Source organism: Oncorhynchus tshawytscha, linkage group LG12, assembly GCF_018296145.1.
Source record: "Oncorhynchus tshawytscha isolate Ot180627B linkage group LG12, Otsh_v2.0, whole genome shotgun sequence".
Lineage (NCBI taxonomy): Eukaryota > Metazoa > Chordata > Actinopteri > Salmoniformes > Salmonidae > Oncorhynchus > Oncorhynchus tshawytscha.
Window position 1 is genome coordinate 48559809 of NC_056440.1, and position 288358 is coordinate 48848166.

The following is a 288358-nucleotide window of genomic DNA, read 5'->3' on the forward strand; positions in this document are numbered from 1 at the left end:
CATGGAGCCTGCACGAGATATGGGATAATGTAACCATGATGGCGTTTCCAGTGCAGCTCAGGCTTTTTCTGCCATTGAAAACTCTTGGGCGGCCACCAAAGCATTTTTTGGGGCCGCCCAAATAAAGAAATGTTGATAATCCGCCCACAAAAACCATATTAACTCCATTAGAAATTATGCATAAAATGTCTGCAATACAGTAATCTCCCTAGCAGAAGGCGGTGCTGGTGCGCACATCATCTTTGGAAAAACAATGTTCAAGACGATACACAACATTTCTGTGTCACCAGAGGATTTTAGTTCCACAGATCAATTATTAGACTGTATTAGTGATTTAAATATTTGGATGGCTCAACTTCCTCCAGCTAAATCAAGACGAGCAAGATAAAGCACAAGGTAAAAAACCTAGGTGTCATTTTAGATTCTGAACTCAATTTCAAATCACACATTATGAATGTGACCAAAATAGCTTTTTACCACCTCAGGAACATTGCCAAGGTGTGGCCGTTTCTTTCTCAGGCTGATACAGAGAGACTCATACATGCTTTTATTACAAGCAGGCTTGACTACTGTAATGCTTTCCTGTCTGGTCTATCCAAGGAAACCATTTGTCAACTGCAAAAAGTACAGAATGCTGCAGCACGGGTACTGACCAAGACCAGACGGAGAGCACACATTACACTGGTTTTAATTGTGAACCCCAATACATATTAGACATGCTTTTGAGTTATGCTTACAGTAGGTCCCTCAGGTCCTCTGGCACTGGCCTTTTAACTATTCCAAAGCCTAGAACAAAAAGGCATGGAGAGACAGCCTTTAATTTGCAATGTCCCCAGTCTCTGGAATAGCCTGCCAGAGAACCTGAGGGAGGCCGAAACAGTGGACATATTTAAAAGAGGTTTTAAAACGCACCTTTATACTAGCTGGTAAATTCGCTCTGGCTATCTACTCCGATTTCAGACCACGGGTAAGATAGTCTAGCTAGCTACGTTTTCATACATTACACATTTCTAATGTTGACAAAGTATTTTCAGTTCAAGTTAGAGTTTACTGTTAGCTAGCTAGTTGTTGGACAAGTCTGAGAGCACTCACTTTGAGATACATCACTTCAGCAGACAATGCTCTTAGTAGGCCTACGTGCAGTAGACTTAGCTAGCTCTTGTTCATATTTTGACAGAGATACCAAGGGCAAAATCATTTCATTCTTTACCTTGGAAGCTATGGTAAGGTGACCATGAATACATTTGTGAATATAATGTTTAGGTTTATGTGTTTATGTTTATCTAAACTTCTACTTCATTCTAATAATTGCTTTATACAATGTAAGAATGTATTATGTTTGGAAAATGAACTGTTAGTACTAGTGAGCCAGTCACTGAGACTCAGGATGAAGTTATTGAGGAGGAGGAGCAGGTTGAGGGAGTCAGATTGGGCCAGAGAGACAGTGGTGAGCAATGCGTCTTCATTTAGGGACTTGATCAGCATAGATAATAAATCCAAAATATAATTTGTGACTATGTAAGTAGCTTATAAAGCCTTTAATAGGTATTATTAGCAATTTATTAGCAATTTATTCATTGTTTTCCTATTCACTACATTAATAATGTACTTTTCACTCCATACAAAGTACTTGTTATATTTTATACTTAGTAGGACAGGGAAATGGTCAAATTCACATACTTATCAAGAGAACATAGATGCCAGCTTCCACCCCAAGCCGTAAGACTGCTGAACAGTTAATCAAATGGCTTCCCGGACTATTTGCATTGACCCTGTCATGATGTGACTATCATTAATATGAGGACTGCTTTTTATCGAATAATTACCTACTAGGTTTAATTATTACTTGATTAAATGAATTATGTAACAATTAACTGTTTAAATATCCTACCAGTCATTAATGAATAATTTCCTCATATCAGTCTCATTTTGAACAGCGTACACTCCGCAAATCTGCACAAACCCGGGTCTCACTGATCATTCTGTACCACACAAGTTTATTTCATTATTTATTTACTAACAAGCTAAATGATAGCATTAGATACACACAAAGCATAGGTTATTGATTAGAAACATAATATGATGACAACGTGTCCCTAGCGGACCAACACATGAATGACATTAATATCTCACAAGATGGAGACTTAAAAGAGAGAGAGCGAAAGCGTGAGAGAGAAAAAGAAACAACACTTGGATACGTTAGTAAGCTACACTTAGTTTAGCCCTAATTCCTTGCCCCGAACTGCCGCTATTATGGGTAAGAATACAGTGCCTTGCGAAAGTATTCGGCCCCCTTGAACTTTGCGACCTTTTGCCACATTTCAGGCTTCAAACATAAAGATATAAAACTGTATTTTTTTTGTGAAGAATCAACAACAAGTGGGACACAATCATGAAGTGGAACAACATTTATTGGATATTTCAAACTTTTTTAACAAATCAAAAAGTGAAAAATTGGGCGTGCAAAATTATTCAGCCCCTTTACTTTCAGTGCAGCAAACTCTCTCCAGAAGTTCAGTGAGGATCTCTGAATGATCCAATGTTGACCTAAATGACTAATGATGATAAATACAATCCACCTGTGTGTAATCAAGTCTCCGTATAAATGCACCTGCACTGTGATAGTCTCAGAGGTCCGTTAAAAGCACAGAGAGCATCATGAAGAACAAGGAACACACTAGGCAGGTCCGAGATACTGTTGTGAAGAAGTTTAAAGCCGGATTTGGGTACAAAAAGATTTCCCAAGCTTTAAACATCCCAAGGAGCACTGTGCAAGCGATAATATTGAAATGGAAGGAGTATGAAGACCACTGCAAATCTACCAAGGCCTGGCCGTCCCTCTAAACTTTCAGCTCATACAAGGAGAAGACTGATCAGAGATGCAGCCAAGAGGCCCATGATCACTCTGGATGAACTGCAGAGATCTACAGCTGAGGTGGGAGACTCTGTCCATAGGACAACAATCAGTCGTATACTGCACAAATCTGGCCTTTATGGAAGAGTGGCAAGAAGAAAGCCATTTCTTAAAGATATCCATAAAAGTGTCATTTAAAGTTTGCCACAAGCCACCTGGGAGACACACCAAACATGTGGAAGAAGGTGCTCTGGTCAGATGAAACCAAAATTGAACTTTTTGGCAACAATGCAAAACGTTATGTTTGGCGTAAAAGCAACACAGCTCATCACCCTGAACACACCATCCCCACTGTCAAACATGGTGGTGGCAGCATCATGGTTTGGGCCTGCTTTTCTTCAGCAGGGACAGGGAAGATGGTTAAAATTGATGGGAAGATGATGGATGGAGCCAAATACAGGACCATTCTGGAAGAAAACCTGATGGAGTCTGCAAATGACCTGAGACTGGGACGGAGATTTGTCTTCCAACAAGACAATGATCCAAAACATAAAGCAAAATCTACAATGGAATGGTTCAAAAATAAACATATCCAGGTGTTAGAATGGCCAAGTCAAAGTCCAGACCTGAATCCAATCGAGAATCTGTGGAAAGAACTGAAAACTGCTGTTCACAAATGCTCTCCATCCAACCTCACTGAGCTCGAGCTGTTTTGCAAGGAGGAATGGGAAAAATTTCAGTCTCTCGATGTGCAAAACTGATAGAGACATACCCCAAGCGACTTACAGCTGTAATTGCAGCAAAAGGTGGCGCTACAAAGTATTAACTTAAGGGGGCTGAATAATTTTGCACGCCCAATTTTTCCGTTTTTGATTTGTTAAAAAAGTTAGAAATATCCAATAAATGTCGTTCCACTTCATGATTGTGTCCCACTTGTTGTTGAGTCTTCACAAAAAAATATAAAACTGTATCTTTATGTTTGAAGCCTGAAATGTGGCAAAAGGTCGCAAAGTTCAAGGGGGCCGAATACTTTCGCAAGGCACTGTAAATACTAAATACACCTCTGCTGTTTTCAACCAAGATCTCATCGATCACTGCCTCATTGCATGCATCCATAATGGGTCAGCGGTCAAACGACCTCCACTCATCACTGTCAAACGCTCCCTGAAACACTTCAGCGAGCAGGCCTTTCTAATCGACCTGGCCCGGGTATCCTAGAAGGATATTGACCTCATCCCGTCAGTAGAGGATGCCTGTTTTTTTTTAAATGCCTTCCTCACCATCTTAAATAACCATGCCCCATTCAATAAATTTAGAACCAGGAACAGATATAGCCCTTGGTTCTCCCCAGACCTGACTGCCCTTTAACCAACACAAAAACATCCTATGGCGTTCTGCATTAGCATCGAACAGCCCTGTGATTTGCAACTTGTCAGGGAAGTTAGAAACCAATATACACAGGCAGTTAGAAAAGCCAAGGCTAGCTTTTTCAAGCAGAAATTTGCTTCCTGCAACACAAACTCAAAAAAGTTCTGGGACACTGTAAAGTCCATGGAGAATAAGAACACCTCCTCCCAGCTGCCCACTGCACTGAGGATAGGAAACTCTGTCACCACTGAAAAATCCACTATAATTGAGAATTTCAAGAAGCATTTTTATACGGCTAGCCATGCTTTCCACCTGGCTACCCCTTCACCGGTCAACAGCACTGCGCTCCACAGCAACAAGCCCAAGCCTTCCCCATTTCTGCTTTTCCCAAATCCAGTCAGCTGATGTTCTGAAAGAGCTGCAAAATCTGGACCCCCACAAATCAGCCGGGCTAGACAATCTGAACCCTTTCTTTCTAAAACTATGAAATTGTTGCAACCCCTATTACTAGTCTGTTCAACCTCTCTTTCGTGTCGTCTGAGATTCCCAAAGATTGGAAAGAAGCTGCGGTCATCCCTCTCTTCAAAGGGGGGGACACTCTAGACCCAAACTGCTTACAGACCTATATCTATCCAACCCTGCCTTTCTAAAGTCTTCGAAAGCCAAGTCAACAAACAGACTACCGACTATTTTGAATCCCACCGCACCTTCTCCACTATGCAATCTGGTTTCAGAGCTGGTCATGGGTGCACCTCAGCCACGCTCAAGGTCCTAAACGATATCTTAACCGCCATCGATAAGAAACAATACTGTGCAGGCGTTTTTATTGACCTGGCCAAGGCTTTCGACTCTGTCAATCACCACATCCTCATCGGCAGACTCGATAGCCTTGGTTTCTCAAATGATTTCCTCGCCTGGTTCACCAACTACTTCTCTGATAGAGTTCAGTGTGTCAAATCAGAGGGCCTGTTGTCCGGGCCTCTGGCAGTCTCTATGGGGGTGCCACAGGGTTCAATTCTTGGGCCGACTCTTTTCTCTGTACATCAATGATGTTTCTCTTGCTGCTGGTGAGTCTCTGATCCACTTCTACGCAGACAACACCATTCTGTATACTTCTGGCCCTTCTTTGGACACAACCTTCCAGACGAGCTTCAATGCCATACAACTCTCCTTCCGTGGCCTCCAATTGGTCTTAAATACAAGTAAAACTAAATGCATGTTTTTCAACCAATCGCTGCCTGCACCTACCCGCCCGTCCAGTATCACTACTCTGGACGGTTCTGACTTAGAATATGTAGACAACTACAAATACCTAGGTGTCTGGTTAGACTGTAAACTCTCCTTCCAGACTCACATCAAACATCTCCAATCCAAAGTTAAATCTAGAATTGGCTTCCTATTTTGCAACAAAGCTCCTTCACTCATGCTGCCAAACATACCCTCGTAAAACTGACCATCCTACCGATCCTCAACTTCGTCGATGTCATTTACAAAATAGCCTCCAATACCCTACTCAATAAATTGGATGCAGTCTATCACAGTGCCATCCGTTTTGTCACCAATGCCACATATACTACGCACCACTGCGACCTGTACACTCTCGTTTGCTGGCCCTCGCTTCATAGTTTTCGCCAAACCCACTGGCTCCAGGTCATCTATAAGACCCTGCTAGGTAAAGTCCCCCCTTATCTCAGCCCGCTGGTCACCATAGCAGCACCCACCTGTAGCAGGCGCTCCAGCAGGTATATCTCTCTGGTCACCCCCAAAATCAATTCCTCCTTTGCCCGTCTCTCCTTCCAGTTCTCTGCAGCCAATGACTGGAACGAACTACAAAAATCTCTGAAACTGGAAAAACCTATCTCCCTCACTAGCTTTAAGCACCAGCTGTCAAAGCAGCTCACAGATTACTGCACCTGTACATAGCCCATCTATAATTTAGCCCAAACAACTACCTCTTTCCCTACTGTATTTCTTTATTTATTTTGCTCCTTTGCACCCCATTATTTATATTTCTAATTTACACATTCTTCCACTGCAAATATACCATTCCAGTGTTTTACTTCGCCACCATGGCCTTTTTTTTGCCTTTTCCTCCTTATCTCACCTCATTTGCTCACATTGTATATATATACTTATTTTTCGATTGTATTATTGACTGTATGCTTGTTTTACTCCACGTGTAACTCTGTGTTGTTGTATGTGTCGAACTGCTTTGCTTTATCTTGGCCAGCTCGCAATTGTAAATGAGAACTTATTCTCAACTTGCCTACCTAAAGGTGAAATAAATATAATAAAATAAATTAAAAGAAGAAATGCATGTATTTACATACCTCCCTTACATGATTAGTGGAATCAGCATAAATGCACTATTTCACAGTCTTATCTTTTGCTCTCCACAAAAATATACGTGTTAACATTTTGTACAGGCTAAATGGGAATTTAAAGGCATTTCATGTACCAAAGTATCACATTCTTCTGCAAGAAATACATGTTTTGTGCAGAGGTACCGAAACTGAAAGATGGAACAGTATCAATATTTGGCTACACATGTACTTCATTGTCTTCATGTACTTCATGTACTTCACATGTACTTCATTATCCCTCTAGTGGTGTGGGGGTTGTGCTTTGGCAAAGTGGGTGGGGTTATATCCTTCCTGTTTGGCCCTGTCCGGGGGTGTCCTCGGATGGGGCCACAGTGTCTCCTGACCCCTCCTGTCTCAGCCTCCAGTATTTATGCTGCAGTAGTTTATGTGTCGGGGGGCTGGGGTCAGTTTGTTATATCTGGAGTACTTCTCCTGTCCTATTCGGTGTCCTGTGTGAATCTAAGTGTGCGTCCTCTAATTCTCTCCTTCTCTCTTTCTTTCTCTCTCTCGGAGGACCTGAGCCCTAGGACCATGCCCCAGGACTACCTGACATGATGACTCCTTGCTGTCCCCAGTCCACCTGACCGTGAGGCTGCTCCAGTTTCAACTGTTCTGCCTTATTATTATTCGACCATGCTGGTCATTTATGAACATTTGAACATCTTGGCCATGTTCTGTTATAATCTCCACCCGGCCCAGCCAGATGGGGACTGGCCACCCCACATATGCTCTCTCTAATTCTCCCTTTCTTTCTCTCTCTCGGAGGACCTGAGCCCTAGGACCATGCCCCAGGACTACCTGACATGATGACTCCTTGCTGTCCCCAGTCCACCTGACCGTGCTGCTGCTCCAGTTTCAACTGTTCTGCCTTATTATTATTCGACCATGCTGGTCATTTATGAACATTTGAACATCTTGGCCATGTTCTGTTATAATCTCCACCCGGCACAGCCAGAAGAGGACTGGCCACCCCACATAGCCTGGTTCCTCTCTAGGTTTCTTCCTAGGTTTTGGCCTTTCTAGGGAGTTTTTCCTAGCCACCGTGCTTCTACACCTGCATTGCTTGCTGTTTGGGGTTTTAGGCTGGGTTTCTGTACAGCACTTTGAGATATCAGCTGATGTACGAAGGGCTATATAAATAAATTTGATTTGATTGTCTAAATTCAAGTTGTCACTTTAATTAAAAACATAAAATTAGCCAAGACGCAATTTAACTGTTAAGCCTACCCCCTACTTTTTCAAACATTCTGTTAAAAATCGCGCAACATTTCAGCGTCCTGCTACTCATGCCAGGAATATAGTATATGCATATGATTAGTATGTGTGGATAGAAAACACTCTCACGCTTCTAAAACTGGTTAAATCACGGCTGTGACTATAACAGAGCGTGTGTTTCATCGAAAAGCGCAAGAAAAACTGATCACTGAAAACTGAAAAAAATATCAATGCGCCACTTGCATGTATTGTCTATGGGAGACCAAATTAAATGGGGCTTAGATTGCAAGTCCTACAGCTTCCACACGATGTCACCAGTCTTGTCAATTGCCTGGACGTTGTTTCTTGGTCAAACGAAGAAGAGAGACCCCTTTCCATCCGGTCTCCGAAAGGAAGTTTTGGAAGAGAGATTTCGGAACATGATTTGAAGACGTGGAGCTATTGAATACACATCGCCCCGTGATCAATTTGATAGATTATTAACGTTCACTAATACCTAAAGTTGGATTACAAAAGTATTTCGAAGTGTTTTGTGAAAGTTTATCGTCAACTTTTTTGATTTAAAAAAATGACGTAACGTTTTCAAACGGTGTTTTTTTATGGATCACACAGTTTTCATAGATTGATATTTAGGGTATATATGGACCGACTTAATCGAAAAAAAGACCCAATAGTGATGTTTATGGGACATATAGGAGTGCCAACAAAGAAGCTCGTCAAAGGTAATGAATGTTTTATATTTTATTTCTGCTATTTGTGTAGCGCCGGCTACGCTAATTCTTTTGTTTACGTCGCCTTCAGGTATTTCGGGGTGTTGCATGCTATCAGATAATAGCTTCTCATGCTTTCGCCGAAAAGCATTTTAAAAATCTGACTTGTTGGCTAGATTCACAATCACACAATTTAATTCAGTACCCTGCATGTGTGTTTTAATGAACGTTTGAGTTTTAACGAGTGCTATTAGCATTTGGCGTAGCGCATTTGCATTTCCAGATGGCTGGGTGGGACGCAGACGTCTCAGGGGACGCTAAGAGGTAGAAGTAGGTTTATGTGTTGACTGCTATCCCAACTTGTCTTTCAGAGATTATAAAGTAATCAATCTGAAATGTTATAAATCTGTACATTTCATAGCACAAAAATAAATACAATTGTCATACATGCATTATTATTACCACTATTGTTGATAATATTATAATTATATAAATAATATAATATATTGTTTATATTACTATAGCACTTGATTATATATGATTCATAAGTCACTATACGCATCACAGAATGGTAAACTGGATTTGTTTATTTTTCCCACACCTTATTTCAACCATTTTGCCAGTTGTGTAAACCCTACCAAAAGGACACTACTCTGTGATACTCATGAGCTATGCAGCTGTTCCTTTTGGTCTATCAATAAATAGATACGGGATACAAACATTGATTTTGATCATTAATATATGTATTCTCCTCTCATGTTCCAGTTAGTTTAAGGTCCTTGATGGTGTAATCCAGTGCAAGAAATGGTATCTAACTTATGTTGATACAAATGGACAACACCAACTTTAAATGAGTTCAAAATGGATTATCACACAAAATGAAATATTTCAGCGACACCCGATTGCAACAAGTGCATTCCAACGGACGTGTTACCCATTAAAAATTATTCTTCAACCTCATTCTGGAGGTTCAGACAATTAAATGCTTAGAATCAGCACTCCTATCAAAATGAGGAGCATTTTGTAGAAGTATAGATGGTTGATAAGGCTTCAGAACACCATGACTGAGTCTGCCACTTGTCACCTGTGGGAAAGCCAGAGGGTGTTTTATCAGAATCTGGGAGCTCTCATGGATATATAGGTTATGCTTATTCCTTTCCAGACATATAGTACATACAATACAAAAACAACTTCACAGACTTCGAGGCACCAACATCATTTTTTTTAATGTGAGTATGAGGTCCCTACGAATTTGATGAAAAACTTTATGCTTCCTCAAAGTTAACAAACGCAGACTGATGAAGAGGAATAGAAGAAAATGGAAGAAAGCAATGTAGCCTGAAAATCAATGAGGAAACATATTCAGCTACAATGGAAGTACTATCTCATTGTGAGTTACCATTGTGAACAGAAGGGCAAGAAATGCAACATTAAAAACAAAAACGTCTCACAAAGTAAGGTAAAAATCCACTGAGGTTGTTGTATGTCATTTCAGCAAGCCATGACACCCAGCATCGCAGATTGGTCTGAAATAATTTCATTTCTGTAGTTAGAAACAGATAAGATTAGCATTTCTGCAATATTATTTTGTTGAAATATAATTTAATCTGAGTACTTACGCTAATTGATTGCACACAAATTGCCCATTTAAATTTATCGATTCCTCATGTCTCACTCCTTGTTAGAAAAACATTTTGTCCAAATCCGATGTTAGGTAGTATAATTATTGAATATTATATGAATCATATAATATTCAATAAATATAGTACCTAACATCGGATTTGGACCAAACCTTTTTCTAACAAGGAGTAAAACATGAGGAATCGAAAGAAACTATCAAAAGCCACCCACGGACACCACACACCCCACACCAATCCCACCCTAATAAAGAGAATACAGTATTAGTTCTCTATGTTTGATGAATAGTATGGAGCTGTGACTCAGTGTTATTTCTTCATCCTATGTAATGTATTCTCAGTGAATTTGGTGATGTTTTTTTCTTCCTGTTCAGAGAAATTAATAATTTAAGTTAGGTTAATGCCCCATCCTACATCTTGATATTACAATGTTCTGACCACTAGATGGTGCTGTTCCTACTTGTAGTTATTTTTTTCAGAATCCCCTCAGTGTTAAAGGGATTGTTCACCCAAATGACATATTGTTTCCTTACCCTGTAAGCAGTTTAGGGGCAAGTTATGACAGCAACCCATGTTTTGGTTTTGTTAATCTGGCCGGTGTTTGAAATGCTAACTTTTTAGCATTTGTGGCACAAATCCAATGCAAGTCAATGGTACCTAAGCATTTCCAAGCTTCATATCTATAAATCATCTGTCAGTAACATAACAGCTTTAAATACTTCAGAATTATTTGGACATGAAGCATGAAAATGCTAATACAGGTACCATTGACTTGCATTGGAGTTGTGTCACAAATGCAAAACAGTTTGCATTTGAGTCAGTGGACAACAAAACCAACACATGGGCTGTTTAATTTATTTCTTCAAAGACTGCTAACAGGTAAGGAAACCAAATGTAATTACGTAATTTAGGTGAACTGTCCCTTTAACATGTGGGGGAGGAATTCCTTAAGAAAAGCAATCCTGGAGGTTAGGGTCTACATTTATTGAATGTAATGGCCAATTTGGGTGGAATCAATTAGCTTAATTTCTCAGATATCAAATTATATTTCAACAAAATATTGTTGCAGGAACACTAATCTTATCTGTTCTCTAACAGAAACAATTTCAGTACAATCTGAGAAGGTGGGTGTCAAAAGCCTCTTTCTTGTGATTTTTTTAGATGGAACGACCCACTGATGTCTTAGTATGGGAGCAATGATATAGTGCCCATGTTCATGTAAATAAAGCGTAATTCAGAGTCCACAGCAACAGAGCAGCAGTCTGTAGTCCAGCCCAACCAAGCTCTTCCCCCAAATTCTAGACCAACACTGCTCGGCTTCCATATGCAGTTCCAATTCAACTGAATGTGATGACAGACAGATAAATTGCTTGCGCTGCACTGAGAATTTGAAAAGTATGAAAGCCAACGGTACAATCTGTGTTCAAATTTGTTTAAATATACCATTCAATTGAGAAAACTGACAACTATCAAAGCGGGAATTGAATCAAGCAAATTAGCATGGCCCTAAAAAAGGCTAACCTGCAGATGTAAACACAGTATGCATTGTTTCATTCAAAATACTTATGTCCTGATATAGATCAACTCATGCCATATCAGCTATCAAAAACAAAATATAACACAAACACATTTGGACAGGAATGATGTTGGCTACCCATGAGAGCTCAACGAATTCACTCAAAGTGCTTTGCTGTCCTAGGTTTCTGTTGAAGACCAGCTCAGGACGCTAGGCTGCAACATAGCAGTAGTGGATTCCATGGCTTGGTTTTATTATGAACTCCACACTAAAGGTGTAGCCCATCTCGTCCCATTGCTTTCTATACTGTGCTCTTCACTGGGCAAGGCTCTCACATCTGGAGAGGTGAGAAAGGGTAGAAGGGATACTGGGCCTCATCTTCATCCACAAAAAAGCACTGGAAGTAGGGCATCTCATCTGAAAATTATCCAGAGTATAAAAAAAAGAAACAGTCCACTTCCCATCATTAGCTTATAAATCATTTGAGAAGCATTTATGTTGGCCTTATACTGCACAGGGCTTATGAAGGCCTTATAAGTTATACTTGATTAAAAGTGTAACTGGTATGTGATCCATAGACTGCCCTTAAAATATAATATTTGGAGTGCTACTGTGTGAAAATAATATTTACCTTCTGTGGCAAAGGGGTCTGTTATAACAGGCTCTGCTGTTGAAGAAAGAGGTCATGATTTTAATGTCACAATGATCAATGTTTCAATGAGTCTAGACGTTCATGAGAAACACAGACTTGAGCTAATTGTTTTAAGGATGGAAACCTCTGTAAGTTACGTTTTGGAAAGAAGAGGTGTGGAATGAATGAAAAGTTGGTCGGGGGTGGCATAACTTGCAGGACTGGTATGCTGCAAGTGTCTTTGTTTTGGCATGTTTATTTTCTCTAACTTTGCCCTAACCCTAACCACCCTCTAGCATGCTTAAACCAAACCCTAGTCTCACGTGGCTAGTTTTTACAAATCTCGTCTTGTTGACACAACTATTAGAAGTTTGGACAACCCTCGTGTTTGATTGTGAGCTAGATTGTTGCAAGTCAGAATTATTTTCAGAAACACCACTTCTGTTATGCAGCTCCACCCAAGATACATATCTGATTGGTTTGATAAGTGGCAACGGGTCACTATCCCTTCTGACTATCTTTCTGCCAACAAATGCTACCCTAACTATGCTACCCTAACCCATAACTACTTTAACCTCTTGTGCATGCATGCAAATTACGAATCACACAATGTTTAAGTTTCTTGTGAGATGAAATTGCTTCAGAATCACGGAGTGCCTTTAGATTTCAGTTGCTGAATAGGATAGAATAGAAATAGAATAAAATAGAAAAGACTAGAATGGAATGGAATGGAATATAAAAGAATAGGGTTATTACCCTTTGCTTTCTCTTCTTTGGCAGGCTTCTTCTCAGCAGACTTTTCTATATTAGAAAGGGACACCAATAAAACAATTGTTATGTGTTTCTGAAAATCTTCTAACCATTTTTGTGCCATTAACCAGGTTTCCATCCAACCTTTTTATGTTAGTAAAGTACAAAGTACAAAATGTCACGACAGGGTTGATGTAAACAGCAAAATTGTTGGTAAAATTGGTTGGTAAACTATGTCGACAAAACAAAATACAAAATTGTTGGTAAAATTGGTTGGTAAACTAAGTCAACAAAACAAAATACGTTAGACAAGGTGGATCTTTTAGAGTCTGTAAAATGAATTATGTGAGAAATAGCAGTGGAAACGTCTTTATGCGCAAATATTGATATAATAACCATCATATTAAGGTTGGTGTCACGACTCCTACCGAAGGTAGCTCCTCTTCCTGTTCGGGTGGCGCTCCGCGGTTGTCGTCACCGGCCTACTTGCTGCCACTGATCCCTTTTCCCCTTTTCTGTTTATTGGTTTCACCTGTGTTTGTTTTAGGCTGATTGGTTTGGCTTTATTTACCAGCAGGCCCGCCTGTGTTTGTTTTTTTTTGCTGGACTATTTAAGTCCCCCGTGTTTGGGGCATTTATTTTGGTGAGTCAGCACCAAACTCATCCAGAACCCCCTGTTGGTCAAATGTTTGTCTTGATTTTGTTTCTTGATTTTTTTTCCCCTCTTCCCAGCAAAAGGCGCTAGTCGATTCAGGCACAGCTGGGAATTTTATGGATTGTGGACTCGCCATCAAACTGGGTGTTCCACTAGTGCCGATAGATTCTCCCTTCCCCGTGCACTCCCTAGATAGCCGGCCATTAGGGTCAGGGTTGGTCAGGGAGGCCACGGTTCCACTGGACATGGTGACGCAGGGGAATCATAAGGAGCGGATTAGTCTCTTCATTATCGATTCGCCTGCGTTTCCAGTGGTCCTGGGGATTCCCTGGCTGGCTAGTCACAATCCTACGATTTCGTGGAGACAGGGAGTTCTCCAGGGGTGGTCAGAGGAGTGTTCAGGAAGGTGTATGGGAGTTTCCGTCGGTGCCACGCCGGTGGAGAGTCCAGAACAGGCTTCCACTGTGCGCATCCCCCCTGAATATGCCGATTTGGCAATCGCTTTCAGTAAGAGAGCGACTAAATTACCACCTAATCAACAGGGGGATTGTGCAATAAATCTCCAGGTAAACGCTGCGCTTCCCAAGAGTCACGTGTACTCATTGTCACAGGAGGAGACGTTGGCTATGGAGACATATGTCACGGAATCTCTGGGGCAGGGGTACATTCGGCGCTCCATCTCACCCGTCTCCTCGAGTTTCTTTTTTGTGAAGAAAAAGGAGGGAGGTCTGCGTCCGTGCATTGATTACAGAGGTCTAAATGCCATCAAAGTGGGGTTTAGTTACCCACTACCTCTCATCGCTACAGCGGTGGAATCATTTCACGGAGCACAGTTTTTCACAAAACTGGACCTCAGGAGCGCGTATAGTCTGGTGCGTAATTCTGGATGGAGACGAGTGGAAAACCGTGTTTAGTACCACATCGGGCCACTATGAGTACCTCGTCAGGCCGTATGTGTTAAAGAATGCTCCAGCCATATTTCAATCCTTTGTAGATGAAATTCTCAGGGAGCTGCACGGGCAGGGCGTGGTTGTCTATATCGATGATATTCTGATCTATTCTGCCACCCGCGCCACGCATGTGTCTCTGGTGCGCAAGGTGCTTGGTAGACTGCTGGAGCATGACCTATACGTCAAGGCTGAGAAGTGTGTGTTCTCCAAATGAGCCGTCTCCTTCCTGGGCTATCGCATTTCCACCTCGGGGGTGGTGATGGAGTGTGACCGCATTAAGGCCGTGCGTAATTGGCCGACTCCGACAACGGTGAAGGAGGTGCAGCGGTTCCTTGGGTTTGCCAATCACTACCGGAGGTTTATCCGGGGTTTTGGCCAGGTAGCAGCCCACATTACCTCACTGCTGAAGGGGGGCGGTGCGTTTGCGGTGTTCGGCAGAGGTGGACAGAGCCTTCAATAGGTTGAAAGCGCTGTTCACGGATGCACCCGTGTTGGCCCACCCGGACCTCTCTCTAGCATTCATAGTGGAGGTGGACGCGTCCGAGGCTGGGGTGGGTGCCTTGCTATCACAGCGCTCAGGTACGCCACCAAAACGCCGCCAGAGCGTAACTATGATGTGGGGGAGCGGGAGTTGTTAGCGGTGGTAAAAGCCCTGAGGGTGTGGAGACACTGGCTTGAGGGGGCTAAGCACCCTTTTCTCATCTGGACCGACCACCAGAATCTGGAGTATATCCTGGTAGCTAGGAGACTGAATCCACGTCAGGCAAGGTGGGCCATGTGCTTCACCCAATTCAGGTTCACTCTGTCTTATAGACCAGGCTCCCTGAACACAAAGGCCGACGCGCTGTCCCGTCTCTATGACACGAAGGATCAGTCCATCGAGCCTACTCCCATCCTTTCAGCCTCTAGGCTGGTGGTACCAGTGGTATGGGAGGTGGAATTGGACATCGAGCGGGCATTGAGGGCGGAACCTGCGCCTCCTCAGTGTCCGGCTGGGCCTAAGTACGTGTCGCTTGGTGTTGGGGACCAACTGATTCGGTGGGCTCACACCCTACCCTCCTCGGGTCATCCTGGGGTGGCGAGGACAGTGGGGGGCCTCCGAGGGAAGTATTGGTGGCCCAACTTTGCTAGGGACGTTAGGTTTTATGTCTCTTCCTGTTCAGTGTGCGCCCCACTAGGCTCCTAGGCACCTAGAGGGAAGTTACAACCCTTCCCCATTCCACAACGGCCATGGTGTCACTTATCAGTGGATTTCCTGACCGATCTTCCCCTGTCCCAGGGGAACACTATGGTCTTGGTTTTCTAAGTCCTGCCGTCTCCTCCCGTTGCCCGGTCTCCCTACAGCCCTACAGACTCGGAGGTGCTATTTACCCATGTCTTCCAGCACTATGGGGTGCTGGAGGACATCGTCTCTCATCGGGGTCCCCAGTTCACATCCCGGGTATGGAGGGCGTTCATGGAGCGCCCGGGGGTCTTGATCAGCCTGACCTCCGGTTATCACCCAGAGAGTAATGGGCAGGTGGAGAGAGTGAACCAGGAGGTGGGTAGGTTTCTGCGGTCGTATTGCCAGGACCGGCCAAGGGAGTGGTCTAGGTACGTCACTCCTCGATGAACTTATCACCGTTTCAGTGTGTGTTGGGCTACCAGCCTGGCACCTTGGCATCCGAGTCAGACCGAGGCTCCTGCGGTGGAGGAGTGGGTGCAGCGCTCCAAGAAAACCTGGAAGGCCGTCCAGGAATCCCTCAAACAAGCCAGTGGACGGCCGAAGAGGAGTGCTGACTGCCACCGGAGTGAGGCCCCCGTGTTTGTACCGGGGGACAGCGTCTGGCTCTCGACCCGAAACCTGCCCCTTCGCTTGTCCTGCCGGAAGCTGGAGTCGAGGTGTGTGGGGCCCTTAAAAGTCCTGAGGAGGATAAACGAGGTGTGTTTTTGGTTACAACTCCCTTCCTATTATCGCATTAACCCCTCGTTTCATGTGTCTCTCCTCAGGCCGGTGGTAGCTGGTCCCCTGCAGGACGGTGAGGTTCCGGAGGTCCCTCCGCCCCCTCTGGACATCGAGGGGTCCCCGGCGTACACGATACGGGCAATTCTGGGATACTACCGGGAGGGGTACTGTCCGGAGGAGAGGTGCTGGGTACCGGTGGGGGACATCTTGGAACCGTCACTGTTGAGGGATTTCCACCGCCTCCATCCGGATCGCCCTGCGCCTCGCCCTTCGGGTCGCCCTCGAGGCCGGTGTCGGCGCGCTGTGTAAGCCGCGTGTCAGGGGGGGGGGTACTGTCAGGACTCCTACCGTAGGTAGCTCCGCTTCCTGGTTGGGTTGGGCTTTATTTACCAGCAGGCCCGCCATCTTTATACGGTTTCTGGTTAGGGTAGGTTTTAATTGTCCCACTGGGTATGACAGGTCCTATACACTTCCTTATAGAGTCACTCACCGATCAGCGTATACGTCAATATTATTCTCTGAGGCTACCTGGAACATATCCCAGTCTGTGTGATCAAAACAATCTTGAAGCGTGGATTCCGATTGGTCAGACTAATGAATAGTCCTTAGCATGGGTACTTCCTGTTTGAGTTCCTGCCTATAGGAAGGGAGGGGCTAAATGGAGTCATGGTCAGATTTGCCGAAAGGAGGGTGGGGGAGGACCTTGTATGCATTGCAGGAGTTAGAGTAACTATAGTCCAGTGTTTTTTCAGTGTGAGTGCTACAGTCGATATGCTGATAGAATTTAGGTAGCTTTTTTCTCAAATTTGCTTTGTTAAAATCCCCAACTACAATAAATTCAGTCTTAGGATATATGGTTTCCAGTTTGCATAAAGTCCAGTGAAGTTGCTTGGGGGCCGTCGTGGTATCGCCTTGAGGGGGGATATACATGGCTGTGACAATAACCGAAGATAATACGGTCAGCAATTAATTGTGAGGAATTCTAGGTCAGGTGTACAATTACACCATGAGTCGTTAATCATGAAATAATACACCTCTGCCCTTCTTCTTCTCAGAGAGAGGTTTATTCCTGTCGGCGCGATGCACTGAGAATCCAGGTGGCTGTACTGGCAGCATATCCTGAGAGAGCCATGTTTCTGTGAAACAGAGTACGTTGCAATCCCTGATGTCTCTCTGGAAAGCAAACCTTCCCCGATTTTGTTAACTTTGTTATCTAGGGACTGGACATTAACGGATAATATACTCGGAAGCGGTGGGTGGTGTGCAAGCCTCCGAAGTCTGACTAGAAGACCGCTCCGACTCCCTCTCCTCCGGCAGCGTTGTTTTGGTTCGGCCTCTGGAACCAGTTCAAATGCCCTGGACAAAGGATCCGCTTCGGGAAAATCCTATTCCTGGTCATAGTGCTGGTAAGTTGATGCCGCTCTGATATCCAATAGTTCTTCCCGGCTGTATGTAATAACACATAAGATTTTCTGGGCTAATAATGTAAGAAATAATACATAAAAAATAAAATACTGCAAAGTTTCCTAAGGACTAGAATCGAGGCAGTCCTCTCTGTCAGCGCCATTTGTTGTGCTATTGAAAAGCAACAAGGTAGCTATCATTTGGCAGATTCAGACTGGGTTTCAGACGAACAGAAATAAATGGCAAACTGCACTTGACTTAACACTACAATCCTGATTATGAGGTGTAACGGAGGAGGAAAATTCCATTCGATCAGGCAACGCAAAACTACATCTATCTTCTGTTGTTTAATTATCACTTTGATTCCAACTATATACGGTGGAGCAAAAAAGTATTTAGTCAGCCACCAATTGTGCAAGTTCTCCCACTTAAAAAGATGAGCGAGGCCTGTAATTTTCATCATAGGTACACTTCAACTATGACAGACAAAATGAGAAAAAAAATCCAGAATATCACATTGTAGGATTTTTTATGAATTTATTTGCAAATTATGGTGGTAAAGTATTTGGTCAATAACAAAAGTTTCTCAATACTTTGTTATATACCCTTTGTTGGCAATAACAGAGGTCAAACGTTTTCTGTAAGTCTTCACAAGGTTTTCACACACTGTTGCTGGTATTTTGGCCCATTCCTCCTTGCAGATCTCTTCTAGAGCAGTGATGTTTTGGGGCTGTTGCTGGACAACACAGACTTTCAACTCCCTCCAAAGATTTTCTATGGGGTTGAGATCTGGAGACTCCAAGACCTTGAAATGCTTCTTACGAAGCCACTCCTTCGTTGCCCGGGTGGTGTGATTGGGATCATTGTCATGCTGAAAGACCCAGACACGTTTCATCTTAAATGCCCTTCCTGATGGAAGGAGGTTTTCACTCAAAATCTCACCATACATTGCCCCATTCATTCTTTCCTTTACATGGATCAGTCGTCCTGGTCCCTTTGCAGAAAAACAGCCCCAAAGCATGATGATGTTTCCACCCCCATGCTTCACAGTAGGTATGGTGTTCTTTGGATGCAGCTCAGCATTCTTTGTCCTCCAAACACGACGAGTTGAGTTTTTACCAAAAAGTTCTATTTTGGTTTCATCTGACCATATGACATTCTCCCAATCTTCTTCTGGATCATCCAAATGCTCTCTAGCAAACTTCAGAGGGGCCTGGACATGTGCTGGCTTAAGCAGGGGGACACGTCTGGCACTGCAGGATTTGAGTCCCTGGCGGCATAGTGTGTTACTGATGGTAGGCTTTGTTACTTTGGTCCCAGCTCTCTGCAGGTCATTCACTAGGGTCCCCCCGTCTGGATCTGGGATTTTTGCTCACCGTTCTTGTGATCATTTTGACCCCACGGGGTGAGATCTTGCTCGGAGCCCCAGATCGAGGGAGATTATCAGTGGTCTGGTATGTCTTCCATTTCCTAATAATTGCTCCCACAGTTGATTTCTTCAAACCAAGCTGCTTAAACTATTGCAGATTCAGTCTTCCCAGCCTGGTGCAGGTCTACAATTTAGTTTATGGTGTCCTTTGACAGCTTTTTGGTCTTGGCCATAGTGGAGTTTGGAGTGTGACTGTTTGAGGTTGTGGACACGTTTCTTTCATACTGATAACAAGTTCAATCAGGTGCCATTAATACAGGTAACAAGTGGAGGACAGAGGAGCCTCTTAAAGAAGAAGTTACAGGTCTGTGAGAGCCAGAAATCTTGCTTGTTTGTAGGTGACCAAATACTTATTTTCCACCATAATTTGCAAATAAATTCATAAAAAAATCCTACAATGTGATTATCTGGAATTTTCTCATTTTGTCTGTCATAGTTGAAGTGTACCTATGATGACAATTACAGGCCTCTCATCTTTTTATGTGGGAAAACTTGCACAATTGGTGGCTGACTAAACACTTTTTTGCCCTACTGTATGTTGTGTTAAGTTCAAAGATTCAAAATGCTGATAGAACTGTTGAAAAACCTGTATAAATCACTTCATTCAAATAGAAACGGAACACTTTACATTAAGTTACGGTATAGGGTTTATTAGTAGTTTTAAACAGGTAAAACTCAAACCTAAAACTCATTCAAATTGTGGAATCGTAATTTTGGTGCTTGTCCAATAGCAAGTTTATATGTCTATTTATGACTCCCTTTTGAAATAAATGTGAAATAAAATGCACTAATTATTAAAGAGAGAAAAGAGAGATCCATGCGATGTCTCGTAAAAGTGGAAAATATTCCGAAAACTAAAGTGTGGTGAGGTTTCAGCGCCTGTCGGCTGCAGTAGCATCACCCAAGTGGGTGGGTTTGTTGGAGTTTGCTATATGGAAAGGTGGGCAGAACGTCAGAGATGGTGAAATATACAGTACGTCCAGAAGCTACCGACTTGTCCATGTCTGACTGACACACTCCCCTAGCAGCTACCGCAGTGCTCTCTCCACTCAGTGACCAACGATGCACCGTTCAATTCACCTTTTATTTCCCTAAATCTAGACATATACTTATTTTAATTTAATTTTAGTCTGTATACTGCAATTATGCTTTTAGCTTGAGAATGTGAACAAGATCAAATAAACCTTACTACGTATTTAATAAAAGCAATAATTGATTACAGTATAAACCCGTTATTTTACAGTGAAAGAAATGTGAATGACAATGGAGTAGCTACTATACCTTTGGGTATGTCTTAAGGATAGAAGCAGCCAGCAACGTAATTGTTCACGATTTTGGAATCCAACTTATTCATCAGGGTTATGAATATAGGGTAATCAATCCATTTAAAGCTAAACACTGGCATAAACTGAGTTTAAAAAAAGAGCACCTAATACAATGCATTCAGGTTTACTTCAGAAACTGCAAAATAAACCAAACTGTGATTCATGGCTGTTTAGCGAGTTAAATGTATTAAAGCACACACTTCAACTCAAATTGCAATATCCTGAAATTATTCCAAAAAGGCAGTCTAGAATTGATCAAAAAAGTTGGCTTTGCAACAACATTCTGGCATTTCTACAGCTGCCAAACAATACATGAATACCTTTCATTACAGGGACTGATTTGGAAGCCTTTTCTTTGGGAGTATCTGCATTGACAAGAGAGAACACAATCTAAAGAAATAGGACCACTCCTTGATCTTCAGACATTTCAGATTGTTCATAAACAGCATTCAGTAAAGGTAAGGATGATATTTAGACACTGTCAATGTGTGATAATTATAATAATTAACATTGTTGATGTGTCAATACTGGAATTACCTACCTTTTTTCACAGGTCTGGCATTCTCCTTTGGCACATCAGGCTCTTATTGAAAAAAAGAGAGGGATAAAGTGCCTTCAGAAAGTATTCATACCCCTGAACTTATTCCACATTTTGTTGTGTGTGCTACAGCCTGAATATAAAATGAATTACATTTTTTTTCTCTCACCAATCTATACATAATACCCCAATCTATACATAATGACAAAGTGAAAACATCTTTTGAGTATTTGTTGCATAGTTAGAAAAATTTAATACAGAAATATAGTATACCATTTACATAAGTATTCACAACCCTGAGTCAATACTTTAAAGAACCACTTTTGGGGGAAAAATTACAGCTGTGAGTGTTTTTGGGTATGTCTCTAAGAGTAAAAACTGTAACTAGGCCACTCAGGAACATTCAACTTCATCTTGGTATGCAGACAGCCTGAACCAGGTTTTCATCTAGGATTTTGCCTGTGCTTATAGCTGTATTCCGTTGATTTTTTATAATAAACTCTTTAGTCCTTGCCGATGACAAGCATACCTATAACACGATGCAGCCACCACCATTCTTGAAAATATAAAGAGTGGTACTCAGTGATGTGTTATGTAGGATTTTCCCCAAACATAACACTTTGTATTCAGACAAAAAGTAAATGTATTTGCCACCCTTCTGGCAGTATTACTTAGGGGCCCTGCTGCAAACAGGATGCATGTTTTTGAATATTTGTATTCTGTACAGGATTACATCTGTCATTTGTGTTAGTATTGTGGAGCATCTTCAAAGTTGAAGATCCATACTCAGTTTTCTCCTAACACAGCCATTAAACTGCCTCACCTAAAGCCCATTCTTGTGGGAAGCTGCTATAAACCACCAAGTGCTAACAGTCAGTATTTGGATAATATGTGTGAAGTGCTTGATAATGTATGTGATATCAACAGAGAAGTTTATTTTCTGGGTGATTTAAATATTGACTGACTATCATCAAGCTGCCCACTCAGGAAAAAATGTCAAACTGTAACCAGTGCCTGCAACCTGGATTAGGTTGTCAGTCAACCTACCAGGGTAGTTACAAACAGCATAGGAATTAAATCATCAACATGTACTGATCACATTTTTACTAACACAGATATTTGCTTTAAAGCAGTATCCAAATCCATAGGATCTAATGATCTCAATACAATAGCCATATCTCGGAAAACCAAAGTTCCAAAGGCTGGGCCTAAATATAGAGGTCATACAAGAAGATTTGTAGTGATTGATATGTTGATGATGAAAAGAACGTTTGCTGGTGTGTGGTGTGTAATGAGGAGCAACCAGATGCTGCACTTGACACACCTATGAAACTACTTATTCCAGTTACTAATAAGCACCAACCCATTAAGAAAATGACTGTAAAACCTGTTAACTCCCCTTTGATTGACGAGGAATTGAAAAAATTGTATGGTTGAGAGGGATGAGGCAAAAGGTTAAGTCTGGCAGCCCAACTGATTGGCAAATGTACTGCAAATTAAGACATCATGTGACTAGACTAAAGAAAAAAAAATTAAAACGACACTATGAAACAAAGATAGTAAAAATATTTGGTGCACCTTAAATTACATTTTTGGAAAGAAAATCATTTATTTAGTCAGAAGGTTCATTCATCACAAAGCCCACTGATATTGCAAACTACTTTAATGACTTTTTCATTGGCAAGATAAGCAAACTTAGGGATGACATGCCAGCAACAAATGCTGACACTACACTTCCAAGTATATCGGACCAAATTATGAAAAACAAGTATTGTACTTTTGAATTCCGCAGTCAGTGTGGTAGAGGTGAAAAAATTATTGTTGTCTATCAACAATGACAAGCCGCCAGGGTCTGACAATCTAGATGGAAAATTACTGAGGATAATAGCAGACGATATTGCCACTCCTATTTACCACATATTCAATTTAAGCCTACTAGAAAGTGTGTGACCTTAGCACTGGAGGGAAGCTAAGTCATTCCGCTACCCAAGAATAATAAAGCCCCCTTTACTGGCTCAAATAGCCAACTGATCAGCCTGTTACCAACCCTTAGTAAACTTCTGAAAAAAAATGTGTTGACCAGATAAAATGCTCTTTTACTGTAAACAAATTGACAACAGAATGTCATCATGCTTATGTAGGGAAGGACACTCAACAAGCACAGCACTTACACAAATGACTGTGATGATTGGCTGAGAGACATTTATGATACAATTATTGTGGTGGCTGTCTTGTTAAATTTCAGTACAGCTTTTGACATTATTGATCATAGTTTGCTGCTGGAAAAACGTATTTGTTATGGCTTTACACCCCCTGCTATAATGTGGATAAAGAGTTACTTGTCTAACTGAACACAAAAGGGGTTCTTTAATGGAAGCCTATCTAATAATCCAGTCTGAATCAGGAAATCCCCATGGTAGCTGTTTTGGCCCCTTTCTTTTTTCAATTTTTACTAAAAACATGCCACTGACTGAGTAAAGCCAGAGTTTCTATGTATGCGGATGACTCAACACTATTGGTGTCCTTCTTTGCAAGGCATTGAAAAACCTTTTTGGCTTTGTGGTTGAATCTGTGCTTGAAATTCACTTACTTGATTGAGGAATGAGTCCATGCAACATATGTGATTTGTTAAGCATATTTTTACTCCTGAACTTATTTAGTTATACCATAACAAATGGGTTAATTTTTGTTAATTTATTTCAAAGAAATTATACAAACAAAATTCCACTTTGACATTATGGGGTATTGTATTGTATTTTTTTGTATTTATTATGGATCCCCATTAGCTGTTGCTTTGGCAGCAGCTACTCTTCCTGGGGTCCAGCAAAATTACGGCAGTTGGGTGCAAATCAGTGACGCAAAATCTAAATTGAATACATTTAAAATTCAGGCTGTAACACAACAAAATGTGGAAAAAGAAAGGGGTGTGATTACTTTCTATAGGCACTGTATTTCATTTTATATGAAGATTTTATCATTCAGTGTTGGGAGCTACGTAATGTTTAAAATACATTCATTTCATAATAATGTCTGGAATAGAGACAATGGAATGACATCAAACACGTGGTTTCCATGTGGTTGATACCATTCCATTGATTCCCGTTACAGCCATTATTATGAGCTGTCCTCCCCTCAGCAGCCTCCACTGATTTCAGTGTTTGTCAAAAGGGGTTGTATAGTTCTGTAAAGTTATCAAAAGGGGTGTGAATCTATTATGTAAATAGTTTTGTTACATTACAAAAATTGATTTCACAGTCTTGAAAAACACACACAGAGAACATACAGAGCCTTCAGAAAGAATTCACACCCCTTGACTTTTTACACATTTTTGTTGTGTTTACAACCTGAATTTAAAATGGATTAAATTTAGATTTTTTTTTGTCACTGGCCTACACACAATAACACATAATGTCAAAGTGGAATTTTAATTGTTATTAATTAAAAATGAAAAGCTGAAATGTCTTGAGTCAATAAGTATTCAACCTCTTTGTTATGGCAATCCTAATTAAGTTGAGGAGTGAACACTTGCTTAACAAGTCACATAAGTTGCACGGACTCTGTGTGCAATAATAGTGTCTAACATTATTTTTTTATGACTACCTCATCTCTGGGCCCCATACATACAATTATCTGTAAGGTCCCTCAGTCGAACAGCTAATTTCAAACACCGCCCCACTAGATCCACAGACAATGTAACAGCCATCGCACTGCACATTGTCCTATCCCATCTGGGCAAGAGGAATACCTATGTATGAATGCTGTTCATTGACTATAGCTCAGCATTCAACACCATATTACCCTCCAAGCTCATCATTAAGCTCAAGGCCCTGGGTCTGAACCCAGCCCTGCGCAACTGGGTCCTGGACTTCCTAACGGGTCGCCCCCAGGTGGTGAAGGTAGGAAACAACACCCTCACTTTGCTGATCCTCAACACTGGGGCCCACAATGTTGCGTGCCTAGATCCCTCCTGTACTCCCTGTTCACCCATGACTGCACGGCCATGCACGCCTCCAACTCAATCATCAAGTTTGCAGACAACAAAACAGTGCTAGGCCGGATTACCAACAATGACAAGATAGCCTACACGGAGGAGGTGAGGGCTCTGGGAGTGTGGTTGCCAGGAAAATAACCTCTCACTCAACAAAACAAAGGAGCTGATTGTGGACTTCAGGAAAGAGGCGGAGGGAGCACCCCCCTATCCACTTTGACCGTACTGCAGTGGAGAAGGAGGAAAGCTTCAAGTTCCTAGGCGTACACATCACTGACAAACTGAAATAGTCCACCCACACAGACAGTGTGGTGAAGAAGTTGCAACAGCAATAGGTACAACAGATGGTGTATCAATACCCTCAATAACTACAAAGATACAGGTGTCTTTCCTAACTCAGTTGCCCGAGAGGAAGGAAACCGCTCAGAGATTTCACCATGGTGAGTTTAATGGTTGTGCTAACCTAATTGACAGAGTGAAAAGAAGGAAGCCGACACTGAATATAAATATTCCAAAGCATGCATCATGTTTGCAAAAATGCCCTAATGTAATACTGCAAAGAATGTGGCAAAGCAATTTTTACTTTTTGTTCTGAATACAAAGTGTTATGTTTGGGGAAAATCCAATACTACGTATTACTCCCCATATTTTTAAGCATAGTAGTGGCTGTATCATGTTACGGGTATGCTTGTAATCGGAATGGGGAGTTTTTCAGGATAAAAAGAAACAGAATGGCAAAATTGTAGAGGGAATCCTGGTTCAGTCTGCTTTCCACCAGACACTGGGGGATTAATTCACCTTTCATTAGGACAATAACCTATATTACAAGGCCAAATCTACACTGGAGTTGCTTTACAATAAGACAGTGAATGTTCCTGAGTTCCTTAAATCTGCTTGAAAATCTATGGCAGGACCTGAAATTGGTTGTCTAGCATTGATCAACAGAGCTTGAAGAATTTTGTAAAGAATAATGGGCAAATGTTGCACAATCCAGGTGTGGAAAGCATTTAGAGACTTACTGCCTGAGATACTTCGCAAAGCAAATTCACGTCACGTCATCACGTCATGTGCGCAGATGAACATTGTAAACTGGAAAACACTCGGTTTGTTAATTCTGATTGAAACAAAACCAATTTTCAATAAATACAAATACAGAACTAGGTTTTGCGTGGATTACGCGACGCGGTTAGTTTTTAACAGCAAGGACCGCTATTTCTTGTCCTGGAATCCCCCTTAACAGACAAGTTTAAGCCTGCTTGATGGACACGCTAAGCTGTTAGCCATCAAGCTAACGAAGTTGGTATCAGATGAGTTTTGCAATGGAGCCCTCTTTCTCTGGAGAAATAAATTAATGGTTCCAGCGCTGTAGGAGCTGTATACTGTATATTAGGCACTGTTTCGGGATAAACCGGACCACTTGGAGTTCCAATGCGAAAATGGTTTACTTGCCGAGGATTATAGGCTTGTGGTGGCTTTATTGCAGGTCCCCAGCCTACGTAAGAAACTGGGGAAACGTAGAGTGATAAATGATAACATTTTCTACGCCCGTGGCTGGGCTGCATTCCCGCTTGTTGGATGCATCTCCGCCTTTTCACTGGCCGGTGTTGCCTGGAGCTCCCCCATCTGATAGCGGAGTAGAAGGAGCTCAGCAAGAGGAGCAAGACAATCAACAATGGTTGCATGTCACGAGCCGTGGAAGCTGAAGACGGCGACTTCTCACAAAGCAGTATACACTCCCAACGAGAGGCCCGGAGAGGATACAAACAGTGACTAGTTTCGCCGTCCTGGAGCCTGATCTTCCTGCACCTTCGCTGCTGGGGGTGCCTGTGTCTGCGACTGCAGTGCCTACAACTACGAAGTCGACAACCTTCTGTCCCTGCATGTGGCAGGCCTCCAAGTTATCCTGTCTATCTCCCGTCCATAAAGGGTTCTCTGAATCCTGAGAAGCGTGGGAGTGGGCAGATTTCCTTGTCCTTCTCGCCAGCCGTGATTCTGGGCTGCTCCATGGTAAGAAATGTGACCGTTCCTTGTGCAAAAACAAAGTCTTATCCCGGAGCTCGAGCAAATTACATTACTAAGCTGCTCCCGAAAGTACTACGCCAGGACAAGGAAATCGATTCTATTGTAGTCCATGTGAGTTTTAATGACATTATGAAGGGCAGTTCTGAACAGTTGAAACTGTAACTGTTATAAGGCTGCATTGAGACAATGACTTATCAATGATTCAAGCCCAGCTCAGCTAATCCCTACTGTTGTGACATGTAGTTGTCATAATGCTTCAGCAATTGTACATTACACCAGGGGCATCAGTAGACACAATATAAGTAAACTAATTGATATCCCTTTACCTGCCCCGAATGCCTCTACTACGCATACAACTATTATATGCAGTAATCATGTGCCTATGAACCACATTTATACTGTTAGCACTAAGCCGGTGTGCCCTAGGAGGAAGTCCACTGTGAGCAGCTCATCCTGCACTAACATAAAGAACATGAGCACATCTACTGCTGCTAAGCTTCCCAGTAAAGCAATGAAAGCAAGTAAGCATCCCGGAAGAAAAGTGCTCAAAATAGTCCACGTTAATATATGATTTTAAGAAACAAGGTTCATGAAATATAATAATAATAATAATTTGTTAGCAACAGATTATATTCATATTCTGACTATGTCTGTAACTCACTTAGGTAATACCTTTGACGATACAGTGGGGAGCAATACAAGGTTATAACGTTTACAGTAAATACAGAAATGGCAATGGTGGAGGTGTTGCTGTTTATATTCAGAACCACATTCCTGTAAAGGTTAGAGAGGATCTCATGTCAAATACTGCTGAAGTAATATGGCTCACCTTAACCTTAAGCCCATTCTGGTGGGAAGCTGCTATAGACCACCAAGTGCTAACAGTCAGTATCTGGATAACATGTGTGAAATGCTTGATAGTGAATGTGATATCAACAGAGAGTTATATTTTCTGGGTGATTTAAATATTGACTGGCTTTCATCAAGCTACCCACTCAAGAAAAAGCTTCAAACTGTAACCAGTGCCTGCAACCTGGTTCAGGTTATCAGTCAACCTACCAGGATAGGTTACCAGGAATGAAATCATCATTAATTATTGATCACATCTTTACAAATGCTGCAGAAATTTTCATGAAAGCTGTATCAAGATCCATCGGATGTAGTGATCACAATATACTAGCCATATCGAGGAAATCCAAAGTTCCAAAGTCTGGGCCTAATATAGTGTATAAGAGGTCATACAATATGTTTTGTAGTGATTCCTATGAATTTTTCATTGGCAAGATTAGCAAAAGTAGGTATAACATGCCAGCAACAAACACTGACAATACGCATCCAAGTATATCTGACCAAATTATGAGAGACAAGCATTGTACTTATAAATTCCGTAAAGTTAGTGTGGAAGAGGTGAAAAAAATTATTGTTGACTATTAACGATGACAAGCCACCGCGGTCTGACAACTTGGATGGAAGATAATAGCGGACGATATTGCCATTCCTATTTGCCACATCTTCAATTGAAGCCTACTAGAAAGTGCGTGCCCTCAGGAGGGAAGCTAAATTAATTCCGCTATCTAAGAATAGTAAAGCTGGCTCAAATAGCCAACCAATCAGCCTGTTACCAACCCTTAGTAAACTTTTGGAAAAAATTGTGTTTGACCAGATACAATGCTATTTTACAGTAAACAAATTCACAAGACACTTACAGCATGCTTATAGAGAAGGACATTCAACAAGCACAGTACTTACACAAATTGGCTAAGTGAAATGTATGATAAAAATATTGTGGTTACTGTTTTGTTAGACTTCAGTGCAGCCTTTGACATTATCGATCATAGTCTGCTGCTGGCAAAAGTTATGTGTTATGACTTTACACACACTAACAGAACACAGAGGGTGTTCTTTAATGGAAGCCTCTCCAACATAATCCACGTAGAATCAGGAATTCCCCAAGACAGCTGTCTAGGCCCTTTACTTTTTTCAATCTTCACTAATGAATTGCCACTGACTTTGAGGAAAGCCAGAGTTCCTATGTATGTGGAGGACTCAACACTATACAGCTACACTACTACAGCGACTGAAATGATTGCAACACTCAATAACGAGCCGCAGTTATTAGTTTCAGAGTGGGTGGCAAGGAATAAGTTAAATAAATATTTCTAAATCTAAATGCATTGTATTTGGGACAAATCATTCACTAAACCCTAAATCTCAACTAAATCTTGTAATAAATTATGTGTAAATTGGGAAAGTTGAGGTGACTAAACTGCTTGGAGTTTGCCTGGATTGTAAACTGTCATGGTCCAACATATTGACACAACAGTAGCTAAGATGGGGAGAAGTCCGGTGCTGCTCTACTTTCTTGTCAGCACTTTCAACAAGGCAGGTCCTACAGGCCCTAGTTTTGTCGCACCTGGACTACTGTTCATTCGTGTGGTCAGGTGCCACAAAAAAGGACAATTGCAATTGGTTCAGAACAGGCCACGGCTGGCCCTTGGATGTACACAGAGATCTAATATTAATAATATGCATGTTAATCTCTCCTGGCTCAAAGTGGAGGACAGATTGACTTCGTCACTGCTTGTGTTTATGAAAGGTATTGACATGTTGAATGCACCAAGCTGTCTGTTTGAACTACTGGCGCACAGCTCGGACACCCATGCATACCCCACAAGACATGCCACAAGAGGTCTCTTCACAGTCCCCAAGTCCAGAACAGACTATGGGAAGGCGCACAGTACTAAATATAGCCATGACTACATGGAACTCTACTCCACATCAAGTAACTCATGCAAGCAGTAAAATTTGTTTTAAAAAACAGATTAATAAAATGCCTTATGGAACCTTATGGCAGCAGCTAATGGTGATCCATAATAAATACGAATACAAAATACCAAGAAAGACTCACAGCTCTAATTTCTGCCAAAGGTGAATATTCAAGATATGTTAGTGTGTTATTTTTACAAATGTTAGAATTTTTCTTCCACTTTGAAATTACAGCGTATTTTGAGTAGATTGTTGACAAAGAAATGACAATTAGATCCATTTTAATCTCACTTTGTAAAACAAAAAAAATTGAAAAAAGTTAAGGGGTGTGGATACTTTCTGAAGGCACTGTACATATAGAAAACAAAGCTATATCCAGGGGTCATCTGATCCGCAGGACATGAAAACCGAGAATTAACAGAGATCCAACAGTGATTAAAATGAACAAAAACGACACCTGTACCTTTCGATACAGTTGCTGGCTTAGCCTTCTTTTTTGTAGCTTCAGGTTCCAAGTCAAATACAGAACAGTTTTGAATGAGACCCTATCTAAATAACAGTCGAAGGGAATTGAGTTGACAGAAGACATGAATGGGTGAGCATGGAAACTAAATCCATACACTGTACCTTTCTTAAGAGGGTCTGGTTTGTCCATCTCTTTCACACCCTCAGGTTCTGAAACAAGTAGGAACAAGAAATGACATAGCATTATTACAGCACGGCTTTTAACTGAAGGTACGATAAAAACATCAGCTTTAGGACAAGATGATTTTGCTTGTCCTAAAGCTGATTATTTCACAATTTTTTGTGAAATGACAAAACATTACAAAGTCATGCAAACATTACATTTGAGTCAAATATTGTGTAGTGTTGATTGACAATGTAGGCTGTGAGGGGAGGATAGCGGTTGTAAATTGTAGGGAAAATATATAATTTCTCAGTATATATAAACCATATGCAATGTGCTGGGTGTGTGGATGTGCCTTTAAACTGCAGACTCCCACTCCGAGGGTCACGTATTCAATCCCAGTGCTAGCCACTAGTGGTGCGCTAGTCAGCTGTTTGTTCATCTGCACTCGCCTGCAATTGCTAATGACCCATCTGCATCCACCTGACTATAGTTGATACAGTGAAACTCTGTGGCCCGCACCAGACACTAACCTGCTAATATAGAAAATGCGCTGTAGGTTACAGTCAGAGACTGTATTTAAATAGGTTTCTAGGCTACATACTGCTTCTCTTCTGTCATTAGCCTTTATGTTGCCCGTGAAGACTAAATAGAGCTCACCAGAATGTCATAAATAGTCAGAATGAATGATTCAATCTAGTTGACATTGGTAATGTTCTCTTTCATCTCTGCTTCTTTTGAGGACCAAAGCCATTTGGGGACCAGGGACCAAATGCATAACAAATGCATAACAATGTCAATAGTATGGGTGGCCATTTGATTGTTCAGCAGTCTCATGGCTTGGGGGAAGAAGCTGTTAACGCTGCTTTTTAGACCTATTACCTAGCTCTGGTACTGCTTGCCATGCAGCAGCAGAAAGAACAGTCTATGACTTGGGAGACTGGAGTCTTTGACAATTTTTTGGGCCTTCCTCTGGTCCTGGATGGCAGGAAGCTTGGCACCAGTGATGTATTGGGCAGTACACACTACACTCTGTAGCGCTTTCCGGTTGGATGCCGAGCAGTTGCCATACCAGGCAGTGATGCAACTGGTCATTGTCCGTTTTGCCTCAGTGAATTGACATGAACTTTTTCTGGTGGTTTCCAAAAGCATTTGGCCATATACAGTTAGGTAATAGGCTTTTGCACTAATGCAAAAATAATGAAAGAAAACCCTCTAATGTAGCCTATAGATATAAATTGCACAGGAAAGATACATTTAGGCCTATGGATTTAAGGTATTATCTTGTCTTTATTCAACCCGCCTGCCACCCACCCATCATCCATTTCATGATCATTTATTTTGTATTTATTTAATCTTTATTTGACTAGGCAGTATCGGCACAACCGGCTGTGATTGGGAGTTCCATAGGGTGGCGCACAATTGGCCAGTGTAGGCAGTCATTGTAAAGAAGAATTTGTTCTTAACTGACTTGCCGAGTAAATAAAGGTTCAATCAAAAAAATATCTATATTTTTTTAAGTATCTGATGTTTTGGTCTTCTCTTTCAGGAGAGACTAAATCAAATGGAATGAAGTGACGTTTAACTAGGGACATGCCGACAGGAACAGAATCCACACTAACAACCTAAATGTACAGCAGCCTATAGAATGATAAATATATAGATGCTTTTGAAACAAATCATGAACAAATCCCATGCTATATGGGTAGTGAAAGGGTAACTGATGTAAGGTCCTTTTATCATCAATGTAGTATGACTTTTCTGTTAAATGGTTTAAACATCTATGATGTGTTTATGAAGAATTCATGAATGCTCTATGAAGCATTCATAGGTGCTGCTATAATATATTTAGTCAGAAATGTAATCCCATGTGAAATCTTCCCTTTTTTCTGGAAAAGTGACATATCTCAACATTCTAAACAATCTCTAGTTTAATTCACAGAAATATTTAATATGCATATTATTTGGAATGAATTGTAATACTTTTTTTCATAGACAACTTTAACTCTCTCCTTTGTAATATAATAATTTCTATGAATGACATCAGGTTCTGTGAAAAAAAAAAAATTTAATGGACAGTTGAGAAAATTAAGTTTGTTTAAAAGTGTGACAAAAAATGGTTACTTTTTGTAGGATCTGCTGGCTTGGCCTTTTCTTTGGGAGCCTCAGGAACTAAAAACATAGGAGGAAACTATTTTACCATGCTTTGTTGTTGTCTTAGGTCTCTCTTTATGTAATGTTGTGGTGTCTCTCTTGTCGTGATGTGTGTTTTGTCCTATATTTTAATTACATTTTTTATTTTTAATCCCAGCCCCCGTCGCCGCAGGAGGTCGTTTGCCTTTTGGTAGGCTGTAATTGTAAATAGGAATTTGTTCTTAACTGACTTGCCAAGTTAAATAAAAGCATTAAAAAAACAATATTTGTTTAGTATTTCAAAGAGCAGTAATAAAGAACTTGGAAGCAAGCACCCATACAGCATCTCTACCATTGTAAACATAGTCTAAGGAGCATGAACAAGTATTACGAAATGAGTTACAAACAAACAGAATCATATCAGAATGATTGGTCAGTGTACAGGAAAATATGGATATCCTCTCACACTGTACAATTAGCAAACTAATCTGTCCATTATTACCACAGTCAAATCAGATGTGAAATCAGGGGTGCCCCCCATTTTGCACTGAGGCCGTCTTCACTGAGGTTCGGGGAGCCACACTGCATATCATGCCTTGCCATCAAATACTCCTGAATTCATAATGTGGGATGTTTGACACACTTGGAATAAATGCTTCAAGTGTTAGTTATTGGAATAGAATAGATGCTTCAAGTATTATATATACCTTTTATGAGTTTTATGAGTTATACTTAGAATAACAGAGTATTGAAAATAAACTAGAGATTTTAAACCGTGTCAGTGCCTTTCTTTAGAAGGGCTGGTTTGGTATATTCTTTAAGAGCAGGTTCTGAATCAAATTACACAAATATACATATTTCACCACAACTGAATCAAAATAAATGAAAAGACACGTAATTCTATCTTGTGCTAAATGAACGTTTCCCTGAAAAAAAATACCTTGAATTGAATCAGTACCTTTCTTTTGAGATACTGGTTTGTCCTTCTGGTTGGGAGCCTCACGTTCTAAACAAAGACACCAATTTAAGATCAATGATAATAGTTATAATGGAGGTTAGGGCATACATAAAGTACAACTAACAATTTCTATAAAAAAAGTTTCCCAAAGTCAGACATCCGGGAATTGGTAATCTAATGTACTGTATATAGTGTAGACATGAATTACATGCTACCGTTACATAATAAACAACAATTAAATACCAAGGATGCTAGGATTGTTATCAAAAAAACTCATTAGGTAAGAGAAGTGGGAGTAAATTCTAATACCTTTCTTTGCAGGGGCTGGCATGACCTTCTCTTTCAGAGCAGGTTCTGAAAAAAATGAAAAACCAACATTTTTACTGCATCCCATTAAGTTATATTATGTGTGAGGAACTGAATGGGACAGATATTGCAATAAGAGCCATCCATATTTTGCTATAGCTGCCCCTTTGGCTTTCCCTTTATAAGCTTCAGACTGTAAATCAAACAAGAATAAAAACAATGAGAAGCCGTGATAAGTGGAGCAGTACTCTAGTAACAAACACAGCTAACAAACAAAAGATGAGCATAAGTATCTAGGTATTCTACAAAAGCCCAAAACTTTTGTAGATATGGAACATCAATTCCTTTCTGTATACGGACTGTTTTGATCTTGTCTTTGGAAGTGTATGATTTAGCAGGAGAGGTCTGAATAATATCTGTTTGTGTAATTCAATTTGAACATTTTCATTATGTATTACATTTCCTAAGCAACAATTTGTGCATGCCTTAGCCAGATATACACTACCGGTCAAAAGTTATTGAAGGGTTTTTCTTAATTTTGACTATTTTATACATTGTAGAATAATAGTGAAGACATCAAAAATGATGAAATAACACATATGGAATCATGAAGTAAGCAAAAAAGTGTGAAACAAATCGCAATATATTTTATTTTTGAGATTCTTCAGAGTAGCCAACCTTTGCCTTGATGACAGCCTTCACCAAACAGCTCAAACTGGCTCCAACCAGGATAGAAAGAGGAGTGGGAGGCCCCAGTGCACAACTGAGCAAGAGGACAAGTACATTGTAGTGTCTAGTTTGAGAAACAGACGCCTCACAAGTCCTCAACTGGCAGCTTCATTAAATAATACCCACAAAACACTAGACTAACGTCAGCAGTGACGAGGCGACTCCGGGATGCTGGCCTTCTAGGCAGAGTTCCTCTTTCCAGTGTCTGTGTTCTTTTGCCCATCTAATCTGTTATTTTTATTGACCAGTCTGAGAAATGGCTTTTTCTTTGCAACTCTGCCTAGAAGGCTAGCATCCCGTAGTCACCTCTTCACTGTTGATGTTGAGACTGGTGTTTTGTGGGTACTATTTAATGAAGCTGGCAGTTGAGGACTGTTTCAAACAGTCCTGATCGGTGCTTCGTTACTTGTCTTGGCCAGACGATGTACATCCGCCACTGTTATCTTTGGCAGCTCTTGCCAGCACCTTGATGTAAAACAGTGCCATGGTTGATAAGGGAGGGTGTGTTGGCTAATTGCTAGCCAGCTTACTAGAAAGTGCGTTAATAGCTAGCTAGCTAAGAGACAAAATAAGACACAGAACAAAATCATCGACTTACAAGAATCACTAACAGAACGGATAAACAAGATCAACAAGAACTATAAAAAAATGCGATAGAAATATGATTATATCAATATACTGAGGTAATGATAAAATGAGTGACTTCGAGGCTAGTATGGCTACAATCAGGCTGACAGGACGCGATCCGTACAGGAAGCTATGTATCGGGTAGGAAGTTGAGGGAAGTGGGCCTTGCTACGTTGTGCAAAAGGTCTATTGGCATGCTTACTGCAGGAATGTCAACCAGAACTGTTGCCAGAAAATTGAGTGTTAATTTCTCTACCATGAGCTGCCTCCAATGTCATTTTTGAGAATTTGGCAGAACATCCAACCCATCTCACAACCGCTGACCACGTGTAAACCCTGCCAGCCCAGGACTTCCATATTCGGCTTCACCTGCGGGATCGTCTGAGGGGAGGGGGGGGGGGGGTGGGGGAAAACTAATTCTGATTGGCTGGGCCTGGCTGCCAAGTAGGTGGGCCTATGCCCTCCAAGGCCCACCCATGTCTGCACCCTTGCCCAGTAATGTGAAATCCATAGATTAGGGCCTAATTAATTGATTTGCTTTTAACTCAGTAAAATCTTTGACATTTTTGAATTTATATTTTGGTTTATTATATTTGCCATATATTTTCAACTGTGCTGTTGTGTTTCACAAAAGTTCTGAACCTATATACAGTACCAGCCAAAAGTTTGGACACACCTTTTTCATTATTTGTATTATTTTCTACATTGTAGAGTAATATAGAAGACATCAAAAGTATGAAATAACACATATAAGGAATCATGTAGTAACCAAAAAAGTGTTAAACAAATCAAAATATATTTTAGATTTGAGATTCTTCAAAGTAGCCACCTTTTGCCTTGATGACAGCTTTACACACTATTGGCATTCTCTCAACCAGCTTCATGAGGTAGTCACCTGGAATGCATTTCAATTAACAGGTGTGACTTGTTAAAAGTTCATTTGTGGAATTTCTTTCCTTCTTAATGTTTTGGAGCAATCAGTTGTGTTGTGACAAGGTAGGGGTGATATACAGATGATAGTCCTATTTGGTGAAAGACCACGTCCATATTATGGCAAGAACAGCTCAAACAAGCAAAGAGAAACAACAGTCCATCATTACTTTAAGACATGAAGGTCAGTCAATTAGGAAAATGGCAAGAACTTTTAAAGTTTCTTCAAGTGCAGTCACAAAAATCATCAATCACTATGATGAAACTGGCTCTCATGAGAACCACGGATGGAAAGGAATACCCAGAGTTACCTCTGCACAGGTCCTCTGCAAGTACACCAATAATAAGAAGAGACTTGCTTGGGCCAAGACTCAAGCAATGGACATTAGACCGGTGAAAATCTGTCCTTTAGTCTGATGAGTCCAAATTTGAAGGGTATTGAGTTGACTGAAGACATGAATGGGTGAGCATGGAAACTAAATCCATATACATGTACCTTTCTTAAGGGGGTCTGGCTTGTCTATCTCTTTCACACCCTCAGGTTCTGAATCAAGTAGGAACAAGAAATGACATAGCATTATTACAGCACGGCTCTTAACTGAAGGTACGATAAAAACATCAGTTTAGGACAAGATTATTTTACTTGTCCTAAAGCTGATTATTTCACAATTTTTTGTGAAATGACAAAACATTACAATGTCATGCAAACATTACGTTTGAGTCAAATATTGTGTAGTGTTGATTGACAATGTAGGCTGTGAGGGGAGGATAGCGGTTGTATATTGAAGGGAAAATACCTAATTTCTCAGTATATATAAACCATATGCAATCTACTGTACGTATAAAAACAGACCGAACACTTTCTCAACAATGTTACTTTGAGAAAAAAAAGATGAATCTGAAATAAATCAATATCTTTTGAAGGGGATTCCTGGTTCTGATTCTGGTTATTAAAATTAACTAAAACAAATGGTGTTTATATAAAACTATATTGATCACAGCTCTCTTGTTTGTAGGGGACTCATGAAACATAAAACCAGCTCATTTTCTTGTGGAATACGCCAGAAGGTGCCGATTCTGCAGGTACCAGATTACATTTGGACCTGGCGAAATGTGGAAGCTATCTGAGCGCCTATTAACGTTACTTAGGGGCGGCAGGTAGCCTAGTGGTTAGAGCATTGGATTAGTAACCGAAAGGTTGCAAGATCGAATCCCTGATCTGACAAGGTAAAAATCTGTTGTTCTGCCCCTGAACAAGGCAGTTAACCCACTGTTCCTAGGTTGTCACTGAAAATAAGAATTTGTTCACTTGCCTACTTAAATAAAGGTCAAATAAAAAGTCTATAAAAAAATACCGTCAAGTAGGATTGCGGCTTGCTAGGGGATGGTGGATGTGCCTTTAAACTGCAGACTCCCACTCCGAGGGTCACGTATTAAATCCCAGTGCTAGCCACTAGTGGTGCGCTGGTCAGCTGTTTGTTCATCTGCACTCGCCCGCAATTGCTAATAACCCATCTGCATCCACCTGACTACAGTTGATAAAGTGAAAATCTGTGGCCCGCACCAGACACTAACCTGCTAATATAGAAATTGCGCTGTAGGTTACAGTCAGAGACTGTATTTAAATAGGTTTCTATGCTACATGCTGCTTCTCTTCTGTCATTAGCCGTTATGTTGCCCTTGAAGACTAAATAGAGCTCACCAGAATGTCATAAATTGTCAGAATGAATCATTCAATCTAGTTGACATTGGTAAAGTTCTCTTTCACATCTGCTCCTTTTGAGGAGAAAAGCCATTTGGGGACCAGGGATCAAATGCATAACAATGTAAATAGTCTGGGTGGCCATTTGATTGTTCAGCAGTCTCATGGCTTGGGGGAAGATGCTGTTAAGGTGCTTTTTAGACCTAGATGTGGTGCTCTGGTACTGCTTGCCATGCAGCAGTAGAAAGAACAGTCTATGATTTGGGAGACTGGAGTCTTTGACAATTTTTTGGGCCTTCCTGGATGGCAGGAAGCTTGGCACCAGTGATGTATTGGGCAGTTCACACTACCCTCTGTAAGCGCTTTACGGTCGAATGCCGAGCAGTTGGTGATACATTCTCATTCCAAGGTGGCATAGCAGTTCAGACGTCTTTTGTCCTCGTCTTGTCGTGTCCTGTATATATATATATTTACAACTTTTTTCACATACATTTTATTTTTTATCAACTCATCTTCAAAACACTCTCCTGCAACCCGCCTCACCAATTTATATTTATAAAAAAGTATTATTTACCTCAAATCTGCAATCCTCCAAGAAGCTAGCCTGAAACTAGCCAGAAGCTAATCAGAAGCTAGTTCAGAAGCTAGTTAGCTTCTTTACTGGCAAATCGTTAGTATTCAGCTAACCACGGTTTGTGGTCATCAGCTCTCCTTTAGCTGGAAAATCTATCGCCAGTTCTGTACGGCGCAGCGCGGCTCGGAACGGAACATACCGGACCAATTTTTCTCTCCATGTCCCTGGATTTCGACTGCTCTCTGGACATTCATACCCGGATCTCACAGCTAGCTAGCTGCTATCCGTGTGACTATCGGCCTTCGTCGATTCCGGAGCAAACATCAATTATTCCGGAGCTAGCCAGCTCCGTCAATCACTCCTGAGTTCCATCAATCACTCCTGGGCTGCAGTCACCTATCCGGACCCGTTTTACTGCCTACGTGGAGCCCCACCTTGGCCTTCACAACTGGACTGCCGACGTTATCTACCCGAAGGAGATCCGGCTGGCTCCTCCGTCGCGACGTTACCTGAACGCCCATCTGCGGCCTGCTAACCGTTAGCTGTCTTACCGGCTGCTATCTGAATAGACAATCGGACAATTTATTTATTTTTATTATTATTATGTTTTCTTCTTGGGCCTCTATAACTATATCTATTGTTTTTATTTTTGTTGTTGTGTGATTTGGATTAATCCCCTCTACCACACGGAACCCCACTAATCTACTGACGGAACGCAAGAGGTGGCTAATAACAGACCTCCATCCTATGCTAGCTTGCTACCGATGGCCTGGCTAGCTGTCTAAATCGCCGCGACCCCCAACCAACCTCTCCACTCACTGGACTCATTTGATCACTCGACTAAGCATGCCTCTCCTTAATGTCAATATGTCTTGTCCATTGCTGTTCTGGTTAGTGTTTATTGGCTTATTTCACTGTAGAGCCTCTAGTCCTGCTCACTATACCTTATCCAACCTATTAGTTCCACCACCCACACATGCAATGACATCTCCTGGTTTCAATGATGTTTCTAGAGACAATATCTCTCTCTTCATCACTCAATACCTAGGTTTACCTCCACTGTATTCACATACTACCATACTTTTGTCTGTACATTATACCTTGATGCTATTTTACCACCCCCAGAAACCTCCTTTTACTCTATGTTCCAGACGTTCTAGACAACCAATTCTCATAGCTTTTAGCCGTACCCTTATTCTACTCCTCCTACGTTCCTCTGGCGATGTAGAGGTGAATCCAGGCCCTGCAGTGCCTAGCTCCACTCCTATTCCCCAGGCACTCTCTTTTGACAACTTCTGCAACCGTAATAGCCTTGGTTTCATTAATGTTAACATTAGAAGCCTCCTCCCTAAGTTTGTTCTATTCACTGCTTTAGCACACTCTGCCAACCCGGATGTTCTAGCTGTGTCTGAATCCTGGCTTAGGAAGACCACCAAAAATTCAGACATTTTAATTCCAAACTACAACATTTTCAGACAAGATAGAACTGCCAAAGGGGGCGGTGTTGCAATCTACTGCAAAGATAGCCTGCAGAGTTCTGTCCTACTATCCAGGTCTGTACCCAAACAATTTGAACTTCTACTTTTAAAAATCCACCTCTCTAAAAACAAGTCTCTCACCGTTGCCACCTGCTATAGACCACCCTCTGCCCCCAGCTGTGCTCTGGACACCATATGTGAACTGATTGCCCCCATCTATCTTCAGAGTTCGTGCTGCTAGGCGACCTAAACTGGAACATGCTTAACACCCCAGCCATCCTACAATCTAAACTTGATGCCCTCAATCTCACACAAATTATCAATGAACCTACCAGGTACCTCCCCAAAGCCTTAAACACGGGCACCCTCATAGATATCATCCTAACCAACTTCCCCTCTAAATACACCTCTGCTGTCTTCAACCAAGATCTCAGCGATCACTGCCTCATTGCCTGCATCTGTAATGGGTCAGAGGTCAAACGACCTCCACTCATCACTGTAAAACGCTCCCTGAAACACTTCTGCGAGCAGGCCTTTCTAATCGACCTGGCCGGGGTATCCTGGAAGGATATTGATCTCATCCCGTCAGTAGAGGATGCCTGGATATTTTTTTAAATGCCTTCCTAACCATCTTAAATAAACATGCCCCATTCAAGAAATTTAGAACCAGGAACAGATATAGCCCTTGGTTCTCTCCAGACCTGACTGCCCTTAATCAACACAAAAACATCCTATGGCGTTCTGCATTAGCATCGAACAGCCCCGTGATATGCAGCTGTTCAGGGAAGCTAGAAACCATTATACACAGGCAGTTAGAAAAGCCAAGGCTAGCTTTTTCAAGCAGAAATTTGCTTCCTGCAACACTAACTCAAAAAGTTCTGGGACACTGTAAAGTCCATGGAGAATAAGAACACCTCCTCCCAGCTGCCCACTGCACTGAAGATAGGAAACACTGTCACCACTGATAAATCCACCATAATTGAGAATTTCAATAAGCATTTTTCTACGGCTGGCCATGCTTTCCACCTGGCTACTCCTACCCCGGTCAACAGCACTGCACCCCCAACAGCAACTCGCCCAAGCCTTCCCCATTTCTCCTTCTCCCAAATCCATTCAGCTGATGTTCTGAAAGAGCTGCAAAATCTGGACCCCTACAAATCAGCCGGGCTAGACAATCTGGACCCTTTCTTTCTAAAATTATCTGCCGAAATTGTTGCCACCCCTATTACTAGCCTGTTCAACCTCTCTTTCGTGTCGTCTGAGATTCCCAAAGATTGGAAAGCAGCTGCGGTCATCCCCCTCTTCAAAGGGGGGGACACTCTTGACCCAAACTGCTACAGACCTATATCTATCCTACCGTGCCTTTCTAAGGTCTTTGAAAGCCAAGTCAACAAACAGATTTCCGACCATTTCGAATCTCACCATACCTTCTCTGCTATGCAATCTGGTTTCAGAGCTGGTCATGGGTGCACCTCAGCCACGCTCAAGGTCCTAAACGATATCTTAACCGCCATCGATAAGAAACATTACTGTGCAGCCGTATTCATTGATCTGGCCAAGGCTTTCGACTCTGTCAATCACCACATCCTCATCGGCAGACTCGACAGCCTTGGTTTCTCAAATGATTGCCTCGCCTGGTTCACCAACTACTTCTCTGATAGAGTTCAGTGTGTCAAATCGGAGGGTCTGCTGTCCGGACCTCTGGCAGTCTCTATGGGGGTGCCACAGGGTTCAATTCTTGGACCGACTCTCTTCTCTGTATACATAAATGAGGTCGCTCTTGCTGCTGGTGAGTCTCTGATCCACCTCTACGCAGACGACACCATTCTGTATACTTCCGGCACTTCTTTGGACACTGTGTTAACAACCCTCCAGGCAAGCTTCAATGCCATACAACTCTCCTTCCGTGGCCTCCAATTGCTCTTAAATACAAGTAAAACTAAATGCATGCTCTTCAACCGATCGCTACCTGCACCTACCCGCCTGTCCAACATCACTACTCTGGACGGCTCTGACTTAGAATAGGTGGACAACTACAAATACTTAGGTGTCTGGTTAGACTGTAAACTCTCCTTCCAGACCCATCAAACATCTCCAATCCAAAGTTAAATCTAGAATTGGCTTCCTATTTCGCAACAAAGCATCCTTCACTCATGCTGCCAAACATACCCTTGTAAAACTGACCATCCTACCAATCCTCGACTTTGGCGATGTCATTTACAAAATAGCCTCCCAATACCCTACTCAACAAATTGGATGCAGTCTATCACAGTGCAATCCGTTTTGTCACCAAAGCCCCATATACTACCCACCATTGCGACCTGTACGCTCTCATTGGCTGGCCCTCGCTTCATACTCGTCGCCAAACCCACTGGCTCCATGTCATCTACAAGACCCTGCTAGGTAAAGTCCCCCCTTATCTCAGCTCGCTGGTCACCATAGCATCTCCCACCTGTAGCACACGCTCCAGCAGGTATATCTCTCTAGTCACCCCCAAAACCAATTCTTTCTTTGGCCGCCTCTCCTTCCAGTTCTCTGCTGCCAATGACTGGAACGAACTACAAAAATCTCTGAAACTGGAAACACTTATCTCCCTCACTAGCTTTAAGCACCAACTGTCAGAGCAGCTCACAGATTACTGCACCTGTACATAGCCCACCTATAATTTAGCCCAAACAACTACCTCTTTCCCAACTGTATTTAATTTATTTATTTATTTTGCTCCTTTGCACCCCATTATTTTTATTTCTACTTTGCACATTCTTCCATTGCAAAACTACCATTCCAGTGTTTTACTTGCTATATTGTATTTACTTTGCCACCATGGCCTTTTTTGCCTTTACCTCCCTTCTCACCTCATTTGCTCACATTGTATATAGACTTGTTTATACTGTATTATTGACTGTATGTTTGTTTTACTCCATGTGTAACTCTGTGTCGTTGTATCTGTCGAACTGCTTTGCTTTATCTTGGCCAGGTCGCAATTGTAAATGAGAACTTGTTCTCAACTTGCCTACCTGGTTAAATAAAGGTAAAATAAATAAAAATAAATAAAAAATATATCTGGTCATTGTCCGTTTTGCCTCATTGAATTGACATGAACTTTTTCTGGTGGTTTCCAAAAGCATTTGGCTACATACAGTTAGGTAATAGGCTTTTGCACTAATGCCAGATAGCCTAAAATAATGAAAGAAAACCCTCTAATGTAGCCTATAGATATAAATTGCACAGGAAAGATACATTTAGGCCTATGGATTTAAGGTATTATCTTGTCTTTATTCAACCCGCCTGCCACCCACCCATCATCCATTTCATGATCATTTATTTATTTAACCTTTATTTGACTAGGCAGTATCGGCACAACCGGCTGTGATTGGGAGTCCCATAGGGTGGCGCACAATTGGCCGGTGTAGGCAGTCATTGTAAATAAGAATTTGTTCTTAACCGACTTGCCGAGTAAATAAAGGTTTAATCAAAAAAAATCTATATATTTTTTTAAGTATCTGATGTTTTGGTCTTCTCTTTCAGGAGAGACTAAATCAAATGGAATGAAGTGACGTTTAACTAGGGACATGCCGACAGGAACAGAATCCACACTAACAACCTAAATGTACAGCAGCCTATAGAATGATAAATATATAGATGCTTTTGAAACAATTCATAAACAAATCACATGCTATATGGGTAGTGAAAGAGTAACTGATGTAAGGTCCTTTTATCATCTATGTAGTATGACTTTTCTGTTAAATGTTTTAAACATCTACGAAGTGTTTATGAAGACTTCATGAATGCTCTATGAAGCATTCATGGGTGCTGCTAATATATGATTAGTCAGAAATGTAATCCCATGTGAAATCTTCCCTTTTTTCTGGAAAACCCCCATTGTAAATCAATGAAGTGGCATAACTCAACATTCTAAACAATCTCTAGTTTATTTTAAATAAATATTTAATATGCATATTATTTGGAATGTATTGTAATACTTTTTTTCATAGACAACTTTAACTCTCATTTGTAATATAATAATTTCTATGAATGACATCAGGTTGAGGAAAATAAAAAATTAATTTGTCATGGACAGTTGAGAAAATTAAATTTGTTTAAAGTGTGACAGAAAATGGTTAAAGGCACTAAAAACATAGGAGGATACTATTTTGCCATGCTACGTTGTTGTCTTAGATCTCTCTTTATGTAATGTTGTTGTGTCTCTCTTGTCGTGATGTGTGTTTTGTCCTATATTTTAATTACATTTTTTATTTTTAATCCCAGCCCCCGTCCCCACAGGAGGTTGTTTGCCTTTTGGTAGGCCGTAATTGTAAATAGGAATTTGTTCTTAACTGACTTGCCTAGTTAAATAAAAGCATTAAAAAAACAAGATTTGTTTAGTATTTCTAGGAGCAGTAATAAAGAACATGGAAGCAAGCATCTATACAGCATCTCTACCATTGTAAACATAGTCTAAGGAGCATGAACAAGTATTACGAAATGACTTACAAACAAACAGAAACATATCAGAATGATTGGTCAGTGTACAGGAAATTATGTCCCCTCACACTGTACAATTAGCAAACCAATCTGTCCATTATTATCACAGTCAAATCAGAGGTGAAATCAGAGGTGCCTCCCATTTTGCACCGAGGCCGTCTTCACTGAGGTTCGGGGAGCCACACTGCATATCATGCCTTGCCATCAAATACTAATCAAATTCATAATGTTGGATGTTTGACACACTTGGATTAGATGCTTGAAGTATTAGTTGATAAATATAAACCTTTTGTGATTTAAATGAGTTATACTTAGAAAAATAGAATATTGAAAATAAACTAGAGAGATTAAACCGTGTCAGTGCCTTTCTTTAGAAGGGCTGGTTTGGTATATTCTTTAAGAGCAGGTTCTGAATCAAATTACACAAATATACATATTTCACCACAACTGAATCAAAATAAATGAAAAGACACGTAATTCTATGTTCTGCTAAATGAACGTTTCCCTGAAAAACAATACCTTGAATTGAATCAGTACCTTTCTTTTGAGATACTGGTTTGTCCTTCTGGTTGGGAGCCTCACGTTCTAAACAGAAACACAAATTTAAGTACAATGATAATAGTTATAATGGAGGTTAGGGCATACATAAAGTACAACTAACAATTTCTATTAAAAAAGTTTCCCCAAAGTCAGACATCCGGGAATTGGTAATCTAATGTACGGTATATACTGTAGACATGAATTACATGCTACCGTTACATAATAAACAACAATGAAATACCAAGGATGCTAGGATTGTTATCAAATAAACTCATTAAGTAAGAGAAGTGGGAGTAAGTTCTATTACCTTTCTTTGCAGGGGCTGGCATGGCCTTCTCTTTCAGAGCAGGTTCTGAAAAAAATGAAAAACCAACATTTTTACTGCATCCCATTAAGTTATATTATGTGTGAGGAACTGAATGGGACAGATATTGCAATAAGACCCATCCATATGTTGCTATAGCTGCCCCTTTGGCTTTCCCTTTATAAGCTTCAGACTGTAAATCAAACAAGAATAAAAACAATGAGAAGCCATGATAAGTGGAGCAGTACTCTACTAACAAACACAGCTAACAAACAAAAGATGAGCATAAGTATCTAGGTATTGTACAAAAGCCCAAAACTTTTGTAGATATGGAACATCAATACCTTTCTGTATACGGACTGTTTTGATCTTGTCTTTGGAAGTGTATGATTTAGCAGGAGAGGTCTGAATAATATCTGTTTGTGTAATTCAATTTGAACATTTTCATTATGTATTACATTTCCTAAGCAACAATTTGTGCATGCCTTAGCCAGATATACACTACCGGTCAAAGGTTATTCAAGGGTTTTTCTTAATTTTTACTCTTTTATACATTGTAGAATAATAGTGAAGACATCAAAAATGATGAAATAACACATATGGAATCATGAAGTAAGCAAAAAAGTGTGAAACAAATCACAATATATTTTATTTTTGAGATTCTTCAGAGTAGCCAACCTTTGCCTTGATGACAGCCTTCACCAAACAGCTCAAACTGGCTGTAACCAGGATAGAAAGAGGAGTGGGAGGCCCCGGTGCACAACTGAGCAAGAGGACAAGTACATTATAGTGTCTAGTTTGAGAAACAGACGCCTCACAAGTACTCAACTGGCAGCTTCATTAAATAATACCCACAAAACACTAGACTAATGTCAGCAGTGAAGAGGCGACTCCGGGATGCTGGCCTTCTAGGCAGAGTTCCTCTTTCCAGTGTCTGTTCTTTTGCCCATCTTTTATTGTTATTGACCAGTCTGAGATATGGCTTTTTCTTTGCAACTCTGCCTAGAAGGCTAGCATCCCGTAGTCGCCTCTTCACTGTTGATGTTGAGACTGGTGTTTTGTGGGTACTATTTAATGAAGCTGCCATTTGAGGACTTGTGAGGTGTCTGTTTCAAACAGTCCTGATCGGTGCTTCATTACTTGTCTTGGCCAGATGATGTACATCCGCCACTGTTATCTTTGGCAGCTCTTGCAAGCACCTTGTGTAAAACAGTGCCATGGTTGGTAAGGGAGGGTGTTTTGGCTAATTGCTAGCCAGCTTACTAGAAAGTGCTTTATAATAGCTAGCTAGCTAAGAGACAAAATAAAACACAGAACACAATCATCGAATTACAAAAATCACTAACAGAACAGATAAAAAAATGCCATACAAATATGATTATATTAATATACTGAGGTAATGATTAAACAAGTGACTTCGAGGGTAGTATGGCTACAATCAGGCAGGACACGATCCGGACAGGAAGCTATGTATCGTGTAGGAAGTTGAGCGGAAGTGGGCCTTGCTACGTTGTGCAAAAGGTCTATTGGCATGCTTACTGCATGAATGTCAACCAGAACTGTTGCCAGAAAATTTTGAGAATTTGGCAGAACATACAACCCATCTCACAATCGCTGACCACGTGTAACCCTGCCAGCCCAGTACTTCCACATCCGGCTTGAACCCTTGCCCAGTAATGTGAAATCCATAGATTAGGGCCTTGATTTGCTTTTAACTCAGTAAAACCTTTGATATTGTTGCATTTATATTTTTGTTTAGTATATTTGCCATATATTTTCAACTGTGCTGTTGTGTTTCACAAAAGTTCTGAACCTATATACAGTACCAGCCAAAAGTTTGGATGCACCTACTCATTCAAGGGTTTTTCTTTATTTGTATTATTTTCTACATTGTAGAGTAATATAGAAGACATCAAAACTATGAAATAACACATATGGAATCATGTAGTAACCAAAAAAAGTGTTAAACAAATCAAAATAGATTTTAGATTTGAGATTCTTCAAAGTAGCCACCTTTTGCCTTGATGACAGCTTTGCACACTATTGGCATTCTCTCAACCAGCTTCATGAGGTAGTCACCTGGAATGCATTTCAATTAACAGGTGTGACTTGTTAAAAGTTCATTTGTGGAATTTCTTTCCTTCTTAATGCGTTTGAGCAATCAGTTGTGTTGTGACAAGGTAGAAGATAGCACTATTTGGTAAAATACCAAGTCCATATTATGGCAAGAACAGCTCAAACAAGCAAAGAGAAACGACAGCCCATCGTTACTTTAAGACATGAAGGTCAGTCAATTCAGAAAATGTAAAGAACTTTTAAAGTTTCTTCAAGTGCAGTCACAAAAATCTTCAAAGGCACACTTAACAAGCATGGCTAACACAGCATTCTGCAGCGATATGCCAAACTATCTTTCTAATCAATAGAACAATGAACCAACACACCTCCAGGCTATGTAAGGGCTGTTTGACCAAGAAGGAGAGTGATGGAGTGCTGCATCAGATGACCTGGCCTCCACAATCACCCAAAATCAACCCAATTGAGATGGTTTGGGATGAGCTGGACCCCAGAGTGAATCATTGTTTCCTCATTAATCTACACACAATACCCCATAATTACAAAGTGGAAACAGGTATGAAAAATAAAAAACAGATACCTTATTTATATAAGTATTCAGACTATTTGCTATGAGACTTGAAATTGAGCACAGGTGCATCCTGTTTCCATTGATTCTCCTTGAGATGTTTCTACAACTCGATCGGATCCCACCTGTGGTAAATTAACTTGATTGGAGATGATTTGGAAAGGCACACACCTGTCTACATAGGGTCTCAAAGTAGATGGTGCATGTCAGAGTAAGAACCAATCTATCGAAGTTTGAAGGAATTGTCCGTAGAGCTCCGAGACAGGATTGTGCCAAGGCACAGATCTGGGGAAGGGTACAATTTTTTTTTTGCATTATTGAAGGTCCCCAAGAACACAGTGGCCTACATCATTCTTAAATGGAAGAAGTTTGTAGCCACCAAGAGTCTTCCTAGAGCTGGCCTCCTGGCCAAACTGAGCAATCGAGGGAGAAGGCCCGTGGTATGGGAGGTGACCAAGAACCCGATGGTCACTCTGACAGAGCTCCTGAGATCCTCTGTGGAGATTTGAGAACCTCACAGAAGGACAACCATCTCTTCAGCACTCCACCAATCAGGCCTTTATGGTAGAGTGGTCAGACAGAGGCCATTCCTCATTAAAAGGCACATGACCGCCCACTTGGAGATTGCCAAAAGGCACCTAAAGGAATCTGACCATGAGAAACAAGATTCTCTGGTCTGATGAAACCAAGATTGAACTCTTTGGTCTGAATGCAAAGAGTCACGTCAGGAAGAAAGCAGGCACCACTCATCATCTGATCAATACCATCCCTACAGTGAAGAATGGTAGTGGCATCATCATGCTGTGGGAAAGTTTTTCAGCGGCACGGACTGGGAGACTAGTCAGGATCAAGGGAAAGATGAACGGAGCAAAGTACAGAAAGATCCTTGATTAAAACCTGCTCCAGAGCATTCAGGACCTCAAACTGGGGTGAATGTTCACCTTCCAACAGGATAACAACACTAAGCACACAGCCAAGAGAAGGCAGGAATTGCTTCAGGACAAGTCTCTGAAAATCCTTGAGTGGCCCAGCCAGAGCCGGACCCGATCGAACATCTCTGGAGAGACCTGAAAATAGCTGTGCAGCGATGTTCCCCATCCAACCCGACAGAGCTTTAGAGGATCTGCAGAGAAGAATGGAGTTTGTGTGTAGATTGCTGAGGGGGGGAAAAAACGATTTTAGAATAAGACTGCGACATAACAAAATGTGGAAAAAGTGAAGGGGTCTGAATACTTTCAGAATACACTGTATAGACAATACCAAATCAAATGTTCTAATGATTCTGTCTCTTGGCAGAATCTCTTGTATCCCCCATATTTAAAGCATTCTAGTGGTAGCAAAACATATTGTATTATAATTTAAATTGGGAAACTCAAAGTTTTGAATCCGCCGTTGTTTTGTGTATCAGTTCATAAACCATGTGCTTATTGAATTGGAAATCTCGAAAATCTCTTCCCAACTATTTTGGAATCTGTATGGCACAGCTGTCCATTTTTTGGTCCTTAAATGTCGTCTTGGTAAGCAACTCTAGTGTTTATTTGTCCTTGTGTTTTAGGTTATTGTCCTGCTGAAAGGTGAATTTGTCTCCCAGTGTCTGTTGGAAAGCAGACAGAACCTGGTTTTCCTCTACGATTTTGCCTGTGGTTAGCTCTATTCCGTTTCTTTTAATCCTAAAAAAAACTCCCTAGTCCTTGCCAATGACAAGCATACCCATAATGTGATGCAGCCACCACCATGCTTGAACCTATGAAGAGTGGTACTCAGTGATGTGTTGTGTTGGATTTGCAACAAACATAATGCTTTGAATTCAGGAAATAAAGTGAATTTCTTTGCCACATTTTTTACAGTCTGTGCCTTCAATGTTGATGATCCTTTCTCAGATTTCTACTATCACATCCAGTTACAGATATTAATCTCTGTAACGTTTGAAAATCACCATTGGCCTCATGGTGAAATCCCTGAGTGGTTTCCTTCCTCTCCAGCTACTGAGTTAGGAAGGACGCCTATATCTTTGTAACTGGCTGTATTGACACAACATCCAAAGTGTAATTTATAACTTCACCATGCTCAAACGGTTATTCAATGTCTGCTTTTTATTTGATTTTTTACCCATCTACCAATTGGTGCCCTTCTTTGTGAGGCATTGGCAAACATCCCTAGTCTTTGTGGTTGACTGTGTTTGAAACTCATTGCTCGCCTGAGGGACTTTACAGATATTTATATGTGTGGGGTACAGAGGTTATGTGTGGGGTACAGAGGTGAGGTAGTCATTAAAAAATCATGTTAAACACATATTGCACACAGTGATTCCATGCAACTTATTATTTGACCTGTTAAGCCAATTTATACTCCTGAACTTATTTTGGCTTGCCGTAACAAAGTGGTTTAATACTTATTGACTCAAGACATTTCAGCTTTTCATTTGTAATTCATTTGTAAAAATGTCTAAAAATATAATTCCACTTTGACATTATGGGGTAAATCTCAATTTAACCCATTTTTTTAATTCAGTGTAACACAACAAAATGTGTAAGAAATCAAGAGGTGTGATTACCTTATCAAGACACTGTAAGTACCATGTAAATATGTATAGGTATTAGGGACACTTGCTGGAAAGTGGGATCGTAATATCTACTTACTAATGTAAGAATTTTGTATGGTTAGTAAAGAATTTTGGATATTAAAATTGCAAGAATCTCTCTGGCTCTGATTTTTAAAAAGAAAATTAGAAAATCAAATATTCGGTGTACAAATATTGTTGGTTTTGCCTTGTGCATTGCAAGGTCTAAACAAAACAGAAACATTAAAGATGTGTTTAAAAGTTTAAAATAATGAATACAGTGGGCATGAACATGGATACTATGTTTAAGTGATGCCACTTACCTTTCTTTACAAGTACAGCTTTAACTCTCTCCTTTGCAAGAGAAGAATTTATGTGACTGTGATTTCTGCGAATGACTTCAGATTCTGTCAAAAAAAGAGCATACAATCCACATTAGAATCTTTCAAGTCTTAGGATGAAAATCAAGGTAGAGAAAATGTGTCAATTTCTATTAAACCTGTTCTCAAAGTGGATTTATGTATTAATTCAAATACAATCTAACAATGGCTTCACTTCCCAAAGTATGAAAACATTCAATGTAAAAAGAACAATGAAAAAAATGGGGGACGTTACTACCTTTGATTCCAATGTTTGGTCGTGCTTTCCCCAGTGGTGCAACAAGTTCTAAACAAATAAAACAATTTAGTATACCTTATTAATTGCAGTAAATGAACAACTCCAATATCTTAGCTTTGCTTTACCTTTCTTTACTGGTGTTGACTTGAAATTCTCTTCTATAGGAACTTCAGGTATTAAAAAACAAAAACAAATCAAGAAGGAATCACATTTTTATGACAAAAAAGATAACTATAAGGCAGAATTGGGTTCAAATCCAATCATTTAAGTTAAATTAAATTCAAATTTCTAAAATCTTCAAGTTATGGAACTAAATAAAATTTGGAAAGGTAATTGAATAAAAACAGTTTGGACTGTTTGAAATGGAATGTATTATATTTAGAATTGTGTTAGGATCCCAGTTATATATATCATGTACCAGTCAAAAGTTTGGACACACCTACTCATTCAAGGGTTTTTCTTTATTTTTACTGTTTTCTACATTACAGAATATTAGTGAAGACATCAAATCTATGAAATAACAAACATGGAATCATGCAGTAACCAAGAAAGTGTTAAACAAATCATAAGATATTTGAGATTTGAGATTCTTCAAAGTAGCCACCTTTTACCTTGATGACAGCTTTGCACACTCTTGGCATTCTCTCTACCAGCTTCATGAGGTAGTCACCTGGAATGCATTTCAATTAACAGTTGTGCCTTGTTAAAAGTGAATTTGTGAAATTTCTTTCCTTCTTAATGCGTTTGAGCCAATCCGTTGTGCTGTGACAAGGTAGGGCTATCTTCTGTACACCACCCTTATCTGGTAAAAGACCAAGTCCATATTAAGAACAAAACAAAAAAATATTTAACCTTTATTTAACTAGGCAAGTCAATGAAGAACTAATTCATATTTAAAAATAACGGCCTACCGCGGCCAAACCCTAACCCGGACAAATTGTGCACCGCCCTATGGGACTCCAAATCACAGCTGGTTGTGATACAGCTTGGAATCAAACCAATGTCTGTAGAGACCCCTCTAGCACTGAAATGCAGTGCCTTAGATCACTGCGCCATTCGTGAGCCCAAATAAACAAAGAGAAACGATAGTCCATCATTTCTTTAAGACATGAAGGTCAGTCAAATCCGGAAAATTTCAAGAACTTTTAAAGTTTCTTCAAGAGCAGTAACAAAAACCATCCATCGCTATGATGAAACTGGCTCTCATGAGGACCGCCACAAGAAAGGAATACCCAGAATTACCTCTGCTGCAGAGGATAAGTTTGTTAGAGTTAACTGCACATCAGAAATTGCATCCCAAATAATTACTTCACAGAGTTCAAGTAACAGGCTTGAACATCAACATCAAGTGTTCATAGGAAAACTGTGTGAATCAAGCCTTCATGGTCGAATTGCTGCAAATAAACCACTACTAAAGGACGCCAATAATAATAATAAGAGACTTGCTTGGGCCAAGAAACACGAGCAATGGACATTAGACCGGTGAATATCTGTCCTTTGGTCTGAGTCCAAATTTAAGATTTTTTCTTCTAAGAAACGGCGGATATTACTAGCCTGTTCAACCTCTCTTATGTATCATTTGAGATCCCCAAAGATTGGAAAGCTGCCGCTGTCATCCCCCTCTTCAAAGGGGGAGACACTCTAGACCAAAACTGTTATAGATCTACTGTATATCCATCCTGCCCTGCTTTTCTAAAATCTTCGAAAGCCAAGTTAACAAACAGAACCCGACCATTTCGAATCCCTCCGTACCTTCTCCACTATGCAATCTGGTTTCCGAGCTAGTCATGGGTGCACCTCAGCCACGCTCAAGGTCCTAAACGATATCATAACCGCCATTGATAAAAGACAATACAGTGCAGCAGTCTTCATCGACCTGGCCAATTCTTTCGACTCTGTCAATCACCGCATTCTTATCGGCAGACTCTATAGCCTTGGTTTCTCAAATGACTGCCTAGCCAACTTCTTCTCAGATAGAGTTCAGTTTTTCAAATTGGAGGGCCTGTTGTCCGGACCTCTGGCAGTCTCTATGTGTGTGCCACAGGGTTCAATTCTCGGGCTGACTCTTTTCTCTGTATATATCAATGATGTTGCTCTTGCTGCTGGTGATTCTCTGGTCCACCTCCATGCAGACGACACCATTCTGTATACATCTGGCCCTTCTTAAGACACTGTGTTAATAAACCTCCAAACAAGCTTCAATGCCATATAACACTCCTTCTGTGGCCTCCAACTGATTTTAAATGCTAGTACAACTATATGCATGCTCTTCAACCAATTGTTGCCCGCACCCGCCCGTCCGACTAGCATCACTGGACGGACGGTTCTGACTTAAATTATGTGGACAACTACAATTTACCTAGGTATCTGGTTAGACTGTAAACGCTCCTTCCAGACTCGCATCTACATTCCAAAATTGAATCTAGAACCGGCTTCCTATTTTGTAAAAAAGCCTCCTTCACTCATAATTCCAAACATACCCTCGTAAAACTGACTGTCCTACCGATCCTTGACTTCGGCGAAGTCATTTACAAAATAGACTCCAACACTCTACTCAGCAAACTGGATCCGCCAAACCCACTGGCTCCAGGTCATCTAAAGGCTTTGCTAGGTAAAGCCCTGCCTTATCTCAGCTCACTGGTCACCATAGCAACACCCACCGTAGCACACGCACCAGCAGGTATATTTCACTGGTCATCCCCGCCTATCCTTCCAGTTCTCTGCTGCCAATGACTGGAACGAATTGCAAAAAGCTGCACTGAAGCTGGAGTCTTATATCTCCCTCTCTAACTTTAAGCATCAGCTGTCAGAGCAGCTTACCAATCACTGTACCTGTACACAGCCAATCTGTAAATCAAATCAAATCAAATCAAATCAAATTTTATTTGTCACATACACATGGTTAGCAGATGTTAATGCGAGTGTAGCGAAATGCTTGTGCTTCTAGTTCCGACAATGCAGTAATAACGAGCAAGTAATCTAACTAACAATTCCAAAAAAACTACTGTCTTATACACAGTGTAAGGGGATAAAGAATATGTACATAAGGATATATGAATGAGTGATGGTACAGAGCAGCATAGGCAAGATACAGTAGATGATATCGAGTACAGTATATACATATGAGATAAGTATGTAAACCAAGTGGCATAGTTAAAGTGGCTAGTGATACATGTATTACATAAGGATGCAGTCGATGATATAGAGTACAGTATCAACGTATGCATATGAGATGAACAATGTAGGGTAAGTAACATTATATAAGGTAGCATTGTTTAAAGTGGCTAGTGATATATTTACATCATTTCCCATCAATTCCCATGATTAAAGTGGCTGGAGTAGAGTCAGTGTCATTGACAGTGTGTTGGCAGTAGCCACTCAATGTTAGTGGTGGCTGTTTAACAGTCTGATGGCCTTGAGATAGAAGCTGTTTTTCAGTCTCTCGGTCCCAGCTTTGATGCACCTGTACTGACCTCGCCTTCTGGATGACAGCGGGGTGAACAGGCAGTGGCTCGGGTGGTTGATGTCCTTGATGATCTTTATGGCCTTCCTGTAGCATCGGGTGGTGTAGGTGTCCTGGAGGGCAGGTAGTTTGCCCCTGGTGATGCGTTGTGCAGACCTCACTACCCTCTGGAGAGCCTTACGGTTGAGGGCGGTGCAGTTGCCATACCAGGCGCCAGGATGCTCTCGATTGTGCATCTGTAGAAGTGCTTTTGGTGACAAGCCGAATTTCTTCAGCCTCCTGAGGTTGAAGAGGCGCTGCTGCGCCTTCCTCACGATGCTGTCTGTGTGAGTGGACCAATTCAGTTTGTCTGTGATGTGTATGCCGAGGAACTTAAAACTTGCTACCCTCTCCACTACTGTTCCATCGATGTGGATGGGGGGGTGTTCCCTCTGCTGTTTCCTGAAGTCCACAATCATCTCCTTAGTTTTGTTGACGTTGAGTGTGAGGTTATTTTCCTGACACCACACTCCGAGGGCCCTCACCTCCTCCGTGTAGGCCGTCTCGTCGTTGTTGGTAATCAAGCCTACCACTGTTGTGTCGTCCGCAAACTTGATGATTGAGTTGGAGGCGTGCACGGCCACGCAGTCGTGGGTGAACAGGGAGTACAGGAGAGGGCTCAGAACGCACCCTTGTGGGGCCCCAGTGTTGAGGATCAGCGGGGAGGAGATGTTGTTGCCTACCCTCACCACCTGGGGGCGGCCCGTCAGGAAGTCCAGTACCCAGTTGCACAGGGCGGGGTCGAGACCCAGGGTCTCGAGCTTGATGACGAGCTTGGAGGGTACTATGGTGTTGAATGCCGAGCTGTAGTCGATGAACAGCATTCTCACATAGGTATTCCTCTTGTCCAGATGGGTTAGGGCAGTGTGCAGTGTGGTTGAGATTGCATCGTCTGTGGACCTATTTGGGCGGTAAGCAAATTGGAGTGAGTCAAGGGTGTCAGGTAGGGTGGAGGTGATATGGTCCTTGACTAGTCTCTCAAAGCACTTCATGATGACGGATGTGAGTGCTACGGGGCGGTAGTCGTTTAGCTCAGTTACCTTAGCTTTCTTGGGAACAGGAACAATGGTGGCCCTCTTGAAGCATGTGGGAACAGCAGACTGGTATAGGGATTGATTGAATATGTCCGTAAACACACCGGCCAGCTGGTCTGCGCATGCTCTGAGGGCGCGGCTGGGGATGCCGTCTGGGCCTGCAGCCTTGCGAGGGTTAACACGTTTAAATGTCTTACTCACTTCGGCTGCAGTGAAGGAGAGACCGCATGTTTCCGTTGCAGGCCGTGTCAGTGGCACTGTATTGTCCTCAAAGCGGGCAAAAAGTTATTTAGTCTGCCTGGGAGCAAGACATCCTGGTCCGTGACTGGGCTGGGTTTCTTCCTGTAGTCCGTGATTGACTGTAGACCCTGCCACATGCCTCTTGTGTCTGAGCCGTTGAATTGAGATTCTACTTTGTCTCTGTACTGGCGCTTAGCTTGTTTGATAGCCTTGCGGAGGGAATAGCTGCACTGTTTGTATTCAGTCATGTTACCAGACACCTTGCCCTGATTAAAAGCAGTGGTTCGTGCCTTCAGTTTCACACGAATGCTGCCATCAATCCACGGTTTCTGGTTAGGGAATGTTTTAATCGTTGCTATGGGAACGACATCTTCAACGCACGTTCTAATGAACTCGCACACCGTATCAGCGTATTCGTCAATGTTGTTGTCTGACGCAATACGAAACATCTCCCAGTCCACGTGATGGAAGCAGTCTTGGAGTGTGGAGTCAGCTTGGTCGGACCAGCGTTGGACAGACCTCAGCGTGGGAGCTTCTTGTTTTAGTTTCTGTCTGTAGGCAGGGATCAACAAAATGGAGTCGTGATCAGCTTTTCCGAAAGGGGGCGGGGCAGGGCCTTATATGCGTCGCGGACGTTAGAGTAACAATGATCCAGGGTCTTTCCACCCCTGGTTGCGCAATCGATATGCTGATAAAATTTAGGGAGTCTTGTTTTCAGATTAGCCTTGTTAAAATCCCCAGCTACAATGAATGCAGCCTCCGGATAAATCGTTTCCAGTTTGCAGAGAGTTAAATAAAGTTCGTTCAGAGCCATCGATGTGTCTGCTTGGGGGGGGATATATACGGCTGTGATTATAATCGAAGAGAATTCTCTTGGTAGATAATGCGGTCTACATTTGATTGTGAGGAATTCTAAATCAGACGAACAGAAGGATTTGAGTTCCTGTATGTTTCTTTCATCACACCATGTCACGTTGGCCATAAGGCATACGCCCCCGCCCGTCTTCTTACCAGAAAGATGTTTGTTTCTGTCGGCGCGATGCGTGGAGAAACCCGCTGGCTGCACCGCTTCGGATTGCGTCTCTCCAGTTAGCCATGTTTCCGTGAAGCAGAGAACGTTACAGTCTCTGATGTCCCTCTGGAATGCTACCCTTGCTCGGATTTCATCAACCTTGTTGTCAAGAGACTGGACATTGGCAAGAAGAATGCTAGGGAGTGGTGCACGATGTGCCCGTCTCCGGAGTCTGACCAGAAGACCGCTTCGTTTCCCTCTTTTTCTGAGTCGTTTTTTTTTTTGGTCGCTGCATGTGATCCACTCGGTTACACTGGTTGTAAGGCAGAACACAGGATCCGCATCGCGAAAAACATATTCTTGGTCGTACTGATGGTGAGTTGACGCTGATCTTATATTCAGTAGTTCTTCTCGGCTGTATGTAATGAAACCTAAGATGACCTGGGGTACTAGTGTAAGAAATAACACGTAAAAAAACAAAAAACTGCATAGCACACCCAACTACCTCATCCCCACATTGTTATTTGTCCTTTTGCACCCCAGTATCTCTACTTGCATATCATCATCTGCACATCGATCACTCCAGTGTTAATGCTAAATTGTAATTATTTTGGCTCTATGGCCAATTTATTGCCTTTACTTCCCTACTTTTCTACATTTGCACAGACTGTACGTAGATTTTTCTATTGTGTTATTGACTGTACTTTTGTTATGTGTAACTCTGTATTTATGTGTAACTCGGTGAAACATGCCACCTGTCCCAGACCTGCTGTTTTCAACTCTCTAGGGGGTAACTCTGAATGATTGGCTATGAAAAGCCAACTGATATTTACTCCTGAGGTGCTGACCTGTTGCACCCTCGACAACCACTGTGATTATTATTATTTGACCCTGCTGGTCATCTATGAAAATTTGAACATCTTGGCCATGTTCTGTATGATCTCCACCCGGCACAGCCAGAAGAGGACCACCCTTCATAGCCTGGTTCCACTCTAGGTTTCTTCCTAGGTTCTGGCCTTTCTAATGAGTTTTTCCTAGACACCGTGCATCTACACCTGCATTGCTTGCTGTTTGGGGTTTTAGGCTTGGTTTCTGTGCAGCACTTTGTGACATCAGCTGATGTAAGAAGGGCTTTATAAATAAATTTGATTGATTGTTATTTTTGTCGTACTGCTTTGCTTTATCTTGGCCAGGTTGCAGTTGTAAATGAGAACTTGTTCTCAACTAGCGTACCTGGATAAATAAAGGTGAAATAAAATTAAAGGAGGTGTGATGGGGGTGACACTTTTGCTGGTGACACTGTCAGGGATTTATTTAGAATTCAAGCTACACTTAACCAGCATTGCTACCACAGAATTCTGCAGCAATACTCCATCTGGTTGGAGCATAGTGGGACTATGATTTGTTTTTCAACAAAACAATGACCCAACACATCTCCAGGCTGTGTAAGGGTTTATTTGACCAAGAAGGGGAGTGATGGAGTGCTGCATCAGATGACCTGGCCTGCACAATCACCCGATCAACCTAATTGAGATGGTTTGGGATGAGTTGGACCGCAGAGTGAAGGAAAAGCAGCCAACAAGTGCTCATTATATTTGGGAAGTCCTTCAAGGCTGTTGGAAAAGTATTCCTCATGAAGCTGGTTGAGAGACTAGTCAAGGATCATATCACCTCCACCCTACCTGTTACCCTAGACCCACTCCAATTTACTTACAGCCCCAATAGGTCCACAGACTATGCAATTGCCATCACACTGCACACTGCCTTATCTCATCTGGACAAGAGGAATACATACAGTATGTAACAATGCTGTTTATTGACTACAGCTCAGAATTCAACACCATAGTACCCTCCAAACTCCTCATTAAGCTTGAGACCCTAGGACTCGACCCCACCCTGTGCAACTGGGTCCTGGACTTCCTGACGGGCAACCCCAGGTGGTGAAGTTAGGAAACAACATCTCCACTCCGCTGATCCTCAACACTGGGGCCCCACAAGGTGCGTACTCAGCCCTCTCCTGTACTCCCTGTTCACCCACGACTGTGTGGCCAAGCACACCTCCAACTCAATCATCAAGTTCGCAGACGACACTACAGTGCTAGGCTTGATTATCAACAATGAGGAGACAGCCTACAGGGAGGAGGTGAGGATAGGATAGGAGTGTGGTGGGAGTGTGGTGTCAGGAAAATAACCTCTCACTTAATGTCAGCAAAACAAAAGAGATGATTTTGGACTTCAGGAAACAGCAAAGGGAGCACACCCCTATCCGCATTGACAGGACATTGATAGGACAGCAGTGGAGAAAGTGGAAAGTATTAAGTTCCTCGGTGTACATATCACCAACAAACTGAAACACACACAGACAGTGTAGTGAAGAAGGCTCAACAGCACATCTTCAACCTCAGGAAGCCGAAAAAATTTGTCACCGAAAACCCTCACTAACTTTTACAGGTGCACAATTGAGAGCATCATTTCGGGCTGTATCATCGCCTGGTACAGCAACTGCACCACCAATAACCGCAGAGCTCGCCAGAGTGTGGTGCAGTCTGCATAACGCATCACCGGGGGTAAACTACCTGCCCTACAATACACGATGTCACAGGAAGGCAGAAAATATAATCAAGGAGAATAATCACCCGATCCACTAGCTGTTCACCCTGCTTCCATCCAGAATGCGAGGTCAGTACAGGTGCATCAGAGCTGGGACAGAGAGATTGAAAAACAGCTTCTATCGCAAGGCCATCAGATTGTTAAACAGCCACCACTAGCACAGAGGCGGCTGCCTACCTACAGACTTGATATCATTGGCCACTTAAATAAATGGAACACTAGTCATTTAATAATGCCACTTTAAGAATGTTTACATATCTCGCATTCCTCATCTCATATGTATATACTGTATCCTTCACTATCTATTCTTTACTATCTATTGCATCTTAGCCGCTCAGTCATTGCTCATTCATATATGTTATACTTATATATCCGCATCCCATTCCTTTAGTAGATATTGTGTTATAGGTTTTGTTGTGGAATTTTTTAGATATTAGTTTTTGTTGTGGAATTGTTAGATATTACCTGTTAGATACTGCTTCACAGTCAGATCGAGAAGCATTTTGCTACACTCGCAACAACATCTGCTAACCATGTATGTCACCAATAACAGTTGATTTCGTTTGATTTGAGAATGCCAAGAGTGTGCATAGCTGTCATCAAAGCAAAGGCTGCCTACTTTGAAGAATCAAAAATAGTTTTTGATTTGTTTGACACGTTTCTGGTTACTCCATGATTCCATGTGTTATTTCATAGTTTTGATGTCTTCCCTATTATTCTACAATGTAGAAAATAGTAAAAAATGGAATGTGTAGGTGTGTCCAAAAGTTTGACCGTAACGGGCTGCAGCCCTGTACAGGGATCAACATCAGTGGAAATCAGCGGAAATTTCAAAGTGACAACTAATAGTACTCGATTCAACTCAAACTTTCATTAAAACACACATGCAGGGTACTCATTAAAGCTACACTCGTTGTGAATCTAGCCAACATGTCAGATTTTTAAAATGCTTTTCGGCGAAAGCATGAGAAGCTATTATCTGATAGCATGCAAACCCCGAAATACCCAAAGGGGACGTAAACAGAATAATTAGCGTAGCCGGCGCTACACAAAACACAGAAATAAAATATAAAACATTCATTACATTTGACGAGCTTCTTTGTTGGCACTCCTATATGTCCCATAAACATCACAATTGGGTATTTTTTTTCGATTAAACCTGTCCATGTATACCCAAAATGTCCATTTATGAAGCTCGTCTGATCCATGAAAAGGCACCGTTCCAAAACGCAACGTCATTTTTTTTAATTAAAAAAGTTGCCTATAAACTTTGACAAAACACTTCAAACTACTTTTGTAATCCAACTTTAGGTATTAGTAAACGTTAATAATCGATCAAATTGATCACGGGGTGATCTGTATTCAATAGCAGCACGTTTTGAAATGATGGTCCATTTTCTCTCTCTCAAAACTTCCTGTTGTGTACTCGATAACAGGAAGTGCCTATTTCTCATCTGACCAAGGATTAACTTCAATCTAAATGCCAGTACTGGCGACATCGTGTGGAAGCTGTAGGCATTGTAAACTGGTCGCTATCTATTTTCCCTTGCCATAGACAATACAGAGACTGGCGGAGGGATATTTATGGGGGGGTTTTGTTAACAGTTTTCCTTGGGATTTTTCCTGCGAAACACGTTCTGTTATAGTCACAGACATGATTTAACCAGTTTTATAAACTTCAGAGTGTTTTCTATCCACACATACGAATCATATGCATATACTATATTCCTGGCATGAGTAGCAGGACGTTGAAATTTTGCGCGATTTTTAACAAAATGCTGCGAAAATTCGCAGCCTCCTTAAAAGGATTTATTTATGGATGTTCATTAAGCAAAACACTTCATACTATTTTATAATACTAAGTCCCATATGGCTGAGTTGATACAGTGTGGTAGTGGTTGTGCGTTTGACTCCCACGGTAGAATTGGAATTCCCAGTTGTAACGGCTGTTTGAAGAAGAGGACCAAGGTGCAGCGTCGTATGTGTTCATGATTTTTAATAAAACTGATCACTAGAACAAAAAATAACAAAGCGGAACAAACCAAACAGTTCTGTCTGGAGCAGACACACAAAACAGAAAATAACTACCCACAAGACACAGGTGGGAAAAGGCTACCTAAGTATGGTTCTCAATCAGAGACCACGATAGACAGCTGCCTCTGATTGAGAACCACACCCGGCCAAACACACAGAAATAGAAAACATAGAACACAAAAACATAGAATGCCCACCAACTCACGCCCTGACCAAACCAAAATAGAGACATAAAAAGGATCTCTAAGGTCAGGGTGTGACAGTACCCCGCCCCCAAAGGTGCGGACTCAAATAGGGGAGGGTCTGCGTGGGACTCTATCTGCGGTGGCGGCTCTGGTGCGGAACGTAGACCCCTCTCCACCTTAGGCTTGGCCCACTTAGGTGGCGCCTCTGGAGCGGGGACACTCACCGCGGGCCCCGGGCAGGAGGGCGACTCTGGCAGCTCCGGACAGGAGGGCGACTCTGGCAGCTCCGGACAGGAGGGCGACTCTGGCAGCTCCGGACAGGAGGGCGACTCTGGCAGCTCCGGACAGGAGGGCGACTCTGGCAGCTCCGGACAGGAGGGCGACTCTGGCAGCTCCGGACAGGAGGGCGGGCGCTCCGGACTCTGGCAGCTCCGGACAGGAGGGCGACTCTGGCAGCTCCGGACAGGAGGGCGACTCTGGCAGCTCCGGACAGGAGGGCGACTCTGGAGGGAGGAGTCGCAGAGACAGCCTGGTGTGTGGAGACCTACAGGAGGCCTGGTGCGTGGAGGAGGCACTGGATGAACCGGGCTGTGGGGGAGCACTGGAGCTCGAGTGCGCAGCCTTGGCACTACTCCAGGCTGAAAGCCCACTTTGGCCCGGCCCCTCCAGAGTGCAGGCACAGGTCAAACCGGGCTGTGGGGAGCACTGGAGATCTGGTGCTTACGACTCGCACCTCTCCCTTAGGCTCAATGCCCACTTTCGCCCGACATGAGTGGAGCGCAGGCATAGGGCGAATTGAACCCTCCTCCTAGCGCCCCGGAGACACAGTACGCAGAGCCGGCGCAGGATACCCTGGGCGGAAACGGCGCACCGCAGTCCAAACGCGCTGAGCTTGCACACTCCGCCCTAGCTGGATGCCCACTCTCGCATGGCATTTGCGGGGGGCTGGCATGTAGCACTCCGGTCTATGAGCGCGCACTGGAGACACCTTGCGCTTCACCGCATAACACGGTTCCTGACCAGTACCACGCTGCTTCCGGTAAGCACGGAGAGTTGGCTCAGGTCTCTCGCCTGACTCCGCCATTCTCCCCATGTGCCCCCCAAAAAAAAAATGTTTTGGAGATGCCTCTTGTGCCTACTGCGCTGCCTTGCCTCATATCGCCACGTCTCCGCTTTAGCTGCTTCCAGTTCTTCTTGCGTGCGGCGATATTCCCCAGCCTGTATCTGTAGATTAAGGTTTACTGTCTGAAACCCCCAGATGGAGTAAAAGGACAACATAATACAATGTACAGTGACTTTCGATAGTATTCACCCCCTTGGCATTTTTCCTACTTTGTTGCCTTACAACCTGGAATCAAAATGTATTTTGGGGGTTTTGGTGGTTTGTATCGTTTGATTTACACAACATGTCAACCACTTTGAAGATGCTAAATATGTTTTATTGTGAAACAAACAAGACAACAACAAAAACAGAAAACTTGAGCGTGCCTAACTATTCAACCCCCAAAGTCAATACTTTGTAGGGCCACCTTTTGCAGCAATTACAGCTGCAAGACTCTTTGGGTATGTCTATATAAGCTTGGCACATCTAGCCACTGGGATTTTTGCCAATGATTCAAGGCAAAACAACTCCTGCTCCTTCAAGTTGGATGGATTTTGCTGGTGTACAGCAATGTTTAAGTCATACCACAGATTCTCAATTGGATTGAGGTCTAGGCTTTGACTAGGCCATTCTAAGACATTTAAATGGTTCCCCTTAAACCACTCAAGTGATGCTTTAGTAGTATGCGTAGAGTCATTGTCCTGCTGGAAGGTGGACCTCCATCCCAGTCTCAAATCTCTGGGAGACTGAAACAGGTTTCCCTCAAGAATTTCCCTGTATTTACCACCATCCATCATTCTTTCAATTCTGAACAGTTTCCCAGCCCTGACGATGAAAAACATCCCCATAGCATGCTGCTGCCACCACGCTTTACTGTGGGGATGATGCTCTAGGGATGATGAGAGGTTTTGGGTTTGTGCCAGACATAACGTTTTCCTTGACGGCCAAAAAGCTACATTTTATTCTCATCTGACCAGAATACCTTCTTTCATATGTTTGTCTCCCACATGCCTTTTGGTGAACGCCAAAAGCTTTTGATATTTTTTTCTTTAACTAAACAACCCCAAGTGTACTAGAGACATCAAACTGGCACATATTGTCTAACATTATTCTTGTCCTCCATTCTCAAGTATCAGAACCTGAATGTTCAAAAGAGAAAACAAAAGCAGCTCATGTCAAGAGAGATATACAGTGCCTTGCAAAATTATTCATTCCCATTGGTGTTTTTCCTAATTTGTTTCATTACAACCTGTAATTTAAATGGATGTTCATTTGGATTTCAAGTAATGGACATATACAAAATAGTCAAAATTTGGTGAAGTTAAAAAATAAAAAAAACGGGAAAGTGGTGCATGCATATGTATCCACCCTCTTTGCTATGAAGCCCCAAAATATGATCTAGTCCAACCAATTACCTTTAGAGGTCACTTAATTCGTTAACCTCTTGAGCTTATGGCTGAATACTGCCCCCTTTGGAGGAAGTGCGTGCCCATAGTAAACTGAAAATATTTTTTCCAAAATTGATAATATATGCATATAATAATAATTATTGAATAGAAAACACTCTAAAGTTTCTAAAACCGTTTAAATTATGTCTGTATGTAAAGCAGAACTCTCAGGGCAGCCTTTCTCCCAAACTCTCTCTTGTCAAGAGAAAAGTTGGGTCAACTTTGACGTCATCGCCCCCACCCTTCCCAGGCAGCTACCGATCTGGGAACAGTATGTATTTGTTCAGCGCGATGTCTGCTTTCAATTGGCACGTTCATTGTTTGAATTTCGCGCTCCCTCATCCTTTGGCGGGCGAAAATGCCCGGTTCACTCTCACATACATGCACTCTATTGCGCGCGGTGATTTGGAGAACGTTCTTTTCCAATAGACACCAGTTGAAGCCTGTTCGTTTGTTTGCGATTATCATTGTTTTACATGATAAAAACATCATTTTGCTCGATTCTGCACTTAGTTTGACCAGTTTAGTCGACATATAATATGTAATTTTGAAGTTTGATTGCGCAAGAGTGCGGGACCAGAAGGAGCAGAAGTTATTTTGGGTGCATTTCAGCTGAAGCTGTTAGCATATGCTAATACAAAGACGCACAACTTGAAACCAAACGATGTATTGGGTAAGTATGACTCCTTCTACGTCTTCTGATCGAAGAACATCAAAGGTACATATTTACATTTAAATTAAATAATTTGTTAAGGGAATATTTATGTGGTTATTTTGGGTTTCTGTGGACTCCAAACGTAGAGGAGACACTGCTAATATCTGAGCGCCGACTCATAGCATAGACTAGTGAACGAATTCTGTAACGTTAAAAATAAATGTAACACAGCGGTTGTATTAAGAAGAAGTGTATCTTTGTAACTATATGTAGAACATGTATATTTAGTCATGTTTATTGCTTGTTATCTGACGTTATCTGTCCGAGCTATCATAATTTCTCCGGACATTTTGAGTAGCATTTTTTGAAATGTCGTCATTGTAAACAGAGATTTATGGATATTAATGGCATATTATTGAAAAAAAAAAAATGTACTGTGTAACATGTAATATTACTGTCATCTGATGAAGATTTTCAAAAGGTTAGTGAATTATTTATTTTTTAATCCTACTTTTAAATTTTATATTTTCTGGGACAAAATGGCCGCCGCTTGCATTTTGTTTCGGTGGTGGTCTAATATAAATGTGTGCTATGTTTTCTGCCGTAAAACATTTTAGAAATCTGACTTGCTGGGTAGATGAACAAGGTGTTTATCTTTCATTTGAGCTATTGGACTTGTGTAGGTGTGGAGGTTAAATATGTCTAAGAATATTTTTTCACATTTTGCGTTATGCTAATGAGCTTGAGCCGTAGTCACGATCCCGGATCCGGGATGGGTAGCATCAAGAGGTTAATTTAGCCTTAGTAGCTGAATCCAGCTCTTTCTACAGAAATAACATGTTTAGATGATTTTTAAATATTAGGAAGAATATAATACTTACATTTAAAAAATACATTGGTTGCACAGGATGATTTCACAGGAACCAGGCCATATCTTTGACCACCCTGTTCTACTCAGTCTAAAAACTACTGTAGTGAAGTACTGTAATTCACCAGTACCTTTCTTTGCAGGTGTTGGTTTGGACTTTTCTTTGCCAACTTCAGCCTCTGAATAAAATAAAAACATTTAAGTTGAAAGACTGGCAGGTCAAATTAAAGCATAATAGCACAAATGTACTAATTCATAGGAAATACATACTGTATTTTAGATGTAAAACCAATTTAAAAAACATTGCTTCAATACCTTTCTTAGCTGGTGCTGGTTTTGTCTCATCTTTTACAGTTTTCACTTTCTTTGCAGGAACTGGTCTCGTCTTTTCTTTAACAACATCAGCATCTATTTCATATTTTGATAAGGACATACATGCAGTATAAGATTATTCAATTGGAGTATTGTATAATCTGATATTTAAAATACAATAAATTATTCTATAGTGTACGCATGTTCTTAAATGTAATATACTGCTTCTCAAGCATGCACTAACAAGAAACAAACATTATTGCAATATAACATTCGTGTGCAAAGAGAAAATACATATTTACATTTAAATTAAATAATTTGTTATGGCTGTCTGTTCACCTCAATATTTATATTACATTTACAATTTTTGTCATTTAACAGACACTCTTATCCAGAACTATTTACAGTAGTGAGTGCATTTTCAATTGCTAACTCTGAATTTAGATTTGTCAAATTTGGAAGAGATTATAAACATTTATAAACAATGAAAGTAACAAAAAATATGCCGTGAATTTAAATAAATACAACACAATGCAAACAAATATTATAACAAATTCCTAATTACATACTAACCACATTCTTACCTTTCTTTGCAGGGGCTGATTTGACCTTTTCTTTAATAACTGCAGCATCTGAATCAAAAGCAACATAATTGTGTTTCTCTATGAATATAGCAGGATATTTTTTTTTCTCTGAGATTATGTACTGTCTGTAATATTATATTGGTGCTGTTAAAAATCAATACATTCTGTAACCTTCATTTGAAGGACTTTGGCTTTTTCTTTGGAAACTTCAGCTTCTAAGTACACGTACAACATTCCTTACAATAATAACTTATTGAATGTTTTATACATAGCATAAAATGGACACAGAGGCTGCCTACTTATTATTTGAATAAGTGGAAAATTAACAATTCAAAAATAATTTCATACCTTTCTTTTCTGGAGCTAATTTGGCCTTTTCTTTTGCTTCAGCATCTAAATCAGAGAAAAATGATTTAATAAACTGGACCTTCTGTCATACAACACAGGCTTATCTGATTCAGATTATCGGGCCAAGCCAAACTGAACTTTGCCCGTTTAGATATTTTCTTTTCACATTGTCCTTTCCAGCACAATTCCAGCAGCTATGGTTGATGAGTATCTAGGCCAGCCCAGTATACTGTAGGCTGGCTTGGCTCAGTAATGCGAAAACGGGATCTGTGGTACACAAAGAATACTTTGCACCTTTCTTTGATGTAGCTGCTTTGGTCTGTTCTTTGGGAACTTCACTGTCTAAAACAAGCATTGGACAAGACACAACATGAATCTCAAGAATTACGCCATTATACATTTTGAAGCCAGAAAAAAATATCCTATCTGTACCTTCTTTTGAAGGCTCTGGTTTGGCTTGTTCCTTAGTTTCCTTGGACTCTAATCAAACAAGAATGATAACATATACAGCAAAGGTTCAAACTGCAATTGATTCAAACCCATACTGAGTATTTGGTTGAGAGAGAAATGAAGCACACTCTGTGGCAGACATCTATTTAGAGTAAGACTAGCGTTTTTTGTTTCAAGTCTAAAGAAAAAAGTTATCCATACCTTTCTTTGATGAAACTGCTTTGGCGTTTTCTTTGTGAATTTCAGCTTCTAAAACATTCATTGGAGAAGACACAAAATTAATCTAAAGAATTGGGCCATTTCATTATTTCTTTGCAAGAGCTGGTTTGGTCTCCTCACTGCTAAATTCAGCTTCTCAGTAAAATAGTGACTTTCAGCCTCTATCAAGCACTATCAAATTACATATTAACCACAGATTTGAAAACATTTGTACCTTTCTTTGCAGGGGCTGATTTCACCTTTTCTTTAATAACTGCAGCATCTATGTCAAATATTGATACAAACATACATGCAGTATATATGATTATTTAATTGGATTATTGTATAATCTGATATATATTATACACTAAATTATTGTACAGAATACATATGTTGTTAAATGTAATATACTGCTTATCAAACAATACACATTATTGCAAAATAACATTTGTGTGCAAAGAGAAAATACATATTTACATTTAAATTAAATAATTTGTTATGGCTGTCTGTTCACCTCAATATTTATTTTACATTTACAATTTTTGTCATTTAACAGACACTCTTATCCAGAACTATTTACAGTAGTGAGTGCATTTTCAATTGCTAACTCTGAATTTAGATTTGTCAAATTTGGAAGAGATTATAAATATTTATAAACAATGAAAGTAACAAAAAATATGCCGTGAATTTAAATAAATACAACACAATGCAAACAAATATTATAACAAATTCCTAATTACATACTAACCACATTCTTACCTTTCTTTGCAGGGGCTGATTTGACCTTTTCTTTAATAACTGCAGCATCTGAATCAAAAGCAACATAATTGTGTTTCTCTATGAATATAGCAGGATTAAAAAAAATCTGAGATGATGTACTGTTTGTAATATTATATTGTTGGTGTTAAAAATCAATACATTCTGTTATCTTCATTTGAAGGAGTTACTTTGGCTTTTTCTTTGGAAACTTCAGCTTCTAAGTTCACGTACAACAGTCCTTACAATAATAACTTATTGAATGTTTTATAAATAGCATAAAATGGACACATAGGCTGCCTAATTATTATTTGAATAAGTGGAAAATTAACAATTCAAAAATAATTTCATACCTTTCTTTTCTGGAGCTAATTTGGCCTTTTCTTTTGCTTCAGCATCTAAATCAGAGAAAAATGATTTAATAAACTGGACCTTCTGTCATACAACACAGGTTTATCTGATTCAGATTATCGGGCCAAGCCAAACTGAACTTTGCTCGTTTAGATATTTTCTTTTCACATTGTCCTTTCCAGCACAATTCCAGCAGCTATGGTTGATGAGTATCTAGGCCAGCCCAGTATACTGTAAGCTGGCTTGGCTCAGTAATGCGAAAACGGGATCTGTGGTACACAAAGAATACTTTGCACCTTTCTTTGATGTAGCTGCTTTGGTTTGTTCTTTGGGAACTTCACTGTCTAAAACTAGCATTGGACAAGACACAACATGAATCTCAAGAATTACACCATTATACATTTTGAAGCCAGAAAAAATATCCTATCTGTACCTTCTTTTGAAGGCTCTGGTTTGGCTTGTTCCTTAGTTTCCTTGGACTCTAATCAAACAAGAATGATAACATATACAGCAAAGGTTCAAACTGCAATTGATTCAAACCCATACTGAGTATTTGGTTGAGAGAGAAATGAAGCACACTCTGTGGCAGACATCTATTTAGAGTAAGACTAGCGTTTTTTGTTTCAAGTCTAAAGAAAAAAGTTATCCATACCTTTCTTTGATGAAACTGCTTTGGCGTTTTCTTTGTGAATTTCAGCTTCTAAAACATTCATTGGAGAAGACACAAAATTAATCTAAAGAATTGGGCCATTTCATTATTTCTTTGCAAGAGCTGGTTTGGTCTCCTCACTGCTAAATTCAGCTTCTCAGTAAAATAGTGACTTTCAGCCTCTATCAAGCACTATCAAATTACATATTAACCACAGATTTGAAAACATTTGTACCTTTCTTTGCAGGGGCTGATTTCACCTTTTCTTTAATAACTGCAGCATCTATGTCAAATATTGATACAAACATACATGCAGTATATATGATTATTTAATTGGATTATTGTATAATCTGATATATATTATACACTAAATTATTGTACAGAATACATATGTTGTTAAATGTAATATACTGCTTATCAAACAATACACATTATTGCAAAATAACATTTGTGTGCAAAGAGAAAATACATATTTACATTTAAATTAAATAATTTGTTATGGCTGTCTGTTCACCACAATATTTATTTTACATTTACAATTTTTGTCATTTAACAGACACTCTTATCCAGAACTATTTACAGTAGTGAGTGCATTTTCAATTGCTAACTCTGAATTTAGATTTGTCAAATTTGGAAGAGATTATAAATATTTATAAACAATGAAAGTAACAAAAAATATGCCGTGAATTTAAATAAATACAACACAATGCAAACAAATATTATAACAAATTCCTAATTACATACTAACCACATTCTTACCTTTCTTTGCAGGGGCTGATTTGACCTTTTCTTTAATAACTGCAGCATCTGAATCAAAAGCAACATAATTGTGTTTCTCTATGAATATAGCAGGATTAAAAAAAATCTGAGATGATGTACTGTTTGTAATATTATATTGTTGGTGTTAAAAATCAATACATTCTGTTATCTTCATTTGAAGGAGTTACTTTGGCTTTTTCTTTGGAAACTTCAGCTTCTAAGTTCACGTACAACAGTCCTTACAATAATAACTTATTGAATGTTTTATAAATAGCATAAAATGGACACATAGGCTGCCTAATTATTATTTGAATAAGTGGAAAATTAACAATTCAAAAATAATTTCATACCTTTCTTTTCTGGAGCTAATTTGGCCTTTTCTTTTGCTTCAGCATCTAAATCAGAGAAAAATGATTTAATAAACTGGACCTTCTGTCATACAACACAGGTTTATCTGATTCAGATTATCGGGCCAAGCCAAACTGAACTTTGCTCGTTTAGATATTTTCTTTTCACATTGTCCTTTCCAGCACAATTCCAGCAGCTATGGTTGATGAGTATCTAGGCCAGCCCAGTATACTGTAAGCTGGCTTGGCTCAGTAATGCGAAAACGGATCTGTGGTACACAAAGAATACTTTGCACCTTTCTTTGATGTAGCTGCTTTGGTTTGTTCTTTGGGAACTTCACTGTCTAAAACTAGCATTGGACAAGACACAACATGAATCTCAAGAATTACACCATTATACATTTTGAAGCCAGAAAAAATATCCTATCTGTACCTTCTTTTGAAGGCTCTGGTTTGGCTTGTTCCTTAGTTTCCTTGGACTCTAATCAAACAAGAATGATAACATATACAGCAAAGGTTCAAACTGCAATTGATTCAAACCCATACTGAGTATTTGGTTGAGAGAGAAATGAAGCACACTCTGTGGCAGACATCTATTTAAGAAGACTAGCGTTTTTTGTTTCAAGTCTAAAGAAAAAAGTTATCCATACCTTTCTTTGATGAAACTGCTTTGGCGTTTTCTTTGTGAATTTCAGCTTCTAAAACATTCATTGGAGAAGACACAAAATTAATCTAAAGAATTGGGCCATTTCATTATTTCTTTGCAAGAGCTGGTTTGGTCTCCTCACTGCTAAATTCAGCTTCTCAGTAAAATAGTGACTTTCAGCCTCTATCAAGCACTATCAAATTACATATTAACCACAGATTTGAAAACATTTTTACCTTTCTTTGCAGGGGCTGATTTCACCTTTTCTTTAATAACTGCAGCATCTATGTCAAATATTGATACAAACATACATGCAGTATATATGATTATTTAATTGGATTATTGTATAATCTGATATATATTATACACTAAATTATTGTACAGAATACATATGTTGTTAAATGTAATATACTGCTTATCAAACAATACACATTATTGCAAAATAACATTTGTGTGCAAAGAGAAAATACATATTTACATTTAAATTAAATAATTTGTTATGGCTGTCTGTTCACCTCAATATTTATTTTACATTTACAATTTTTGTCATTTAACAGACACTCTTATCCAGAACTATTTACAGTAGTGAGTGCATTTTCAATTGCTAACTCTGAATTTAGATTTGTCAAATTTGGAAGAGATTATAGACATTTATAAACAATGAAAGTAACAAAAAATATGCCGTGAATTTAAATAAATACAACACAATGCAAACAAATATTATAACAAATTCCTAATTACATACTAACCACATTCTTACCTTTCTTTGCAGGGGCTGATTTGACCTTTTCTTTAATAACTGCAGCATCTGAATCAAAAGCAACATAATTGTGTTTCTCTATGAATATAGCAGGATTAAAAAATCTCTGAGATTATGTACTGTCTGTAATATTATATTGGTGGTGTTAAAAATCAATACATTCTGTTAACTTCATTTGAAGGAGTTACTTTGGCTTTTTCTTTGGAAACTTCAGCTTCTAAGTTCACGTACAACAGTCCTTACAATAATAACTTATTGAATGTTTTATAAATAGCATAAAATGGACACATAGGCTGCCTAATTATTATTTGAATAAGTGGAAAATTAACAATTCAAAAATAATTTCATACCTTTCTTTTCTGGAGCTAATTTGGCCTTTTCTTTTGCTTCAGCATCTAAATCAGAGAAAAATGATTTAATAAACTGGACCTTCTGTCATACAACACAGGTTTATCTGATTCAGATTATCGGGCCAAGCCAAACTGAACTTTGCTCGTTTAGATATTTTCTTTTTACATTGTCCTTTCCAACACAATTCCAGCAGCTATGGTTGATGAGTATCTAGGCCAGCCCAGTATACTGTAGGCTGGCTTGGCTCAGTATTGCGAAAACGGGATCTGTGGTACACAAAGAATACTTTGCACCTTTCTTTGATGTAGCTGCTTTGGTCTGTTCTTTGGAAACTTCACTGTCTAAAACTAGCATTGGACAAGACACAACATGAATCTCAAGAATTACGCCATTATACATTTTGAAGCCAGAAAAAAATATCCTATCTGTACCTTCTTTTGAAGGCTCTGGTTTGGCTTGTTCCTTAGTTTCCTTGGACTCTAATCAAACAAGAATGATAACATATACAGCAAAGGTTCAAACTGCAATTGATTCAAACCCATACTGAGTATTTGGTTGAGAGAGAAATGAAGCACACTCTGTGGCAGACATCTATTTAGAGTAAGACTAGCGTTTTTTGTTTCAAGTCTAAAGAAAAAAGTTATCCATACCTTTCTTTGATGAAACTGCTTTGGCGTTTTCTTTGTGAATTTCAGCTTCTAAAACATTCATTGGAGAAGACACAAAATTAATCTAAAGAATTGGGCCATTTCATTATTTCTTTGCAAGAGCTGGTTTGGTCTCCTCACTGCTAAATTCAGCTTCTCAGTAAAATAGTGACTTTCAGCCTCTATCAAGCACTATCAAATTACATATTAACCACAGATTTGAAAACATTTTTACCTTTCTTTGCAGGGGCTGATTTCACCTTTTCTTTAATAACTGCAGCATCTATGTCAAATATTGATACAAACATACATGCAGTATATATGATTATTTAATTGGATTATTGTATAATCTGATATATATTATACACTAAATTATTGTACAGAATACATATGTTGTTAAATGTAATATACTGCTTATCAAACAATACACATTATTGCAAAATAACATTTGTGTGCAAAGAGAAAATACATATTTACATTTAAATTAAATAATTTGTTATGGCTGTCTGTTCACCTCAATATTTATTTTACATTTACAATTTTTGTCATTTAACAGACACTCTTATCCAGAACTATTTACAGTAGTGAGTGCATTTTCAATTGCTAACTCTGAATTTAGATTTGTCAAATTTGGAAGAGATTATAAACATTTATAAACAATGAAAGTAACAAAAAATATGCCGTGAATTTAAATAAATACAACACAATGCAAACAAATATTATAACAAATTCCTAATTACATACTAACCACATTCTTACCTTTCTTTGCAGGGGCTGATTTGACCTTTTCTTTAATAACTGCAGCATCTGAATCAAAAGCAACATAATTGTGTTTCTCTATGAATATAGCAGGATTAAAAAATCTCTGAGATTATGTACTGTCTGTAATATTATATTGTTGGTGTTAAAAATCAATACATTCTGTTACCTTCATTTGAAGGAGTTACTTTGGCTTTTTCTTTGGAAACTTCAGCTTCTAAGTTCACGTACAACAGTCCTTACAATAATAACTTATTGAATGTTTTATAAATAGCATAAAATGGACACATAGGCTGCCTAATTATTATTTGAATAAGTGGAAAATTAACAATTCAAAAATAATTTCATACCTTTCTTTTCTGGAGCTAATTTGGCCTTTTCTTTTGCTTCAGCATCTAAATCAGAGAAAAATGATTTAATAAACTGGACCTTCTGTCATACAACACAGGTTTATCTGATTCAGATTATCGGGCCAAGCCAAACTGAACTTTGCTCGTTTAGATATTTTCTTTTCACATTGTCCTTTCCAGCACAATTCCAGCAGCTATGGTTGATGAGTATCTAGGCCAGCCCAGTATACTGTAGGCTGGCTTGGCTCAGTAATGCGAAAACGGGATCTGTGGTACACAAAGAATACTTTGCACCTTTCTTTGATGTAGCTGCTTTGGTTTGTTCTTTGGGAACTTCACTGTCTAAAACTAGCATTGGACAAGACACAACATGAATCTCAAGAATTACACCATTATACATTTTGAAGCCAGAAAAATATCCTATCTGTACCTTCTTTTGAAGGCTCTGGTTTGGCTTGTTCCTTAGTTTCCTTGGACTCTAATCAAACAAGAATGATAACATATACAGCAAAGGTTCAAACTGCAATTGATTCAAACCCATACTGAGTATTTGGTTGAGAGAGAAATGAAGCACACTCTGTGGCAGACATCTATTTAGAGAAGACTAGCGTTTTTTGTTTCAAGTCTAAAGAAAAAGTTATCCATACCTTTCTTTGATGAAACTGCTTTGGCGTTTTCTTTGTGAATTTCAGCTTCTAAAACATTCATTGGAGAAGACACAAAATTAATCTAAAGAATTGGGCCATTTCATTATTTCTTTGCAAGAGCTGGTTTGGTCTCCTCACTGCTAAATTCAGCTTCTCAGTAAAATAGTGACTTTCAGCCTCTATCAAGCACTATCAAATTACATATTAACCACAGATTTGAAAACATTTTTACCTTTCTTTGCAGGGGCTGATTTCACCTTTTCTTTAATAACTGCAGCATCTATGTCAAATATTGATACAAACATACATGCAGTATATATGATTATTTAATTGGATTATTGTATAATCTGATATATATTATACACTAAATTATTGTACAGAATACATATGTTGTTAAATGTAATATACTGCTTATCAAACAATACACATTATTGCAAAATAACATTTGTGTGCAAAGAGAAAATACATATTTACATTTAAATTAAATAATTTGTTATGGCTGTCTGTTCACCTCAATATTTATTTTACATTTACAATTTTTGTCATTTAACAGACACTCTTATCCAGAACTATTTACAGTAGTGAGTGCATTTTCAATTGCTAACTCTGAATTTAGATTTGTCAAATTTGGAAGAGATTATAGACATTTATAAACAATGAAAGTAACAAAAAATATGCCGTGAATTTAAATAAATACAACACAATGCAAACAAATATTATAACAAATTCCTAATTACATACTAACCACATTCTTACCTTTCTTTGCAGGGGCTGATATGACCTTTTCTTTAATAACTGCAGCATCTGAATCAAAAGCAACATAATTGTGTTTCTCTATGAATATAGCAGGATAAAAAAAATCTCTGAGATTATGTACTGTCTGTAATATTATATTGGTGGTGTTAAAAATCAATACATTCTGTTAACTTCATTTGAAGGAGTTACTTTGGCTTTTTCTTTGGAAACTTCAGCTTCTAAGTTCACGTACAACAGTCCTTACAATAATAACTTATTGAATGTTTTATAAATAGCATAAAATGGACACATAGGCTGCCTAATTATTATTTGAATAAGTGGAAAATTAACAATTCAAAAATAATTTCATACCTTTCTTTTCTGGAGCTAATTTGGCCTTTTCTTTTGCTTCAGCATCTAAATCAGAGAAAATGATTTAATAAACTGGACCTTCTGTCATACAACACAGGTTTATCTGATTCAGATTATCGGGCCAAGCCAAACTGAACTTTGCTCGTTTAGATATTTTCTTTTTACATTGTCCTTTCCAGCACAATTCCAGCAGCTATGGTTGATGAGTATCTAGGCCAGCCCAGTATACTGTAGGCTGGCTTGGCTCAGTAATGCGAAAACGGGATCTGTGGTACACAAAGAATACTTTGCACCTTTCTTTGATGTAGCTGCTTTGGTCTGTTCTTTGGGAACTTCACTGTCTAAAACTAGCATTGGACAAGACACAACATGAATCTCAAAATTACACCATTATACATTTTGAAGCCAGAAAAAAATATCCTATCTGTACCTTCTTTTGAAGGCTCTGGTTTGGCTTGTTCCTTAGTTTCCTTGGACTCTAATCAAACAAGAATGATAACATATACAGCAAAGGTTCAAACTGCAATTGATTCAAACCCATACTGAGTATTTGGTTGAGAGAGAAATGAAGCACACTCTGTGGCAGACATCTATCTAAGACTAGCGTTTTTTGTTTCAAGTCTAAAGAAAAAAGTTATCCATACCTTTCTTTGATGAAACTGCTTTGGCGTTTTCTTTGTGAATTTCAGCTTCTAAAACATTCATTGGAGAAGACACAAAAATTAATCTAAAGAATTGGGCCATTTCATTATTTCTTTGCAAGAGCTGGTTTGGTCTCCTCACTGCTAAATTCAGCTTCTCAGTAAAATAGTGACTTTCAGCCTCTATCAAGCACTATCAAATTACATATTAACCACAGATTTGAAAACATTTTTACCTTTCTTTGCAGGGGCTGATTTCACCTTTTCTTTAATAACTGCAGCATCTATGTCAAATATTGATACAAACATACATGCAGTATATATGATTATTTAATTGGATTATTGTATAATCTGATATATATTATACACTAAATTATTGTACAGAATACATATGTTGTTAAATGTAATATACTGCTTATCAAACAATACACATTATTGCAAAATAACATTTGTGTGCAAAGAGAAAATACATATTTACATTTAAATTAAATAATTTGTTATGGCTGTCTGTTCACCTCAATATTTATTTTACATTTACAATTTTTGTCATTTAACAGACACTCTTATCCAGAACTATTTACAGTAGTGAGTGCATTTTCAATTGCTAACTCTGAATTTAGATTTGTCAAATTTGGAAGAGATTATAGACATTTATAAACAATGAAAGTAACAAAAATATGCCGTGAATTTAAATAAATACAACACAATGCAAACAAATATTATAACAAATTCCTAATTACATACTAACCACATTCTTACCTTTCTTTGCAGGGGCTGATTTGACCTTTTCTTTAATAACTGCAGCATCTGAATCAAAAGCAACATAATTGTGTTTCTCTATGAATATAGCAGGATTAAAAAATCTCTGAGATTATGTACTGTCTGTAATATTATATTGGTGGTGTTAAAAATCAATACATTCTGTTAACTTCATTTGAAGGAGTTACTTTGGCTTTTTCTTTGGAAACTTCAGCTTCTAAGTTCACGTACAACAGTCCTTACAATAATAACTTATTGAATGTTTTATAAATAGCATAAAATGGACACATAGGCTGCCTAATTATTATTTGAATAAGTGGAAAATTAACAATTCAAAAATAATTTCATACCTTTCTTTTCTGGAGCTAATTTGGCCTTTTCTTTTGCTTCAGCATCTAAATCAGAGAAAATGATTTAATAAACTGGACCTTCTGTCATACAACACAGGTTTATCTGATTCAGATTATCGGGCCAAGCCAAACTGAACTTTGCTCGTTTAGATATTTTCTTTTTACATTGTCCTTTCCAACACAATTCCAGCAGCTATGGTTGATGAGTATCTAGGCCAGCCCAGTATACTGTAGGCTGGCTTGGCTCAGTATTGCGAAAACGGGATCTGTGGTACACAAAGAATACTTTGCACCTTTCTTTGATGTAGCTGCTTTGGTCTGTTCTTTGGAAACTTCACTGTCTAAAACTAGCATTGGACAAGACACAACATGAATCTCAAGAATTACGCCATTATACATTTTGAAGCCAGAAAAAAATATCCTATCTGTACCTTCTTTTGAAGGCTCTGGTTTGGCTTGTTCCTTAGTTTCCTTGGACTCTAATCAAACAAGAATGATAACATATACAGCAAAGGTTCAAACTGCAATTGATTCAAACCCATACTGAGTATTTGGTTGAGAGAGAAATGAAGCACACTCTGTGGCAGACATCTATTTAGAGTAAGACTAGCGTTTTTTGTTTCAAGTCTAAAGAAAAAGTTATCCATACCTTTCTTTGATGAAACTGCTTTGGCGTTTTCTTTGTGAATTTCAGCTTCTAAAACATTCATTGGAGAAGACACAAAATTAATCTAAAGAATTGGGCCATTTCATTATTTCTTTGCAAGAGCTGGTTTGGTCTCCTCACTGCTAAATTCAGCTTCTCAGTAAAATAGTGACTTTCAGCCTCTATCAAGCACTATCAAATTACATATTAACCACAGATTTGAAAACATTTTTACCTTTCTTTGCAGGGGCTGATTTCACCTTTTCTTTAATAACTGCAGCATCTATGTCAAATATTGATACAAACATACATGCAGTATATATGATTATTTAATTGGATTATTGTATAATCTGATATATATTATACACTAAATTATTGTACAGAATACATATGTTGTTAAATGTAATATACTGCTTATCAAACAATACACATTATTGCAAAATAACATTTGTGTGCAAAGAGAAAATACATATTTACATTTAAATTAAATAATTTGTTATGGCTGTCTGTTCACCTCAATATTTATTTTACATTTACAATTTTTGTCATTTAACAGACACTCTTATCCAGAACTATTTACAGTAGTGAGTGCATTTTCAATTGCTAACTCTGAATTTAGATTTGTCAAATTTGGAAGAGATTATAGACATTTATAAACAATGAAAGTAACAAAAAATATGCCGTGAATTTAAATAAATACAACACAATGCAAACAAATATTATAACAAATTCCTAATTACATACTAACCACATTCTTACCTTTCTTTGCAGGGGCTGATTTGACCTTTTCTTTAATAACCGCATCATCTGAATCAAAAGCAACATAATTGTGTTTCTCTATGAATATAGCAGGATTTTAAAAAATCTCTGAGATTATGTACTGTTTATAATATTATATTGTTGGTGTTAAAAATCAATACATTCTGTTACCTTCATTTGAAGGAGTTACTTTGGCTTTTTCTTTGGAAACTTCAGCTTCTAAGTTCACGTACAACAGTCCTTACAATAATAACTTATTGAATGTTTTATAAATAGCATAAAATGGACACATAGGCTGCCTAATTATTATTTGAATAAGTGGAAAATTAACAATTCAAAAATAATTTCATACCTTTCTTTTCTGGAGCTAATTTGGCCTTTTCTTTTGCTTCAGCATCTAAATCAGAGAAAAATGATTTAATAAACTGGACCTTCTGTCATACAACACAGGTTTATCTGATTCAGATTATCGGGCCAAGCCAAACTGAACTTTGCTCGTTTAGATATTTTCTTTTCACATTGTCCTTTCCAGCACAATTCCAGCAGCTATGGTTGATGAGTATCTAGGCCAGCCCAGTATACTGTAGGCTGGCTTGGCTCAGTAATGCGAAAACGGGATCTGTGGTACACAAAGAATACTTTGCACCTTTCTTTGATGTAGCTGCTTTGGTTTGTTCTTTGGGAACTTCACTGTCTAAAACTAGCATTGGACAAGACACAACATGAATCTCAAGAATTACACCATTATACATTTTGAAGCCAGAAAAAATATCCTATCTGTACCTTCTTTTGAAGGCTCTGGTTTGGCTTGTTCCTTAGTTTCCTTGGACTCTAATCAAACAAGAATGATAACATATACAGCAAGAGCTGGTTTGGTCTCCTCACTGCTAAATTCAGCTTCTCAGTAAAATAGTGACTTTCAGCATCTATCAAGCACTATCAAATTACATATTAACCACAGATTTGAAAACATTTTTACCTTTCTTTGCAGGGGCTGATTTCACCTTTTCTTTAATAACTGCAGCATCTATGTCAAATATTGATACAAACATACATGCAGTATATATGATTATTTAATTGGATTATTGTATAATCTGATATATATTATACACTAAATTATTGTACAGAATACATATGTTGTTAAATGTAATATACTGCTTATCAAACAATACACATTATTGCAAAATAACATTTGTGTGCAAAGAGAAAATACATATTTACATTTAAATTAAATAATTTGTTATGGCTGTCTGTTCACCTCAATATTTATTTTACATTTACAATTTTTGTCATTTAACAGACACTCTTATCCAGAACTATTTACAGTAGTGAGTGCATTTTCAATTGCTAACTCTGAATTTAGATTTGTCAAATTTGGAAGAGATTATAAACATTTATAAACAATGAAAGTAACAAAAAATATGCTGTGAATTTAAATAAATACAACACAATGCAAACAAATATTATAACAAATTCCTAATTACATACTAACCACATTCTTACCTTTCTTTGCAGGGGCTGATTTGACCTTTTCTTTAATAACTGCATCATCTGAATCAAAAGCAACATAATTGTGTTTCTCTATGAAAATAGCAAGATAAATGTTTATCTGAGATTAAGTACTGTCTGTAATACTATTTTGGCTGTGGAAAAAAACAATACATTCTGTAACCTTTATTTATAGGAGTTGCTTTGGCTCTTTCTTTGGAAACTTCAGCTTCTAAGCTCACATACAACAGTCCTTACAATAAGATATTCAGTTATCTTTTATAAATAGCATTAAATGGACACATAGGCTGCCTACTTATTATGGAAAATTAACAATTAAAAAATAATTTCTTACCTTTCTTTTCTGGAGCCAAATTGGCCTTTTCTTTTGCTTCAGCATCTACATCAGAAAAACATATTTCATGAAGTATACATTCTATCATACAAAACAGTCTTACCTGATTCAGACTATAGGGCCAAGCCAAACTGAACTGTGCTCGTTTAGATATTTTCTTTTCACATTGTCCTTTCCAGCACAATTAGAGCAGCTTCGTTTGATGCATAACTATGCCATCCCAGTATACTGTAGGTTGCTTGGCTCAGTAATGTGAAAACGGGTTCTGTGGTACACAAAGAATAATTTGCACCTTTCTTTGATGTAGCTGCTTTGGTTTGTTCTTTGGGAACTTCACTGTCTAAAACAATCATTGGACAAGACACAACATGAATCTCAAGAATTGGGCCATTATACATTTTGAAGCCAGAAAACAAATATCCTATCTGTACCTTTTATTGTAGGTTCTGGTTTGGCTTGTTCCTTAGTTTCCTTGGACTCTAATCAAACAAGAATGATAACATATACAGCAATGGTTCAAATTGCAATTGATTCAAACCCATACTGAATAATTGGTTGAGAGCGAAATGAAGCACACTCTGTGGCAGACCTTTATTTATAGGAAGACTAATGTTTTTGTTTCAAGTCTAAAGAAAAAAGTTATACATACCTTTCTTTGAGGAAGCTGCTTTGGCATTTTCTTTGTGAACTTCAGCTTCTAAAACAATCATCAAAGACACACAATTAATCTCAAGAATTGGGCAATTTCTTTCTTTCTTTGCAAGAGCTGGTTTGGTCTTCTTATTTGGTAAATTCAGCTTCTAAGTAAAAATAGTGATTTTCTTTAAAAACTTGAACAACATTTTTTTAAATTCCTAACTAAATTTATATTTGTCAAAGTGAAAAGCTAAACATTTGAAAATAATAATTAACTTAATTTACAAGGGCTGGTTAAATGTTGTATTTTGTCTTTTCATCGATATGTTCTGCCTCTATTGAATTTAAAACACATTATCAATACTGAAACAAGCACAAAATATGCAGTGCATGAGTAAAAATAAACACAAAAATGGCTTGTCTTCGGAAACAGCATCTAAATGCAACGTGAATGGGCCATTTAAAAAAATTGAAACTCACTTTATAATACAAGCATGTGATAATTCAAGGGAACAATAATTGTAAAAACACTTGAATGCTGCTTTGCAGGATCTACTTCTTTGAGACATTCAGCCTCTATCAAGCTTTATCTGTCACACCCTGATCTGTTTCACCTGTCCTTGTGCTTGTCTCCACCATCTCTAAGTGTTACCCATCTTCCCCGTTATCCCCTGTGTATTGATACCTGTGTTTTCTGTCTGTCTATGCCAGTTCGTCTTGTTTTGTCAAGTCAACCAGCGTGTTATGCCGTGCTCCTGCTTTTTACTCTGTGTTTTGCTTGTCCTCCCAGGTTTTGACCCTTGCCTGCCTTGACTCTGAACCCGCCTGCCTGACCATACTGCTGCCCTGACTTCGAGCCTGCCTGCCACTCTAAGTCCTGGACCCTGACCTTGTTATGATCTTTTGCCTGTCCACAACTATTTTCTTGCCTGCCACTTGGATTATAATAAATATCAGCGACTCGAACAATCTGCCTCCCGTCTCTGCATCTGGGTCTTGCTTGTGCTCTTATCCTATCAAATGACATATTAACCACAGATTTAAAAACATTCTTACCTTTCTTTGCAGGTGCTGATTTCACCTTTTCTTTAATAACTGCAACATCTGAATCAAATACATCATAAATGTGTTTCTTTATGAATAAAGCAAGACAACCATTTTTCTCTATGATTTATGTACTGTCTTTAATATAATTTTAGTTGTGAAGTCAATTAATTCTGTTACCTTCATTTGCAGGAGTTGGTTTAGCTTTCCCTTTGGAAAAAGTACAGTCATTACAATAAGATCTTGATAGAATGTTTTATAAATTACATAAAACCCGACCAATAGGCCTGCCTACTTATTATTTGAATAAATGGAAAATTAACTATTAAAAAATAATTTGTTACCTTTCTTTTCTGGAGCTAGTTTGCCCTTTTCTTTTGTTTCAGCATCTAAATCAGAAAAACATATTTCATGAAGTATACCTTCTATCATACAAAACAGTCTTACCTGATTCAGACTATAGGGCCAAGACAAACTGTACTGTGCTCGTTCTGATATTTTATTTTCACAATGTTCTTTCCAGCACTGTTCCAGAAACTATGGTTGACTAGGCCATCCCAGTATACTGTAGGTTGGCTTGGCTCAGTAGTTTTAAAAAGGGTTCATTGTTCACAAAGACTACTTTGAACCTTTCTTTGATGTGTAGCTGCATTGGTTTTTTCTTTGGGATCTTCAGATTCTAAAACAATCATTGGACAAGACACAACATCAATCTCAAGAATTACATCATTATACATTCGATACAAGAAAAAAACATCCTATCTGTACCTTTTTTTGCAGGTTCTGGTTTGGCTTGTCCCTTAGTTTCCTTGGGCTCTAATTAAACAGGAACAGTAACATCATATATGAACGATGGTGACGGAGGAGATGGCTGCCATTTTACGGGCTCCTAACCAATTGTTCTTTCTTGTTTTTTTGTTTTTTTTGTCTATTTACCACCACAAACCAATGCTGTCACTAAGACAGCACTCAACAAGGTGTAAAAGGCAGTATGCAAACATGAAAATGCCCATCCACAGGCGGCGCTCCTACTGGCCGGGGACTTAAATGCACAGGGAAACTTAAATCCGTTTTACTTCATTTCTACCAGAATGATACATGAGCAACCAGAGTGAAAAAACTCTAGACCACCTTTACTTCACACACAGAGACGTGTAGAAAGCTCTCTCTTGCCCTCCATTTGGCAAATCTGACCATAACTCTGTCTTCCTGATTCCTGCTTACAAGCAAAAACTAAAGCAGGAAGTACCATTGACTCACTCAATAAGGATGTGGTCAGATGACACAGATGCTAAGCTACAGAACATTTTGCTAGCAAAGACTGGAATATGTTCAGGGATTCTTCCGATGATGTTGAGGAGTGCACCACATCAGTCATTGGCTTCATCAAAAGGTGCATCGATGACGTCATCACCACAGTGACCGAATGTACATACCCCAAACAGAAGCCATGGATTACAGGCAACATCCACACTGAGCAAAAGGGTACAGCTGCCACTTTCAAGGAGCGGGACTCTAACACTTATAAGAAAACCTGTTTTGAACCATCAAACAGGCAAACGCATCAATACAGGACTAAGATTGAATCGTACAACACCGGCTCCGACGCTCGTCGGATGTGGCAGGGCTTGAAAACTGTTACGGACTAGAAAGGGATGCACAGCCCAGAGCTGCCCAGTTTCACGAGCCTACCAGACGAGCTAAATTACTTCTATGCTCACTTCGAGGTAAGCAACACGGAAGCATGCAGGAGAGCATCAGCTGTTCCGGACAACTGTGTGATCATGCTCTACGTAGCCGATGTGAGAAAGACCTTTAAATCGGTTAACATTAACAAGGCCGCAAGACCAGACGGATTACCAGGATGTGTACGCCGAGGATGCGCTGACCAACTGGCAAGTGTCTTCACATAAAACTGACAAATACTCCACCCAAGTCATAGACTTTTCTCTCTGCTACCACACGGCAAGCAGTACCGAAGTGGAACGTCTAGGTCCAAAAGGCTTCTTAACAGCTTCTACCCCCAAGCCATAAGACTCCTTCACAGCTAATCAAATATACTATTTGTTTCCCCCCCACCCCCATTTTTATGCTGTTGCTACTCTGTTTTTTACCGATGCATAGTCACTTTACCTCTACCTACATCATCATATTACCTCAATTATCTCGACTAACCTATGCCCGCGCACATAGACTCTGTACCGGTACCCCCTGTATATAGCCTCGCTACTGATATTTTATTTCTGCTCCTTAATTATCTGTTGTTTTTCTATTTTTCTTCTTTGTTATTTGTATTTTTTATTTGATTTATTTCAGTTTATTTTGGTAAATACTTTAACACTTTTTTTCTTAAAACTGCATTCTTGGTTAAAGGGCTTGTAAGTGTAAGGTCTACAGCTTGTAACAAATCAAATTTGATTTGATACGCAGCAAAGGTTCAGACTACAATTCAATCAAACCCATACTGAGTAATTGGTTGAGAGAGATAAAGTACACTCTGTGGCAGACATCTATTTATGATACGAATCATGTTGTTTTTTTAAGTCTAAAGAAAAAAAGTTATTCATACCTTTCTTTGATGAAGCTGCTTTGGCTTTTTCTTGGTGTCGAAACCAGAACAACATTTTTTGATTGCAAAAAATAGCCACACCACAGTGTCTGATTTCAAAAAAGCTTTACAGCGAAAGCACACCATATGATTTTGTTAGGTCAGCACCTAGTCACAGAAAAACACAGCCATTTTTCCAGCCAAAGAGAGGAGTCACAAAAAGCAGAAATAGAGATAAAATAAATCACTAACCTTTGATTATCTTCATTAGATGACACTCATAGAGACTTCATGTTACACAATACATGTATGTTTTGTTCGATAAAGTTCATATTTATATCCAAAAATCTCAGTTTACATTGGCGCATTACGTTCAGTAATGTTTTGCTTCCAAAACATCTGGTGATTTTGCAGAGAGCCACATCACAATTTACAGAAATACTCATCATAAATGTTGATGAAAATACAAGTGTTACACATGGAATTAAAGATATACTTCTCCTTAATGCAACCGCTGTGTCAGATTTCAAAAAAGCTTCACGGAAAAAGCACACCATGCAATAATCAGAGTACAGCGCTCAGAGACCAAAACAAGCCATACAGAAACCTGCCATGTTGTGGAGTCAACAGAAGTCAGAAATAGTATTATAAATATTAACTTACCTTTGATGATCTTCATCGGAATGCACTCCCAGGAATCCCAGTTCCACAATGTTTGTTTCGTTCGATGAAGTCCATCATTTATGTCCATATACCTCCTTTTTGTTTGCGCGTTTAGTTCACAAATCCAAATTCACAAGGCGCAGGCACTTAGTTTAGACAACAGTTCCATTACAGTTCGTAGAAACATGTCAAACAATGTATAGAATCAATCTTTAGGATGTTTTTATCATAAATCTTCAATAATATTCCAACCCGGACAATTCCTTTGTCTTTAGAATGGAAAAGGAACAGAGCTCGTGCTCATGGCCACGCGCGAGATTGAGCTCATGGCATTCTGCCAGACACCTGACTCAAACAGCTCTTATTCGCACCCCCTTCACAGTCGAAGCCTGAAACAAGGTTCTAAAGACTCTTGACATCTAGTGGAAGCCTTAGGAAGTGCAATCGGACCAAATTCTGCACTGTATATTGGATGGGCAAAGACTTGAAAACCTACAAACCTCAGATTCCCACTTCCTGGTTGGATTTTTTCTCAGGTTTTTGCCTGCCATATGAGTTCTGTTATACTCACAGACATCATTCAAACAGTTTTAGAAACTTCAGATTGTTTTCTATCCACATCTACTAATAATATGCATATCTTAGCTTCTGGGCCTGAGTAGCAGGCAGTTTACTCTGGGCACCTTATTCATCCAAGCTACTCAATACTGCCCCCCAGCCATAAGAAGTTAAAAGCACCTACTAGATCAAAACAAACAGTGAACAGCGAGGGGGAGATAAAAATTATGGTTAGGGAGAAACCAACCATACGACCACTAGGTGTCAGCATATACCCACAGATCAAATTGATTTCAATAGTACGTGATAGAGTTCACTAGCTTGCTGCACTGGTGTAAAATGTCACTAATCTGGGACATTTTGAAGAAAACGTATGGATACGTCTATGTATTTCATCCTCGGTCACTATTTATCATAAATGTGTATCCCCTTGACAAGCTTGACGTTGGCTGAGTCCCCTTTCCTGTGAAAAAACAACAACTAGAGATCTTATGCAATAGCATGCAATGCAATGAGATATACACGACTTGACCCAAAAGTAGGTGGACACCTGCTCATCGAACATCTCATTCCAAAATCATGGGCATTAATATGGAGTTGGTCCCCTTTGCTATAACATCCTCTACTCATCTGGGAAGACTTTTCACTAGATGTTGGAATATTGCTACCGGGATGTGCTTCCATTCAGCCACAAGAGCATTAGTGAGGTTGGGCACTGATGTTGGGCAATTAGGCCTGGCTCGCAGTCAGCGTTCCAATTAATCCCAAAGGTGTTCGATGGGGTTGAGGTCAGGGCTCTGTGCAGGCCAGTCAAGTTCTTCCACACCAATCTCGACAAACCATTTTTGTATGGACCTCGCTTTGTGCATGGGGGCATTGTCATGCTGAAACAGGAAAGGGCTTTCCCCAAACTGTTGCCACAAAGTTGGAAGCACAGATGTCATTGTATGCTGTAGAGTTTCTGTATGCTATCTCTCTTCACTGGAATTGAGGGCCCTAGCCCAAACCATGAACAGCCTAGACCATTATACCTCCTCCACCGAACTTTACAGTTCATCCATCAGACTGTCAGATGGTGAAGCGTGATTCATCACTCCAGAGAACGCATTTCCACAAGCTCCAGAGTCTAATGACGGCGAGCTTCACACCACTCCAACCGACGCTTGGCATTGCGCATGGTAATCTTAGGCTTGTGTGCGGATGCTCGGCCAGTTCATGAAGCTCCCGGCGAACAGTTATTGTGCTGACGTTGCTTCCAGAGCAGTGGTGTAAACTACTTAAGTAGTTTTTTGGGGTATCTATGCTTTACTTTGCTATTTATATTTTGACAACTTTCATTTTTACTTCACTACATTGCTAAAGAAAACAATAAACTTTTTACTCCGTACATTTTCCCTGACACTAAAAAGTTCTCGTTACATTTTAAGTGCTTAGTAGGACAGGAAAATGGTCCAATTCACGCACATATCAAGAGAACATCCCAGGTCATACCTACTGCCTCTGATCTGGCGGACTGACTAAACACAAATGCTTCACTTCTAAATTATATCTGAGTGTTGGAGTGTGCCCCTGGCTATCCGTCAACAAATAAAAAAACAAGAAAATCGTGCTGGTTTGCTTAATATAAGACATTTTGAAATATTTTACTTCTGATACTTAAGTATATTTTAGCAATTACATTTCCTTTTGATACTTAAGTATATTTAACACCAAATACTTTTAGACTTTTACTCAAGTAGTATTTTACTGGGTGACTTTCACTTTTACTTCTGCCATTTCCTATTAAGGTATCTTTACTTTTACTCAAGTATGACTATTGGGTACTTTTTCCACCACTGTTCCAGAGGTAGTTTGGAACTTGATAGTGAGTGTTGCAACCGAAGACACATGATTTTTAAGCAATACGTTCTTCAGCACTCGGTGGTCCCGTTCTGTGAGCTTGTGCGGCCTACCACTTTGCAGATGAACCATTGTTACTCCTAGACGTTTCCACTTCACAACAGCACTTACAGTTGACCAGGGCAGCTCTAGCAGGGCAGAAATTTGACTAACGGACTTGTTAGTATGGTGGAATCCTATAACGGTGCAACGTTGAAAGTCACTGAGCTCTTCAGTAAGACCATTCTACTGCCATGTTTGTCTATGGTGATTGCATGGCTGTGTGGTGTGGCTGAAATAGCCGAATCCACTAATTTGAAGGGGTGTCCAAATACTTCTGTATATATTGTGTATTTGACGCAGGTATTTACTTTGCAACATGTATTGCCATTGACTGGAATAAAATGTAATTGTTTGAGTTATGCAACTGATTTTGTACCCCTCTACTCGCTAGTTAGATGGGGCTCTCCAGTCTCAGAGAGGCAGTCTGTTCTGCATGCCTTCTTGACTTCAATAGAATGTGTTGTCAAGCATTTGTGCATGCAAACTGATAACTGTCACAGCTATCTTACCATCTAACTTACTCATCAATCAGTATTTTCTCTACGATTTTCTGCACAATGGCACTTATTAAAACCTTGAATCTCATAAGTACCTCACTTTCACCACTGGTCATCTACCTAGCCACGTAACCAGCAGGATAGCATCGGTTTCCATTGGACTAGAGCTTGGTATGCTGGCTAGTGAGGTAGCTAATGCTAGCTAGCTAATGCAAGCTAATTATTCTATAGTAGCATATGATGATTAGCGTTGCAAGCATGTTAACATTAGCTAGCTAATGTCGATACACTAGTTGTGGGCTCGCAAAATCAAGCAAATGGTACTGAAGTCATGACAAAATCATGTTTCAACATTTTAGTGGCTATTGACGTGTTAGTTTTTTGCTTAGTGATATTCTTAGTGACATGCAAATATATTTTTTGACATTTAACTGATATGAGAAAATTTGTGATCCAAATTCCAGATATATACTGCGAGAATTTGCTCATTCAAGCAAACAGCCTCAGAAATAAAGATAGTAAAGATTAGGAAGAGCCACTTCCAAAAACATTTTAATATTGTTTTGCAGGAACTACTTGTTTGGCAAGTTCCGTCTCTATCAAGCTCTATCAAATTACAAATGCTTCAAAAAATTACAAATTGCGTTCTAACCGCAGATTTGAAAACATTCTTACCTTTCTTTGCAGGGGATGTTTTCACCTTTTCTTTAGCTGCAGCATCTGAATAAAATACAACATAAATGTGTTTCTCTATGAATATAGCAAGACCAACATTTGTCACTATGATTATGTACTGTCTGTAATTTTTGTGAAAAAAGTCTAAATACATGGTTTCCTTTATTAGTATGTTAACGTGTGCATATACAGTGCCTTCGGAAAGTATTCACACCATTTGACTTTTTCCACATTTTGTTACGTTACAGCCTTATTCTAAAATGGATTACATTTTTTAAAATCCTCTGCAATCTACACATAATACACCATAATGACAAAGTGAAAACAGGATTTGTATTTTAAATAAAAAACAGAAATTATTAACAGTATGCAGACCTATGCAGACCCTTTGCTATGAGACTCGAAATTGAGTGGAGCTGCATCCATTAATAATCCTTGAGCTGTTTCTACTGTACACCTTGATTGGAGTCCACCTGTGGTAAATTCCGTTGATTGGACATGATTTGGAAAAGTACACCCCTGTCTATATAAGGTCCCACAGTTGACAGTTCATGTCAGAGCAAAAACCAAGCCATGAGGTTGAAGGAATTGTCCGTAGAGGTTCGAGAAAGGATTGTGTCGAGGCACAAATCTGGGGAAGGGTACCAAAACAGTTCTGCAGCATCATGCTGTAGGGATGTTTACAGCGTCAGGGAGACTAGTCAGGATTGAGGCAAAGGTGAAGGTTAACTTCCAACAGGACAACGGCCCTGAGCACACAGCCAAGACAAGGCAGAAGTGGCTTCGGGACAAGTCTCTGAATATCCTTGAGTGGCCCAGCCAGAGCCCAGAATTGAACCCGATTGAACATCTCTGGAGAGACGTGAAAATAGTGGTGCAGCAACGCTCCCCATCCAACCTGACAGAGTTTAAGAGGATCTGCAAAGAAGAATGGGAGAAACTCCCCAAATATAGGTGTGCCAAGCTTGTAGCGTCATGCCCAAAAAGACTCGAGGCTGTAATCGCTTTAACAAAGTACTAAGTAAAGGGTCTGAATACTTAAGTAAGTGTGATATTTCAAAAAATATATATAAATGAGATTTTTTTTTCTAAAAACCTGTTTTTGCTTTGCCGTTATGGGGTATTGTGTGTAGATGGATGAATAAGGCTGTAATGTAACAAAATGTGGAAAAAGTTAAGGGGTCTGAATACTTTCCAAATGCAAATGTGTGTGTGTATTATATATAATATATATAATATGTTATATATATGATATATTATACATATATACATATACATATGTGTGTGTGTGTGTGTGTGTGTATATTGTATTATATTGGGAATATTTGGAAAAGAGACCATGTCTCTGTCTCTGGTAAAGTAAAGGTAACTTTTTTTTTCAAGAGTTGGTTTGGCATTTTCTTTAGAAATTTCAGCTTCTAAGTTCAAATACAAGTCTTTACAATAAGATATTGATATAACTTTTAATAAATAGCATAAAACAGAGACATAGGCCTACTTATTATTGGAACAAATGGAAAAATAACATTTCAAAATTAATTTGACACCTTTCTTTGCTGGAGTTAGTTTGGCCTCTTCTTTTGCTCCAGTATCTAAATCAGAATTTAAAAAAATAAAAATGATGCATTTTTGTCATTTAGCAGACCCTCTTATCCAGAGCAATTTACAGGAGCGATTAGGGTTAAGTGCATTGCACAAGGGCAAATTAACAGATTTTTCACCCAGAGCGTTGGGCCAGTAACCAAAAGGTTGCTGGTTCAAGACACCAAGGACCTTGGCTACCTGCCGCTATTGTATCATACATTACAGTCTTACCTGATTCAGACTATAGAGTCAAGCCAAAACGTACTGTGCTTGTTCAGATATTTTCTTTTCACATTGTCCTTTCCAGCACAGTTCTAGCAACTACTGTTGATGGGTATCTAGGCCAGCCCAGTATACTGTAGCTTGGCTTAACACAGTTGCGAAAAAAGGTTATGTGTTTAACAAAGACTACTTTGTACCTTTCTTTGATGTAGCTGCTTTGGTTTTTTCTTTGGAAACTTCAGCTTCTAAAACAATCATTGGATGAGACACAACATTAATCTCAGGAACTGGGCTATTATACATTTGATGCAACAAAAACAATCATATCTGTACCTTTTTTTGTAGGTTCTGGTTTGGCTTGCTCCTTAGCTTCCCTGGGCTCTAATCAAATACGAACAAGACAATTTACTGCAACAATTCAGACTGCAATTCAATCTGAGTAAAATAAAACATTGTTTGAGAAATAAATACAGTACACTCACAAAAATAGGCCTACTTACTGTAGATAAAAGTGTTAAAGTGTAGTTAATAAACCTAAACCTCGCCCTAACCTTAGCCCTTAGTGCCATAATCCCTAACCTGACTATCAGGTTGTTCCATCAACAGAGATGCAGTTTATAGTTTGTTGATAGTTTGACCCTCTGTAAGGGGAGTCACCTTTCTCTCCACTCTTGTGCAATGTGATTGCTGTGTGACAAACAACTAGTTATGAGATTGACATCTTGCTTTTTAGTAGCGGTTAAGAGCATAGGGCCAGTAATCAAAAGGTTGCTGGTTTGAATCCCTGAGCCATCTAGGTGCAAAATCTGACGATGTGCCCTTAAGCAAGGCACTTAACCCTTATTGCTCCTGAATGTTGTTTTCTAAAATGTAAATACTCATCTTGTGTCAGAAGTCTCCCTGCTACTTATTGTAACATATTGCTGGATATATCTTTAACCTTTAATGAAACTGGACCATATGTGATAATATCACAATTGTTTTGATTGTAGAAGTCAAAGAACTAATAATTTACCTTGCTTTACAGGAGCTGGTTTGACCTTCTCTATAGCAACCTGGATGCCAGGCTTCCCCAAAAAATAGATCAATCATTTTTGGAGTATTTAGTCTTAAATGTCCTTCAATTCGCAAGAGGCTGAATGTATCTCACCGGAGAAAGTATCAGAGCGAACGAAATAGCGCCCACTCTGTCTCAGTATGTGTAGCCCATCTATCTGATGCGGTCTGGTCAAAAGAGGATGACACTATTGTCGCCCGTAGCATTGAATGCACGGGAAGCCAATGAGCATTTGGCCTCCCTTGATATAAAAAGTGTCAAATAATAGCCAATCAGCATTGCGCTAAACTGAGAGCTCAGCTGTGAATGGTCCTGGCACACAAAAAAAGGGAAGCCAGTATGGATTTGGCTTCACACCAATCACATCACATTGTCATTTTTTACTCCTGTGGCTAGCTAGCTAGCTAAATCATCCCTTTCCTATTTTAGCCATAGATGGAGAGAGGGATTTGAACATGTGGTTTTACACTAACTTATTTGACCATGCTGTAGGTCATGTAACTGTTTGTTACATACAACATGTTTTGTGGACTTCACTGGACCGATGTTGCCTTCTGGTTTTGTGATGAAACAAAGGTGTGGTTGAATTTATTCTGTTTTAGGCCTATATATCACGTTGTTTAATTTTTTAATACATTTTTATATATCACGTTGTCAAGGCATATCAACTAACAAGTTACAGAGCAAACAGTGCAATTTGATAGGATAGTAGGATGTGAGAAGGGAATAGACAATGGAGGAGGAGGAATAGGTAAGAAGGACAGACAGTCAGCCAAGCAGAGGCATTTTCATCGGGGAATGTGTGGTCCAGAGTTGGGAGCGTTACTGCTGTGCCAGACTCCGACACACCAAATATTGTTTAGTGACATAAAAAATGTACCTGTGGAAAAGACCATCTTTTGTGTTCCTGACTTTTTTAAACTTCAGTCAAGAATACAGTAGCATACATATGCAGGACATATACACTGAGTATGCCAAACATTAGGAACACCTTCCTAATATTGAGTTTCCCTTAAAAAAGCCTCAATCTGTCGGGGCATGGACTCCACAAGTTGTCGAAGGCATTCCAAAGGATGAAGGCCCATGCTGACTCCAATGCTTCCCATAGTTGTGTCAAGTTGGCTAGATGTCCTTTGGGTGGTGGACCATTCTTGACACACACGGGAAACTGAGCATGAAAAACCTAGCAGTTCTTGACACAAACCGGTGCGCCTGGCACCTACCACCATACCCCTTTCAAAGGAACTTTTGTCTTGCCCATTTACACTCCATATCACACCCTGCTCTGTTTCACCCGTCTTTGTGATTGTCTCCACCCAACTCCAGGTGTCGCAAATCTTCCCCATTATCCCCTGTGTATTTATACCTGTGTTCTCTGTTTGTCTGTTGCCAGTTCATTTTGATCATCAAACCTACCAGTGGTTTCCCCCTTGCTCCTGTTTTGTCTTGTCACACCCTGACTATAGAGAGCCTCTTATTCTCTGTTGGTTAGGTCGGGGTGTGACTAGGGTGGGTAATCTAGGTTGTTTTATTTCTATGTTGGCCTGGTATTGTTCCCAATCAGAGGCAGCTGTTTATAGTTGTCTCTGATTGGGGATCAAATGAAGGCAGCCATTTCCCCACTGTGTTTTGTGGGATCTTGTTTATGTGTAGTTACCTGTGAGCACTCCATAGCTTCACATATCATTTATTCTTTGTTTTTTGTGCGGTTCACTTATAATAATAAAATGTCGAACCGATTTCATGCTGTGCTTTGGTCCGAATGTTCTTAAGACGATCGTGACAGAAGATCCCAACACACCAGGACCAAGCAGCGTGCCCAGGAGGAGAAGATTCCTGGGCTTGGGAGGAAATAATGGGAGGACACGAAAGCCTTCCTTGGAAGCAGATGCAAGGAGAGAAGGGATGACAGCGACGACGCCGGGGTTTGCGACCACAACGAAAGCCCAAAGAACAGCCCCAAGAAAACATTTTTGGGGGCACACACGCGGTGGTCGGCGGAACCGAGTAGTGAACCAGAGCCAATCTGGGAGAAATTGGAGAAATTGGAGGAGAGTGAACGGTCCACGTTCCGGAACCTCCTGCGACGGTCCACGGTCCGGAACCTCCTGCGACGGTCAACGTTACGGAACCTCCTGCGACGGTCAACGTTACGGAACCTCCTGCGACGGTCAACGTTACGGAACCTCCTGCGACGGTCAACGTTACGGAACCTCCTGCGAAGGTCAATGTTACGGAACCTCCAGCGAGGGCCAACGGTCCGGAGCTTCCAGGCAAGGCGTCCAGTCCAGCTCCAGGGCAGGAGCCTTCCTCTGCGCCGTGTCCAGTCCAGACACGGTGTCCAGTCCCGCTCCAGGGCAGGAGCCTCCCTCTGCGCCAGTGCCCAGTCCTGGCACGGTGTCCAGTAATGCTCTATGGCAGGAGCCTTCCTCTGCGCCGGTGCCCAGTCCAGGCACAGCGTCCAGTCCAGCTCCAAGGCCGGAGCCTTCCTCTGCGCCAATGCCCAGTCCAGGCATGGTGTCCAGTCCCGCTCCAAGGCCGGAGCCTTCCTCTGCGCCGGTGCCCAGTCCAGGCACGGCGTCCTGTCCCGCTCCAATGCCGGAGCCTTCCTCTGCTTCAGTGCCCAGTCCAGGCACGGCGTCCAGTCCCGCTTCAAGGCCGGAGCCTTCCTCGGCGCCGGTGCCGTGGGTTCTTCGTTCCGGGTGCAGTGTTCAACCCTGCTCCATGGCCGGACCTGTGGGCTGGGCTGGGGCAAAGTCCCGCACCAGAGCTGCCACCGATGCTGGATCTGCGGGATGAGTGGGTTCTTCGTTCCGCGCCAGAGCGCCAACCACGCTAGATGCCCACAGCGCCCAAACCCAAGAATGTGAAGGATCTTGAAAGGATCTGCAAGGACCCTCCCCTATAGAGTTAGGTTTTGCGGCCGGAGTCTGCACCTTTTGGGGGGGGTACTGTCACGCCCTGACCATAGAGAGCCTTTTGTTCTCTATGTTGGTTTGGTCGGTGTGTGACTAGGGTGGGTAATCTAGGTTGTTTTATTTCTATGTTGGCTGGTATGGTTCATATTTAGGCAGCCATTTCCCCACTGTGTTTTGTGGAATCTTGTTTATGTGTAGTTGCCTGTGAGCACTCCATACAGTGGACTTCAAAATTACTGGCACCCCTGACTGGCAATGCACAAACAATACTTAAAAAAATGTAAACAATATAATTATAAAGAACTCAAAATACCAACATGTGAGAAATAGTGTACTATATTAATGTTTCAATGGAACCAACCAAAATCATTCAATTTAATACAAAATAAATGTAACCAAAATCAAGGTTTCGTAATTATTGGCACTCCTCATTTAGTACTTAGTGCAACCACCTCTGGCAAGGATAACAGCATGGAGTCTTTTCCTGTAATGTTTGACAAGGTTAAGGAACACATTTGGAGGGATTTTGGACCATTCCTCTATGCAGATCCTTTCAAGATCCTTCACATTCTTGGGTTTGCGCTTATGAACTGCCCTCTTCCACTCAGCCCACAGGTTTTCGATTGGATTGAGGTCCGGCAACTGAGATGGGCATGGCAAAACATTGATTTTGTTGTCGCTGAACCATTTCTGTGTGGATCCTGAGGTATGTTTTGGGTCATTGTCTTGTTGGAAAGTCCACCTACGGCCAAGTCCCAGCCTTCTGGCAAAGGTAACCAGATTGTCCGCCAAAATTGGCTGATACTTGGTAGAATTCATTATGGCATCAATCTTAACCAGTGCCCCTGGACCTCTGGAATTAAAACAGTCCCAAAACATCACTGATCCCTCTCCATATTTCACCGTGGGTATGAGGTGCCTCTCCTTGTATTGCATCTGTTTCAACGCCAAACATGCCGATGCTGTATCTGACCAAAACATTCAATTTTGGTCTCATCTGACCAGAGCACCTTCTTCCAGTCATAATTTAAATGACGTTTAGCAAAATCCAAGCGCTTGCGTCTGTGTCTTGGGGTCAGAAAGGACTTTCTTCTGGCAACCGATCCAAAGAGCCTGTGGATGTGGAGGTGGCGTCTGATGGTGCTTTTTGAAACCTGGTGACCCCAAGACGCCACCAAGGCCTGCAATTCCTTCACAGTGATTCTTGGGGATTTTATTGCTTCTCTCACCATCCTCCTCCCTAATCTGGGGGGCAAAATGCATTTGCATCCTCTACCCGTGAGGTTTAACTGTTCCATACAAAATACGATATACCATGTGTTGGTGTTACAGGGCAAGTACAGTATATTCCACCTAGTATCAGTCCTAAAAAATAACATACGAATACAGCAAGATGCACCATTCGTTAGTAGTAATTTCTATGCTCTATACTTGCTTTAACTAGCTGCTTACAGTGTCACATAAGCTTTGAAAGTTTGAGCAATCTACAATCTACAATATTCATTGCTGTTCAATGGAAATTTCAGTTCATTATACATAACAATTAATTCTTGCAGAAAATGTTCAATTGGCTGTAATCAATATTTTTTTAACTAACAATATTTGGCTTCAAAATATTTGAATAAGTTTCTCCAGCCAAATTCCTCTGCTTTTTAGCAAGTGACAGGGCTGTCATTTGACTGAAAAACGTCATTAAGGATTGTGGCTTAACGCTAATAAGTCTAAATCTAAATAAAAAGGTATAAAAATAAATGTTTGTCATTTAGCAGACACTCTTATCTAGAAAAACATACAGTTAAAGGTGCAATGATGAATGATATGATTTTTGAAGAAAATAATCTGTTAAACTTTGAGCTGATTTTTTTGGGCCCTGTGCCTTGTATTTGTATTTGTACTTACTCCGCAAAAAAAAAATCCTCTCACTGTCAACTATATTTATTTTCAGCAAACTTAACGTGTAAATATTTGTATAAACATAACAAGATTCAACAACTGAGACATAAAGCGAACAAGTTCCACAGACATGTGACTAACAGAAATGGAATAATGTGTCCCTGAATAAAGGGGGGAGGTCAAAATCAAAAGTAACAGTCAGTATCTGGTGTGGCCACCAGCTGCATTAATTAAGTACTGCAGTGCTTCTCCTCACCGACTGCACCAGATTTGCCAGTTCTTGCTGTGAGATGTTACCCCACACTTCCACCAAGGCACCTGCAAGTTCCCGGACATTTCTGGGGGGAATGGCCCTAGCCCTCACCCTCCGATCCAACAGGTCCCACACGTGCTCAATGGGATTGAGATCCGGGCTCTTCACTGGCCATGGCAGAACACGGACATTGCTGTCTTGCAGGAAATCACATACAGAACATACAGTATGGCTGGTGGCATTGTCAAGCTGAAGTGTCATGTCAGGATGAGCCTGCAGGAAGGGTACCACATGAGGGAGGAGGATGTCTTCCCAGTAACGCACAGTATTGCGATTAACTGTAATGACAACAAGCTCAATCCGATGATGCTGTGACACACCGCCCCAGACCATGACGGACCCTCCACCTCCAAATCGATCCCGCTCCAGAGTAACGCTTATTCCATCAACGATAAACACGAATTCGACCATCACCCCTGGTGAGACAAAACCGCGACTCGTCAGTGAAGAGCACTTTTTACCAGTCCTGTCTAGTCTGGCGACAGTGGGTTTGTGCCCATAGGCGACGTTGTTGCCGGTGATGTCTGGTGAGGACAACAGGCCTACAAGCCCTCAGCCCAGCCTCTTGCAGCCTATTGCGGACAGTCTGAGCACTGATGGAGGGATTCTGGTGTATCTTGGGCAGTTGTTGGGCAGTTGTTGTTGCCATCCTGTACCTGTCCTGCAGGTGGTCATGTTCGGATGTACCGACCCTGTGCAGGTGTTGTTACACGTGGTCTGCCACTGCGAGGATGATCAGCTGTCCATCCTGTCTCCCTGTTGCGCTGTCTTAGGCGTCTCACAGTATGAACATTGCAATGTATTGTCCTGACCTCTTGTGGCATGTCTTGTGGGGTATATGGGTGTCTGAACTGTGTGCCAGTAGTTTAGACAGACAGCTTGGTGAAATCTCTCATAAATAAAAGTCAATCACTCCTCCACTTTCAGCCAGGAGAGATTGGCATGCATATTTAATATTAGCTCTCTGTGTACATCCAAGGGCCAGCCGTTCTGCCCTGTTCGGAGCAAATTGCAATTTCCTAAGTCCTTTTTTGTGGCACCCGGCCACATGACTGAAAAGTAGTGAAGGTGCAACAAAACTAGGGCCTGTAGGACCAGCCTTGTTGATAGTGCAGTTAAGAAGGCAGAGCAGCGCTTTATTATGGACAGACTTCTCCCCATTTTAGCTACTACTGCATCAATATGTTTTGACCATGACAGTTTACAATCTAGTGTTACTCTAAGCAGTTTAGTCATCTCAACTTGCTCAATTTCCACATTATTTATTACAAGATTTAGTTGAGGTTTAGGGTTTAGTGAGTGTTTTGTTCCAAATACAATGCTTTTAGTTTTAGAAATATTTAGGGCTAACTTATTCCTAGCCACCCACTCTGAAACTAACTGCAGCTCTTTGTTGAGTGTTGCAGTCATTTCAGTCACTGTAGTAGCTTATATGTATAGCATTGAGTCATCCGTATACATAGAAACTCTGGCTTTACTCGAAGTCAGTGATATGTTGTTAGTAAAAATGGAAAAAAGCAAGGGCCTAAACAGATACCCTGGAGAATTCCTGATTCTAACTGGATTATATTTGATAGGCTTATGTTAAAGAACACCCTCTGTGTTCTGTTAGACAAGTAACTCTTCATCCACATTATAGCAGGGGGTGTAAAGCCTTAACACATGCGTTTTACCAGCAGCAAACTATGATCAATAATGTCAAAAGCTGCACTGAAGTCTAGCAAGACAGCCCCCACAATTATTTTATCATCAATTTCTCTCAGCCAATCATCAGTCATTTGTGTAAGATCTGTGTTGATTTGTGTTGAGCGTCCTTCCCTATAAGCATGCTGAAAATCTATTGTCAATTTGTTTACTTTTAAATACCATTGTACCTGGTCAAACACAATTTTTTCTAGAAGTTTACTAAGGGTTGGTAACAGGCTGATTGTTCGGCTATTTGAGCCAGTAAAGGGGGCTTTACTATTCTTGGGAAGCAGAATGACTTTAGCTTCCCTCCAGGCCTGAGGGCACACACTCTCTAGTTGGCTTAAATTGAAGATGTGGCAAATAGGAGTGGTAATATCGTTTGCTATTATCCTCAGTAATTTTCTATCTAGATTGTCAGACCCTGATGGCTTCTCATTGTCGTTAGACAATTATTTTTTCACCTTTTCCACACTGACTTTACGGAATTCAAAAGTACAAATCTTGTCTTTCATAATTTGGTCAGATATATTTGGATGTCAGCGTTTGTTGCTGGTGTGTCATCCCTAAGTTTGCTTATCTTGCCAATGAAAAAGTCATTAAAATTGTTTGCAATATCAGTGGGCTTTGTGATGAAGGATAAATGAAGGAGTCGAGTTGGCTTTTTTCACAAAAATTTAATTTAAGTTGCCCCAAATCTTTTTACCATCATTCTTTGTATAATTTATCTTTGTTTCATAGTGGTTTATTTTTCTTTCTATATTGTTTTATAAAGCCACATGATTTCTTAATTTGCATTACGTTTGCCAATCAGTTGGGCTGCCAGACTTAATTGCCATTCTGTTTGCCTCATCCCTCTCAACCATACAATTTTTCAATTCCTCATCAATCCAATGGGATTTAACAGTTTTTACAGTAATTTTCTTATTGGGTGTGTGCTTATTAATAACTGGAATAAGTAGTTTCATAAATGTGTCAAGTGCAGTGTCTGGTTGCTCCTTATTACACACCACAGACCAGCAAATATTCTTTACATCATCAACATATCATTCACTACAAAAGTTATTGTATGACCTCTTATACACTATATTAGGCCCAGCCTTTGGAACTTTGGTTTTCTGAGATATGGCTATTAAATTGTGATCACTACATCCTATGGATTTGGATATTGCTTTAAAACAAATATCTGCAGCATTAGTAAAAATGTGATCAGTATATGTCGATGATTTAATTCCTGTGCTGTTTGTAACTACCCTGGTAGGTTGACTGACAACCTGATCCAAGTTGCAGGCACTGGTTACAGTTTTAATTCCTGATAGCCAGTCAATATTTAAATCACCCAGAAAATATACTTCTCTGTTGATATCACATACATTATCAAGCATTTCACACATATTTTCCAGATACTGACTGTTAGCACTTGGTGGTCTATAGCAGCTTCCCACAAGAATGGGCTTTAAGTGAGGCAGATTAATCTGTAGCCATATTACTTCAACAGTATTTAACATTAGATTGTCTCTAAGCTTTACATGAATGTGGTTCTGAATATAGACCGAAACATCCTTTGACATTTCTGTCGTTTTGGTAGATGTTATCACTGTATCAAGTTTTTATCTAAGGGATTTTCACAGATCAGAAAATTAATGTCATCTGTTAGAAGCAAGTTACTGACTTCATGGACCTTGTTTCTTAGGCTACATATGTTAATATGGGCTATTTTTTTAGCACTTTTCTGGGTTGCTTGATTGTTTTTTATGTTTTACTGGGAAGCTTATCAGAGGTAGATTTATTCATGTTATTTACATTGGAGCTGATAGTGCAGAGTGAGCTGTATAAAGTGGTCTTCGTACTATTGCACACCGGCTCAGTGCTAAGAGTGTAACTCTGGTTTATAGGCTCATGATTACTGCTTGCAATAGCTGTAGGATAAACAGATGTATTCGTTGCAATTAGGGGAACATAAATTAAATTACTTCCATTGTGTTTGCCAATGCCCCTGAGATCATGTTCATTTGATGCAGCATTATGACGACTCATTGTCACAATGGTAGGGATTAACTGAGCTGGTCTTGAATCAATCATCTTAAATCCAGGAGCCAAGATGATTTGTATGGATTCAATCATTCCTGTAGAGTATCTTCTGTTTCCAGAAGGTGTCAAAGTGATCAATAAAAGTGACTCCAGCAGAGCTACAGTAGTCTTTTAGCTAGATGTGGAATGCCAGCAGTCTGCTGAATCTTTCACACCCGCGGCCCAACAGTGGTACTGGACCTGAAATTATTGGCCGTTTTTTGGAGTCTTTTAATGCTAAAATCAGTTCTTCCATTTTCAAATGTTCCCGAACAAGCCCTCCCGATGTCGTTTGACCCAACATGGACTTACGACAGAGTCAGCTCCCGGCATCTGTAGTAGAACAGTCGGAAGCAGCCTTGTTATGTCCTGTACTCGTGCTCCTGTGTAGCACAGGGTTTTTGCCTTGGGGACCGAGATATTTCTCACCATAGAACTGCCTATGATGACTCCTGTTGATGTTGAATGGGCCGGTCTCTCAGGCAGCCTCACGGTCAGGAACCCGAGGTAGACGCCACCAGAGGGAGACCGAGCCGAGGACGAAGACGCATGTACCTCCGGATCCGATCTTGATTGGGATGCCACCACGGATGAAGGTGCCGGAACCTCTGGATCCAGGGCGGCAAAGCTGTTTCTGGTCTGTGTCAGTTCCGGGCTCAACATCTCCATGAAGACCCCTGTTGCCAGAGGACGCCTTCTTCAACTTCCTCGGCGAGTGACGTACCTCCATGGCTGGTCGGTTGGGTCGAGATCAGCTTTGTACTCCAGGGAAGGAGGAGATCCCTTCGGGGATGGAACCCTGCCTAGCACCGGCCAGTCAGCTATGAAGAGCCGACACGGCAGCGAAACTTCCACCAGACCAGAGCGGCATCCAGCTACTGGGGTGGAAGAAAAATAAAAAGTAGGCGGGCGTGGGTTCCCCATTAGCTTATGTAGGTGTGCTACTTGCTTGTTAAGAGTAGCTACTTTGCTCCTGTAGTTCTCTGCAAGCAATCAGTTGCTACATTGAAAGTCAACGTGTTTCACATTGTCTCGGAACAAAGTAAAGTAAACGCAGCTCCAGCAATGTTGGAAACGTTCAATAGTGGCCTCCATTAGAGCCCGCAGAGCCAGCTAGGCTCTATACGGAATCTGGCAGGATCCCGAGACAGATAGCAGCGCTCACAGCAATTTAGCCCAACAGAGCTGCAGGATCCAAAATAAAATAAAAGTACATAAAACACTGTCAGCTTTTAAGGTCTTTAGTTCAGGATTCAGTTTCGACAGGTTTCAGTTTCCACGTTCGACAACATCCACATATGCCGTCATTCACTTGCAATAGGAAAAGTGAATGGGAAAATTAGTTTAAAGTTTCCTCACCTGTCTGTCTCTTTTACAAAAAAATGATGTAATTTTAGGCAAAAATTGTCAAAAGTCACACTGAAGTCTAACAAAAAAGCCCCCCCAACCTTTTTATCATCAATTTCTCTTTGCCAATCACCAGTCATTTGTGTAAGTGCTGTGCTTGTTGAATGTCCTTCCCCATAAGCGTGCTGAGTCTGTTGTCAATTGGTTCCCTGTGAAATAGCAGTGCATGTCAGCAGTGTATGTCAGAGCAAAAAAAAAGGCAATAGGTCGAAGGAATTGTCCGTAGAGCTCTGAGACAGGATTGTGTAAAGGCACAGATCATGGGAAGGGTACCATTGAAGGTCCACAAGAACACTATGGCCTCCATCATTCTTAAAACTTCTTATGGCTGGGGGGCAGTATAGAGTAGCTTGGATGAATAAGGTGCCCAGAGTAAACTGCCTGCTACTCAGGCCCAGAAGCTAAGATATGCATATTATTATTAGATTTTGATAGAAATCAGTCTGACGTTTCTAAAACTGTTTGAATGATGTCTGTGAGTATAACAGAACTCATATGGCAGGCAAAAACCTGAGAAAAAATCCAACCAGGAAGTGGGTATTCTGAGGTTTGTAGTTTTTAATCTCATTGCCTATCGAATATCCAGTGTCTATGGGATCATATTGAACTTCCTAAGGCTTCCACTAGATGTCAACAGTCTTTAGAACCTTGTTTCAGGCTTCTACTGTGAAGGAGGAGGGAATGAGAGCTCTTTCAGTCAGGTGTCTACCATGAGCTGATCATGTGCGCTCCCGTGAGAGGTAGCTGCGTTCCATTGCATTTCTAAAGACAAAGGAATTCTCCGGTTGGAACATTATTGTAGATCTATATTAAAAACATCCTAAAGATTGATTCTATACATAGTTTGACATGTTTCCAAGGACTGTAACGGAACTTTTTGACTTTTCATCTGGAACTAGTGATCGCGACTCATGAATTTGGATTTGTGAACTAAATGCATGAACAACAAGGAGGTATTTGGACATAAATTATGGACTTTATCGAACAAAACAAACATTTATTGTGGAACTGGGATTCCTGGGAGTGCGTTCTGATGAAGATCATCAAAGGTAAGTGAATATTTATAATGCTATTTATGACTAATGTTGACTCCACAACATGGCGGATATCTATATGGCTTGTTTTTGTGTCTGAGCGCTGTACACAGATTATTGCATGGTGTGCTTTTTCGTAAAGTTTTTTTGAAATCTGACACAGCAGTTGCATTGAGCTTACTTGAGACGCAGATGTCCCACCTAGAGCTCTGGAAATGCAAATGCGCTACGCTACACGCTAATAGTATTAGTTAAAACGCAAACGTTCATTAAAATACACATGCTTGGTATTGAAATAAAGCTACAGTCATTGTGAATCTAGCCACCGAGTCAGATTTTTAAAATGCTTTTCGGCGAAAGCATGAGAAGCTATTATCTGATAGCATGCAACACCCCAAAAGACCCGTAGGGGATGTAAACAAAAGAATTAGCATAGTCGGCGCTTAAAATATAAAACATTAATTACCTTTGACCATCTTCTTTCTTGGCACACCTTGATGTTCCATAATCAATACTGGGTCTTTTTTTGGATTAAATCGGTCCATATATAGCCTAGATATCGATCTATGAAGACTGTGTGATAAACGGAAAAAAATAGCGTTTCATAACGTAACGTCATTTTTTAAAAGTTAAAAATTCGACGATAAACTTTCACAAACACTTCGAAATACCTTTCTAATGCAACTTTAGGTATAACTACACGTTAATAAGCTATAAAAATCATCAGGAGGCGATGTAAATTCGATAGTTGGTCGTGTGGAAAAATGTCCGGAAAAACACAGAGACAATGCCTCGGGTTGGTGGTCGGAGGGAATCGGTTCCCTTTGGTCGGATCTACCAAGAATCAAATCAGAATCAAATGAGGAGACTCTATACATCCTGTGGAAGCTGTAGGTACTGCAAGCTCGGCCTCATTTAATACGGTTCACCTTTAACAATTCCTGGGAGTGGCGCATGGATATTTTTTTCCATCTCCAGTGATCAGATTTTCCTGCGCTTTTCGATGAAACAGACGTTCTGTTATAGTCACAGCCGTGATTTAAACAGTTTTGGAAACGTCTGAGTGTTTTCTATCCACACATACTAATCATATGCATATACTATATTCCTGGCCTGAGTAGCAGGACGCCAAAATGTTGCGCGATTTTTAACAGAATTTCCGAAAAAGTAGGGGGGAGGCTTAACAGGTTGAGAAGTGGATCTATAATTCCATGTGCAACACTTTAATCTTTTATCAATGTTTATTATGAGTATTTCTGTAAATTGATGTGGCTCTCTGCAAATCACCTGATGTTTTGGAACTACTGAACATAACGCACCAATGTAAACTGAGGTTTTTGGATATAAATATGAACTTTATCGAACAAAACATACATGCATTGTGTAACAGGAAGTCGTATGAGTGTCATCTGATGAAGATCATCAAAGGTTAGTGATTCATTTTATCTCTATTTGTGCTTTTTGTGAATCCTCTATTTGGCTGGAAAAATGGCTGTGTTTTTCTGTGACTGGGCACTCACCTGACATAATCGTTTGGTGTGCTTTTACCGTAAAGCCTATTTGAAATCGGACACTTTGGTGGGATTAACAACGAGTTTATCTTTAAAATGGTGTAAAATACTTGTATGTTTGAGGAATTTTAGTTATGAGAGTTCTGTTGTTTGAGTTTGGCGCCCTGCACTTTCACTGGCTGTTGTCATATCGATCCCAGTAGTGGGATCTAAGCCATAAGAAGTTTTAAATTGAAGAAGTTTGGAACCATCAAGACTCTTCCAAGAGCTGGCCACACGGCCAAACTGAGCAATCGAGGGAGAAGGGCCTTGGTCAGGGAGGTGACCAAGAACCCGATGGTCACTCTGACAGAGTTCTAGAGTTCCTCTGTAGAGATGGGAGAACCTTCCAGAAGGACAAATATCTCTGCAGCACTCCACCAAACAGGCCTTTATGGTAGAGTGGCCAGATGGAAGCCACTCCTCAAAAAAAGGCACATGACAGCCCACTTGGAGTTTTCCAAAGGGCACATAAAGCACTCTCAGACCATGATAAACAAGATTCTCTTTTCTGATGAGACCAATATTGGACTCTTTGGACTGAATGCCAAGCGTCACGTCTGGAGGAAACCTGCACCATCCCTATGGTGAAGCATGGTGGTGGCAGGATCATGCTGTGGGGATGTTTTTCAGCAGAAATCAACTGGGAGACTAGTCAGGATCGAGGCAGAGATGAACATAAAAAAGTACAGAGATCAATGACCTCAGACTGGGGCGAAGGTTCACCTTCGGGACAAGTCTCTGAATGTCCTTGATTGGCCCAACCAGATCCCGGACTCGAACCTGATCGAACATCTCTGGAGAGACCTGAACAAATCTGTGCAGCTACGCTCCTCATCCAACCTGACAGAGCTTGAGAGGATCTGCAGAGAAGAATTGGAGAAACAGATGTGCCAAACTTGTAGCTTCATATCCAAGAAGTCTTATGTAAAAAAAAATGTTTTTATAAATTAGCAAGCATTTCTAAAAACCTGTTTTTCCTTTGTCATTGTGGGGTATTCTGTGTAGATTGATTAGGGGAAAAAACGATTTAATCAATTTTAGAATAAGACTGTAGCGTAACACAATGTAAAAAGGTCAAGGGGTCTGAATACTGTCTATCAGCATTCATGCACTGTATATCATTCCTGTAAGACAAAAAAATGAAGACATGGGACATTGCACAAGCCCTGCGCTTTTAATATGGTTGTGTTCCTATGGGATTTTGTGTATGTTTAGAGCGCCACCATTGGAACGGTATTTGGTTAAATGTTATTTCAAACCTAGACTTTCAAATCTCTTAATCCCCAACATGGAGAAAATTGGGGGGACACCTCCCAAAATCTAAAAAAAAAAAACGGTGAATATTGTGTTTGTAGGAGGGTAGTTTACAATATTATACGTTGTTGATCAAATGCCACCAGAGGGTGTCAGAGTTTAAGATAACTCCTAAATTCCCTATGAGCTTAGTTCAGCTGTCTACCCCATCAGACCCCAAATATAAGCTTGTTTTACTCCAATGTTTGTAAACAAAGTACATGTAAACAAACACTATACAGCCTCAAAATATGGTTAAAACGATCATTTTGATATCATGGATGGTCAGTCCTTGCATCCTTAGCTCTGTCTATAAATTTGAGGATGGTTACATTGTTTTTTCCTGCTCCCATCACACGTTTTGGCTCACACAAGCCTTGGCTTGTGCAAGGCTACTTGTGTTATGTGTTATAGATCAAATTAAGTTTTACCGGTATAAAGAATACTTTTCATTTGCTGAACCACTAGCATCTTAAAACTACAGTCCATTCCATTTCTGATATTTACTCACATCAAATCAAATTGTATTGGTCACATACACATGGTTAGCAGATGTTATTGCGAATATAGCAAAATGCTTGTGATTCTAGTTCTGACAGTGCAGCAATATCAACAAGTAATCTAACAATTCCACAACTACCTAATGCACACAAATCTAAGTAAATGGATGGAATAAGAATATGTACATACTGTATGTATTGTTTACCACCAACAAGAATTTAAACAATGTACAAAAAGGTTAAAAAAGTGTTTGACATGGACTGTCAGTCCTATGAATATGAATGTCTATGAATTTGAGGGGTTACATCTCCCAATGTTAGGGACCTTATTTTTTTGTTTTTCGAATAACAGACTAGTTTTACCTGTCCCGTAATAGCCATTACCTTCTTTATTAACATTAATATGTTCTTTTTTCATGGTGGACTCTTCTGACTTCACCACCTTGACAGGGTTCTCGGATTCATCGTCTGAAAACAAAGGCAATGCAATATTAGATAATGGATTAATTCAGTTTCACGGCAGTAATTACTTGCTTCTATGCTAAGCCATTGCATGGGTTGTTAGAATACATCCAACTTAGTGCAACATGATACTGTACTCCACAGCAAAGCACTCAGGAAATTTAAGCACTTGAACTTAAATTATGTGTTTAATGTTCTTAAGGGGCACTTCATTCAAAAACATTTTATATTTCTTGGCAGTCCACCGTTCCGTTGTCTTATGGCTAGGGTTTCCACTAGCGGCACCCCTGACAACATTCCGCTGAAAAGGCAGCACGCGAAAAACAAAAACATTTTTTTTTAAATACGTAACTTTCACACATTAACAAGTCCAATACACCAAATGAAAGATAAACTTCTTGTTAATCTACCCATCCTGTCTGATTTCAAAAAAGGCTTTACAGCGAAAGCACAACATATGATTATGTTAGGTCAGAGCCAATTTACAAAAAAACAGAAAAAAAGCAGAAATAGATAAAATTAATCACTAACCTTTGATCTTCATCAGATGACACTCATAGGACATCATGTTACACAATACATGCATGTTTTGTTCAATAAAGTTCATATTTACATCCAAAAATCTCAGTTTACATTGGCGCGTTACGTGCAGTAATGTTTTGCTTCCAAAACATCCGGTGATTTTGCAGAGAGCCACATCAATTTCCAGAAATACTCATAATAAACAATGATAAAAGATACAAGTTTTATTCACAGAATTAAAGAGACTTCTCCAACCTGTTTGGGATAGGGAGAAGCATTTTCAAGTTTGGATGAAAAGCATGCCCAGAGTAAAGTGCCTGCTTCTCAGTCCCAGTTGCTAAGATATGCATATTATTAGTAGATTTGGATAGAAAACACTCTGAAGTTTCTAAAACGGTTTGAATGATGTCTGTGAGTATAACAGAACTCATATGGCAGGCAAAAACCAGAGAAACATCCAACCAGGAAGTGGGAAATCTGAGGTTTGTAGTTTTTCAAAGCTTGGCCTATCAAATACACAGTGTCTATGGGGTCATATTGCCCTTCCTAAGGTTTCCACTAGATGTCAACCGTCTTTAGAAACTTGTTTGAGGCTTCTACTGTAAAGGAGGGACTCATAAGGGCTGTTTCAGTCAGTGGTCTGGCAGAGTGCCACAGGCTCGTGATGCTCGTTCACGTGAGAGATAGCTCCCGTTCCCGTTCCATCTTCAATATTATTGAAGATTTATGTTAAAAACTTTCTAAAGATTGATTCTATACATCGTTTGACATGTTTCTACGGACTGTAACGGAAATTTTGGACTTTGTCTGGACCTAGCGATCGCGCCTCATGAAGATGGATTACGGGGCTGAACGCGCTAACAACAAGTAGCTATTTGGACATAAATGATTAACTTAATCGAACAAATCAAACATTTTTTGTGGAACTGGGATTCTTGGGAGTGCATTCTGATGATCATCAAAGGTAAGTGAATATTTATAATGCTATTTCTGACAAATGTTGACTCCAACAATGCAGATATGTCTTTGGCTGGATTGGGCTCTGAGAGCTGTACTCAGATTATTTCATGGTATGCTTTTTCTGTAAAAGAAAATTGAAATCTGACACAGCGGTTGCATTAAAAAGGGGCAATTCATTCAAAAAACATTTTATATTTCTTGGTAGTCCACCGTTACGTTGTGTATTATTGTGTATCAGATAATGGGTTCAGTTTATCATGTAAATTACGACTTACATTTTTGCAAAGCCATGGAGGGTTCTTGAAGACAAAACATGAAACTGCCACTGAACTTCGTGTTAGGTGTAACATGGTACCACAGAGAAACATTCGGGAAATGTCACTTTTTAAAGTACTGTAATTTAAAGCAAGAATCCATAGGTCATTGGCTACCCTATGTTGCCCCACTTCTTGTGTAGGGTTTTCACTTTGAACGAAAAAAAGAGGGTTGAGCCCTGAGCCACCTTGGGCTGGCCTTCTGGGCAAGGTGTGTTAAATCCAGCATACTCAAATGTCCCTGCTGCCATGGTCCCGGAATTGAAAGTCACTTGCAAGCAAGTTAAAGTTATAGCTGCCAAAAACAAACACAGAGCAGACAAAGCGGACAAACTAGTGAACTTGTTTACAAATAAACTGTCCTTGTAGCAGGGACAAAAATAAACAAGCATTGTTCTTGGATCTGAATAAACTCTACCCCAAAAGAGAAAAATAATCCGGAAAAGACTGCAAAGTTTACGTTGAAATTAATTTTGAAAGGTGGAAGAGTGACGCTGAAAGGGCAACCGCTCTAATAGACTGGTAGGTAAGTGTTTGGTTGTGTTTTTAGCCTGCTAGCCTTAGTGTGTTCAAAGTTCAAGCCAGCTAATACAGCTACTTAGCCAGCAAGCTAACATCTTCTGTATTCAGAATGTTTTGTACTCAAAGGAATGTAACGACAGCATCATGTAGCTATACTACAGAATTCACAAAGATGCCCAATGCCTTTAAACTACACGGACAAAAAATGTAAACGCAACATGCAACAATTTCAAAGATTTTACTGAGATAGAGTTCATATAAGGAAATAGATGCACTATATATATATATATATATATATATATATATATAAATAAAAGTACACTACCAGTCAAAAGTTTGGACACTCCTACTCATTCCAGGGTTTTCTTTATTTTTACAATTTTCTACATTGTAGAATAATAGTGAATACATCAAAACTATGAAATTACACATATGGAATCACGTAGTAACCAAAAAAGTGTTAAGCAAATCAAAATATGATTTATATTTGAGATTCTTCAAAGTAGCCTTGATGACAGCTTTGCACACTCTTGGCATATAATGCAAAGGATGGCTTGGACCTGTTGGATGGAGGAAACAAAGTCAACCATTGAAGATGACAAACATCCTAACCCTTCAGCTACACTACATGCGTTGTCATCAGCATTGTCAATGTGACGTTCTAACCTACTACATAAGAAACCAACCACATCAAATTTATTTCTCATTATTTAAATTAAATATGGAATGAACATGCAAAACAACCATTAAACATTTAACTTCTGTAGCAGGGCCATAAGTATATATTGAGGTCATATCGGCTCTGATTACCTACTAGTAGGGGGTGAAAGGTGGGAAAGCCATGGCAACGCATGTAATGTAGTTGAAGGGTTAGGATGTTCGTCATCATCTATGTCCAAGTTCTCCTGTGCATTATAGGTTGATATTGGGAAAAAATGTAACAAATTGTTAATTTAATAGTACACGGTACAATGCAATGTCATATTCCTGTATACACCCCACAGTATCCCGTGTATATGCCAAATAAATGTTGATTTGATAACATAATATTGATGGAATATCAAATCAAATTGTATTTGTCACATACGACCTTACAGTGAAAAGCTTACTTACAAGCCTTTAACCAACAATGCAGTTTTAAGAAAATATCTATTTAAAAAAAGTAAGAGATAAAAATAACAAATAATTAAAGTGCAGCAGTAAAACAACAATAGCGGGCTATTGATAACAATTAATATTAGTACTTTATAGTGTGAACGAAGGCACCGCTGATGAATTCAACCTCATCTTCTTTAATGCTCTCCAGGGTTGTGAATCACCATCAATATTTTGACTACAGCTAAATGGGGGAGGGGGGTTTACCACCAAATAAGTCAGTATCACAACAGTGTCCTTTACTTACTGAGTATGTGGTGTTGTGCAAGTGCAAAGTGCTATTACTTGTTGGCTCATATTTCATGCAGATTAGCCATTGTTATTTGACTGGATATTAATTTAATTTGTTCTGGTGGGTAGTTCTACACCAGGTAGAAATCAATGCTGTATATAGGCAGACAATGTGCTAAACAGGCAATCATAGCTAATTATTTTGGTCGATTACCAACAAAATAATGAAAGAGTCACAAAGTGTAACAAAAAATGCATACAGTATTTCTTACCTCTCCTCCTGTGTTGGGGTTTGCACAACCACAACTTGTACAGCCTCCGGTTCCCTCTAAATCAGATTTTCTTCACCAGTATCTCCCTGAGAATAGCTAGTGGTGGTCCTGTGCCAGAAATGCTGTCAACCACCAACTCACAAACATTATCATGTCAACAATCTGCATATCTAGCTATAGCCAGCTAACATTAGCTAGTTAAAAGAAAGGCATTTGGCATCTTGTGGGGTTCATGCACTGTAGCTACATGATGCAATTGTTAGATTCCTTTGAGTACAAAACAGTCAGAATACAGAAGATGTTAGCTAGCTAGCTAAGTAGCCATATTAGCTAGCATGAACATTGAACACACTAAGGTTAGCAGCGAAACTAGCTAGCAGGCTAAAAACGCTACCAAACACTTACCTACCAGTCCATGAGAATGGTGGCCATTTTGGTATCACTCCTCCACCTTTCAAAATTCATTCCAATGTTTATCCGGCTTGGGCATGAGCCATATTTTTCTTGCTTCTTTTTATCTTTTGGGGATCGAGTTGATTCAGAACGGAGAACGATACTTGTTTCTTTTGTCCCTGCTACAAGGGCAGTTTATCTGCAAACACGTTATCTAGCTTGTTGACTTTGTCTGCTCTGTGTTTGTTTCTGGTGGCTGTAAAGTTAGCTAGCTTGCAAGTTCGGGCCATGGCACCAGGGTCATTCGAGTAGGCAGGATTTAACAAAAATATGTTTGTTTTTTGCTCCCGAGTGGCACAGCGGTCTAAGGCACTGCATCTCAGTGCAAGAGGTGACACTACAGTCCCTGGTTTGAAGCCAGGCTGTATCACATCCGGCCATGATTGGGAGTTCAATAGGGCGGTGCACAATTGGCCCAGAGTCGTCCTGGTTTGGCTGTCATTGTAAATAAGAATTTGTTCCAAACTGACTTGCCTAGTTAAATAAAGGTTACATTTTATTTAAAAAATTAAAAACCTTGCGCAGAAGGCCAGTCCAAGGCAGCTCCGGGCTCAATGCCCTTGTTTTCGTTTGATGTAAAAACACGACACAAGAAGTCAAGGCAGCACAGGGTCACTCACGACCTGCGCCTTCCTGCTTTTAATGACATGCTCAATGGGGTTACAAAGAAATGTAACAAAAAATAACAGTGGCATACCAGATTTCCAAAGAGTTGACTGAACATCCTTCTTTGTCTCCTTCCCCTTTTTGTCCACCTTCTTTTTGGGTTCCACCACAACTTTAATTAAAGCGTGATTGAGTCATGTTAATAAACTTTCCAGTTTCTATCTAGAAATTAAAATATTTGTGTCATGTATTGTACACTAACATAAAATATATGATATATTTTAAATCCAAAGTTACCCAAATATACATAACTCACATGCTTGACATTTTACTTTGACTGTATAAGTTATCACTTAGCCTACAAACCCCACAGATTTGACATTTCACAGGAATAAACAAAGTAGGCTATACCTTTCTTGTTGAAAAAGTCGTGGATGACTTTCTTCTTCAAATGTTTTGTCTCCTTTTTCATCTCTTTCTCCTCTCTGGCAGTCTTCTTTTTTGGCTCTTCTTCTAAATGTAGTGATAACATACATTTTTGAGTAACATTGTCATTGGATCCCTGAAACTTCTCAAGTTAACTTTTTGACACTAGATCATACAGATTCTATGTAAATGTCATGGGCTCCTGAGTGGCGCAGCGGTCTAGCACTGCATCTGATTGCTAGAGGTGTCACTACAGACACCCTGGTTTGAATCCAGGCTGTATGACAAACGGCTGTGATTGGGAGTCCCATAGGGGGGTGCACAATTGGCCCAGCATTGTCTACATTTGGCTGGTGTAGGCTGTCATTGTAAATAAGAATTTGTTGTTAACTGACTTGCCTAGTTAAATAAAGGTTCAATTTTAAAAAGTTATGACATATTGGGGAAAGGGGGGACAATGTTTTTGCATGCTTTTGCATAGTCACTAGAAAGTTCTTCATAATTTCACTACAATGAAATATGAACAGAAAGTTGTAATGAGCTGCAGTTATCTTGCAATTTGTTATTCTACCACTAAGTGTGAGCGGTATAATTGGTATTGAACAACAACAGTGCTTTACAACAGTTGAAAGGTCATGTAAACAATAAACTTTAATAAATGATAAATAAAAAATGAATAGCACAAGCTAGCTGTTCCTTAAGAGTATGCTTTCTTATTGAAACGTGACGAACATTACAGTGCCTTCAGAAAGTATTTACACCCCTCAACTTTTTTCACAGTTTGTTGTGTTACAGCTTTAAATTTCAAATGGATTACATTTAGATTTCTCTTCACTGGCCTACACACAATACCCCATCATTTCAAAGTGGAATTCTTTTACAAATTCATAAAAAATTAAAAGCTGAAATATCTGGAGTCACTAAGTATTCAACCCCGTTGTTATGGCAAGCCAAATTAAGTTCAGTAGTATAAAGTCACATAATAAGTTACATGGACTCGCTCTGTGTGCAATAATAGTGTTGAACATTACTTTTTTATCACACACATACAATTATCTGTAAGGTCCCTCAGTTTTTCCAGTGCCTCGCAAAAAGGGCACTTATTGGTGGATTGGTTAAAAAACAAGAAAAAAAAGACATTGACTATCCCTTTGAGCATAGTGAAGTTATTAATTACACTTTGGATGGTGATCAATACACTCAGGCTCCTCAGAAACAGGTGTCCTTCCTAACTCAGTTGCCAGAGTGGAAGGAAACCGCTCAGGGGTTTCACCACGAGGCCAATGATGCCTTTAATAGGAGATAGGAGAAAACTAAGGATAGAGCAACATTGTAATTACTCCACAATACTAATTGTGGAGTAATTTACAGAATGAAAAGAAAAAGAAAATATTCTAAAACATGCATCCTGCAACATTGCAAAAAAAATGTGGTTGAAAATGACACATTTGGGCACTGATAAATGCCTAAATCGGAACGCAGTGGCTGTATAGTAACATGCTATACTGTATGTGACGTCAGAGCTCTGGCTCTGCGTTTCAGAGTGCTGCATGGGTTTTAACTGACAGCCGTTCTAAACTTGAGGACCTCGCGTGACAAGAAGATGCCCCTATCCCTCCCGCTAATTGGACAACTTGTTGTCTGAGTGAGGGAAATGCTGTAAATTAATGTATTTTGACATATGAGACATTGAGGATTATAATAAATACTGCTTTGATTTCATAAAAGCAAGCCAAACACCAAATGTACACTTTACATTTCCATATCATAAAACTCATGTCATATACACCATCAACGTTTATGATCACTATGTTTTATGTACAGTTACAAGATGACATGGCATCCGACCCTGGGTTATTCTGAACAGAATGAGTCTATGACAAACATAGGCAATTGAATGCACACATGACTATGTACACCAAAATTATAATCCATTTCCCTCAATTGCAATGTCAAAACCTAACACTGTAATATCGTGTTTTGTAACTGTTGGCAATTAGAACAAGCTTTCAAATGATGCTACCTGTCCCAGATTGGAGCATTTTTGGATTGCATAAACAACAAAAATAATTGTGTGATGGTGTGGATGCAGGGTTGTGTTCCAAACAAAACAACTACAAGTGTACTTGCTCTAGTGTCACGATCGTCGTATGGAGTAGACCAAAGCCCAGCATGGTGTGAATCAATTCTTTTTTATTGAAGGAAGAACACTTAAACCAAAGAAACGCTATGCCAACGAGTGCATACACATGCAACTACACATAGACAATAACCCACGAACCACAATACAAAACAGGCTACCTAAATATGGTTCCCAATCAGAGACAACGACAAACACCTGCCACTGATTGAGAACCATATCAGGCCAAAACACATAGAAACAGACTAACTAGACATGCAACATAGAATGCCCACTCATCACACCCAGACCAAACAAAACATAGAAACAAACAACTCAAATAATGGTCAGAGTGTGACATCTAGTTCCTCAATGGCACAGCTAGGAGAGCTAAACTAAAAGGCACCTTGTAGTTGAATCCTCTTCTTTGAGTCATAAAAGTGCATTGAAATGACTTAGGAACTGTGCACAATTTGGAGTTGTGTGGCCACTTGGAGACACCAGCTAGTCCTCTCACTGAAACCCTTGTAATTTATTTGTCTTATGTGTCACCTACCCCACATTTTCCAGGTATATTCTTATCATGTTACTGAATGTATCCACAAATGCGTTGAAAAGTACAGTAACTGTAAAATGCAAACGAAATCATCAGTGTAATGTTTGGATTCATTCTTGAGTCAGGTGAACTGTTGTGTCCTTACCATTGAGTGGCTACTGCCAACACACTGTCAATGACACTGACTCTACTCCAGCCACTTTAATCATGGGAATTGATGGGAAATGATGTAAATATATCACTAGCCACTTTAAACAATGCTACCTTATATAATGTTACTTACCCTACATTGTTCATCTCATATGCATACGTTGATACTGTACTCTATATCATCGACTGCATCCTTATGTAATACATGTATCACTAGCCACTTTAACTATGCCACTTGGTTTACATACTTATCTCATATGTATATACTGTACTCGATATCATCTACTGTATCTTGCCTATGCTGCTCTGTACCATCACTCATTCATATATCCTTATGTACATATTCTTTATCCCCTTACACTGTGTATGACAGTAGTTTTTTTTGGAATTGTTAGTTAGATTACTTGCTCGTTATTACTGCATTGTCGGAACTAGAAGCACAAGCATTTCGCTACACTCGCATTAACATCTGCTAACCATGTGTATGTGTGACAAATAACATTTGATTTGATTTGACCTTTGGTCTAATAATTTTCCCATAATCTCCAAACTATTCCCTTTCAATTGCTACCATGGTTGTGCAAATGCTTTTGATATTTTTTCTGTAAGAAACATTTAAATTTAGCACTATCCATGCAGGTTAATTCCCACGAGTGTAAATGGTTAAAGAAAATACTTAACAGACACAGGTAAATGCAGTATTGGAGGACAAATGGATAGTACCGCTACAGGTTAATGGGACATGAATTTAAACTAGATACTGGGGCAAAAGCAAACTTAATCAATGCCATCAAAGCAATGACAGAAATGCTACAGATACACAAAAAGACAGTGCCAATGAAAGCATGTAATGGATAGACCATTGACACAAAAGGAATATGCTGACGGTTATTAAAGGGAGAGTACACCGTGTCATCTTTGTTGTTGTTCAAGATGGACACAATTCTCTGCTAAGAGACAAACATTACATCACTGGGGGCGAACTCCCTGCCATCCAGACCTCTAAATTAGGCAGTGTCAGAGGAAGGCCTGAAAAACTCCAGCCACTCAAGCCATAGACTGTTCACTCTGCTATTGTCCAGAAAATGGTACTGGAGCATCAGCTCTCAGACCAACAGGCTCCCAAGCCGTAAGACTGCTAAATAGCCTGATAATTGTTAATTAATGGTTACCCGGACTATCTATGACAACACAAACACACATACTCACACACACACAAACACAAACATACTGACACAACACACACACTTTCACACTAATCATATGCTGGTGTTACTCAGTTCTTTATTTTATTGTTATTATTTTCTATCCTGAGGCCTAGTCACTTTAATCTTCCTTCATGTACATATCTACCTCAAATACCCCATACACCTGCACATTGATCTGTTACTGGTGCTTGTATTATTTTTTTACTCTGCATCATTAGCAAGGGCTCATAAGCAAGCATTTAATGGTTAGGGTCTACACCCGTTGTATTCAGCGCATGTGACAAATAAAAGTAGATTTTATTGCTAGTTATTGCTAGTTTGACCACCAGAGGGCATCTTTGAGAATGTGTATTTGTATAATACTAATTGTAGAATTAGTATTCCGTAATGGCATTACATAGAATTTAAAACCTTTTTTGTAATAACATAGTATATGGGATTGATTTGAAGAAATTTGGCTTAATTAATTTGATTAATATTATGGTGTTTCCAATCAGAGAAAAATTGTCGGTTTGTAAATTCAGACCGTTTCGCTCTCGGAGCGCACACTGGACGTTTGGGCCGAGGAGTAGGGTTGATTTGAATGTTCTGGCCTTACAACGGCAGTCAAGCACCCATGCTAACGTTGGCTAGCTACTTCCAGACACAAATGAGACCACTGACCATATTACTCACCCTAGCAGAGCTGGTAAGGTTGTTGTTTTGAAGTAATGACGAAAAAACAGGCCTTTTTGTTTTGCATTTTTCACCCTGCCAGCTCCTATTCATTTTATTGAGCACCGTGGCACCAACTCGCCTTCCGAACGTTCTATTCCCAGCTTATTGTTCCACGTCACAATGCCTGCTTCGCTATTGTTGGCAATGAGACCTGCTCATGTTGTTTTATATTTGAAATGTAAACAACAAAATGTATACAACAAAAATAATATTGGAACTCTGCGGTTTCCTATGGGGGAAATTATAGGCATGTCTGTCTATTTCGCCAAATGTCTCGCAATGTGTATATTTAGATTTCTTTCAAGTCGGGTGTAAAATGGCTACCTAGTTAGCGGAGTGCGCACTACTAGCGTTTCAATCGCTGACGTCACTCGCTCTGAGACCTGGAAGTAGTTGTTCCCCTTGCTCTGCCAGGGCTATGGCTTTTGTGGAGCAATGGGTAACGATGCTTCAAGGGTGGCTGTTGTCTATGTGTGCAGAGGGTCCCCGGTTTGAGCCCAGGTAGGGCAGAGGGACAGAAGCTAAAACTGTTACGCAGGCACCATTTTAAATCAGGAGAATCTCCTCTTTGTAATTATGTAAGTCTGGGCAGCGAGCTCGTTTGTCATCGATCGCTAGACCAGAAATATACGTTTTTACTTTTCCCTACTTTTTCCATTACGCTCAGTTGACACCATCAAGGTGCAGATGTTTACATCCTACACAAGTTGTTTTTTTCCAGTTTCGTCCGAACAGATTGTAGTGGTAAAATAAAAAGGGATACATTTTTTATGGAATTCTAAGCATCACTCCAGTCAAATCAGGCTCTGCGAATGCTCGATTCCATTCATTTGCCATGGGCTCGTGCTAGTGTTCCAGTTTAGCCAACAAACAAACCGTTTTTCAGTCTTGGGTGAATTTTGTCTCATTCTATTGTCCAACCTACAGGTAGCCAGAGCAAATTTACGAAAGCTCCCGCATGTCCATTGAGAAAGCACAACGACTACACCATTTAGCTAAGCTAAGAATGACGAGAATAATCAAGTCAATAAACATTGTGTAGTTAGATAACCTATAGTTAATATACTGGCAAGTTTGATGTGTAACTTCTAACGTTAGGTAGCTAAGCTAACATACCGGTATATACTGCTGTAATGATATGCTATGTGGTTCGTAAGGACAGTGTAGCTAACAAATTGTCAGCCAACATAACGTGTAAAGGTAACTTATTTGAAAATTCATTACTTTATTACATCGAGATGCATGCTACCCCTTGGTCGTTAGGGCAAATCTGGTCTGTGATAGGAGGGATTTTCACGCCTAGCTAGGCTATTAGACTATTCTTTAGTGAAGGTTGAATAGTCTATTGTTCCACGATGAGCCCTCCTCCCCAACTTGCAACCAATTGCTGTTCCTATCTCATTCCTTTCGCTCTTCCATGCATCATCATTCTACTCCTGAGTGGCTCGCTTGTGGGCGTGTCCTGGAAGGATATGGCAGCATTTTTGGTTCTGTGTCAAGAATTCTGCATGAAGTAACACTTTTGTATGAAGTTGTGGTTATTCACAGGCAACTTGTTGTATGCTATGGAGGTACATTTGTGATATTTGTCGATAAAACCTTTTTTATTTTCTATCAAAAATAATTGTTCTGAATGCAACTTTATTCCAACACAAAGGAAGTCAAAGCGGACACCTACGAAGATGGCATCTCAGGTAAGCAGCACTGGGCTGTAATTGACGTATCCTACAAATGACATCTGCTGCTTTGGATTGAATGTTCATATCTCAGTTATTGTTTTCATGTCTATAAAAAATAATCTACTTTCTTTACTTTCAGAGAGCGAGCTGACAAAGGGGTTGAAAATGTAGATATTAACAGATGTTCACTGTCCAAGGAACAGGCCGTGGAAGCTTTATTGCAGGCAAAAGTGTCCATAACCAGAGGTAATTAAACTGTTCTGTGTTCTTTTTTTCCATCTCTGCCTGTCTTGTTGTACATGGAACCTGTCTCACATGCATTTAATAAAATAATTCTTCAGATGCCAACTACTAATTTTCAGATTTACACCACATAAATACAGCTGTTTTCACTGGACTATCTGTTGCTGCCAAGTCATGATTTCCCTGGGGGTTAGACTTGCAATGACCAAGTGGTGAGACACATAGCACTCTATATTTAAATGTTTCAGGTACACTCTGATAGGTCTTTGCGTCACATACAGTATCTTCTATTGACAATATCTTCTATTGTTTGTCCTCATGTGTCTGTATTTCAGCATAAAGTACTCTGTAGCCACTTAGTGTGGACACCAGCTGAGACCACACACACACAATAACAGTCTCTCTTCTTCACTTCATCCCTCTCCCCCTTCTCCCTAAATCCTCTGGGTTATATCATCTGTTTTGGTGAACCCCTCCGGCATCTGAACTGGCTGACACGGAGGGCACAGCATGATCATAGGTGAGATGTCTCTTGGTCGGGTCAAGAGGAAGTATTATTAAAGAGATGCTTTACATTGAATAGTAGTAGTAATCCATGAGGTAATGATCCACGGTCAGTTTTGCATTTCACCTCCTGATTTAAGATTACAATTCTAATGCATTTATGTGTTTAGAACACCTGGATAATGAACTTCTTTCAATGAAGCGTTTCACATTCTCCACTGGTTGAAATTAAGTATCTAATTGAAATACTATCCTGTGTCCTCAGATTAATGCAGACGAAGGGAGTTAGATATGCATTGTTTTTTTGGTATTTATGAATTACAAATCAATCATGTTTCTAGTCTATTGCATAGTTACAATGTGTAATCATTGATGTCCCAGGAGCAGGAGTGGTAAACACTGTTGAAGTGTATAATTGTAATACATACATGCAGACACAGCATCATTCAAATAATGGAGTTTGATATGACTGAAAAAGAATGTCTCAGAGATTCATACCTGAACCGTACCTTTATTTGAGAAGGAAGAGTGCATGATCAGTGAATACATTAAATGTACAGGCTACAATGTGGGAATCTCATGCGTTGTAATAACTAGAGAATGAATATATAATTTGTGTTGTTTAATGTTTTAGGAACTCTATTCTTTACATCCACTGTTTCTCAAGACAACAGCCTGGTTTTCTCAGGAGTTCCTAAAACATTAAACACAAATTATTCATTTCATTAATTAACTATCTTAACACTAGCTAGCTGGCTAATGTTAGCTAGTCAGATAACTTGGATAATTTGCGATTTCCGTAAATTAACTTTGACAAAAAAATATGCAAAAACGTTTGTCTCTACATTAACAAACATATTCCTCTCAATTGTAATTTTTTAGCTTGACTCGTTTTGACGTTATAATAACTTACATCTGGTTCCACCTTAATGTTTTGTCAGCCATCTTTGTTGAAGAACGCCACAAGGCAAGGGTAGCTCACATCAAAATTCATCATTGGAACCACTCGATATGATTGGTCATATAAAAACATTGGGTCCCAAAATAATGAGTGCTCTAACTCCCTCTTGTGGTGGTCTGGAGCAATGAAGCCGTGACGCTGGGTACCTCTAAGTCCTGTGGTGCAAGCTCACAACTTTTAAAGGAGGAACCAATGTTCAAGACCCAGCTTAAGGATGACGCACAGCCCGTGGTTCATGCTCCATGGAGAGTACCAGCACTCCTGCTTGTGCACCTTAAGAGTTGGACAAGATGTCAGCAATGGATTTTTCCCCCAAAGTCGAGGGACTTTGTAAAGAAAAATAATGGTGAACTAAGAATATGTATGGATACTAAGGACTTGAATGCAACATAAAACGAGAACACGACAGATCCTAAAACTAGAAGAAATCGCAAATTAGATGTCAAGAGCAAACTTCTTCACAAAGCTCGAGGCTTTACGCAGCTGACGTGTGATGGGTGGGTGTTGTATGGGCTAAGGAGAGAGGATGCAGGGTGGTTGGGAGGGGAAGTGAAGGGGCAGGGGACTCATTTGGGTGCCATTTTGGGAAGGTGGTGGGTGGACTTTCTTTTCCTTCTTATTTTTTATTGCTTGAGGTCTGTGATCTTTCCAATTTGATTGATGTCCGTTGTTTTCATATACAGTATGTAAAAAATGAAGCCCACATCTTTGTACAATTATTTGATTGAATCAATGCTCCAACAAAACATTTTTTTTAAATGCTGCCATTTGTGACTCGTTTCGGGAAACTAGGCATATGTCGTGGTTCACTACTTCACAGGAGCGCCATTTGATCGTAATCTTTATTTCTTTATCAAAATGTGTTTTTTTGGCAGAAATGCCTTCTGGAACGTGAGCTTTCCTGTGCCTTTAATAACAAACTTGTATGTCATCTGTAAATACGAATTAAATTGTTAAATTATGAGCCTATTTGGTTTAGCCACAGAGTTTAGAAATCAGTGGAATTAGAGTATGATAGCTAAGGATGGAGAAAAATCTGGCGTTTGATTGCAAATATGCAGACAGAGTCGAAAAGAGAAAACACAGGCTGTTGTATAAAACACCTTTCTCTGGATTATATCTTCAAACTAAGGGAAAACCATGGCATCAATGACAGCGAGCTAACATTGAACCTGGTTAGGTAGCTACCTGCAGATTCATGCAAGGTAGTAAAGTTATGAGTTGGGATTATGTTTCATTGTTTAGCTATCTAGCTACATTTCTAAACAAAAGACTTCACTATGCAAGACACTATTTCAATAGAATGTTTATTATGTCACTGCGACAAATGTCAATAGACCTAGCTGCTAAATTCGCTCTGGCTATCTACTCCAATTTCAGAGCAGTCTCATCTGAGTGTGGCAGAGCACAGAATAACTGACAAATTGTTTAGCTATCTAGCTACATTTCTAAACAAAAGACTTCACTATGCAAGACACTATTTCAATAGAATGTTTATTATGTCACTGCGACAAATGTCAATAGACCTAGCTGCTAAATTGCTCTGGCTATCTACTCCAATTTCAGAACAGTCTCATCTGAGTGTGGCAGAGCACAGAATAACTGACAGCCTAACCTGCTGCTGTTGCTCAACACCCGTTGAATATGGCCGGTGTCAGTAAACATTGGCAAAAAAGCTTAATAAAATTGTTGCCAGCAGTACAGTTGAAGTCACCAATGCTCTGGATAACATAAACACAGCCTAACCAGCTCTGCAAGGGTGAGGAAAATGGTCAGAGTGAGCTGTTATCTCATTTGTGTCTGGAAGTAGCAAGCAAGATAGCCAACGTTAGCCAGTTAGCTTGGGTCAAGGACTGCTGTTGTTAGGTCAGAACGCTGGGATCAACCCTACTTTTCGTGTGCGCTCTGAACGCTTCGAAAGCGAAATGTTTACGAACGTCGAGAGCACACTGGCACTCCAGATTAAATTTACGAACGCACCCGTAGTATAAACCAGCCTTTAGTCTTGAAATATTTGGTTGTTTAGTACATAGTGTCACATGTGAACCTTAAAGATATGGGTGGTGCTAAAGCTAAAAGGGGTGTGAACGATGGTGTAGACAAAGAAGAGCTCTCCAGTTGGTACCAAAATATTTGAGGCCCACTTTCTCAGATGTGAGGTTACAAGATTATCAACTTTCAAAGCAGAATGACTTTCCCATTGTTCCTCAACTGTAGTGTATGATATGACATTTTTAGCTCTTAGCTCTACTTTTATCCAATGTAAAAAACACTATTTCAAATTATGCTACATAAGACCGAATTGAGCCGGTCAGCCACATTTGGGATCAAATTGGCCTGAGAACTTCTTTCAAGCGATCAAATCAAATTGTATTGGTCACATACACGTTTATCAGATGTTATTGCGGCTGTAGCAAAATGCTTGAGTTTCCAGCTCCAAGAGTGCAGTAATATCTAACAATTTCACAACAATACACACATATCTAAATAAAGGAATGGAAATAAGACTAAGATAGAGTACAATAAATAGAATACAGAATATACTCATGACATGAGTAATAAAATCAAATTGTATTGGTCACATACACATGGTTAGCAGATGTTATTGCGAATGCAGTGAAATGCTTATGTTTCTAGTTCCGACAAGTGCAGCAATATCAATAAGTAATCTAACAATTCCACAATTAGACCTACAGTTGAAGTCGGAAATTTACATACACTTAGGTTGGAGTCATTAAAACTCACTTTTCAACCACTCCACAAATGTATTGTTAGCAAACTATAGTTCTGGCAAGTCGGATTAGGACATCTACTTTGTGCATGACACAAGTCATTTTTCCAACAATTGTTTAGACAGAATATTTCACTAATCGTTCACTGTATCACAATTCTAGTGGGTCAAATATTTACATACACTATGTTGACTGTGCATTTAAACAACTTGTAAAATTCCCAAAAAAGAATGTCATGGCTTTTGAAGCTTCTGAATTCTATGGCACGTTATTTAAATGTCAGCCATTGTTGCCATTAATGCTTCTTAGTGCTAGTTTGGCCACCAGAGGGCATCTTTGAGAAGTGTATGACTTTTTAAAATATTGGCTGTACTAGAGAATTTAAGTAAGAACATAGTATATATTTTAAGAAATTTTGCTTAATTAATTTGATTAATATTATGTTGTTTCTGTTCCAAGAACAATGAAAACGAAACACAGGATTTCCATTAGGAAAATATGGTGCTGTACAATGTGACCTGTCGGGAGAAGGCTACAGTACTAAAAGCAAAATTATCCTAACATTTCCACAACCTAATTGTAGTCCAACCAATACCCAAACAGAGATACAGTGAAAATAAAAATCTAATTATCAAGACCAGTCCCCATGCTTGTCTCAGAGCAGCGCAAAACGGTGCTGAAATAGTTGACCACACGCGGGTAGGTTATTGCTTCAAATCTTATTGCTTCTATCATCAGTATGCTATAAATGCCACAAATAATTGAACACACACACAATTCTTAAAACTCTGAGAAGTGTAATAGGAGGTGATCTGCACTGCATATTAAACTGACATTCATATTGCTATATTCCACGTGTTACTGAGTGTGTTTCGATATTCTCTCTCACACACACACACACACGCGCGCACGCACACGCACATGCTGTCTTGACCTCTGAATGTTGACTATGAAAAGCCAACTGGCATTTACTCCAAAGGTGCTGACCAATTGCACCCTCTATAACCACTGTTTATATTATTTGACCCTACTAGTCATCTATGAATGCTTGAAAAATGATCTAGCCTTTATGGCCATGTAGTCTTATAATCTCCATCCAGTTTGGATTTAAGTATAACTTTTGTATGACTGACGCCTTTAGTGAGAGGTCTAATGCTTTCAAATTTAATCCTTTCTGCCCTCCGATTTCATATTCATTATATAAGTAGGCCCATATGCGCCTTGATATTGGAGACTGAAAGTCCCAGTTCTGTGAGAGTGGGCTTCTGCGGAGGCTAACTAGCCATGTCTACGCTCCCAGCGTGGGTAGGAGGGCTGTGTAGACAATCGGTGACTTGAAAAGAATAACCGCGTGGTCCTACTTGAATTCACCTTCTTAGATAATAATCAATGCTACGGTTGAGTACTGTAAGAGGTTCCTTTGTCCTCTTCGTCAACCTTGTTGTCACGACTTCCACCGAAGGTGGCTCCCCTGCCTATTCGGGCGGCGCTCGGCGGTCGTTGTCGCAGGTCTACTAGCTGCCACCGATCCCCTTTTCCTTTTCTGTTTGTAATGTCTTATTGGTTGCACCTGTTTCTTGTTTGAGTTTTGGTTCAGGATTATTTAAGCCTGTTGGGCCCGCCTGCTTTTGTGCAGGCTTGTTTTCTGTTAGGCTAGGTTGGCTGTGTGACACTTGTGTCGCATTTCGGGGTCACAACAAGTCGTAGATCTCAGCTGCGGCACGTGGTCAACTTAGTCTGATATGTAAACTCTTAACTCACGTGTTTTATACCCTAGGGTAGAAAGGGTCAATTCAGTCTTTATGACGCGCTCTCTTGGTTCACTGGGGCATAGCTAGTTATGAGGCAAGGTATCACCATTTACTATGATCTCTTTAGACAACTAAAATCAAAACCTCATCATCACAAAAACATTCTCTTTCATCTGGATATTTTCTACACAACGCACAGTATGCATTCATCACATGTACATTATGAACTCAAGTTACAATGTTTTCGTTACAACATCCTCATTTAACTTTTAATAACCTCATAAAATATACATACATTTTTATATTCCATCCATCCTGATTCCCATCCATTCGGATGATGAAATATGTTGTCCCAAAGTCCATTTCTTTGATGTTCTATTAGTTTTGGGCTGTAAACTCTCTCACATTAGAGACCAAAGATAATTTACAATGGGCGTGAACCCCCCCATCAATCCCTTTATACCTCTCCCCTTCTGCAGTAGGGAGGAGAGGTATTTTGGGGGATATTGTTGTGGGATATTCACACCTACAGTAGCCAGGCTATTAAACTAATGGAAGGATGGAAGGATAACAGATCGGCTCTCGGAACTCATTAACACTTGCCACAATAAGTGGCACATTCCTCCGGACAGAGCTGGTGTAACTAAGTCAGGTTTGTAGGCCTCCTTGCTCACACACTTTTTCAGTTCCGCCCACACATTTTCTATAGGATTGAGGTCAGGGCTTTGTGATGGCCACTCCAATACCTTGACTTTGTTATCCTTAAGCCATTTTGCCACAACTTTGGAAGTATGCTTGCGGTCATTGTTCATTTGGAAGACCCATTTGCGACCAAGCTTTAACTTCCTGACTGATATCTTGACATGGTGCTTCAATATATCCACATAATTTCTGTGTCTCATGATGCCATCTATTTTGTGAAGTGCACCAGTCCCTTCTGCAGCAAAGCACCCCAACAACATGATGCTGCCAATACTTAACTCAGAGCCAGTACTCAACTTTTTCGACCCGATAAAAATAACAAAGATATCAAAAGACATGAAAAATGGAAAAATGCATGGAAAAATGGCCTCGTCTTGGTTCCACTACAAGTGGAAGGAGAAGATTGAAAGCCAGTAGTCTATGCTTTGAGAACAATGAAACTGAGTGTCATTACACCCAGGTAGAAAAGGAATGTCTAGGCATGGCGAATGGATGTGACAAGTTCCAGAGTTTTGTCTACAGCTTACCTACCTTCACAGCTAACACAGAGCATAAGCCATTATTGATAGTCATCATCAAAATAACCTAAACGAGATGTCGCCTAATACACAAGAACTCATGATGAAACACCCGCAGTGAGCACAGTGAGTAATGTGATCACTACAGATAATTATATTGATGTTCATGTGAATATGATGGCTGATTCTCTTCCTGTGTCAGACTCTAAATCAAAACAGAGTACAGACGAGAGCAAAAGACACAATGCTGCAGACAGTCAACGCAAACATACATCATAGCTGGCCCATAGGTTTGTGTTCACAATACTACCAGGTCAGGTCAGAACTCGGTGTTGTAAACAGACTGCTGCTCAGACAAGAGAAAATACAGATGTTGTGACAGGAAATGCTCGAAAGGGATACACTAGGGCCACCTCAGAATCAAAAAAATGCAAAAGGAGAGCAAGGGATACAGTCTACTGACCTGAAAGAAACATTGAGAGAATGATAGGGAAATGTGAAACCTGTCAGAAACATTACTACAAGGAAGTGAAATATGATACTCGCCAACCTTCCAAAAGCTCCATAGCAAAAGGTTGGTACAGATCTTTTTCAGCTGAATGGCAAAGATTACCTGCCGGTGATTGACTACTATTGTAACTATCCTGAGATGACAATGCTCTCAAAGCACAGCAGCAAGCAACGTCATAACACACGTCCACTATCAGAGCCAGTGTAGCCTATAGTGTAGCCTATCATGTGGATCATCATGTGCTTGCTATACGTAATGGAAAAGGAGTCGTCAGCACATAGTCAAAGGGCAATGAGATTAACATTGATAGTGTAACATGAAGCTAGGGCTGTATGTCCAAGATAGTATATTTACATATAGGGAACGCTAACTGACAATTATTAATTTAATGACAGTTTCTTGTCCAAGGCTTGCTTACTTATTAATTCACTGTCCCACAGGCTACTTACAGTATGTTTATTGTGGTTAAGAATAATGTAAATGTAAGGAAGGCTTGATTTTCTATAGATATGTAAATTCCATTATAATTTGGTAGAAGCCATAGAGACAAACAGTACTGCAAGCCTAGCTTACCTTTGGGTCCTGTCTTCTCTGCTTTCTTCACACTGGGCATTGCCTCAGGCTTTGCTTTCTCCTCGGCCTGCTCCTCTTTCTTTTCCGTCTTGTCCTCCAATTTCTTATTTTCTACCTCTTTCATGGATTGTGCATCCCTCATCGCTGTAAGTAAAGACATGATCCTGTGAACAAATGCCTCCTTCTCTTCATGTAAAATTAGAGCACAATTCCTGTTTGGTGGTTTCCTGGACACAGATTAAGCCTAGTCCTGGCCTAAAAAGCAAACTCAATGACAAATCTACCTTTTTAGTCCAGGAAACCACCCCACAATGTTCACAGATACAGTAGGTTTTTACTTCATATGCCAGCCAGGGAATTAGGAAATTAAGTTTGGGTTTATTTTGGGGTATTATTGAATTACAAATTACATCAGTACATCAATCCCTCCCAACTGTAAAAAAGGATGTAGATAGATTCGAATTGAAATTAAAAAGAAAAAAACATGATTTACCTTTAAGGACCACTTCTACCTCTTCTACTACTTCTTCTCTTGCTTGCCTCTCCTTGGATTGTCTGAGAACTATCACACAAAGAAATACGACATTTTGCAATTGTTCCTATAAAATGAAAGGTAGTGCATTTACAGTGATGGTAATTAGGTAGTTGTGACAGTTAAAGCATGCATTAGTTATTAAAAAAAATGTAATAGCATATTTAGCAGGTGATATGGTTGGGTGGTGGTAACATGGTGTCATGGTTTTGTGTGACGAGACCGTTTAAAAAAAATATTGTACTTAAATATTGCAATTTTCCCATCATGCAGAACAACTGCACGTCATTTTCTGGTTGTAAACTGGTTTTCTGTAGAAAAATGTAAAGATGTAAATTTGATTATTATATTAGGAAAGACATCATATTTTGGTTCTTATCTAGTCAGATAGTATTATTTATCTGGTAACTAAGAAGGCCTTAACAAAACCAGTATATAACCTGACCATGACATCATTTGAAAAGTAACTTTAGAACCTACACTGAGTGTACAAAACATTCAGTTTTGGGTAGTACACTATTCTTGATACTGTTGAGCATGAAAAACCCAGCAGCATTGCAGTTCTTGACACAAATCAGTGCTGCTGGCACCTACTACCCATTCAAAGGCACTTAAATATTTTGTCTTGCCTATTCACCCTCTGAATGGCACACATACACAATCCATGTCTCAATTGTCTTAAGAGATGGAGATACGGCGTTGGACCATTTAGAGGATTTCACCCGCCGCTTCCGGGCAGTCTTCGACCACCCGCCCAAGGGTAGAGCTCTTTCATCTGAGGCAGGGGACAAGGAGCACCCAGGAGTTTACTATGGACTTTCGGACCCTGGCCGCCGGCGCAGGATGGAACGACAGGGCCCTGATCGACCACTATCACTGCAGTTTGTGCGAGGACGTCCATCGGGAGTTGGCCTGCAGGGACACCAACCTCACCTTCAACCATCTGGTGGAGCTGTCCATTTGGCTGGATAACCTGCTGGCCACCCGCAAATGTCCAGACAGGGGTCTGTCCGTTCCATCCCCCAGCACCACAGCTCCGATGCCCATGGACCTGGGAGGTGCTGCGCTCAGGGAGACCGGAGGAGGAACAGTCTCGTGCACCATCTGTGGCCGCAGAGGTTACACTGCCAGTCGGTGTTGGGTTGGTTCCTCTGGGGGTCGAGGCAGCAGGCAGGGCACTCTGGCGTCACTCCAGGTGAGAAGGCACCATTCTCACCCAGATCCCTCTGTTGCACGCATGTTTTTGTTTGTTACTTTTCCTGAGTTTTCCCCGCATTCCCAGCTTAAGGCGCTCGTCGATTCAGGCGCAGCTGGGAATTTTATAGACAGATCATTCGCCCACAGTTTAGGGATCCCCATCGTTCCAGTGGCTATGCCCTTCCCAGTTCATGCCTTAGACAGTCGACCATTAGGGTCAGGGTTGATTAGAAGGCCACCGGAGTCACCATCCCAGGAGTCACGTGTATCCCCTGTCACAGGGAGAGACGGTGGCTATGGAAACATATGTCTCTGAATCCCTGTGTCAGGGATACATTCTGTCCTCCACTTCACCCGCCTCCTCAAATTTCTTTTTTGTGAAGAAGAAAGAGGGAGGTCTGCGCCTGTGTATTGACTATCGAGGCCTAAACAGATCACTGTGAGGTACAGTTACCTCTTATCGACACTGCGATTGAGTCAATGCATGGGGCGCGCTTCTTCACCAAACTAGATCTCAGGAGAGCTTACAACCTGGTGCATATCCGGGAGGGAGACGAGTGGAAGATGGCGCTCAGTACGACCTCAGAGCATTAAGGAGTACCTCGTCATGCTGTACAGATATATTAATGCTCCATCAGTCTTCCAAGCCTTTGTAGACAAGATTTTCAGGGACCTGCACGGGCAGGGTGTAGTGGTGTATATTGATGACATTCTGATACACACGCCGAGCATGTGTCCCTGGTACGCAAAGTGCTGGGTCGACTGTTAGAGCATGACTTGGAATAATGATCAAGGGTTGTTTTTCATGGTTTGAGCTAGGCCCCTCAGTTCCAGTGAATGGGAATCTTAATGCTACAGCTTACAATTACATTCTAGACTATTCTGTGCTTCCAACATCGTGGCAATAGTTTGGGGAATGCCCTTTCCCGTTTCAGCATGACAACTTTTTTTTCTTCCTTCGATCAGTGTGGAAGAACAGAGCCCTGACCTAAACCCCACGAAACACCTTTGGGATGAATTGGAATACCGACTGCAAGCCAGGCCTAATCGCCCAATATCAATGCCCAACCTCAGTAATGCTCGGGGCTGAATGGAAGCAATTCCCCACAGCAATGTTCCAACATCTAGTGGAAAGCCTTCCCGAAAGAGTGACGGCTGTTGTAGCATCAAAGTGGGGAACAACTCCATATTAATGTCCATGATTTTGAAATGAGATGTTCGAAGAGCAGGTGTCCACTTGTTTTTGGTCAGTGTACATATACACTGAGTGTACAAGCCATGCTATTTCCATGACATAGACTGACCAGGTGAATCAAGGTGAAAGCTATGATCCCTGATTGATGTCACTTGTTAAATCCACTTCAAATCAATGTAAATGAAGAGGAGGAGACAGGTTTAAAGATGGATTTTTAACCTTGAGACATGGATTGTGTATGTGTGCCATTCAGAGGGTGATTGGGCAAGACCAAATATTTAAAGTAAGTACCTTTAACCTTTGTAGGTGCCAGGGCACACCAGTTTCAGTGTGTCAAGAAGTGCAACACTGCTGGGTTTTTCAAGCTCAACAGTTTCCCGTATGTATCAAGAATGGACCTCCACCCAAAGGACATCCAGCCAACTTAACACAACTGTGGAAAGCATTGGAGTCAACATGGGCCAGCATCCCTGTGGAACACATTCGACACCTTGTAGAGTCTGTGACTGTTCTGAGGAAATATATTAGGATGTTTTGTGCACTAAGTGTACACACAGTACAAAGAGTTTTAAAAGTGATTGCACTATTAAGTCTGGTACTTATTTCCATTGTGATACATATATTTTTTTTATACATAAATAGTTACAAAAAATGCTCAATTTCCATTCAATTTACGACAGATTTTCATGTGAATATTCAAAAATCTGCCCATTTTCCCATCAGAGTTGTATTTCCATCCAATTGAATTGATGCGGATAAAAGTCTGCGCTTATGTAAATAATTATTGCACATAAAAACAACTTTTAGGTTAAATTCCCATGTACCGAATAAAAAATACAAGTTAAATGCATTTCCATTGCATGTGTGGTATGATTGTTAGTTAGCCTATTGCAGATCTGGGCAATTGATCCACCTACCGGGGTGGCAGGTAGCCTAATGGTTAGAGTGTTGGGCCATTAATCGAAAGGTTGCTAGGTTGAATCCCTGAGCTGACAAGGTAAAAATCAGTTGTTCTGCCCCTGAATAAGGCAGTTAATAACCCACTGTTCCTAGGCTGTCATTGTAAATAAGAATTTTTTCTTATTAACTGACTTGCCTAGTTAAAATTAAAAGAGCAAATGTAAACCAGGGGAAAATGCACTACCCTTCCCTGTGCCCAATAATTTAAAAAAAACACACAACCCTCCCCAAAGCATCAAAAATAAGTTTGACAACCTTCCCCTATTTTGGACCACCCAAGTAAATTTCTGTCCCTTTCTCAAAGCTTCCAGGCCTTCCACTCCTCTTACAGTGACACTGGTCTGCTGGGCATCTACTTTGTCACTGACAAACACCACATTGACGACATGATGCACTGGTCACAGAATTCTCTCATATGCAGATAACATCTATGCTGGCTGGGTAGCATACAGGTTTTTAGCAAATGTTCGAAAAGGCCAAATTCACAAAATATATTGTGTCAAATCCAGTAGATGGTAAAGTAGCCCACTTTAGAAAAGTACAAATTCCCCCCAGTGCCTAAACCCTTGCACACTCTTTACATTTTGCTGCCTTAAAATGTTCTCAAAAGTTAATAAATTAGATTTTTTTTCTTATCGATCTACACAACAGACTTCACATTTTACATGTTGAAGAGAAGTTAACACAACAATTGATCCTTTCATTCTTAAAATAAACTGTTTAGACAATTCAGAAGCGAGGTTGTTGATTCTGCACTTCACAAGTCCTGTGTCAGTTCCCCAAAATAACACTAGTGCTTACACAGGGAAAATGATGGGGGAGGGACCCAGTCCAGATGGAAATGTCTACCCTCGGAATGCAGAACAGCACACACACCCACGCAGCCCTATTATCTTCATTTTTTACCATGACTTACACAAAGGGTTCCAGAAAGACTGTTTTCAACATACTGTTAATCGATCAATTGTATCTATTTGTCAATTTTATAATTTGTTTGCCTCAACAAAAAGAGATGAAATAACTGAGGCAGTACGGAAAGTAGATATTGGACTAAGCTTTGAGGGGGCTTAGTTCAATAGGCTCAAGGCTTAGTCCAATATCTTCTTTCCATACCGAAATGTATATAATAAGCTTCTGTTCTAAATAAAAAGGCTACAGACAAGGAATCAAAGCCACCAACCACTGGAGTCCCCTATGTCAGTCATCCCATTTATGTCAGTTGTCCCAAGTCCTGCAAGTCATTACAGAATATAAGTGCTAGATGTAGGTGTGCAATTTAGAGAATTGAAAATCATGTAGTGTACAGATGACTCCTCATGAAGGTATTATCTCAAATCATTAGTCATATTGCATAGGCCCTAATGTACTACATTGCTGCTAAATAAGAATAAATACTTGTTTAATATAGCTAATAGAAAGATAAATAAGTTATGCTAACCATTCTACAGAAAGTTAAGAAGATAAGTGGTGAAAATACATGTGTTAGTATTAATACCTCTGGCACATTGGATGTCTTTGTCTTGGTCATCTTTATCCTCGTGCTCCCCATCATCTTTAAGGTGGGCCTTCGATCCCAGTCTTTTAAACATCTTAAAGGGAATTGGAACATGTATCTTCCTTTTGACACCAGCTTTCTTCCTCTCACTGTTGTTGTTTTCATCATCATCATCATCATCATCATCATCATCATCATCATCATCATCAATGATTTCAGAGTAATCTCCATCAGTATCAGGAAGTTGCGCCATTTCTTCAATGTCAGCCACTACATCAAGAACATCAAGCTTTACAGCTCCACTGACATCAATATATTCATAAATTGACTGTTTCAACTCCTCTTTTTCTTCCTCATCTTTTACATAATCTTCATGATCTTCATCACCAAGTTCAATACTGGCATTAGATCCCACTTCTCGAAACAACTGGTTTTGGATCGGCACATTTATTTTGGTGGTGTATGTCTTGGCTCCAACTGAACTGTCTTCATTGTCAATGTCTTCTCCATCTTCAACATCTTGATCTTTGACGTCATGGGTATCACCCTCCTCTTCATCTACTTCTAAGTGATGAACCTTCTCCTCTTTCTCCATCTTCTCCTCGCGGCCATCAACATTGATTACCTCACCATCCATCGTTTGTTCATGGTCAAGTTCTTCAACATCTCCACCTACATGTGTGACGTAATGGTAACAAATTAAGGTGTTTTTCAAATCTTACATTATTTTCATTAGCAATTTAGGGGCGAGTGGTGGAAGTTGAGCCAAATCTTACATTCAGCATCACTCAGTCAAGAGAAATATAGTATTCTTTCTAACAAAGATATCTACAGTGCCTTCGGAAAGAATTCAGACCCCTTGACATTTTCACATTTTGTTACGTTACAGCCTTATTCTAAAATGTATTAAATCGGGGTTTTTTTTACATCAAACTACACACAATACCCCATAATGACAAAGCAAAAACAAGTTGACATTTTAGCTAATTTATGAAAAATAAAAACTGAAATATCACATTTACATAAGTATTGAGACCATTTACTAAGTACTTTTTGAAGCACTATTGGCAGCGATTACAGCATCGATTCTTCTTGTGTATGACACTAAAAGCCTGGCACACCTGTATTTGGACAGTTTCTCCCATTCTTCTCTGCAGATCCTCTCAATCTCTGTCAGGTTGCTGCACCGCTATTTTCAGGTCTCTCCAGAGATGTTCGATCGGGTTCAAGTCCGGGCTTTGGCTGGGCCACACAAGGACATTCAGATACTTGGCCCATAGCCTCTCCTGCATTGTCTTGGCTGTGTGCTTAGGGTTGTTGTCCTGTTAGGTGAACCTTCACTCCAGTCTGAGATCCTGAGCGCTCTGGAGCAGGTTTTCATCAAGGATCTCTCTGTACTTTGCTCCATTCATCTTTGCCTGACTAGACTCCCAGTCCCTGCCACTGAAAAACATCCCCACATTATGATGCTGCCACCACAATGCTTCACCGTAGGGATGGTGTCAGGTTTCCAACAGAAGTGACGCTTGGCATTCAGGCCAAAGAGCTCAATCTTGGTTTAATCAGACCAGAGAATCTTGTTTCTCATGGTCTGAGAGTCTTTAGGTGCTTTTTGGCAAACTCCAAGTGGGCTGTCATGTGCCTTTTACTGAGGAGTGGCTCCATCTGGCCACTCTACCATAAAGGCCTGATTGGTGGAGTGCTGCAGAGATGGTTGTCCTTCTGGAATGTTCTCCCATCTCCACAGGGGAACTCTAGAGCTCATTCAGATTTGTCAATCGGGTTCCTGGTCACCTCCCTGACCAAGGCCCTTCTCCCCCGATTGCTCAGTTTTGCTGGGCGGCCTGCTCTAGGAAGAGTCTTGGTAGTTACAAACTTCTTTCATTTAAAAAGGATGGAGGCCACTGTGTTCTTGGAGACCTTCAATGCTGCAGACATTTTATGGTACCCTTCCCAGATGGACAATTCCTTCGACCTCATGGCTTGGTCTTTGCTCTGACATGCACTGTCAACTGTTGGACTTTATATATATATATATGTGTGCCTTTCCAAATCATGTCCAAGTTGTAGAAACGTCTCAATGATGATCTTTGAAAACAGGATACACATGAGCTCAATTTTGAGTGTCATATCAAAGGGTCTGAATACTTATGTAAATGAGGTATTTCTGTTTTACATTTTTTTTAAGTTAACAAACATCTCTAAAAACCTGTTTTCGCTTTGTCATTATGGGGTATTTTGTGGAGATTTCTGAGATTTGTATTTTATTTAAATCCATTTTATAATAAGGCTGTAACATAACAAAATGTGAAAAAAGTCAAGGGGTCTGAATACTTTTCGAAGGCAATTTACATATACACTGAGTATACAAAACATTAAGAACAGGTGAATCCAGCTTTAATCCCTTCTTGATGTCACATGCTAAATCCACTTTAATCAATGTAGATCAGTGGATCCCAAACTTTTTATAGTCCCATACCCCTTTAAACAGTCAACCGTTAGCTGCGTACCCCCTCTAGCACCAGTGTCAGAGCACTCTCCAATGTTTTTTTGCCATCATTGTAAGCCTGCCACCCACACATTATACGATACATCTATTTAACATCTATTTAACAAGAATGAGTGTGAGTTTTTGTCACAACCCGGCTCATAGGAAGTATAATATCGTACTTTTTGGAGAAATGTTCTCTGGTCTGATGAAACAAAAATAGAACTGTTTGGCCATAATGACCATTGTTATGATTTGAGGAAAAAGGGGGGACTTTGCAAGACAAAGAACACCATCCCAACCATGAAGCACGGGGGTGGCAGCATCATGTTGTGGGGGTGCTTTGCTGCAGGAGGGACTGGTGCACTTCACAAAGTAAATGGCATCATGAGAAATTATGTGGATATATTGAAGCAGCATCTCAAGACATCAGTCAGGAATTTAAAGCTTGGTTGCAAATGGGTCTTTCAAATGGACAATGACACCAAGCATACTTCCAAAGTTGTGGCAAAATGGCTTAAGGACAACAAAATCAAGGTTTTGGAGTGGCCATCACAAATCCCTGACCTCAATCCTATAGACAACTTGTGGGCAGAACTGAAACGCATGTGCAAGCAAGTAGGCCTTACACACCTGACTGTCAGGAGGAATGGGCCAAATTTCACCCAACTTATTGTGGGAAGCTACCCGAAACGTTTGACTCAAGTTAAAAAATTTAAAGGCAATGCTACCAAATACTAATTGAGTGTAAACTTCTGACCCACTGGGAATGTGATGAAAGAAATAAAAGCTGAAATAAATCATTCAACTATTATTCTGACATTTCACATTCTTAAAATAAAGTGGTGATCCTAACTGATCTAAGATCATTTTTACTAGGATTAAATGTCAGGAATTGTGAAAAACTGAGCTTAAATGTATTTGGCTAAGGTGTATGTAAACTTCCAACTTCAACTGTAGGTACGTGATTGCAAAGGGCATCAGTGTCTTAACAGCATGATTTGCCAAGGCAGGATAGTCTGAGCACAGCCCTATCCAGAAATATAGCAGTGGCTTCTGATTAAATGTATTATGTATTACATTTTCACAGAACCGCTTGTTGAAATTTTGTCGAGGCTCTCTTGTTCAGATATCGGTAAGTGGACTGGAGGCAGGGCATGAAAGGGAAACAAATCCAGTTGTTTGTGTCAACCATTTTGGGAAAGTACCTTTATAAATAATTTAAATGTGGAAAGATAATGATGAAATAATTCCACTCTGAAACCTTATAATTGTATGAAATTGATTAGAATCCTAAAATTATTAATCTGATGATGTGTGTAGTTTTAGTCAGAATTAGGGTAAAACAGTATAAACTGTGTAGTGGAAAAACACAGACTGTCTGAGCAAAATGCGGTGCCAACCTGGCTAGGCCTCAGAGATTTGGGAGAGGACAGGGAGTACTTCTCAAGGTCTCCCTTATCTTTGTCGGCTGGGTAGTGATACAGTATGTGTGTAGGATACCTACTGTTTGTGTGTGAAGGTATGTGCTAAGGATCCAGTATAAAATGGATGGTTTTGTACAACGGGGAAGAGCGCTCTCGTGAATAAATTTTTTGACTATTGTAGCTGGGCCTCCGTCTGTTTCATTCAACCATAATCTTACAAACTCTGGGTTGCAGACTAGTAGTTTAATTGAAGTGGTTTATGAACATTGAGAAAATAATTATCTTAATAACCTCTTGAAGCTAGGGGGCACTATTTTTATGTTTGGAAAAATAACGTTCCCAAAGTAAACGGCCTATTTCTCAGGACCAGATAGAATATGCATATACAGTGGGGCAAAAAAGTATTTAGTCAGCCACCAATTGTGCAAGTTCTCCCACTTAAAAAGATGAGAGAGGCCTGTAATTTTCATCATAGGTCCACTTCAACTATGACAGACAAAATGAGAGAAAGAAATCCAGAAAATCACATTGTAGGACTTTTAATGAATTTATTTGAATGATTTTTAATGAATTTAAATGTTGGTGGAAAATAAGTATTTGGTCAATAACAAAAGTTTCTCAATACTTTGTTATATACCCTTTGTTGGCAATGACAGAGGCCAAACGTTTTCTGTAAGTCTTCACAAGGTTTTCACACACTGTTGCTGGTATTTTGGCATAGAATTCACTGGCTTGTATGCGAAGCAGTAATTGTTTCAAGACGTCTCCTGCCATGTCACTAATGCGTCGTGAAACAGTGTTTTTTGATGAATCTATTGTCTGTATAGTTTTTTGGGCCTTTTCCCCCAGCATTGTCCCAAACATATCTGCAGCAGCAGGAATAATGAAGTCCTCCACAATAGTATGGGGCTTGCCTGTCCTATCCACTCGGTAGCACACCATATAAGACGCTTCTAGCCCCTTCTTATTAAATGGTATCTGTTGCTTTTGTACATGTCTTAGAAAAGGCACTACTCCCAATATAAGTGAACACCAAATCAATGTAGTTATCATAATATTTGTGCCTCTTCGATGGTCCAACGTCCCTGTCTGTTGTTCGGCGCTTTCCTGGGTAAGGGGGCAGTAGCTCTTTGGCTGCATCGGATTCACAACTGTCAGTGTCCATGCTAGCTGGGCTAGCAACAAATGTAGAATTACTGATGCTAGCATTGGATGTGCTCATGGAAGCAGAACAACTTGTGTAGTCGACAGGTGCAGGTGTAGTACTGCTGGTAGTAGCAGTACTACCAGTAGAGCTGGTATGTGTCTCTATGGACGCAGGCCTTACTTTTTTTTTTACCATTTATCCATTTTCGAGCAAACGGAATGAGCAGCAGCTACGTTTTGCTACATACAGACCGTTAGTAAAATTATCGCGAGAGAGTAGCGGTTAATGTGATTGGATGTTAATTATTTGACTAGGCGACCTGTATTTGTGTTGTTATTTAATTGTAATTTTGGCAGTGAAACTAGGCTATTCAGCTGATTTCTTTTTCAGTTTCCTGTGTGTTTCAGAAATAGTCCACCACCCAAAGGATATCCAGCGAACTTGACACAACTGTGGGAAACTTTGGAGTAAACATGGGACAGCATCCCTGTGGAACTCTTTCGACACCTTATATAGTCCATGTCCTAATGAATTGAGGCAGTTCTGAGGGCAAAAATGGGGGCGGGGGCGTGTTCCTAATGTTTGGTATACTCAGTGTATTTCAGGATATTGTGTGTCCCTCGAAATTAGCAGTTTTGAAAACATAGTCTGTCCAAAAAACTTACACCAGCAGGGTTATTTGAGCCGCCTACAAATTTCTGGACTGAATAAAATATTACCACTACATTTTTAAATTAGGTCTATCTTTATTTCCCGAAAAGAATTCAACGCAATCACTTTTTTGATATATACATTACCGGTCAAAAGTTTCAGAACACCTACTCATTCACGGGTTTTTATTTTTTTAAATATATTTTCTACATGGTAGAATAATAGTGAAGACATCAAAACTATGAAATAACACATATGGAATAAGGAAAAAAAGTGTTGAGATTCTTCAAATAGCCACCCTTTGCCTTGATGACCACTTTGCACACTCTTGGCATTCTCTCAACCAGCTTCATGAGTTAGTCACCTGGAATGCATTTAAATTAACAGGTGTGCCTCCTTAAAAGTGAATTTGTGGAATGTCTTCCTTCTTAATGCATTGAGCCAATCAGTTGTGTTGTGACAAGGTGGGGGTGGGGGGGGTATACAGAAGGTAGCCCTATTTATTATTCAACAACCAAATAGCATAGTGCTACATTCAATAAATATTACTACAAATATTTATATTCATGAAATCACAAGTGCAATATAGGAAAACACAGCTTAGCCTTTTGTTAATCCACCTGTCGTGTCAGATTTTGAAATTATGCTTTACAGCAAAAGCAATCCAAGCGTTTGTGTAAGTTTATCGATCGCACAACAAAACATTAAGTACACTTAGCATCAGGAAGCTTGGTCACGAAAATCAGAAAAGCAATAATATTAATCGTTTACCTTTGATGATCTTCGGATGTTTTCACTCACAAGACTCCCAGTTACACAACAAATGTTCCTTTTGTTCCATAAAGATTATTTTTATATCCAAAATACCTCAGTTTGTTTGTCACGTTATGTTCAGAAATCTACAGGAAAGAGCGGTCACAACAACGCAGATGAAAATTCCAAATAGTTTCCATAATGTCCACAGAAACATGTCAAACGTTTTTTATAATCAATCCTCAGGTTGTTTTTAAAATATATAATCGATAATATATCAACCGCAAATGTCTTTCACAGTAGGAGAGGGAAAAGCAATACCGATCCAAACTCTGTTGCCCGAGCAAAACTCATGTGACCACTTGACGCGATGTTATTGTTTTGGCTCATTTTTCAAAATAAAAGCCTGAAACTGTGTCTGAAGACTGTTGACACCTTGAGGAAGCGAATGGAAAAGGAATCTGGTTCTTATCCCTTTAAATCCAGCAAAGGGAGGCTATAGAACAGTTTTCAAAATAGAAGCCACTTCCTGTTTTGATTTTCGTCAGGGTTTCACCTGCAATATCAGTTCTGTTATACTCATAGACAATATTTTGACAGTTTTGGAAACTTTAGAGTGTTTTCTATCCAATACTAATAATACTATGCATATATTAGCAACTGAGACTGAGGAACTGGCCATTTACAAGGGGCACCTTTTCATCCAAGCTACTCAATACTGCCCCTGCAGCCATATTAAGACAAGAACTTTGTGCAGTCAAAAAAAATCATCAAGTGCTATGATGAAACTGGCTCTCATGAGGACCGCCACAGGAATGGAAGACCCAGAGTCACCTCTGCTGCAGAGGATGAGTTCATTAGAGTTACCAGCCTCAGAAATTGCAGCCAAAATAAATGCTTCACAGAGTTCAAGTTACAGACATATCTCAACATCAACTGTTCAGAGGAGACCGTGTGATTCAGGCCTTTATGGTCGGATTATTGCAAAGAATCCACTACTAAAGGACACCAATAAGAAAAAGACTTGCTTGGACCAATAAACACAAGCAATGGACATTAGACCGGTGGTAATTTTGTCCTTTGGTCTGGAGTCCAAATTGGAGAATTTTGGTTCCAACCGCCGTATCTTTGTGAGGCACGGTGTGGCTGAACGGATGATCTCGGCATGTGTATTTCCCACCGTAAAGCATGGAGTGTTATGGTGTGGGGGTGCTTTGCTGGTGACACCGTCTGTGATTTATTTATAATTCAAGGCACACTAAACCAGAATGGCTACCACAGCAGTCTGCAGCGATAAGCCATCCCATCTGGTTTGCGCATAGTGGGACTGTCATTTGTTTTTCAACAGGACAATGACCCAACACACCTCCAGGCTGTGTAAGGGCTATTTTACCAAGAAGGAGAGTGATGGAGTCCTGCATCAGATAACCTGGCTTCCACAATCACCCGACCTCAACCAAATTGAGTTGGTTTGGGATGAGTCGGACCGCAGACTGAAGAAAAAGCAGCCAACAAGTGCTCAGCATATGTGGGAACTCTTTCAAGAATGTTGGAAAAGCATTCCAAGTGAAGTTGGTTAAAAGAGAATGTCAAGAGTGCAAAGCTTTCATCAAGGCAAAAGATGGCTATTTGAAGAATCTGAAATGTAAAATAGATTTTGATTCGTTTAACACTTTTTTTCGTTTAACACCGAACAAACACTGTACTTTTTTGATAACACCTTCAACATTGGCCAGGCCCTGGTGTTACCTTATATTCCAGAAATAATACTTCATTTTTTTCAACTTGCCATTGGCTCAACTTACCCATAGGTAAACATTTTGAATATATTAGCCCACACAGGTACAAGGATGCACATTCATGCTAAATTTAAGACCTCATAGTGAAGGGTATAGAGACTCCAACTGATGTGTAGAACAATCTTAAAGTTCTCTACTTTGGTTTAGATACAAGCATCATGACTAACACAATACATTGATTTGACTTGGTGAAAATCAATGTTTTGGACCTAGACTCCCTAAATATTTGGACAAATTATATATTGTGTGCATGGAAACAAGGGGTGACTCAACTTAACATTACACTCAATTTACCCCACTCTTCCCTACTTTGATATGTATTATGATCATAAATTAAAATCAGATTTTGTACATTGGACATAATAATATTATATTTTAAATATTTCCAAATACCTTGTTGGTCTTTATCCATATCCTTAGGAAGTACCTCTCCAGCTCTTAGATGGGCCTTAGATCCCACTTTTCTAACCGTCTGTTTTTGGATTCGCACATTTATTTTGGTGGTGTATGTCTTGGCCCCCGCTGAACTGTCCTCACCGTCAATGTCTTCTCCATTTCCAACCTCTTGATCTTTGACATCAAGGTCATCTGTATCATGATTGTCCTTATCAGCTTCATATTCTTCTTGATCATCGTCACTAACAACTTGATCTTTAATTTCAAGGTCACTGTGATCATTTTTATTCCCATCATCAATGTCTTCCTCTGCATCCTCCTCTTCCTCCTCTCCATCATCTTCATGATGTTCATCACCAACTTCAATACTGGCCCTAGATCCCACTTTTCTGACCATCTGTTTTTGCATCAGCACATTTCTTTTGGTGGCGTATGTCTTGGTCCCCTCTGATCTGTCCTCATCGTCAATGTCTTCTCCATGTTCAACCTCTTGATCTTTGACATCAAGGTAATCTGTGTCATGATTGTCCTCATCAGCTTCAGCTTCTTCATGATCATCATCAACAACAACTTGATCTTTAGTGTCAATGTCACTGTGATCATCATGTTTATACTCATCATGAATGTCTTCCTCTGCCTCCTCCTCTCCATCATATTCATGATGTTCATCACCAACTTCAATATTGGCCCTAGATTCCACTTTTCTAAGCATCGTTTTTTGAATCTGCACATTTCTTTTGGTGGTGTATGTCATGGCTCCCTTTGAACTGTTTTCATTGTAAATGCCTTCATCTTCAACACCATGATCTTTGACGTCAACCTCATGGGTATCACCCTCCTCCTCATCTACGTCTAAGTGATGATCCTTCTCTTTCATCTCTTCTTTCTCCCCGTCCTTGCTAATATCCATGATTTCTTCATCGTCCATTGTTTGTTCATGGTCAAGCTCTTCAACATCACAATCTACATCAGTGATGTAATGGCAACAAATTAACATATTTTCCCTGTCTTTAATTCACTTTAATAGCTATTTACTTTGATATGATGACTACCCTATCATAAATGAAAATCACATTTTGGACATCGTAGCTAATGATATGAAATATTTCCAAATACCTTGTTGGTCTTCATCCATATCCTTAGGAAGTACCTCTCCAGATCTTAGGTGGGCCTTAGATCCCATGACTCTAAGCATCTGTTTTTGGATCCACAACTTTTTTGGGGTGGTGTATTTCTTCACCCCCTCTGAACTGTCATCAGTACTGTCCTTGTCTCCCTGCTCTTCTTCAGCCTCTTTGACAGCATCATCCTTCTCCGCCACAAATGGAGTGACGCATATTTCAGGTGCAGGGTCGCCGTCCTTTGTAGTGCCTATCAATTCTGCAACTGTGTCACCAAGCCACTTTGTCTTTATTATTGACTTTACCATCTCCACATCTCATTAGCATTTGTCAGAGGTGAGTTGGTGCAGATGCAAACACGCAAACATTAAGACACTGACAGAGTTATGGAAATTAAAATGGCAACACATTCCAACATTCGTCATATTCATACAAGATACACCACATACTGCACTCTGATTGGCTGATTTCCTGTTTTATCTAGCCTGCAATTATATTCAATTGACACATTTTTATCTAAATGGTTGTGTTGACTGTCTATCATTTGTTGCATAGATGAAAACTGTTCCAGACATAAAATCTCTAAGCAGTCATCCATTAAATAATCCCAATTGAAATACGATGCCAACTGTTTAACTTTTCCTTGATGGAATGTAGACATCTATTTACTTTAACCAGTAGTGAACATTTGAATTGCAACATTTAGTCCGTGGTCAGTCAAACAGATAATGCAGAAACAATGCAAGAGGGGTACAAGACAACATGGAAGAAGAGAATGCATCTCCTAAACCAATATATTTCCATTTCAGAGGCACCTCATGCTTTACAAACTTCAGTAAATCAAATAATTGATAGGGGAACAATATGAACACAAATAAGGATGAATGAATACATGAAAACAGAAACACAAATTGTTACAACGAAGGAACTGTCAGTGTGTGTATTTACAATTTGAATGGGGAAATACAATGCAGTCAGTCACCAATTCCAAAACCACAATGACATTTTAGTTCAGACATTTATTGAATTATTACTAAAGCCCAAATATGATGAGCATGAAATATTAACATTTTCCCATGAAACCTGGTATTGTCCCATTAGTAGTCTACATGCATTAACTAAAATTATTCATACCCGTGACTTATTCCACATTTTGTTGTGTTACAGCCTGATTTCAAAATAAAAATCTCACCCATCTACACACAATACCCTGTGACAAATATATTTTTTAAGGTTAGCACATTTATCAAAAATGAAACACAGAAATAGCTCATTTACATAAGTAGCCACACCCCTGAGTCAATACATTGCAGAAGCACATTTGGCAGCAATTACAGCTTTGAGTCGTCTTGGGTATGTCTGTATCAGCTTTACACATCTGGAATTGGGGATTTTCTTAAGCTCTGTCAAGTTAGATGGGGAGTGGTGGTGAACAATATTCTTCAAGTCTTTCCACTGATTTTCAGTGGGATTCCAAGTCTGTGTTTTGGCTGGGCCACTCAAAAACTTTCACATTCTTGTTCTGAAGCCATTCCATCATTGCTTTGGCTGTATGCTTGGGGTAATTGTTCTCAAGACATAGCACTTTGCGCTCAAGCCAAAGAGTTCAATTTGTGTCTCAGCAGACCACAGAATTGTTTGCCTAATGCTCTCTCAAGTATCTTTTCGCAAACTCCTGCCGTGCTGTCATGTGCCTTTTTCTCAGAAGTGGCAACATTTAGTCAGTGGTCAGACGGAAGTCTACCCACTCTCCTGTAAAGCCCAGATTGGTGAAGTGCTGTAGAGACCGTTGTCCTTCTGGCATGTTCTCCCATCTCAGTCTAGGAACTCTCTAGTTCTGTCAGCGTAGTCATTGGGTTCTTGGTCACCTCCCTGACCAAGGTCCTTCTTGCCTGGTTTCTCAGTTTGGTCGGACAGCCAGCTCTAGGCAGAGCCTGGGTAGTTCCATATTTTTTCAATTTCCCAATGATGGACACCACTGTGCTTTTGGAAACGTTCAACACTAGAAATGTTTTATACCCTTCCCCAGATATAATTATATCTCAGAGATCATCGGAAAGTTCCTTGGGCTTGATGGTATAGTTTCTGCTCTGACATGCACTGTCAACTGTGGGAAATTATATAGACAGGTGTGTTTCTTTCTAAGGTTGCAAGATCGAATCCCAGAGATGACAATGTAAAAATATGTTGTTCTGCCCCTGAGCAAATCAAATCTAATGTATTTATATAGCCCTTCTTACATCAGCTGATATCTCAAAGTGCTGTACATAAACCCAGCCTAAAACCCCAAACAGCAAGCAATGCAGGTGTAGAAGCACGATGGCTAGGAAAAACTCCATAGAAAGGCCAAAACCTAGGAAGAAACCTAGAGTGGAACCAGGCTATGAGGGGTGGCCAGTCCTCTTCTGGCTGTGCCGGGTGGAGATTATAACAGAACATGGCCAAGATGTTCAAATGTTCATAAATGACCAGAATGGTCAAATAATAAAAATCACAGTAGTTGTCGAGAGTGCAGCAAATCAGCACCTCAGGAGTAAATGTCAGTTGGCTTGTCATAGCCGATCATTAAGAGTATCTCTACCACTCCTGCTGTCTCTAGAGAGTTGAAAACAGCAGGTCTGGGACAGGTAGCACATCCGGTGAACAGGTCAGGGTTCCATAGCCGCAAGTTGTAGTGACATCTAAAAAATTATCAAAAGAAAATGGATGCACCTCAGCTCAATTTGGAGTGTTATAGCAAAGGGGTGTGAATACTAATGTCAATTAGTTATTTCTGTATTTCATTTTCAATACATTTGCTACGAATCGTACTACACCGGCTCTGACATTGGACTGATGTGGCAGGGCTTGCAAACCATTACAGACTACAAAAGGAAGCACAGCAGAGAGCTGCCCAGTGACACGAGCCGAGCAGACGAGCTAAACTACTTCTTTGCTTGCTTCAAGGCAAATAACACTGAAACTTGAATGAGAGCACCAGCTGTTCCAGAAGACTGTGATCACGCTCTCCGCAGCCAATGAGAGTAAGACCTTTCAACAGCTCAACATTCACAAGGCTGCAGGGCCAGACAGATTATCAGGACGTGTACTGCGAACATGCGCTGAGCAACTGGCAAGTGTCTTCACTGACATTTTCAACCTCTCCCTGTCCGAGTCTGTAATACCAACATGTTTTAAGCAGACCACCATAGTGCCTGTGCCCAAGAACACTAAGGTAACCTGCCTAAATGACTACCGACCCATAGCACTCATGTCTGTAGCCATGAAGTGCTTTAAAAGGCAGGTCATGGCTCACATCAATACCATTATCCCAGAAATCCCAGATCCACTCCAATGTGCATACCGCCCCAACAGATCCCCACATGATTCAATCTCTATGGCACTCCACACTGCCCTTTCCCACTTGGACAAAAGGAACACCTATTTGAGAATGCTATTCATTGCCTACAGCTCAGCATTCAACACCATAGTGCCCTTAAAGCTCATCAATAAGCAAAGGACCCTGGGACTAAACCCCTCCCTCTGCAACTGGATCCTGGACAACCTGGTAGGCCGCCCCCAGGTGGTAAGGGTAGGTAACAACATCCGCTACACTAATCCTCAACACAGGGGCCCCTCAGTGGTGCGTGCTCAGTCCCCTCCTGTACTCCATGTTCACTCATGACTGCACGGCCAGGCACGAATCCAACACCTTCATTAAGTTTGCCGATGACACAACAATGGTAGTAGGCCTGATCACTGACAATGATGAGACAGCCTATATGGAGGAGGTCAGAGACCTGGCCGTGTGGTGCCAGGACAACAACCTCTTCCTCAACGTGATCAAGACAAAGGAGATGATTGTGGACTACAGGAAAAAGAGGACCGAGCACGCCCCCATTCTCATCGACTGGGCAACAGTGGCTGAGGTTGAGAGCTTCAAGTTCCTTGGTGTCCACATCACCAACAAACTAACATGGTCCAAGCACACCAAGACAGTCGTGAATTGGGCACGACAAAACCTATTCCCCCTCAGGAAAATGAAATTATTTGGCATGGGTCCGCAGATCCTCAAAAGGTTCTACAGCTGCACCATCGAGAGCATCCTGACTGGTTTCATCACTGCCTGGTATGGCAACTGCTCGGCCTCCGACCACAAGGTACTACAGAGGGTAGTGCCAATGGGCCAGTACATCAATGGGGCCAAGCTTCCTGCCATCCAGGACCTCTATACCAGGCAGTGTCAGAGGAAGGCCCTAGAAATTGTCAAAGACATCCAGCCACCCTAGTCATTGACTATTCTCTCTGCTACCGCAAGGCAACCAGTCCTGGAGTGCCAAGTCTAGGTCCAAGAGGCATCTAAACAGCTTCTACTCCCAAGCCATAATGCTCCTGAACTTCTAATCAAATGGCTACCCTCTGCATTGCCCCCCTCTTTTACCCTGCTGCTACTCTCTGTTGTTAGCATCTATGCATAGTCACTTTAATAACTCTACCTACATGTACATACTACCTCAACTAACTGGTGCCCCCGCACATTAACTCTGTACCGGTAACCCCCTGTATATAGTCTCGCTATTGTTATTTTACTGCTGCTCTTTAAATTACTTGTCACTTTTATTTCTTATTCTTATCCGTATTTCTTTCAAACTGTTTTGTTGTTTAGGGGCTCGTAAGTTGGCATTTCACTGTAAGGTCTACACCTGTTGTATTCGGTGCATGTAACTAATACAATTTGATTTGATATGATTTTTTTAAATGACTAAAAACATGTTTTCACTTTGTCATTATGGGGTATTGTGTGTACTGTAGATGCAACTGTTTGGGATTTGACCATAAGGCGCTACAGAGGGTAGTGCGTATGGCCCAGCAGATCACTGGGACCAAGCTTCCTGCCATCCAGGCCCTATAAACTAGGTTGTGCCAGAGGCCCAAAAAATTGTCAAAGACTCCAGTCACCCAAGTCATAGACTGTTCTCTCTGCTACCACATGGCAAGCGGTATCAGTGCACCAAGTCTAGGACCAAAAGGATTCTTAACAGCTTCTACTACCAAGGCATAAGACTGCAGAACAATTAATCAAATGGCCACCATTTTTTACATTGACCCCCCCCGGTACCCCCTGTATATAGCCTTGTTATTGTTATGGTTTTTCTTGTGTTACTTTTTTAAAAACTTTAGTTTATTTAGTAAATATTTTCTTAACTCTGTTTCTTGAACTGCGTTGTTGGTTAAGGGCTTGTAAGTAAGCATTTCACAGTAAGGTCCTGTTGTATTCGACGCATGTGACAAATACAATTTGATTTGAGATGGGTGAGAAGAAAACACATTTTGAATTCAGGCTGTAACAAAACAAAATGGGGAGTAAGTCAAGTGGTATGCACATACATTCTGAAGGCACTATGCAAAATTAGATTATGAAATAGTGAAAAAAAAGGTTCACGCCACAGAGCATTATTACAACTCAGTAACCACATTTCCATCCAAGTCATACTGTCTAAAAAAAATTATCACGACAGCTATGATGGAAACAGGACATTTTTAGGTGTCTATAAAATGAAATATGTGAGAAATGGCGATGGACACTAATGGTTGCAAAATTGCAAATTATGTTATAATACTTGTATTACATCAAATGGTTGTTTTATTCGACATAATAGAGTATTCTTATAGCTATTGTGTGGATGGGCCTCTGGGAGATAACACTGACAGAGGAGATTTACAATGTCTTTGGGTGATAAAACCTAAAGAGCATACCAGGGCACGAGCTAATGTTTCTGTTCCACTTGGTACCAGAGATAGATGGTTCCAGTTTGAAGTTGGCGGGCCAGTCACTGGTCTATACAATGAAAACTTTCATACAAATCTTAACCTTGTGACCCATTCTATATGTCTGTTGTTCGTCATGTAGGTTGAAAGGGGTGTATCTTTACTATAAAAGATGTCAGTAGCATTTGTGTCGCCGCTCTCAACGAATCATCAGAGACCGTGGTGATTCGTTGACAAGCCATTTCTATTAAAAAGCTATCACTATTAAAGATTTTGTTTAAGTAGAACTCTGACTTGTGTGATAACTTTGTCTCTCCTTATTTGATAGTAAAGAAATGAACCACCACAAAACGCCTTTATGCACAAATATTGATATTATTGATGTATTGATATAATATTGATATTGATATAATAACCATCGTATCAGAGTAACGGTGTGATAACTTTGTCTCTCCTTATTTGATAGTAAAGAAATGAACCACCACAAAACGCCTTTATGCACAAATATTGATATTATTGATGTATTGATATAATATTGATATTGATATAATAACCATCGTATCAGAGTAACGGTGTGTTGTCCTTCTCCCATTACGACTCGGGAAACCATACAGTTTATTAGGCTACACATGAAACTAGTTATGATGAACTTCACAGGGTGGTGAATGTGCACTGTGATGTTGATGCGCCCTTCCAATAAATACCGAGGGTCTTATTCTGGTGACATGATGATCGATGCTTGACTGCTGTTTGACAAATGCTAATATTCTCGCTCTTATCCATAGTAATCTCATCATGCAGACTATACCTGCACAGCCTACTGTTGGCTAGAGTGCATGTGTCAAGACAAGAGTAGGAACATTTGCCATTCAACGCAAACATGTTGTGAAGAAACTATCGGTATAGTTGAAAATGTAATGGAAACATGTTGAACTTTAGATTTTTAATTTTAATTTTGTGTGCACTACATCATGCACCGATTTTTTTCTTATGCGGATTCTCGTGTATTGACATGAAAATCTGTCACCAATTAGGTGGAAACCAAGCTAGTGTCAGAATGTTACAAATACAAATCCATTTTGCAAGGCAACAATGATTAGTACAGGCAGCCACACCTTTGCACACTGAATGGCTGATTTTAACACGGGAGACCGAGATTTTCAAATTGTCTCAACTATTGCCATGGATGATACAAAACAAAAATATTCTGTAGATCATTTTGTAATGAGGAAAATCTTGTAACTGATCACCTTCAAAAATATTATGTGACAACCTCAGTCGCCCCTTATAACATATAATACAACTAGATTTACACAACCGAACAAACAAAACAAAAACATTTCAAGTCATCAAACATCACACCACATGAAAGCAGAATTCCACAGCCGGATCAAATGAGTTGACAATTGATGAAACTCTACATTTGTTACTGTATTAACATCATCCTTTGGTAGTGGTGACAATTGGTGTACGAACGATTGTTACGTACCTTTTTCCAGGGGTGGCAAAAACTGTCCTAGGATTGGAAGTAGGAAAAACATTGATTTGATTGAAAATCTATTGATGAAATGAAAGGGAAGAGATTTCATCAAACAACCTAATAGTAAATAAATCTACAGTATCGTGAGCGTTTGCTTAAAAATCAACCTCAACAAATTCTAAGAGAGTTTGGTAATTATTAACCAACTGAGAAATGAACAAAAACCAACCTTTCTTCCTTATCACATGCATCACAGATGCTGGTATAGTACTAGGTTCATCTACACCCAAAAGAAAACAGACATGTAGGAGTCAATATCTTGAAACATACGTGTTATTCCTAATTTTATATATGTAAATCATGTGCTTATGTAAAGAGATTTGCATACATTTGAGTTACTTGAGCAGATAACAAGTAAAGGCCCAGTGTAGGAAAATAGACTGAGTGTACAAAACATTAGGAACACCTTTTGCCCTCAGAACAGCCTAAATTCGCCAGTGCATGTACATGGTGTCGAAAGCATTCCACAGAGATGCTGGCCCATGTTGACACCAATGCTTCCCACAGTTGTGCCAAGTTGGCTGGATGTCCTTTGGGTGGTGGACCATTCTTGACACACACAGGAAAATGTTGAGTGTGAAAACCCAGCAGCATTGCAGTTCTTGACACACTCAAACCAGTGCTCCTGGCACATACTACCATATCCCGTTCAAAAGCACTTCAATATTTTGTCTTGCCCATTCACCCTCTGAATGGCTTAAGGATTAAAAATCCTTCTTGAAATGGTTTCCTCCCCTTCATCAACACTGATTGAAGTGGATTTAACAGGTGACATCAGTAAGGAATCATAGCTTCATATGAATTCACCTGATCAGTCTATGTCATGGAAAGAGTTCCTAATGTTTTGTACACTCGGTGTATAGGCAGAGCAGTATCATGAATAAAATGCTATGTTATTGATGTCAGGTCCAAAATGGTTAGCACCCTTGATAAATAATACAAATACTGAGCAATCTTTATCAATGGTGCCAATAATGTTGGACCTGACTGTGTGTCACATGTCACATTATCTATGTCCTATTATTGTTCCTATGTCATAGAATGCATATGATGGTCACACATAACCAGGTATACCTTTATCATCCATAAGCATGTTGGACAGATAATCCATGAACATGTTTTTCCCATCTGCAATCTCAAGCACTGCATCTGTGACCACTTTCATAGGGTCAAAGTTCATCTCAGGAATGACCCCTAAAGACACAAAAAGACCATTAGCTGGTGGTGTTCCATTAGGATATGAAAAGAAGAATTGGATTGAAAGAACTGGATCTTTGAAGGATACGTTTTTTTCTTCTTCATCCTAATATTAATTTCAGTGGTGGTCTTGTGTTCCCAGACACACCATGAACCAAGAATGGCTAGAAGCTAGGCTTGTTCAATGGTAACTTCCAAGACATGACATACAGTAACACAGCTTCATAGCAATTGAATAAGCAAATTCATACATTATTATTACTATTCTCTGAAAATACCCACTAATACAGGGGTGTCAAACTCATTCCATGGAGGGCCGAGTGTCTGCAGGGTTTTGGTTTTTCCTTTCAATTAAGACCTAGGCAACCAGGTGAGGGGAGTTCCTTACTAATGAGTGACCTTAATTCATCAATGAAGTACAAGGGTGGAGCGAAAACCCGCAGACATTTCCGTGGAATGAGTTTGACATGTGCTCTAATACAAGCTACTTGCTAAGCTTGTTGCTATTTATAAGTACCTTGATCACCTATTAGCAAGTTGGAGACATAGTCCACAAGCATGTTCTTCTGCTCAATGACAATCCCAAACATTCTTCTGAGAACCAGTATGGGATCGATGTTCACTTCTTGAGGGATACCTGTTCATAGGAAAGGTGAACTGATAATTCTGATTATCCATGCATTGATTTGAACTATTTTGCAGTAAATTGCTCTACAGAAGTGTATACCTGGCAGCAGGTCCCAAATGTAGGTTCCAGTAGAACTTGTACAGTCCTTGATAACATGCACTATGTCTTCTGCATTGATGTTCACTACATGGATAAGGGCTGAGCATAGAAGAAAATATGGAGAGCTCATCACATGTATTAAGGACATTTACTTTTTATCAATACCAACAAAGAAATAAAATAATATTTATAGAAAATAATGTTATGTAATAACAATGTGGACATACCCTGCAAGATATCCAATATGGCATCCAATAGAACACAGAGTGTGCCTTGTATGTAACCCATGACTCCACATATAGAGTTATTGGTGACATTGAACACACCTCTGCCAATAATCACCGGGTCAATGTAGCTCAGGTAAAAGTTTCCTGAGAAAATAAACATTTTCAAACATGTCATATTAATTTATTAGTTCAATGTAGTAATATCTAAATAGTTGCAGAAGTTAGGTGTATTTTGGTGTTTTAAATTAATACAGTGGGGGGGCACAGATTACTAATTATTGCACAGCACTTGACATGAATGTGTAGGTGGATCTACGGAAAAATCACAAAGCCTATAAAAAGAAATTCTACCATTTTTATTCTATTTATAATCACGTTGTGCAACTTTTCTATTAGCATTTTGAATGATTGAACATGGCATATAATGTTGGAATTAAATACAGATTTTCAGAAGAGTTGTGTTTTTGTGATGTATTTCCGTGATAGGAAGTTACAAGTACTAATCAATATTGCAGTGCAAAGTCAAGTACAGTGCAATATCATTAATCTGTGTTGCTTGGAATCGCGGCCTAACGTTCATTAATGTAAGGAAACAAAAAAACAAAATTAACCTCCCCCCAAAAAATTCCAAAAAGATTTCAAGAACATAAGACCACTTTAACACCATTGGGCATCCTTATACCGTCATCATCAGAGAGGAAGTCCACAAATAAGTCTTTTACATCTTTGACAGCATTCATGTGGTCCAGACTCAAATGAGGAGCAAATGCACATTCTGAGGACACAGTAAGAAAATGTATATTGCTTTACACAGTTTTTAAATTGGACAGGATTCTGCGTAAAAATATTACAAGATATATAATATACGTATACCTTGAGCCTCATAGAACATGTTGGACATTCCCTCTACAGCATCATTAACAGCTTTCATGGGATCCAAAACTACATCTTGAATGTCTGCAAAAAAGCATTGTGAAAAACATTGGGAACTAGGGTTAGGGTAAGGGTTTGGGAAAAAAATTAAATAATACTGTTTAACATGAAATATGTTCAAATATTTTCAAACTAATGGTCTCCATAAGACTTAACAAATGTCAAAGAAAGATAAACTTACCAGTGACCCCTTTATATTCTACAACATCAAACATCATGAAGCCTGCAGTAATCCAGGAGAGAAGGAGGCTAATAGTCACCACTAACTCTACAGAAAAGGTTAGTTTCTTGAGTATTCCAAACCCTTGGGCCTTAGGAGGGGATGATGGGGGCACCACGTTCCCATTCAGCCCATCGGCTACAGCAGCTGAGATGGACTCCACCGCTGCACCTGGAAGCATGAGAAAGCTTTAAATTGCTGCCAGTAATGCATGATCGTCATACTTACTCTATACTAGTGATTCATCTTGGGGCTGAAGTGAGGAGTAGCAATTCAACAAATCAGGTAGCTATTATGTCAGTGATATTTCCTATTATAGTAGTGATATCTTTAAATATGCCACAAAGCTTGGAATATGCACACGTCCTGTTAAGTGCATGGCAGTATAATGGTTTTCAATACCCAGTTAACACAAATAAATACAACACAAATAGTTTGACATTCAATAGGTTATTTACTGGGGCCTCTAGACAGATAAATCCTCAGGTATTTTTGGTACCCTTATTATACACTCTAAAAGAAAAATGCTACTAGTATTATCCCTCAGCTGTCATAAGACAGCTTTAGCCACATGTTTGTTGTGGTTAATAAGTCTAAGGCCCCATCCAGACAGGGACGGACCTCAGTGATGCCAGTGATTCAGATGTGCAAAGTTGACTCAGTCAACTTCTGGGGTTGCTGCAGAGGAGGTCAAAGGGAGGTGGATGTAGTTGATGGTTTTTAGCGTTACCTATTCTGGGGCGGTGCCAGAACCAGTTGGACGGGCATTTGATTTCCATATGGGACCATGTTCCTTCATGGGTGGTCCCGTAATAAAAAAAATGCTTTTATCGTAAAGCCATAATTTAACTGTAAATATGTATTTACCAACTCATCTTGGGTATGTCTATCAGCTTTCCACATGTGGATTTGGGGATTTTCTCCTTTTCTCAATCTCTGTTAAATGTGACCCATTTCAGGAAGCTAGGCATAGGAGAGACTAGAGAGACTTTTTATAATTTTTATGTGCCTTAATAACAAAGTTGTATGCCATCTGTAAATGCGAATACAAATGTTAAATGAGCCTTGTTTGTTAAGCCACAGAAAAGGACAACAACCATGATTGGCTGAGATAATGAGTGGGCTGGGCATGCTGAGAGAGGAGTTTGGATTGGTTTGGCATATACAGGTATGAAGGCTTCTGTCTGTTTGAGCTGGTCAGTCTGTGTTGGATGTATGAAGGCTTCTGTCTGTTTGAGCTGGTCAGTCTGTGTTGGTAATCCTGTCGAACACGGCTTTAAAAAAGTAGTGGTGCTGCATAAGTGTTGCTATCCACTTTCTGGGGGATCGAGTTTTGAAATCAGTGGAATTAGAGAATGAAAGCTAAAGAGATGGAGAAAACGGATTACATCTTCAAACTAAGGAAAACTGTGGCATGGCATACGTGACATGCATGATGATGTATACGGGTAAGACAGCTAGCTACATTTTCAGATATTACACGTTTATAATTTTGACAGAAAGTGGTTTCACTTCAAGCTAAAGTGTACTGCTAGCTAGCCAATTAATGTTAGCTGGCTGGCTCCCTAGCGAACATTAAGTGTATGACGTTATTATTCGTATCCCAGAACCATTTGCTTTGCTAGTTAAAGCCTAATGTTAGCTAGCTAACATTGAACCTCATTGGTTAGCTCCCAGCAGATTCATGCAGGGTAGCAACGACAGAATTTGGCACTATGTTCATTGTTGTTTAACTGGCAGGCTAACTGGCAGGCTTATAGGCTAACGTTATGTGACATGTGTGATCTTACATGTTGTTTATCTAGCTAGGTTTATTGTTTACCTTGCTAGCTACATGTCTTAAGCTAAAGTGTACTGTTAGCTAGATAGCTAATGTTAGCTGGCTGGTTCCCTAGCTGACGTTATTATTCATATCCCAGAGCAATTTGCTTGGCTAGTTAGAGCCCAATGTTAGCTAGCTAACATTGACCTGGTTGTTTAGCTCCCAGCAGATTCATGCAGGGTAGTAACGACAGGATTGGGCACTATGTTCATTGTTGTTTAACTTGCTAATGTTAGGTGGCTGGCTCGTTAGCTAAAGTGTGTAATCTTACACGTTGTTTACCAAGCTAGGTTAATTGTTTATCTAGCTAGCTAGCTACATGCCTTAAAACTTCTTATGGCTTGGGGGCAGTATTTCGACATCTGGATGAGAAGCGTGCCCAAAGTAAACTGCCTGTTCCTCAGGCACGGAAGCTAGGATATGCATATAATTGGTATATTTGGATAGAAAACACTCTATAGTTTCCAGAACTGTTAAAATAATGTATGTGAGTATAACAGAACTGATATGGCAGGCGAAAACCTGAGGAAAATCCATCCAGGATGTGGGTATTTTCAATTGAATGCCTATTGAGTATCTAATGGGTTAGGACCTAGATTGCAGTTCCTTTGGCTTCCACTAGACGTCAGTCTTTAGACATTGTTTCAGGTTTGTTTTCTGAAAAATGAAGAAGAATTACACCTTTCTTTCAGTGGACTGCAGTGCTGGTTTGCGGGTGTGACCGAGTGCGCGCCCTTTGTTGTTTTTCCTTTCTATTGAATACGCTATTGTCCTGTCGAAATATTATCGATTATTTAAACAATTGACAACCTGAGGATTAATTATAAACATCATTTGACATGTTTCGACGAACTTTACCAATACTATTAGGATGTTTTCGTCTGCATGTTTTGACCGCCTTTGAGCCAGTGAATTACTGAACAAAACGCGCCAACAAAACTGACATTTATTGTCTAGCTGGGACTCTTGTGACTGCAACCATATGAATATCTTCAAAGATAAGTGATTAATTTTAACTATATTTCTGACATTGGTAATTCCTTTACTTGGTTGTAAAATGTTTGTATGCTTTTGTAAGCGGGATACTGTCCTCAGATAATTGCATGGTATGCTTTCGCCGTAAAGCCTTTTTGAAATCTGACAAAGCAGCTGGATTAACAAGTTCATATTTAAGCCGATGTATAACACTTATGAATGTTTATTATGACTATTTCTGTATTTTGAATTTGACGTTCTGCAATTTCACCGGATGTTGGTCGAGGTGGGTCGCTAGCTGAACGCCTGCACCAGAAAGCTTAAGCTAAAGCTTACAACATTCGTTGAATATGGTCATTGTCAGTAAACGTGGGCAAAAAACATAATGAAATTGTTGCCAGCAGAGCTGGTTAGGCTGTTTCCATGTTTTCCAGAGGTAAACAAATAATTGGCCAGAGCCTCAAGTGTGTGCTCTGAACGGTCTGAGAGCGAAATTATATGGATGGGGCTAAAGCTTAAAAGAGGGTGTGAACGGTGCTGAATGGGTGTAGAGAAAGAAGAGCTCTTCACTAGATACCAAAACATTCAAATGCCGTTTTTTCAGAATTAAGTTCTCTCAAAATTAAGCAGAATTACTTTCCCATTCCTCAAAAATGCAGTGTATGATATATCATTTTGTAGCTCTGAGTCTCTACGTTCATCCACACACCATTTCAAATGTTGCTACTTAAGACCGAATCCAGCTGGTGAGTCACAAATTAGATTCAATGGGATTCGTCTGGGCTTTGGCTGGGCCACTCGAGGACTTTCACTTTCTTGTTCTGAAGCCATTCCAGCATTGCTTTAGCTGTATGATCATTGTCCTGTTGGAATGTAAATATTTGCCCCAGTCTAAGGTTGTTAGTACTCTGAAGCAGGTTCTCATGAAGGACTAGCCTGGATTTTTTTCTCCATTCATTGTTCTCTCTATTCTTGTCTCCCTGCCACTTTAAAGCATCCCCATAACATGATGATGCCACCACCATGCTTCACGGTAGGGATGGTGTTTAGACAGGTGATGAACTGTGACTTGTTTTCTCCAGACAACACATTTTATTTAGACCAAAGAGTAAATTGTTTGTCTCATCCGACCACATAATCATTTTCCTTATGATCTCAGAGTCCTTTAGGTGTTTTTTGCAAATTCCAGGGGTGCTGTCATGTGCCTCAGGAGTGGTTCCATCTGGCTGCTCTCCCATAAAGTCCAGATTGGTGGTGTGCTGTAGAGACATTGTCCTTCTGGCAGGTTCTCCCATCTCAGCCAAGAAACTCTGTAGTTCATTGGGTGGTCATTGGGTTCTTGGTCACCTCCCTGACCAAGGTCCTTCTTGCCCCGGTTGCTCAGTTTGGTCAGATGGCCAGAACCTGGGTTGTTTTTTCCAATTCCCAATTATTATTATTTATTTATTTTACCTTTATTTAACCAGGCAAGTCAGTTAAGAACAAATTCTTATTTTCAATGACAGCCTAGGAACAGTGGGTTAACTGCCTGTTCAGGGACAGAACGACAGATTTGTACATTGTCAGCTCAGGGGTTTGAACTTGCAACCTTCCGGTTACTAGTCCAACACTGTAACCACTAGGCTACCCTACCCTGATGGAGACCACTGTGCTTTTGGAGTCTAACTTATGGGGTATTGTGTGTAGATGGGTGACAAAAACATCTATTCAATCAATTTTTTTATTCAGGCTGTAACAACAAAATGTGTAATAAGTCAAGGGGTATGAATACTTTTTGTATTTATATATAACTAAAATATAAACGGCACATGTGAAGTTTTTGTCCCATGTTTAATTGGTCCCATGTTTAAGCTGAAATTAAAATTCCCAGAACGTTTCCATGCACACAAGCAGCTTATTTCTCTCAAATTTTGTGGAAAATGTTTTTAGATCCCATTTAGTGACATTTCTCCTTTTCCAAGAAAATCCATCTACCTGAAAGGTGTGGCTTATCAAGAAGCTGTTCAAACAGCATGATCATTACACAGGTGCATCTTGTGCTGGGGACAATATAATGGCACTCTAAAATGTGCAGTTTTGTCACACAACACAATGCCACAGATGTCTGAAGTTTTGAGGGAGCGTGCAATTGGCACGCTGACTGCAGTATTGTCCACCAGAGCTGTTGCCTGCCGTAAGTTGCCTCCAACTTAATTTTAGAGAATTTGGCACTACGTCCAAACGACCTCACAACTGCAGACCATGTGTAACCATGCCAGCTCAGGACCTCCACGGGGTGCTGGATCTGTATACAATTCCTGTAAGCCGAAAATTTCCCAGTACCTCAATGGCCTGCATACTCCCCAGACATGTCACCCATTGAGCATGTTTGGGATGCTCTGAATTGACGTGTACGACAGTGTACGTTCCCACCAATATCCAGCCACTTCGCACAACCAAGATTGGGACAACATTACAGAGGCCACAATCAACAGCCTGATCAACACAATGGAAAGGAGGTATGTCGCACTGCATGAGGCAAATCGTGATCACACCAGATACTGACTGTTTTTTTTATCCTCACCCCTACCAAGGTATCTGTGACCAATATATTAATATCTGTGTTCCCAGTCATGTGATTAGGGCCTAATGAATTCATTTTAATTGACTGATTTCCTTATTATGAACTGTAACTCAGTAAAATCTTAGAAATTGTTGCATGTTGCGTTATATTTTTGTTCAGTGTAGTTTATCATTGTATCATTTTCATGGAATTTTTGTGGTAATTAAATAAAATTTACACAACAGGTGGGTCTAATCTTGAATGCTGATTGGTTAAAACCACTTTCCAGCCGGTGTCTAATCCACAAGTTACCACCGGCTAAATCTTTGACGTTAAAATTCCTATTTACTCTGTTCCATCTGACTGCGCAATTCACTGTCTCATCAGCACAGCCAGGCAATTTATAGACTTGATCTCCACTATAAAAAGCATGTAGACTATATCTCACATGTATTTTTTTCTTTTAGACTACCATTTTATGTTCAAAATCAGAGATTTGTATAAACCATTCTGTCTGTCTCTCCTACATCCTCAACATTGTTTCAATATTCAAATTCTATATCCAGCTGTCCCAAAATATTGAACGTATCAGAAGTAGGAACACCCGTGCCAAATCATGAATCAGCTGGCATAATTTTTTATGGATATTTACAAAGAAATTTTAATTGAGAAAATGTCAAACAAAACGAAGTGCAGCTAGTTTGCAGTCTTTCCAGCTTCAGTGATTCTGTTAGCTGTGTGTTTGATTAACTCCTCTGAACAACAGTGTCCTGACGAGAGAGCAAATGTTTTATGCCAGGCAAAATTGCGCCTCATTAGCTCATTGTTATGAATGTCTCCGAATAAATGTCACTAGAAAACAGCCTAAACAAATGCAAATGCAGCTTCTTTGTTGTTATTATGTCAGCACTGTTTGACTTGACTGTAAATTAGCCATTGTTGGCTAGCTAGGAAGCAAGGGATAAGAATGTTACCAGCCAGTATGATAATGGAACATTTAGAGCAAGCTAATGTCCATAGATATAGAAAGAAAATACTTAATGACTGGGTTGAGTCTCTGGCAACTGAACCGATAGAACGAACAACCAGCCGGCTTGGGTAGCAATATCTTGTGGAAGGATGAAATAGTACTAATTAATTAATCAAAATAACATATATATATATTTTTGTTAAATATGTCAATCATTATTTGAATATGTTGGTAACCTGTTGTATAAAAGTGATAACGCCCTTGAATCAGGTATTTAGAGGATATATTGGCACAGTTTGCCGGCCCGAGACAAACACCCATGCCAATATATCCGCCAAATACCGGCTTCTCTGACATTATCACTTAATTATTTCGAACTTATTTAGCCCTCGTGCTAAGGAAGCACTACATCCCTGTTACCTTTGCACGTTCATCCAAAATAATTCTAGCATCCGAACAGCGCAAGGTGCACCCGACCAAGTTTTCTTAAATTTACAAGTCTTAAACTGCCACACCGAGTGAACAACACCCCCCTGTCTTACTATATTTAGCCTATGTATCTCATAGATAGGCTTGTCATTGTTGTCTATCAACAATAACAAGCCACCGGGGTGACAACTTCAATGGAAAATTACTGAAGATAATAGAAGATGATATTGCCAATCCTATTTGCCATATCGTTAATTTAAGCTGACTAGAAAGTGTCTGGTAGGAAGCAAAAGTTATTCCCTTACCTAAGGACACATAAGCCCCCTTTACTGGCTCAAATAGCCGACCAATCAGCCTGTTACCAACCCTTTGTAAACCTTTGGAAAAGATTGTGCTATTTTACAGTAAACAAATAGACAGACTTTCAGCATGCTTAAAGGGAAGGACATACAACAAGCACAGCACTTACACAAATGACTGATGATTGGCTGAGAGAAAATGATGATGAAAATATCGTGGGGGCTGTTTGTTAGACTTCAGTCCGGCTTTTGACATTATTGATCATAGTCTGTTGCTGGAAAAACGTATGTGTTATGGCTTTACACCCACTGCTATATTATGGATGAAAAGTTACCTGTCTAACAGAACACAGAGGGTGTTCTTTAATGCGAGATTTGAGTAAAGCTAGTGTGTCTATGTATACGGTTGACTGAACACTATACACGTCAGCTTCCACAGTCACAGAAGTTGACTGCAACACTTAACTTAGCTGCAGTTAGTTTCAGAATGGGTGGAAAGGAGATATGTTAGTCCTAAATATTTCTAAACCTATAAGCATTGTATTTGGGAAAAATCATTCACTAAACCCTAAACCTCTACTAAATCTTGTAATGAACAATGTGGTGATTGAGCAAGTTGAACTGTCATGGTCAAAATATATTGATACAACAGTAACTAGGATGGGGAGAATTCTGTCCATAATAAAGAGCTGCTCTGCATTCTTAACAGCACTATCAAAAAGGCAGGTCCTACAGGCCCTAGTTTTGTTCCACCTGTTCAGTTGTGCCACAAAGAGGGACTTAGGAAAATTGCAATTGGCTCAGAACAGGGCAGCACGGCTGGCCCTTGGATGTACACAGAGAGCTAACATTAATAATATGCATGTCAATCTCTCCTGGCTCAAAGTGAAGGAGAGATTGACTAACATCACTACTTGTATTTGTGAGAAGTATTAACATGTTGTCTGTTTGAACTAATGGCACACAGCTTGGACACCCCACAAGACATGCCACCAGAGGTCTCTTCACAGTCCCCAAGTCCAGAACAGACTATGGGAGGTGCACAGTACTACATAGAGCCATGACTACATGTAACTCTATTCCACATCAAGTAACTGATGCAAGCAGTAAAATTAGTTTAAAAAGCAGATACAAATACACATTATGGAACAGCGAGGACTGTGAAGCAACCCACAAATATAGGCACAGACATATGCATACGAACACACAGTAACATAAGCACTATACCCACACGTACAAATGGATTTTGTGTTGTAGATATGTGGTAGTAGAGTAGGGGCCTGAGGGCACAGGAAGAGTAGCTGCTGTCTTGGCAGCAGCTAATGGGAAACCAAAATGAATACAAATTCTGTTTGGCCAAAAAGAGTATGTCATGCCATACTGTTTTTGGCCAGACAACATCAGATACGTGGGCTACACATACTGAGACAGAGAGGGCGCTGTTTTGCTCGCTCTGATGCTTTACGTGAGATTGGTGAGTCTTTCTGTCCATGCTAATCTCGGTCAAAATAAAGTATCAATATTTAATATTTTACTTATTTATATGGGCAACCCATAATGCTTCCTTTTCTTCCTTACCCTGGATGCTAACCCGGAACTCTTTGCACAATACTACAACATACTCCAGAGAAGCACTGTTCATACAACTAACCCAGAAGAGTCAAGGCATTTTTGGGTGCGGAACTACATCACTAAATGACTCAAATGTAATGTCAAAAATGTTGCCCTCTGATAGACGTGGTGAGCATTTTGCCATATTGCTTAGCTTATACCTATCCAATCCTTTCAGAATAACACAATTGCCTAGGGGTTATTTCTGGATGGGGCCTTAGACTTATTATCCACAAATATGTGGCTAAAGCTCTCTTATGACAGCTGATTAATATTACAGCTGGAGCCCGGCATTTGAGTACAACAGAGCACATCATATGGCGTCAAACCATAGGCGAAATTCCCACAGACACAGGTCGATTAGTCCTCAACAATAATTTATTTCAACTCAATTTAATTTATTTTGGGTTGGGGGCCCCTTGGAGGTCAGGGTTCCCCCAGATAGCATATGAACACGTCATAAACAGCAAAATGTGTAGAATTGCAGGAAATTATTATTTTCTCATCCTCATGGTAAAATGTAAAGAATAGCATGAGATGAGCTATAAAACAGCAACTTTGTCTCTCTGCCGCATGACAAAATATGTAGAAAAGCATTATAAGACTGCACATTTTTCTCTCTGCCCATGGCAAAATGTGTTGAAATGCAGGAAGTTAGCTGTTTTCCTAAATAAGTCTGTTTAACCCCCCCAAAAAAATATATATATATTTTGGGCGGGTTGGGAGGCTCTCTTGAGGTAGGTGCCCCGGGGCCCCAAATGAGTTAATCCGACTCTGTTCGGACGGACTGGGTCTCCTCTGCTCAGCCACTCAGATTGTTCATTCATTTAGTTTTTTTTCATTGGTTGAAATATATTTTTGGGCTGCTCCATGGAGTTTAACGAGATGAAAACGCTGCTGGCACTGACCCTGCACCCCTGGTAGGCTAAAATCGAACACACCAAAACAGTACCACATCTTCAACTTTGTTCCTGTCATTTAAAGAAAACCTTCCAGAATGACGAGTGGATGCTGACAGAATACGGTCAGGCGAGACTCAGGAGTCGGGATCAACAATCAATGGTATGTTCACACTCTATTACTGCACACTATGTGACCAAAAGTATGTGGACACCTTCATGGGCATTAATATGGAGTTGGTCCCACCTTGGCTGTTATAACAGCTTCCACTCTTCTGGGAAGGCTTTTCACTAGATGTGACAACATCTGCTCCCACTACATCTGCTCCCACTACTCCATCTGGTGTTCATCCGGTGTCATCCTAACCTGCTGTTCTCCCCCTGTACATTCTCACAAACACTCTCACACACACACACACTCTCTCTCCCTCCTGCTCAGTCAGTTGTTATCTTAGCCTTTACTCTTTACTCCTATTACTCTGCTGTGCTCGTTTCCCTGCCTTACACTGCTTTGTCCTCTCGTTGCAGTTACTGCTCTGTCTCTGGCTCTTGTACCACATCTCACCACCCAACCACCTTGCTCTGGTCTTCACTCACCACCACTGCCTTGGATTCTCCTCAGGACCTGTTTACCCTGTTAAACTCAGTCAACTCCAACCTCTACATTTCTGTTTTTCTGTAATTCATCTGAGCTACCCCAGTTCTGCACTCCTCATCTCTCTGTGAACAAAAAACATTTTGGTTCATTCATCCCTGCTTCTCTGCATTGGAGTCCGCTCTTGGGTTCCCCTGTGTTCACTCCGTGTAACAGATGTTGAAACGTTGCTGCAGGGACCTGCTTCCATTCAGCCACAAGAGCATTAGTGAGGCCGGGCACTGATGTTGGGCTTTTAAGCCTGGCTCGCAGTCGGCGTTCCAATTCATCACAAAGGTGTTCGATGGGGTTGAGGTCAGGGCTCTGTGCAGGCAAATCAAGTTCTTCCACACCCATCTCGACAAACCATTTCTGTATGGACCTCGCTTTGTGCAGAGGGGAATTGTCATGCGGAAACAGGAAAGGGCCTTCTCAGAGATCTTTGTGGGCTAGTCTCAGGATGGTAAGTTTCTTCCTAGGTTTTGGCCTTTCTTGGAGTTTTTCCTAGCCACCTACACCTGCATTGCTTGCTGTTTGGGGTTTTAGGATGGGTTTCTGTACAGCACTTTGAGATATCAGCTGATGTACGAAGGGCTATATGAATCAATTTGATTTGTTTGATTCTGACTATCTTTTCAGATTTCACAGCACTCTCGTCGTCTGAGTGTGCTGGAGTGCAGAATAACTGATGAATTTACGAATGCTCACCACCCTTTGAATATGGCCGATGTCAGTAAACGTTGGCAAAAAACAGCGTCATTACATTGTTGCCAGCAGCACAGTTACAGTCACCAGCACTCTGGATAACATGAAAACAGCCTAACCAGCTCTGCTAGGGTGAGTAAAATGGTCAGAGTGAGGTGTTCTTTAATTTGTGTCTGGAAGTAGCAAGCCAACGTTAGCTAGTTAGCTTGGGTGCCTGACTGCTGTTGTGAGGTCAGAACACTGGGATCAACTCTACTCCTCAGCCAGAGCGACGCTCCAAGAGCTCTGAATTTACAAACAGACAATCTGACAACGCTCTGTCTGTAAAATGTCTAGCTAGTCATTTGTTCTGCTAACAAGCTAGCAAGAGGTTGCATAGCAACAGCATCAACTTCCGGTAGACAGGCGAAGCGCTAGCACGCTCAACTGAAAGGATACTGTTCATTTATACTTAAATGAACTAATTTTATGTAGTATATACTCACTGGGTATGTAGTATACAGCATGTTAGTATGGGTATTCGAACACAGCTCATGTATTGCATGATTCAATTCCTCCAATAAAAAATAAATGAAGGGGGTGGTGAATGAATAACTACACACCACACACTCAACTGAGCAATACAGACCTTTTAAATATTCACAGTTGGTGACATTTGTGATACAATGCTTGGTGTCACTGACAAATACTGCGTCACACATTACATTCAAACACTAAGTCCTGGAGACTTTATTTAGCACCCGTAGTTAAATATTAACATTTTTTGCTGTGTTACATATGGTGGTGAAAGACGTTAAATACTATCATAAGATGCTTTATAGCCTTGAAATAGTGTGCACTTCAGCTGTCATGTTACAGGGGTAAAAGTGCTAATAGTATATGCAGTATTTTTAGCAATCAACTTTCACATTTCCTCATCATGAGACGCCAGAGAAACAAAAGTAATCCAAGTAGTACTTTGCTTTAATGATGCAAACTATGTTTTAGCAAACAATTCTGCTCCACACAAAGTGAACATGCAGAACGCTTTGAAAGACGTACCTTCAGGGGCTGCTTCAGGCATGTTGATATGAAAACTTAATTTCAAGTATGTCGTTTGCAAAGCTTTTTTTTCCAAGAGGTTAGCAATGTCTTTCAAATCGAATTGGAATCCACTGATTAAGGAAATTGTGACCGTATCAATGAAGGTAGTGCCCCTTATTTTTCCCAATATAATCCACAGGTTGAATTTGTCAGAAAAAGTTTGAAAAAAAGTTAAAATGAAAAGGTGATTGGAATTTCAAAGCTGCCTGTTTTGAAGCATTGCAGAAAATGTACGTATGATGGCGAAGGAGAGCAACAGGAGTGAGGAAAGCCAAGAATAGGGCAGGGGAGAGACTGCAGATCCCTGCTGAAATGCCCACACAGTATTATTGGTGCCTCACATGGGTATAGCACAAGGGGGCTTCAAGGTAACCTTATCCCACCACAGCCTAGTTTATTCTTAGTCAGGGCTCAATGCAACAGTCGCGCTCTCAGGCCTTTTTTGGCTGTTGGGGGTTGTGCTCAGTGGTCTGACCGGGGAGAACTCAACTGGTAGGGGTATCACACGTCTTGTAGATGGACAGATGGACTCAACGTCAGAGGTTAAGTGACAGCTACTAAGGAAAGGAAATGACAACACTGCAGCATAAATAGAAGGGAAATCGAAATGTGATGCCTTCCCAGTCATCATTCTTTAATTCAATCTGTGAATATGTAATACAATGATCGTTGGTTTCATATGACAGCTTCAAAATAAACATGCATTAGCAGCTATTCACTCCTTACTTACCACTGAGTCTGCAGAGAGAATTTTCCACTGTCTGTAAGGATTATGGTAAGGCATGTGCACTTAAATACAGCCATCTTGTGTTCACATTAGGGCCCTACAGCAGAGCCACTGTTATTTGCATCCATTTGGTGTGTACACTACAGTATTGGTACACTCCCCTGCCTCCTTTTGAATATGGGTGTGGATAGTACACACACACATCAATTTTATATTATGGATGGTCAGTCCTTGCATTCATAGCTATGTCTTTTCTTTTCCTTGGGAGCTTTCACTTATTAACATCTGACATCTGAGAGTCTGACATCAAGAGAATGGTCGTGGACAGGCAAAAGGTCAACACCAGATCAGAGTCCAGGTGGTACAGAGTGGCAGACAGGCTCAAGGTGGGTACAGAGTCCAGAAACAGGCAAAGGTCAAAACCGGGAGGACAAGAAAAAGGAGAATAGCAAAAGGAGTATGGGAAAAACACTCTGGTTGACTTGACTAAACATACAAGACGAACTGACACAGGGATAAATACACTGGGGAAAATAAGCGACACCTGGAGGGGTGGAGACAATCACAGGAACAGGTGAAACAGATGAGGGCGTGAAATCTATGTGTGACGGTCAATCTTCTGTGCACGAACAAAGACAATTTCTTTATTTACCTTATAAATTGTCTTTGCTTGTGCACGGAAGATTGACACTCACACACAGAGAGCTCAACTGTTGGGGCACTCATGACACTCATGTCTGGACTCAGACGGAAGTCAGATGGAAGTCATATTGAGACCTGCACAATACAAAAACAAACACATCAATAGGCAAGTATAGAGAAACGTAAATACACAATATACACATTAAGATACAAAACACATAAAATACACTGCACACTGCCCTATCCCATCTGGACAAAAGGAATACCTACGTAAGAATGCTGTTCTTTGACTTCAGCTCAGTATTCAACACGATAGTACCCTCCAAGCTCATCATTAAGCTAGAGGCCCTGGGTCTCAACCCCGCCCTGTGCAATTGGGTCCTGGACTTCCTGACAGGCCATCCCAGGTGGTGAAAGTTGGAAACAACATCTTCACTTCGCTAATCCTCAACACTGGGGCCCCGCAAGGTTGCATGCTCAGCCCTCTCCTTTACTGCCTGTTTACCCATGACTGCGTGGTCAAGCACTGCTCCAACTCAATCATCAAGTTTGCAGACGACAGAATAGTAGTAGGCTTGATTTACCAACAACGACGAGACTGCCTACAGGGAGGAGGTGAGGGCACTCAGAGTGTGGTGTCAGGAAAACAACCTCTCACTTATCAATAAAACAAAGGAGTTGATTGTGGACTTCAAGAAACAGCAGAGGGAGCACCCCCCTATCCACATTGAAGGAACAGCAGTGGAAGAGGTGGAAAGTTTGAAGTTCCTCGGTATACACATCACAGACAAACCTGAAATGGTCCACTCACACAGACAGTGTGGTGAAGAAGGCACAACAGCATCTATTCAACCTCAGGAGGCTGAAGAAATTTGGCTTGTCACCTAAAACCCTCAATTTTACAGATGAACAATTGAGAGCATCCTGTCTGGCTGTATCACTGCCTTGTACGGCAACTGCAAACTACCTGCCCTACAGGACACCTACAGCACCCGATGTCACAGGAAGACCAAAAATATCATCAAGGACAACAACCACCCGAGCCACTGCCTGTTCACCCCGCCACCACCCAGAAGGTGTGGGTAGTACAGGTGCATCAAAGCTGGAACAGAGAGACTGAAAAACAGCTTCTCTCTCAAGGCCATCAGATTGTTAAACAGCCATCACTAACACAGAGAGGATGCTGCCTACATACAGACTTGAAATCATTGGCCACTTTAATAAATGGATCACTAGTCACTTTAATAATGTTTACATATCTTACAGTTCTCATCGCATATGTATATACTGTATTTTATACCATCCATTGCATCTTGCCTATGCCGCTCTCTCATTGCTCATTTAAATATTCTTATTCCATTCCTTCACTTAGATTTGTGTGTCCTAGGTAGTTGTTGTGGAATTGTTAGATTACTTGTTAGATATTGCTGCACTGTTGGAACTAGAAGCACAAGCATTTTGCTTTCAATTATAAGCAAAAGCATCACACTTTCAATTATATCTGCTAACCATTGGCATGTGACCAATAACATTTGATTTAGTAGATGCAGGACCTAAAGCACTGGAATCGTTCATTTACCTCTCCAGACAAAGGCTCCATTGGAAAAGTAATCTGGGACTAACTTCGTTAGCTTGATGGCTAATGTTAGCAGCTTAAATTTTGGGAGGAGCAATGGCGGAGTGGCATTGACTAAAATACAGTACAATACAGCATGTACATATGAAACGAGTAACGTAGAATGTAGACATTATTAAAGTGACTTGTGATTCCATGGCTATGTACAGTTGAAGTTGGAAGTTTACATACACTTAGGTTGGAGTCATTAAAATTTGTTTTTCAACCACTCCACAGATTTCTTGTTAACAAGTCAGTTAGGATATCAACTTTGTGCATGAGACAAGTAATATTTCCAACAATTGTTTAGGGACAGATTATTTCACTTATCATTCACTGAAGTTTACATACACTAAGTTGACTGTGCCTTTAAACAGCTTGGAAAAATCCAGAAAATTATGTCATGGCTTTAGAAGTTTCTGATAGGCTAATTGACATAATTTGAGTCAATTTGAGGTGTACCTGTGGATGTATTTCAAGGCCTACATTCAAACTCAGTGCCTCTTTACTTAACATTATGGGAAAATCAAAAGAAATCAGCGAAGACCACAGAAAATAATTTGTAGACCTCCACAAGTCTGGTTCATTCATGGGAGCAATTTCCAAACAACTGAAGGTACCACGTTCATCTGAACAAACAATAGTATGTAAGTATAAACACTGTGGGACCGCGCAGCCGTCATACCACTCAGGAAGAAAACGAGGCATATATCAACATAACCTGAAAGGCCGATCAGAAGAAGCCACTACTGCAGAACCGCCATAAAAAAGCCAGACTACGGTTTGAAACTGCACATGGGGACAAAGATCATACTTTTGGAGAAATGTCCTCTGGTCTGATGAAACAAAAATAGAACTGTTTGGCCATAATGACTGAAAGATTAGTAGAATCTGTGTGGGTAGCTGGACAGGTAGGATGACTGACAGTGAAGGTGAACAGGTGGTCACGTGTCAGGTGACAGAGGAATGGATGAGACTGAGGCAGGAATTCCTTTAACCATAAAGTGGTATGTTTACTGAGTAGTCTGTGCTGCATCACAAAGGAAACAAATAACATGTATCCAATCAAATTCATAATCAAAGATCAAATCATATCATTCATTATTAACATCATTTAGGGAATTCAACAGTTCAGTTCATTAAGAAATCAATAGTAATCATCCGCGAGTCATTTAGGCTTGTAACTATTTATCATAAATCATGAAATACAAACAGTGAATGGTTATACAATCTATAATCCCCATTGTCAAAGTCAATCAGTTAGCAAACAATGACGTTTCTCATTTCACTCTTTCAATTGTCTTCATGTGTACATATAATTAATTTCAATACATATGAACCATATCGATTGCATAATTGGCCTATGAGGATCCGTAGGGCCGTGATCATTGACAATTCACATTACACAATATGTTTGAAGCGTGCGCTCCAAGCCGCGCTCCGTGGTAATAACTATAAACAATAACTGAATGGCCCACTCTCCCGATCGCCACTCTCCCGATTCAGATGAAAGGTAACAGATGAAAGGCCCACTCTCCCGATTCAGATGAAAGGTAACATAGTCAGTGGACTTACATGGATTCATGGACGCACAGAACTTCTGGATCAGATGGAGTTAAGGAAGAGAAAGCAGCAAGAGCAGGTGATGGCAATTTCCTCCTTTTATGGAGTTGAGATCTGTCCGACATTTCCACCTGACCTAATTAAAGCGCCCCTGGCCCAGCTGAGTAAATGGCAATGAATTAAAGGATTATTCCACCAACTCCATGGGCCTTTTCTACAATGGCTTGCAAGCCGAAGAACACCATCCCAAACATGAAGCACGGGGGTGGCAGCTGAAAAAAAGGTCCTGAAATTAAAATGGATTACATTGAGCTGATATGTTATTGGCCTACCTCATCTCTGTACCCCACACATATCGATAATTGTAAGGTCCCTCAGTCAAGCATTGAATTTTAAACACATTCAACCACAAAAACCGGGTGGTTCCAAAGCTTCGCAAAGAAGGGCACCTATTGGTAGAAGGGATTTTTTAATATCCCTTTGAGCATCGTGAAGTTATTAATTACACTTTTGATGGTGTATCAATACACCCAGTCACTACAAAGATACAGCCGTCATTCCATTTCAAGGCTGCACTAAAACATTGACTTACTAACACTCCAATTTCCAGGTAATCCCAAACATAAATGATCTGCATTGTGATCATACTACAGGCCCGCAACAGGTAACCCTCATTAACTCTTGTTTTAATCCACATCCTCAAACAAGGCATAGGCCCAATTGCCCAATTGTAGGCCCAATTGTTCAGTTCTATCTTGTACCTATACCAAATCAAACACAATAAGAATGTGTTCTTAACGGACTTGCCTAGTTAAATAAAGGTAAAATATGTTTTTTTTAAACTATCCCATGGTATTTTCAAATAAGGGGTTACCTACTGACCATAGCATGCTTGTATTTGAGACTGCATCTGACATGAAATCCTGCTGCTGCAGTCTTGGTATGGTTCATGTAAATGCCAGAAGTTTGATTTCAAAGATGGATTTTATTGAAATTATGATTTCTCAATCCAAAGTGTACATTCTGGTAATTTCTGAAACTTTCAACAATTATGTGCTGAACTCATCATTTTATTTCAACAGGCTATCTTTTTGAAAGAATGTCTAACCTGACTATCTCTAAGAGTGGGCTAAATGCTGATACTGGAATTTTTCAGATTGACTTTGATTGAAAATTGTAAGTCAAGTTTTGGCATTTCGGCAATTAACAGAAAAGTGAGTCCTTAATGCTTTACTTGCTAAAGATACCAAGAAATACACAGGGTATTTGCTCAAGTGTACTGCCCATATCTTAACATTCCAAAAGTATGGAAAACAGCTTATGTAAAGCCACTCCTTAAGGGCAGGGATAATAGGATAGTAGTGATCTTGATAATTATCGTTCTATTTCCAGGCGTCCATGTCTAGCTAAGATTCTCAAATCTTTGGTAAATATGCAGCTTCGCTCTAATTCAATATGGGTTTATGCCAGGGCATAGCACTATCACAGCAACCGCATTACCTGTTAGGGAGGCTGCGAATTTTCGCAGCTTTTTGTTAAAAATCGCGCAACATTTCAGCGCCCTGCTACTCATTCCAGGAATATAGTATATGCATATGATTAGTATGTGTGGATAGAAAACACTCAGACGTTTCTAAAACTGGTTAAATCACGGCTGTGACTATAACAGAACGTCTGTTTCATCGAAAAGCGCAGGAAAATCTGATCACTGGAGATGGAAAAAAATATCCATGCGCCACTTCCAGGAATTGTTAAAGGTGAACCGTATTAAATGAGGCCGAGGTTGCAGTACCTACAGCTTCCACAGGATGTATAGAGTCTTCTCATTTGATTCTGATTTGATTCTTGGTAGATCCGACCAAAGGGAACCGATTCCCTCCGACCACCAACTTGATGCATTGTCTCTGTGTTTTTCCGGACATTTTTTCCACACGACCAGCTATCGAATTTACATCGCCTCCTGATGATTTTTATAGCTTATTAACGTGTAGTAATACCTAAAGTTGCATTAGAAAGGTATTTCGAAGTGTTTTGTGAAAGTTTATCGTCGACTTTTTAACTTTTAAAAATGACGTTACGTTATGAAACGCTATTTTTTCCGTTTATCACACAGTCTTCATAGATCGATATCTAGGCTATATATGGACCGATTTAATCCAAAAAAAAGACCCAGTATTGATTATGGGACATCAAGGAGTGCCAAGAAAGAAGATGGTCAAAGGTAATGAATGTTTTATATTTTATTGTGCGGTTTGTGTAGCGCCGACTACGCTAATTCTTTTTGTTTACATCCCCTACGGGTCTTTTGGGGTGTTACATGCTATCAGATAATAGCTTCTCATGCTTTCGCCGAAAAGCATTTTACAAATCTGACTTGGTGGCTAGATTCACAACGAGTGTAGCTTTAATTCACTACCTTGCATTTGTGTTTTAATGAAAGTTTGAGTTTTATCAAAAACGATCAGTGGCGCTCTAAAATATCCGCTGATTACCCGCTGATTTGATCCCCCCCGAGGGAACATCCTCCCTAAGAAGTTTTAATGATTGTGTCAATGCTTTAGACACTAAAATGAATTGTGCTTCCTTGTCTGTGGCATTTGGTACTGTTGATCATGCTATTTTATTAAACAAGTTGTCCTCGATTGGCATGGGCTCTGACGCATGTTCATGGTTTCATGATTATCTTAGTGACAGATCTCAGGCCATCTTGATTGAAGTTCAAACTTCTTGAAGTACATAAAGGTGTTCCACAGTTGTCGACAGTAGCTCTTTTCACTATTTATATACATTGAACAAATATATAAACGCACATGTCGTGTTGTTCCCATGATTCATGAGCTGAAATAAAAGATCCCTGAAAAGTTCAATACGGACAAAAAGCTTACAGTGGCAAGAAAAAGTTTGACATAAAATTGACATAAAATTCTATCTGATCTTCATCTAAGTCACAACAATAGACAAACACAGTGTGCTTAAACTAATAACACACACATTATTGTATTTTTCTTGTCTATTTTGAATATATAATTTAAACAATGTATTTTCACCCCGAGGCTAATGACTTCTCCAAAAGCTAATTGGAGTCAGGAGTCAACTAACCTGGAGTCGAATCAATGAGACGAGATTGGAGATTTTGGTTAGAGCTGCCCTGCCCCATAAAAAAAACTCACACAATTTGAGTTGCTATTCACAAGAACCATGCCTCGAACAAAAGAGATCTCAGAAGACCTAAGATTAGGAATTGTTGCCTTGCATAAAGCTGGAAAGGGTTACAAAATTATCTCTACAATTCAGTCCACGGTAAGACAAATTGTCTATAAATGGAGAAATTTCAGCACTGTTGCTACTCTCCTTAGGAGTGGCCGTCCTGCAAAGATGATTGCAAGAGCACAGCGCAGAATCCTCAATTAGTTTAAGAAGAATCCTTGAGCGTCAGCTAAAGACTTAAGGAAATCTCTGGAAGATGCTAACATCTCTGTTGACGAGTCTACAATACATAAAACACTAAACAAGAATGGTGTTCGTGAGAGAACACCATGGAAGACACTACTGCTGTCCAAAAAAAACATTGCTGCACGTCTGAAATTAGCAAAAGATTATCTGAATGTTCCACAGTGCTACTGGCAAAATATTCTGTGGACAGATGAAACTAAAGTTGTGTTGTTTGGAAGGAACACACAGCACTATGTGTGAAGAACTACAGAACTACAGAAAACATTTGCTTGATGTTATTGATGCCACAGGAGGGTCTACCTGTTATTAAATCCAAGGGTTCACATACTTTTTCCATCCTACACTGTGAACATTTACACGGTGTGTTCAATAAAGACATTAACAATTATAATTATTTGAGTATTATTACTTTAATTAAGCAGAATGTGTGAGTCTATTTCTGTGACTTTTCTATTTCTGTGAGAAAAAATGTTATGACCAATTTATGCAGAAATCCAGGTAATTCTAAAGGGTTCACATACTTTTTCTGATTTTCTTTTTAATAAATTTGCAAAAATGTTTTTTTTAAATGTTTTGCTTTGTCATTATGGGGCATTGTGTGTAGATTGATAAGGAAAAAGTGAAGGAATAAGACTGTAACTGAAGAAAATTTTGAAAAAGTGAAGGGTTCTGAATACTTCCCGAATGCACTGTAGTAGCCATATCTTGGAAAAGCAAAGTTCCAAATGCTGGTCCTAATATAGTGTATAAGAGGTCTGATTCTTTGCTCTGTGGTGTGTAATGAGGAGCAGTTACTAATAAGCATGCACCCATTAAGCAAATCACTGTAAAACTGTTAAATCCCCTTGGATTGATGAGGAATTTAAAAAAATGATGGCTTAGAGGGACGAAACAAAGGAGTGGCAAATGAGTCTCGCTGCACAATCAAATGGCAAACAAACTGCAAATTGAGAAATCATGTGACTAAAATTAATAAAAATAAGCTACATTATGAAACAAAGATAAATGATATAAATAATGATAGCAAAGAGCTTTGGAGCACCTTAAATTCATTTTTGGGAAAAAAGGACACATTTGCTCCATCATTCATTGAATCAGATGGCTCATTCATCACAAAACCCACTGATATTGCCAATTACTTTTGTGATTTTTTTTCATTGGCAAGATTATAAAACTTAGGCAATGACATGCCAGCAACAAACGCTGACACTACACATCCAAGTATAAATTATCAAATTATGAAAGACAAGCATTGTAATTTTGAATTCCATAAAGTGAGTGTGGAAAGGTGAAAAAATAGTTGTCTATCAACAATGACAAGCCACCAGGGTCTGAAAACTTGGATGGAAAAGAATAATAGCGGACGATATTTCCACTTCTATTTGCAAAATCTACAATTTAAGCCTACTAGAAAGTGTGTGCCCTCAGGGCTGGAAAAAGCAAAAGTAATTCCGCCACCCAAGAATGGTAAAAAGCCCCCTTAATTGTCTCAAATAGCCGACCAATCATCCTGTTACCAACTCTTAGTAAAATTTGGGAACAAAATGTGTTTGACCAGATACAATGCTAATTTATTCTAAACAAATTGACAACAGACTTTCAGCATGCTTAAAGGAAAGGACATTCAACAAGCACGGATGGCACTTACACAAATTACTGATGATTGGATGAGAGAAATTGATGATAAAAAGATTGTGGGAGCTGTTTTGATAGAATTCAATGCGGCTTTTGACATTATCAATGAAAGTCTGCTGACGGAAAAATGTATTTTTTATGGCTTTACACCCCCTGCTATATTGTGGATAAAGAGTTACCTGTCTAACAGAACACAGAGGGTGTTCTGTAATGGAAGATTCTCCAACATAATCCAGGTAGAATCAGGAATTCCCCTGGTCCCCTTACTTTTTTCAATCTTTACTATTGCCATGCCTCTTTCCTTAAGTAAAGCCAGTGTGTCTATGTATACGGATAACTCAACACTATACACGTCAGCTACTACAGCGATTGAAATCAATGCAACACTTAGCAAAGAGCTGCAGTTAGAGGAATACATATCACAGTAAAAACGGTTGCAGGCCGGAGGGCCATCAAACAAGTGCAGATCGGAAGGCCATCAAGCGAAACAGACCAATGATGTGCGGGCAAACAGTGGGAGTATCTATGACATTCTGAGGACGCCCTCCACTTCTCCTTTCCCTCGGCGTGGAGTTCTGAGCTGGGAGGGTGGCTTTGGCATCCGCTCGAGCTCGGTTCCCAGCATCTCCATGTCACCTGGGTTGCCCCCGACCGGCTCCAGCCCCCTTTCCCCATTAGGCAAGGCTGCATGGCGCACCTGCGGCCTCGTCCGAAGGGGATCGGGTGTTTCCAGTGAACTAGGTCTTCCCACCTCGATCTCCAACATCAAGCGATTGGGTCTAGGCCAGGACCTTTGTACGGCTCCGGGTACCTAGCCAACCGCTCTGCGCACAGGCAGTTTAATGCCTCCCCTTACCGTCGCACGGCGGTGGAGCACCCGGATGCTTTTGTTTCAACATCAAACCTTTTTGTGAACTATGTCCTCTCGCTCTGGCGAAGGGCGGGCAGGGGAAAGGAGGGCAAATTCCCCAACCCTGCCTAGCCACTAGCCTCAGCGTAAAAACATACTGTCTACTGATGTGTCCCATGTTCTGGGGACTATGGGGGTAATATTTACCCTCATGGTGACTAGAGTGGATAAGAATGCAGGGTGAAGCGAGTAGGCCAGGAGGAACAAAGTTGGTCATCAGAGTATGCAGGCTGAAGGGAATAAACAAGGAGTGGCATGGTAATGAAAGTGACTTCCGCTCACAATACAAAATACGCACACTTGGTAAGTTGCGAGGGGATGGAACAGTAACAGGTATCATTCACACCGGCAAAGCTTACACAGTCTTCCATTTCCATACAATGGCCGGGGCCATCTGATTCTGATTTGGTGTTTTGTAAGTATAAAGGAGAGAGCAGCAGACACAACTGGGGTTTGTTCAGTCTACCACAGCTGCACTCGAGACAAATTTAAACCATCCATTTACTCTGCTCCCAGATTAACTCTATACCTCAAACACAGCCACGGCAATAAGAGAGTCTTTTACATGTAATATTCCTGCCCCCACTCTCTGTACTGGGCCTCCTTTTTGGACCTGAGGCTTGTGGTTCCAACCTCATGTACATGCCTGTATGTGTCTTACATGGATTCAGATCCTTGCCTGTGTCCCAATTGTCTTAACTTTGCACCACCATCTTTCTCATAACCATTGATAGTTGAAATGATTGGATTTCACTGTTTGGCCCTGCTTATTCAGTCATTTTAGATTAGTGCTTACGAAGGACAAGTGAAGAGTTGAAAACACTACAGCTGTTTGGACATGACCAAGGTGTCTACAACTGTTTCCCACCCTCTGATTGCCAGTGCGCTACCTTCCTTTACATCCCACCTCCATTCCACCTCCCACACAACCACGAGCTTCTCACAAGATGGCAGCCTCCTTAGATGCCTATGGCTTGTGGCAGCCAGTCCCCAGTTTCCTCCACCCAGAGTCTGTCTGGCCAACCCCACCTAACCACCACCCCTCTTTTCCAGTGAGGATTGAACAACATTTGGCCTGCCATCTTGTGGCCTGCCGGATACTCCCTGCCCCTGTCCCACCACCTATTTTCAGCCACCAGGAGCCAACCAAGGGCCTATCATGTGGTAGAGGCCCCTTTCTTTAGATCCCCAACATGTTCCCAGTACAGGATTTTATTTACAATATGTGTGCATAAGATACAGTTTAGTACGCTGTGATGTTTTTGAAAGTAGGTTTTAAAAATGCTGTGTGGTGTAATTGTCCATTTATAGTATGACATACAGTATGGATTTACTGTTCCTGAATGATATACTTGTTCTCACAAGCTTAGGTAATAAAGAAGATTATTCAGTTGAGAAATGTTGGTCAAGCTTTCATAATTTTCTTCAGTAAAGAATAATTTAATATTTGAGAATACTCTATTTCCATATTGTCCATTTGTGAGCGACTGGGTTTAAATTAGTATTTTTTTCTACACTCACACAGGAGTAATTAAGGCCTAGTTTTACACATACATATAATTATTATAATTTTGTATATTTTGATTTGGGGTGCACTAACTGTGGCCATGTACACACCACAACAATGTTTGCCTGCTGAGCTATAGCATAGGCAATAACTAGGTTATTGTCTTCAAGTCTCAGGCAAGGTTATATATGCACAAAGTAATGTTTCTACTTACTCAGTCAGATAAACCCATGGGTACCATAATCATGTCTCTGTTTGCATTTTGAAGGAAGTTAAAGGTAGTTTCGCTAGAAACTAGCATTAGCGCAATGACTTGAAGTCTTCGGGATCAGCTAGCATTCTAGATTCTGTTATGACTTAAAATTGTGACTAGAACATCAGTGTTCTGTGTGCTTTTTAATGGCCTTTGCATTGTTTGAAAAAGTCATTATGCTTTACATGACTAGGAATCTTTGGGGATATATTAATGTTGTTAATAAACTATTTGTATTTGTGTGACAGTATTTTGTGGTGTGTTATATCTTGTATTATTTCTAATAGTCAATTTAACCATTGCCATTTCACAATATTCAAGTCACATACAAGGAAGCCAGGTACAAAATGGTGCACAGAAAGTAATTATGAACTTTTAATAAGGTTATCGAATCGGTCACCAAAAACAAGGTTGTACAAAAACACAGACATACACAAAATAAGAATCACCTGCTGTAATAATAATTTAAAACAAAAACTTTTTCAAGACACAACATAGCCATAACATCTAAATTTCACATGTTGTCTCCACTCACAAAAAATACAATTCTGAATCATTGGTAACTTTGTTGATTGCCTCCCCATCCCTGATAACCTCTTAGATAAATTATTTCCTTCTTCTTAGCACCCATTTCTTGGATTTTTCAAGTCGAGATGCTTCTATTACTCAAAAAAAGAGACAACTGCCTGGTTGGGAAAGACAGAGAGTTTACTTGTTTGAGAAATAGCTTGCAGATTTAGTTGTGTTGTTATTGGGTGACACCGTATCACGTTGAAGCGATAAGGAACCCAGAGAAAGAGCAGTGGACATTCTCAGCGGCAAAAACGCCATTGGCCTCATCATCGGGAATCTGAAGGTAGACTGTGTCGCTCACATCGAGCATAAGGACAGTGCTACCGGACATCTGGTCCAGGAAGCCCTTGTTGTACTCATCATAGCTGAACATGACTGGCTTGTCGTTCTTGTACAGAGCCACCAGAGCATGAGCCCCATTCACGTGAATGGTGTATGAGAAGTAGTAGACTCCAGGAACCTGGCAAGTGAACTGCCCAGTGGTAGTGTCATAGTGATTCTCCGCATTGTACACCTCATTGTCAAACTTAATAGGTTCCCCAGATGGAGGATAAGGCCTAGCCAGAGAAACAGAGAAAGCAGACATAGGGGCTTTAACAAGAGTAGGCACCATGACCTCACCCATGCCCATGCTCTTTTCGAAAAAGAACTCGCCGGGAGGACCAGGTGGGCCGGGAGGGCCAGCAGGGCCTTGGCCACCATCCTGACCATCAGCACCAGGGAGCCCAGGGGGACCGAGAGGGCCAAGGATTCCCTTAGCGGCCAGTCCAGCTGGGCCAGGTGCTCCAGGGAGACCCGGGTGTCCTTTAAGGCCAGGTGTACCTGCGGCACCAGTAGGCCCAACAGGTCCTCTGGGACCTGAGGCTCCTGCAGCTCCAGCCTCACCTGCCTCACCATTGCGCCCTGGGAAACCTTTGGGCCCGGCAGGTCCTGGGACACCTGAAGCACCAGTTGAACCTGTGTGACCAGTGTCACCTTTGTTACCTGGAGCTCCAGTAGCTCCCATGGCACCAATTGGGCCTGTTGCTCCAGTATTACCTTGCTTTCCCTGGAAACCTTGTGCTCCCTGATCTCCCTTATATCCCTTTGGTCCCTGGGGTCCCATTGCACCTGTGTCACCTTTAGGACCCATTTCCCCAGTATCTCCTTGGAAGCCTCTTGCACCCTGAGGACCAGTAAGACCCATGGGCCCAGTAGCACCAGTAGCACCGGTATATCCCTGTGCTCCTGGCTCGCCCTTCTGACCTGTTGTGCCTGTGCTTCCTACAACTCCCCTCTCACCCTTCTGTCCATTTGCTCCTGGCTTTCCATATCCAGGGATACCGGGAGCACCAGTTGCTCCCGTTGCTCCCTGATGACCTTTAGGACCAGCTGCACCAGGCATACCTGGAGCCCCATTATCACCTGGTTTTCCAGGCAGACCTACACCAGGAGCCCCTGTGTGGCCCTTAGCACCTGGCAAACCCATGGGACCAGCGCCCCCATCCCTACCTGGGCTACCTGACTTTCCTGCTTCACCAGGGATTCCTGGCTTGCCTGGCTTTCCAACTCCGGCTGCTCCAGGCTGCCCAGCTGGTCCCATAGGTCCCACAGCCCCTGTCTCACCTTGTGCCCCTGGGATACCCACTCCTCTATCACCCTTAGCTCCTGGCAAACCAGGCATACCTGGATGTCCCTTAAGGCCTGTTTCCCCTCTTGGCCCCATTGCTCCGGGCAGACCATGAGGTCCAGGCTTGCCAGTGGAAGAGATCCCAGCTGGTCCGGAACTTCCAGTAGGTCCAGGCATGCCCCTAGGCCCTTGAAGTCCAGCTGTGCCCACCTCTCCTTTCTTGCCAGCTGCGCCAGGAACACCAGGCTTACCAGGCCCACCTGAGGAACCAGGTTTGCCAGGTGCGGAGTAGCCAGCAGGTCCGGGTGGTCCGGCAGGGCCCTCGGGTCCAGGCTGTCCCACAGCACTTTCCCCTGGAGGGCCAGGTGGGCCAGGGGGGCCTTCTGGGCCGGGCTCACCTGGCGCACCGGGCTCTCCCGCCACCGACACCACTGTGAGGAAATAGCAAGTCACCTTATTAATACCACAAATTATTCTCTTGTAATAAATGTGTTATTGGCAAATGTCTGTTGGAAGTATGTTTTACATTTTCAAAAACAAATTCAAGGAATAGTAATTAATATGTACTATCACGTGTTCTCTGCTGGTTAAGAATTACTACTGTTGTCTGCTAATTGTCACTCATTCTCGAATTATTATTATTTAAATAATAGTAAGATAGATAATACCAATAATAACACCCATTTACATATGTGGGGCACCATTTCTTATGTTTTGTGTTTTATTGGATAGGGTTTAGAGATAGAGGTGTACAGTAGAGATGAAAGATAGGTGGAAAGAGGGTGCTAGAGCGGTGGGTCAGATTCAAACCCATGCTCACAGCTGCACAGTACATATGATCTAACACAGCGGATTAGACTGCTAGACAACCCTAAGGAAACAAATGGGGGAACTTTGGATCAGAAATACAAGTTTTAAAGCCTGCGTACAGCTCATAATATTGTGCAATGTAGTAGTAAATCCCCAGTATTTTGTTTGAGTGATGGAGGACTGAAGTTAATTTTTGGAAATGAAAAATGAAGAGTACAGTAATGTGTTACACTCAGCAATTGTCAGAGGAACAATAATACTTTGTAGCTCTGTATTGCTTCCCTATTCAAATGTCATGTACATGTGATGAATCCACTTATGTTTTTATACTATGATTTCCAGAATGCAATTCACCTCCAGACCATTTACCAAGAATGCGTGTTACATTGTTGTTTTGGGTAGGCAAGTTAGTTAGTTAGCCTAGGTAACTATCTAGACAGAAGTAAGACTAGGTGTTTCCCAATTTAACCTCGCTCTGGTTGACATTTGGTTCACACCTCCTTTTTCGGAAACTGAGTCCTGGGGCTATGTAAGAAGGGCTGATTTATGATCAGCTCCCCCCGTCCATGTAATCTTATTCATTGCGATCTAAAATATAAAACTGATTCTAAATCAGCACCTACTACTCAGAGACATGTGCAATATATATATATGGCCACTGATCAATGGCAAAGTGTCGGTGTACTCTATGTCATTCAATCTTTTTTGACACTTTTACTCAAAATGTTTATTAATTCAATTGAGAAAACAACCATGTCTACATGCATATTGTGGTCAGTAAAATACTGAGATACTGAGATGCTTGTAAATTACTGATAGAATAGTTTTTTGTTTCATCTTTGATTGTATAGAATGTTTCTATTTCATACTGTAGGAGTTTTGACTTCTATGTTATTTGTCTTGTCTGTACTAAATAGGTCACCACACATGAAGGTCCTTCTCAGGAAATAAGTTATTGGAATTTTATTGAATTAATTAAATTTAATAATATAAATTGTTGTATAGCTAACTGAGCATGCAGTGTGATGGCATTGTGGAATTTACATTTTCCCGAACTTTCTATTGCTGCCCTTTTGTCCAGCAAATGCATGTTAAACCTGCTTGGTGAAGTGAAGTAAATCGTCTAACAATGTGAACTTGGAGGAATTGCCCCTTTAAGAGCATTGGGTATGATAGTATAAACTGCTGAAATCAAACCTGCATAGACATTTAAACCTGTTCAATTATTAGCTAGAAGTCATCTTCTGTTTTCAACCTGTTCTTATTTCACACCTCCAAAAAAGCAGACATTTCTGACTTAAGAAACTGTAGTATGGGGAGAAAACAAACATTTGTAAAGCTGGATGGTGGCATTTAAGGGAGTTGCTTCTCGTTTGCTTTTTTGTGGTCACATGACCCAGGGTGTAAAAGACACATCTCCTTGGTCAAATGTAGAGGCCCAGTTTAGGTTAATTTAAAACAGATGTATTTACTTTTTGAAAGGCACACCCAAACAACCACATTGCTGGGTGATTGAACTGTAATTGGCAGTGTTAAAATACATATAACATTAACAAGAGGCACCCACTATTTTACACATTACTTTCATATGATTTAAAAATACAGTTGATGACTATTGAATTTTACTTTAATTTGCTGCTGCAAGAAATTGAATTAATTGCAAGGTTAACATAAGAAGAATCATAAAATGAAGTAATGCATTTGTTAACTACAGTATATATCTGACTTAACCAAAAATACAGTATCAGTACTGTTACCATCAGTTAGGTAGGGCAAAGTCAGCTATTCATTACAATAGAGAATTTATAGACAGCTCAACTTGTAGTATTTCATGTGCTGTTTTCAACTCAACACATTTTGACATTTTATACATGACTTAAATGAGCCATCAGCTGAACTACAAAGCACCCAAAATTCCAGAACTGAAATGTCCCTTTAATATGTAAAAAGAACTACTGAAATGTCAGCAGATCCTTATGCCCCACTAAGTTCTACACAAATGAATTACTGCTCTAACTGGTCCTCCTAAAATCACTTCTTAAGACCTACTGAAGGTACAAAGAGATTGACTGAAAATCCAGTAAAAATAACATTTTAAATCAATTGCAGTAAAGACATCATGAAGGTCAAAAACACTCAGTCCTAGAATTATAACAAAATCACTTTTGAAGATGTATTATTTAGCCTTAGTGGCAGAAATAACATGTAATAACATGTAACATCCAATTGTACTCACTTCAGACAGTATGCAACATAATATGTTATACATGTGCTACTATGAAAATCACGAGGCCTGAAACAGCCATTGGATAAATATCCAGATCCCAGTAGCCAATGACTACACTACATTTGATTTGGTAAAAGCTCATGTTTCAAATTAGAGCAGTGCTCTCGCACTAACTGTATGTCTGATTGTCCCTGTGCAAGAACTGAAAGCTGAAATCATCAGATGTAAATTACATGGTAAGTGGACACATTGCAAATTAGTATATTTATGGTGAAGTGTGAAGAAGTTAGATGTATGATTGACTATAGTTGAACTGTCACATTGAAATTGCTGTGATACAGTTTCAATGGACAAAGACATCCCTGGACCATACTAGGCAATGTAGATTAGGATGCTGGTTCTTACCGTGACTCTTCACAGAGTAGGGCTGGTATTGAGGGGCGACCTTCATCACCTTCTTCACCACATATGAACCACTACCATGAACAGCCGTCAAGGCCACCAGGAGGATGAGGATGCTCAATACTCGTACTTCCATTTCCTAAGGTTAAATCTGCAAATTAAACAAAAAATATTAAATACTGCTTACACATCTTTAGAAGTTGCAATAATGACAAAATTATTTAGTAAGCCAGGGACTCTTTCTTCTCTCTGCACACATATTGCACTGCACATACACCGGATTGCACACATTTCAGATTATACGTAAGTACAACAAATGAGATAGATATCATGGAACCCATTTGAATAGTGAGTCTCAGCCTCCTAGATATCTCATCCTGTTCTCACAGAACTTTGTCTATCCTGCTTGGTTTTATAAGGCACCAAAATCTTTTCCACCTGCCCTGTCATAGCTCACATCCAGTGGGAGTAGGGGTCAGGCCTCAGAAGGGCCCTAGTGTTCACTACCCCAAGAGATGAAGAGGATAGAGAGGAAGAACACACATACCGGCATGCAGTTGAATGAGTATGAGTTCCAAAAAGGGGTAAGAAATCTTCAGCACCACTGTCCTTCTACTGCTGCTGTATATCCTTAGGTTAGGAGCAAGTTGGAGAGTCTGCTGCCTCCCAGTACAATGATGTGAGTATTTATACAATATCTGCCCCTTACATCATAAAAAAGCCACCACCACACAAGTACCTCCCTTCTCAGAGATAAACTGTAATTTGCTGACAGATCTGCCCTATGCAGGCATGTCACATCAGGATGCCTATTTGCTTTGAATATTTAGACAAATGATAAGATCTTATTTTAGTCTTCTAACCCTAACTAAAAAATAATCAGGTTTAGACACATGTAAAACGGTTTACTATTTAGTTTTAAGACTATTTACAATATTTGCTCTTGTTGGGTTTTGAGTGTAAATTTGCTCTACCTGGTGTGGTGAACATAGCTATTCAGAGCTAATCTAGATGTAGATGACAAAATATACACTACCGTTCAAAAGTTTGGTGTCACATAGAAATGTCCTTGTTTTTGAAAGAAAAGCCCATTTTTTGTACTTTAAAATAACATCAAATTGATCAGAAATACAGTGTAGACATTTTTAATGTTGTAAATGACTATTGTAGCTTGAAATGGCTGATTTTTAAAATGGAATATCTACATAGGACTACAGAGAACCCTCATCAGCAACCATCACTCCTGTGTTCCAATTGCACGTTGGGTTAGCCAATCCATGTTAATCATTTTAAAAGGCTAATTGATCATTAGAAAGCCCTTTTGCAATTATGTTAGAACAGCTGAAAACTGTTGTTCTGATTAAAGAAGCAATACAACTGGCCTTCTTTAGACAAGTTGAGTATCTGGAGCATCAGCATTTTTGGATTCGATTACAGGCTCAAAATGGCCAGAAACAAAGACCTTTCCTCTGAAACTCATTAGTCTATTCTTGTTCTGGGAATTGAAAGCTATTCCATGCGAGAAATTGCCAGGAAATTGAAGATTTCATACAACGCAGTATACTACTCCCTTCACTGAACAGCGCAAACTGGCCCTAACCAGAATATATATATATATATATATAATATATATATATATAGAATATATATATAATAGAGTGGGAGGCCCCGGTACACAACTGAGCAAGAGGACAAATACATTAGAGTGCCTAGTTTGAGAAACAGACACCTCACAAGTCCTCAACTGGCAGCTTCATTAAGTAGTACCCGCAAAACATCAGTCTCAACGTCAACAGTGAAGAGACGACTCTGGGATTAATGGCCTTCTAGGCAGAGTTACAAAGAAAAAGCCATATCTCAGACTGGCCAATAAAAATAAAAGATTAAAATGGGCAAAAGAACACAGACACTAGATATCCCTCTAGTGGTGTGGGGGCTGTGCTTTGGCAAAGTGGGTGGGGTTATATCCTTCCTGTTTGGCCCTGTCCGGGGGTGTCCTTGGATGGGTGTCACAGTGTCTCCTGACCCCTCCTGTCTCAACCTCCAGTATTTATGCTGCAGTAGTTTGTGTCGGGGGGCTAGGGTCAGTTTGTTATATCTGGAGTACTTCTCCTGTCCTATTCGGTGTCCTGTGTGAATCTAAGTGTGCGTTCTCTCTCCTTCTCTCTTTCTTTCTCTCTCTCGGAGGACCTGAGCCCTAGGACCATGCCCCAGGACTACCTGACATGATGACTCCTTGCTGTCCACAGTCCACCTGGCCGTGCTGCTGCTCCAGTTTCAACTGACCTGAACTCTAGGACCATGCCCCAGGACTACCTGACTTGATGACTCCTTGCTGTCCCCAGTCCATCTGACCGTGCTGCTGCTCCAGTTTCAACTGTTCTGCCTTATTATTATACGACCATGCTGGTCATTTATGAACATTTGAACATCTTGGCCATGTTCTGTTATAATCTCCACCCGGCACAGCCAGAAGAGGACTGGCCACCCCACATAGCCTGGTTCCTCTCTAGGTTTCTTCCTAGGTTTTGGCCTTTCTAGGGAGTTTTTCCTAGCCACCGTGCTTCTACACCTACATTGCTTGCTGTTTGGGGTTTTAGGCTGGGTTTCTGTACAGCACTTTGAGATATCAGCTGATGTACAAAGGGCTACATAAATAAATTTGATTTGATTTGATTTGACGTTGAGACTGGTGTTTTGCGGGTGCTATTTAATGAAGTTTTCAGGTGTGCTACATTAATTGCAAAAGAGTTTTCTAATGATCAATTAGCCTTTTAAAATGATGAACTAACTATTAGCTAACACAACCTGCCATTGGAACACAGAAGTGATGGTTGCTGATAATGGGCCTCTGTACACCTATGTAGATATTCCATAAAAAATCTTCAGTTTCCAGCAACAATAGTCATTTACAACATTAACAATGTGTACACTGTATTTCCGATCAATTTGATGTTACTTTAATGGATTAAAAATGTGCTTTTCTTTATAAAACAAGGACATTTGTAAGTGATGCCAAACTTTTGAATGGTGTGTTTATTTCAGATTCAGTTTATCAATGATAAATAATCACATTTATCAGACACGTTAAATGTTTTATTTGTATTTTTCATTATTCCATGACCCTCTACAAAAATATCCAGCTAAAAATAATCTAGAAACAACCCCTGGTTTTTGGTGCCCATATAGTGGAATCATTGCCTCACAAAGATGCCATTGAGGATAGGATACGCATCCTCAATTTACATCTGTCCCAACCTGTCTGTATTTGACATGCCTGTTACCTTTCCAGACTGCCTGAACATCTCCCACCCCTCCTATGATAAGGTAAACTAAAACACTGGATGTGCAGCAGAGGTATGGGCAGAAACAAAGTCTACTGGCTCCTCCTTTGACCTAATATTCCAACAGTTATAATAGGACCTAAATCTACACTTACCTAAGGCTGAACGCACTTGGCCTTTTACCCTAAAATGAACATAGCAGCATGGATTATGTTTGGTCAGCGTGTCTGTTTGATTGAGAACATAGGGAACCTTTCATTTTGTCCACTATTTCAGGCCTAACAGTTTATAGTCCTTAACTTGTGTATTTGTGTTAGTGATTCACCCTCAAAACAGCCATTAAAGCTATAAAAAGAAGTACTGGAAAAGCCATTTGTGTTGGACTTGTTTTATCTCTGCCTGGTGAATGCAGTGTAGTTTGTGGTGGATAGCCGGTGCTCTTGAGATGCAGTAGCAAGACTTCAACACAAGGGGGCATGTTCTGCCAGTCAACTTCCTTGGGATGAGAAGTGGCATTGCCTCAGACTAACCTTCTTATTTTTGGAATCTTCTACCATATACACTACAAGTCAAGTTTTAGAACAGTTTTAGAACACTTACTCATTCAAGGGTTTTTTCTTTATTTTTTACTATTTTCTACATTGCAGAATAATAGTGAAGACATCAAAACTATGAAATAAGACACATGAAATCATGTAGTAACCAAAAAAGCTTTAAACAAATTAAAATACACTACCATTCAAAAGTTTGGGGTCACTTAGAAAGGTCCTTGTTTTTGAACGAAAAACACTTTTTTTGTACGTTAAAATAACATCAAATTGATCAGAAATACAGTGTAGACATTGTTAATGTTGTACATGACTATTGTAGCTGGAAACGGCAGATTCTAAATGGAATATCTACGGTACATCTGCGTACAGAGGCCCATTATCAGCAACCATCACTTCTATGTTCAAATGGCACATTGTGTTAGCTTATCCAAGTTTATCATTTTAAAAGGCTAATTGATCGTTAGAAAACCCTTTTGCAATTATTTTAGCACAGCTGAAAACTGTTGTGCTGTTTATAGAAGCAAAAAAACTGAACTTCTTTAGACAAGTTGAGTAACTGGAGCATCAGCATTTGTGGGTTCGATTACAGGCTCAAAAAGGCCAGAGTCAAAGACCTTTCTTCTGATACTCGTCAGTCTATTTTTGTTCTGAGAAATGTAAACTATCCCATGTGAGAAATTGCCAAGAAACGGAAGATCTCGTACAACGCTGCATCCCTTGACTGAACAGCGCAAACTGGCTCTAACCTAGTCTGTAATTTCTGAATTTCGTCCACACCACATAAGAAATGCATACACCGAAATTCTAATAGTTTTATAACACACAAGTGGCCATAAACAATGTGTAGGTTACTCAATATACAGATTGAGTCATAAAAACCTTTTGAACGTAGTACCATTTATGGATTATTTCCTGCAGTTTAAATGCACTGACTGATTTGTATGTCTACTTGCATCATAATGGCAAATAGGGGTGAAGACAGGGGTGAAGAGGAAGGGGTATGCTGTACCAGGATTCTGTGGAGGATTCCTATATTAAACGTGTCACCAAGAAACCCCTTCCACAAAGGTTATAATTAAACATTCCTAGAACATGAAACTTGTTTGAACTTTTCTAATTTTAGAACTAGACCGAATTATCTGTAATTTTCCTAAGTCCTGCCTTGCATAGTTATAAGGGCACAAGGCGAGACCCAGATGCAGACACGGGAGGCAGATAGTTTGTGTCTTTGATATTTATTAATCAATCCAAAAGGGCTAGGCGAAAGAATGGTCGTGGCTAGGCAAAAAGGTCAAAAACAGTTCAGAGTCCAGGAGGTCCAGAGTGGTAGGCAGGCTCGAGGTCAGAGCAGGCAGAATGATCAGGCAGGTGGGTACGGAGTCCAGAAAACAGGCAAGAGTCAAAACCGGGAGGAATAGGAAAAAGATAATAGAAGCAGGAGTACGGGAAAGCATGCTGGTTGACTTGAAAGACATACACAAACTGGCACAGAGAGACAGGAAACACAGGGATAAATACACCAGGGAAAATAAGTGACACCTGGAGAGGGTGGAGACAATCACAAGGACAGGTGAAACAGATCAGCGTATGACAATAGTTGATAGTTATAACACTTAATTTTGTTTGACAAACATTGTTTTAACTTGTCACTATCAAATGAAACACTGAAATATCCAAGATGAAGTAGTGTAAAGGTGTCTAATTTCTAAAACATTGGAATGAGAGCAAAATTAATGTGACATTAGATAATTCTATGCAGTTAGCTGAAGATACTTTCAGGCACCTACTACAAATGCCAAGCATGTTTTTAATTCTGTTCATACATGTTCCACCCTTGAACAACTCTGTATTCATTACTGTGTGTTCTATAGTGCTGTGAAACTGTTCCTGTACCTTTTACTGTGGTAGCATCCAGTATTTTCCTGTGCCACCTATTCTGATAGGCCTTGGCCATACTGTATTATTTCAAACTCTGACTCTGTTTGTGTTTATGGCCCACATAAGAGACCTGACCATCCCAATTTTAGTCATTTTTAGCTAAATGACAGAGCAAGAGAGGGTGCAGTCAGGATTTTATACATTTCTAGGTTCAGATAATTCTAGTTTACTTTTTTTTATTTTAAACAGTGCTAACCACAAGCAGCCAAACACATTTTCTGTTTTTAGATCGTTTTTTTAAATATTATGCTTCTATATCTAAAGGAAACAAAATGCATGATGTGCCTTAGGGCTAACACTGTAATTTGGTTACTTTCTATGTTTTCACAACATAGCATTTTGTCATGTTCTACACTCTAGCATGCATCTATGAATTACTCAATGTTCTTGTACTTAGTGGTAGTATCCTGTATTATAAGACTATGAAAATACATGACTTATTTTTCCCTCGTCCTCTGCTCAACTCATTACTGTTACACAGTGACTTGATGTGGTGGAACTCCATTGTAATAACCATAAGGGATTAGGATAACTGCCTTAGAAATGAACATCAATGACATAGCCTTCATATTGTCTATTGCTGTGCACTGTAAAATACACAATATACTCCGCCACTTCAGAGACATGATATATGATCCAAACATGTTCTTACTGACCGTTGATGTGCCCAAGATTTGTCATTCTTACTCCTGCACATACTGAAAAGTTCATCCATATGCTTGTGAAATTGTATGCCAAACATATTATATATTTCCTATTTTTGAAAATAGATGTATTAAAGGGTAAAGAGGAATAAGAGTGGGAGGTAGAGACTTGGCAACTTCTCTTATGACCTTACTGGAGTGGTCTGCAAACACTGTCCTAAGGGTATCCTGGGTCTCTTTATGATGTAACACACAGTAAAGAGGGTTTAAGACCACTGCTAACATTGAATTCACAGTAGCACTTGAAGTGTTTCAACTTGTGGGATAATAACAGTGTCTGGGAAAAAAGTTTCCCATTTGGTATGTTTTTGTGCACTTCAGTGCCCAAAAACTGATGTTTCAGATTTCTCCTCCTGCTGACCGGACCTATCCACACCCAGGAGAAGTGTATAATTGGCAGTTGATGTAAGGGAGACCAAACCCAGCACGTGAGCTAAACTAAGGCTAAAGATATCCCATCATGGCTGGGATACGGATTTAACGTTTCAACAAACTCAATGTACCACTAAGAGGTACTTTGAGCTTTATGAATGAAGGGTTGATGGCGGCCCATGTGACTGATTGGTAGAGAAATTACAGGGTCCCAAAGACAAACATCCCCGAATGGATCCGTACGTGGAATGGTCCTGAGGAGTGGCGGTCACAGAAACAGGTCAATTCCTAGTCATCATAAAACATTGTGTCTTAGTTGGTAATCATTGAAATGTAATGTGTTCTTTAATTAATTACTTGAAGATGTGAGCTCTTGATTGTTATGTTAAAAGTATTCTTGTTGCAATAGTGATTTTCTTTCTATGGTTATGCTATTCCCGTGGTATTCTGGGCCTTTAAACTGCTAATCCCCGAAAGCACCAAAAACTGGTATAATGTCAGCCAACCAGATACTGTGTTACTACTCCCGGAAGAAAAACTTGAGAGGTGAATGGATTCATTGTAATCAAGAATGATTGTAATCAAGATAGCACTTTCCATATGACAGATTTCTTCCAATTCATTATCTTGTCAAAATAATGACCATAATGTTTTTGAATTTCCCTGTCTTGTTTCTATTCTACTGTGGCTTGTCTTCAAAAATTCCCAAACAAACAGAAGACAGTTTTAATGACGCAGGCAAACATGAATGCGTATTGTGTAATCATTTAAGGGTATCAAAGTTAAATAAAGCCATCTTAAATGGGTTCTTCAGCACGTAAGTGTTGGTGGTAGAGTCCTGTATTTAAGCATAATAACTAATCCAAGACAGAAAGCCTATGAAAATTGCAGGTTTAGCTGTCTTCATGGGATAATTTCAGCACCAGCATGCAGCTGTCAGTGTGAAAGCCAATGCAATAACAGACATGAGTGTCATTTTAGACAATGCAGAATTAACTATGATGCCAATCACATCTGAAATTTTATTGACTCGAATTCATATGCTTCTGACTCAAACTCTGTATGGTAAACTTTACTTCTCAATATCCTGTACCTCAAAGTATATGTGATTGAACTAGGGTTGCACATTTTGGGGAATATTTAGGGGTGGAAACTTTCCGTAGGAATTAACGAGAATATATGGGTAATTCCTGGGAATATATGGGAATTAATGGAAATATATGCAAATGAATATTAATACCATTTAAATGTAAACGTTTTTTGCATTGGATATAGAGTATTTATTAGCATATCATATGAAGACAGAAACATAAACCTTTTGCCTTTTCAGAAGTAGACATAATTGCAAATTATTAAATCCTTCTAATAGAAATAAAAAAAATTACCCAAATGGCCACCAATTTTTCAACCCCTGTATTGGTCAGCCTGTTGCGTGCTTTGGTGTGTGTTCCCAAACAAGGACCAGTTGCACTTTGAGTCAGTTAAGTCAGTTAAGAACAAATTCTTATTTTCAATGACGGCCTAGTGGGTTAACTGCCTGTTCAGGGGCAGAACGACAGATTTGTACCTTGTCAGCTCGGGGGTTTGAATTTGCAAACTTCCGATTACTAGTCCAACTCTGTAACCTCTAGGCTACCCTGCTCTGCAAGGCAGTGGCTTTTGTGGAGCACTGGGTCACTGGTTTGAGCCCAGGGGCGAGGGGCGAGGGGAGGAACAGAAGCAAAACTGTTACTCAGGTTAAATAAAGGTGAAATTAAAAAATAGATATATTTTTTTAAATCGCTAAAAAACAGAACTTATATTAGTGCATTTTTCACCCTGACAGCTCCTATTAGTTCTATTAAGCACCATGGCACCAACTCGCCTTTCGAACATTCTATTCCCAGTTTAACGTTCAACGTCACAATTTCTAATTCACTATTGTTGGCAATGAGACCTGCTGACGTTGTTTTATAGTTAAAATGCAAACAACACAATGTAAACAACAAAAATAATATTGGTACTCTGAGGTCTTCCCATTGTTTCCTATGGGGGAAATATAGGTATGTCTGTCTATTTCGGCAAATATCTCGCAAAGTGTATATTTAGATTTGTTTTCAAGTCGGGTGTAACCGGTGTGAAATTGCTAGCTAGTTAGCGGGGTGTGCGCTAATAGAATTTCAATCGGCGACGTTACTTGCTCTAAGACCTGGAAGTAGTTGTTCCCCTTGCTCTGCAAGGGCCGCGGCTTTTGTGGAGCGATGGGTAACGATGCATTGAAGGTGGCTGTTGTCTATGTGTGCAGAGGGTCCCTGGTTTGAGCCCAGGTAGTGGTGAGGAGAAGGACGGAAGCAAATCTTTTACATGGGCACCATTTTAATCATTAGATTCTCCACTTTATAATTATGTAAGTCTGGGCAGCGAGCTCGTTTGTCATCGATCGCTAGACCAGAAATAGTCAAACATTTTATTTTTTCCCTAATTTTTCATTACGCAGACATAAGCTCAGTTGACACTATCGAGGTGCGGATGTTTACTTTCTACACAAGTAGTTTTTTTCCAGTTTCGTCCAACGAACAGATTGTAGTGGTAAAATAGAAAGGGAAACATTTTTATGGAATTCTAAGCATCACTCCAGTCAAAACAGGCTCTGCAAACATTCAATTCCATTATTTTGCTATGGGCTCGCGCTAGTGTTCCAGCTTAGCCAATGTTCTTAAGCCGTTTTGACTTGTTCTTTTGTCCAGACTATAGATAGCCAGAGCGAATTTACGAAAGCACAAGAATGTCCATTGAGAAAGCACAACTACTACACAATTTAGCTAAGCTAAGAATGACTAGAATAATCAAGTCAATAAACATTGTGTAGTTAGATTGCCTATAGTTAATATACTGGCAAGTTTGATCTTTAACTACTAAAGTTAGGTAGCTAGCTAACATACTGGTAAATACTGCTGTAATGATATGCTAAGTGGTTCGTAAGGACAGCTTAGCTAACAAATTGTCAGCCAACATAACGTGTAAGGTAACTTATTTGAAAAGTCATTACTTCATAACATTGAGTAGCAAGCTACCCCTTGGTCGTTGGGGAAATCTGGTCTGTGATAGGAGGGGGGGTTCACACCTAGCTAGGCTATTAGACTATTCTTTAGTGAAGGTTGAATAGTCTATTGTTCAGCTATTAGCCCTCCTCCCCAACTTGCAACAAATTGCTGTTCCCATCTCATTGCATTCCCTCTTCCACACGTCATCATTCTGCTCCTGAGTGGCTCGCTTGTGGATGTGCTGACAGGATATGGCAGCATCTTCGGTTGTGCGTCAAGAATTCTGCATACAGTTGCAAGTTTGTATGAAGGTGTGATTATTCACAGGCAAATTGTTATATGCTATGGAGGTACATTTGTGTCTTTTTGTCGAGAGCAAAACCTTTTTTATTTTCAATCCAAAATAATTGTTCTGAAAGCAACTTTTTGCCAACACAAAGGAAGTCAAAGCGGACACCTATGAAGATGACATCTCAGGTAAGCAGCACTGGGCTGTATTGACTTGTCCTAAAAATGACATCTGCTGCTTTAGATTGAATGGTCATGTCTCAGTTATTGTTTTCATATCTATAAAAAATAAGCTGTTTTCTTTACTTTCAGCTGACCAAGGGGTCGAAAATGTAGATATTGCCAGATTTTCACTCTCCGATGAACAGGCCGTGGAAGCTTTATTGCTGGCAAAAGTGTCCATAACCAGAGGTAATTAAACTGTTCTGTGTTCTTGTTCTCCATCTCTGCCTGTCTTGTTGTATATGGAACCTGTCTCACATGCATTAATTTTTTTTAAACTTAAGATGTCAGCTGCTAATTTTCAGATTTACACCACATTAACACAGCCATTTTCACTGGACTATCTGTTGCTGCGCCAAGTCATGATTTCCCTGGGGGTTAGCCTTGCAATGACCAAGTAGTGAGACACATAGCACTCTATATTTAAATGTTTCAGGTACACTCTGATAGGTGTCTGCGTCACATACAGTGTCTTCTATTGACATTATCTTCTATTGTTTGTCCTCATGTGTCTGTATTTCAGCATAAAGTACTCTGTAGCCACTTAGTATGAACACCAGGTGAGACCACACATACAGAATAACAGTGTCTCTTCTACACTTCATCCCTCTCCCCGTTCTCCCTAAATCCTCTAGGTTATATCGGCTGTTTTGGTGAACCCCTCCCATATCTGAACTGGCTGACACAGAGGGCACAGCATGATCGTAGGTGAGATGTCACTTGGTCGGGTCAACAGGAAGTATTATTAAAGAGATGTCTTACATTGAATTACAGACAGAGATGTAGTAGTCCCAGAGTTAATGATCAAAGGGCAGTTTTGCATTTCATCTCTTGATTTAAGATGACTGACTGTGTTTTAATTTTATTAAGCAAGGCTTAATAATGCTCTCTTGTCTGCAGGTATGTTTTGATGTGAGAGAGGAAGCCAGTCCCGTCATCGCCACCTCACCGGCTCTTAAGATAACCTTCGGGCCAACTTGGGGCCCAAGGCTGCAGTTGTGATGACCTGAGAGAATGTTAGGGTAACACTGTAATTCATGAATCACATGCTGTCTGCCGCTGTTCCTAACTCTTTCCCTTTCTGTCTTCTATACCTCTCTCCCTACCTCGTCTTTATTCCTCGTTTTATAATGCACGCCATATGTGCATTGAAGTTCAGATTTAACTTGTATTTACAATATTACAATTATCATAATTATAATGCATTTATGTATTTATAATAACTGGATAATGAATTTCTTTCAATAAAGCGTTTCATATTCTCCACTGGTTGAAATTAAGTATCTTATTGAAATACTATCCTGTGTCCTCAGATTAATGCAGATGAAGGGATGGGAGGTGGAATAGCCCGCACTGGGCTATGCAGGCGAACCGGGGACACCGTGCTCAAGGCTGGTGCCATGTAAGCCGGCCCAAGGAGACACACTGGAGACCAGATGCGTAGAGCCGGCTTCATGGCACTTGGCTCGATGCCCACTCTAGCCCGGCCGATACGCGGAGCTGGTATGTACCACCCGCACTGGGGACACCGTGCGCTCCACCGCATAACACGGTGCCTGCCCGGTCTCTCTCGCCCTCCGGTAAGCACAAAAAGTTGGCTCAGGTCTCCTACCTGGCTTCCTGTGTGCCACCCCCCAAGACATTTTTTGGGCTGCCTCTCAGGCTTCCATCCACGCCGCCGTGCTTGTCTCTCCAACTCTATTCTCCTATAACCCTCCTCGCACTGCTCCAGCAAATCCCAGGCGGGCTCCGGCACTCTCCCTGGGTCGACCGCCCACCTGCCTATCTCTTCCCAAGTCGTATAGTCCAGACATCGCTGCCTCTCCTGCTGTTGCTGCTTTTCACCACGCCGCTTGGTCCTGTTGTGGTGGGTGGTTCTGTACCGGGATTCCTCCTGGGAAGGAGAGGTGGACCAAAATGCAGCGTGGTTATAATTCATGGTTCTTTAATAATGAAACTATACATGAATAAACTACAAAACAATAAACGTGGAAAAACTGAAACAGCCCTATCTGGTGCAACAAACACAAAGACAGGAAACAACCACCCACAAAACCCAACACAAACCAGGCTACCTAAATATGGTTCCCAATCAGAGACAATGACTAACACCTGCCTCTGATTGAGAACCATATCAGGCCAAACATAGAAATAGACAAACTAGACATATAACATAGAATGCCCACTCAGATCACACCCTGACCAAACAAAACATAGAAACATACATAGCAAACTATGGTCAGGGTGTGACAGTTGTTTGTGTCGCACTGCTATGCTTTATCTTGGCTGCAGTTTGCAGTTGTAAATGAGAACTTGTTCTCAACTGTTTAGCCTACCTGGTGAAATAGAAAGGTGAAATATATAACAAATTTAAAAATAGCTTAGAACCGAAAGTTAGCAAATTAAAAGCTATTGTACTCAAATTCACCACTAGATGACAACATAGGACAATATAATACTTTGTACAGAAGTGCAGCTACTAGAACAGAAGGCAATAAGGGGTTTTTGGAAGGCAAGACGGGTTCTACATAGAGCAATTTATCATATTTCCCAGCATACTCTATTGCAGGGTGATTTTCCCAATTGTTTGTTTTAATATATTTTTGCATGTACATTGATTTGTTGATAAATTTTATGCTACACAAAGATAAATAGCATACATTTGACTGAGATGGTTGTTCCAATTTAGAGGTAGTCTCAGTATTCAATCTTCCATCCTTTCACAGCATTTTAAGGCTGCGTTGAGACAATGATTTATCAATGACCCAAGCCCAGCTCAGTTAGTCCCTACCATTGTGTCGCTGAGTCATCATAATGCTTCAGCAAATGTACATTACACTAGGGGCATAGGTAGACACAATGTAAGTAACCTCATTTATGTCCCTCTAACTGCTCTGAATGCCTCTGCTGATCCTAGAGCTATTGTATGCAGTAATCATATGCCTATTAACCAGATTTATACTGTTAGCACTGAGGCGGTGTGCCCTAGTAGGAAGTCCACTGTGTGCATCTCACCCTGCACTAACATAAATAACATGCGAATGCCTACTTCTGCTAAGCTTCCAAGTAAAGCAATGAAAACAAGTAAGCAACCCAGAAGAAAAGTTCCCAAAATAGCCCACGCTAAAATTTGTAGCTTAAGAAACAAGGTTCATGAAATCAATACTTTGCTACTAACAGATGACATTCATATTCTGACTATCTCTGAAACTCACTTAGATAATACATTTGATGATACAGTGATAGCAATACAAGGTTATAACGTTTACACAAAAGACAGTAATGGCAATGGTGGAGGTTTTGCTGTTTATATTCAGAACCACATTCCTGAAAATCTTAGAGGATTTCATGTTAAATACTGTTGGCTACAGGTTAATCTGCCTCACCTAAAGCCCATTCTTGTGGGAAGTTGCTACAGACCACCAAGTGCTAAAAAGTCCGTATCTGGATAACATGTGTGAAATGCTTGATAATGTATGTGATATCAAAGAGAGGTATATTTTCTGGGTGATTTAAATATTGACTGGCTTTCATCAAGCTGCCCACTCAAGAAAATGATTCAAACTGTAACCAGTGCCTGCGAACTGTCAACCTACCAGGGTAGTTACAAACAGCACAGGAATGAAAGCATCAACTTGTATTGATCACATCTTCACTAATGCTGCAGAATTTGTCTTGAAAGCAGTATCTAGATCCATCGGATGTAGTGATCACAATATAGTAGCCATATCTAGGAAAACCAAAGTTCCAAAAGGTTGTATAAGAGGTCATACAATAGGTTTTGTAAAGATTACTATGTTGTTGATGTAAGGAATATTTGTTGGTCATTGGTGTGTAATGAGGGGCATTAAGCTACGCTTGACACATTTATGAAATTGCTTATTCCAGTTACTAATAAGCATGCACCCAATAAGAAAATGACCGTAAAAACTCTTAAATCCCTGTGGATTGATAAAGAATTAAAAAATGGTATGGTTGAGAGGGATGAGGCAAAAGGAATGGCAAATAAGTCTGGCTGCACAACCAATTGGCAAACGTATTGCAAATTGAGAAATCATGTGACTAAACTGAATAAAAAGAAGAAACTACACTATGAAACAACGATAAATGACAAAGAATTATAGTAAAAAGCTTTGGAGCACCTTAAATTACATTTTGGGCGAAAATGGCAAACTACTACTTTAATGATTTTTTCATTGGCCAGATTAGCATATTTAGGCAGAACATGCCAGCAACAAATGCTGACACTAGACATTCAAGTATATCTGACCTAATTAGACAAGTATTGTAATGTTGAATTCAGTAAAGCGAGTGTGGAAGAGGTGACAATGACAAGACAATGATAAGCCACCGGGGTCTGAGAGCTTGGCTGGAAAATTACTGGGGGTAATAGCGAACGATATTGCCACGCCTTTTGCCATATTTTCAATTTAAGCCTACTAGAAAATGTGTGCCCCCAGGCCTGGAGGGAAGCAAAAGTAATTCCGCTACCTAAGAATAGTAAAGCCCCATTTACTGGATCAAATAACCAACCAATCAGCCTGTTACCAATCCTTAGTAAAGTTTTTGAAAAAATTGCTATTTTACAGTAAACAAATTGACAACATACTTTCAGCACGCTTATAGGGAAGGACATTCAACAAGCACAGCACTTACACACATGACTGGTGAGTGGCTGCAACCTGGTTCAGGTTATAGGTAATGAATGTGTAGGGGACTTCTGGATTTCTACAAACTTTCTAGCGTAGCAGAAAGGTTGTGAGTTCACAATCCAGAGGTTGTGAGTTCAAATCTCAGGTTGGTTCATATTGAAAAGTCAGTACTAAGTGATCATGAAAAATGTGACCATATTGTCATTGATTAAAGATTTGTTGACTATTTTAGCTGAACAGCGTATCACTTATTCTTTATATATAATGCTTTTGGACCCCTGGGACCCTCATGTGACAAAAACCTTCAAGGGACCATGACACAATGTCCCAAGAACGTTCAGGGGACCTTCAGGGGCTCTTGACACAGCATCCCAAGATCATCCTAAAAATGTCCCTGGGGACACACCGGGAAATATAAAAAGGTCCTCCAGAGAAAGTTCCTTTGGAACCGTCATGCAATGTCCCAAGCACTAGTAAAATGAAAGTCCTGAGAACGTCCTAAACAGGTCCTGACATGGTCCTAAGTGACATCCTGGGAATGTACAGGGAACTAGACAAATGTCACCCAGAAAACCTTCCCTTGTGACCATCACATGATGTTCTTAGAACGTCAGTGCAATAACTTTGCACCGAAACATTTAAGTGACCTAATGGGAACGTTGCTGAATGTCCTCAGGACATCCTGTTTGCTGGGTTAATGCTATTCACATAATAGTGTATTCACAAAATTATACATCCTTTTCACCAGTGTTTTATGGGAACATACAATATGGAAGCATGACTTTATATACAACATGGTCACTGTTCCCATGGTAATACTACGTGATTAGTGACATCATGTTATACCTCTTGTTTCACAATGGTATGTAATTTTAAGAAAGACTTGAGGTTGGGGTGATTAGACAATAGAAAACAATGCTTCACTGTGATCTTAATAATGAACACATCCACCCAACCAAATACCATACCAACTGACAAGTGAGAATTATAGAACAAGTTTATTCAAATGGACTTGAATTGTAATTAATACATGTACAAAACTTCACTTTAATACGTTTTGTATTGAGTTTTGATAACTTATGACATTGTCAGAAAAGCTTGTTCTTTGGGGAAGTTGTTTACATATTTTTAGATCCAAAAATGGTAACCGGTCAGCCCTGAAATATTCTCAGAAAGAATGCTGTATTGCCCAATGGATTATCCTTCACATTAAGATGAGGATTGGTTAATCCTTTAGCATTTAGAAATATTCCAATGACATTTCAAGGCCAGAACTGAACCAGGGGCACTGATTGTAGTATTTGGGAATACTAGAAAGCATTAGATCATACAAAATAAATGTCTCGTTAATTATATAAATTTGGGGTTTAAAAACCTTTTATAGCTTAATGGGTGTGTTTGTCTGTGGTAATGGGTGTGTTTGCCTGTGGAATGTGTTGGCGCTAAATGTCTAATTATGTGTGGAGCTACATTTTAAAGTTTCTCAGGGTACAGTAACTCAGATAGTGTTTGCTTTGTAATCAATGATGTCAAACTCCAGATGAGGTTCAGTCTCTGAGATCAAGGTAAACATCTAGCTGTGATTTATTGGTCAAGAAGATGTCTACTCTGATGTAAGTAGTTTCACATGGGACAAGATATCAAATGTTTTGCAACCTTCCTCACTTCTGCTTGGTGTCTACTGTTCACATATTTGAAGGCCTTAGGCCAAACATAGCTACTTGTCTCAAAATGTAAGGATTTCTCATTAGAAAGAAACAAATCTTTTACAATGTTTGTCGCCGTACTCTTCTAAATTTGCACACACTGTACATATATTTTTCTATTGTGTTATTGACTGTACGTTTGTTTATGTGTAACTCTGTGTTGTTGTTTTTGTCACACTGCTTTGCTTTATCTTGGCCAGGTCGCAGTTGTAAATGAGAACTTGTTCTCAACTGGCCTACCTGGTTAAATAAAGGTGAAATAAAATACATCATTTCTTTTGAGAGAACTTATATTTGAGAAGTATATTCTGCAACTCTACCAGAGATTGAAAAATAATTGAGCCCTACAGACTTTCCATGAGTTAGCAGCTTTATTTGGACCTCTTCCCAGAAACTCCAATGCACAAGAGATGAAAAATGATACACAGTGGTGTTTATTCATGGATGCCAAGGGAAGCCAGGCTTCCCCAAAAAATGTCCCAAGAAGAAAATAATAAACATAAAAAAATATATTTTTTTCATCTCTCTGTTTCATAAATTTAATTCAATTTGCAAGAGGCTGAATGTTCAACAAAAAATGTAAGTGTGTAATGTATGACAAAGTCATAGACTGTTTAGGCTACATGAAAGAGGAGGATGGCATTGGTGTTTCTTTACAAGTAGGGTGAGTCAACATGTTCTACTTGCACGCACGCACGCACAGAAATCAGCAACATGGACAGCCACATCCTATTTAGCTTACGTTGATTGGTCTGAATCGTTTCTCTTTTAGTTGGCAGCGCCTGTTTTCTTTGCAACTTGCAGTAACTCAACATGGTTCTAAATCAATAGTTGTTTATTAGTCCAGAAATGTCGTAAACATTAACTTGCTTGACCATGCTGCAGGTCATGTAACTGTTTGTTATATACAATATGTTTTATGGACTTCACTGTACAGATGTTGCTGACTGGTTTTCTGATGAAACAAAGGTATGGTTGAATTTATTCTGCCAATATCTTCATATTGTCTCGGCCTTAAGCCTATATACAGCATCACGTTGTCAAGGTATATGAACTAACAGGTTACATACTGTGTAGAGAAAACAATGCAATTATCACAACACAGGTTGTAATATGGCATTATTTTCCAGGCTTGACTTCCCCAGTGATTTTAACTGGGGAATACATCTGGATATGAAAGTCATGCCCGTCGAATTCACGACCCTCATGGATCCCATTGCCTCAGGAATTGCCCTGTTGTGTCACATCCTGATCTGTTTCACCTTTCTTTGTGCTTGTCTCCACCCCCCTCCAGGAATCGTCCATCTTCCCCATTGTCCACAGTGTATTTATACCGGTGTTCTCTGTCTGTTGCTAGTTAGTTTTGTTTGTCAAACCTACCAGCGGTTTCCCCCTTGCCCTGCCTGTTTCTAGTTTTCCCGGTTACGACCATTCTGCCTGCCCTGATATTGCCTGCAGTTCTGTACCTTTTGGACTCTGATCTGGATTACCGACCTCTGCTTGCCCTTGTCCTGTCGTTTTGCCTGCCCCCTGTTCTAGTAATACACTTTTGTTACTTCGACACTGTCTGCATCTGGGTCTTCCCTAAAACGTGATATGTTGAATGGTCCTGATGAGTCCTCCAATTCTAAGTTACTTCTGAATGAAAAGTAAATGATGGGTTAAGGTACAGGAACTTATTCAACAAACTATGGATGCTCCTGTGAAAAACAGGTAGGGTGCCAGGAGGTGTCATTTGCCACAAACCAAGTCTTTTTCTTGATCTAAAATGGAGTCGTTACTCTGTACAGTACAGACCTTCAATAATTTGACCTAATATAATTTGACTTCAGATCACGGAAGGAACTAAAGTTTCTATGTGTTTATAACAGCTATTATGCAGGGCTCACTTGTAAAATAGACACTGGTCTCAATGGTGACTACTTGAAAAAAAAATATTTTTGTCAAATGTATCCTGAATTTTTTTTCACTCCATATGGAAGGACATGTATACTCTCTGTATCGTCAATAGTTAGCACCATCATACTGTGTACGTCTTGTGAGATAGCCAATATTCAAATAATTACATCCCTTAGTGCTTCATTTCCATTTTCCATTTAAGTAATTTAGCAGACACTCTTATCCAGAGCGACTTACAGTTAGTGCATTCATCTTAAGTTAGCTAGATGGGACAACCACATACCACAGTCATAGTAAGTGTTTCAAACTGACTTATAGTATATCACCTCAACATGGACAAAGCAAGTCTGTTCTTCGATACCGCGACCAACACACCAGACGTGGGCTACATGGTAAAGCTTATGTCTTGACGTGGGAGGACTGGGTGGGCGCCTGTGGTAGTTATCTCTCCCCTCCTCTGCGTCTCTAGTGGGTCACACTACACATTTCCCAGAGTGGCACTTCTCAAAAACCAACTGTAAAGAAAGCTATGGAAATTACAGTGTTGCCTTAGAAGGAAAAAATAGATATGTTTTGATCATCCTTAAGGCTATTTATTCCCAAACTTACTCTGCCCAGCTATAGCATTAGTTTTGTCAGGGAAAGTAGAAATTAAAGAAGGTTCAATCCTTTAGGTTTTCTTGTACCTTACCATTATTGCTACCAGGGGTTGCAAATTAAGATTTGCCTTGTCTTTCAGTGACCACTAAGAGACTGAAAAATTCATCCTAAGGGACATGATGCAGTAATTGGTGGCTATGTGTCTGAAAATGGTTAGGATGCACAGCATCGTATATTCATTGCTGTCAAAGCAGCAGCTACTCTTCCTGGGGTCCAGAAAAATGAAGGCAGTTTATACAATTTTAAAACATTACATTCACAGATTTCACAACACACTGTGTGCCCTCAGGCCCCTACTTCACCACTACCACATACTGTATCTACATGACTAAATCCATGTGTATGTATAGTGCATATGTTATTGTGTGTGTGTGTGTGTGTGTGTGTGTGTGTGTGTGTGTGTGTGTGTGTGTGTGTGTGCGTGTGTGTGTGCATGTGTGTGTGTGTGTGTGTGTGTGTGTGTGTGTGTGCGTGTGTGTGTGTGTGCATGTGTGTGTGTGTGTGTGTATGCATTAGAACATGAAGGACAAACAATACAGCATAAAAACACTATCAAACATGTATCAGTCTTTCCGCAACAGAGCCATCCTTATGTGTGAGGGTGCATGTGCATGATAGTGATATGAAATAAATGTCATAGTTACCTTTTCATGGTCATAATCTTGTGAAACCCGAACGAACCCTTCAAGATCCCCCCACAGTTCCCCAATAGCTGTCCCTCAACCCTTCAAGACCCCTCCCACAGTCGTCGTCCCCCCCAGAAGAGAAAAAGAGAAAAAAAAGAAAAAAAATTAATTCCATTCCCCACCCCCAAGAACCCCCCCAATGCACCAACAACCAAGAGAATGAACTAAAGAGAAAAAAGGAAAAGACAGGAGAAAACAGCAACAATGCAAAGAGAATAAAACAAAATAATAAATTTAAAACAAAGGACATCAAGCACAAGTGAAGTCATAACAGCAATGCCAAATGTATATGTTTGTGTGCATTTCTGGCACTATTACATGTATGTGTGTGTTCTTGTATGTGTTTATTTGAATGAGAGTGTGTGTATATGCATGTGTACCAACACCTACATGGCATCAGCCTCAGGCAAATCGGCATTAGTTGTAAAAACACTGCCACTTAGTGTCATTCAAATGTACTTTTAATATGTTTTATTTTGACTTTTTTTTCCTTTATCTTTTGACCATCATTCTCTCTCTCACACAGCAACTCCACTCCCACTTGTCTCCAATTCCACATACCAACCCTCAGCTTCCCTCAGCCCATACCATCTATCTCTGCTGGCCACCCACTTCGTGTTTCTACACAACACATATCTTTCAACTATGATGTGATGTTTAACGTACAATTTCAATGTATCTAATCGAATAGAATCTACAGATTGCGTGTTGAAGATAAATACTAAGAGTATTTACTAGAATAATTACTAAGAGTATTAGTATATTAGTAATTGACTGACCCGGTCTCTCCAGATCTCCTAACAGTAATATTTCTAGGGTAAATTTTAGATCAATGCTATGCATTTTCAGCCATTCCTGAACCTGAGACCAGAAACAGGCTACCTGAGGGCAATACCAAAATAAATGGTCTATTGATTCTGTATCCTCACAACAACATCTGCAGAGCTTCGATGATTTTATGCCCCAAATATTCAAAATTTTGTTGGTGGCAAGAATTCTATATAATAATTTTAGCTGAAAAGCACAAAGTCTCGAATCTTGCGTTGTTTTATATATCAACTCATACCATAGAATCGGTACATCAAAAATCTGTTCCCAACTATTTTGCAATCTGTATGGCACAGTTGTGAACATCCTGGTCCTCAAATGAAACTAGTATACTTTCCTATTTATGCTATTTTTATTCCTCCGCCAGTTTTGATCCTTTATATTGGTCAGACAGACCAGTTCCCTACCTCCTCCCGCTGCCACCCACCTCCTCCATTTTTGGGGCAATGCTGTAATCAATTGGTTGTATTCTTGGATTGAGCAGACCTTTCCGTACAATTCTGATTACTTCATGAAGGACATAACTCTACCATTACAATTTCCAATATCATTTAAGAACAAAATACCCTTGTCAAACATCTTTCCCATGAATACAGGTATTTTATCAAACAGCACATTTGAGTTCAGCCAAAATATTTGTTGTAATATTTGTTGTATCTTTTCAGGGGGAAGAAATTGAAATTGTAGCCAGCTCTGCAATGCTTGCTTGAAAAGGACAGCTACTTTGAAAAAAGTATAACTTTCAATTCATCGAAAATGAGACATGGTAATCTGCACAAAGGAAAAAAGGCCCTTTTTAAACAATGGATGAGCTTTTCTTATTAATCTACAACATGTTTGTCTAGGTGCGATAAGGTGCGACAAAACTAGGGCCTGTAGGACCTGCTTTGTTGATAGTGTTGTTAAGAAGGCAGAGCAGCGCTTTGTTATACAGACTTCTCCCCATCTTAGCTATGACTGGATCAATATGTGTTGAACATGACAGTTTACAATCTAGTGTTACTCCAAGCAGTTTAGTCATCTCAACTTTCTCAATTTCACATTATTTATTACAATATTTAGTTGAGGCATAGTGTTTACTGAGTGTTTTGTTCCAAATACAACACTTTTAGTTTTAGAAATATTTAGGGTTGACTTATTCCTTGCCACCCACTCTGAAACTAACTGCAGCTCTTTGTTGAGTGTTGCAGTCATTTCAGTCGCTGTAGTAGCTGACGTGTATAGTGTTGAGTCATCCGCATACATAGAAACTCTGGCTTTACTCAAAGTCAGTGGCATGTCGTTAGTAAATATTGAAAAAAGCAAGGGGCTAGCGGGACGCCTATCCCTAAAATGGGTGCGTGCTTATTAATAACTGGAATAAGTAGTTTCATAAATGCATCAAGTGCAGCATCTGGTTGCTCCTCATTACACACCACAGACCAGTAAATATTATTTACATCATCAACATATGAATCACTACAAAACGTATTTTATGACCTCTTATACACTATATTAGGCCCAGCCTTTGGAACTTTGGTTTTCCTAGATATGGTTATTATATTTTCATCATTACTTCCTATAGAATTTGGATTTTGCAGCATTAGTAAAAATGTGATCAATACATGTTGATGATTTAATTCCTGTGCTGTTTGTAACTACCTTGGTAGGTTGACTGACAACCTGATCCAGGTTGCAGGCACTGGTTACAGTTTTTTTTATTCCTGAGTGGGCAGCATGATGATAGCCAGTCAATATTTAAAATCACCCAGAAAATATACTTCTCTGTTGATATCACATGCATTTCACACATATTATCCAAATACTGATTGTTAGCACATGGTGGTCCATAGCAGCTTCCCACGAGAATGGGCTTTAGGTGAGGCAGATGAACCTGTAGCCATATTACTTCAACAGTATTTAACATTAAATCGTCTCTAAGCTTTACAGGAATGCTTTACAGGAATGTGGTTCTGAGTATAGACCATATGTTAATATGGGCTTTCTGTGTTGCTTGATTGTTTTAATGCTTTACTGGGAAGCTTATCAGAAGTAGACTTACTCATGTTATTTACATTGGCGCTGATAGTGCAGGGTGAGCTGCATAAAGTGGTCTTCCTACTATTGCACACTGCCTCAGTGCTAACAGTGTAACTGTGATAAAGTGCGTCTCGGTGAGAGGTGTAGGAGTCAGGCGCAGGAGAGCAGGGATTTTCTTTGAGAAGCGTGTTTAATGTAGAGATCTGTACACATAGTCCACCAATACAAAATTGGCCCAGATGAATGTCTAAACAACACGCTCGAAGGAAAACAAACTCGTGTCAGTACACGGAGGAACAACCACAGTTCCGACACTACATACACATACGTCAATGCGAAAACAATAAACCGCATAGAATACTGAACGCTAATACTCACAAGCTTTAATCCTGCATGAATTACGGCAGGTAACAGGTGCCCTATATACCCACAGAAATCAAAGCAATTGAAACCAGGTGTGAAAAGGAACACAGACAAAACAACCAGAAAAAGAGAAAGGGATCGGCAGCGGCTAGTAAACCGGCGACGCCGAGTGCCGAGCGCCGACCGAACAGGGTAGAAGTCGTGACAGTAACTCTGGTTTGTAGGCTCATGATTACTGCTTACAATAGCTGTAGGATAAACAGATGTATTCGGTGCAGTTAGGGGTACATAAATTAAATTACTTACATTGTGTTTGCCAATGCCCCTAAGATCATGTACATTTGATGCAGCATAATGATGACTCATTGTCACAATGGTAGCGATTAACTGAGCTGGTCTTGGATCATTTACCAGTCATTGTTTCAACGCAGCCTTGAAATGCGTGGACAGAGTCCAGGAGCCAAGATGATTTGGATGGACTCCGTCATTCCTGTAGAGTACCTTCTGTTTCCAGAAGGTGTCAAAGTTTTCAATAAAAGTGACTCCAGCAGAGCTACAGTAGTATTTTAGCCAGATGTGTAATGCCAGCAGTCTGCTGAATCTTTCACAGCTGCAGCCCGACAATGGTACTGGACCTGAAATTATTGCCTGTTTTTTGGAGTATTTTAATGCTAAAATCAGTTCTTTAATAACCTCTTGAAGCTATGGGGGCGCTATTTCATTATTGGATAAAAAAACGTGCCCGTTTTAAGCGCAATATTTTGTCACGAAAAGATGCTCGACTATGCATATAATTGACAGCTTTGGAAAGAAAACACTCTGACGTTTCCAAATCTGCAAAGATATTATCTGTGAGTGCCCCAGAACTGATGCTACAGGCGAAACCAAGATGAAACCGAGAGGCGCTGTTTTCCATTGTCTCCTTATATGGCTGTGAATGCGCCAGGAACGAGCCTACACTTTCTGCCGTTTCCCCAAGGTCTCTGCAGCATTGTGACGTATTTGTAGGCATATCATTGGAAGATTGGCCATAAGAGACTACATTTACCAGGTGTCCGCCCGGTGTCCTTTGTTGAAATTGGTGCGTAATCTTCAGCTGCAAGCATTTTTCCATGGGATTCAGAGGAGAAAGCACACTTCCACGAACGATATATCATCGATGAGATATGTGAAAAACACCTTGAGGATTGATTCTAAACGACGTTTGCCATGTTTCAGTCGATATTATGGAGTTAATTTGGAAAAAAGTTTGGCGTTTTGATGACTGAATTTTCGGGGGTTTTTGGTAGCCAAACGCGATTTCTCCTACACAAAGAATCTTTTTGGAAAAACGGAACATTTGCTATCTAACTGAGAGTCTCCTCATTGAAAACATCCGAAGTTCTTCAAAGGTAAATGATTTTATTTGAATGCTTTTCTTGTTTTTGTGAAAATGTTGCCCGCTCAATGCTACGCTAAATGCTATGCTAGCTATCAATACTGTTACACAAATGCTTGTTTTGCTATGGTTGAAAAGCATATTTTGAAAATCTGAGATGACAGTGTTGTTAACAAAAGGCTAAGCTTGAGAGCTAGAATATTTATTTCATTTCATTTGCGAGTTTCATGAATAGTTAACATTGTGTTATGCTAATGAGCTTGCAGGGATAATTACACTCCTGGATACAGGTTTTTTTCGTAGCTAAACGTGATGAACAAAACGGAGCGATTTCTCCTAAACAAATAATATTTTGGGAAAAACTGAACATTTGCTATCTAACTGAGAGTCTCCTCATTGAAAACATCTGAAGTTTTTCAAAGGTAAATGAGTTTATTTGAATGATTTTCTTGTTTTTGTGAAAACGTTGCATGCTGAATGCTACGCTAAATGCTATGCTAAATGCTACGCTAGCTATCAATAATCTTACACAAATGCTTGTTTTGCTATGGTTGAAAAGCATATTTTGAAAATCTGAGATGACAGTGTTGTTAACAAAAGGCTAAGCTTGAGAACTAGCATATTTATTTCATTTCATTTGCGATTTTCATGAATAGTTAACGTTGCGTTATGGTAATGAGCTTGAGGCTGTATTCACGATCCCGGATCCGGGATGGCTAGAATCAAGAGGTTGTTCCGAGCTAGCCCTCCTGATGTCGTTTGACCCCACATGACCCCACATGTACTACGACAGTGTCAGCTCCCGGAATCTGTGGTAGAACAGTCGGAAGCAGCCTTGTTATGTCCTGTACTCGTGCTCCTGGGTATCACAGGGTTTTTGCCTTGGGGACTGAGATGTTTCTCACCATAGATTTGCCTATGATGACAGCTGGTGATGTTGAATGGGCCAGTCTCTCAGGCAGCCTCACGGTCTGGTGAGACTGGGAGCTCTGAGGATCTGAACCCGAGGTAGAAGCCACCAGAGAGGGAGACCGAGCCGAGAATGAAGACACAGGTACCTCTGGATCCAGGGCGGCAAAGCTCTTTCTGGTCTGTGTCAATTCAGGGTTCAACATCTCCATGGAGACCCCCGTTGCCAGAGGACACCTTCTTTGACTTCCATGACGAGTGACGTACCTCCATGGCCGGTTGGTTGGATTGAGATCAGTTCCGTTCTCCAGGGTAGGGGGAGACCCCTTCGGGGATGGAACCCTGCATAGCACCGGCCAGTCGGCTGTGGAGAGCCGACATGACGGCAAAACCTCCACTAGACCAGAGCGGCATCCAGCTACTGGGGTGGAAGAAAAATAAAAAGTAAGTGGGCGTGGGTTCCCCATTAGCTTGCTAAGAGTAGCTACTTCGCTCCTGTAGTCTTCTGCAAACAAGCAGTTGCTACATTGAATGTCAATGCGGTCCACATTGTCCCTGATCAAAGCAAAGTAAACGCAGCTCCTGCAACGTTGGAAACGTTCAATAGCGGCCTGCATTTCAGCTGGACTTTCGCATCACTCCCCCTATACGGAATCTTGCAGGATCCCTGGACAGCTATCAGCGCTCACAGCAATTTAGCCCAGGATTCAAAATAGAATAAAAGTATATCAAAACACTGTCAAAACACTTTTAAACCAAGGTCTTTAGCTCAAGTTTCAGTGTTCAACAGGTTTCAGTTTTGGCGTTCGACAGTGTTCAACAACAACAAACATACATCGCCCTCTTATGACGTCAGTGTCCATTCAGATCAGCAGTCTATGGACAAGGTATGACAGTAATCCATGGTTTGGTTTTGTTTACCTGGCCACTGTTTCAAATGCTAACCTTTTTGCATTTGTGGTACAAATCCAGCTAGTCAACATTACTTAGAATTATGAGTATTTTCTGCTTCATGTCCAATCATCCCAAAGTATATAAAAATATATATTGCAATAAGAATTTGTTCTTTACTGACTTGCCTAAAAAAAATACTCATAAGACTTTCATGGGGGTCATTGATGCATTTAAGCCTTAGGCTACAATTTCTGCTCCCCCGCAGAAATCTAATTAACATAATAATAAAATAACATCAAATTCTCTCTGTTTAAACTAGAGTTAGCTTGTTCATGGGGTGTGTCTCAATCCACCGCATCCGCTGATATCTATGGTGAAAGGTGGTAGAGCACTGTTTGTCAGATCATGTCTTCTCAGAAAAAGGTCTGAAAGGTTTGGCCTACAAGTATTACGACCACTCTATTGAACAAAATGGCATTCTTCGTTTTCCTCTAGGAAGTATAATATGGAAATAGTTTAGTGCCTAAAATAAGGGGATAAATGCATGTAAAAAAATATATGTAAAACTAGTTTCTTGATCTTTCTTTAATCTCTCAGATATAGGGCACTTCAGAACAAACATATTATTATTATTATTATTATTATCTGTTGTTCCATGTAGTGAATCTGTTATTCTATTTTATTGAACAAGTTTTCCTCAATTGGTCTGGTCTCTGACAACTGCTCTTGGTTTCATGATTATCTTAGTGACAGAACTCTGGCCATCATGATTGATGAGGTTAAGTACAAACTTCTTGAAGGTGTTCCACAGGGGTCGATGCTGGGACATGTTCATTTCACTATGCAATTTCAAAGATTGTACTGAGTTACAGTTCACAAAAGGAAATCAGTCAATTTAAATAAATTTGTTAGGCCCGAATCTATGGATTTCACATGACTGGGCAGGGCTGCAGCCATGGGGGGCTTTGGGGTGGCGTGGTTACACGTGGTCTGTGGTTGTGAGGCCAGTTGGATGTACTGCCAAATTCTCTAAAACAATGTTGTATGATAGAGAAATTAACATTAAATTCTCTGGCAACAGCTCTAGTGGACATTCCTGCAGTCAACATCCCAATTGCACGCTCCCTCAAAACACGAAACATCTGTGGCATGGTGTGTGTGACTAAACTGCACATATAAAGTTGTCCTTTACCGTCCCCACCTGTGTGATGACCAACAAGAGACCAACACCAACAAGAGCTTTCATTGTCTGTGTTTGAACTTTTTACCAATGACCGGCCACTGGCATTAAACAAAGCCTGTTTGTCCATGTATGCTGATGGCTCAACCATATACGTATCAGCAACCATAGCTAATGAAGTCAAATCAAATCAAATCAAATTTTATTTGTCACATACACATGGTTAGCAGATGTTAATGCGAGTGTAGCGAAATGCTTGTGCTTCTAGTTCCGACAATGCAGTAATAACGAACAAGTAATCTAACTAACAATTCCAAAAAAACTACTGTCTTATACACAGTGTAAGGGGATAAAGAATATGTACATAAGGATATATGAATGAGTGATGGTACAGAGCAGCATAGGCAAGATACTGTAGATGATATCGAGTACAGTATATACATATGAGATGAGTATGTAAACCAAGTGGCGTAGTTAAAGTGGCTAGTGATACATGTATTACATAAGGATGCAGTCGATGATATAGAGTACAGTATCTACGTATGCATATGAGATGAATAATGTAGGGTAAGTAACATTATATAAGGTAGCATTGTTTAAAGTGGCTAGTGATATATTTACATCATTTCCCATCAATTCCCATGATTAAAGTGGCTGGAGTAGAGTCAGTGTCATTGACAGTGTGTTGGCAGTAGCCACTCAATGTTAGTGGTGGCTGTTTAACAGTCTGATGGCCTTGAGATAGAAGCTGTTTTTCAGTCTCTCGGTCCCAGCTTTGATGCACCTGTACTGACCTCGCCTTCTGGATGACAGCGGGGTGAACAGGCAGTGGCTCGGGTGGTTGATGTCCTTGATGATCTTTATGGCCTTCCTGTAGCATCGGGTGGTGTAGGTGTCCTGGAGGGCAGGTAGTTTGCCCCGGTGATGCGTTGTGCAGACCTCACTACCCTCTGGAGAGCCTTACGGTTGAGGGCGGTGCAGTTGCCATACCAGGCGGTGATACAGCCCGCCAGGATGCTCTCGATTGTGCATCTGTAGAAGTTTGTGAGTGCTTTTGGTGACAAGCCGAATTTCTTCAGCCTCCTGAGGTTGAAGAGGCGCTGCTGCGCCTTCCTCACGATGCTGTCTGTGTGAGTGGACCAATTCAGTTTGTCTGTGATGTGTATGCCGAGGAACTTAAAACTTGCTACCCTCTCCACTACTGTTCCATCGATGTGGATGGGGGTGTTCCCTCTGCTGTTTCCTGAAGTCCACAATCATCTCCTTAGTTTTGTTGACGTTGAGTGTGAGGTTATTTTCCTGACACCACACTCCGAGGGCCCTCACCTCCTCCCTGTAGGCCGTCTCGTCGTTATTGGTAATCAAGCCTACCACTGTTGTGTCGTCCGCAAACTTGATGATTGAGTTGGAGGCGTGCATGGCCACGCAGTCGTGGGTGAACAGGGATTACAGGAGAGGGCACAGAACGCACCCTTGTGGGGCCCCAGTGTTGAGGATCAGCGGGGAGGAGATGTTGTTGCCTACCCTCACCACCTGGGGGCGGCCCATTAGGAAGTCCAGTACCCAGTTGCACAGGGCGGGGTCGAGACCCAGGGTCTCGAGCTTGATGACGAGCTTGGAGGGTACTATGGTGTTGAATGCCGAGCTGTAGTCGATGAACAGCATTCTCACATAGGTATTCCTCTTGTCCAGATGGGTTAGGGCAGTGTGCAGTGTGGTTGAGATTGCATCGTCTGTGGACCTATTTGGGCGGTAAGCAAATTGGAGTGGGTCAAGGGTGTCAGGTAGGGTGGAGGTGATATGGTCCTTGACTAGTCTCTCAAAGCACTTCATGATGACGGATGTGAGTGCTACGGGCGGTAGTCGTTTAGCTCAGTTACCTTAGCTTTCTTGGGAACAGGAACAATGGTGGCCCTCTTGAAGCATGTGGGAACAGCAGACTGGTATAGGGATTGATTGAATATGTCCGTAAACACACCGGCCAGCTGGTCTGCGCATGCTCTGAGGGCGCGGCTGGGGATGCCGTCTGGGCCTGCAGCCTTGCGAGGGTTAACACGTCTAAATGTCTTACTCACTTCGGCTGCAGTGAAGGAGAGACCGCATGTTTTCGTTGCAGGCCGTGTCAGTGGCACTGTATTGTCCTCAAAGCGGGCAAAAAGTTATTTAGTCTGCCTGGGAGCAAGACATCCTTGTCCGTGACTGGGCTGGGTTTCTTCCTGTAGTCCGTGATTGACTGTAGACCCTGCCACATGCCTCTTGTGTCTGAGCCGTTGAATTGAGATTCTACTTTGTCTCTGTACTGGCGCTTAGCTTGTTTGATAGCCTTGCGGAGGGAATAGCTGCACTGTTTGTATTCAGTCATGTCACCAGACACCTTGCTTTTCCGAAAGGGGGGCGGGGCAGGGCCTTATATGCGTCGCGGAAGTTAGAGTAACAATGATCCAGGGTCTTTCCACCCCTGGTTGCGCAATCGATATGCTGATAAAATTTAGGGAGTCTTGTTTTCAGATTAGCCTTGTTAAAATCCCCAGCTACAATGAATGCAGCCTCCGGATAAATCGTTTCCAGTTTGCAGAGAGTTAAATAAAGTTCGTTCAGAGCCATCGATGTGTCTGCTTGGGGGGATATATACGGCTGTGATTATAATCGAAGAGAATTCTCTTGGTAGATAATGCGGTCTACATTTGATTGTGAGGAATTCTAAATCAGGTGAACAGAAGGATTTGAGTTCCTGTATGTTTCTTTCATCACACCATGTCACGTTGGCCATAAGGCATACGCCCCCGCCCCTCTTCTTACCAGAAAGATGTTCGTTTCTGTCGGCGCGATGCGTGGAGAAACCCGCTGGCTGCACCGCTTCGGATTGCGTCTCTCCAGTTAGCCATGTTTCCGTGAAGCAGAGAACGTTACAGTCTCTGATGTCCCTCTGGAATGCTACCCTTGCTCGGATTTCATCAACCTTGTTGTCAAGAGACTGGACATTGGCAAGAAGAATGCTAGGGAGTGGTGCACGGTGTGCCAGTCTCCGGAGTCTGACCAGAAGACCGCTTCGTTTCCCTCTTTTTCTGAGTCGTTTTTTTGGGTCGCTGCATGGAATCCGCTCCGTTACACTGGTTGTAAGGCAGAACACAGGATCCGCATCGCGAAAAACATATTCTTGGTCGTACTGATGGTGAGTTGACGCTGATCTTATATTCAGTAGTCACTGACACACTTAACAAGGAGTTGTAGTCAGTTTTGGAATAGGCGTCTGGTAATAAACTGGCCCTGAACATCTCTAAAACTAAGAGCATTGTATTTGGTACAAATCATTCCCTAAGATCTAGACCCTAGCTGAATCTGGTAATGAATGGTGTGGCTGTTGAACAAGTTGAGGAGAGTAAATTACTTGGTGTTACTTCAGATTGTAAACTGTTATGGTTAAAACACAATATATCTAGTGACAAGATGGCGGCAGGGCAGTTTCGCAGAGTGTGTTGTGTCAGACTGTTTGTTTTGAGTGTTACACGTTTATATTACTTAGCAAAACCGTTATAGGCTGCGAGAGTTGTCATTAACTTCTTATGGCTGCAGGGGCAGTATTGAGTAGCTTGGATGAAAGGTGCCCAGAGGTTCCCAGAGTAAACGGCCTGCTCCTCAGTTCCAGTTGCTAAAATATGCAAATTATTATTAGTATTGGATAGAAAACACTCTGAAGTTTCTAAAACTGTTTGAATGATGTCTGTGAGAGTATAACAGAACTCATATGGCAGGCAAAAACCTGAGAAGAAATCCAAACAGGAAGTAGGAAATCTGAGCTTGGTCGATTTTCAACCCAGCCCCTATTGAACACACAGTGGGATATTGGTTATGTTGCACTTCCTAAGGCTTCCACTATATGTCAACCGTCTTTAGAAACTTGAATGAGGCTTTTATTGTGTTGTGGAGCCGGATGGGAGCTGTTTGAGTCAGTGGTCTGGCAGAGAGCCAGGTCCTAGTCACGCGCATTTCACATGATAGCGACCTGCGTTCCATGACTTTTCTACAGACATAGGAATTCTCCGGTTGGAACGTTATTGAAGATTTATGATAACAACATCCTAAAGATTGATTCTATACTTAGTTTGACAAGTTTCTTCGACCTGTAATATAACTTTTTGAAGTTTTCGTCCGACATTCGGCTGGACCTGCACGAGCATTTGGATTTGTGTATTAAACGCGCTAACAAAAGTAGCTACTTGTTCGTAAACGTCCATACCTTAAGGGAACATTTTGACATTTGCTGTATGGTTAGTGAGAAAGTACATATTGCAAATGTACGGCCCCTTACTAGACGTCCGAAAACGTTTGTAAAATTCGCGGACGGCGTCGGGCCGAGCGGCAGGGCCGGACCTACCGGGAAGTCATCAAATGAACTTTCTCGGACATTCGGTTTCCGTTTTATAAAATTATCAAATTTTGGTCATTTTTCCGCTGTCCCGGAAAATCCCACAAGAGGGCATAAGCAATCATATTGCAATTGTATAAAACATCACGAATAACGACGGGGCCTTATCTCCAAAACCGAAACTTGGTGAGCGTAGGTTTGGCATAATGGGCAGTTGGCCACGAACAAGATGGCGTCTAGGCCTCAACGGTTTTTGAGTTATGGCCATTTCTCTGGGATTAAAGGTCCAAAATGAAAATAGAGAAATTATTTTCCACTTCACGTCAAAGTCAAGGAGCCTCCGGTGTCAATAAAAAAAGAACCAGCCATTTATCTATCGTCATTTAAGAGAAATCGTACAATGACAAATTGGTGATGTTCAAAGATAGGTGTTTTTTTTTCAAAAGTTACAGATCCAGTTGCAGGGTGATCATACGAATCTTTTTAAAGTGTGCTGCGGAGCTCTGCGAGATTTCTGTGATTTTCTATGATTTTCTGAAATAACACACACTCACTAAACCCTCCGTAAATAACTCAGTTCTTAACGTAAAGACTTAAAACTCAGGATTCTGTAAAGGCATACCCCAATCAGGATATGAGTTTATTTATAGCTTCCTGTGCCAACAGGAAGTGCCTTAAATGGTGTCATAGTGGCAGTTTCCAAGGGTTAAAAAGGTCAGATCTTTTCAAAACTTCATATGTGTGATTAGGCAACCCCCATAAACTGTAAGTCAGTCATTTCTCCCAACAGATGTCAAAGAAAAGCTCTCTCTCACACACACACACACACACACACACACACACACAGACACACACACACACACACAGCAAGGATGGCAAAGTGCGGTGCTTAAAGACACACAGAGCCTGCAATGGCATTTCCATATTCTCTAGGCCGTGCCGAGTTCAACGAGATGCCCCGCTTGACCGTAGCTCGCTCGGTCTAAGCGCAGCGACCATTAGAAAAGTAGGCCCAAAATGAAGCCTGCCCCACAACGTCATTTGCTTTTGGGTGACAGCGGCGGAACCGTTAGGTTTAGAAGGACAATTCAACCACAGGAATGTTCCTAAGGTCCTCCCGATCCGTGCAAGCCTAACCTTGACCGTGTGGCATTAACACTTAACAGTTAAAAGAAGGTGTTTACATCAAACAGTTTGCATTGACTTCTCTCCCCATAGGAATACATTGCCTGCTCCTTTGATAGACATAGTGTATTCAACCCTGTGTAAATCAGTCAATTCTTAACGTAAAGACTTAAAACTCAGGATTCTGTAAAAGCATACCCCAATGAGGATATGTGTTGACTTATAGCTTCCTGTGCCAACCGGAAGTGCCATAATTGGTGTCTCAGGGGCTGTTTTGAGGGGTTAAAAAAGTCTGATCTTTCCAAAACTTCGTATGTGTGATTAGGCAACCCCCATGAACTGTAAATCAGTCATTTTTCCCATAAAATTTCAAAGGAAAACTAAATCACACACACACACAGCTTGGAAGCAGGGACCCATTGGGGTGCATAGAGACATACACTGCCTGCATTAGTTAACCTTGTTGGAACTTTTAAAGAACCGTCAGACCTAGAGTTCCGAAACTTTAGAATCCTGTTCTAGACCTCAGGTCGATAGTGCGTGGTGAGTTACGTGGCTCTAGAAGGTTCTCGGACCAAGAAACAGCCTCGTACATTTGCAATGACTTCAATTCATTTTTGCATCATGAAAATGACAACATTTAGAAATGTCCCAGAGTCGCAAGACTAGGTGCATTGCGACCGTCTCGGCCCATAGAGACGGAACCCAATGTTTCTGTCTAATAGCTCATTCAAGGACCCCGTAGCAAGTCATGGAAAAAAGTGGATTTTCAGCACCAATTAGGGTTTTGCTCGGGCACCAAATGACCTATCAAGCCGAAACTTGGGATTCGGGGTCGCCTCAGCTAGGCCTACACATAACATCAAATGCACGTGCATTTGCAATATGATTCTATAGTGAAAAAACAACACCAAATGGACATGATGAAATCAACACAACGAGTGATGGAAAGGAACAACTATCACTGCCCGGCCATCCTGTGTTCATCAGGCCAGTCAATTTAGCATTTCTGCAGGATTTTTGAGCACGTCAAATTTCTTATGTTATTTGGCCAAAGAACATTCTAAATAACATTCTAAATATTCCCTCACCTTTGACAATCTTCATCAGAATGCACTTCCAGGAATCCTAGTTCCATAATAAATGTTTGACTTGGACATAAATGATGTGAGGGAACAATGATGTGTCCCCCCTGAAATGGACAAAAATGAATGGGAAAACATTGGCATTGGACAAACCATATACACAGTGTCCAATACCACCCAATCCGGCATTGATTCGTGTAAAGTTGATTGCAAATGCCATATGGCAAATGCCAGTTGTAACACTTTAAAATTCCAACAGGTGGCGAGTGTGCTCCACCTTGGTTTTTCATATTGGGAATGCAACACAAGTCAACATCCAAAAGCAACATTTTGAAAAAGTGAATTTTTTTTCAAAAACTTATCACCCCCCAAAAAAGTGCTTTTTGAACCGTTTTTTTCGAAATTCTTTTGATTTTTTGTCAATTACACATATATGTAAGAACTGTATAAATATACTTTTGTCCAATTTTATTTTCATAATTTTTTTAAAAATTGTACTTGCGCACAAGGAATATGTTTTGTCCATTTGCAATATGATTTCATAGGAAGTCAAAAGTCAAAAGTCAAAAATAGCAAAATTTTATAAAAAACTTCACACACCCTTAAAAAAGTGCTTTCTGGACCGTTTTTTGAAATTCTTTCGAATTTTCAGTCAATTACACACGTATAAGAACTGTATCAACATACTTTAGTCATATTTTATTATCATTATTTTTTTACAAATTTTTTACTTGTGCATAATATTTAGAATGCTATGTTTTGTCCATTTGCAATATGATTTCATAGGAAGTCAAAAGTCTTAGTCAGACAGCATAGACATAATAAATCGTTCAGCTTTGTCTCCTTACTCAAACCCCAGAACCATAAACCAACCCTCCATATCAACAGGCATATATCAAATTGTCATTTAGATACAACCAATTCTAAATACAACCAATCCTGGACAAACTCACGGAGAGGAGAATGATTGCTATAGGTTAAGATAGGGACAACATTAGAGGGAGCATAGAATGATTCCAGACACTGCCATCCTCCTTTCCCCGATGGGAAAAGTAGGGAGTGACTGGCACACAGACACAGTGGAGCAAAAGATATGTTTACACATGATGACACTTTGACCTCTCCCCTCTCTGCGGCCCATGCAACTTAGTCTTGACAAAGAACAGATACTGCAACCCTGCCACAGTATTATACAAAAATAACATTCTTGATGAGAAGTAACTTACAAACATATGATGAATATAAAACATCTTACCTATGTTACCAACAAATTCTGATTATTCCACAACAAGCCCCAAGTTCAGTGGTTACTGAACTAAGGTCTTTATCTAAACCAAAACAGTTTGAGTTTTTAGCATTGAAACTGCAGTTATCAAAAGTTGTGAACTTTAATAGGATGTTACAGACCTCCATCTGAAAAGTAGAATTCCTGGATTATCTGGCTGAACTGATGCGTGGTTGGGGGGGAAATTAAATGGTCCTTATGTGCGATTTAAACTGGGACTGGTTATCTCCAAACTCAGAGGCCATAAGAGGACTCAAATTTACTCAAATTATAAATGCAGTCACAATATTAAATCCAAAAGACATCTCTAAATCAACACTTACTGATGAAATTCTAACAAACAATCAGCATAAATACTTGGCCATTGGAATGCTCACTCAGTTCATAGTCAAACAACATTTTACGTAGTTCCGTGAGCAGGTATTCCTGCATGAACTTTATGCATGCAACTGTGATAGGATTGCGCTTATTCCAGACATCGAGGAGGCATTCACCTATTTTCATTCTATGTTTTCTACTATCTGTGATAAACACACCCCTCTCAAAAAGTCTGGGTAAGAGGCAGAGACAATCCCGGGTTTGCAAGGGAATGATCTGATTTGACCCATAAACAAAATACACAAATGGGCCAAAGCCAGAAAGGGTAATTCCCAGGCTGAATGGCAGTTATTCAGGGCACTGAGAAATAAGTGCACCTTGTTAATACGGAAATGCAAATCTAGCTTCTGTTACGAACCTACCAAGACAAACCTCAATAACCAAACGAAAGTAAGGAAAACCATTAAATCCATTAATGCGAACACAATGAAATTTCCCTCACATTTAATGGATGTGACTGACGAGAATAAACTGCTTGACATGTTTAATGAGCATTTTGCTATAGCTGGGTATTTATTTGACAATGAACTCCTTCCTAACATTTCGAATGAGGCCGTGAATGAAACTGCTGCAATTTGGCCTATGGTTCATCTATTTAATATTTCCAAGATTGAGCTTTCAGATGTTGTAAAGGCACTCAAATCTACTGATATTAAGAAAACGGCTGGCCCGGAATAATTAAACACTTATTTAAAAAAAAATTGGTGCAGACATATTTTGAGCCAAGCATAGAAAACTCAGCAAAAAAAGAAACGTCCTCTCACTGTCAACTGCGTTTATTTTCAGCAAACTTAACGTGTAAACGTGTAAATATTTGTATGAACATAACAAGATTCAACAACTGAGCCATAAACTGAATAAGTTCAAGACATGTGTCTAACAGAAATGGAATAATGTCTTCCTGAAAAAACGGGGGTGTCAAAATCAAAAGTAACCACCTGCATTAAGCATTGCAGTGCATCTCCTCCTCATGGACTGCACCAGATTTGGCAGTTGTTGCTGTGAGATGTTACCCCATTCTTCCACCAAGGCACCTGCAAGTGCCTGGGCATTTCTGAAATAGCCCTAGCCCTCACCCTCCAATCCAACAGGTCCCAGATGTGCTCAATGGAATTGAGATCCGGGCTCTTCGCTGGCCATGGCAGAACACTTACATTCCTGTCTTTCAGGAAATCATGCACAAAGCGAGCAGTATGGCTGGTGGCATTGTCATGCTGGAAGGTCATGTCAGAAAGAGCCTGCAGAAAGGGTACCACATGAGGGAGGAGGATGTCTTCCCTGTAACGCACAGTGTTGAGATTCCCTTCAATGACAACAAGCTCAGTCCGATGATGCTGTGACACACCGCCCCAGACCATGACGGACCCTCCACCTCCAAATCGATCCCCCTGGTGTACAGACCTCGGTGTAACGCTCATTCCTTCGACGATTAACGCGAATCCGACCATCACCCCTGGTAAGACAAAACCGACTCGTCAGTGAAGAGCACTTTTTGCCAGTCCTGTCTGGTCCAGCGACAATGGGTTTGTGCTCATAGGCAATGTTGTTGCCGGTGATGTCTGACGAGGACCTGCCTTACAACAGGCCTACAAGCCCTCAGTACAGCCTCTCTCAGCCTATTGCGGACAGTCTGAGCACTGATGTTGGGATTGTACATTCCTGGTGTAACTCGGGCAGTTGTTGTTGCCATCCTGTACCTGTCCCGCAGGTGTGATGTTCGGATGTACCGATCCTGTGCAGGTGTTGTTACACGTGGTCAGTTGTTTTCTTCCTGTATTGAACACAGATCATCCCGTCTTCAATTATATCGAATATTTACTTTAAAAAATACCTAAAGTTGTATTACAAAAGTAGTTTAAAATATTTTGGCAAAGTTTACAGGTAACTTTTGAGATATTTTGTAGTCACGTTGCGCAAGATGGAACCAGTTTTTTTCTGGATCATACGTGCCAAGTAAATGGACATTTTGGATATACAGTGCCTTGCGAAAGTATTCGGCCCCCTTGAACTTTGCGACCTTTTGCCACATTTCAGGCTTCAAACATAAAGATATAAAACTGTATTTTTTTGTGAAGAATCAACAACAAGTGGGACACAATCATGAAGTGGAACGACATTTATTGGATATTTCAAACTTTTTTAACAAATCAAAAACTGAAAAACTGGGCGTGCAAAATTATTCAGCCCCCTTAAGTTAATACTTTGTAGCGCCACCTTTTGCTGCGATTACAGCTGTAAGTCGCTTGGGGTATGTCTCTATCAGTTTTGCACATCGAGAGACTGAAATGTTTTCCCATTCCTCCTATAAAAAACATTAATGTGTTCAAAATTGTTTGCTTCGCCAACTTTCACACAGCTCTGACACACACACTTACCCCACCAGTCATGCCACCAGAGGTCTTTCACAGTCCCAAATCCAATTCAAATTCAAGCAAGCATACAATTATGTAGAGCCAATATTGCCTGGAACTGCCTTCCATCTCATATTGCTCAAATGAACAGAAGACCTGGTTAACAAAACAGATAAAGCAACATCTCTGGGCAAAAAGCCTCTCCCCTATTTGACCTAGATATTTTAAATTGTACATTTTAGTTATTTAGCAGACGCTCTTATCCCGAGTGACTTACAGTTAGTGCATTCATCTTAAGATAGCTAGGTGGGACAACCACATATCAAATCAAATGTTTTCAGTCACATGCACCGAATACAACATGTGTAGACCTTAGAGTGAAATGCTTACTTACAAGCCTCTAACCAACAATGCAGTTAAAAAATATATTAATAAGAAATAAAAGTAACAAGTAATTAAAGAGCAGCAGTAAAATAGCAATAGTGAGACTATATACAGGGGGGTACCGGTACAGAGTCAATGTGTGGGGGCACCGGTTAGTTGAGGTAATATGTACATATATGTGTATATAAGGTGACTATTTATTTATCTTACCAGGCAAGTCAGTTAAGAACAAATTCTTATTTTCAATGACAGCCTAGGAACAGTGGGTTAACTGCCTGTTCAAGGGCAGAATGACAGATAATTGTTATCTTGTCAAGTCTAGGTCCTTGTACCTTGTCAGCTCAGGGATTCGAACTTGCAACCTTTCTGTTACTAGTCCAATGCTCTAACCACTAGGCTACCCTGCCACCCCAATGCATAGATGATAACAACAGAGAGTAGCAGCGGTGTAAAATAGGGGGGGGGGATAATGCAAATAGCCTGAGTATCCATTTGATTAGGTGTTCGGGAGTCTTATGGCTTGGGGTAGAAGGTGTTTTAGAAGCCTCTTGGACCTAGACTTGGCACTCTTGTACCACTTGCCGTGCGGTAGCAGAGAGAGCAGTCTATGACATGGGTGGCTGGAGTTTTAGGGCGTTCCTCTGACACTGCCTGGTATAGAGGTCCTGGATGGCAGGAAGCTTGGCCCCAGTGATTTGCTGGGCTGTTCGCACTATCCTCTGTAGTGCCTTGCGGTCGGAGGCCGAGCAGTTACCATACCAGGCAGTGATGCAACCAGGATGCTCTAGATGGTGCTGCTGTAGAACCTTTTGAGGATCTGAGGACTCATGCCAAAACTTAAGTCTCCTGAGGGGGAATAGGTTTCGTCATTCCCTCTTCACAACTGTCTTGGTGTGCTTGGAGCATGTTAGTTTGTTGGTGATGTGGACACCAAGGAACTTGAAGCTCTTGAAGCTCTCAACCTGCTCCACTGCAGCCCTGTCGATGAGAATGTATAGAAAGTACACAGGCATAGAAATTACATTTCTATCAGTAAAGTCAGAACTAGAAGGGGGTGCTGGGGGGGTGCAAGTGCTGGTTAGGTGTTTGTTTTGGGGGGTCGAGGTGAGGAGGATTATTTAAGATACTGTTTGAAGAGGTAGGGTTTCAGATGCTTTCGGAAGATGGGCAAGGACTCTGCTGTCAGGGGGAAGGTACCACCACTGGGGTATCAGGACAGCGAAGAGCTTGTACTGGACTGAGTGGGAGCTCCCCTCCCTTAGTGGTGGGAGGGCAATAAGACCTGAGGTGGCAGAACGGATTGGGGTGTAGGTTTTTTGAGCATAGCCTGAAGATAGGGAGGGGCAGTTCCTCTTGCTGTTCCGTATGTAAGCACCATGGTCTTGCAGTGGATGTGAGCTTCGACTGGAAGCCAGTGGAGTGTGCGGAGGAGCGGGGTGACATGAGAGAACTTAGGAATGTTGAAAACCAGGCGTTCTGGAAAAGTTTCAGGGGTTTTATGGCACAAGCGGGGAGCCTAGTCAGCAGCGAGTTGCAGTACTCCAGATGGGAGAGAACAAGTGCCTTGTTAAGCACTTCCTGTTTGTCGTACTCTACAGATGTTGTAGCACATGAACCTGCAGGAGCGGGTCATTGTTTTGAGGTTTGCAGGGAATGACAGGGTGTTGTCCAGGGTCACGCCAAGGTTCTTTGTACTTTGGGAGGGCGACACTGTGGAGTAGTCAACCGTGATGGAGACGTATTTGAGCGGTCAGGCCTTCCCCAGGAGGAAGAGCAGTTCCGTCTTGTTGAGCTTGAGCTTGAGCTTGAGGTGGTGGGCCGACATCCAAGTTGAGATATTCAAGCACTGAGAGATGCGTGTCGCCACCTGGATGTCAGAAGGGGGGAAGGAGAAAATTATTTGAGTGTCATCCGCATAGCAATTATAGGATTGACCACGTGAGGATATGACGGAGCCCAGTGACTTGGTGTACAGAGTGAAGAGAAGAGGGCCTAGAACTGAGCCCTTGGGGACACCAGTAATGAGAGTACATTGTGCAGACACAGATCCTCTCCACCTCACCTGCTAGGAGCGGACTGCCAGGTAGGATGCAATCCAAGAGTGTGCATAGCCTGAGACACGCAGCCCTGAGAGTCAGATGAGTTGAGTATTGGTTTCTTGAGGAGGGGAGCAACTAGGGTCATTTTTAAGTCAGATGGGATGCAGCCAGTGGTCAGGGGTGAGTTGATCAGGGAAGTGAGGAATGGTACAAGATCTCCAGAGATGGTATGGAGAAGGGAGAAGGGGATGGGGTCAAGTGGGCAGGTTGTCTTGCGGCCAGACCTCACTAGTAGCAGGGTGTTATTTGGAGAGAGAGGGGAGAAAGAGGTCAAGGCATAGGGTAGTTATATGCGAGTGACACCAATGGACTCAATAGGCTAAGTGAATAAGTAGGGGATGTCGTCAACCTTTTTTTCAAAGTGGTTGACAAAGTCATCTGCAGAGAGGGAGGAGGGAGGGAGAGGGTGGAAAAGGGTTTCCTAGGGTTAGAGGCAGAAGCTTCAAATTTAAGTTGGTAGAAAGTGGCTTCAGAAGCGGATACAGAGGAAGAGAAGGTAGAGAGGAAGAAGTGAAAGGATGATAGGTCCTCCGTAAGTTTAGTTTTACTCCGTTTTCACCCAGATGCCCGCAGCCCTGTTCTGTAAGTTTGCAATGAGTCACTCAGCCACAGAGCTGGAGGGAAGGGCTGAGCCAGCTGGGAGGAAAGGGGACAGTGCAAGTCATAGAATGTGGGAAGGGAGAAGAGTAGGGTTGGAGAGGGAGAATTAGGAGACAGAAGGGAGAAGGATTTAGAATGAGGGAGAGATGATAGGATAGGAGCGAGTATTGGGAGAAAGAGAAGATTGCAAAGGTGCATGACCATCTGGGTAGGGGCTGAGTGGTTAGGGTTGGGGGAAAGGGAGTCAGAAAAATAAACAAAGTAGTTATCAGAGACCTGGAGTTTTTTTTTATTGAGATCAGTAGGCGAGCAGCCTCTAGTAAAGATGAGGTCAAGTGTATTGCCTGTCTTGTGAGTAGGAGGGGATTGGGAAAGGGTGAGGTCAAAAGTGTTGAGGGGAAAGAGAGAGTTGGAAATAAATTAATCGAAGGCAGACATCGGGAGGTTGAAGTTGCCAAGTACAAAGAACGATGAGCCGTTGCCAGGAAATAAGCTTATAAAGGTGTCAAGCTCATTGTGGGACTCTCCAAGTGCACCTGGTGGGCGAAGGATTACAATAATGTTAAGCTTGAGTGGACAAGTGACAATGAGGAAATTGACAGGTGAGATAGGGAGAAAGGAGAAAATCTCCACTTTGGACAAATTAGTGGATCTGTGCCACCACCGCAACAACTATGAGAGAAAACAGATGAAGAAAGAGATGCTGGAGTAGCAACTTTCTCTGGGGTGATTCATGTCTCCGTCAGGGCAAAAAAAGTCAAGGGACTGAAGGGCAGCATAGTAGGCTGAGACGATCTCAGCGTTCTTGACCACAGATCGGCAGTTCCTAATTGTGCAAGACCCAGAATTCCACATCGGATACACAAAATTAGGGTTGAAGCCAAGGGGTGGGAAGCATCTGTAAAGCCTACAAGGAAAGGTGCGAACTGGTATAGAAAACACACACATAGTTGACGAAGCTACAAAAGAGCAAAATTAGATAATCTGCAAATAACTAGGAAAGATACTCAAGTATTTGTATTTATATTTATTATGGATCCCCTTAGCCAAGGCAGCAGCTATTCTTGCTGGGGTTCAGAAAAATTAAGGCAGGTTATACAATTTTAAAAACATTACAATACATTCACAGATTTCACAACATACAGTGAGAGGGTGGTGTGAAGTCCTCCTCTCTTTCCTTCCTTGAATGATGCCCCAACAACTATCTGCAAATTATGCTTCTACACCTGCATTGCTTGCTGTTTGGGGTTTTAGGCTGGGTTTCTGTACATCACTTTGAGATATCAGCTGATGTACGAAGGGCTATATAAATACAATTGATTTGATTTGATTTGATGAGCAGTCAACAGTTCACACACCAAGCAGGCCACTGGGAAGACAGGCATCACTTGATGTAGATGTCCCTAGCTAGAAAATAAGAGTACTAGACCACAACAGACAAAGACCAAAAAATAGATATACTTTCCTGGAGATATCAAGAGTCCTCTAGCTATAGAATGAATCACACTGAGATGGAGACAAGAAGCTGGTTATAAACACCAGGGGCGCAACTTTGGTTATAGAAGTAGAGGGGACATAATAAAATAAAAAAATAATAAAAATAAAATAATAAAATAAGAACAGCAACCTCTAATGTGCTAGTGATGGCTATTTAACAGTCTGATGGCCTTGAGATAGAAGCTGTTTTTCAGTCTCTCGGTCCCAGCTTTGATACACCTGTACTGACCTCGCCTTCTGGATGATAGCAGGGAGAACAGGACGTGGCTGATCGTTTTGACCTTCCTGTGACATCGGGTGCTGTAGGTGTCCTGGAAGGCAGGTAATTTGGCCCCGGTGATGCATTGGTCAGAATGGAGAGCCCTGCAGTTGCGGGAGGTGCAGTTACCATACCAGGCGGTGATACAGCCCGATAGAATGCTCTCAATTGTAAATTTGTAAAAGTTTGTGAGGGTTTTAAGGGCCAAGACAAATTTCTTCAGCCTCTCTTCAGCCTTCCGAGATGCTGTTGACCTTCTTCACCACATTGTCTGTGTGGGTGGACCATTTCAGATCATTCAGTGATGAAGGAAAGGGGGATACCTAGTCAGTTACCCAACTGAATGTATTCAAATCAAATGTGTCTTCCACATTTAACCCAACCCCTCTGAACAGAGAGGTGCGGGGGGCTGCCTTAATCCCAATCCACGGCACCCAGGGAACAACTGGCCCTAACCACTAGGCTAACTGTGTATGCCGAGGAACTTGAAGCTTTCCATCTTCTTGACTGTGGTCCCATCAATGTAGATAGGGGCCGGAAGTCCACGATCATTCCCTTTGTTTTGTTGACATTGAGTGAGAGGTTATTTTCCTGGCACAGCTCTCCCAGGGCCCTCACCTCCTCCCTGTAGGCTGTCTCGCCATTGTTGGTAATCAGGCCTGCTACTGTTTCGTCGTCTGCAAATTTGATGATTGAGTTGGAGGAGTGTGTGGCCACACAGTCATGGGTGAACAGGGAGTACAGGAGGGGGCTGGTTATTTTCATCACATGCCTTAGTTTGACATTCGCCGGACACTTTGCTGTCAGAAAGGAGGGGTCTCAACTCCCTGAGAATATTCGCCTAACACAACAACTGTAGACCTTACCATGAAGCCCTTAACCAAGAGTGCAGTTCAAGAAGAGTTAACCTCTTTCAGCGAGGGGGCACTATTTTTATGTTTGGAAAAATAACGTTCCCAATGTAAATGGCCTATTTCTCAGGCTAATTGACAGATTAGGATAGAAAACACAAAGTTTCCAAACTGTCCAAATATTGTCTGTTAGTATAACAGAACTGATATTGCAGGCGAAACCTGAGGAAAATCAAACCAGGAAGTGGCTTCTATTTTGAAAGCTCCATGTTCCATAGCCTGCCTCGCTCCATTTAGAGGGATATCAACCAGATTCCTTTTCCTATCGCTTCCCCAAGGTGTCAACAGTCTTTAGACATAGTTTCAGGCTTTTATTTTGAAAAATGAGCGAGAAAGATAACATTGCGTCGGTGGATAGCTGGGTGTTCGCATGAGTTTTGCTTGCGCAACACAGTGGGGCAGCCATTGACTCTCCCTCTTCTCCTGAAAAAGAGACAGTGTCGGTTGATATATTATCGATTATATATTTTAAAAACAACCTGAGGCTTGATTATAAAAAACGTTTGACATGTTTCTGTGGACATTACGGATACTATTTGGAATTTGTCGTGACCGCTCGAGCCTGTGGATTTCTGAACATAACGCACCAAACAAACGGAGGTATTTTGGATATAAAAATAATCTTTATGGAACAAAAGGAACATTTATTGTGTAACTGGGAGTCTCGTGAGTGAAAACATCTGAAGATCATCAAAGGTAAGCGATTCGTTTTATTGCTTTTCTGATTTTCGTGACCAAGCTACTTTGATGCTAGCTGTTCATAATGTTTTGTCTAAAAGCTTTGATTGCTTTCACTGTAAAGCATATTTTCAAAATCTGACAAGACAGGTGGATTAACAAAATGCTAAGCTGTGTTTTGCTATATTGCACTTGTGATTTCATGAATATAAATATTTTTAGTAATATTGTTTGAATGTGGCGCTATGCAATTCAGCGGTTGCTGATGACAATTATCCCGCTAACGGGATAGGTAGCGTCCAAGAAGTTAACTGCACCTGTTTGAACTCGTTACCTGTATAAAAGACACCTGTCCATACACTAAATCAAGCAGACTCCAACCTCTCCACAATGGCCAAGACCAGAGAGCTGTGTAAGGACATCAGGGCTAAAATTGTAGACCTGCACAAGGCTGGGATGGGCTACAGGACAATAGGCAAGCAGCTTGGTGAGAAGGCAACAACTGTTGACGCAATTATTCGAAAATGGAAGAAGTTTAAGATGGCGGTCAATCATCCTCGGTCTGGGGCTCCATGCAAGATCTCACTTCGTGGGGCATCAATGATCATGAGGAATTTGAGGGATCAGCCCAGAACTACACGGCAGGACCTGGTCAATGACCTGAAGAGAGCTGGGACCACAGTCTCAAAGAAAACCATTAGTAACACACTATGCCATCATGGATTAAAATCCTGCAGCACACGCAAGGTCCCCCTGCTCAAGCTAGCTCATGTCCAGGCTCGTCTGAAGTTTGCCAATGACCATCTGGATGATCCAGAGGAGGAATGGGAGAAGGTCATGTGGTCTAATGAGACAAAAATATAGCTTTTTGGTCTAAACTCCACTCGCCATTTTTGGAGGAAGAAGAAGGATGAGTACAACCCCAAGAACACAATCCCAACCGTGAAGCATGGAGGTGGAAACATCATTCTTTGGGGATGCTTTTCTGCAAAGGGGACAGGACGACTGCACCGTATTGAGGGGAGGATGGATGGGGCCATGTATCGCGAGATCTTGGCCAACAACCTCCTTCCCTCAATAAGAGCATTGAAGATGGGTCGAGGCTGGGTCTTCCAGCATGACAACGACCCGAAACACACAGCTAGGGCAACTAAGGAGTGGCTCCGTAAGAAGCATCTCAAGGTCCTGGAGTGGCCTAGCCAGTTTCCAGACCTGAACCCAATAGAACATCTTTGGGGGGAGCTGAAAGTCCATATTGCCTAGCGACAGCCCCGAAACCTGAAGGATCTGGAGAAGGTCTGTATGGAGGAGTGGGCCAAAATCCCTGCTGCAGTGTGTGCAAACCTGGTCAAGAAGTACAGGAAACGTATGATCTCTGTAATTGCAAACAAAGGTTTCTGTACCAAATATTAAGTTCTGCTTTTCTGATGTATCAAATACTTATGTCATGCAATAAAATGCTAATTAATTACTTAAAAATGATAGATTCTGTCTCTCACAGTTGAAGTGTACCTATGATAAAAATTAGACTTTTACATGCTTTGTAAGTAGGAAAACCTGCAAAATCGGCAGTGTATCAAATACTTGTTCTCCCCACTGTACGCTGACTCTGAGAGCTATTTTATTAGCAACTGCATCAGAGATGTTGTACCCACTGTGACTATTAAAACCTACTCTAACCAGAAACCGTGGATGGATGGCAGCATTGGTGCAAAACTGAAAGTGCGAACCACCACTTTTAAACATGGCAAGGCGACTGGAAACATGACCAAATACAAACAGTGTAGCTATTCCCTCCGCAAGGCAATCAAAAAAGCTAAGCATCAGTATAGAGACAAAGTAGAGTCGCAATTCAACGGCTCAGACACAAGACTTAGGTGGCAGGGTCTACAGTCAATCACAGATTACAAAAAGAAAATCAGCCCCGCCGCGGACACTGACATCTTTCTCCCAGACAAATTAAAGAACTTCTTTGCTCACTTTGAGGACAATACAGTACCACTGACACGGCCCGCTACCAAAACCTGTGGGCTCTCCTTCACCGCAGCCAAAGTGAGTATAACATTTAAATGTATTAACCGTCGCAAGGCTGCCGGCCCAGATGGCATCCTTAGCCGCATCCTTAGAGCAAGCGCAGACCAGCTGGCTGGTGTGTTTACGGACATATTCAATTAATCCCTATTCCAGTCTGCTGTTCCCACATTCTTCAAGAGGTCTAGCATTGTTCCTGTTCCCAAGAAAGTTAAGGTAACTGAGCTAAACGACTATCGCCCCATAGCACTCACTTCCGTCATCATGAAGTGCTTTGAGAGACGAGGATCATATCACCTCCACCATACCTGACACCCTAGACCCACTCCAATTTGTCTACCGCCCCACTAGGTCAACAGACGACGCATCGCAATCACACTGCACACTGCCTTAACCCATCTGGACAAGAGGAATACCTATGTAAGAATGCTGTTCATCAATTACAGCTCAGCATTTGAAACCATAGTACCAGCCAAACTCGTCATCAAGCTCGAGACCCTGGGTCTCGACCCCGCCCTGTGCTATTGGGTCCTGGACTTCTGACGGGCCGCCCCCAGGTGGTGAGGGTAGGAAACAACATGTCCGCCCGCTGATCGTCAACACTGGGGCCTCACAAGGGTGCGTTCTCAGCCCTCTCCTGTACTCCCTATTCACCCATGACTGCGTGGCCATGCACACCTCCTACTCAATCATCAAGTTTGCAGACAACACTACAGCGGTAGGCTTGATTACCAACAATGACAAGACGTCCTACAGGGAGGAGGTTAGGGCCCTCGGAGTGTGGTGTCAGGAAAATAACCTCACACTCAACAAAACAAATGAGATGATCGTGGACTTCAGGCCCCTATCTACATCGACGGGACCAGAGTCGAGAAGTTGGAAAGCTTCAAGTTCCTCGGCGTACACAGTTAGCCTAGTGGTTAGAGCGTGGAGCCAGTTGTTCCCTGGGTGCCGTGGATGTAGATTAAGGCAGGAAACAGCAGAAGGAGCACCCGCCTATCCACATTGACGGGACAGTAGTGGAGAAGGAGGAACGTTTTAAGTTCCTCGGCGTACACATCACTGACAAACTGAAATGGTCCACCCATACAGACAGCATGGTGAAGATGGCGCAACAGCGCCTCTTCAACCTTAGGAGGCTGAAGAAATTTGGCATGTCACCGAAAACAGTCAAAAACTTTTACAGATGCACAATCAGGAGCATCTTGTCGGGCTGTATCACCACCTGTTACGGCAACTGCTCCGCCCACAACCCTACATTACTCATCTCATATGTATATACTGTACTCTATACCATCTACTGCATCTTGCCTATGCCACAAGGCCATCACTCATCCATATATTTATATGTACATATTCTTATTCATATCATACCCCACATACAATTATCTGTGGATGTTGTGTTGTAGATATGTGTTAGTAGAGTACCGACCCGAGGGCGCCCACTTAATGTGTTATGACATCTGTTGTGAATGTATTGTAATGTTTTAAAAATTCTATAACTCCCTTAATTTTGCTGGACCCAAGGAAGAGTAGCTGCTGCCTTGGCAGCTAATGGGGATCCACAATAAATACAAATCAGTAAGTTCAAATAAAATAAAATAAAAATAAAATAAGTAAGTTCCCTCAGTTGTTACAGTTTTGACTTCAATCTACAGCAATACCTGTAAATTGGTTGTCTAGCAATGATCAACAACCAATTTGACAGAGCTTGAAGATTTTTGAAAAGAATAATGGGCAAATGTTGCACAAACCAGGTGTGAAAAGCTCTTAGAATTAGCCAGAAAGACTCACAGCTGTAATCGCTGCCGAAGGTGCGTCTACAAAGTATTGAAAATTAGATATTTCTTTATTTCATTTAATAAATAAGCAAACGTTTCTAAAAACACGTTTTCAATTAGTCATTACAGGGTATTGTGTGAAGAAGGGTGAACAAAAAATATATTTAATCCATTTTGAATTCAGGCTGTTACCCAACAAAATGTGAAATTGGTCAAAGGGTATGAATACTTTCTGAAGACACTGTACGTGTCGGCAGTGGTGTAAAGTACTTAAGTAAAATTACTTTAAAGTACTACCTAAGTGGTTTTGGGGGGGGTAGCTGTACTTCACTATTTATATTTTTGACAACCTGAATAAAAGAATGTACTTTTTACTCCATTCATGTTCCCTGACGCCCAAAAGTACTCATTACATTTTGAATGATTAGCAGGACAGGAAAATGGTCCAATGCACACACTTATCAAGAGAACAACCCTTGCCATCCCTACTGCCTCTGATCTGGTACTCACTAAACATTAATGCTTAGTTTGTAAAATTGTCTTGTTTGTTTTGCTTAATACAAGTAATTTGAAATTATTTATACTTTTACTTTTGATACTTAAGTATATTTGACCAATTACGCTTACTGTACATTTGATACTTAAGTATATTTAAAACCAAGTACTTTTAGACTTACTGAAATAGTATTTCACTGGGTGACTTTCACTTTTACTTGAGTCATTTTCTATTAAAGGGATATATATTAGGTACTTTGTCCACCACTGCATGTCAGTACATGTACTCAAAAAGCAGGCTTTGAGGTGCTGTTTTCTTTGTTTCTTAAACAAGGTTTGCTGTTCACATCTCTCTATTAGAGATGGAAGGGAGTTCCATACAATCATGGCGCTGTATAATACTGTACATTTCCTTGAATTTGTTCTGGAACTGGGAACAGTGAAAAGACCCCTGGTAGCATGTCTTGGGTAAGTGTGTGTGTGTGTGCGTGTGCGTGTGCGTGTGTGTGCGTGTGTGTGTGTGTGTGTGTGTGTGTGTGTGTGTGTGTGTGTGTGTGTGTGTGTGTGTGTGTGTGTGTGTGTGTGTGTGTGTGTGTGTGTGTGTCAGTGTTGTATGTAAGTTTACTATGCAAACCATTTGGAATTTCCAACACATTAATGTTTCTTAATGTTTCAGTCGTTTCTCAACTCTTAGCCAAGAGAGACTGGCATGCATATTATTGATATTGAAATGAAGAGGAAAACGTGCTGCTCTGTTTTGGGCCATCTGCAGCTTATTAACTAGGTCCTTCTTTGTAAGATAAGATAAAGCTTGGACTTGCTTTGTGGAGTGTGGTGTCAAAAAAGCAGAATATCTCTTTATCGTAGACAGACACACCACTCATTACCAGGTTCAGCTGAGGTCTAGAACATAGCGAATTATTCGTACCAAATATAATGCACTTAGTTTTAGAGCTGTTCAGGACAGTTTATTACTGGCCACCTACTCTAAAACTGTCTTCAAGTCATTGTTTAGGGATGCAGTGATTGTGGTTGGTGAGCGTATAGATTTGAATCATCAGCACACATGGGCACACAGGCATTGCTTAATGTCAGTGCCCGGTCATTGGTAAAAATAGAAGAGAGTAGAGGGCCAAGAGAGCCGTCCTGCAATCCACCAGTTTACATGTTTAACTTTAGAGAAGCTTCCATTAAAAAAACACTCTGTGTTCGATTAGATACAGTGCATTCGGGAAAGTGTTCAGACCACTTGACTTTTTCTACATTTTGTTACGCTATAGCCTTATAGCCTTATAGCCCTATAGCCTTATTCCAAAATCACACAATACCCCATAATGATAAAACAAAAACAGGTCTAGAATTTTTTGCAAATTAATAAAAAATGAAATATTGCATTTTCATAAGTATTCAGACCTTTGTTGAAGCACCTTTGGCAGAGATAACAGCCTCAAATCTCTTACAACACTGCAAGCTTGGAATACCTGTATTTGGGGAGTTTCTCCCATTCTTCTCTGCAGATCCTCTCAAGCTCTGTCAGGTTGGATGGGGAATGTTGCTGCACAGCTATTTTCAGGTCTCTCTCAATGTTTGATCGGGTTCAAGTCCAGGCTCTGGCTGGGCCACTCAAAGACATTCAGAGACTCATGTGTTGTCTTCGCTGTGTGCTTAGGGTCATTGTCCTGTTGGAAGATGAACATTCAACCCAGTCTGAGGCCCTGAGCGCTCTGAGCAGGTTTTCATCAGGGATCTCTCTGCACTTTGCGCCATTCATATTTCCCTTGATTCTGACTAGTCTCCCAGTCCCTGCCGCTGAAAAACATCCTCCAGACGTGACGCTTGGAATTCAGGCCAAAGAGATCAAACTTGGTTTCATCAGACCAGATAATCTTGTTTCTAATGGTCTGAGAGTCCTTTGGGTGCCTTTTGGCAAACTCCAAGCGAGTTGTCATGTACCTTTTGGAAGGTTTTCTCATTTCCACAGAGGCTCTGGAGCTCTGTCAGGGTGACCATTGGGTTCCTGGTCACCTCCCTGAGCAAGGCCCTTTTCCCCCAATTGCTCTGTTTGGCAAGGCGGCCCGCTCTAGGAAGAGTCTTGGTGTTTCCAAACCTCTTCCATTTAATAATATTATACCTATATAGATCCTCTTAAGCCTACCCCCTACTTTTTCGAACATTCTGTTAAAAATCGCGCAACATTTTGGCGTCCTGCTACTCATGCCAGGAATATAGTATATGCATATGATTAGTATGTGTGTATAGAAAACACTCTCACGTTTCTAAAACTGGTTAAATCACTGCTGTGACTATAACAGAATGTCTGTTTCATCGAAAAGCGCAGGAAAATCTGATCACTGAAAGTGGAAAAAAATATCCATGCGCCACTTCAAACCATTGTTAAAGGTGAACCGTATTAAATGAGGCCGAGGTTGCAGTACCTACAGCTTCCACAGGATGTATAGAGTCTTCTCATTTGATTCGGATTTGATTCTTGGTAGAACCGACCCAAGGGAACCGATTCCCTCCGACCTCCAACTTGATGTATTGGCTGAGTTTTTTCCGGACATTTTTTCCAGACGACCACCTATCGAATTTACATCGCCTCCTGATGATTTTTATCGCTTATTAACGTGTACTAATACCTAAAGTTGCATTAGAAAAGTATTTCGAAATGTTTTGTGAAAGTTTATCGTCGACTTTTTAACTTTTAAAAAATGACGTTACGTTATGAAACGCTATTTTTTTCCGTTTATCACACAGTCTTCATAGATCGATATCTAGGCTATATATGGACCGATTTAATCGGAAAAAAAGACCCAGTATTGATTATGGGACATCAAGGAGTGCCAACAAAGAAGATGGTCAAAGGTAATGAATGTTTTATATTTTATTGTGCGGTTTGTGTAGCGCCGACTATGCTAATTATTTTGTTTACATCCCCTATGGGTCTTTTGGGGTGTTACATGCTATCAGATAATAGCTTCTCATGCTTTCGCCGAAAAGCATTTTAAAAATCTGACTTGGTGCCTGGATTCACAATGAGTGTAGCTTTAATTCAATACCAAGCATGTGTATTTTAATGAACGTTTGCGTTTTAACTAATACTATTAGCGTTTAGCGTAGCGCATTTGCATTTCCAGAGCACTAGTTGGGACGTCTGCGTCTCAAGTAGGAGCAAGAGGTGATGCCACTGAATGATGGATGCCACTGTGTTCTTGGGGTACTTCAATGCTGCAGAAATGTTTTGTTACCTTTCCCCAGATCTGTGCCTCAACACATTCCTGTCTAGGAGCTCTACAGACAATTCCTTCGACCTCAAGGCTTGGTTTTTGCTCTGACATGCACTGTCAAGTGTTTGACTTTCAAAATAATGTCCAATCAGGTGGACTCCAATCAAGTTGTAGAAACATCTCCAGGATGACCATTGCAAACAAGAAGAACCTGAGCTCAATTTTGGGTCTCATAACAAAGGATCTGAATACTTATGTAAATAAAGGTGTGTATTTTTTTATTCTTGATAGATTTGCAAAAATTTCTAAAAACCTGTTTTCACTTCATCATTATGGGTTATTGGGTGTAAATTCATGCAGATTTTTTAAAAATCTAATTTTAGAATAAGTCTGTAATGGAACAAAATGTGAAAAAAGTCAAGGGGTCTTAATACTTTCCGAAGGCACTACATTAACATTAGCTCTCTGTGTACATCTAAGAGCCAACCATGCTGCCCTGTTCTGAGCCAATTGCATTTTTCCTACGTCCTTCTTTGTGGCACCTGACCACACTACTGAACAGTAGTCCAGGTGCGACAAACCTCTACCTTGATGATAGTGCTGTTAAGAAGTTAGAGCAGTGTTTTATTATGAACAGACTTCTCCCCATCTTAGCTACTGTTGTATCAATATGTTTTTACCATGATAGTTTTACAATCCAGGGTTACTCCAAATAGTTTAGTCACCTCAACTTGCTCAATTTCCACATGATTTATTACAAGATTTAGTTAAAGATTGAAAAAGTAAAGGGCCTAGACAGCTGCCTTGGGGAATTCCTGATTCTACCTGAATGATGTTGGAGAGGCTTCTATTGAAGAACAAGTCAAGGGGTCTGAATACTTTCTGAATGAAGTGTAGATGGCTCTGAATCAATGGTATAGCAGAGATTGGAAAGCCATAACACATACATTTTCTCAACAACAGGTATGGTCAATAATATCAAAGACTGCACTGAAATCTAGCATTACAGCACCCACAATCTTATTATTACTAATTTATATCAACAAATCATCAGTCATTTATGTCAGTGCTGTTGGGTGCATGTTGGAAGTTACATTTTGGGTGCATGCTGAAAGTTTGTTGTAAACCTTTTTTTTTTACAATTTGCTAAGAGCTGGCCTGACAGGTGGGCTGTTAGAACCAGTATAGCCATTCTTGGGTAGCGGAATGACTTTGGCTTCCCTCCAGGCCTGAGGACTAACACTTTCCTCTAGGCTCAGATTAAAGATATGACATACTGTATGGGAGTGGCTATAGAGTCAGCTACCACCCTCAGTAGCTTTCCATCTAAGATGTCAATGTCAGGAGGTTTGTCATTATTGATCAATAATAATTTTTACACCTCTCCCACAATATTACAAAATTCAAATTTACAATGCTTTTCTTTCATTATTATTATTTTTCTACATTAATACGATGTCTTGCTGTTCATTGTTGACATTTCCTGCCAAAGTTTGCCTACTTTGCCAATTAAGTAATCATGAAAATAATTGGCAACATCAAATGGTTTTGTGATGAAAAATACATCTGATCCAATGAAGAATGGAGTTGAATAGGTCTTTCTGGCCATTTCATATAAAGTACTCAAGTTCTTTTTACATCATTCTTTATATCATATCTTGGCTTCATAATACAGTTTTGTCTTATTTTTGTTGAGTTTATTCACATCATTTCTCAATTTGCAGTAAGTCAGATGTGCAGCTAGACTTATTAGCCACTCCTTTTGCCCAGTCTCTTTCAACCATACAGTTTTTCAATTCCTAATCTGTCCATGGAGCCTTAACCCGTGAGTCTAAGCCCTGTCTGGGGGAGGGATTCTACTAAGCAATATGATATTGTTTTAAGAAGATCATACCAAGGATTATTTAGCTGTTTCATTTAGAATTTTAAGCCTTTTTGGACTTACTGCTATTAGCCCATACAAACACATTGCATAACAGATTCACTACATCGACCAACAGATAGTTCCCCCCCAAAAAATCTAAAGTATGTTTCTTCTGAACTGTCTGCCCTATATCTGAGAGATAAAAGAAAGATCAGGGAACATCTTTCCATAAAGGGGTCATAATAGTTTGTAGCCAAACCTTTCGCCCGACACATATGATTTTGTGAGAGACGGGGAAATGAGGAAATGCAATGAGGAAATGCAAAATAGGTGGATTTGATGAATTGAGACTCATCCAATGCATAAAAAACATATCTTTAGCTTAAATTGATGGATTTTTATGGGGATTTTTGTATTATGCTAATTAGAACTTTCTATTAAAATGTATTGAATTTAGATTATTTATTTATTTTGGGATATGAATACTTAGTATATTCACTTCACTGTCAGACCATTGTATTGGTAGACTACAAGGTAATGGAAAAGCTGTATTTTTTAGTGATCCAATACTTAATATGGTAGACAGTTTTAAAACAGAAAGGTTAGAGAAATTATTGAGATCCTCTATGAGGATGTGGATTTCAAAGAAAGTCGTCAGTCTACAATGATACCTGTGATTTGAACTTCTTCAGGCTAGGGTCTATTTTTCTCCACTTCCTGTCTGACTGACGTGCCCAAAGTAAACTGCCTGTTGCTCAGGCCCAGAAGCCAGGATATGCATATAATTGGTACCATTAGATAGAAAACAGTTTGAAGTTTGTAGAAATATTAAAATAATGTATGAGACTATAACACAATTAATATGGTAGGAGAAAATCCAAAGAAATACCAAGAGGGAGCCATGCTCCTTCAATGGAAGGCTATGGGTCCTATGCAATTCCAGCTCCCAGATTGCAATTCCTGTGGCTTCCACTAGATGTCAACAGTCTTTGTTCAAGGTTTTAGGCTTATTTCTTCCCAGATGAGGAATCATTTTGAGTTTTAGTACAGGGAGTCAGAGTTGGAAATCAGTCTGACTAAGAGGACGCGCACTTTCTAATTTAGCTTTTCTATTGAACATACTTCTTATGAAATATTACAGTTTAATTACGTTTTAGTGTATCTGAGAATTAAATAGAAATGTATTTTGACTTGTTTTAACAAAGTTTAGTGGTAGCTTTTTGGATTATTTTCTCTGCATATTGAAGAGTGGATTACTCAAATCGATGGCGCCTACTAAACAGACTTTTTGTGATATTAAGAAGGTTTTTATCTAACAAAACGAACATGCATGTTGTTGCTGGGAACCTTGGGATTGCAAATCAGTGGAAGATTTTCAAAAAGTAAGTGAATATTTAATGGCTATTTGTGATTTTACAAAGCGTGTGCTGGTTGAAAAATGTTTTGATGTGGGGCGCCGTCCTCAAACAATCGCATGGCATGCTTTCGCTGTAAAGCCTATTGTAAATCGGACAATGTAGTTTGATTAACAAGAATTTAAGCTTTTAACCGATATAAGACACTTGTATGTACATAGATGTTTAATATCCACAATTTTTATGATTATTTATTTGAATTGCGCACCGTCCAATTTCACCGGAATTTGTCGACAGGTTGTCGCTGACGAAACGCCTAGCCCTAAAATTAAAGCCCTGGATTTCTAGTCCCTTGATAATATTGTTGGATCTGATTTTAATGTCTAACATTTCTATGGCCATAAGACAGGAAATAGATATGCTGAGAGTGGACAACCTCGTTTTACCTCAACCTCAGTTTAATATGGGGCGGCAGGTAGGGCCAGTAACCAAAAGGTTGCTGCACTGCTTTAACCCATTATATAAGAGATTCCCAAAAACTATAATTGTCCATACATTTACAGCATATACACTTTCTAGTCAGACTTTATCATAGGCCTTTTCAAATCAGCTATGAATACCAAGCCTGGTTCCCAGATTTGTCAAAGTGTTCTATTGTTACTAGTGCTTGTCTTATATTATCTCCAATGTATCGCTCATGTAAAAAACCTGTCTGATGAGGATGAATAATAACCGACAATACCTTGTTAATTTGAAGCGCTATAAATTTGTCTTCAGGCATAGTTTGGCATCACAACGTTTAATTGTGAGGGGCCTCCAGTTTTTCAGGTTGACTGGATCTTTACATTTGCCACCTGGGTCCTGTTTCAGTAATAGTGAAATCAGAACTTCAGAGTATCAGATAGTCTACCATTTTTATAGGAGTGGTTAAAACATGTTAATAAGGGACCTTTGAGTACTTCGAAAAATATATACATTACATGACTAAAAGTATGTCGACACCTGCTCGTCGAACATCTCATTCCAAAATCATGGGCATTTATATGGAGTTGGTCCCCCCTTTGCTGCTGTAACAGCCTCCACTCTTCTGGGAAGGCTTTCCATTAGATGTTGGAACATTGCTGCAGGGAATTGTTCCATTCAGCCACAAGAGCATTAGTGTAGTGAGGTCAGGCACTGATGTTGGGCGATTAGGCCTGGCTCGCAGTCGGCTTCCCAATTCATCCCAAAAGTGTTCGATGGGGCTGAGGTCAGGGCTCTGTGCAGGCCAGTCAAGTTCTTCCACACCGATCTCGATAAACCATATCTGTATGGACCTTGCTTTGTGCACGGGGGCATTGTCATGCTGAAACAGAAAAGGGCCTTCCCCAAACTGTTGACACAAAGTTGGAAGCACAGAATCGTCTAGAATGTCATGGTATGCTGTAGCATTAAGATGTCCCTTCACTGGAACTAAGGGGACTATCCCGAACCATGAAAAACAGCCCCAGACCATTATTACTCCTCCACCCTGGAGGCAGGGCTTTCTCCTATAGAGCTCCATTTTTATGGAACGGTCTGCCTACCCATGTCAGAGACGCAAACTCGGTCTCAACCTTTAATTAAGTCTTTACTGAAGACTCATCTCTTCAGTGGGTCATATGATTGAGTGTAGTCTGGCCCAGGAGTGGGAAGGTGAACGGAAAGGCTCTGGAGCAACGAACCGCCCTTGCTGTCTCTGCCTGGCCAGTTCCCCTCTTTCTACTGGGATTCTCTGCCTCTAACCCTATTACAGGGGCTGAGTCACTGGCTTACTACTGGGGTCTCTCATACCGTCCCTGGGAGGGGTGTGTCACCTGAGTGGGTTGAGTCACTGATGTGATCATCCTGTCTGTCACTGATGTGATCATCCTGTCTGCGTTGGCTGCCCCCCTCGGGTTGTGCCGTGGCGGAGATCTCTGTGGGCTATACTCAGCCTTGTCTCAGGATGGTAAGTTGGTGGTTGAAGATATCCCTCTAGTGGTGTGGGGGCTGTGCTTTGGCAAAGTGGGTGGGTGGGTATCCTTCCTGTTTGGCCCTGTCCGGGGGTGTCCTCGGATGGGGCCACAATGTCTCCTGACCCCTCCTGTCTCAGCCTCCAGTATTTATGCTGCAGTAGTTTATGTGTCGGGGGGCTAGGGTCAGTTTGTTATATCTGGATTACTTCTCCTGTCCTATTCGGTGTCCTGTGTGAATTTAAGTGTGCTCTCTCTAATTCTCTCTTTCTCTCTTTCTTTCTCTCTCTCGGAGGACCTGAGCCCTAGGACCATGCCTCAGGACTATCTGACATGATGACTCCTTGCTGTCCCCAGTCCACCTGGTCGTACTGCTGCTCCAGTTTCAACTGTTCTGCCTTATTATTATTATTGGACCATGCTGGTCATTTATGAACATTTGAACATCTTGGCCATGTTCTGTTATAATCTCCACCCGGCACAGCCAGAAGAGGACTGGCCACCCCACATAGCCTGGTTCCTCTCTAGGTTTCTTCCTAGGTTTTGGCCTTTCTAGGGAGTTTTTCCTAGCCACCGTGCTTCTACACCTGCATCGCTTGCTGTTTGGGGTTTTAGGCTGCGTTTCTGTACAGCACTTTGAGATATCAGCTGATGTACGAAGGGCTATATAAATACATTTGATTTGATTTGACCAAACTTTACAGTTGGCACTATGCATTCGGCTGGTAGAGTTCTCCTGACATCAGTCAAACCTAGGTGGTGAAGCGTGATTCATCACTCCAGAGAACACGTCTACACTGATCCAGAGTCCGATGGCGACGAACTTTACACAACTCCAGCTGACGCTTGGCATTGCGCATTGTGATCTTAGGTTTGTGTGTGTCTGCTCGGCCATGGAAACCCATTTAATATATGTGCCTCTATGTTACAGTTTTTATTGCTATCTATCTGTACTGTTAGTTCTTCTATTTCCTTGATAATATGAACTATTTTGACCCAAATAGTTTTTGTTTTAAAGACGATGGAGACGCAGGGCATTAGGAAGCAGGTGCAGTTGAAGAGATTAATATAAATGAACATGTAATGATACAAAAAAAAGAGAAGCATTTTTACATGGGAACATAAACAGAGACAATAACGCCTGACGGGAGTGCTAACAGAGTGCTATACTGTTTATAAGGGGAGTAATCAGGGAAGTGATAAGGTCCAGGTGTGCTTAATGATGAGGCGCAGGTGTGCGTAATGAAGTGTTGCCAGGTGTGCATAATAATAGGTTGCCAGAACCGGTGGTTAGTAGACAGGTGACGTCGAATACCAGCCGCAGGACAATGCTGAGCAGGATGACGGTCCCGAGGGCAGGAAGTGGGCCGGTCCGGATGGCATAGGTGGAATTCTCAGATGATGTTGGGATCTAGAATGTCGTCCACCGGAACCCAACACCTCTCCTCTGGACTAGCTTGATTGAGCCATGTATATCTCATAAGTCAGGATATTTAAGCCTCCATATATCCAGTAGTTGCAATATATAAGTATAATATTCATGATTTTCTTAAGTGCATAAGGGTGATAGTTTGTAGTCTGATTTCCTTTACGGTCCATTGATGTACTTAAGCATTTTATAATCTCCAACCATAATAATTGAGTCATTTTTTTATTGTAAGCTCGATCAATTATTATATATTTTCAAAGAAGTGTGGATCATCATTATTTGGAACATAGATTAACGAGCCATATCTGTTTATGGTCCAATAGCATATTTAAAATTATCCACCTTCCTTGTGGATCTGTTTGAACAATTTGCATATTCGGATCAAAATTATTGTTAATTAATATCATGACCCCTTTTGAATTTCTTTGCCCATGGAAGAAATATATTTCGCATCCCAGCCCTTTTCCACACAACTTCATCTACAGGTGTAGCATTTATGGCTGGGATAAGTTCTTTCCTCTTCTGGCGCAAAGCTTCAGGATAGTCTTCTTTGAGGAAGATGTACGTTCCTCTCATGTTCTTGGCTCTTTCCAAAACAGTTACATTATCCTTGAACCTCAGGAAATTGACCACTATTGGTCTGGTCCTGCCACCTGGGCCGGTTGTGGGTTTTCCAGTCCTGTGGGGACACACCACCTCAATCTTCCTGTGGTCCATCTTCAGTTACTCAGTGATAATTTCCCTCACTTTGTCCTCGGACACCATCCAGGTCTCATGTGGAGTTCTGCAATTCCATCCACAACAATGTTGTTCCGTCTCGATTGTCCCGAGATAATCTGATTTCTCCATAATTGTTATCATGGATTCACATACAGAACTATGCCCTCTCTCAATGCCTTACAGATTGCTGTGTCATTTCGCTGTTCTCCTGTTTAAACTCATCATGTTGACCCTGGGAGAACTGCAAACTGTTCTTCAGGTCCTGGACCCCTCTGGTCAGATCTTCCATTATTTTATTTGTTGATGTTACCAGTATTTGGACGCAACACTAGAAGCTATTTTCTTGTTGATGTAACAACTATTTTTGTTTGTTTAAAAGATCCTTCACCTGTGATAGACACATACCACTGTTCTCAATGGTACTCGCACCGGCTTTGGTCTTTGTCATCGTAGCAACAATGGCTACGCTGTTACTCCTCACAGTTCTAGGCAGGGCAGGTCACAGAGTAGATGGAAACCACAGCAAACAGCAGGGATTCAAATAGTCACACTCCCGGGACAATCCGTCATCCTAGCTGCAAGGGCTGTGGGTGTGTAAAAGTTGCTAAGGAAACCTGGCTAGCTCGATAGCTAGCTACCTAGTAAGAAGCTAGGCTAGCGTCTGTCAAAAGAGGGAAAATTAAGATCTTCTCTGGAGCAAAATAAACCTGCTATTGTTCCCTGCTATTGTTCCCTGTAATACATTGAACGTCTTACTTAATGTGATGGTGAATAAATAGGTTTGTTAATTCAGTTATTTTTTCAAATAAACCGACGAGAAAGATACACGTTTCAGAGAGAGAGAGAGAGAGAGAGAGAGAGAGAGCGAGAGGGGAGAGAGAGGTGTGTGTGTGTGTGTCACTTTAACTTGAGATTAATTGTTGTAATGTACTAATTATTTTCAGCATTAATTCTTCTTTTCAGTATTATCTGAAACAAATGTGACAACATACCATTAGGTCTCATCGTCTGCATCATTGTTTGAATGCTGCCGGTCACTCCCAGGTAAAGTGCCTGGTGTCACCCCCAACAATCAGATTTTCTTTTTTGGGAGGGAGTTACCCACCCCCCACCCCGTCACTCCCTGGACACGCCACTTGACTGTTCAGTACCTTTTAGAGTACATGTGCAGATAAAGAGTTTGATGGTACATTTTTTATCCAATATTTTGAATGTTAAGGTACAAGCATCATACTCATTCTCAATGTACGGTGAAGGTACATTTCTGTTTCCCAGGGTACAAACATGTTTTGTGTACCCAACTCCTGATGTGGTCTCTAAACTATGAGGTAAAGGCCTCTATTAGGATCAAATTTGACCTCAAAATAAGGTCTCATGAGATATGCAATGTATTATCACAAAGAGTTTATTAATTGTAGGTTATTTAATTAGTTTTTTTCCCTCCAGACCATGTCTCTGTCATGAGCAAATATGATTTGTGACTACAATTCACTCAAATAAGCAAGACACACTGGGAAATGACATTGGAGGTGATGTTTAGCGGGGGCATGGTTTTCAGTAAGTTATCTTTGGCCACCCGTGAGTGGAAGTCTTGTACCAGTTTTTGTGGTCTATGATAGAGGTACATTTTTGCCACTTTCAAGGAACACATGGCCTTGCCACTGTTGGGGTTCCCTATAAAGACAAAATGTACCTTTTCTAAGAGCAAACTTTTGTACCATTACAGATAATGTATGTAAGAAAGGTACTATCTGAGTTATGACCTGTGGTATAACTAAAGATACAAAGGACATACCTTAGCTGGTACCATCCCAGTAACAAGTGTTTGTACCTATTTCGGACAAAGTTAAAGCTTTTTACCTGTCACTGGGGGCCACACACAAACTGGTATCATCCACAACTAAGACCACAGGGTCCTGGGGTAGAGCCACCGCTTTAACACAATTCCAAACTCAACTTTAGACCTTGAAGCCAGTTCCATTGCATTTTTCATTGTTCCCCTCTAATCAGGGACCTATTTAGACATGGGACACAAGGTGTGTGCAATTCATTATCAGGCTTTGGACCTCGTAAGGTAAGAGATGAATACCCCTGTGCTGGAGGTTGTCATCGGCTCACTCAGTAGAGGTGTGTGGGTAAAATCACTGGGGATGCCAAGCCAGAAAAAATCCATACTACAACCTATGTGTTGTGATAATTGTGTTGTTTGCTCGTGATATGTAGGCCTAAGGCCGAGACAATAAGAAGACAGTGGCAGAATAAATTCAACCACACCTTTGTTTCATCACAAAACCGGAGATCAACCTCGGTCCGGTGAAGTCCGCAAAACACATTGCAACAAACAGTTACATGACCTACAAAAGCAAGTTCCAACATTTTCGGACTATTAAACAACTATTGATTTAGAACCACGGAGAGTTACCGCAAGTCGCAAAGAAAACAGTATAGATGCCTCCACTGTTCCAGCACCATTTCAACTTCAAAATTTCAACATCATCAAATCACCTATTCTTAGTCTAATACAGGGAAAACTAAAAGATACCAAAAATAATTTAGTCTAATCAACATAAGCTATATGATGTGGCTGTCCATGGTTCTGATTTCTGATTTCTGTCTGTGTATGCGTGTGTTTGTGAAAGTAGAAAAAACATGTTGACTCACCCTACTTGTAGAGAAACACCAATGCCATCCTCCTCAATTTCATATTGACGAAACAGTCTATGACTCTGTCATATAGAGTAAACTCCCAATGCCTTTCATTCTCCTTGTTAACGTGCAATCTTTAGAAAATAAACTTGATGACCTACTATTAAGATAATCCTACCAACGGAACATTAAAAACTGTAACATCTTATGTTTCAACGAGACGTGGCTGAACGAAGAAACGGACAATATAGAGCTGGTGGGATTTTCCATGCACTGGCAGAACAAAGACGCTACCTGTGGTAAGACGAGGGGTGGGGCTGTGTGTCTTTTTGTCAATATGAGCTGTTGCGTGATGTCTAATATTAAAGAAGTCTCGAGGTATTGCTCGCCTGAGGTAGAGTACTTTATGAAAAACTGTCGACCACACTATCTACCAAGAGAGTTCTCATCTGTATTTTTCATAACCGACTATTTATCACCACAAACCGAAGCAGGCACTAAGACCGCTCTCAACCAACTCTATAAGGCCAAAAGCAAAGAAGAAAATGCTCGATGCTTCTAGTGGCCGGGGACTTTAAATCAGGGAAACCTATGTCAGTTTTACCAAATTTTTACCAGCATGTCACATGTGCAACCAGGGGGAAAATAATCGTAGACCAACTTTACTCCACACACAGAGATGCATACAAAGCTCTCCCCCGCCCTCCATTTGGCAAATATGACCACAATTCTATCCTACTGATTCCTGCTTCCAAGTAAAAACTAGAGCAGGAAGTACCAGTGACTCACTCAATTACGGAAGTGGTCAGATGACTGTGACGATACACTACAGGACTGTTTTGCTAGCACAGATTGGAATATGTTCCGGGATTCATCTAATGGCACTGAGGAATACACCACCTCAGTCATCGGCTTCATCAATAAGTGCATCGATGACGTCATCCCCACAGTGACTGTACCTACATATCCCAACCAGAAGCCATGGATTACAGGCAAGATCCGCATTGAGCTAAAGACTAGAGCTGCCGCTTTCAAGGAGCGAGAGGGAGGAGGGAGACTAAACTGGACGCTTATAAGAAATCCCACTATGCCCTCAGACGAACCATCAAACAAGCAAAGCGTCAATACCGGATTAAGATTGAATTCTACTACACCTGCTCTGACGCTCATTGTATGTGACATGGCTTGAAAACTATTACGGACTACAAAGGGAAACCCAGACGCGAGCTGCCCAGTGACGAGAGCCTACCAGACGAGCTAAATGCCTTCGAGGCAAACGACGCTGAAGCATGCACAAGAACACCAGCTGTTCTGGATGACTGTGTAACGCTCCCGGTAGCCGATGTGAACAAAACCTTTAAACAGGTCAACGTTCACAAAGCCGCTGGGCCAGACGGATTACCTGGACGTGTACTCAAAGCATGCGCGGACCAACTGTCAAGTGTCTTCACTGACATTTTCAACTTCTCCCTGACCGAGTCTGTAATACCTACATGTTTCAAGCAGTCCACCATATTCCCTGTGCCCAAGGAAGTGAAGGAAACCTCCCTAAATGATTACCGCCCCGTGGCACTCACGTCGGTAGCCATGAAGTGCTTTGAAAGGCTGGTCATGGCTCACATCAACAGCATCCTCCCGGACACCCTAGACCCACTCCAGTTCGCATACCACCCAAACAGATCCACAGATGATGCAATCTCAATCGCACTCAACACTGCCCTTTCTCAGCTGGACAAAAGGAACACCTATATGAGAATGCTGTTCATCGACTACAGCTCAGTTTTCAACACCACAGTGCCCAAGAAGCTCATCACTAAGCTAAGGTCTCTGGGACCAAACACCTCCCTCTGCAACTGGATCCTGGACTTTCTGATGGGCCTGCCCCTGGTGGTAAGAGTAGGCAACAACACGTCTGCCACGGTGATCCTTAACACTGGGGCCCCTCAGGGATTTCTACTTAGTCCCCTCCTGGTTCACCCACGACTGCGTGGCCTAACATGACTCCAACACCATCATTAAGTTTGCTGATGACACAACAATGGTAGGCCTGATCACCGACAACAATGAGACGGCCTATAGGGAGGAGGTCAGAGAACTTGCATTGTGGTGCCAGGACAACAACCTCTCCATCAATGTGAGCAAGACAAAGGAGCTGATCGTGGAATACAGGAAACGGCGGGCCAAACAGGCCCCCATTAACGTTGATGGGGCTGTAGTGGAGCCGGTCGAGAATTAAGTTCCTTGGTGTCCACATCACAAAGAACTATAATGGTCCAAACATACCAAGACAGTCATGAAGAGGCCACGACAAAACATTTCTCCCCTGAGGAGACTGAAAAGATTTGGCATGGGCCCCTCGATCCTCAAAAGGTTCTACAGCTGCACCATCTAGAGCATCCTGACCAGTTGCATCACCGCCTGGTATTGCAACTGCTCGGCATCTGTCCTTAAGGTGCTAAAGAGGGTAGTGTGAATGGCCCAGTACATCACTGGGGCCAAGCATCCTGCCATCCAGGACCTATATAACAGGCGGTGTCAGAGGAAAGCCCATAAAATTGTCAGAGACTCCAGTCACCCATAGACTGTTTTCTCTGCTACCGCACGGCAAGAGTTGCCGGAGCGCCAAGTCTAGGACCAAAAGGATCATAAACCTTTTCTACACCCAAGCCATTAGACTGCTGAACAATTCATAAAAATCGCCACAGGACATTTTCCCCCTTGTACACTGCTGCTCCTCGCTGTTTGTTTGTTCCCTATGCATAGTCACTTCGCCCCACCTACATCTACAGATTACCTCAACTAGCCTGTACCCCTGCACACTGACTCGGTACCGGTGCCCCCTGTATATGCCTCGTTATTGTTATTTTTATTGTGTTTCTTTTTATTTATTACTTTTTATTTTAGCATACTTGGTAAATATTTTCTTCTTCTTGAACTTTACTGTTGATTAAGGGCTTGCTTGGAAGTAAGCATTTCACGCTAAAGTCTACACTTGTATTCGGCGCATGTGGCAAATAGTTTGATTTGATTTGACACCACCAAAACAACAGCTATGTGGGTGTTGGCTATCACCGCTTGATGCTTGATCTGATTGAATCTAGACCTAAATGGTTGTGTTTTGGGAGGCAGCCCAATTCTAATATATTTTCCACTAATTTGTCTTTTGACCAATCACTTTTGATATTTTCACATCAGACCTTTTTCTGATCTGATTGATCAACAGACCAATTTGTGAAAAAAATATCAGAATTGGGCTTCTGTGTGAACAATTTGTCTTTTGAGGTGGTAGGTTTTGCATAGATTTGCACTTAGGTGAAGGCTTTCAAACTAATTTCTACTGTATTTGTTGGTGTATGCTGATGCTTTTCTCCATATCTGGAAAGTTATAACACTTGAAACAAAAAATAAAGCAAAAAGTATTTAATCAATGATCTACAACTGAACAAAAACAGTGAAGTGTTAACAGTGTTGTCACACAGACAATTATACAAATTTATCTTGACATTTTAAAATATATTCAGATTAGATTAATATATATATTTTTTAATCCCTTTTTCTCCCCAATTTCGTGGTATCCAACTGTTTTTTAGTAGCTACTTTCTTGTCTCATCGCTACAACTCCGGTACGAGCTCGGTAGAGACTACGGTTGAAAGTCATGCGTCCTCCGATACACAACCCAACCAAGACGCACTGCTTCTTAACACAGCGCGCATCCAACCCGGAAGCCAGCAGCACCAATGTGTCGGAGGAAACACCGTGCACCTGGCAACCTTGGTTAGCACGCACTGCGCCTGGCCCGCCACAGGAGTCGCTGGTGCGCGATGAGACAAGGACATCCCTACCGGCCAAGCCCTCCCTAACCATGCTAGGCCAATTGTGCGTCGCCCCACGGACCTCTTGGTCACGGCCGGTTACAACAGAGCCTGGGCGCGAACCCAGAGTCTCTGATGGCACAGCTGGCGCTGCAGTAGATGAATATCTATTAATATTTATTCTAATTAATTGTCCCCATTTCGATCGTGTGGTTAGTTTCCTTCACTGAGTGTTAGAAACCCTGTAGTTTGACCTCATCATGTGACTCCCATCCAGAGAGGAAGTCTGTCAGCATTTTATACCACTTATTCTCAGCCTAGGAGGACAATGTGTCCAGGAAAACGTAGGTGACTATATTATATACAGTATGAACTGGGGTATGTTTAGTAAGGCGCAACATTCTGAATGTTGTAGAAATGTAACAGGCAAGTGTTACTCCAATATGTAAAGTTTATCTGAAAGGTGCTTCAGCCATTTAAATAAGGTGACATAACTTTATATACATTTCTATGTACGTACAGTGTCTATTTTCCTGCAAGTATAGTGCAATGTACATGCATTTCTATATATGTAGTGTCTATTTTCCTGCAGGTATAGTGCACTGTATGTGACCTGACAATTAGTTACATCCTCTGGATGGCGTTATTGCTACACATTTCTCTGGTTTAAGATGGTCATACCAGAAACAGCCCTCCACATGTTCAGTACAACAGACAAAACACATGTAACCACACTACTTTTATTCATTAAGGCAAAGCGGTGCTATTCATTTAACATCACAGATGCATTCATAAATCAAGGTCTGAATTTAGATTTGAACAAAAAATGAACCACTCAATTTAGATTGTCACCTTATTTAAACTACTATTACTTTGATTTGAATAATGATGAAAACATAAAACATGCAAACAGCAAAGACTAATGTGCAGACAAATTAATTGATGTCAAGTACATCCCTGTCATTTAGATTATCACAAGTGAGATTATTCTGTAAATCATACATTTAACTTGTCATAAGATTCTATTACTACTCTTGAAGGGGGAAGCTACAGGTGTACATCAAAGGCTCCTCTCCTCACAAACGTCACAACACTGAAACAACAATAGAACGATGTAAAGGTCAATATAGTGACTAATCTGCTGAGGTCACTTCCTGCTGGGTAGGGTTTTGGTGTGGTGTTTCAGAATATGTTGTAGTATGGTTTGAGTGTGGTGTGACCTGTGCTGGATTATTAAAAGGTCATAAGGTTGCGATCTCCCCAGTGAGGTCACTTCTCTCTGCCGCAGTCAGTGCACAGGATGTCGTCACGCTGGGTGAGGAAGCCACGGCCCACTAGAGACACGGAGCACTGCATACAGGTGAAACACTCGCTGTGCCACTGGCGCTCCTCAAAGGAGATGTACTTGGCTCCTGCCAGACCTATCACACAAGGATGCAGATATGGGTAGAAGCTCAGTTGCATACTCCTCGCGTCCTCTCCTCGCCTCCTTTAACTTGTCATAAGGCGGCAGGTAGCCTAGTGGTTAGAGCGTTGGGCCAGTAACCGAAAGGTTGCTAGATCGAATCCCTGAGCTGACAAGGTAAAAATCTCTTGTTCTGCCACTAAACAAGGCAATTAACCCACTGTTCCTAGGCTGTCATTGTAAATAAGAATGTGTACTTAACTGATTTACCTACTTAAAAAAAAGGTAAAATAATTAAGGAGGAGAGGATGTGAGGAGTATGCAATTGAGATTCTTCCACAGACACAGATGTTAACACCTAGGGATTGATTTTAACAAAGCAATGGTAAATCTAAGCGCTGGCTGTCGTGCTATCGTTATTTTCACAGCCGTAATTATGAGTGAAATAACTGGCAACGGTGAGAAAGAGCTGGGTTGATGAATAAACAAGGCGTTAATGTGTTCTATGTCTTAATGCGTTTGTCTCAAGTTTTGCAGCTTATTGAACGTCTGTGTTGTCATCAATTCCAAGTCGGCTTTGGGAAGGGAATATTCTCTTCCTAGTCCTTTATGGATTGATAATACAGTTTATTAAATAGCATAGGCTACAGTAACGAGTAATAGCAGCGGTAAAAAAAACTGCCAGTGTTTCCCCAATAGCCTCTATGTTTGGAGTGTTGGCAGTCAACATTGTTGTAATTGCCTACATGTCTTTATCCATCGCACTTCTCCTAAAATATATATTTTTATTGTATGTGTGGGGCACATTCTCAATAAGCAAAATATAGCCTAGGCATACTGTTGATACTGCATTATAGGACCGAATAATTGTAATATGTTTGAAAGAGTGCGACTTTGGTAACCTGGTGAAAGGCGGTCTTTGGAAAGCATGTTCATGTTTTTTGTCATGAATTTTGTTCTGAAGACAGCTCTGCTGAGTGGTCACGAACTGGCACAGCTACAAAGTCATGCAATTTTATTTTAAACCTAACTCTAACCTTAACGCTAATGTTAACCACACTGTTTTCATTCATTTTTACAATATAGCCAATATTGAATTTGCAGCATGCCCATTTAGCGGAAATCGCTCAGTTCTGCCTCAAGAACAAGACTCATCCCAATAAACGCCAACCTGCCTTTGGAGATGGATGCTTGAACAAACAAAATTAAATATGCAGATAGGCATGTGTGTGTGTTTTAGAATGTGCCGTATTGTTTCAATTCAAGGCACTGAATCGAAGGGACCGCAGTTGAGACGGTGAAAAGCTTCAAGTTCCTCGGCATACACATCACTGACAAACTGAAATGGTCTACTCACACAGATAGTGTGGTGAAGGCGCAACATTGCCTGTTCAACCTCAGGAGGCTGAAGAAATTTGGCTTGGCACCTAAAACCCACAAACTTTTACAGATGCACAATCGAGAGCATCCTGTCGGGCTGTATCACCGCTTGGTATGGCAACTGCACCGCCCGCCACAGCAGGGCTCTCCAGATGGTGGTGCAGTCTTCCCAACGCATCACCGGGGGCAAACTACCTGCCTTCTAGGACACCTACAGCACCCAATGTCACATGAAGGCCAAAAAGATCATCAAGGACAACAACCACCCGAGCCACTGCTTCTTCACCCCGCTATCATCCAGAAGGCGAGGTCAGTACAGTTGCATCAAAGCTGGGACCGAGAGACTGAAAAACAGCTTCTATCTCAAGGCCATCAGACTATTAAACAGCTATCACTAGCACATAGAGGCTGCTGCTTATATACATAGACTTGAAATCACTGGCCACTTTAATAAATGGAACAATAGTCACTTTTAAAAATGTTTAAATATTTTGCATTACTCATGTATATACTTTATTATATTATATTCTACTGTATCTTATTCCATTCCACTGACATTGCTCATCCATATACTTTTATATTCTTAATTCAAATCAAACTTTATTTGTCACATGCGCTGAATACAATAAGTGTAGACCTTACTGTGAAATGCTTATTTACAAGCCCCTAACCAACAGCGCAGTTCAGGAAGAGTTAAGAAAATATTTAACCAAATAAACTAAAGTTAAAAAAATACTAGCAAATAAATATACAAAAAATATATATAAAAAAGGTAGTTGTTCTGAATTTGTTAGATTACTTGTTAGATATTACTGTACTGTCAGAACTAGAAGCACAAGCATTTTGCTACACTCACATTAGCATCTGCTAACCATGTGTATGTGACAAATAAAATTTGATTTGTACATCTGCTAAACACATTTGATTTGACAAATTGAGCATTTAAAATGTTTATGGATAGGCTATTTTGCAAGGCAAGGCCACTTATTTCTGTTGATATGGCATTCTAGGAGGACTAAATACTGGAAGAATGTGTCTTTGGTTTTATTATATTTTACCTTTATTTAACTAGGCAAGTCCGTTCATAATGATGGCCTACCAAAAGGCCTCTTGCGGAGACCGGGGCTAAAAAAATAAAAATAGGACAACACACATCATGACAAGGCAGACACCACATCACTACATAAAGATAGACTTAAGACAACACAACATGGATTGCAACACAACATGACAACATGGTAGCAACAACATGGCAGCAGAACAACATGGTAGCAGCACAAAACATGGTACAAACCTCTCTTGTAAAGAATATTTGCTGGTCTGTGGTGTGTAATGAGGAGCAACCAGAAGCTGCGCTTGACACAATAAGTCTGACAGCCCAACTGATTGGCAAACATACTGCAAATTAAGAAATCATGTGACTAAGCTAAATAAAAAGAAACTATACAATGAAACAAAGATCAGTTATTTAAAGAATGATAGTAAAAAGTTTGGGGCACCTTAAATGAAATTTTGGGGAAAAAAGCCAACTCAGCTCCATCATTCATTGAATCAGATGGCTCATTCAACATGAAGCCCACTGATATTGCCAACTACTTTAATTACTTTTTCCAAGGCAAGATAAGCAAACTTAAGGATGACATGCCAGCCACAAACGCTGACACTACACATCCAAATATATTAAGACCAAACTATGAAAGACAATAATTGTACTTTTGAATTCCTTAAAGTCAGTGTGGAAGAGATGAAAACAATATTGTTGTCTGTCAACAATGACAAGCCACCGGGGTCTGACAATCTGGATGCAAAATTACTGAGGATAATAGCAGACGATATTGCCACTCCTATTTGCCACATATTCAATTTAAGCCTACTAGAAAGTGTGTGCCCTCAGGCCTGGAGGGAAGCTAAAGTCATTCCGCTACCGAAGAATAGTAAAGCCCCATTTACTGGCTCAAACAGCCGACCAATCAGCCTGTTACCAACCCTTAGTAAACCTCTGGGGGGAAAATGTGTTTGACCACATACAATGCTTGTCTAACAGAACACTTCTTTAATGGAATCCTCTCAAACATAATCCAGGTAGAATCAGGAATTCCCAGGGTAACTGTTTTAGACCCCTTTATTTTTTTATTTTTACAAGCGGCATGCCACTCACTTTGAGTAATGCCAGAGTGTCTATGTATACGGATGCTACTACAGCAACGGAACACTTAACAAAGAGCTGCGGTCAGTTTCAGAGTGGGTGCAAGGAATAAGTTAGCCCTAAATATTTCTAAAACTAAAAGCATTGTATTTGGGACAAAACATTCACTAAACCCTAAACCTCAACTAAATCTTGTAATAAATCATGTGGAAATTGAGCAAGTTGAGGTGACTAAACTGCTAGGAGTAACCCTAGATTGTAAACTGTCATGGTCAAAACATATTGATACAGTAGTAGCTAAGATGGGGAGAATTTTATCCATAATAAAGCAATGCTCTGCCTTCTTAACAACACTATCAACAAGGCAGGTCCTACAGGCCCTAGTTTTGTCACACCTTGACTCCTGTACAGTCGTATGGTCAGGTGCCACAAAAAAATACTTTTTTGCTGCCCTGTTTTGAGCCAAAATAGAATTTGGCTCAGAACAGGGCAGCACGGCTGGCCCTTGGATGTACACAGAGAGCTAATATTAATAACATGCATGTCACTCTCTCCTGGCTGAAAGTGGAGCAGAGATTGACTTCATCACTACTTGTATTTATGAGAGGTATTGACATGTTGAATGTACCGAGCTCTCGGACACCGATGCATACCCCAAGAGGTCTCTTCACAGTCCCCAAGTCCAGAACAGACTATGGGAGGCGCACAGTGAAAACATAGAGCCATGACTACATGGAACTCTATTCCACATCCATTAACTGATGCAAGTTGGAAAAATATATTTTAAAAATATTTTTAAAAACACATGGAATAACGGGGAGTGTGATGCAACACAAACATAGGCACAGACACATGCATACACACACGAAAACATATGCACTATACATACACATACACTTGGATTTAGTACTGTAGATATGTGATAGTGATGGAGTAGAGGCCTGAGGGCACCCAGTATTTGGTGAAATCTGAATGTATTGTAATGTTTTTTTAAATTTTATAAACTGCCTTAATTTTTCTGGACCCCAGGAAGATTAGTTGCTGCCTTGGGGGATCCATAATAAATATAAAATACAAATACCAACATTATTGTGCATAGACAACAGCACAAAGGGCAAAAAGGTAGTGACAACAATACGTCACGCGAAGCAGCCACAACTGTCTGTAACTGTCCATGACTGAGTCTTGAATGAAGAGATAAAACTGTCCAGTTTGAGTGTTTTTTGCAGCTCGTTTTGCAGCAAAAACCTCATATTTCAAAGCAATCTCAGTAGAACATTTAAAACCCCTTTATTCAAAGGCTACTTGGCAAATGGCCAGGATTAAAAGACGCACCTGTGCAATGCTGCTAAACCAGCCAGGTTAGGCTATGGTTGTTTTTTCATCAAATGAAATGGGGAGGAAACCAATAGTTTGTTCCAAATACCAGATTCACCGGCACAAAAGGCATAGGCTGACTTTCACTCTCAAAATCCATGACATTATCAACTGCGTTACCGCTAAGACCTGCTTTTGTGAGTCTTAAGGGCACATGTGCCTTGCTCAAGGGCACATCCACAGATTTTTCACCTTGTCGGCTCATTGATTCGAACCAGTCAACATTCGGTTACTGGCCCAATGCTCTTAACCGCCTCCTTAGTGCCAGAAGAAAACAGCATACTATGCAGAATAATGCAGAATAATGCAGACACACATACAAGTGCCCACATATGATGTTACAAACACCAACAGGTGATGTGTGATTGCATGGCATAAATAGAGAATATTAATCGAAAAATGTAGCATGAAGGGTGACAAAATGAATGACAATATTCGTAGAGTGACTCACTGGTGATGGGTTTGGTGCAACCCACACACTTCTTGGCATATAGGTTGCTAAAGCAGTCCAGACAGTAGGGGTAGTTCTCTCTGGAGGTGAAGCGCTGTCCTGATAGCTGCTTCTTACAGCCGATGCACAGGAAACACTCACGGTGCCAGGGTTTGTCATTGTAGGTCACCCCACCGGTCGTAATGGCCTTAAGGAGATATACACACATGACACGCCAGCACAGCAGGGGCAGATGACACAAGTCCTAGTTTCAAGTTATGTCACATGCACAAGTAGAGTTAAACAATGAATAATCAATAACAATGTATTACTAGAAAGAAAAAAAGAAAATAATAAAAAATATGAAATACACAAACTAAGTAAGCATACAAAATACAGGAAATATTAAAAAAGTCAGTTCCAATACCAGATTTACATGTGCAGGGATACTGGAGTGATGGAGGTAGATATGTATAAGGGTAAGGTGACTAGGCAACAGGATATAAGACAAACAGAGTAGTATCAGCTTGCTTGTGAGTGGGTGGATGTGTAGCGTCAGTATAAATGTATGTGCATATTATGTGAGTGAGCAAATTATGGAGTGATGGTTTTTGAGTGTGTTGGAGTGACAGTGTGTGCATGAGTGTGTAGGGCCATGTGAGTGTGCATAGAGACAGTGCAAATCCTGAAATAAAAGGTAAATAAAGATACAGGGTAAACTCGGTCTGTGTAGCTATTATGTTAATAATTTCTTAGTCGTACTGCTTGGGGATAGAAGCTGTTCAAAAGCCTGTTTGTGTCAGACTTGACGCACCAATACATCTTGCCATGTGGCAGCAAAGAAAATAGTCTATGGCTTGGGTGGTTGGGGCCTTTGACAATTTTCCAGGCCTTCTTCCTGATATAGATGTCCTGGATGGCAGGGAGCTCGGCCACAGTAATGTACTGGGCTGTCCTCACAACCCTCTGTAGTGCCATGTGATCAAGGGCGGTGCTATTGCCATACCAAGCAGTGATGCAGCCAATCAATATGGTCTCAATGGTACAGCAGTAGAACCTTTTCAGGTTTGAGGGTCCATGGCAAACTTTTTCAAACTCCTGAGCGGGAACAGGCCTTCTTCACGACTGTGTGTGTATGTTTGGACCATTTTAAGTCATTAGTGATTTGGACAGAGGAACTTGAAGCTGTCTACCTGCTCCGCTGACTCCCCCCCCCCTTTTGATGTGGATGGGGCCATGGCCCGTTTCCTGTAGTCCAGAACCTGCTCCATGGTCTTGCTGACATTGAGGGAGAGGTTGTTGCTCCTGCACCACATTGTCAGGTCACTGACCTCCTCCTTGTAGGCTGACTCATCGTCGCCGGTAATCAGGCCTACCACCGCCGTATGATAGTCCTTATTGAACAGGTGAACTTCCATGTGCCCTAATTACAAACTTGAATGGGATCCATAAATAGGAATACAAATATTAACTCCAGGTGTTATGAAACCAATAACTAGCCTACTGATTTTGCTTCACTCATTAGGTCTAAGGGTCTTAGGCCTAGCTATAGTACATGGTCTGTAACCTCATTTGATGTGTGCATTAATGTGAGAAATCAGCGTTTGAGGACAGTGTTGAATGCAAATGTGCCCAGGGAGACCACAACCTTACCTTGGTCCAGGGCCAGCTCTGTCTTGACTCATTTGGGTCGGTGAGCCCAAATGTATGGCTATTTTCAGAAGCTATTGACGGAAACAAATATATACAAAAAGAAAAACTACAAAAAGGCATTCCCAAACTAAAGATTCAAACATAAACAAAAAGCCTCATGGCCAACAACCAAATCAGTAGCATAACAGCTTGCCAGCTGGTGCCAGCACAGCATTTGTACCTGGGTGCTACTGCCCCCTGGGGAAATGGAGTGTGGTAATGGTAGTGAGCTGTAGTGTGCTGTCTAAATGACCTAACCTATTCCATAACACCTTCCCCAACAAGAAAAGAAAAGACCTCACATAGTCACCAATATCTATTTTCCTTCCTAAAATGTTTATTTTCCATAAACTGCCTAAATTGATAAATGCCTAAATTGGAACGCAGTGGCTGTACAGTAACATGCTATACATTACGTCAGAGGTCAGGGTCTCGGCTTCATAGCTCTGTATGGGTTTTTGACTGACAGCTGTTCTGAACTTGAGCACCACGTGCGATAAGAAGTTGCCCTATCCGTCCTGCTAATTGGACAACTTTTTAAAATGTTTTGTTATCTGAGGGAGGGAAAAGCTTTAAATTAAGAGCACTCAATGTATTTTGAAAGAGGAGATGTTGAGGATTATAATAAATATTTCTCTGATGTCATACAAACAAACCAAATACCCTAGGTTGTCTTGAAGAGAATGAGCCTATGTTTGTTGTATTGTGAAGAACATTTATGAAAACTTGTTGAAAAACCAACTGGAAGTGAGTACACTGGTGGATCTGACTTTTCCACCAAACTCAATTCTTCATGCTCCTGATTCTCACAACACACAGCTGCGTCACCCTGCAAAACCTAGACTGCCAGCAAATTCTCACTAACTTTACAACCTGACTGAGAAGACTCTCCTCCCTTCCATAGCTCAGAGAAAAAGGTGTCAGCTAAAGTAACACACAAACAACTTCATGGTCAGCCTGCTGAGGAACCACAACCTACCCTACTTTGGCCAAGAACGTACCCCCTAAATAGACACATAAATCAACCTTGTCCTCAACCTGCATAGGGTACACTACATCACATACTGTATCTCTGCCAAGAAGTTCTCAGTTAGAGACACAAAAGACTCACCTTCCTCTCTAGGGAGAAATATTTCTGGGTAACCACTGTCTAGTTTTACAAAGAATGTTTCCTCCAATTCCCCATACAAATCATCTCTTCCCTGTCGGATTTGCCATCAGCACTCTTCTGAAAATAAGTAACTTCAAACTGGGGATACCTCAAAACTCTCCTTGAGAGACACAGCCCCTTGACACACCTGACTTTTCACTGAGGTTTCACAAACCTGATCGCTTGTGGAAACTAGCTCCACTCTGATCACTGGAGGAAACTGGTTTAGCAACAAGACTGACTGGCAGGTAACACACACTTTCTCCCCTCTATTCACCCCTACTCATCTGCTTTTTCAACAGTGCTACAGTGCAGAGTTCTCCAGACTCCAAACTGGTATATCTAATCCTGTAAAACAGTCAACACAAAATGTTCTGGCCCATGAGTAAAACATCTCATCTGCCCTACAGTAGCTAACAACTACCAGCTGCAAACATTTGACTACCTTCGCGGGCAAGTCCACACCAAACATTTCTGTTGATCAAAAAAGCATAATCTATCTTGATGGATTGAACTGAAACTCGGTTTGGCGCTACTGCAAACCTCACCTAGCAAATAAACAATGAGTCTACCAAACCATACCAGTTTTAAACCACCCAGACTGCTAAGATTAAATCAAATTTTACTTAGCTTACTTACAAGCCCTTAACCAACAATGCAGTTTTAAGAAAATAGAGTTAAGAAAATATTTACTCAATTTACTAAAGTAAAAAAAATAATAATAATAATAACACAATAAAATAACAATATGGTGTGGTGCCAAGTCAATGTGCAGGGGTACAGATTAGTCGAGGTAATTTGTACATGTAGGTAGGGGTGAAGTGACTATGCATAGATAATAAATAGGGAGGGGGTGCAAATAGTCCGGGTGGCCATCTGATTAATTGTTCAGCAGTCTTATGGCTTGGGGTTAGTAGCTTTTAAGAAGCCTTTTGGACCTAGACTTTTTTTAATGTAACCTTTATTTAACTAGGCAAGGCATTTAAGAACAAATTCTTATTTACAATGATGGCCTACACCGGACAAACCCGGATGGTGCTAGACCAATTGTGCGCCGCAATATGGGACTCCCAATCACAGCCGGTTGTGATACAGCCTTGAAGCTCCGGTACCGCTTACCATGTGGTAGCAGAGAGTACAGTCTATGACTTGGGTCTTTGACAATTTCTGGGGCCTTTCTCTGACACTGCATAGTACATAGGTCCTGGATGGCAGGAAGATTCGGCCCCAGTGATATACTGGGTTGTACACACTACCCTCTGTAGCGCCGAGAAGTTGCCATACCAGGCGATGATGCAACCAGTCAGGATGCTCTCGATGGTGCAGCTGTAGAACTTTTTGAGATCTGTGGACCAATGACAAATCTTTTCAGTCTCCTGAGTGGGTGTTGTCGTTCGCGAAGGTGTTGTCATTCACAACTGTCTTCGTGTGTTTGGACCATGATAGTTTGTTGGTGATGTGGACACCAATGAACTTGAAACTCTCGACCCGGTCTACTACAGCCCAGTCGATGTGAATGGGAGCGTGTTCGGCCCTCCTTTTCCTGCAGTCCAAGATCTTCTCCTTTGTCTTGCTCACGTTGAGGGAGAGGTTGTTGTGCTGGCACCACGCTGCCAGGTCTCTGACCTCCTCCCTATAGGCTGTCTCATCGTTGTCGGTGGTCAGGCCTACCGCTGGTGTGTCATCAGCAAATTTAATGATGGTTTTTGAGTCGTGCTTCGCCACGCATGGGTGAACAGGGAGTACAGGAGGGGACTAGGCATGTACCCCTGAGGAGCCCCATGTTTGTTGATTAGCCCAATTGGTTAGGAGCCTGTAAAACAGCAGCCTTCAACTCTGGCGCCATTACTTAATCTGCCCCAATTGAGCACCCAAATGTTAAAATGGAAATATGTAACATTTTTGGCTACATGAAAAAAATCACATAGAAATGTGAGTTAAAGATCTATCATTCTACTTGAAAGCATGTCTAAGAAGCGGTAGATCTATTCTATGTGCACTATTTCTATGTTTCCCGTTCATCAGATTTGTTTTTGCGTCTTTTACATTCGGTTTTGTACACCAGCCTCAGACAGCTGAAACAACAATATTTTTGGACCCGGAAAATATATTTCACAGCAGTTTAGATGGAATAATGATTCTCTATACTATACTATATAATATTGTCACATAATCTGAAATTCAGTGAACTATTAGAGTTTTAGCAACCTGGAAATGGCAGAGCGATTTCTGAATAGTGCAACTTTAAAATGTATCCCGGAAGAGCACCCACATGTTACAAAACCAATAACTAGCCTACTGATTTTGCTGCACTCATTAGGTTTAGGGGCCTTGGTGCTACAGCACCCTGGGGGAATGGAGTGTGGTAGTGGCAGTGAGCTGCAGTGTGCTGTCTAACTAGCTAACCTATTCCATATCACAGGATCCTTCCTATCTAGCCATGATTGGCTGAGATAAAGAAGGGGTTAACCATGCTCATGTGTGGGTCTCTAGCACTGAACAAAATCTTTCAAGGGCATTTTTCTCCTACTTGTCTTCTAAGTGAGATAACACTTTTATTAACTTTTAAAACAGCATAACTTTACCATGCTTACAGTGTATGATATATCATTTTGGAGCTCTCAATCTGAACTAATGGAAAACAAATTGGGTTGAGTCTTGACATACACAACACATACAATTACACATTCTTCTAGAGTGCTGCTTATGTCTACATCCTAAAATATTCTGTCATGGTGTAAATATAAACCTGTAAAAGAACTGTCATTATTTAACATACAGTCTAAACCATGAGACTGCAAGATTCTTACTTTTTTACAGGCACAGCACTGATAGGCAAATTGCTTCTCAAAACAGGACACGCAGAAGTAGCCGTTGTCTTTGGGGATGAAGGACTTGGTTCCTATTGGCTGCTGGCAGCGATGGCACAGGAAGCAGGTCTCATGCCAGCTGTTCCCCTTGTACTCCATTTTGCGGGAACCTAACATAGGCGAAGGACAGCTTAGTCAGCACATGGAAACAAGACACGAAAACCTACTGCACCAGTGAAGGCTCCTCAGAAAAGAAAGGAGATGACCATCCTATTGAAAGAATTTCATGAAATATTATTTTTTAGATCAAAATACATTAAATATATTAACATCACCAAATAACTGATAAAAACACTTGGTTTTCAATTTAGGTCTACAGTAGCCTCAACAACACTCTGTAGGGTAGCACCATGGTGTAGCCGGAGGACAGCTATTTTACATCCTCCTCTGAGTATAACAACTTCAATACAAAACCTAGGAGGCTCATGGTTCTCACCCATAATAACTGACTTACACAGTAATTATGACGACTTCCAGAGAACATCCTCCAACCCATCAAAGCTCTTGCAGCATGAACTGACATACAATAACAGTCAAAAGTTTGGAAAAACTTACACATTCAAGGGTTTTTCTTTATTTTTTGTATTTTCTACATTGTAGAATAATAGTGAAGACATGAACACAATGAAATAAAACATATGGAATCATGTAGTAACCAAAAAAGTGTTAATTAAATCAAAATATATTTGATATTTGATATTCTTCAAAGTAGCCACCCTTTGCCTTGATGACAGCTTTGTACAGTCTTGGCATTCTCTCAACCAGCTTCATGAGGTAGTCACCTGGAATGCATTTCAATTAATGGATGTGCCTTGTTAAAAGTTAATTTGTGATATTTATTTTGTTCTTAATGCGTTTGAGCCAATCAGTTGTGTTGTGACAAGGTAGGGGTGGTATACAGAAGATAGCTCTATTTGGTAAAATAACAAGTCCATATTATGGCAAGAACAGCTCAAATAAGCAAAACGAATTGATAGACCATCATTAATTTAAGACATGAAGGTCAGTCAATGCGGAGAATTTCAAGAACTTTGAAAGTTTCTGCAAGTGCAGTCGCAAAAACAATCAAGTGCTATGATGAAACCAGCTCTCATGAGGACCGACACAGGAAAGGAAGACCCAGGGTTATCTCAGCTGCAGAGGATAAATTCATTGGAGTTACCAGCCTCAAAAATTGCAGACCAAATAAGTGCTTTACAGAGTTCAAGTAACAGACACATCTCAACATCAACTGTTTCTCAAGAGACTGCGTGAATCAGACCTTCGTGGTTGAAGTACTGCAAAAAAAACGAAAGGACATCAAGTCAAGTCAAGAGACTTGTTTGGGCCAAGAAATATGAGCAATGGACATTAGACCGGTGGAAATCTGTCCTTTGGTCTATGAGTCCAAATTTGAGATTTTTGTTTTTTTCAACAGGACAGTGACCCAACACACCCAACACACCAACACACAGGCTATGTGAGGAATATTTGACCAAGAAGGAGAGTGATGGAGGGCTGCATCAGATGACCTGGCCTGCACAATCACCCGACCTCAACCCAATTGAGATGACTTGGGATGAGTTGGACTGCAGAGAGAAGGAAAAGCAGCCAACAAGCGCTCAGCATATGTGGGAACTCTTTCAGGACTGTTAAAAAAGGATTCCAGGTGAAGCTGATTGAGAGAATGTCAAGAGTGTGCAAAGCTGTCATAAAGGCAAAGGGTGGCGACTTTGACAAATCTAAAATCTAAAATAGATTTATATTTGTTTAACACTTTTTGGGTTACTACATGATTCCATGTGTGTTATTTCATAGTGTTGATGTCTTCACTATTATTCTACAATGTAGAAAATACTACAAATAAAGAAAAACCCTTGAATGAGTAGCTGTGTCCAAACTTTTGACTCATACTGTATGTTGTCCACTCAATCAAAGCACAGCAATCTGGTAGTGAAAGCTACAGCTAGCTAGCAATGCAATGCGTAAGTAGTTGACTCAAAGAGAAAGAAAGACAATAGTTTAACACTTTTGAACAAATTCATTTCTTAAAAAATTAAGGAGAAGCAGCAGCAGAGAGAGAGAGAGAGAGAGAGAGAGAGAGAGCAACCTATATTTCGTTATATTTTTTTCACTTTCACTTACCTAGCCAGCTAATGCAGCTAGCAATTTAGTCTACTCAAAAACATTTTTGAAGAGAGAGGAATGGTATTTATTTAAGGCTATCCAACAGATTGTGGGGGCTGTTTTGTTAGACTTCAGTGCGGCTTTTGACATTATCGATCAGTCTGCTGGTGGAAAAACATATGTGTTATGGTTTTACACCTCCTGCTATATTGTGGCTAAAGCGTTTACATATCTAACAGAACACAGAGGGTGTTCTTCAAATGAAGCCTCTTCAACATCATTCAGGTAGAATCAGGAATTCCCCAAGGCAGCTGTCTAGGCCACTTACTTTTTTCAATCTTTACTAATGACATGCCACTGGCTTTGTGTAAAGCCAGTGTGTCTATGTATGCTGATGACTCAACACAATCTCAGCAATCTACACACAATACCACAAAATGACAAAGTGAAAACAGGTTTGTACAGACTTTTGCAAATGTATTACGAACAAAGACAGAAATACCTTATTTACATAAGTATTCAGATTCTTTGCTATGATACTCGAAATTGAGCTCAGGTGCAACTTGATTGGAGTCCACCTGTGGTAAATTCATTTGATTGGACATGATTTGGAAAGGCACACACCTGTCTGTAAGGTCCCACAGTTGACAGTGCATGTCAGAGCAAAAACCAAGCCATGAAGTCAAAGGAATTGTCAGTAGAGCGACAAGACAGGATTGTGTCGAAGCACAGATCTGGGGAAGGGTACCAAAAACTTACTGCAGGGATTGATGGTCCCCAAGAACAAAGTTGATTTCATCATTCTTAAATGGAAGAAGTTTGGAACCACCACGACTCTTCCTAGAGCTGGCCGCACGGTCAAACTGGTTAATCAAGGAGGTGACCAAGAACCCGATGGTCACTCTGACAGAGCTCTAGTTCTTCTGTGGAGATGGGAGAACCTTCCCTGTAGCACTCCACCAATTAAGCCTTTATGGTAGTGGCCAGACAGAAGCCACTCCTCAGTAAAAGACACGACAGCCCACTTGGAGTTTGCCAAAAAGGTACCGAAAGACTCTCAGACCATGAGAAATAAGATTATCTGGTCTGATAAAACCAAGATTTAACTCTTTAACTCCTCCAGCGTCACGTCTGGAGGAAACCTGGCACCATCCCTACGGTGAAGCATGGTGGTGGCAGCATTATGCTGTGGAGATGTTTTTCAGCATCAGGGACTGGGATAAATGACAAATGAGGCCATTCTCATAAAAAATAAAATCATCCCTCCTAATCTTCAATGGTACCAACTGCCACTGTACTGCACATGCAGTAGTAGGCCTGCAGAAATAGAACACCTCCACCAATAGGGACTGAGCAGTAGTGGTAGTTACTGACACATCATATCATGCATTTTTCAGGGAAGAACAATGTGAACTAAAATACATATTTTAGAATAATCAATATCATCATCAATGTTGTCCTACAGCACCTGGCATGATGGTTTTCTTGCAGGTGGAGCATTTGGAGGAGTACTCATGGGAGTAACACTCTGTGCAGAGAAGTTGTTCATCCTTAGCTGCAAAGGGCTTTTCTACCAGAGGGCGGCTGCATTTGGCACACTTGAAGCACTGCTCATGCCAGTGGCAATCCTTATAGGACAGATCCTATCAAACAAACATACAGACAGACAGTGTTAACCATGTAATGGATTGATTGGATTGATGGTTATTATTGCCACAGCAATTTAAATGATTTGATTGAAGAATTTGAAAGAATATGATTTATAAATAGTACCTTACTAAGATTACTGTCTTCCTTATCAACTGTCTTACCTCATCATCACAAAAAAATTGGTTGTTGGTATTGTTGGTTTTTGTTGTCATTGGCAAATTTCTGAAGATATTATATATAGCTTAAAAGCATGTTTTTTTAAGCCATTTTGTTCCCATGGAAAGTCATTTTCTTTGAGAACAACAATAATTCATGTCAAAATGTCATGGGATGCAAATTTTTGTTGGTGGTCCATTCTTTGTTTGAAGGTATGTGCACTTAAGACAGTGATGCAGTTCAGTTAATTAGATGTCTATATAGACCTTGGAAATATGTTTTTCACAACTTTGCTGGTTCAAACCATACCTTAGGAAAGGTTTTAAAGCCCCAATGCAATGTTTTAAATTTGTGTGCTTATTTCATGAGCCTCCTTTCGCTATTGAAATGCTCAGTCTGACCGTGTGGCTGTGTTGATAGAAATGTAAATATACATATTTACATACATAGCCCTGATTGGCGGATAGGATCGTCTAGGCTGTAGAGAGCCTACCCCCTTACCCCTTCGAAGTAGGCGGATACATATGCAAATAAAATATGATTGGTTATTGGTCAGAACAATCAGAACAGATTGTGACATGATCTGGGCCAAAAACTCCATCCCAACTGAACAGGCTGAAATTCCAGGTGTTTATTTTTTCTTCAAAAACCACTTACACTCAGTGTTATTTTGACCTCATGGTGTGGAAATATCATTACAAAACCAGAATTTTTTTTACTGGACTGCCACTTTAAACCTAACAATCGTGTACTTCAGTTTTGCTGACGTGCTTATGTACACTGAGTATACCAAACACTAGGAACACCTTCCGAATATTGACTTGCACCCCCCACCTCCCCCATTCATGATAGACATGGGAATCTGTTGAACGTGAAAAACCCAGCAATGTTGCAGTTCTTCACACAAACCGGCGCGCCTAGCACCTACCACCATACACTGTTCAAAGGCACTTAAAAATATTGTCTTGCCCATTCACCCTTTGAATGGCACACATACAATCCATGTTTCAATTGTCTCAAGGCTTTAAAATCCTTCATTTTTATTTATTTAACTAGGCAAGTCAGTTAATCTGTCTCCTGCCCGTCATCTACACTGATTGAAGTGGATTTAGCAAGTGACATCAATAAGGGATCATATCTTTCACCTAGATTCACCTGGTCATCTCATAGAAAGAGCAGGTTTTCCTAATGTTTTCTACACTCAGTGTATCATACTCTATACACATGAAAATATGCATTATATGGGGTCAGTACAGAATTCTTACCTTACAGTTGCACCCAATAGGCAGAGAGCACACTTCACAGCAATTGGAGAACAAGTTCTCATAGCACTTAGTGCAGTACTGAGTATCCTCCTTCATAACATATTTATTTCCCAACAAGGACTCCTTGCAGTAATGGCAGTCAAACCGCTCTGTAGACATGCTTGCTCTTTACCTGCAGGTCAAAGACAAAGAAATTAACAGCAAGAAAATGCCAAAATATTATTTGTATCCTGAGGAAAAACACTTCCTTCCTGCAATCAGGATCCAACCAATGCCCTTCCCCATATATTTCAATGTCGTCTAAATTCTAAGTGATGACTTTTAAAAATATATTTACCTCTGATGATGTTGCTTCCAAGGAGAGACTGAATTGAGGGCTGCAGAGTGAGGACCAGGCGTGGGGATGGAGAAGGGTAAACCAGGATTAAGTGGGCACATCATTGAAAGGCACATCTATAAATACTAGCCCTCTTATTACCAGTAATCTCTGAGGAGAACGTAGTGTTCCACTACACACTTCTGCACCTTTTAAGGGAGTTTGTGCTGAGCATATTGGCATACATTTATGTTGGTTAAAAAGTTGTGGTTATAAATGTGAATATTGTGGATGGGGAACGCATGTTTGTATATGAGACGTTTCATATTAATCTTATGGTTTAATGTTTTTGAAAATGGCGATGAAAACTGATGATAAAAGTAAGCAATACATTCTGACGGAATGTGGTTTATGGCCAATATATCACGGCTAAGGTTCTGTTCTTATGCATGATGCCTGGATACTGCCCTTAGCCGTGTATTGGCCATATACCACAAACCCCCGAGGTGCCTTATTGCTTAATTGAATCCTTAGTTTACATTGACGTTTAAATAAATGTAAAAAATTGGTCACCAACGTAATGTGGAATAAAAATAAATATTTTGTCATACCCATGGTATACGGTCTGATATACCACGGCTGTGAGCAAATCAGCATTCAGGGCTCAAATCACCCAGTTTATAATGGGGTTTATACCACGGCACTGTAGAATACTCGTTTCTGATTGGCTTGAAGGGCATTCTAGAGTGTGCATTATTTTAGCAATAAGGCATGATTGGGTGTGGTATATAGCCAATATAACACAGCTAAGGGCTGTTCTTAAGCACAACGCAACGTGGAGTGCCTGGATACAGCCTTTAGCAGTGGTATATTGGCTATATACCACAAACCCCTGAGGTACCTTATTGCTATTATAAAATGGTTACCAACATAATAAGGTCAGTAAAATGTCATGTTTTGTCATACCAGTGGGTGATTAGGTCTGACATACCACGGCTGTCAGCCAATCAGCATTCAGGGCTCGAACCACCCCTTTATAAACTGGGTGGTTCGAGCCCTGAATAACCATTGGCTGAAAGCAGTGGTATATCAGACCAAATCACCCAGTGCCAGATGTCACTAAAGCTCTTGTGGTTGAATGGAAGCAAGTCCCCGCAGCAATGCTCCAACATCTAGTGGAAAGAAGAGTGGAGGCTTTTAAAGCTGCAAATGGGGTACCAACCCCATATTAATGCCCATGATTTTGGAATGAGAAGTTCGAAGAGTAGTGCCCACATACTTTTGGTCATGTGGTATATCTTTCAAAAAGCATGTTGATGAGTTAATAATGAAAATAGGCTCATTCAATAGGAACATGTCCAGTCTTTCGTTAAAGTGCAGAAACCAAATGATTCAGTCAACATTCATTCCGGTTATTGACTATGGCGATATCATCTATATGAATGCAGCTGTTACTGTATTGAAGCCATTGGACGCAGTTTATCATAGCACATTGCGCTTTATTATGGGCGATAGGCTCAGCACACATCATTTCATTTTGTATCAGAAAGTAGACTGGCCCTCTTTGAAGTCGCATAGATCAATGCATTGCACTCTTTGTCTATAAAGCCCTCTTGCATAAACTTCTGCCATACCTTACCTCTTTGTTAACCTTTACAACAAAACAAAAAAATTCCAGGTTTTCCAGAATTCCCGGTTAGAACATTCCTAGAAACGGGAGGGAATAAGCAGGAAATCTTTCAAACAGGATTTCTTGAAAATCTGGGAATTTGGGGAAATAATTTTGCGACCCCACTTGCAGGCCTGATGTGGCCTGTAAACCATCAGTTTCAGGCTACTGTAACACTAGGTCTCAATTAAGGCCTGATGGGATATGTAATGTATTGTTATAACATATGCTAAGGAACTCACTTGGTGAAGACCACAGGACTGAAAATGAACGAATTCAACAACTATGTCTCTGTCTAACAAATACAGTCCTGGGTGGTAACTCTACTATTCACTCCAAAAGGCAAGGCACAAAGGGAAATTCATTTGGAGGTGTGGCTTTCTGTTAGATATTTTTTGGCCACCCATGATTGGAAGAGTGGTACCAGTTTATGTGGTCTATGGTAGAGGTAAGATGTTGTCAATTACTGTATTAGGAACAAATGGCTTTGTCACTGTGGTGGTTCACTATAAAGGCAAATTATACCTTTTCTAAAAGCATGCTTTTGTACCTGTGGACTGCAAATCATTCTAGAACATTTGCAAAGATACTACACTATTTAATATTGGTTGTTCTTTGGATGTCACAGCCGTGTGTCTGCACACACTTGTGGCCTATGTCTATGCCTTAACCACATAGCAGTTGCAGATGGCTTAGTGGGACTGAGGTGCCAAGGGCCTGATTCCAACTTAAGAAATGTACGCCTTCCCTATGAGGGCCTTCTTACGCACTTCTGAGTAGATGGTATTTAGACTTACCTTATGCAGGTGCGTAACGTGCTTTGCAGGCGTGGTTCCTTTGCGCGGCCTGAATACATTTAACTAAGCTGCTGAAACCCTCCCAATTGCTGGCCAACATATTTTTGGTCTTGGTCTTATCAATAGCTCTTATCAATTCATAAATTACAATGCATGGAGAATGCTGTTATTTCTATTGGCAAAATATAAGGTAGATGCTTGGAAACGTCAGGTTCGTTCAACCTTATTCATAGTTTCCTCGCACGTAAAGGTGGTGGAATTATGAGGGAATTAAGTCAATGTCAGAATATGGCATATCTCTCTCCGCCACACCTTCATTTCTTAGATCTCCACCCCGAACGAATAGTGGGTGAATAGCATGTTATTCTCATGCTTAAGTTCACACAGAGAGAAAAGTGCATAAAAAGAGAATTTACACACTCTTAACTAGGGTCAGAATCGGCCCCCAAGTGCTTAGTGGTTGCCAAGCCCTCTCAGTCGCTATTGCCAGTGCCTTGGCTTCTGATCAGATGGAGGGAACTGTGGGCCTGCAGAGACTCAATCGAACTGTGCCAAATTCTTAGAAAGTAGGGAGATAATGAGCTAACAGTGAACAAACACTGATTATACAGTATCTGATATAGAGTTAGTCCTGTTGCGTAGATTGTGTAGATTGTATAGATAGTGAAAATATTTTTGTACCAATCTCCCATTGACATCCCATTGACATCAATGCATGATCTATTCAAGAGTTTGAGTAACAGTCCATACATTTTCAAGTTCAGGAGGAGAGTTTCTGTGAACTGGATGAATTAAACAACCCTGTGAGACCCCAGGTTGCAAAAATGCAACAGGTCCTAAACTCATGTCAAACACTGCATAGTTGACCTCCTTAGACCCAGATGTATCTTTTAGTAGCATTTGTTGTGTGTCATGTCTTCTCTTAAGATGTAGTGACTTTTTACAAATACATAAATAAATAGAGAAACAAACATTCTGAGTTATTTTTAGAGGAATTTTTGTAATTGTTGCAACAACATGATGAACAAAGCCATGTCATGGTGCAAAAGCAATGTGTGAAGTGCAAAACATACTGTACCTTAAACCAATTTCTTCAGAAATTCTAAGAGATTATGCATTATAAGGAGGCGATTATTTTAACAAGATTTAAGTAAACTGAGCAAAACATAAATAAACACTTTATAACGCACAGAAGAGTTCCAAATTAAATCATGCTGCCAGGTTACAATAACGTTTATAGTAAATTGGGTGCTTTTGAACCATAGAAATGTGAATTGTGAATGTATGTGGTCAAATAAATAACCCAGTTGTCCTTTTGCCACCTAGTTAAAAATCCCAGTTGATTATTTTTGACTGGCAGACAACAAATTATAATTTAATCTTTGAGCATGTGATCATATCTTTTTTCAAGAGTATCAGGAGGCGATCATCTTATATAAATAGCCTCGGAAGACCACCAGTCCAGAGGCTTAGACAGGAAGGTCAGTGGCTGAGATGAGGCCGAGAGGAATGCAACTCCTGTTATGGGCTTTTCCTCTGCTGTCAACTCCACAGTCAAACACATTGCTGACATTCAATTCCCATACATGTCAAGAAATTCACATATGTAAATACATTGTATTAGGGCACACAAGGGAGACTAGCCTCACTGGTTGGTCGATTTTTAGTGGGAGGCAAACTCTTATAATTATTTTGTTATGTACTGTGTGATCAAATACTATTTGTGGGATAGCAGAGGTTTAATTAGTATTGGCCTGCAAGCAGTATTCATCTGAACCTTACCAGTTTTAATATAATGTTAGCTATCATGTTTGCTAACTTCATATGATCGAGGAATTAACTCAAATCAAATGAAATTTTATTTGTCACATACACATGGTTAGCAGATGTTAATGCGAGTGTAGCGAAATGCTTGTGCTTCTAGTTCCGACAGTGCAGTAATAACCAACAAGTAATCTAACTAACAATTCCAAAACTACTGTCTTATACACAGTGTAAGGGGATAAAGAATATGTACATAAGGATATATGAATGAGTGATGGTACAGAGCAGCATAGGCAAGATACAGTAGATGGTATCGAGTACAGTATATACATATAAGATGAGTATGTAAACAAAGTGGCATAGTTAAAGTGGCTAGTGGTACATGTATTACATGTACGATGATATAGAGTACAGTATATACGTATGCATATGAGATGAATAATGTAGGGTAAGTAACATTATATAAGGTAGCATTGTTTAAAGTGGCTAGTGATATATTTACATAATTTCCCATCAGTTCCCATTATTAAAGTGGCTACCCTCTGGAGAGCCTTACGGTTGAGGGCGGAGCAGTTGCCGTACCAGGCGGTGATACAGCCCGCCAGGATGCTCTCGATTGTGCATCTGTAGAAGTTTGTGAGTGCTTTTGGTGACAAGCCTAATTTCTTCAGCCTCCTGAGGTTGAAGAGGCGCTGCTGCGCCTTCTTCACGATGCTGTCTGTGTGAGTGGACCAATTCAGTTTGTCTGTGATGTGTATGCCGAGGAACTTAAAACTTGCTACCCTCTCCACTACTGTTCCATCGATGTGGATAGGGGGTGTTCCCTCTGCTGTTTCCTGAAGTCCACAATCATCTCCTTAGTTTTGTTGACGTTGAGTGTGAGGTTATTTTCCTGACACCACACTCCGAGGGCCCTCACCTCCTCCCTGTAGGCCGTCTCGTCGTTGTTGGTAATCAAGCCTACCACTGTTGTGTCGTCCGCAAACTTGATGATTGAGTTGGAGCGTGCGTGGCCACGCAGTCGTGGGTGAACAGGGAGTACAGGAGAGGGCTCAGAACGCACCCTTGTGGGGCCCCAGTGTTGAGGATCAGCGGGGAGGAGATGTTGTTGCCTACCCTCACCACCTGGGGGCGGCCCGTCAGGAAGTCCAGTACCCAGTTGCACAGGGCGGGGTCGAGACCCAGGGTCTCGAGCTTGATGACGAGCTTGGAGGGTACTATGGTGTTGAATGCCGAGCTGTAGTCGATGAACAGCATTCTCACATAGGTATTCCTCTTGTCCAGATGGGTTAGGGCAGTGTGCAGTGTGGTTGAGATTGCATGGTCTGTGGACCTATTTGGGCGGTAAGCAAATTGGAGTGGGTCTAGGGTGTCAGGTAGGGTGGAGGTGATATGGTTCTTGACTAGTCTCTCAAAGCACTTCATGATGACGGAAGTGAGTGCTACGGGGCGGTAGTCGTTTAGCTCAGTTACCTTAGCTTTCTTGGGAACAGGAACAATGGTGGCCCTCTTGAAGCATGTGGGAACAGCAGACTGGTATAGGGATTGATTGAATATGTCCGTAAACACACCGGCCAGCTGGTCTGCGCATGCTCTGAGGGCGCGGCTGGGGATGCCGTCTGGGCCTGCAGCCTTGCGAGGGTTAACACGTTTAAATGTCTTACTCACCTCGGCTGCAGTGAAGGAGAGACCGCATGTTTTCGTTGCAGGCCGTGTCAGTGGCACTGTATTGTCCTCAAAGCGGGCAAAAAGTTATTTAGTCTGCCTGGGGGCAAGACATCCTGGTCCGTGACTGGGCTGGATTTCTTCCTGTAGTCCGTGATTGACTGTAGACCCTGCCACATGCCTCTTGTGTCTGAGCCGTTGAATTGAGATTCTACTTTGTCTCTGTACTGACACTTAGCTTGTTTGATAGCCTTGCGGAGGGAATAGCTGCACTGTTTGTATTCGGTCATGTTACCAGACACCTTGCCCTGATTAAAAGCAGTGGTTCGCGCTTTCAGTTTCACACGAATGCTGCCATCAATCCACGGTTTCTGGTTAGGGAATGCTTTAATCGTTGCTATGGGAACGACATCTTCAACGCACGTTCTAATGAACTCGCACACCGAATCAGCGTATTCGTCAATATTGTTATCTGACGCAATACGAAACATCTCCCAGTCCACGTGATGGAAGCAGTCTTGGAGTGTGGAGTCAGCTTGGTCAGACCAGCGTTGGACAGACCTCAGCGTGGGAGCCTCTTGTTTTAGTTTCTGTCTGTAGGCAGGGAACAACAAAATGGAGTCGTGGTCAGCTTTTCCGAAAGGGGGGCGGGGCAGGGCCTTATATGCGTCACGGAAGTTAGAGTAACAATGATCCAAGGTCTTTCCACCCCTGGTTGCGCAATCGATATGCTGATAAAATTTAGGGAGTCTTGTAGGGAGGGAGTCTAGGGAGTCTCTTAGCCTTGTTAAAATCCCCAGCTACAATGAATGCAGCCTTCGGATATATGGTTTCCAGTTTGCAGAGAGTTAAATAAAGTTCGTTCAGAGCCATCGATGTGTCTGCTTGGGGGGGGATATATACGGCTGTGATTATAATCGAAGAGAATTCTCTTGGTAGATAATGCGGTCTACATTTGATTGTGAGGAATTCTAAATCAGGTGAACAGAAGGATTTGAGTTCCTGTATGTTTCTTTCATCACACCATGTCACGTTAGCCATAAGGCATTTTCTTACCAGAAAGATGTTTGTCTCTGATGCGTGGAGAAACCCGCTGGCTGCTAAAGTGAGCCATGGTGAAGCAAAGAACGTTACAGTCTCTGATGTCCCTCTGGAATGTACCCTTGCTCGGATTTCATCAACCTTGTTGTCAAGAGACTGGACATTGGCAAGAAGAATGCTAGGGAGTGGTGCACGGTGTGCCCGTCTCCGGAGTCTGACCAGAAGACCGCCTCGTTTCCCTCTTTTTCTGAGTCGTTTTTTTGGGTCGCTGCATGGAATCCACTCCGTTGTCCTGTTTGTGAGGCAGAACACAGGATCCGCGTCGCGAAAAACATATTCTTGGTCGTACTGATGGTGAGTTGACACTGATCTTATATTCAGTAGTTCTTCTTGACTGTATGTAATGAAACCTAAGATGACCTGGGGTACTAATGTAAGAAATAACATGTAAAAAAACAAAAAACTGCATAGTTTCCTAGGAACGCGAAGCGAGGCGGCCATCTCTGTCGGCGCCGGAAGTACAGTACTAATTATGCTGTGATGTTACACCAGTTGAGACTGTAGACCAACTGCACTTGAACTATTCACACACTTCTAAAATGTGTGGATTCATTGACATGTCTGTCTGCATTGTAATGTACAAAGACATAGCAGATGTGACATATATTGATGAGCAAACAAAAGGGCACAGATCTCATGCTGGCTTAATCTGAAAGTGGTCATGAAAAAGCACTTTTGAGTACCAGTTTGATATTAAATACCAAAACATTGACAGCTGTGCAATATAGATTGCAAATAAATTGGGAAGAGATTTCCGATGTACCGATTCCATGGCACATGGTTTATGAACTGATACAAAACAACACTGGATTCAAAACAAGTTTTTCTATTTACTATACAAAAATGTACAAAAATGTTTTTTCTTTACTTGTATTATTTGTACATTGTAGAATAATAGTGAAGACATCAAAACTATGAAACAACACACATGGAATCATGTAGTAACAAAAAAAGTGTTAAACAAATCTAAATAAATTGTAGATTTTAGATTCTTCAAAGTAGCCAACCTTTGCCTTAATGACAGCTTTGCATACTCTTGGCATTCTCTCAACCAGCTTCACTTGGAATGCTTTTCCAACAGTTGTGAAGGAGTTCCCACATATGCTAAGCACTTCGGGTGATTGTGAAGGCCAGGTCAACGGATGCAGCACTCCATTACTTTCCTTCTTGGTCAAATAGCCCTTAAACAGTCTGGAGATGTGTTGGGTCATTGCCCTGTTGAAAAACAAATGATAGTACCACTAAGCGCAAAACAGATGGGATAGCGTATCGCAGCAGAATGTTGTGGTAGCCATGCTGGTTAAGGTTGCCTTGAATTCTAAATAAATCACGACAGTGTCACCAGCAAAGCACCCCCACACCATCACACCTCCTCCTCCATGCTTCATGGAGGAACTAATCGAATTTGGACTCATTAGACCAAAGGATAGATTTCCACCCCATCTAATGTCCATTGCTTGCATTTCTTGGCCCAAGCAAGTCTCTTCCTCTTATTGGTGTCCTTTAGTAGTGGTTTCTTTGCAGTAATTTGACCATGAAGGTCTGATTCACTCAGTCTCCTCTGAATAGTTTTACTGGTTTTACTGCTAACCTACAAAGCATTACATGGGCTTGCTCCTACCTAGCTCTCTGATTTGGTCCTGCCGTACATACCTACACGTACGCTACGGTCACAAGACGTAGGCCTCCTAATTGTCCCTAGAATTTCTAAGCAAACAGCTGGAGGCAGGGCTTTCTCCTATAGAGCTCCATTTTTATGGAACGGTCTGCCTATTGAGTGTAGTCTGGCCCAGGAGTGGGAAGGTGAACGGAAAGGCTCTGGAGCAACGAACCGCCCTTGCTGTCTCTGCCTGGCCGGTTCCCCACTTTCCACTGGGATTCTCTGCCTCTAACCCTATTACAGGGGCTGAGTCACTGGCTTACTTACTGGGGTTCTCTCATGCCGTCCCTGGAAGGGGTGCGTCACCTGAGTGGGTTGATTCACTGATGTGGTCATCCTGTCTGGGTTGGCGCCCCCCCTTGGGTTGTGCCATGGCGGAGATCTTTGTGGGCTATACTCGGCCCTGTCTCAGGATGGTAAGTTGGTGGTTGAAGATATCCCTCTAGTGGTGTGGGGGCTGTGCTTTGGCAAAGTGGGTGGGGTTATATCCTTCCTGTTTGGCCCTGTCCGGGGGTGTCCTCGGATGGGTCCACAGTGTCTCCTGACCCCTCCTGTCTCAGCCTCCAGTATTTATGCTGCAGTAGTTTATGTGTCGGGGGGCTAGGGTCAGTTTGTTATATGTGGAGTACTTCTCCTGTCCTATTCGGTGTCCTGTGTGAATCTAAGTGTGAGTTCTCTAATTCTCTCCTTCTCTCTCTCGGAGGACCTGAGCCCTAGGACCATGCCCCAGGACTACCTGACATGATGACTCCGTGCTGTCCCCAGTCCATCTGACCGTGCTGCTGCTCCAGTTTCAACTGTTCTGCCTTATTATTATACGACCATGCTGGTCATTTATGAACATTTGAACATCTTGGCCATGTTCTGTTATAATCTCCACCCGGCACAGCCAGAAGAGGACTGGCCACCCCACATAGCCTGGTTCCTCTCTAGGTTTCTTCCTAGGTTTTGGCCTTTCTAGGGAGTTTTTCCTAGCCACCGTGCTTCTACACCTGCATTGCTTGCTGTTTGGGGTTTTAGGCTGGGTTTCTGTACAGCATTTTGAGATATCAGCGGATGTACGAAGGGCTATATAAATAAATTTGATTTGATTTGATTTGCATAGTTGATGTTGAAATGTGTTTGTTACCTGAACTCTGTAAAGCATTTATTTGGGCTACAATTTCTGAGGCTGGTAACTCTAATGAACTTATCCTCTGCAGCAGAGGTAACTCTGAGTCTTCCTTTCCTCTGTCGGTCCCCATGATAGCCAGTTTCATAATAGTGCTTAGTGTTTTTTGCGACTGCACTTGAAGAAACTTTCAAAGATATTGACATTTTCATGTCTTAAAGTAATGATGGTCTGTCGTTTATATTTTCATTATTTGAGCTGTTCTGGCCATAATATGGACTTGGACATTACCAAATAGGGCTATCTTCTGTAAACCACTCCTACCTTGTCACAACACAACTGATTGGCTCAAACGCATCAAGAAGGAAAGAAATTCCATAAATTAACTTTTAACAAGTGAAATGCATTCGAGGTTACTACCTCATGAAGCTGGTTGAGATAATTCCAAGAGTGTGCAAAGCTTTCATTAAGGCAAAGGGTGGCTACTATGAATAATCTCAAGTATAAAATATATTGTTTAACACTTTTTTGGTGACTACATGATTCCATATGTGTTATTTCAATGTTTTGATGTCTATACTATTATTCCACAATGTAAAAAAAATCCTGGAAGGATTTGGTACTGTAGGGATACGACCATCCCAGCTCTACATATTTTTCTACGAATAGACAGAATCATTAGATAATTTGTTTGGGTACTGTCCATGTAACCTGTTTTTGGTCCCAGGTTCCGGAATGGCTGAAGAATTACAACATTTACCTGCAACAAATTCTGCAAATAATGCTGCTGTGTGATTTCTAAAAGTTACTTGAGCAATAATATTTATGCCAACAAAACAAATTTACAATGTGTAAAATCTATGAGAATAGAAAGGTTCAGAACATTTGTGAAAGATCACAGCACAGTTGAAAAATATATGTCAAATTGAATTCAAAACTGGATGGTGTTCAGAGATAGGGAGGGGTTGAGTAGAGCTGAAAATAGGACTAAAAACAAAAAGATAACTATTGTAAAATATAATGTTTACGTAAAATGCATATACAGTGCCCTAAGAAAGTATTCAGAACCCTTGACTTTTTCCACATTTTGTTACATTTACAGCCTTATTCTAAAATGGATTTAAAATTTTCCTTAGCAAACTACACATAATACCCCATAATTGTCACACCCTGATCTGTCTCACCTGTCTTTGTGATTGTCTCCACCTCCAGGTGTAGCCTATCTTCCCTATTATCCCTTGTGTATTTATACATGTTAGAGTCAACCAGCGTTTTGTGCCTCAGCTCCTGCTAATCCCCCAGTTTATCTTTTCTTGTCCTCCCGGTTTTGACCTTGCCTGTCCTGACTCTGAGCCCATCTGCCTGACCACTCTGCCTGTCCCTGAGCCTGCATGCCGATCGGTACCTCTGCTCCCCTCTGGACTACCGACCTCTGCCTACCTTGAGCCTGCCGGCCGTCCTGTATCTTTGCTCTTACTCTGGATTATCGACCCCTGCCTGCCTTGATCTGTCTTTGCCTGCACCTTTGCTACAATAAACATTGTTACTTCAACAGTCTGCATCTGGGTCTTACCTTGATACCTGATAACAATGACAAAGCAAAAACTGCACAGTTATTAAAAATGTAAACCTGAAATACCTTATTTACATAAGTATTCAGACCCTTTGCTATGATACTCGATATTGAGCTCAGGTGCATCCTGTTTCCATTGATCATCCTGGAGATATTTCTACAACTTGATTGGAGTCCACCTGTGGTAAACTCAATTAATTGGACATGATTTGGAAAGGCACACCTTTCTATATAAGGTCCCACAGTTGACAGTGCATGTCAGAGCAAAAACCAAGGCATGATGTCGAAGGAATTGTCCGTAGAGCTCTGAAACAGGATTGTGTCGAGGCACAGATCTGGGGAAGGGTACCAAAAAATGTCTTCAGCATCGAAGGTCCCCAAGAACACAGTTGACTCCATCATTCTTAAATGGAAGAAGTTTGGAACCACCAAGACTCTTCCTAGACCCGGCCGCCCAGCTAAACTGAGCAAACGGTGTAGAAGGGCCTTGGTCACTGAGGTGGCCAAGTACCCGATGGTCACTCTGACAGAGCTCTAGAGTTCCTCTGTGGAGATGGGAGAACCTTTCTGAAGGACAACCATCTCTGCAACACTCCACCAATCAGGCCTTTATGGTAGAGGGGTCAGACGGAAGCCACTCCTCAGTAAAAGGCACATGACAGTTCGCGTGGAGTTTGCCAAAAGGCACCTAAAGACTCTCAGACCATGAAAAACAAGATTCTCTGGTCTGATGAAACCAAGGTTGAACCGGTTGGCCTGAATGCCAAGGGTCACGTTTGGAGGACACCTGGCACTATGCTGGTGGCAGCATTATGCTGTGGGGATGTTTTCAGCACCAGGGACTGGGAGTCTAGTCAGGATCAAAGCAAAGATGAACAGTACAAAGTCCTTAGAGATCCTTGATGAAAACAGGCTCCAGACTTTGGCAAAGGTTCACCTCCAACAGGACAATGACCCTAAGCACACAGCCAAGACAATGCAGGAGTGGCTTTGGAAGAAGTCTCTGAATGTCCTTGAGTGGCCCAGCCGGAGCCCAGACTTGAACCCGTTTGAACATCTCTGGAGAGACCTGAAAATAGCTGGGCAGCAATGCTCCCCATCCAACCTGACAGAGCTTGAGAGGATATGTGGAGAAGAATGGGAGAAACTCCCCAAATACAGGTGTGCCAAGCTTGTAGTGTCATACCCAAGAAGACTTGAAGTTGTAATTGCTGCCAAAGGTGCATCAACAAAGTACTGAGTAAAGGGTCTGAATACTTATGTAGATGTAATATTTCAGTTTTTTAAACCTGTTTGTGGGGTATTGTGTGCAGATTATTATTGTGTGAGGAAAAAAAACATTTAGTACATTTTAGAATAAGGCTGTAACTTAACAAAATTTGGAAAAAGTCAAGGGGTCTGAATAATTTCCGAATGCACTGTAGTATGTATAAGCTGGAAGTAGAAGCCTAAGTGTTGTTGTCCATTAGTTTACACCAATTAGGGGATGGGTGGTAGGGTTAGGGGAAAATAATGAAGAAAAAAGAAAAAAAATATATATATACAGCTGAAATCGGAAGTTTACATACACTTACGTTGGAGTCAATAAAACTCATTTTTCAACCACGCCACAAACTTCTTGTTAACAAACTATAGTTTTGGCAAGTTGGTCAGGACATCTACTTTGTGCATGACACAAGTGACACAAATTTTTCCAACAATTGTTTACAGACAGATTATTTCACTTATAACTCACTGTATCACAATTCCAGTGGGTCAGAAGAATACATACACTAAGTTGACTGAGCCTTTAAACAGCTTGGAAAATTCCAGAAAATTATGTAATGGCTTTAGAAGCTTCTGATAGGCTAATTGACTTAATTTGATTCAATTGGAGGTGTACCTGTGAATGTATTTCAAGGCCTACCTTCACACTCAGTGCCTCTTTGCTCGACGTTATGGGAAAATCTAAAGAAATCAGCCAAGAATTCAGAAAAACAATTGTAGACTTCCACAAGTCTGGTTCATCATTGGGAGCAATTTCCAAACGCCTGAAGGTACCACGTTCATCTGTACAAACAATAGTACGCAAGTATAAACACCATGGGACCACGCAGCTGTCATACCGCTCAGGAAGGAGAAGCATTCTGTCTCCTAGAGATGAACGTGCTTTGGTGTGAAAAGTGCAAATCAATCCCATAACATCAGCAAAGGACCTTGTGAATATGCTGGAGGAAACAGGTACAAAAGTATCTTTTTCCACAGTAAAATTAGTCCTAAATCAACATAACCTGAAAGGCCACTCAGCAAGGAAGAAGCCACTGCTCCAAAAACACCTTAAAAAGCCAGACTACAGTTTGCAACTGCACAGGGGGACAAAGATCATACTTTTTGGAGAAATGTCCACTGGTCTGATGAAACAAAAATAGAGCTGTTTGGCCATAATGACCATTGTTATGATTGGAGGAAAAAGGGGGAGGCTTGCAAGCCCAAAGAACACCATCCCAACCTTGAAGCACGGGGGTGGCAGCATCATGTTGTGGAGGTGCATTGCTGCAGGAGGAACTGGTGCACTTCACAAAATGTGATGGCATCATGAGGAGGAAAAATTATGTGGATATATTGAAGCAGCATCTCAAGGCATTAGTCAGGAAGTTAAAGCTTGGTTGCAAATGGGTCTTCCAAATGGCCAATGACCCCAAGCATACAAAGGACAACAAAGTCAAGGTATTGGAGTGGCCATCACAAAGCCCTGACCTCAATCCTATGGAAAATTTGTGTGCAGAACTGAAAAAGCCTGTGCGAGCAAGGAGGCCAACAAACCTGACTCAGTTACACCAGCTCTGTCAGGAGGAATGGGCCAAAATTCACCCAATTTTATTGTGGGAAGCTGGTGGAAGGCTACCCGAAACGTTTGACCCAAGTTAAACAATGTAAGGGCAATGTTACCAAATACTAATTGAGTGTATGTAAACTTCTGACCCACTGGGAATGTGATGAAAGAAATAAAAGCAGAAATAAATCATTCTCTCTGCTATTGTTCTGACATTTCACATTATTAAAATAAAGTGGTGATCCTAATTTACCCAAAACAGGGATTTTTTACTTGGATTAAATGTCAGGAATTGTGAAAAACTGAGTTTAAATGTATTTGGCTAAGGTGTATGTAAACTTCTGACTTCAGCTGTATATGGGAGATTGGAAATGATGCACTGATGGAAGCCACAATCTATCTGCAATATTAAAACTGATCTACCCCCAAATACATAAAGAGCACTTCCGTGTAAGCATACATTAACACATTGAGGGTTGCTTGGCACCGTTGAGCACTGTCTGCTAGACACTAAAGCTTGGATTATAGTTGTTGCATATAGTGTGTGTGTGTACTGTATGTGTTTTCTGCATGTCTTTACGGCATCACTGATTCAAACCCTAATAGTTTAGAAGAGGATGTGTCCAATAGGGCGATAGCATATTTCCTATTTATTGGATAGAGTAATGTGTGCTGAAATAGCAGTGAGATGGATTGGAACCCATGCTACAGCAGCATATGTGTTCTGGAGACAGTGGCTTAGACCGCTACATCACCCTAGGCCACGTGATTAACATTTTAACATAATCAATTGCATAAGCTGTGTTAGGCAAAATCTTACTGATCTTGCACATTATTTTGACTGCTTAATCTTCTGACATTAACCTATGGACACCCACCAACTGATGTCATATTTAACCCTTGCCTTATCAGACGTTGTCTCAAGTGTCTCTAATGCGTTCACTCATTATAGCAAGGTGTCCGTGAGCATTCTCAACAAAGAGGCTTCAAGAAAATTAGATGACTTTACTTTGTCGGGTCCATTGAGGCGGTGACTTGTTGGGGAGGGGGAGCGATGTTTCCTTTTGCGGCACAACGCTTCCATGAAATGAGACTGTCAGTTGCCTGGCATGGTGATGACAGGATAAGTGGATCCATTGGGTTGAGATGGGGCTTGTTCTAGTGGTTAATGAGAGGCCTCACACAAACCTGTTCCTCAGAGCCAGGCGATAAGCTTTCTCCGCCATGGATACCCAAGGGCCAGGCTCTTAGCAAAGTACTCTGCCTAAACGGGATAGCCTCAAAGGGGGTAGGCAGGGGACAAGGAGGCACAATTGCAAATTGTGATCTAGCAAAACATTACACCCCTTCAGGGATGGTCTGTGAGTGCCTGTGAAATCGGTTCCCTCCCACTCTTGCCAAGTTAGTCATCATAGGAGTGTGACAAGGCCTGTCAACAAGCCAGACATATGAACTCTTCTGCTAAGGAGGAGCTAAAACCTATAACACATTGAGGAGAGCAAACGTCTACTGTTTAAATGATCTGTTAGAGAAATATCTTGACAACGAGAGTAGAGTAACAAAGGTGGCAGAATTACAGTAATGCATTCATATGACAATTATACAGCATGCATCTGACAGGTTTGAAAGCATGTCATCGATCAACAATTTCTTGATCTATGAAAATAAAATTGACATACTGTTCAAACTGAAAAGACCATAGTCTAGGCAAATGGTTGAAAATAGAAGGCAATCTTACCTTTCTGGAGAAGGCTGAAATGTTATGCAAGCTTCAGGCAGCTGGAGAACCCCAAAAGACCAGAGCAACTGCCCACTAGAACTCTTTCCTCCACGTTGTCTCCTGCTGTGTGGATTGCAAAAATATTTTTCCAAAAGGATAACTTTACTGCATGGCTTTCTGCAAAATCACTTTGGATACTAAAACAATTCTACACAAATACACAAGCTCAATTTTCTAAGGAAAATATAAACATCCCAAAATTGTTGGACCAGTAGTGGTAAGAATGACAGGAATTTTAGTTGGACAACAGTATACTCTTGGTGAATTGGCTGTGGGATGGGGGCCATCAGGAGAACTGAAACAAAACAAAAATCTGAAATATGTCACCTATTTTTGTAAACTAGTACCGCACTGAGTGCAGTGTAGGCTTATTTAGTCAAGGCATCGATTCAATCATATCAAACGTTGGCATACATTTTGTTGTTTTATCCATGTGAGAGATGCAGACTCGGTCTCGACCTTTAAGTCTTATTGAAGACTCATCTCTTCAGTAGATCCTATGATTGAGTGTAGTCTGGCCCAGGGGTGTGAAGGTGAACGGAAAGGCACTGGAGCGACAAACCGCCCTTGCTGTCGCTGCCTGGCCGGTTCCCCTCTCTCAAATGGGATTCTCTGCCTCTAACCCCATTATGGCGGCTGAGTCACTGGTTTGCTTACTGGTGCCCTTCCATGCCGTCCCTAGGAGGGGTGCGTCACTTGAGTGGGTTGAGTCACTGATGTGATCTTCCTGTCCGGGTTGGCGCCCCCCTCGGGTTTGTGCCGTGGGGGAGATCTTCGTGGGCTATACTCAGCCTTGTCTCAGGGTAGTAAGTTGGTGGTTGAAGATATCTCTCTTGTGGTGTGAGGGCTGTGCTTGGAAAAGTGGGTGGGGTTATATCCTGCCTGGTTGGCCCTGTCCGGGGGCATCGTCGGACGAGGTAACAGTGTCTCCGGACCCATCCTGTCTCAGCCTCCAGTATTTATGCTGCAATAGTTTGTGTCAGGGCGCTAGGGTTAGTCTGTTATATCTGGAGTACGTCTCCTGTCTTATCCGGTGTCCTGTGTGAATTTAAGAGGCCTCACAAGTCCTTAACTGGCAACTTCATTAAATAGTACTCCTCTTTTTATTCTGGTTAGAGCCAGTTTGAGCTGTTCTGTGAAGGGAGTAGTACAGTGTTGTACGAGATCTTCAGTTTCTTGGCAATTTCTCGCATGGAATAGCCTTCATTTCAAAGAGCAAGAATAGACTGATGAGTTTCAGAAGAAAGGTATTTGTTTCTGGCCATTTTGAGCCTGCAATCGAACCCGCAAATGCTAATGCTCCAGATACTCAACTAGTCAAAGAAGGCCAGTTTTATTGCTACTTTAATCAGAAAAACAGTTTTCATCTGTGCTAACATAATTGCAAAAGGGTTTTCTAATGATCAATTAGCCTTTTAAAATTATAAACTTGGATTAGCTAACACAACGTGCCATTGGAACACAGGAGTGATGGTTGCTGATAATGGGCCTCTGTACGCCTATGCCATTTCCAGCTACAATAGTCATTTACAACATTAACAATGTCTACACTGTATTTCTGATAAATTTTAGGTTATTTTAATTGACAAAAGTTGCTTTTCTTTCAAAAACAAGGACATTTCTAAGTGACCCCAAACTTTTGAACGGTACTGTATATGTGTATAAAACAATATAATTAAGCACACAATAACAAAATAAACATATTTAATAAAAGCAATCACATTCAACTACATAGAGGTCCTCAATCAATAATATAAACTGCCTGAGTGGTACCAGCAAATCTAACTGCAGAATGTTCCACAAATTAGGGGTAAAAAAAACTAAATGCAGATTTTCCCAAATCTGTGGAGACTGAAGGGATCTCCAGTGGTATCCATTCCTGATAACGGGTTTGGTAACTTATGATTCTTAACTTAATTAATGAAGTTAGATATTTCAGATTGATTTGCAAATAAATAAAAGAGAATGCAGCTCTCTTTTTGCAGACTGAGAGGTCCATCCCACACACACTACATTAATGAGTCCTAAAATTGTCCCCTGTGATAAAATGTATTGCGGAATGGTAGACTGCGTCCAATGGCTTCAAAACAGAAGTTAATGCATGCATGTAAACAATATCACCAACATCCTATACAGGGAGAAGCATTGTAGAACAATCTTTGTCCTATTTTCAATACTGAGGCATGATTTATTTTTATTTTTTAATATCTTGGATCTTAGCTTCTTAGTCAGATTTTATATATGTGTTATGAAGGACAACTTGTCATCAACCCAGACACCCAGGTACTTATACTGAGAAACAAGCTCAATTTGGGCTCCATTTGTAGCGCAAATATGCAGGTCCTCAGGGTCAACATTTCATGACCTAGAGAACAGCAGGAGCTGGGTTTTAATTCTATTTAACACTAATTTAAGATCTGTAAGTGATTTCTGAATTGAATCAAATCAAATCAAATCAAATTTTATTTGTCACATACACATGGTTAGCAGATGTTAATGCGAGTGTAGCGAAATGCTTGTGCTTCTAGTTCCGACAATGCAGTAATAATCCAACAAGTAATCTAACTAACAATTCCAAAAAAAACTACTGTCTTATACACAGTGTAAGGGGATAAAGAATATGTACATAAAAGATATATGAATGAGTGATGGTACAGAGCAGCTTAGGCAAGATACAGTAGATGGTATCGAGTACAGTATATACATATGAGATGAGTATGTAAACAAAGTGGCATAGTTAAAGTGGCTAGTGATACATGTATTACATAAGGATGCAGTAGATGATATAGAGTACAGTATATACGTATACATATGAGATGAATAATGTAGGGTATGTAAACATTATATTAGGTAGCATTGTTTAAAGTGGCTAGTGATACATTTACATCATTTCCCATCAATTCCCATTATTAAAGTGGCTGGAGTTGAGTCAGTGTGTTGGCAGCAGCCACTCAATGTTAATGGTGGCTGTTTAACAGTCTGATGGCCTTGAGATAGAAGCTGTTTTTCAGTCTCTCGGTCCCAGCTTTGATGCACCTGTACTGACCTCGCCTTCTGGATGATAGCGGGGTGAACAGGCAGTGGCTCGGGTGGTTGTTGTCCTTGATGATCTTTATGGCCTTCCTGTAACATCGGGTGGTGTAGGTGTCCTGGAGGGCAGGTAGTTTGCCCCGGTGATGCGTTGTGCAGACCTCACTACCCTCTGGAGAGCCTTACGGTTGTGGGCGGAGCAGTTGCCGTACCAGGCGGTGATACAGCCCGCCAGGATGCTCTCGATTGTGCATCTGTAGAAGTTTGTGAGTGCTTTTGGTGACAAGCCGAATTTCTTCAGCCTCCTGAGGTTGAAGAGGCGCTGCTGCGCCTTCTTCACGATGCTGTCTGTGTGAGTGGACCAATTCAGTTTGTCTGTGATGTGTATGCCGAGGAACTTAAAACTTACTACCCTCTCCACTACTGTTCCATCGATGTGGATAGGGGGGTGTTCCCTCTGCTGTTTCCTGAATTCCACAATCATCTCCTTAGTTTTGTTGATGTTGAGTGTGAGGTTATTTTCCTGACACCACACTCCGAGGGCCCTCACCTCCTCCCTGTAGGCCGTCTCGTAATTGGTAATCAAGCCTACCAGTGTTGTGTCGTCCACAAACTTGATGATTGAGTTGGAGGTGTGCGTGGCCACGCAGTCGTGGGTGAACAGGGAGTACAGGAGAGGGCTCAGAACGCACCCTTGTGGGGCCCCAGTGTTGAGGATCAGCGGGGTGGAGATGTTGTTGCCTCCCCTCACCACCTGGGGGCAGCCCGTCAGGAAGTCCAGTACCCAGTTGCACAGGGCGGGGTCGAGACCCAGGGTCTCGAGCTTGATGACGAGCTTGGAGGGTACTATGGTGTTGAATGCCGAGCTGTAGTCGATGAACAGCATTCTCACATAGGTATTCCTCTTGTCCAGATGGGTTAGGGCAGTGTGCAGTGTGGTTGAGATTGCATCGTCTGTGGACCTATTTGGGCGTTAAGCAAATTGGAGTGGGTCTAGGGTGTCAGGTAGGATGGAGGTGAATCAAAATCCTGCTGTAGTTCACAAATGCCTTGCTGCACTGAGGTGGCACAGGAATACAAAACTGTGTCATCTGCATAGAGATGAATGTTACAAGTACTAACAGTGTCATTAAAATACAAGGGGAATAGTAATGGACCCAAAATCGAACCCTGAGGTATACCTTTTTCAATCTCAAGAAATTCAGATTTAAGCCCATTTGTCAAGTTCTGTTGCTAAGATAATTCTGAAACTATGAATAGGCTTTATATCCTAGGCCTATTCTTGATAACTTCTTCAGCAAAACAGAATGATCAACAGTGTTGAACGCCTTTGACAGGGCAATAAACAAGGCAGCACAGCTCTTTTTAGCATCCAAGGCATTGACAACATAATTAACAACTACTGTGGTTGCTGTGGTAGTACTATGCCCAGGCCTGAACCCTGATTGGTTTATTTTAAAAATACAATTAAAAATGAACAAAGTTGTAACCAAGGATTTAAGAATCTTAGCTAAACAAGTTAGTCTTGAAATGGGGGCGATAGTTGTTCATCTGTATCCCAACCCTTATGGAGTGGCAGCTCATATGTGGATTTCTATGCCGTTGGAATTAGTTATCTTTTATTTATTTTTATTTAACCTTTATTTAACTAGGTAAGTCAGTTAAGAACAAATTCTTATTTACAATGACGTCCTACCCCGGCCAAACCCTAACCGCCCTATACTTCCTGATAACAATGTTAAATAAAAAAATGTGGGCTACTGAGCCAGCAATAAAGGGAGCTGCACACTTAAGCAGACCAGGCTCCAAATTATCAGCCCGTGTGGATTTTTTTGTGTGTCTAATGTTAGCAAAGCATCCAGGACTTCTTTATCAGTGAATTTCCGAAAAGAAAACTCCTTACCAGCATTTTCATTATTATTCAATAGATTTTCACCATCAACATCCAAACTACTCTATTCAAGAGCTGG

General features: G+C 40.7%; 3 protein-coding genes and 1 long non-coding RNA gene across 5 annotated transcripts; all 4 read right to left on the reverse strand.

Moving 5' to 3' along the window:
- Positions 1 to 9717: 9717 nt before the first annotated feature.
- si:ch211-266g18.10 (titin) lies at positions 9718 to 165971 on the reverse strand. The gene is made up of 95 exons (XM_042330732.1): positions 165608 to 165971; positions 153642 to 153851; positions 153401 to 153484; positions 153210 to 153302; positions 152528 to 152671; positions 152301 to 152399; positions 152091 to 152210; positions 151451 to 151570; positions 150546 to 150596; positions 150326 to 150352; positions 143084 to 143353; positions 141965 to 142930; positions 133307 to 133978; positions 128421 to 128489; positions 127928 to 128071; positions 112989 to 113090; positions 112669 to 112749; positions 107465 to 107548; positions 91690 to 91737; positions 91554 to 91601; positions 91098 to 91142; positions 89551 to 89595; positions 83437 to 83484; positions 83013 to 83057; positions 82849 to 82878; positions 82681 to 82728; positions 81638 to 81685; positions 81420 to 81467; positions 81281 to 81328; positions 80989 to 81033; positions 80649 to 80696; positions 80125 to 80172; positions 79929 to 79976; positions 79498 to 79542; positions 79317 to 79385; positions 79146 to 79193; positions 78622 to 78669; positions 78390 to 78437; positions 78172 to 78219; positions 77741 to 77785; positions 77560 to 77628; positions 77391 to 77438; positions 76868 to 76915; positions 76635 to 76682; positions 76421 to 76468; positions 76284 to 76331; positions 75991 to 76035; positions 75640 to 75687; positions 75116 to 75163; positions 74884 to 74931; positions 74667 to 74714; positions 74237 to 74281; positions 74056 to 74124; positions 73887 to 73934; positions 73363 to 73410; positions 73131 to 73178; positions 72912 to 72959; positions 72480 to 72524; positions 72299 to 72367; positions 72130 to 72177; positions 71606 to 71653; positions 71374 to 71421; positions 71157 to 71204; positions 70727 to 70771; positions 70546 to 70614; positions 70377 to 70424; positions 69853 to 69900; positions 69621 to 69668; positions 69402 to 69449; positions 68971 to 69015; positions 68790 to 68858; positions 68621 to 68668; positions 68097 to 68144; positions 67865 to 67912; positions 67646 to 67693; positions 67508 to 67555; positions 67214 to 67258; positions 66866 to 66913; positions 66285 to 66377; positions 66101 to 66148; positions 51405 to 51446; positions 51280 to 51327; positions 50985 to 51068; positions 45464 to 45508; positions 45154 to 45201; positions 36874 to 36921; positions 34095 to 34139; positions 33768 to 33833; positions 32819 to 32866; positions 30694 to 30741; positions 21294 to 21335; positions 21073 to 21117; positions 13051 to 13095; positions 12295 to 12330; positions 9718 to 12080 (listed from the first exon to the last, which is right to left on the reverse strand). Exons 1-95 carry the CDS (start codon positions 165627 to 165629, stop codon positions 11995 to 11997), a joined length of 7227 nt encoding a protein of 2408 aa, XP_042186666.1. The 5' UTR covers positions 165630 to 165971; the 3' UTR covers positions 9718 to 11994.
- Positions 110327 to 112303, reverse strand: LOC112263445. 2 transcript variants are annotated; one of them, XR_002955495.2, is made up of 4 exons: positions 111924 to 112303; positions 111519 to 111626; positions 110675 to 110765; positions 110327 to 110420 (listed from the first exon to the last, which is right to left on the reverse strand). It is a non-coding gene; the product is annotated as an uncharacterized LOC112263445 (long non-coding RNA). The 2 variants fall into 2 exon arrangements; XR_002955496.2 differs by having other exon boundaries at positions 110671 to 110765.
- A 12334-nt stretch (positions 165972 to 178305) lies between the features above and the next one.
- LOC112263442 (collagen alpha-1(X) chain-like) lies at positions 178306 to 184256 on the reverse strand. The gene is made up of 3 exons (XM_024439643.2): positions 184123 to 184256; positions 183579 to 183726; positions 178306 to 180567 (listed from the first exon to the last, which is right to left on the reverse strand). The coding sequence occupies exons 2-3, from the start codon at positions 183709 to 183711 to the stop codon at positions 178721 to 178723; spliced, it is 1980 nt and encodes a 659-aa protein (XP_024295411.1). The 5' UTR covers positions 183712 to 183726; positions 184123 to 184256; the 3' UTR covers positions 178306 to 178720.
- A 65951-nt stretch (positions 184257 to 250207) lies between these two features.
- Positions 250208 to 267579, reverse strand: fhl5 (four and a half LIM domains 5). Its single transcript, XM_024439641.2, has 6 exons — positions 267448 to 267579; positions 267111 to 267282; positions 265508 to 265682; positions 261874 to 262043; positions 256243 to 256429; positions 250208 to 250904 (listed from the first exon to the last, which is right to left on the reverse strand). The coding sequence occupies exons 2-6, from the start codon at positions 267267 to 267269 to the stop codon at positions 250753 to 250755; spliced, it is 843 nt and encodes a 280-aa protein (XP_024295409.1). The 5' UTR covers positions 267270 to 267282; positions 267448 to 267579; the 3' UTR covers positions 250208 to 250752.
- Between the last annotated feature and the right edge of the window lie 20779 nt (positions 267580 to 288358).

Bases quoted from the DNA above. Each gene is read 5' to 3' on its own strand.
- si:ch211-266g18.10 (XM_042330732.1), bottom strand. From the start codon at position 165,629: ATGCCTGAAGCAGCCCCTGAAG. The intron at 73,179-73,362 runs GTAAAAATGTTT...TGAATGTTTTAG, and splicing joins ATCAGCCCCTGCAAAGAAAG to AAGCTGAAATTCACAAAGAA. The intron at 33,834-34,094 runs GTATTAGAATTT...GTCTTTGTTTAG, and splicing joins GCCAGCCCCTGCAAAGAAAG to AACGTGAGGCTCCCAACCAG.
- LOC112263442 (XM_024439643.2), bottom strand. From the start codon at position 183,711: ATGGAAGTACGAGTATTGAGCATCCTCATCCTCCTGGTGGCCTTGACG. The intron at 180,568-183,578 runs GTAAGAACCAGC...ATTTCCTCACAG, and splicing joins CTACTCTGTGAAGAGTCACG to TGGTGTCGGTGGCGGGAGAG.
- fhl5 (XM_024439641.2), bottom strand. From the start codon at position 267,269: ATGTCTACAGAGCGGTTTGACTGCCATTACTGCAAGGAGTCCTTGTTG. The intron at 262,044-265,507 runs GTGCTGTAGGAC...CGCCTATGTTAG, and splicing joins CAAGAAAACCATCATGCCAG to GTTCCCGCAAAATGGAGTAC. The intron at 250,905-256,242 runs GTGAGTCACTCT...CTTGTGTGATAG, and splicing joins TTGCACCAAACCCATCACCA to GTCTGGCAGGAGCCAAGTAC.